This window comes from Pecten maximus, chromosome 7 (genome assembly GCF_902652985.1).
Source record: "Pecten maximus chromosome 7, xPecMax1.1, whole genome shotgun sequence".
Classification (NCBI taxonomy): Eukaryota; Metazoa; Mollusca; class Bivalvia; order Pectinida; family Pectinidae; genus Pecten; species Pecten maximus.
In genome coordinates this window covers 27,835,092-28,108,290 of record NC_047021.1, presented here as the reverse complement: position 1 = coordinate 28,108,290, position 273,199 = coordinate 27,835,092, and the positions used below count along the sequence as shown (strand labels likewise).

At 35.1% G+C, this 273,199-nt stretch overlaps 8 protein-coding genes across 23 annotated transcripts; 2 read left to right on the top strand and 6 right to left on the bottom strand.

The window, feature by feature from the left end:
* Positions 1–15,146: 15,146 nt before the first annotated feature.
* On the bottom strand, positions 15,147–16,548 carry LOC117331158 (protein PF14_0175-like). Its single transcript, XM_033889755.1, has 3 exons — positions 16,431–16,548; positions 15,834–16,016; positions 15,147–15,742 (listed from the first exon to the last, which is right to left on the bottom strand). The coding sequence occupies exons 1-3, from the start codon at positions 16,546–16,548 to the stop codon at positions 15,147–15,149; spliced, it is 897 nt and encodes a 298-aa protein (XP_033745646.1).
* Positions 16,549–59,561: 43,013 nt separating this feature from the next.
* LOC117330447 (transcription factor GATA-3-like) lies at positions 59,562–102,608 on the bottom strand. 5 transcript variants are annotated; one of them, XM_033888731.1, is made up of 6 exons: positions 102,592–102,608; positions 81,467–81,866; positions 77,397–77,873; positions 74,307–74,464; positions 68,077–68,202; positions 59,562–61,838 (listed from the first exon to the last, which is right to left on the bottom strand). In XM_033888731.1, exons 2-6 carry the CDS (start codon positions 81,675–81,677, stop codon positions 61,425–61,427), a joined length of 1,386 nt encoding a protein of 461 aa, XP_033744622.1. In that variant the 5' UTR covers positions 81,678–81,866; positions 102,592–102,608; the 3' UTR covers positions 59,562–61,424. The 5 variants fall into 5 exon arrangements, with proteins under 5 accessions (XP_033744622.1, XP_033744623.1, XP_033744620.1 ...); XM_033888732.1 differs by lacking the exon at positions 102,592–102,608 and adding an exon at positions 82,269–82,460 and having other exon boundaries at positions 77,397–77,867; XM_033888729.1 differs by lacking the exon at positions 102,592–102,608 and adding an exon at positions 82,269–82,459.
* Positions 102,609–126,496: 23,888 nt separating this feature from the next.
* LOC117330451 (synaptotagmin-7-like) lies at positions 126,497–158,029 on the bottom strand. Of its 2 annotated transcripts, none has more exons than XM_033888744.1 (9): positions 157,926–158,029; positions 154,304–154,488; positions 153,399–153,596; positions 152,040–152,300; positions 151,525–151,698; positions 150,950–151,026; positions 150,312–150,441; positions 149,527–149,655; positions 126,497–130,142 (listed from the first exon to the last, which is right to left on the bottom strand). In XM_033888744.1, the coding sequence occupies exons 2-9, from the start codon at positions 154,463–154,465 to the stop codon at positions 130,068–130,070; spliced, it is 1,206 nt and encodes a 401-aa protein (XP_033744635.1). In that variant the 5' UTR covers positions 154,466–154,488; positions 157,926–158,029; the 3' UTR covers positions 126,497–130,067. The 2 variants fall into 2 exon arrangements, with proteins under 2 accessions (XP_033744635.1, XP_033744634.1); XM_033888743.1 differs by having other exon boundaries at positions 157,922–157,993.
* A 131-nt stretch (positions 158,030–158,160) lies between these two features.
* On the top strand, positions 158,161–165,160 carry LOC117330446 (protein transport protein Sec61 subunit alpha). Of its 2 annotated transcripts, XR_004533348.1 has the most exons (14): positions 158,161–158,301; positions 158,502–158,569; positions 158,926–158,991; positions 159,136–159,214; positions 159,592–159,723; positions 159,881–159,990; positions 160,263–160,416; positions 160,669–160,829; positions 161,047–161,187; positions 162,941–162,997; positions 163,426–163,617; positions 163,912–164,059; positions 164,335–164,730; positions 164,764–165,160. XR_004533348.1 is itself a non-coding variant. In XM_033888728.1 (13 exons), exons 1-13 carry the CDS (start codon positions 158,295–158,297, stop codon positions 164,448–164,450), a joined length of 1,431 nt encoding a protein of 476 aa, XP_033744619.1. In that variant the 5' UTR covers positions 158,161–158,294; the 3' UTR covers positions 164,451–165,160. The 2 variants fall into 2 exon arrangements, 1 of the variants encoding a protein (XP_033744619.1); XM_033888728.1 differs by having other exon boundaries at positions 164,335–165,160.
* Positions 165,161–176,002: 10,842 nt separating this feature from the next.
* LOC117330452 (monoacylglycerol lipase ABHD6-like) lies at positions 176,003–188,303 on the bottom strand. Of its 4 annotated transcripts, none has more exons than XM_033888749.1 (10): positions 188,240–188,303; positions 184,847–185,012; positions 184,433–184,592; positions 183,571–183,684; positions 182,755–182,887; positions 182,023–182,195; positions 181,186–181,240; positions 180,431–180,531; positions 177,957–178,689; positions 176,003–177,521 (listed from the first exon to the last, which is right to left on the bottom strand). In XM_033888749.1, the coding sequence occupies exons 2-9, from the start codon at positions 184,978–184,980 to the stop codon at positions 178,525–178,527; spliced, it is 1,035 nt and encodes a 344-aa protein (XP_033744640.1). In that variant the 5' UTR covers positions 184,981–185,012; positions 188,240–188,303; the 3' UTR covers positions 176,003–177,521; positions 177,957–178,524. The 4 variants fall into 4 exon arrangements, with proteins under 4 accessions (XP_033744640.1, XP_033744638.1, XP_033744636.1 ...); XM_033888747.1 differs by having other exon boundaries at positions 188,213–188,292; XM_033888745.1 differs by having other exon boundaries at positions 188,139–188,273.
* Positions 188,304–188,515: 212 nt separating this feature from the next.
* On the top strand, positions 188,516–201,453 carry LOC117330450 (splicing factor 45-like). 2 transcript variants are annotated; one of them, XM_033888741.1, is made up of 13 exons: positions 188,516–188,559; positions 189,356–189,479; positions 189,885–189,958; positions 190,443–190,535; positions 190,780–191,045; positions 191,735–191,859; positions 192,199–192,261; positions 194,139–194,202; positions 195,742–195,893; positions 199,492–199,559; positions 199,928–200,026; positions 200,288–200,360; positions 200,970–201,453. In XM_033888741.1, exons 2-13 carry the CDS (start codon positions 189,413–189,415, stop codon positions 201,074–201,076), a joined length of 1,251 nt encoding a protein of 416 aa, XP_033744632.1. In that variant the 5' UTR covers positions 188,516–188,559; positions 189,356–189,412; the 3' UTR covers positions 201,077–201,453. The 2 variants fall into 2 exon arrangements, with proteins under 2 accessions (XP_033744632.1, XP_033744633.1); XM_033888742.1 differs by lacking the exon at positions 188,516–188,559 and adding an exon at positions 188,718–188,738.
* A 3,040-nt stretch (positions 201,454–204,493) lies between these two features.
* On the bottom strand, positions 204,494–211,676 carry LOC117330454 (selenoprotein K-like). Its single transcript, XM_033888750.1, has 6 exons — positions 211,589–211,676; positions 208,149–208,233; positions 207,873–207,891; positions 207,283–207,338; positions 206,617–206,666; positions 204,494–206,352 (listed from the first exon to the last, which is right to left on the bottom strand). Exons 1-6 carry the CDS (start codon positions 211,605–211,607, stop codon positions 206,315–206,317), a joined length of 267 nt encoding a protein of 88 aa, XP_033744641.1. The 5' UTR covers positions 211,608–211,676; the 3' UTR covers positions 204,494–206,314.
* A 5,627-nt stretch (positions 211,677–217,303) lies between these two features.
* On the bottom strand, positions 217,304–234,847 carry LOC117330449 (CAP-Gly domain-containing linker protein 1-like). 6 transcript variants are annotated; one of them, XM_033888740.1, is made up of 11 exons: positions 234,723–234,847; positions 227,795–227,950; positions 227,284–227,360; positions 226,792–227,024; positions 226,291–226,532; positions 225,563–225,676; positions 225,216–225,284; positions 224,854–224,952; positions 224,370–224,379; positions 223,102–223,126; positions 219,974–220,087 (listed from the first exon to the last, which is right to left on the bottom strand). In XM_033888740.1, exons 1-11 carry the CDS (start codon positions 234,747–234,749, stop codon positions 220,084–220,086), a joined length of 1,056 nt encoding a protein of 351 aa, XP_033744631.1. In that variant the 5' UTR covers positions 234,750–234,847; the 3' UTR covers positions 219,974–220,083. The 6 variants fall into 6 exon arrangements, with proteins under 6 accessions (XP_033744630.1, XP_033744628.1, XP_033744626.1 ...); XM_033888739.1 differs by lacking the exon at positions 223,102–223,126 and having other exon boundaries at positions 217,304–220,087; XM_033888737.1 differs by lacking the exon at positions 224,370–224,379 and having other exon boundaries at positions 217,304–220,087.
* Between the last annotated feature and the right edge of the window lie 38,352 nt (positions 234,848–273,199).

Sequence of the window (273,199 nt, the reverse complement as noted above, 5' to 3'; positions counted from 1 at the left end):
ATAACAGTAATAATGTAGGATGTCACAGCCAAATTTATACAATGTCCTATTCAGCAAAATAATGTGATCCGTAATCCCATATTAACATCTTATTCGGGACCGATCGCTTCTGTCGAATTCTTCGCCAAGCATATGTAGGGCACGCCGTATCCCCACCCCTATCCAGGTTTGCAATGAAATTCTTTCATAAATGTATCTTTGATAGTGAGAAATGCTTGTTGGAAATATATCACTTGTATCTAAAGTATCCCTATTGCAAAACAAATGACTGTCATCGAAGCAAGAATTGTCATTATACTGGAGTGGTCAATACACCTCATGATCAAGGGAGGAATTCTGATCCTCCTTAGGAAATGAAAACCACTCATGACGAAACCACACAGATTTACCTATATTTGATTTGGACCTGTTTTTTTATATAATCTTGTATTGATACATATTTTCACGGAAAGAACCAATGGCATGCTTCTGCATTAATACATATGACTTTTGTGTGATCTTCTTCGTTTCCAGCTTTGAAACCATCGGTGACGCCTATTTACTTTCCTCTGTAGCTATTAAATAGAGCTCTTTGTACTTTTTTGTTTGTTTGTTTGTTTGTTTTACTTCTCCTACTATAACTTCATTGATACCCTGAATTAATATTTCGCGAACGTTAATTTATCAAACAACATGAATATTCAATTTTTCATAATTTACCTAGCCAATGAAGTTTACTCATGAGAAGAAAACCAAACGTTTTCCTGTCCTTGACACCATCCGACAGCCATGAACAAAGTTATGATGCTGTTTACAGCTCCTGAACTATTTTGACTGTTTGGAGATCTGGTTCATCGCATTAATATTTTGCCTTGTTCTTCCCTGCATATGCTTATACCAATAGTATGCATGAAATTAGACATATTTTTCATTTCTTCATGCTCATATCCTAAAAATGGCTCGCATCACATGAACTGAGGGAGTCAGTATTTGTAACGTGTTCCTCGACTACCAACATATGGCATGTGCTACAGAGCCAAAGCAGTATGTCTGACCAATTTTACCCGGACTAATGCTGGCAAATTATGATGTTGATATTTAGTAACTGATTTACGTTCAAGCGTCGCCAATAAATGTAATCGTTAACAGTGCGTTAATCCATAAAATATTTTATGGGACTTTACAATTAGCTCGATGAAAAATTAATGACATACGTACTTATAAATGTTACGTTTTATCAGTTCTGGGAATTGGTTTCTCCTCCGACGAACAAGTCAGCAGTCGAAATTAAAAATTCATTGTCTGGATGATATCGTAAGCGGTTTGAAATATTAATTTAGGTTTACCAGGTTATTCCGATATACAACAAACAATTTTTTTTAAACACTTGAACCCAGACCAGTAGCTTGCATTGAAGAAATTTGGCTATTTTGCCAATAAAGAAATGAGAACGACAAGAAATCATCCCATTATAATTGCATAGCAGTACCGCAATGCTCACAAGGGTAGTTATACGCGGTCCACTAGATAGTTTAAATGTTGACAGAAAGGTATTGATTATTGTCAACTGGGCAAATTTATAACGACATTTCTGTGTTTAGCTCATCGGGAACTATTTTACTGATTGTTATTACTATCTAAGGTATTAAGAAATAATTCAAATCAGAAATGATATCGAAAACAGTTGAAATGAGTAGAATAACAAATGTATTGCTTTAAGGAACTATATATAAACTTGCCCACCAGATAAAGCATTGTTGCAGGTAATTTCAATAATCACTTTGTGGCCACAGATTTTTGTACAAGTGCAAATTCAAATATAAAGCGGAGATTGTAGAATGAACATTGTCGTTTCAATAGAGATGCTGTACAAATGTTTGATAATATATTTTTCCTAAACCTACGACTGGCATGATATATACACTCCATATGTTTGTTAATGTTGTTCATGTACAGGTACATACCTAACAGCTTACAATACTTGGACATGAAGTTTCGGTCAAATTCATAGAATCGCGAAGTTTTTCTATATGCCTTCTGTCAAGGAAGAGAATACTTTGTATATTCTTTCCATCCTATTGGAACACTTGGTATATGTTTGTATCCTTTCCATCCTGTCGGTCCGTATTGGATGGATCATTTTGTATACATATTTTGTATATCCTAGCTAACCCCACGTGCTATATTTTTATCCTAGCCTTCCTGTCTGCCCCTATTGGAACAATTGGTATATTCATCTTACACTCACCTTCCTGTCTGCCCCCATTGGAGCACTGGGTATACCATCTTATCCTAGCCTTCCTGTCTGACCCCATTCGATAACTTGATATATTCATCTTGTCTTCGCATTTCTGTCTGCCCCCGTTGGAACACTTGGTATATTCATCTTACTCTCACCTTCCTGTCTGCCCCCATTGGAATAATTGGTATATTTATTTTACTCTCATCTTCCTGTCTGCTCCCGTTCGATCACTTGGTATATTCTTCTTACCCTCGCTGACCTGTCTACCTCCTTGGACCACTTGGTATATTTATCTTACCCTAGCCTTCCTGTCTGCCCCCATGGACCATTTGGTATGTTTATTTTACCCTAGCCTTCCTGTCTGCCCCCATGGACCACTTGGTATATTTATCTTACCCTAGCCTTCCTGTCTGCCCCCATTGGATCACTTGGTATATTTATCTTACCCTAGCCTTCCTGTCTACCCCTATTGACCACTTGGTATGTTTATCTTACCCTAGCCTTCCTGTCTGCTCCCATTGGATCACTTGGTATATTTATCTTACCCTAGCCTTCCTGTCTACCCCTATTGACCACTTGGTATATTTATCTTACCCTAGCCTTCCTGTCTACCCCTATTGACCTCTTGGTATGTTTATCTTACCCTAGCCTTCCTGTCTGCCCTCCATTGGACCACTTGGTATATTGATCTTACCCTAAGCCTTCCTGTCTACCCCTATTGACCTCTTGGTATATCTATCTTATCATTATCTCACTGTCAGCTCTTTTCTTCCTGTGTTTTCTTTTTCTCTTTTAGTATCTCCTCGATTAATACTTTTCGTGACACTGACTTTAATGATGACTTTTAATCCTACACATAACAAACAAGCAAACAAAAAATATTTAATCGTCTTATATAATTTAATCTACAATTTCCCCAAAATTTAAGTAATTCTTACCACAAGCAGCTTACAAATATCTTAACGTAATGATGCTGTTCCGTCAAGCAAAGATGCAAATCGTTGATTGTGTTATTTTAATTATGTTTCCTGCACGATAGCCGTAAATCTGTATCAAATGCGATACACAATTGAAATATCTACTTACACACGTCCAAGCGTATCATCCATATAAAATTTAAGGCGCCCTCTTCATCGCCATCGATCTGAGAGTTAATATATGTGCATTCAACAAACAAAAAACACCATTTGGGCACCATTGAGACAAGAAAGAATAACGAGTAGGAATTAGGATTTGGAACGCGTTGTTAAAATATACAGAGTGGAGTTCATGAACTGTTTTCCCAGAATAACAACCGTACGCGTTCATGCGAATATCCTTCACTTAAGAAGTGTGTATTGCAGAAGTAAATGCATGAATAAAGATGTCGAAAATATGTTGATGAATAATTTTTCTGACCCTTAACGTTCAAAATGATTTTAAAAATACTGCGATCAGGTGTAATAAGAATAAGAATTGAAAATTTAAAAATAATGAGAATTACTTGTGAGTTGTACGCTTGGAATCAATCAACATGAGTAATTATTTGTTTGTCATAAGTGCATACTGCATGTATACGCATTTTACACGTGTATATGCGTGTGTCCATCGGTAAAAGGCTACATGTATAACGTATTACAAGCGTGCGACCTCGTACGGTATGTCTCCTTTATTATCTCCCCTGTTGACTTATTTCTGTTCCCGAACAAAACATGTGCCTATCGCTTTACATGTTTCGGGGTAATAGTTTGATATTTTATACGAAAGTTTGGAGTCATCCAGCCTTAACTTAGATTTAACATAAAAACATGTATCAGCCACGTCGATCTATGTCCAAAGTGGGCACGCGATACCCCAAATGTATTATGCATGCATATATTATCATATTCCAAAAATAGCTAGTTGCATTCTTTATTTAATTTTCTATGATAAAATGTTATAGCGTTTTCTACTAGTTTTTTTCTGATTGTAGTTACAATAATAAAAGCCTTGACAACGTGAATAAGAATGTCTCCATTTCTCCAGTTGAATGTATATGAACTACACGCATTACATCCGTAGCATTAACATTTCAACCCAAATTATTTGTCAAAAAGGCATTTTTATGAGCCTGTGTTTCTGAAGGAGGCGTTGCGTGTACAAGGGGGCAAACCATTACTATACATCATCAGCTTGACACCTATTGTTACGTAAATAGCCCTCCCAAGCCAGGCAAGTTGAGTACAGTTTCATCATATGTCCCTTGTCTCATCAATACATGCTTAACAATGAAAATGTGTAATGTATATACAGTAAAACACACATTGTTCTGGTAATGCACACCTCTAAGTATATACATCCGAGATTTAAACGCTCTCTACAGACTCTAAACAGACAACACAAATTCAACCCAACACCACAAATTCAACATTACATCACAAATTCAGCATAACATCATAAATTCAGCATAACAGCACAAATTCACCATAACATCACAAATTCAACGAAACAGCGAAAATTCAACACAACAGCAAAATATATCACCAAGAATTCAGCAACGCAGCATCAATTCAAAACAACAGCACACACTCAACATAACAACACAAATTCAGCATAACGTCAAACATTCAACACAAAAACACAAATTCAACAATGGCACAAATTCAATAACGATATACCGTCAACAACCGTGTACCTTCCTATTATACACAGGCCTGACATTTGTCACTTAATGTCGTAAGAGACAAGTTATCTGATGCTCCATGAAGGATTACTGATTGAACTGTATTATATAGTATATACTATCTGTATGTGTAAAGCATATCAGAATATCACAAGCCGAGCAATATGCATAATCATATTACACAGCTGCATAGGAATACACGAATGAATGCTAACTCATACAATGCTAATTCTAATTAGACAACTCAACTCATTTCGAATTCATACATTCAGTTTAAGATACAAACATCTTAAGATCCCACTACCGTACATAGGTAATTACGATTCAGAAAGTCAATACCCAATAACAGTGTTGTATTGTCATCAATGACTATGTTTTATATTCTGCAAAGCACTACAGTAATGCGATAAGACTCACTCAGTATTAAGGATGTTATCAGTCACGTTGTTATAGGTATTGTATGGTGAGTTATAACATAAGGTATATATTCGAAACAGCTGGGTTAAACAACTTTTTTTATTCATTTCAAATATTTTTTCTATCATATTATCACTAGGTGCCGTCTGTTTCCTGGTGTTGCGAACATTACTTAATTTATTGAATGACTGATCTTTTTTTACAGGAATAGACAATAATTTGGGTTTTCTATCAAATTGCTGACCCGATATGAGGCTCTGTCGGGGAGATTCAATAGATTTCCGGGTTTTTTTTTAATTCGATGACCTGTAGTAGATAAAATGCATGTTATTATAACAATATTCTGAATATGTTAATTGTATGCAAGTATAACGGAAATATTTCATATACGGTATTTTTTACCTCACACGATTTGTCAAGGAATAGACAATATGTAACAATAATGAGCTTTGGTATATACATGTAGTTGGTTTTAATAAAGAAGAATAAACAATGGTAGTTATCATAGCTGTCTTTAAACAAAATGCATTAACGTATAGCTCAAAATCAACTGGAGTAAAGCTTGCGTAATTCTGACAGGAAAAAATGTAATACCATCAACATAGATAAAATGCGTAGACTATCTTGGCACATGGTGTAAGATAATACGAAACCGAAATTGAAACCCAAATCAATGAAATGTTAGAATAACAACAAAACATAGAGAAGGAGACTAAGACCAGGTGTTCGGGTAGAGTAAACGTCTTCTGTTTTATCGGTAACTTCTATAAAGAAATTATGAACCAGGGTGGTAGCAGTGAAACCAATAGACATTCAAAGAGAATCGAACATATCAAACATCATATCGCTTCAGGAAATTCGTTAGTTCTTACTTCACAGGTTTCAATCCTAGTCTGACTTTACTATGAAACAATTTGGTTGGTAAGTATGAATGTGAATGGACTTTGTGTATCACAACCAGTATAATTATGACCAGGTCCATTCACACTAGTCTGCCACCGTTGAATTTCTATAACAGCACTTCCTGTGGCCAACATTTTTTCCTAATACCCCGCCTTCGTTGCACAAATAACGTTGCATTAGAGGGAAAGATTGAGATTTAATCCACATGTATAACCGAACCAGTAATGCCGTTTTAAATGTTGTGTAAATCATCCGACAGAACATATGCCGTCCAAGATACAACATATCTGTCAAGTATTTCATTTGATAGCAATACAAATAGATGTGTGCATAAATATATCTTATGTTAAAAAATGTATATATGAGAGATTCAACAACTCTCCTGTTTGACGTACACTGTTCTACTGATAACTACTCATATCATTTCTGCGTGTATCATTTCGTTCCATCTTACCAGAATAATAATATATATGCATGTTTTTGTTCTGCTAAAATGAAACTTCCAAAGCTCCAGCAAAATAAACTCTATGCAAAGAAAACTGAGATTTTGTTCACTTCACTCTAACATTAAAATCGCTAAAGATACACAATGAATAACACATATAACAATATACTAAATAACAAAATACCCGACACTATCTACACAGCATTACCTTGTTTAAAAATACTGATGTGTTTAGTATTGGAAGCAATATAAATCAGTTTACTAGGAGGGATACAGAAGTACTATTGGGTATTTACCTAACAAACAGACTTATTTAGATGAACTGACCATCATATATCGTCTCCATGATTGCATAATCAACGATAATCCAGCATTACGAAAAGTATTTCACAGTAATTTGCATAACATTTTGTTTTGTGGGAAAGGTTCAGTGAGAGACTACGTAAGCAAAAATCGATTGCCTGTCTCGAATTGTACTGCTGACCACAAAAGCGAGGACAGAAGTCTGATCACTGACCACAGATATGTAACAGGTCATTGCGAATAGACGTGAGTAACAACATTTAATGTAGGCAATAGGTAAAAAGGGGTCGCTACTCTAAATTAAATCATAAGGGCGGAGTATTTGTGTTATCCATTACATTTCATGGTAGTAAAACATTTTAATGTAAAGTTGTATTAATTAATTGATTGTACGAGACATTCCAGGTTGAGGTAAATAAGATAGATGATGCTGTAGTAATTGTCGAGATCATTTTCCACCTTCTGAATGGAGTTTGGACCAGCCCGAGCGACGACACGTCGATAAAACACCTGTCAGCCTCAGGTATAAATCATTACTCTTTGTTACCCTATGTTTCCTTTGACTATTTTCACTCTTTTTTTCAATCGGGTTAACTATGACTCTAAATGCCTTTCTCACTCGCCATTTAATACAAAGGGTTTATGATAGATGGTCCTGTATATTAGAATTTATAGTGTATCATAACAATTCCCTCGTCATTTGATCGCCTGTTGGGGTAGGCCATCAGACGTATATAAAATGTTTATATATTAGCTTTTGTGGTCCTGGCTATAGAGCGTTGCAGACTCGATGTCCGGACGGTGTAACTCTACCCACCCTCCGCAATAACTGGGCGGTAGGGGCTGTTATTACATACAGAGAATGAGCAATGAATGTCCTCCTCTGCTCCAGCTCGCGGTGGTGACGATTCATTAGAGTCCAGTGATGTTTAGTCCGAAGTCACACCACAGTCACGGGGTCTTTGATCAGGCCCGGTAGCCCCAACCATACGACAGCCATTAGACCCGGCTGACCGGCCCAGGCTCGTGATAACATCGGTCTGTCGGGGACTGGCCGGGTGTACAGTGTTCCAACATCCCATCTCTATTGATAGAAAACCTTTAACAAGCGTGTGATATGGGGCTAATAATGACCCCTGAAATGTTTATTTCGTATTAATTATTTCTTTAACACTCCTCTGAAAGTTCGGCTGCTGAAAATAACACGTACCATAGCGGCTTTATGACGGCTGGACGATGCGGAGACATAAAGTATGTGTGACTTATGCCTCACTGAAAGACATACAGCTTGTCAGAACGAGGCAAAGTTAGTGATGGCGTACCTCTGCACGTGCGTGATGTGCCGTTTACAAACAATGACTGTTCGGCTATATGAAACCAAGTTCAAACAATAAAGCCCGTCCTATACCCGTCAAAATACGAGACTTCTGATATCGGAACCTCACAAATAGCATTGCGCGTGCTTCGCGCCACTCAGTGTGAGCGGTATGCACGTTTTTTGTGCGTTTTCTCCAACTACAAGCATATACAATTACAATTATAAATGCATGTCAAACTATCTCATTTTAATGTGCAAACGTTACTATCGAACTTTATAACTGTACGCATCATGTGTCATCCCAACGGAATCGTGTAAAACGCCATCACTCTAGGTTTGAGGGCGATCGACAAGCAAGCGAATTCCATCATACATATTTATTTTACTTAAGCATTATCTTATTTTGCTTTATTTGATTCAATTAACTGTAAGTATATTTTTCATATAGATGGATTATAAAAAGAAATTAATTTTATAATTCTTTACCAAGTTTTTTCCCTTATACATTGTACATGTAGTTAGCTATAAAATAATATAGTTTTAATATACGGAACATAATTACCTGTGTAGCGAATGTTTTCTCCCAATATCGGTATCGCTATTCCAATGGTTTTCCTGGAATTCCAGACAGTATTCCTCATCTTCAATAGATACATATACATGTATATATTAATTGGCAAGTGTTTAAATCACGATAGAGCGTACTTCTATCATCCGTCGAGTATATAAAGGTAGGTGATGTGACCTGCAATACCTCAGGATCCCTACTTTGTTGATAAAGTTGGAACTATTGGATTGCTGTATCAACGTGATCACCGACACAATGACCTTGACAACGCTCGTGTGCTATTTATACCTTACTGTATTGATAGCTGAATATACAAATTAGGTAAAGGGTATGTAAGGTTATTATTTCCATATATGGATATACACATATTACAAATTAAGTAGTATAGAACTGATGTGACGAAGACGAATTCTAATGTAATGTTTTATATGTATTCGTGATACTTTGTTTGACGTCAACATGTTCACAGACAATACTATTCCTTTACGTGAAATTCATATGATTTATTTTTTTTCAAATGAAATTCATGCGAAATTCATGTAAAAATTTCCATGTGAAATTCATGTGAAATTCGCGTGAATTTATGTGAGTGAATTTTACGAGAATGATTTTTGCCTGTGTATAAGAAATGTCAGTTCATTACAAAACACATATCAAGACAAAAATAACTTTTTTATAAAATTGAAGAGTATAATCTAAAAAGGAATAAAAAAAAACACTGAAAATTCAGACTTTGAAAATATGCTCGATTTTTTTATTTTTTTATTTTTTTATGTATATGCGGAACATATTAATAATATTGAAAAACTTAAATAAAATGCATCTTATTGATGTTTTTGATCTCAACCATCTTATATCGCTAGGTAGGAGCTAGTGTACATTTCTCGCTCCAGCAGACAAGTCGTGTTCAATAAAGTCCAAATCAAATAAATGAAGAGTGTTTGTATTGCAATAGAAATGTTTTCAGTGTTGGGTCATCAATCAAGACACCTGTTTTATAACGAGAGTCGAAATGATTGTATTCACACATTTTTATATGTCAGACCCCGTCAAGAATTCTCTTTATTTTCTGTAAGTGTATGGTGTGAGAACAATTTCTATTTAACTAGAAATTCCTCGCTACAAAACATGAGGAGGTGATTCTAAGTTAATAGAATGAAGGACATTTTGATGGATAAGAACAGAAACAAACGTGAATGTCATAAAAATAATTCCTTATTATTTTCAAAAAATCCTTGTGAAAATATTCGCTGAGCCTATAGCTATAGAGTTCTTTGTGCGGCTGGGCTAACACCAGTTTTCACATGATTATTACTATGTATATAATTGCTCTCACCATCTTTCCTGACGGGTGCCTAATTGAATAATCTATAGCCCCTATAAAACCCATGACTCTACAAAACCCCTTCCCCACCTTCCTCTCCACATTCTACTTAGGACTTGGTGAGTATGCTTATTATTGGCAGTGCCTTGGCTGGCAGGTAACGAAGGCAAGTGTAGGAATTCATTTACATCCAAACAGCTGATTGTCAGCAGGTCTGTGGATTCACTGTGAGAAACTCCCCACCCCAACCCGGCCTGGAGCCGGGACGCACAACACTTTCTCATGAGTCCAACGCCATCATAACCTTTATGCGCTATGAATTCACTGGTTATGTCTGTAATAGAATTTCTCAGCAATTTCAACCCAAAGAGTCTTTATACGAATTCATCAAAAAGCCAAGAGGTCTCAGAAGTATATCACTTTACAAGTTGGTGGGACAGATACTCGGATCATTAGGAGTCGCCTGTGATTCGAACACTATGCCAGGTCTCTCGATTATAACCAACATTTAATGACGATAAAACACGTGCTTTAGTACATGCGTTTCAAGTACACGTGATGAAATGTAAATAACAGGTGCCCACTCGGTGGTGGATTTTTAAGTATGGGGTTATCAGTAGATTTAGCGTAAATAAACATAGTTAAACAAACATAAACAATATCTAGTTTATACAGAGCTACAGCTTATACAAAAATCAGATTCCAATGACATTAACAGAATAACTACAATTTTTGTTATGTAAAAACAATCTCCAGTATTTTCCTTAACAGCATAAAGGAATGGCTGTATAAAACACAGAACAGTTTATGATATTTATACTTGATTTCTAGTTTACAAATGTATAAGAACGAGTTGAAATCTGTAGTTTCTCTTATAAATTGTGAATAAAAAATCGCCTATGTTGTCCAAGGCACACAACTTAATTAACAAGTACCATATTAATATCATATGAAGGCTAAGTTTTATTTTATATTATAATTCAATATTCGTAAAATATGCAGATATACAAATAAATAGCTGAATGGGAAAACCGACTATATGTCTTATTTTACACATTCATATTAGTTGATTTCGTCGGCAAAACAATAAGATAGCTTGGTTAAATGATAAAAGATGATAGACACTAAATCAAACAATTAGAATACTCCATATGCCTTTATGTCAATGATAACTTCTACCTTACCTTCACGGAAAGTTAATATGCCAAGGGATTAATCGAAAAATATGATAGCACAATTACTGTCAAAAGACAATAGGATAGAGGCGATATGAGCATTGTCACACTCATACAAAGGGAAGAGTTACATGGCTTCTAAGTGAGAATGTTGTTGATATGAATAGCATATATCCTGTATTACAAGTCAACAGTATTATCTTACTTATCAAAGTATGTTAAAGGTCTAAACTATTGTTACAGAATATCTGATAAAACGCTTTGGCCGATAGCCTTTTAATTTCCGACTTATGTAAATATTATACACGGGTAGGCGATTTAATCAAACGTTACACATTTAATAACTCACTACAATGTCCTTGGTACCTGTTGTCTGATAGTGTTACCAGACATTGCGTGGCTATCCCAGAATACAACATCGGATGCCTTATCTATTCAAGGTCGGAGGTTCATCAAGCACATGTATGGCATGCTGCAATCAACAGTAGCCTCAATGTCCCTACGATTATCTGTAAAAGAAAAAAATATAACATTGCATCTGAGTATAAAAAACCATCAAATAAATCATTCGTAATTATTCACAATTTCTTCAGATTAAACATAGATTTATAAATTAGTAAGGACCACCTATGATATGAAGCCTAATTTTTATCTTAGATTTTTAATTGATAACGTTTTAGTTATTCCTTGTCAAATCCCATGGGTCGAATTAACAATGATATCAAAGAAAAAATATATTTCTGAATAGTTTTTCCCACATGCTGAAAGGAAATTCAAAGACGAATAAACACAAGTCAAAAGATGAATATAAAAAAACTATTTTCAGGGTTCATTACGCTTGAGGAATAAATGCATTCAAATGAAAACTAAGCTGGTCATTTCGTTAACAGTTGATGTGTACATCTGTCCATTTCTCTCATTTCTGTCCTTTGTTCTTTTAGCATCGAAGTTTTATATTTTTCTGGGATCGCTAAATAGGCCAGTGTTAGTGGAAATATTTAGTAGGCGGTAACGCCCCACCTGTTTAACATCTCCGTCAGTCAATAAACCTCGACATGAAGCCAGTATAAGTTGGTCGAGCACGCTTTGAAATGTAGACTTCAGTATTGTCAATATTTGTACGAATCTATTCCCAATTGCCAAAAAAATCATTTTACTTCCTCTCCTATATTGCCATGCGCAGTAGCACCACATACTTATGGACATTGCTTTATAACTTGATTTATTGGTATTGAGACTACAATCCAGCGCTTCACCACCTTTTGTTATGGAAATTCAACTTACTTTATTAAAACCAAATATTTCCCAAGTTATCAACTATTCTGATCTCAAATTCCATTATCCTAATTCCCCATATACTTGAAATTCATCAATGAAATATATGAAATAAGTTCCCCATCACTTTTTAAAAATTCCCGAGGGAAGATGTGTAAACAGTGACAGATTCTACGAGTCTCTAACGGCACAGGACTGTGTTTTTATTACCTGTCACTCTCGTGATGCATTTCACATCCAATATTAATTGCCAGCTTGTAAAAATTGTTTCACGTGCTGAGTATACTTCAACTGCGTCAGTCCGTACATGTGTAACACAAACATCGTGTAACCCATGCCTACACCGTGCCATATCGAATCGCTCCCGACTCCTTTCCACACTCTAAAGCATCTCCCGTGTGACACTGTCTTTAGATAGTCACACACGATGTAAAGTTTCAACATTTCTCACTCACATTTAAATATAAGCTAAATATTTGGCTATTCCATTTAGAGACGTTTGACATTGACGAAATTACAGTTGAATGTCTTTCGTCTCCACAACCAAGACATCTGTGGGAGCCGGTTCAAATGTTATCAGGCGCTAAGAAAGGGGGCGTGTCGGTAATCACCGTAGGTATGCTAATTAAGATATTTGGTGTGAGATTTTTTTTCTCTCTATGGCATTTAGTGTTTTAAGTTATTTAATGTTATGTTATCTTAATAAATCAAATGTATGTAAATGCAAAAAATTAAAACTGATGAAGATAAGATTGCGTAGATACGCTCAAATGCATGAGAAAGGCCTTGCCATTCCGGGCCTGAGTGAACAAATGTAGACATGATCGATTGTCATTGCGTGTATGACCCGTAGACTCAGAGAACATTCGATCCCCATTCGTTATATGTTTTATTAAGTATCCTATTTGTATAAATAAACACTATCCAAATAAAAAAAAAACCTATTATTGTTAATCACTGTAACATGTAACAATCAATTACAAATAAGCTACATTATAAAGAATAACACAAAATCTGTCGATTTTATCCAGAAAACAATGCCGATTTAAATCTCGGACTGATGACTAACACATTTCCTCTTACATGCTGTTAGTCCTGACAATAAAAGAATGGGATAAGTTAAACACTAATTAAAACATTCGAACATCATCAATGTGTTCGTTAAAGCTTCCTAGGACATATTGTACTGACGTGCAATGACCGGCCATGTTTGTAAGTATGGCCGTAAACGGTATTAACGACACGCAGTACGTACAGATAGGACATATCCCGATAACCATCGTCTGTATCAACATCGCCATTGCATCACATTGCTTAAGTAAGCTCTCGTCTGTACACGAGTATTGATCGTTCAAGGGAGATCACTCCAGATCTATTTTGTCAGAAACTTTCCGTGAACAATACTTCAAAAATAGTCTCGTTCTAAAAAGACTCTTTTTGACTGCGCATGCTAAGCCTAAAAGATATATTAGGACTAAGACCACAATTAGCTTCGCTATATGTTTCATTGTAACATTAAAATTCATAATAAATTCCCAAAATCTCATATGCAACTTTCCATCTCACCTGGCCAAGACCAATATCTAAGAAGCAAAATATAAAAGTTTCAACACAGCATGTTGGGCATTTTCTGGAGATAGCTATCAAAATGTGTCACCAACGTGGATTATATACATCCGGGTCAGGGGTAGAGGTCAAATCTTCTTCACACAGGATCCTGGAGCACAAAATACATTATCAATATTATAATTTTACATCACAAAACCTAGATTGACATCTCTACTATAAATCCACATTAAACTCATCAACAAAATTCAAGTTCAAAGAGGCATTTGATTTGTTTTCCTGAAATACATACATTTTTAGAGGACTTCATTCGTGGGGCCTGAACCCGGAAGTACTTAATTGTGGTTTCAGTCCTATTATGAACGAGACTACTTAAAAATGTTAGCTGGTTTTATAATTCAATGACAATGCCAGGTTTTATTTGATATTGCTCGTTTAATAATGATCACTTTGGCCTTAGTTGACTTTCATCCTTGCCTTCTGGTCTGACGTCAAACGTAATTTCGCCTTTAAACTATTGCGTTGTTTTGTAGTCTAAACACAAGGACAAAGATTTACCCCGATATTTGTTTATAATTTGTTAATAATATTAAAACTGGATTATAAAAAAAAACTTGTGTCATAAACATTCCTAAACTTTATCATACGTTTAATGTTCCTTGATTTTTCAAAAGCAAACAACATCCCAATAGTATTATCATTTCTCGGTGACATTGATCCCCCAATTAGGTCATTACTGTATATTTCGTTGAGATTTATCTTATACGGGATGTGCTATCCTAATAATCAATCCTCTCAATAGTATCTAAGAGATATCTTTTTGTCTCCTAAAACGTTTTTATTTTTGGCGTTTACTCGTATTCCAAAACTACAAAAAATACCAATATAACAACGAAACCGTAGTTCTAACTCCAAGGCGATAAAACGACGGCAAACTACGAACAAAAATCTAGATTAATTTTGTCATGATTCGCTTTGTCTAGATTCACTTTAATTTGATTCGCTTTGTCTATATTCACTTTGTCTTGATTCACTTTGCCTTGATTCGCTTTTGTCTAGATTCACTTCGTCTTGATTCACTTTGTCTTGATTCGCTTTGTCTAGATTCACATCGTCTTGATTCACTTTGTCTATATTCACTTTTTTATTCGCTTTGTCTTTATTCACTTTGTCTTGATTCACTTCGTCTTGATTCATTTCGTCTTGATTCACTTTGTCTAGATTCACTCTATCTTGAGTCACTTCGTCTTGATTCACTTTGTCTTGATTCACTTTGTCTTGATTCACTTTGTCTTGATTCGCTTTGTCTATATTCACTTTGTTTTGATTCGCTTTTTCTAGATTCACTTTGTCTTTATTCACTTTGTCTTGAGTCACTTCGTCTTGATTCACTTTGTCTTGATTCGCTTTGTCTATATTCACTTTGTTTTGATTCACTTTGTCTAGATTCACTTTGTCTTGATTCACTTTGTCTTGAGTCACTTCGTCTTGATTCACTTTGTCTTGATTCACTTTGTCTTGATTCGCTTTGTCTATATTCACTTTGTTTTGATTCGCTTTGTCTAGATTCACTTTGTCTTGATTCACTTTGTTTTGATTCGCTTTGTCTAGATTCACTTTGTCTTGATTTACTTTGCCTTGATTCGCTTTGTCTAGATTCACTTTGTCTTGATTTACTTTGTCTTGATTCGCTTTGTCTTGATTCGCTTTTGTCTAGATTCACTTCGTCTTGATTCACTTTGTCTTGATTCGCTTTGTCTAGATTCACTTCGTCTTGATTCACTTTGTCTATATTCAGTTTTTTATTCGCTTTGTCTAGATTCACTTTGTCTTGAGTCGCTTCGTCTTGATTCACTTTGTCTAGATTCACTTTGTCTTAATTCACTTTGTCTCTATTAACTTTGTTTTTATTCGCTTTGTCTACATTCACTTTGTCTTGAATTGCTTTGTCTAGATTCACTTTGTCTTGATTCACTTTGTCTTGATTCACTTCGTCTTTATTAACTTTGTCTAGATTCACTTTGTCTAGATTCGTTTTGTCTAGATTCACTTTGTCTTGATTCAATTCGTTTTGATTCACTTTGTCTAGATTCACTTTGTCTTGATTCACTTCGTCTTGATTTACTTTGTCTAGATTCACTTTGTCTTGTTTCGCTTTGTCTAGATTCACTTTGTCTTGATTCGCTTTGTCTGGATTCACATCGTCTTGATTCACTTTGTCTAGATTCACTTGTCTATATTCACTTTGTTTTTATTCGCTTTGTCTAGATTCACTGTCTTGATTTCCTTTGTCTTGATTCACCTCGTCTTGATTCACTTTGTGTTCATTCGCTTTGTTTAGATTCACTTCGTCTAGATTCACTTTGTCTTGATTCGCTTTGTCTATATTCATTTTGTCTAGATTCACTTCGTCTTTATTTACTTTGTCTTGATTCGCTTTGTCTTAATTCACTTTGTCTTCATTGTCCATACAAGGAGAATAAGACCATGTGTTCGGGGAGGGTAAGCGTCTACTGCTATTTCGACAACATCCGCCTTACAAATCTAGGTCAAATATGGATTAAGTCACAACATCGGAGCCACTAGGCATGTCAACAAGCATCGAAAACGTCTGACTTCATATCGCACACACAAAAATAAGACATTTCTAAATGGGATCATTCCGATCGTATTCATCAACCTCTCCAAACCTTGTGGTCAATGTCGATATCAATATACTGTTATTTAAAGATCACACAGCGTCGATATATAGGTAACAATAAAGGACTTTGGAAAGTCCCTGTTATTAACTTTGAAAATCTCTTCATAATAATCAAAGTCGTATGCAAACAAAAAATAGGCCAACCAACAGAGGGTCACACTTTGATTGGTGTGTCAATTGCCTGATGGGAGACCTGGTCACCAAACTGAAAACATATATATCAATAATATATAAAATATTGATAATAACATATAATGTCAAAATAAAAATCAATTTAAACGAATGCATATTACACTTCGTTGTGTTCTAGACTGTGTTCACATGGTGTTGTAAGTGTGGCTCTTGTCACGTTGATTCCAAATGATAATAGTTGGGGATGAATCTGGTAGTACTGTTAAGAGTGCATGATACAATACCAACGCCTTGTTTTGTTGTAGGCTAGTCATTATACACTATTCATGATTCGGTTTAGACTATTCACTATTCATTATACACTATTCATGATTGGGTTTAGACTATTCATGATTCATTTTGGATTATTCATGATTCGGTATACACAATTCACGATTCGGCATATACTAAACATGATTCATTTTATGCTATTCATGATCAGTATGAACAATTCATGATTCGGTATAGACTATTCATAATTTTGTATGGACTATTCACGATTCGGTATGGACTATTCACGATTCGGTATGGACTATTCACGATTCGGTATGGACTATTCACGATTCGGTGTGGACTATTCACGATTTGGTATGGACTATTCACGATTCGGTGTGGACTATTCATGATTTGGTATGGACTATTCACGATTCGGTATAGACTATTTACGATTCGGTGTGGACTATTCACGATTTGGTATGGACTATTCACGATTCGGTATAGACTATTCACGATTCGGTATGGACTATTCACGATTCGGTGTGGACTATTCACGATTTGGTATGGACTATTCACGATTCGGTATAGACTATTTACGATTCGCTATGGACCATTTAGTATTCGGTATAGACAATACACGATTCGGTATAGACTATTCACGATTCGTTATACACTTTTCATCATTCGGTATACATTATTATGAATTCGACATAGACGATTCATGATTCGTTATAGATAATTCATGATTCGTTATAGACAATTCATGATTCGTTATAGACAATTCATGATTCGTTATAGACAATTCATGATTCGTTATAGACAATTCATGATTCGTTATAGACAATTCATGATTCGTTATAGATAATTCATGATTCGTTATAGACAATTCATGATTCGTTATAGACAATTCATGATTCGTTATAGATAATTCATGATTCGTTATAGATAATTCATGATTCGTTATAGATAATTCATGATTCGTTATAGACAATTCATGACTCGTTATAGATAATTCATGATTCAATATACACTATTGATGATTCGGTATAGACAATTCTTGATTCCATTCTAAAAGGCGGCAAGAACGTCCTTTTTGAGGAGGAGCGTTTTGATAAAGTCTTGTGCTATCAATATTCTTCCTATGAAACTGCATTTTTGTGACACACGTTTCTCATGTAAAGCATCGTTTGGTATGTATTACTTTTTAATCTCTTCTTGCAGATTTTTGTTATCATTCTTTTATGAGAAAATTGTGATGCACATTTAAAATAAAACGCGGGGCTGCAGTGGCTGTTTGGTTAAGGTGTCTCGACACTTAATCACTAGCCCTCCACCTCTGGGTAACGAGTTCGAAACCCACGTTGGCCAGTTGCCTGGTACTTACTGTAGGCCGATGGGTTTTCTCCAGGTACTCCGGCTTTCCTCCAACTCCAAAACCTGACACGTCCTTAAATGACACTAGCTGTTAATAGGACGTTTAACAAACTAATTGTAGAAATCAATCATAGAGAAATTATATGAAATATGTCTTTGGTGGTAAGGTTTTCGCTAAAGGTACCTGATTTTGCCATGCAATAAGCGTGATTATGATTACGGAACTTCCGTATATGTTAATTTCCGTGAAAATATATTGTTATAATTCAGCGAAGTTTGCAAACCATGTTTACATTTTCATTAAAATGCTGACATACATTATAGAACCTTTCTACATATTTTTGCATATATATATATATTTAAACGTTTTATATGAATGATTCATTTATTCATGTTGATATTTTGTCGACTTTTGAAATATGAAGATATATTGAATATGATTTGTCTGTATTCGTTCTGGTGATAATTTCGTTTACACATGGTGTTATAGCTTAAATAGGATTTATTCCAAAATTCTTGTATTAGTGAATCGTGTGAAAAAGGGCATAAACTATTATTTTGGAGTTTATTGCAATAAAATGAAACACGTGAGAAACTCGAGCTAAGTACCACAATAAATACACTAGTTATTCAAGAAATGTCTCAAAACACCAGCCATGATCCTTTTTATTCCAACTCACCAATATGTTATAGTATGTTTTTTCGGTGACCTGGCGCGCCACTAATGGCCATTTCACACGGAACCCTCATGTACAGTCTCGTTAAACCTAAAAGTACACACACCACTTGTGGTAGAATCGGACTGGTCATGTCGGAAATGCATTAACAATGAAAAGTACAACGTCTTCATCACTTTTCGAAGTCGTCGTGGGTGTAAGGGGCAAAACACCGTATATTCCTTTTAAGTCCATCTTCAATGAGTGAAACATCATCAAAAGTTAATTACGAATACTCTCAGGAACACCCTTCAAAAATGAAAACTTCGTTCTCCGTGTCATTAGCGTTGGGCAAAATACATGCCCCCATAGTGTTCCATGACAGAGCACCTTCCCCCTACAGTAACATCATCATAAATCCTATGATTAATGTTCTCATGGTCTTTTTATCGTCTAATCATATTTTTAATGAGGTTAAGATTTGCTACAAAGGCAATGATTATATAGAGGACAAACACACCGTGCATACTTCATTACTTATGTAACAGCTCTGCTAATGCTCGTCCCTAGTTACAGGTGTCCACGGGCGGCACGCTGCACGTGCGCGAATTTGGTAAAGCTATGATGTAGGCATCAAACGATCAAATTGAATACCTCCCGTGTGTCTGTATCTAAACTTTAACATGACTTGTAACGACAGCAGAAGTTTACGATCTACCACCAACAACGACTTGTAATCCCTACCCTGACTAAAATGTGTTGGTTACTTGTCAGGGTTCCGATCTTCATATCCAAAATTTAGTCTCCGGATAATTTCATCAGATCATTGGTCCTTATTTCAGCTGACAGTGCAACAAAAATACAGGGAACATCGACTAATTATAAACCAATTAGAATTATTGACATTAATTTAATTTGGAAAACCACTGTAATTCTAGAACACAAAATCTTGAATAGTAGTGCAATGGTATTTCAATGATGTCGACAAAGACGACAGCAACACGCTATGAAACCTGTCGTGTGTACAATCTGCTGGTCGGAAAGGAGGAACAGCGATCTGACAAATACATCTTCTTGTGTCTTTTGGACTTGTATTTGTTGACCGTTTGCCTAGACACGTGGTACATGAAACAATGGCATTAAATACAATACAACACGTTTAGTAAATATATGTAAACCATTCAAATATTGGGTGTCCGAAATCTCTGTTTTTCATCGGGAAATAAACACATAATCGGAAGATTCTGCTATTGACTGGAGTATCTGTTCATTCTGGGGACACACATGACCAACTCTTGCTAGTGTCACCATGAAATGGAGTCAGTTAAGGTATTCTAAAACATTGGTAATAAAGTTAACGTTATTGTGTACGTTTAGTATTGCGATTTATTTAAAGTGGTGTGATCATTTTCAGGGGTGTGGATGTTAAACAAACATGGTAGAAGTAACATTTGGTGACAGCAACGCACGACGTCGATGTATACTGATATAGACTGCGTATTATGTTTCATTTACAGTTTTTAATTTTGATTTTCTGTCTGTTACATATCTTTAAAGTAAAAAATATATCAACCATTAAGACTTTGAATTGATACCATAATAGAACATATTGTAAATATATATGATATATAACAGGTAGCAGCATAATTGCCATTTTTTCTTCTGCCGCTTCATTTGGAACTGGACAGAAAAAGCAGCAAATTTTAATGCAGTAAATGGAAAGGGTGTTCGGATTTATCAATGCTTAAAAGTCTATCATTACTCGTTCATTGAAATCTGGACATGTGAAATACAGGTATAAATGTTGTCGAAAGTCCGTATATATCACAAAAACACGTCTGTTATAAAATCATATATACATATATGGATATTGACATCTTGATGTTCTCAAATAACAAAATTATAACTCAACTTACAGAATGCATAAAATGATTAAGAGACTCAGTTCAAAGTATAAGTTTAGATTTGATTGAAGATTGTTACTAAATACTTAATAGCTGGCAAGTTACATTTATGTAATATGATGTTGATACTCAACTTATTGATAATATTACGCATTTCGACCAATGTAATTATCAATTACTGCAAAATAGTTAAATAAATGTATATATATATGACTAGTGTATCTTTTATCACATATCTCACAAAGGTTCGTATATACTGACTTCGTTATAAGTTCACGTGTAAATATGATATGCTCATGAATTTGAATTGCATTATTCGAAGCGCTGTTATGTAAATACACAATATATTCATTACTTGCGCGAACCTTATTAACACAAAGTGCATTTGCTGTTTCACTTTATGCAAATAAGAAATTGTGTTATGTTGGAATATATGCATATTCATCATGCTATCCATCGGAGACGATAATACAAAGGGGACGAACATCAATTATCAATCGTCAGGTATGCTGCACCTTCACACACCTGTTCGCAGTGCAGCGACTCCACATAATCATTTTACGTAGCTTTGGCTTTTTTATCAGTTGGTGGTATTTCATATCCAGAACAAGTATTTTCTAACATTTTAATTTGTGGTCGACGTTTACAAGCAGTCACGCAAATAGCAGTGTGAAAGTGCCACGTGATGTGTTACGATCAAGTTTTAAAGAGTCAAGCTGTGTAGTTCATGTAATTGATGAATACTTATCATGTTCTTGTTTAAAGGAAAAGGGTATATTTATATACAACAAATCATGAAATAGAGTAAACCTTTTGAAGGATTTTGCCCTTAAGTACGTTGTTGTTCATTATAGAAGTTACTGTCTGGCAGTAATATTAAGCTTATGTCGCTGTATTGTCTCGTAATCCATTGAACTTCACTCTTGTTCGGGGGCAATGTAGTCATTCAATTTTGCTGCGAACGTTAATATCTCAAAGACTGAGAACGTGGTCGTAATAAGGTGTTGAAATTGTTAGGATCTAAAAGTATACATGTACTGTAGGTGTTATTGGTATTTATTGTAGGGTTAACCCGTATTCCTCTAGTTGGTGAAGAGTAAAAACGGTGTTGATGAACTGAGGACAAATTCAGTCGATGATATAATAGGATTTATACATTGATACATTGCACTAAAAAATTATGTAAGATATAAAACGGTCATGGTTTGTGAAAATATCCGTTTCATTTTTCCCTTTTTTCAGCTTCTAATTTTCTCAGATCGACATTACAACACTATTCTAAGCAAACCTTTCAATGATAGGGAAATGACAACTAAGTCTAAATTGTGAAATCGTGAAATTTTATTAAGTCTTCATCATATCACAAATGATAAATAGACTTCAACGACAAGATAGATTAAGATACCAAATTCAATGAATCAGCATTCAGCAACAGTCAGGGACGGAATGTGTGTTAGTTTCATCATAGTAGCATATTCCCTGGAACACGCTGGACAACAGTAAAGAAATTCTGTAGGGAATGAAACAGATTTCAAGTTCACATAAACAAACAAAAAATACATACATAAATAAATAAATTATAAATGAAGTAGAGATTGTTTTTGTAAACAAAAAATAAATAAATGAATACATAATAATAATAAATAGAGATTGTTTTTGTTCATGAAAATATACGTCTCCCCTTCTCCCTTATTAGTACTATGCATTGACGACTTTTGCTCTCCACTAATGGAATACAGCAGCCGATAAGAACTCGATGTGTAACTTTTTCAGTACGCAAATAGCATTAAGTGAGTAAATGCAATGCATGTATATAATACGTTAATTCACGTTTATTCAGGAAAGTGCTTAATAGTAAAGGGCATATTTTGTTTGCAATACTCTATATTCTAAAACAAATCTAAAACAAATCAAATCACAGACCTTGGAATTATAAAATTAATCCCCAACATAAATCGACAAAAAGTGTACTGTGACAAATCAAAGATAAGAATGAATTTCTGTACTTGCTATTCAACAATATAAGATAATAAATTCCATATTATAGTGTTCGCTGTATAGGGATCACCACATATGTCGTGAAAGCATACCAACTAACTTCTTTCTTTTCTTTGTCTTTTTCTTGAGATACCGTAACTTTAACTGAATCTTAGTATGACATGTATTCAACTTATTAAGATAACAAAAATCAGCATTCAAGCATCAAATCGTTTACTTTAATCATAAACATACATTTTGAAATGTCATATCCATACCGTACACCCTACAAAACTACACCCAGTAAGATGATATTTTCGATGTCTTTACAATCACTGAACATCATTAGAAGCCAATAGATCAGAGCCCCGACATCCATTTAACCTTACCGGAAATATTAAGGAAAACATCATCAAATTTGACGCACATCGTGACGTCGATACATTTTTAGGGAACCTCGTGCCTATTAAATCAAAACCGTGACTTTTGACCTGAGGGCAAAAGACATATACTTAAGTAGATGTTTTTTGTTAAAACCAGACTTCCTCTAATATATTTACATATAGTATACCTATAATGTATATTGTAAGTGTAATGCGTTTTATCCTATAAGATGGAGACAGGCAATAACCACAAGAACAGTATCAGTGTCAGTAATATCAAACCTGTCTGATCTTACTTTATTTCACGTACATGCACGTAACGACAGCGAAAATCAAACATAAAGGGCTTGGCCTAATTTCTGGTAACTTCTCATTAAATATGAAATCAAATTTTGATATATTTCAGAAACAGTGACGTTGACATCACAAACCGGGATAACACAAACATACTGGATAGACATTGACATCACACACCGGGATTACACAAACACATTGGGTAGACATTGACATCACACACCGGGATTACACAAACACAATGGATAGACATTGACATCACACATCAGTATCACACAAACACAATTGATAGACATTGACATCACACAACCGGATTACACAAACACATTGGATAGATATTGACATCACACCGGGATTACACAAACACAGTTGATAGACATTGACATCACACACCGGGATTACACAAACACATTGGATAGACATTGACATCACACACCGCGATTACACAAACACAGTGGATAGACATTGACATCACACATCGGGATTACACAAACACAGTTGATAGACATTGACATCACACACCGGGATTACACAAACACATTGGATAGACATTGACATCACACATCGGAAGTACAAAAACACATTGGATAGCCATTGACATCACACACCGGGATTACACAAACACATTGGATAGACATTGACATCACACACCGGGATTACACAAACACAGTTGATAGACATTGACATCACACATCGGGATAACACAAACACATTGGATAGACATTGACATCACACACCGGGATTACACAAACACATTGGATAGCCATTGACATCACACACCGGGATTACACAAACACAGTTGATAGACATTGACATCACACATCGGGATAACACAAACACATTGGATAGACATTGACATCACACACCGGGATTACACAAACACATTGGATAGACATTGACATCACACACCGGGATTACACAAACACAGTGGATAGACATTGACATCACACACCGGGATTAAACAAACACACTGGGTAGACACTGACATCACACACCGGGATTACACAAACACATTGGATAGACATTGACATCACACACCGGGATTACACAAACACCGTGTGTAGACATTGACATCACACACCGGGATTACACAAATACAGTTGATAGACATTGACATCACACACCGGGATTACACAAACACATTGGATAGACATTGACATTACACATCGGGATTACACAAACACATTGGATAGACATTGACATCACACACCGGGATTACACAAACACACTGGGTAGACACTGACATCACACACCGGGATTACACAAACACATTGGATAGACATTGGCATCACACACCGGGATTACACAAACACAGTGGATAGACATTGACATCGCACACCGGGATTACACAAACACACTGGATAGACATTGACATCACACACCGGGATTACACAAACACACTGGATATAAATTAACATCACACACCGGGATCACACAAACACAGTTGATAGACATTGACATCACACACTGGGATCACACAAACATACTGGATAGACATTGACATCACACACCGGGATTACACAAACACAGTTGATAGACATTGACATCACACACCGGGATTACAACAAACACAGTTGATAGACATTGACATCACACACCGGGATTACACAAACACATTGGATAGACATTGACATCACACACCGGGATTACACAAACACACTGGATAGACATTGACATCACACACCGGGATTGCACAAACACAGTTGATATACATTGACATCACACACCGGGATTACACAATCACACTGGATAGACATTGACATCACACACCGGGATTACACAAACACACTGGGTAGACACTGACATCACACACCGGGATTACACAAACACATTGGATAGACATTGGCATCACACACCGGGATTACAAAAACACATTGGATAGACATTGACATCACACACCGGGTTACACAAACACACTGGATAGACATTGACATCACACACCGGGATTGCACAAACACAGTTGATATACATTGACATCACACACCGGGATTACACAATCACACTGGATAGACATTGACATCACACACCGGGATTACACAAACACAGTTGATATACATTGACATCACACACCGGGATTACACAAACACACTGGATAGACATTGACATCACACACCGGGATTACACAAACACAGTTGATAGACATTGACATCGCACACCGGGATAACACAAACACATTGGATAGACATTGACATTACACACCGGGATTACACAATCACACTGGATAGACATTGACATCACACACCGGGATTACACAAACACAGTTGATATACATTGACATCACACACCGGGATTACACAAATACACTGGATAGACATTGACATCACACACCGGGATTACACAAACACAGTTGATATACATTGACATCACATACCGCGATTACACAAATACACTGGATAGACATTGACATCACACACCGGGATTACACAAACACAGTTGATAGACATTGACATCGCACACCGGGATAACACAAACACATTGGATAGACATTGACATTACACACCGGGATTACACAATCACACTGGATAGACATTGACATCACACACCGGGATTACACAAACACAGTTGATATACATTGACATCACACACCGGGATTACACAAATACACTGGATAGACATTGACATCACACACCGGGATTACACAAACACAGTTGATAGACATTGACATCGCACACCGGGATAACACAAACACATTGGATAGACATTGACATTACACACCGGGATTAAACAAACACAGTTGATAGACATTAACATCACAAACCGGGATTAAACAAACACAGTTGATAGACATTGACATCACACACCGGGATAACACAAACACATTGGATAGACATTGACATTACACACTGGGATTACACAAACACAGTTGATAGACATTAACATCACACACCGGGATTACACCAAACACATTGGATAGACATTGACATCGCACACCGGGATTACAACAAACACAGTTGATAAACATTAACATAACACACCGGGATTACACAAACACATTGGGTAGACATTGACATCACACACCGGGATTACACAAACACCGTGGGTAGACATTGACATCACACATCAGTATCACACAAACACAGTTGATAGACATTGACATCACACACCGGGATCACACAAACACACTGGATAAACATTGACATTCACACCGGGATTACACAAACACAGTGGATAAACATTGACATCACACACCGGGATTACACAAACACAGTTGATAGACATTGACATCACACACCGGGATTACACAAACACCGTGGGTAGACATTGACATCACACACCGGGATTACACAAACACATTGGATAGACATTGACATCACACACCGGGATTACACAAACACAATGAATAGACATTGACATCACACACCGGGATTACACAAACACAATGAATAGACATTGACATCACACACCGGGATTACACAAACACACTGGATATATATTAACATCACGCATCGGGATTACACAAACACAGTTGATAGACATTGACATTACACATCGGGAGTACACAAACACATTGGATAGACATTGACACTACACATCGGGATTACACAAACACAGTTGATAGGCATTGACATCACACACCGGGATTACACAAACACACTGGGTAGACACTGACATCACACACCGGGATTACACAAACACAGTTGATAGACATTGACATCACACACCGGGATTACACAAACACCGTGGATAGACATTGACATCACACATCGGGATTACACAAACACATTGGATAGACATTGACATCACACACCGGGATTACACAAACACAGTTGATAGACATTGACATCACACACCGGGATTACACAAACACATTGGATAAACATTGACATCGCACATCGGGACTATACCAACACATTGGATAGACATCGACATCACACACCGGGATTACACAAAACACTGGATAGACATTGACATCACACACCGGGATTACACAAACACAGTTGATAGACATTGACATCACATATCGGGATTACACAAACACAATGGATAGACATTGACATCACACATCGGGATTACACAAACACAATGGATAGACATTGACATCACACACCGGGATTACACAAACACACTGGATAGACATTGACATCACACACCGGGATTACACAAACACATTGGATAGACATTGACATCACACACCTGGATTACACAAACACAGTTGATAGACATTGACATCACACACCAAGATTACACAAACACAGTTGATAGACATCGACATCACACACCGCGATTACACAAACACAGTGGATAGACATTGACATCACACACTGGGATTACACAGTTGATAGACATTGACATCACACACCGGGATTACACAAACACAGTGGATAGACATTGACATCACACACCGGGATTACACAAACCCAGTTGATAGACATCGACATCACACACCGGGATTACACAAACACAGTTGATAGACATTGACATTACATACCGGGATTACACAAACACAGTTGATAGACATTGACATCACACACCAAGATTACACAAACACAGTTGATAGACATTGACATCACACACCAAGATTACACAAACACAGTTGATAGACATTGACATCACACACCGGGATTACACAAATACAGTTGATAGACACTGACATCACACACCGGGATTACACAGTTGATAGACATTGACATCACACACCGGGATTACACAAACACAGTGGATAGACATTGACATCACACACCGGGATTACACAAACACAGTTGATAGACATTGACATCACACATCGGGATTACACAAACACAATGGATAGACATTGACATCACACACCGGGATTACACAAACACACTGGATAGACATTGACATCACACACCGGGATTACACAAACACATTGGATAGACATTGACATCACACACCTGGATTACACAAACACAGTTGATAGACATTGACATCACACACCAAGATTACACAAACACAGTTGATAGACATCGACATCACACACCGCGATTACACAAACACAGTGGATAGACATTGACATCACACACCGGGATTACACAGTTGATAGACATTGACATCACACACCGGGATTACACAAACACAGTGGATAGACATTGACATCACACACCGCGATTACACAAACCCAGTTGATAGACATCGACATCACACACCGGGATTACACAAACACAGTTGATAGACATTGACATCACACACCGGGATTACACAAACACAGTTGATAGACATTGACATCACACACCAAGATTACACAAACACAGTTGATAGACATTGACATCACACACCGGGATTACACAAATACAGTTGATAGACACTGACATCACACACCGGGATTACACAGTTGATAGACATTGACATCACACACCGGGATTACACAAACACAGTGGATAGACATTGACATCACACACCGGGATTACAAAAACACCGTGGGTAGACATTGACATCACACACCGGGACTACACAAACACAGTGGATAGACATTGACATCACACACCGGGATTACACAAACACACTGGATAGACATTGACATCACACACCGGGATTACACAAACACAGTTGATAGACATTGACATCACACCGGGATTACACAAACACATTGGATAGACATTGACATCACACACCGTTATTACACAGACTAATATAATCTTTCATCCCTTTGGGGAGGGGGAAATCAAATGGGTAAAATTACATTTTTTTTCTCCTACCTTTTAAGCCCTCTTATATATCTAATATTTGCGTTACGTCAATGCAAAACAATGTTGACGTGACGTGATTGAATTGTCGACATAACGTTATTGCATTGTTGACATGACGTCATACATTCGATGAAACGTGCAAAGAGCACGCGTACCTTCTCCGGGTTAAGAGGAATTGAAACAACACATCGAAATTACAAAGTGGATAGACATTGACTTCATATACCAGACATCACACAAAGTGGACAGACATTGACTTCATATACCGACATCACACAAAGTGGACAGACATTGACTTCATATACTGACATCACACAAAGTGGACAGACATTGACTTCATATACTGACATCACACAACGTGGACAGATATTGACTTCATATACCGACATCAGACAAAGTGGACAGACATTGACTTGATATACCGGCATCACACAAAGTGGACAGACATTGACTTCATATACTGACATCACACAAAGTGGACAGACATTGATTCATATACCGACATCACACAAAGTGGACAGACATTGACTTCATATACTGACATCACACAAAGTGGACAGACATTGACTTCATATACCGGCATCACACAAAGTGGACAGACATTGACTTCATATACCGACATCACACAAAGTGGACAGACATTGACTTCATATACCGACATCACACAAAGTGGACAGACATTGACTTCATATACTGACATCACACAAAGTGGACAGACATTGACTTCATATACTGACATCACACAAAGTGGACAGATATTGACTTCATATACCGACATCACACAAAGTGGATAGACATTGACTTCATATACTGACATCATATAAAGTTGACAGACATTGACTTCATATACTGACATCACACAAAGTGGACAGACATTGACTTCATATACTGACATCACACAAAGTGGACAGACATTGACTTCATATACTGACATCATATAAAGTTGACAGACATTACTTCATATACCGACATCACACAAAGAGGACAGACATTGACTTCATATACCGACATCACACAAAGTGGACAGACATTGACTTCATATACCGACATCACACAAAAAGGATAGACATTGACTTCATATACCGACATCACACAAAGAGGACAGACATTGACTTCATATACCGACATCACACAAAGAGGACAGACATTGACTTCATATACCGACATCACACAAAATGGATAGACATTGACTTCATATACTGACATCACACAAACAAAGTGGACAGACATTGACTTCATATACCGACATCACACAAAGTGGACAGACATTGACTTCATATACCGACATCACACAAAGAGGACAGACATTGACTTCATATACCGACATCACACAAAGAGGACAGACATTGACTTCATATACCGACATCACACAAACAAAGTGGACAGACATTGACTTCATATACTGACATCACACAACTTTTTTTGTATAACCTTCTTTCTCAATTAAATCATATGTATATATATGTCTTCTATATATCTATTGATATAACCAATTAGTCAACGACCTATTAATGCAGTTCAGCCCAGACAAGTGGTGTTCGTCAGTGGGCGGTGTCTGTTGGCATTAACTTGATGTATTTATACTTGACCATTCTTGACCATTCTTGACCATTTTCCCTGTTGACATAGCTTATCATATGGTGCTTTGTTAGTGTTCTAAGTAAGAAAACTGTCATAATCTCAATATTCGATACTTAAAAGGACAAATTAAATTCTTTATATTCTAATATCGCAAATAGAGTTGTTCTTATATGAAATTCAAATTCAGGATTGTTTAAGTACATTTTAATAAGATCTTGGCATTGTGTGAACTGCTTGGTAATATGACTATGGACTGTTTATATGCTGTTTCAACAGAGATTAAATGGCTTTTGGATCGTAAGAATTAATTCGATTATACACATTGGACTGCTACAGATAATGTTCTGGTGTTTTAGTGACAGTCTCTACTATATCATTGCACAATAGTTTATTGTCATCATATAGAATATAATAGACATCGAGAAACTGATAAAACGTATGAAAGGTCTATCGTTAGAACAGAATATGTCAAGATGATTATGAGAATACCTCAGCTTAAAGTACAATACAGCATTGTTAACGCATGGTTACAGAAGAGATGACTACCAAATTAATGATTATCATACCAAAAACCAGCATCAAGGTGTGCACGTTTTCTCTCCACTATATATGTGGTACCAGGTATACTATATCCGTTATTTTCTACACATCTCAGTAAATTTCTAAATCAAACTATGCGTCTGAGGCGAAAGGGATTCATAGTATCACTAATTGATGCATAAATGATCCAAACTTTAAAGACATAAATCATCAGGCGATCGTCTGTTTGCTTATGGTTGATGAAAATGTATTAGTTCAGGAAAGAAACATAAGTTTTAGTTTGCCAGGAATAGGCATATGAACATCAATATTCACCAAGGAAATTGCCAAGTTGCCAATTATCTACTTCATTTTCGTTGTGTCTAGTTTTTCATTTTTTCTTCTTCCTAGCGGTATATCACAAATAATATCAGATCTATGTTACCAAGTAACGGGTTGTTGTCGTCCTGTGACCTCAATATACCTGTTCTTGGGTATCATTATAAACAGATAGAGTTACTCCATTAGCATTAATGTATTATTATGTTTGAATATATCAGACGTCACACTAGCTACTTCTAAATGGAATTATCCCTTCCCATTTAAAACTAAATGGATCAACTATAAAAAGTCCAAATGTGTCTGTTGATATGAGTCATTTTTCACATCCACGATGAAGACTTTCACCATGAGATATGTCACTGCATTTGCCACCTATGAAAAACTGTGTATAGTTTTACTGTGATTGTTCTGTGATCGCTATCTAAGTGCTTGTCTTTGGTCCCTATCAATACACAAAATGATGGGATACTTCTGAAAATTATACAAAAAGTAATAACGGATATTTTCAGGTTTTTTTTTCTTCAAATTAATCAACTTGGTATTCCTGACACTCTATCATATGCATTAGTGTTAAAGTTTTACAGCTTTCTGTATCCGGCATTATTACCACATTTCCTGCCCCTCATAAACTGGTTAGTGAAGCATGATGTTATGTTTTCCCCAATTTTATTTAAAAACTGAATTAATTCAGAACGGAAATCCAACACTTTTGATTTTGAATTTTATAGTCGCAACATTAAAATAACATTTGCATACAAAGTATAGCATTCACTGTTCATAGTGTCTAAAGAGTACTGATTAAGTTATAGATGTGTGGGTTGTGTGATTGATTGCTTGTTATTAGTATCTATATATTGCTGTAGGGACTTGAAAATGAAAAGATATATTTGAAGTTTATACAATACCTTCATATTTCTGGGAATGACGGTTGTCTTTAAAAGTTGAAATATGAAAGTAAAACTTAAAGTTACCGCCAAATTGACGCCGCAGGTGTAAAATACGTATAAATTATGTTCTAGACGGCGTGGATCAAGTTGGATTTATTTATAAAGTCATAAAATGTTGGTCGCTTCTTCAAACGACGCCGATGGTTCCCCAGGTGATTTTGAATTGGCACCGTTGGCGAATGACAATGTCCGCCAGACAAATGGTCACGTCTTCGCACCTTATTTGCACATCGTTGGCCGTTACCTGTTGTACGCGGGGTGTTAAATATGTCCAGACTACAGGTGAGCCATTGTATCCGGCGGTCAGGTCACACCCCAGTATAGCACCAACGTAATGTAGATAGCCACCTACCCGAGTACCTAACATGTCTATCCCTTGTATCACCGAAAGCGTTTCACTTGGCCGTTAATGGCTGTCTGCTTACGGTTGCCCAAATTTGGCTAAATCGCTACCTTTTTGTGTTTTATGTATTAAACTTTGTCGTAAAATACATCAGATAATTTGGTTATACAGTATATATGGTGTTTAAACTACAAAACCTTTTATATATTTTTAAACATTTAGTTTAACTGTAGCAAACCTAAGCATTCGCAATGTTTAAAGCAACTTCTATTTACATAAAGGGAATTCTATTGAATTTATTATTTTTTTATTGAAAAATAATGTGTTCTACGAAAATATTCAAATGATACCTACAACAAAATGCAGATATGTGATTACTTACATTGACAAAACTCGTATAAACCTGATGGATCTTTTTCATCCCAAACACTATCAACATAACATACACATTCTTTTAAGAAAGTACTATCATAACATTATCTACTGAAATCATTAAAGCTTGCAAAACATTTTGACATATTTGATGAAACATACTGAATATACCACAATTAAAATCGCTTAAAAATCTGATATAATACCACTCCATTATTTTTTCAGTATATTAACTGTGTAAGATTTGAATCCTCGATTTTGACTATGGTCAATAAATGTCTTGCGTTGTATTTAAGTTGGCCTAGGTTTGAAGAACAGCAGCAAAACAGAAGGTGGGAAATGAGATAATAACCCTTTTGAACAATAATCAAGTAAGCAACGAACGGGAATTACATTAAAACTGCCTTGAAAACCAAATGATAATGTATTTTTGTGTTTGCATTTTGTGTTTCAAGGTTTTACTGTAAGTTGATGATTTTTTAAAACATCGTAATAATTGACTCTTAATTAAAAACATATACACGACTCTTTTTAAACGCATTACTCTCAATGATGTCTGCGTGTAACCTTAATTATAAAGCACACACTGGTTTCCCTAGCATAATATCCGCGAGATATCTGGAAAAATACATCCAAAATTTTATTTATTTACTCTGTAAGACGCTTTCCTATTTCAATTGTAATTGAGAAAGGAAAAGTTGACATGAATAAAGAAAAAAAGTTTTTATTCTCAAATACGAAAATGTCCATTAGGTATGTCATGAATGGTAATGGAAGCCTAATATTATGTATTATTCTTCTTCAAAACAATAAAATATAGCAGAATATATCATATCTAGTGTTGAGCATTGTGCAGTTTTAGAGAGGTGTTTTAATTTATTGGAATACCGTAACGACTGATCAGGTGCAGTTGTATGCGTTAAAGGCGCCTCACAATTTAAGTTGTGATGTCACCGTCTTACTGTTGTTTCGTGTTCCCTTAAACTGAATTTGTGAAGCTGTACATCATTTTGTGGTAGTATTTGATATATTTTGTGTCTTCTTAATATTGTTATTTGTGGTTAAATGATGAAGACAGATGTTAATGATATTGAGAAGCTATGCTATTTAATTGTCTCCGTCTATGTCCTCTTGTAATTGTGCCTAGCTTTGAGAGTTAGATGTATATTGATTAGCATTGATGACATGATAGGCTAGGTTTTGGTCCGATGGTGTCTGAGAGGTCCTCCAGACCCCGCGGCAGCTGTTTTTTTCTAAATTAATTGAATATTTATAGATTCAATATATCATAAACAATATTTGATTCCAAGGTCTCGGCTTGCATGACGTTACTCATTTAGAGAATGCTGTGGTGTTGTTCTAACCATTGTATATCTGTATATCAACACTCAATATACTACTAGTTATTAATTCAGCTCTCCATTCTCAGCTGCTGCTACGGGGCATTCTTAATAATACGTGATATATATACATATTGAATTATTTGGACCCATTGCTAGTAATAATACATTCTCTTTTTTGTATATACTATTGTCTAAATAAAACAGAGACAGTTCAGTTACATAATTATGATAATTATGTGAAAGTGTGACTGCACCAACTGCGCATGTACCATTTTAACATATCTCTTTAATACTGTTCAATATATAGAAAATAAGGGAGAGAACTTTTTTCTCATTTTTATGGTTATAGCATTTGGTCGCAATTACAAGACTTCGTTCTTAACAATGACAATTACTTCATACATCCATTGTGATTTCTATGATCATGACTTCAAGGAAAGAGTTATCGGTACTATTTTTATGTTTTAGAATCACTTTACAACATCGATTGTCCTAAACACCGGACCGTTACTAATGATTCCTCCTGCAAAATGTATTATTTTGCTTATATATTTGTTTAATTCATATAATTTTATGAAATACTTCTTTTCTCTGGATAAATTAAGAATTAATTGGTTAAAGATGTTTTGATTATTGACCTTAGATAGGAAGGTTCTAGGAGTGACAGGGCTACATTTGTACAACTGTGGCGCCCTGCATGTTGTTGATCGGTTTAGGCCCTCGCTCTGTAAACAAACATCACGGGATTAGTGTCACTGGCCGAGCGCCAGTAGGAAAAGCTACTGTGCGCTAAATGTATTAACGTTAGATAACATATATGTCATTGTAAATGGATAATTATTTCATAATTGACGCCATCCTTTGTGCGGTAATCCTGACTAGTTTTCGTGTAACAAGACTGCTACAGATGGAATATATCATTTATTTGATATTTGACTTTTTCTTTTGAATAAATTGTGTTGATACTGAAAAGTATAAACATATATCCTTTCAAATATTGTTGTTTTCTTTGTGTTACACTGTTCATAAGGCCAAGTTGGTCCTCACTGGGTTTTTCAAATAGTTGTAACAAGACATGAACAGGATTCAATTTATTGTCCAATGATTGCCTTTGTGTGCTCTACATGATATACTCATTTTGATATTAAAATCGACTAGAATCCATATATAGACATACAAAGGGCGCTATATTAACAATCATATCAATTTGATTGGGGCTAGATTAAGCTTCATATACTTTATTTTTGTTGTTTAATTAGTATTTTGATATAAACAAGGTATAATACCAACAGGTACCCGTTGAATTGTGTCCCCGTATTAATTCAGTAGGTGTATAGGGATGACAATCGATCATCCCTAGCTATGATCGGCGGTAGGCGGCCCGGTAAACTGACTCGGCATTGTTTACCTGAAGCCAGTCTACGAGTGACATCGGAGTAGGGACAGAGGAATTGCACCCCAAGTGCACAAGTGAAGAAAGATGCTATCATCATAGCGTCAGGAAAAGCTAGTGACACTTAGCGGCTAAAGTTGTTTTATTATGTTAAATTCAGATCAGATATCTATTTATAAAGGAGGTCCACAAAAACCAGGATCCATTTCTTCTTTAGAGTTACCCGTGATTACCCGTTTGCCTTTGATCTTTACCGAAAGCACGTAAAATATATCGGATTTTTTATACCGATATACATCTCGCCAAAATGTACAACCTTTTTGTTATAAGTTTTTAATTACATCGTTTACGTGTATATTTCCTAATTAAATTTCCTCGTGTCTCCTGTTGCATTAGCGCCTGAGTATTAAACCCATTTCCATCACTTAAAAACCGCCGCGGTCTTTGGTATTTTACCATAAATCTTACCTGTCAAATTCTGATTTCGTTTTATTTAAGGATTAACTTACACCGATACATAATTTATAGATCACTCGTTAAAGCCCCGCATAACGATGTTCTAGTTATCCCCAGGATATACTTGGAATTTCAGACCTGCAGGTTTAATTGGGTTCAGTTTCTACCATTGGTGATACAATGATATCTCCAAGGATACAAGTAAACATTATTAACTTACCATATACTGTATGTTTGCATTTGCTAATGAAATAAAGAATAGGTTTTATAACGCAAGTTACTAATTAAAACGAACGGTTTTTAGCAAGGCACAAATGAAGTCACACCAAGAATGCATGTATTATCTATGTACATGTGTTAATTACTCATTCACGGGAAATGGAACCGTGTTATGTCCGTGCGGTTCAAGATGCATTTTCATTAATATCAATCACAAGAGTATTTTATGTTTGTAGCCTATATTTCTAACACTGTCACAGCATCCGTAAAATTATTAATTAATCATTATTACCAGTACTTGCTGAATATGAAAATTTATATAATTAAAGCTACACAAAATTGCAGATAAATTTCATGAACTAATAAATAATTTAACTTAATTTCCATGCTAAAACTCGAGACATGCGATCAAACATTCTTGTAAATCGTTGACGCTGTTGCATTAAACGTAATGCAAATGACAGGAAGCTTCATATTTAGGATAGGTACCTGTGATACAAATGTATAATGAAAATATGAGGTATTACATTTAGGATAGGTACCTGTAATTTATAATGAAAACATGAGGTGGTACATTTAGGATAGGTACCTGTAATTTATAATGAAAACATGAGGTGGTACATTTAGGATAGGCACCTGTAATTTATAATGAAAACATGAGGTGGTACATTTAGGATAGGTACCTGTAATTTATAATGAAAACATGAGGCGGTACATTTAGGATAGGTACCTGTAATTTATAATGAAAACATGAGGTGGTACATTTAGGATAGGCACCTGTAATTTATAATGAAAACATGAGGCGGTACATTTAGGATAGGTACATTTAGTCTATAAAATAAAAACATGATGTTGTATATCTTGATCTGTATAGTTTGGTTTGTTTGGTTTGTTTGGTTTGTTTTTGTTTAACGTCCTATTAACAGCCAGGGTCATTTAAGGACGTGCCAGGTTTTGGAGGTGGAGGAAAGCCGGAGTACCCGGAGAAAAACCACCGGCCTACAATCAGTACCTGGCTCTATTTGGAAATGCAAACATTTCGTTAATATATACCTTCTATAAAACTGTGTTAGCTTAATTATTTTACAACAATTGCCAAACAAGTTAAGACAACTTATATTAATCACGCTTGTTGGCCGGATTGAAGCGCGCGAGGGGCTTTGCTGCAGCAGGAAGCCGGAGTTCCCAGAAAAAAGCATGGTTCGGCAGTTGACCCCATGACTCTTCACGTCCGATCGAGGAATCGAACCACTGTGGTCCCAGACCAACATTCTATGCCTAACAATCGGTAGCCTCTGTTACAGAACAAAGCTGGAAATGTTATGTCCGGTTCAGTTATTATAACACAATTTTATTCATTTCCAGGAAGGCTTTGAAGCGTTTTAAAAATACACAAAATATATCATAAGTGTTTCCTCCTCAATCGATCAATATTTTCCTGGGAGGGTTTCAGAACGTAAGTTCTGCTACATCTAAGCCACTTAGGCTTAACTTTACTAGGAAGAGAGGAAAACAAACAAAACGAATGGGGATTTATATGTACGTCCGTGCACTGTACATAAAGTGGACACTTGAATCACACAAACATCACAACCAGGCCTTCCCTATGGACAATGTGTTCGGAAATGGTTGAGTGGATCATACGGGAGGGGAAATGCTCTGTTGACTATCGCTAACACTTTGTCCAGATTGTGTTATCAGTAACATGATCAGACAAAATACGCTACCTCTTAATCTGTAAATTAAAACATATTATATGAGTGTTTTATTGTGTAAAATATATCTGTGATCCATACTGTTGACATATTAGACCTTACTGTTAAACATTCGATATATGGCCATTGCTCATAAGTAAGATTAAAACAACATGGGGTATTTATCGACAAAATACATCTATACCATAAATCTTTCAAACACATATTTGCCTTTAAAGGGAGCCTTATTTGATATCATTTGTTTACATCTGGATACACACAGATGACAACATGACACGAGTGATTTTCTGTAATCTAAGCCTTGAACGGTTATATTTTAATTTAACCTCTACAACAGGTCGAAGGTCACAGCTGTTATCTTGATTGTTCCATCTACATCTATAAAGAACCATTTCAAGGCCAGAAACAAGCATAACAAATAAGTATCGGGTATATCTGTATGAGGAACAGGGTATGCATATTATGTACGCGTGCACCGTCATCTGTTCTAGGATCGATGGGACAGCGGCTGCGCGAGGGCCAATTATCTGCGATTGATTTGCTAATAAGTATTTCTTTAGAAAACATAGACAGCAGATTGGCATAAATTTTGTTGTTCTATTGATCAACACAACTCTATGTCATTCAAAATCAATTAAATATTTCCCGTTGTGTCTGTGTCAGCAACGCGCATGCTCGTAAAGGCTACCGGAAGTAGTACCGTTTCCGCACGTGAGGAGTTTCGTGTTGATTGTTCTTACAAAATTAGGCTTATCTATCAGAAGAAACGCCTCAACCATTGTTCAGGTGAAGATACGGAACCGCCGATACTGTGCTGAAGTACCCACGACCTTGACAATGTCCGCCATGACTTTCTTTACATCTAACAAACCTAGGAATTTCAATGTAATCGTGTAGTAACTATCTTCCGTTCGTTAAATTTCTGTCCTGTTACACTTAGGAAATCCTTTTGCGATAACCCATTCTTATAGAGCTTTGAAATAACCGAAGGAAGCATTGCGCATACTTATAATTATTTCTATTTGTGTTCATGGATAAATAAGATGTGTTAAACAATAGAAAAGTAAATAAAAGTTGGTCGATTTTATTTCTAATTTATTTTACGTCAATCAGAAGTAAAATGATTAACAAGCTTGCTAACCCAATAGGTTAAACTCACTTAAAGAACAAGTAATAGTGACTTGCATATTACACCAGCCATTTAAATACGGAAATCTCGGTTGTAAACAATTCATTCAATTGTTCATACCAATAAACTACATGTACAATGTAGTTTTGATACATGAGAATGAACTGAAACTCTACGCGACACAAGTTCCTTGCTACACTTTAGGCCATCATATCCGGTATCCGATATCATGTCTTAACTATTACAAGGTTAGATTATACCGGGTTATTTATCATAAACACTCAAATATGTTAGTTGTGTACTTAATAATGTTACCAGGGACAACAAATAATGATCATTCGGGCAGCCAATAACTCTATGTTCATCAATGCTAACCAGGATAAAAAAAACTGAGGGACTATATGATACAGCTGAGGGACTCTATAATACAAACTTAGGTACTCTATAATACAAACTGTGGGACTCTATAATACAAACTGAGGGACTCTATAATACAAACTGAGGGGTTATATAACACAAACTGATGGACACTATAATACAAACTTGGGGACTCTATAATACAAACTGTGGACTCTATAACACAAACTGAGGAACTCTAAAATACAAACTGATGGACTCTATAATACAAACTGAGGGACTCTATAACACAAACTGTGGACTCTATAATACAAACTGGGGGACTCTATAATACAAACTGAGGGACTCTATAATACAAACAGAGGGACTCTATAATACAAACTGAGGGACTCTATAATACAAACTGAGGAACTCTAAAATACAAACTAAGGGACTCTATAACACAAACTGAGGGACTCTATAATACAAAATGAGGGAATCTATAATACAAACTAAGGGACTCTATAACACAAACTGGGGGACTCTATAATACAAACTGAGGACTCTATAATACAAACTGAGGGACTCTATAATACAAACTGAGGTACTCTATAATACAAACTGGGTGACTCTATAATACAAACTGGGGGACTCTATAATACAAACTGAGGGACTCTATAATACAAACTGAGGGACTCTATAATACAAACTGAGGGACTCTATAATACAAACTGGGGGACTCTATAATACAAACTGGGTGACTCTATAATACAAACTGAGGGACTCTATAATACAAACTGAGGGACTCTATAATACAAACTGAGGGACTCTATAATACAAACTGAGGGACTCTATAATACAAACTGGGTGACTCTATAATACAAACTGAGGGACTCTATAATACAAACTGAGGGACTCTATAATACAAACTGAGGGACTCTATAATACAAACTGAGGGACTCTATAATACAAACTGAGGGACTCTATAATACAAACTGAGGGACTCTATAATACAAACTGAGGGACTCTATAATACAAACAGAGGGACTCTATAATACAAACTGAGGGACCCTATAATACAAACTGAGGGACTCTATAATACAAACTGAGGGACTCTATAATACAAACTGAGGGACTCTATAATACAAACTGAGGGACTCTATAATACAAACTGTGGGACTCTATAATACAAACTGAGGGACTCTATAATACAAACTGAGGGACTCTATAATACAAACTGAGGGACTCTATAATACAAACTGAGGGACTCTATAATACAAACTGAGGAACTCTATAGTACAAACTGAGGGACTATATGATACAAACTGAGGGACTCTGTAATACAAACTGAGGACTCTATGATACAAACTGGGGACTCTATAATACAAACTGAGGGACTCTATAATACAAACTGAGGGACTCTATAATACAAACTGAGGGACTCTATAATACAAACTGAGGGACTCTATAATACAAACTGAGGACTCTATAATACAAACTGAGGGACTCTATAGTACAAACTGAGGGACTCTATAATACAAACTGAGGGACTATATGATACAAACTGGGGGACTCTATAATACAAACTGAGGGACTCTATAATACAAACTGAGTGACTCTATAATACAAACTTGGGGACTCTATGATACAAACTGAGGGACTCTATAATACAACCTGAGGACTCTATAGTACAAACTGAGGAATTCTCTATAATACAAACTGAGGGACTCTATATTACAAACTGTGGGACTCTATAATACAAACTTGGGGACTCTATAATACAAACTGGGGACTCTATAATACAAACTGAGGGACTCTATAATACAAACTGAGGGACTCTATAATACAAACTGGGGGACTCTATAATACAAACTGAGGGACTCTATAATACAAACTGGGGGACTCTATAATACAAACTGAGGGACTCTATAATACAAAGTGAGGGACTCTATAATACAAAATGAGGGACTCTATAATACAAACTGAGGGACCCTATAATACAAACTGAGGGACTCTATAATACAAACTGAGGGACTCTATAATACAAAATGAGGGAATCTATAATACAAACTGAGGGACTATATAATACAAACTGAGGGACTCTATAATACAAACTGAGGGACTCTATAATACAAACTGAGGGACTATATGATACAAACTGAGGGACTTTATAATACAAACTGAGGGACTCTATAATACAAACAGAGGGATTCTATAATACAAAGTGAGGGACTCTATAATACCAACTGAGGGAATCTATAATACAAACTGAGGGGTTATATAATACAAACTGAGGGACTCTATAATACAAACAGAGGGACTCTATAATACAAACTGAGGACTCTATAATACAAACTGAGGGAATCTATAATACAAATAGAGGGACTCTATAATACAAACTGAGGGAATCTATAATACAAACAGAGGGACTCTATAATACAAACTGAGGGACTCTATAATACAAACTGAGGGACTCTATAATACAAACTGGGGACTATATAATACAAACTGAGGGGTTATATAATACAAACTGAGGGACTCTATAATACAAACTGGGGGACTTTAAAATACAAACTGAGGGACTCTATAATACAAACTGGGGGACTTTAAAATACAAACTGAGGGACTCTATAATACAAACTGAGGACTCTATAATACAAACTGAGGGACTCTATAATACAAACTGGGGGACTCTATAATACAAACTGAGGGACTCTATAATACAAACTGAGGACTCTATAATACAAACTGGGGGACCCTATAATACAAACTGGGGGACTTTAAAATACAAACTGAGGGACTCTATAATACAAACTGAGGACTCTATAATACAAACTGAGGGACTCTATAATACAAACTGGGGGACTCTAAAATACAAACAGAGGGACTCTATAATACAAACTGGGGGACTCTAAAATACAAACTGAGGGACTCTATAATACAAACTGAGGGACTCTATAATACAAACTGAGGGACCCTATAATACAAACTGAGGGACTCTATAATACAAACTGAGGGACTCTATAATACAAACTGAGGGACTCTATAATACAAACTGAGGACTCTATAATACAAACTGAGGACTCTATAATACAAACTGAGGGACTCTATAACACAAACAGAGGGACTCTATAATACAAACTGGGGGACTCTATAATACAAACTGAGGGACTCTATAATACAAACTGGGGGACTCTAAAATACAAACTGAGGACTCTATAATACAAACTGAGGGACTCTATAACACAAACTGAGGGACTCTATAATACAAACTGAGGGACTCTATAATACAAACTGGGGGACTCTATAATACAAACTGAGGGAATCTATAATACAAACTGGGGACTCTATATTACAAACTGAGGACTCTATAATACAAACTGAGGGACTCTATAATACAAACTGGGGGACTCTAAAATACAAACTGAGGGACTCTAAAATACAAACTGAGGGAATCTATAATACAAACTAGGGGACTCTATAATACAAACTGGGGGACTCTATAACACAAACTGAGGGACTCTAAAATACAAACTGAGGGAATCTATAATACAAACTAGGGGACTCTATAATACAAACTAGGGGACTCTATAATACAAACTGAGGGACTCTATAATACAAACTGAGGGAATCTATAATACAAACAGAGGGACTCTATAATACAAACTGAGGGACTCTATAATACAAACTGAGGGACTCTATGATACAAACTGAGGGACTCTATAATACAAACTGAGGGACTCTATAATACAAACTGAGGGACTCTATAATACAAACTGGGGGACTCTATAATACAAACTGAGGGACTCTATAATACAAACTGCGGACCCTATAATACAAACTGAGGGACTCTATAATACAAACAGAGGGATTCTATAATACAAACTGAGGACTCTATAATACAAACTGAGGGAATCTATAATACAAATAGAGGGACTCTATAATACAAACTGAGGGAATCTATAATACAAACAGAGGGACTCTATAATACAAACTGAGGGACTCTATAATACAAACTGAGGGACTCTATAATACAAACTGGGGACTATATAATACAAACTGAGGGGTTATATAATACAAACTGAGGGACTCTATAATACAAACTGGGGGACTCTATAATACAAACTGAGGGACTCTATAATACAAACTGAGGGACTCTATAATACAAACTGAGGGACTCTATAATACAAACTGAGGACTCTATAATACAAACTGAGGGACTCTATAACACAAACAGAGGGACTCTATAATACAAACTAGGGGACTCTAAAATACAAACAGAGGGACTCTATAATACAAACTGGGGGACTCTAAAATACAAACTGAGGGACTCTATAATACAAACTGAGGGACTCTATAATACAAACTGAGGGACCCTATAATACAAACTGAGGGACTCTATAATACAAACTGAGGGACTCTATAACACAAACTGTGGACTCTATAATACAAACTGGGGGACTCTATAATACAAACTGAGGGACTCTATAATACAAACAGAGGGACTCTATAATACAAACTGAGGGACTCTATAATACAAACTGAGGGACTCTATAACACAAACTGTGGACTCTATAATACAAACTGGGGGACTCTATAATACAAACTGAGGGACTCTATAATACAAACAGAGGGACTCTATAATACAAACTGAGGGACTCTATAATACAAACTGAGGAACTCTAAAATACAAACTAAGGGACTCTATAACACAAACTGAGGGACTCTATAATACAAAATGAGGGAATCTATAATACAAACTAAGGGACTCTATAACACAAACTGGGGGACTCTATAATACAAACTGAGGACTCTATAATACAAACTTGGGGACTCTATAATACAAACTGAGGTACTCTATAATACAAACTGGGTGACTCTATAATACAAACTGGGGGACTCTATAATACAAACTGAGGGACTCTATAATACAAACTGAGGGACTCTATAATACAAACTGAGGGACTCTATAATACAAACTGGGGGACTCTATAATACAAACTGGGGGACTCTATAATACAAACTGAGGGACTCTATAATACAAACTGAGGGACTCTATAATACAAACTGAGGGACTCTATAATACAAACTGAGGGACTCTATAATACAAACTGGGTGACTCTATAATACAAACTGAGGGACTCTATAATACAAACTGAGGGACTCTATAATACAAACTGAGGGACTCTATAATACAAACTGAGGGACTCTATAATACAAACTGAGGGACTCTATAATACAAACTGAGGGACTCTATAATACAAACTGAGGGACTCTATAATACAAACAGAGGGACTCTATAATACAAACTGAGGGACTCTATAATACAAACTGAGGGACTCTATAATACAAACTGAGGGACTCTATAATACAAACTGAGGGACTCTATAATACAAACTGAGGGACTCTATAATACAAACTGTGGGACTCTATAATACAAACTGAGGGACTCTATAATACAAACTGAGGGACTCTATAATACAAACTGAGGGACTCTATAATACAAACTGAGGGACTCTATAATAAAAACTGAGGAACTCTATAGTACAAACTGAGGGACTATATGATACAAACTGAGGGACTCTGTAATACAAACTGAGGACTCTATGATACAAACTGGGGACTCTATAATACAAACTGAGGGACTCTATAATACAAACTTAGGGACTCTATAATACAAACTGAGGGACTCTATAATACAAACTGAGGGACTCTATAATACAAACTGAGGACTCTATAATACAAACTGAGGGACTCTATAGTACAAACTGAGGGACTCTATAATACAACCTGAGGGACTATATGATACAAACTGGGGGACTCTATAATACAAACTGAGGGACTCTATAATACAAACTGAGTGACTCTATAATACAAACTTGGGGACTCTATGATACAAACTGAGGGACTCTATAATACAACCTGAGGACTCTATAGTACAAACTGAGGAATTCTCTATAATACAAACTGAGGGACTCTATATTACAAACTGTGGGACTCTATAATATAAACTTGGGGACTCTATAATACAAACTGGGGACTCCATAATACAAACTGAGGGACTCTATAATACAAACTGAGGGACTCTATAATACAAACTGGGGGACTCTATAATACAAACTGAGGGACTCTATAATACAAACTGGGGGACTCTATAATACAAACTGAGGGACTCTATAATACAAAGTGAGGGACTCTATAATACAAAATGAGGGACTCTATAATACAAACTGAGGGACCCTATAATACAAACTGAGGGACTCTATAATACAAACTGAGGGACTCTATAATACAAAATGAGGGAATCTATAATACAAACTGAGGGACTATATAATACAAACTGAGGGACTCTATAATACAAACTGAGGGACTCTATAATACAAACTGAGGGACTATATGATACAAACTGAGGGACTTTATAATACAAACTGAGGGACTCTATAATACAAACAGAGGGATTCTATAATACAAAGTGAGGGACTCTATAATACCAACTGAGGGAATCTATAATACAAACTGAGGGGTTATATAATACAAACTGAGGGACTCTATAATACAAACAGAGGGACTCTATAATACAAACTGAGGACTCTATAATACAAACTGAGGGAATCTATAATACAAATAGAGGGACTCTATAATACAAACTGAGGGAATCTATAATACAAACAGAGGGACTCTATAATACAAACTGAGGGACTCTATAATACAAACTGAGGGACTCTATAATACAAACTGGGGGACTCTAAAATACAAACTGAGGACTCTATAATACAAACTGAGGGACTCTATAACACAAACTGAGGGACTCTATAATACAAACTGAGGGACTCTATAATACAAACTGGGGGACTCTATAATACAAACTGAGGGAATCTATAATACAAACTGGGGACTCTATATTACAAACTGAGGACTCTATAATACAAACTGAGGGACTCTATAATACAAACTGGGGGACTCTAAAATACAAACTGAGGGACTCTAAAATACAAACTGAGGGAATCTATAATACAAACTAGGGGACTCTATAATACAAACTGGGGGACTCTATAACACAAACTGAGGGACTCTAAAATACAAACTGAGGGAATCTATAATACAAACTAGGGGACTCTATAATACAAACTAGGGGACTCTATAATACAAACTGAGGGACTCTATAATACAAACTGAGGGAATCTATAATACAAACAGAGGGACTCTATAATACAAACTGAGGGACTCTATAATACAAACTGAGGGACTCTATGATACAAACTGAGGGACTCTATAATACAAACTGAGGGACTCTATAATACAAACTGAGGGACTCTATAATACAAACTGGGGGACTCTATAATACAAACTGAGGGACTCTATAATACAAACTGCGGACCCTATAATACAAACTGAGGGACTCTATAATACAAACAGAGGGATTCTATAATACAAACTGAGGACTCTATAATACAAACTGAGGGAATCTATAATACAAATAGAGGGACTCTATAATACAAACTGAGGGAATCTATAATACAAACAGAGGGACTCTATAATACAAACTGAGGGACTCTATAATACAAACTGAGGGACTCTATAATACAAACTGGGGACTCTATAATACAAACTGAGGGGTTATATAATACAAACTGAGGGACTCTATAATACAAACTGGGGGACTCTATAATACAAACTGAGGGACTCTATAATACAAACTGAGGGACTCTATAATACAAACTGAGGGACTCTATAATACAAACTGAGGACTCTATAATACAAACTGAGGGACTCTATAACACAAACAGAGGGACTCTATAATACAAACTGGGGGACTCTAAAATACAAACAGAGGGACTCTATAATACAAACTGGGGGACTCTAAAATACAAACTGAGGGACTCTATAATACAAACTGAGGGACTCTATAATACAAACTGAGGGACCCTATAATACAAACTGAGGGACTCTATAATACAAACTGAGGGACTCTATAATACAAACTGAGGGACTCTATAATACAAACTGAGGGACTCTATAATACAAACTGGGGGACTCTAAAATACAAACTGAGGACTCTATAATACAAACTGAGGGACTCTATAACACAAACTGAGGGACTCTATAATACAAACTGAGGGACTCTATAATACAAACTGGGGACTCTATATTACAAACTGAGGACTCTATAATACAAACTGAGGGACTCTATAATACAAAATGGGGGACTCTATAACACAAACTGAGGGACTCTAAAATACAAACTGAGGGAATCTATAATACAAACTAGGGGACTCTATAATACAAACAGAGGGACTCTATAATACAAACTGAGGGACTCTATAATACAAACTGAGGGAATCTATAATACAAACAGAGGGACTCTATAATACAAACTGAGGGACTCTATAACACAAACTGAGGGACTCTATGATACAAACTGAGGGACTCTATAACACAAACTGAGGGACTCTATAATACAAACTGAGGGACTCTATAATACAAACTGGGGGACTCTATAATACAAACTGAGGGACTCTATAATACAAACTGAGGGACTCTATAATACAAACAGAGGGATTCTATAATACAAAGTGAGGGACTCTATAACACAAACTGGGGACTATATAATACAAACAGAGGGACTCTATAATACAAACTGAGGGACTCTATAATACAAACTGGGGACTCTATAATACAAACTGAGGGACTCTATAATACAAACTGAGGACTCTATAATACAAACTGAGGACTCTATAATACAAACTGAGGGACTCTATAACACAAACAGAGGGACTCTATAATACAAACTGGGGGACTCTATAATACAAACTGAGGGACTCTATAATACAAACAGAGGGATTCTATAATACAAAGTGAGGGACTCTATAACACAAACTGGGGACTATATAATACAAACAGAGGGACTCTATAATACAAACTGAGGGACTCTATAATACAAACTGGGGACTCTATAACACAAACTGAGGGACTCTATAATACAAACTGAGGGACTCTATCATACAAACTGAGGGACTATATAATACAAACTGAGGGACTATATAATACAAACTGAGGGACTCTATAATACAAACTGAGGGACTCTATAACACAAACTGAGGGACTCTATAATACAAACTGAGGGACTATATAATACAAACTGAGGGACTCTATAATACAAACTGAGGGACTCTAAAATACAAACTGAGGGACTCTATAATACAAACTGAGGGACTCTATAATACAAACAGAGGGATTCTATAATACAAAGTGAGGGACTCTATAATACCAACTGAGGGAATCTATAATACAAACTGAGGGGTTATATAATACAAACTGAGGGACTCTATAATACAAACAGAGGGACTCGATAATACAAACTGAGGACTCTATAATACAAACTGAGGGAATCTATAATACAAATAGAGGGACTCTATAATACAAACTGAGGGAATCTATAATACAAACAGAGGGACTCTATAATACAAACTGAGGGACTCTATAATACAAACTGAGGGACTCTATAATACAAACTGGGGACTATATAATACAAACTGAGGGGTTATATAATACAAACTGAGGGACTCTATAATACAAACTGGGGGACTCTATAATACAAACTGAGGGACTCTATAATACAAACTGAGGGACTCTATAATACAAACTGAGGGACTCTATAATACAAACTGAGGACTCTATAATACAAACTGAGGGACTCTATAACACAAACAGAGGGACTCTATAATACAAACTGGGGGACTCTAAAATACAAACAGAGGGACTCTATAATACAAACTGGGGGACTCTAAAATACAAACTGAGGGACTCTATAATACAAACTGAGGGACTCTATAATACAAACTGAGGGACCCTATAATACAAACTGAGGGACTCTATAATACAAACTGAGGGACTCTATAATACAAACTGAGGGACTCTATAATACAAACTGAGGACTCTATAATACAAACTGAGGACTCTATAATACAAACTGAGGGACTCTATAACACAAACAGAGGGACTCTATAATACAAACTGGGGGACTCTATAATACAAACTGAGGGACTCTATAATACAAACTGGGGGACTCTATAACACAAACTGAGGGACTCTAAAATACAAACTGAGGGAATCTATAATACAAACTGAGGACTCTATAATACAAACTGAGGGACTCTATAATACAAACTGAGGGAATCTATAATACAAACAGAGGGACTCTATAATACAAACTGAGGGACTCTATAACACAAACTGAGGGACTCTATAATACAAACTGGGGGACTTTATAATACAAACTGAGGGACTCTATAATACAAACTGGGGTACTCTATAATACAAACTGAGGAACTCTAAAATACAAACTGAGGGAATCTATAATACAAACTGAGGGACTCTATAATACAAACTGAGGGACTCTATAACACAAACTTAGGGACTCTATAATACAAACTGAGGACTCTATAATACAAACTGAGGGAATCTATAATACAAACTGAGGGACTCTATAATACAAACTGAGGGACTCTATAATACAAACTGAGGGACTATATAATACAAACTGAGGGACTATATAATACAAACTGGGGGACTCTAAAATACAAACTGAGGACTCTATAATACAAACTGAGGGAATCTATAATACAAACTGGGGACTATATAATACAAACTGAGGGACTCTATAATACAAAGTGAGGGACTTTATAATACAAACTGTGGGACTCTATAATACAAACTGAGGGACTCTATAATACAAACTGTGGGACTCTATAATACAAACTGAGGGACTCTATAATACAAACTGAGGGACCCTATAATACAAACTGAGGGACTCTATAATACAAACTGAGGGACTCTATAACACAAACTGAGGGACTCTAAAATACAAACTGGGGACTCTCTGATACAAACTGAGGGACTCTATAATACAAACTGGGGGACTCTATAATACAAAGTGAGGGACTCTATAATACAAACTGAGGGACCCTATAATACAAACTGAGGGACTCTATAATACAAACTGGGGGACTCTATAATACAAACTGTGGGACTCTATAATACAAACTGAGGGACTCTATAATACAAACTGAGGGACTTTATAATACAAACTGTGGGACTCTATAATACAAACTGAGGGACTCTATAATACAAACTGAGGACTCTATAATACAAACGGAGGGACTCTATAATACAAACTGAGGGACTCTATAATACAAACTGAGGGACTCTATGATACAAACTGGGGGACTCTATAATACAAACTGAGGGACTCTATAATACAAACTGAGGGACTCTATGATACAAACTGGTAACAAGGATCATAAAAACGGAACCAAGGATCATAATAACGGTAACAAGGATCATAATTACGATAAGAAGGATCATAATTACTGTATCAAGGATCATAATAACGGTAACAAGGATCATTATTACGGTAACAAGGATCATAATAACGGTATCAAGGATCATAATTACGGTATCAAGGATCATAATTACAATATCAAGGATCATAATTACGATAAGAAGGATAATAATTACGGTAACAAGGATCATAATAACGGTAACAAGCATCATTATTACGGTATCAAGGATCATAATCACGGTAACAAGGATCATAACGTTAACAAGGATCATAATAACTGTAACAAGGATCATAATTACAGTAACAAGGATCATAATAACGGTAATAAGGATCATAATTACGGTAACAAGGATCATAATAACGTTAACAAGGATCATAATTACGGTAACAAGGATCATTATTACGGTAACAAGGATCATAATAACGGTAACAATGATCATAATTACGGTAACAAGGATCATAATAACGGTATCAAGGATCATAATAACCATAACAAGGATCATAATAACGGTAACAAGGATCATAACGGTAACAAGGATCATAATTACGGTAACAATGATCATAATAACGGTAATAAGGATAAGAATTACGGTAACAAGGATCATAATAACGGTAACAAGGATCATAATTACGGTAACAAGGATCATTATTACGGTAACAAGGATCATAATTACGGTAACAAGGATCATAATTACGGTAACAAGGATCATAATAACCATAACAAGGATCATAATAACGGTAACAAGGATCATAACGGTAACAAGGATCATTAAAACGGTAACAAGGATCATAATTACGGTAACAAGGATCATAATAACTGTAACAAGGATCATAACGTTAACAAGGATCATAATAACTGTAACAAGGATCATAATTACGGTAACAAGGGTCATAATAACGGTAACAAGGATAATAATTACGGTAACAAAGATCATTATTACGGTATCAAGGATCATAATTACGGTAACAAGGATCATAATTACGGTAACAAGGATCATAATAACGGAAATAAGGATCATAACAACGGGAACAAGGATGATAATTACGGTAACAAGGATCATAATTACGGTAACAATGATCATAATAATGGTAACAATTATCATTATTACGGTAACAAGGGTCATAATCACGTTAACAAAGGTCATAATAACGTTAACAAGGATCATAATTACGGTAACAAGGATCATAATAACGGTAACAAGGATCATAACGTTAACAAGGATCATAATAACTGTAACAAGGATCATAATTACGGTAACAAGGGTCATAATAACCCTAACAAGGATCATAATAAAGGAAATAAGGATAATAATAAGAATAACAAGGATCATAATCACGGTAACAAGGATAATAATAACGGTAACAAAGATCATTATTACGGTATCAAGGATCATAATTACGGTAACAAGGATCATAATTACGGTAACAAGGATCATAATAACGGAAATAAGGATCATAACAACGGGAACAAGGATGATAATTACGGTAACAAGGATCATAATTACGGTAACAAGGATCATAATAATGGTAACAATTATCATTATTACGGTAACAAGGGTCATAATCACGTTAACAAGGGTCATAATAACGTTAACAAGGATCATAATTACGGTAACAATGATCATAATTACGGTAACAAGGATCATAATTACGGTAACAAGGATCATTAATACGGTATCAAGGATACTAATTACGGTAACAAGGATCATAATAACCATAACGAGGACCATAATAACGGAAATAAGGATCATAATTACGGTAACAAGGATAATAATTACGGTAACAAGGATCATAATTACTGTAACAAGGATTATAATTACGGTATCAAGTATCATAATTACGGTAACAAGGATCATTATTACGGTAACAAGGATAATAATTACGGTAACAAGGATCATAATTACGGTAACAAGGATCATAATTACGGTATCAAGTATCATAATTACGGTAACAAGGATCATTATTACGGTAACAAGGATTATAATAACGGTAGCAAGGATCATAATAAGTGTAACAAGGATCATCACGGGACTGAGAAACTCTAAAATACAAAGTTGGGCTTAAAGTATTGTCTTAAGGGACCTATATACAATGGAATGTTGTTACAATGTTACAAGGGTCATTATTATAACGGTAAGGAGGGTCATCACGAGAAACAAGGAGTATAATTTGAACACCTTGCAAGTGTTAACATGACTGATAATAGTGTTATAATGTTGACGTCAGGAGTAATAACTTTAATCCCTTGTTAATTCATTTTAAATCAAAAACACAACGTTAACACTGACTCCACATTGTTGAAAAGTACATTCACTCTTATCTAGGAAATTCAAAAGTACTCCATCATGTTGACATTAACATACTGAAAATTTAGTAAGGACAATGCAATCCTTACAAAGACAATAGGTTGTAAACTTTGTCTTACAGGTTAGACACATATTTCGGTGATTATAACGATTCCAAAAATCTCATAGAATTGTTTTTCATATTGTTTTTTTTTTTACACTTTGTTAAGTATATGTGTTTTAGTGAAATTATCATTACGGTATCTAGTATTACAAACCACCCTAACGATATCATCTTTTTAGGACAAGTTCAGGCAAGTTGTCAAGTGAATTTGATTGTTTAGTGCCAAAAATGAATATGCTACATTCAAAACGTCGATTCAGAGATAAAAAGCATGACATCTCCAAATATGACGCAAACAATCTGTCGGACTAAGAAAACTTAAACATAAAAACATGACCATGCCAATTTCCAGCATTCAATCGTCAAAAAACAAGTGTCACAAATAAACATGTTTTTTTTATGTCAATATAGTGTATCAGGGCATTTTAGTCTGGGCAGGTCAGCTCCCCCGGGGTAAATCACGTCAAATCCCGAGGGTCAATCATGTCCGTCGCGAGTCAGACATGTTTCGTGTTGGGACTCAAAATATTACCTTTACTACAATGTCCTGTCCACCACCAGTGCTAAGTAACTGTACATCTTAGAGTCCCTGCCCGGGGGGAGGGTTTCTCAGGCGGCCACCACGCCCCTGACATCCATTATGGCACGTGACATCGGCACGAGACCTGTTGGCGTTATCACCTGACATATCGACTGAAGAAACCTAAATAACATACCCGGACTACAATGCTCTATTGAATTATTCAGACAGAAAAATCAAACTTCTCCCTTGTGCCTCGGCATGTCATCCCTATAAAAACATATCGACATCAACAAATACTTAATAGATAAAAAAAAAATAGCTAAAAATAAATATTAAAAACAGCCAACTGTGACAAGCGACATGCGTGATATGTACATGTATGTTTGACAGTCAGACCCTGCACGAAGGGTGGGAAGAGTGAGTGTACGAAAGAACTGGGTTGGGACTTAACAGGAAGGATGCGTTGTGTGAAATGATTAAATTTCTTATACATTTTCAGTGTTCAATGCACTTACGATACATTTTTTTTCAATTTAATCTTTAACTTTTTCCCCTACGATCAAAGATTCGCCTGTAAATTGTAAAAACCCCTTTTTTTGTAACTTAAGACTGATGTCTTTAATGTTTTACTTAAATCCGGTTTATGTACGCCGATTTGTATATATATCATACAGTTATTTCGATATGTAAGTTTATATATATCATACAGTTCCCATGGCTACATTGTACACCAGGTTGTGACCCCTGCACAACCGAACACCCCAAAAACAAGTGTTCTTTTATTTTTCTCAAATTACGGCAACCATCGACGGCACACCCATCGGTTGGTGAAACAGAGAGTGTTTTATATGGCTAGAATACATGAAGAAGGCAAAACAACCAAGTGGGTCGGCTCCCGTCAAGCGCCCGCCTTCTCCAATATCGTACAACACCTCCAGTCGGTGTAATAGAATTTAAACTAAATCGTGCTGTATGTATTTCCTTACGATTTCGTCATTTGTGTGAACATGACTTTTTCTCAGAGGAAAATATCAGAGGTTAAAGACTTTTTTTTACTGTTGTATAACGTCTGTGACTCGGAGGTATTTTTATGGTAATCTTACAAAATGATATCGCTTTCATTTTCTTCAGTTTATAATAGAAATATGGAGTTATATATTCCTTGAGCGCCAAACTTCCGCGGCCTTTGATTCGGGGTCACGTTTGAACTGATAGCAATCTGTACCAAACTTATCGACATATAATATCAGTTGGAAGAGTTTGGTATTAAGATGATGATATCCAAGGGTTCATGTCTATTGTTTAAACATTATTGGCAACTTATCACCGAACCGACGTTCTTATATAAAATATCTCATCACAGTAAAATTGATTTCAGACTCTTTTTCATAATACTCTGTTACTAAGGAAATTTAATGTTTGTACTGAAAACCGTTCCAACTTCTCAAATGATGACGTGTCATGTATAACGTATATTACATTCCTAAAATTGTTTACGGATATATTTTGACAACATATTTCTGACGAACCATCATTTAATTAGAGTTGTATCCTCTACCCTAAATGTGTTTATTTGTAGACTGGATGGAAAAGCTTTGAATGATATATTTACTAAATACATCTGTCACTTTATTTGTAAAATAAAATATTTTAGAAATTCTTATTGCTATTTATAAATTTATCGTGACCATAATTTCCCCTTTATGATCCCGCGTGTAAAGCACATGTTATAACACTTTAAAATCGAGTTTATTTTTAAATAAAATATCATTGCACATTTGTTTAGTTGACTGGTAAGCCCTGAGGAATACAAGTATGAACTTCTAGCGAAGTTTTTGCACGTGTTACTATATTTAGAGATAATTATTACTGTTGCTTTAATAAGTAATATCTAACACTGGTGACGTCGTGCGGCTCTGTGCTTACCTCCGATACTGGAGATTCAGCACAGACACGCAAACATGAACCGATTTAAAGGGCCTTAATACTGTCAGGGGTAACTGTTCTGTAAAACACTACATTTTATAACTTTAAACGAGAGAACACAACACAACGGACCGATGTTATTGTAGAAATAGTGTAAAATAAAGCTGTTGTCATTTGGTGTAAATATGCCACTTTCTATGTATCGATTTTCCACGAATTTGCATGCCACCATCAGCTTTGAATTTAGGAACATAAGATGTATTCTGGACTAAGATATTGGTGATGTTCTTTGGTTTGAAAAAATGGTGATGCAGTGTTGCAATAACATTTCACTGAATGACGTTAAGGAAAAAATATCATTAAACATAAGATGGTATTACTACACTGCGTACTCAGTATAGTATCACATGCATCGTTCTGTCAGTGGAGCATCAAACTGATGTACTGCCCATTTTTTAATTTATGTTATCATCTGTTTGATGCAGCCTTTGTTTTGGTGGGATATATCCCTATTTATGTTTTTCGTCCGTTTGGACATTAATTTGACCGATTGAGGTGGAATACATTGATTATAGAAAAGGTAGGTAGCATCTTAAAATACATAGTTAATGATCGATACAGTATGTCAAAAATGAATAAACCCACTTATTAATCTATTCTGTTTTTCTTGGATTCGTCAGTGATTATACTGAACAGTTGAAAATGTGCAACAACCCCAATCATCAACGGTCATCTGACCTTACTGGGAGGTCACAACAACCTTAACAAAACTACAGTGCGTATATCTCCGTAGACCCTTCTGACAATTAGATATAATATATTGGTCATAAACAAGGAATGTGTATTGGTATTTGACTTTCTTCTCACGCGAGTAATAATCTTAGTCTGCATTTTCAATGTTAGGCTTTCTATACAGACATTACCCGAAGGCTATGTTGTAATGTATTCTCATTCCTTCAGAATAGAAACTGATACGTGGTGTTTTTAAAGGACATTATGATAAAAACAATGTTCAATATAAAGAAGAAATGTTGAGAATATGGATTTTACTGGAAGATTGGGTCGCAATTTACACGAGCGGCACTGTGCATGTCCCTGATTTACGTGGTGTGCCGTCGATATATGATACACAACCCCAGTAATCTGCAATAAATATGGAAGAAAATGGTCGAGGATAATTGAATGTCGTTGATTAATCAATGTTAAATGACGTGTTTCTGACGGAACGCTACAGATTAAGCAGTAGGAACACACTTACGATGAAATATAGAATACTGTTAGTAAATGTCCACCAGACATGCATGACTCGCTGTACACGATACCCGCCATCAGGACCGGACCAGAGGACGGAGACTTGGGAGTTCCCAAGCACGGAAATCCGCTCTTTGACGTGCAATACTAAATATGGACAAATTAATAAAGGTCTGTATTGAGCACGTGGGAAATAAAGCTGAATCCTTAATGTCACTGGTCGTTATAACCAGACACATCTATCTTTGAACGATGATTTCTAATTATAGAAAACTAAAGTACTTTCTTCCTTAATAGGTTGTCTTGGTGCGATCACGTTGTATTAGAGTCTATTGTGTGTGCGGTTGTATGTATGTTGTGTATACAGATAGATAAGAAAAGTGTTTCATACATATAGATAACTGTGTATATATACATATATATAAATATACAACAGTATAGTATGTTGAAGTAAGAAGAGAACCTTAAAGTTAAATGTTAGGGTAGAGATGTGAATAGTTTATGTGTCTTTCAACTACAAGTATCAATACATGGGAATGTCCTAGTAGACACTGCTGTAAAGATTAGAAACTTAAACAAATGCTGATTTTGATGTGTTCTTTATGTTCAAACCCATGTTATAAATTATTCAAGTATATATATATTAACATCCCGATCGATTTTGACCGACATGTCAGCTTAGAGGTTATTATGCTGCCTTTAACAGTAGGATTATACATTTGATTTTATAATTCTCCAGTATTCAAATTGAAAATCAATGTGCGAAATAAACATTATCTTATTGTTAGTTTTCCATTATTTATATATCAATTTGAAATTATTTATATAGTAAGTTTACATTATTTGCATATTTATTATATATTATCTGCATATTTATTTCACATTATTTGCATATTAATTTTACATAAATTTCTTGTCAATGTAAAAACCTCTTATTATCCACCTAACCAATTTTGAAATATGCATTTACTTACTTACAATACCTACCATTAATTTAACATTATTTCATGATTATTGTCTCAGTATTCATTTCAATTGTACATTATTGGATAACTTAACAGTATTATTGTTTATTTTTAATTACAATAATTACGAGTTTTATTATATTCAATTATCTAGGTCACAGTATCCAATTTTTACAGTATCCTCTCATCAGTTTTACAATATCTGATATATATTTTTTTACAGCAACAATGTTCTAACTCTACAGGTATATTTCTGCAAAACAGATATTTGTATTACCCTCGATTTGACAGATGCGACGTCGTACAAATACTGTGGTAATACAATTCAGAGACTACTATAGTTTAGACATTTAAGCTTATAGTTATTTATCATATGCAGCAAGTGATTCAAAACTTAAATAATTAATTTATGTTTAAAACATGAAAATAACCATGCGTATCACCTTTTAAAAGTACAAATTTTTGTTATGTGAAAGCTTAAAGCTTTTCACTGCGATATAGGTATCTTAATCTACATGCATATTGCAAGGATTAATTAACATACAAAATTTCATTGAAGATAGAAACTACACACTTGTACAAATCAATTTCAATACTGAATAAAATATATCAATATAGCCTAGTAGAAGAATAACACTATGTACTAATACTGATGTCACATATGTTTTTGTTCTTTTAGATAAATTATCAAATGTATATTTATATATAGAACACAATCAATACAACTGACTAATGTCCCATATGTTTTGATATTATAACAAAATGTATATTTATAGACTACAAACAATGCAACTTACTAATGTCACATATGGTTTATTTTCAGTAGACGATACCAAATATATATTTAGACCACAACCAATGCAACTTACTGATGTACTTATCATTAAACATATGACTTGCTTTGTAACCTAGGTTACATGTATATATTTTTGTATATTTTTGTAATACACTAAATAAAAAATACAAAGATTGTAATTTTTGTTTATTTGTTTTTATTTGTCATAATGGAAAATTCTGATTTTTATCAATTATACATTATCATTCATTTAATTATACACGGCATTGAACAGCAATATATCTAACAATAATTTCTGTATGTTCACAATAGTGATGTACAACATGGTCAAAACATACGCTTCCTTAAAACTAAAATGGCTGAACAAAAAAAAAATATTGTCGATTCTCAATTATCAAACCAAAGTTTTGAGGAATAAATAATAAAATAGCAATATAATTTAATGGATGAGATTTGCATTTGATTTTTGTCATGGATAAAACATATTGCACATAATTCTTTTTTCGATTTGAACATATTTTATAAAATTGGTGTAGTTAAAGTACGATTTTGACCATGCTAGACATACAACATTCCTCACGAGAAGACTGCGTAGTATCTCGCCTGTGCTGTCCGCCTTGGACGTGGAATGTACCCTGACCGACAACTAATCTACCACTGTACATTGGATTTCATGTAGATCCGTTCATTGATAAATATGTCTAAAGAAGTATACTTGAAGGACGAATTGGCCCTTCTGTTTTTACTCTCTTTAATGTACAATGTTATTAAAAGGCACACATACAAACAATTCTGTGACACTTCCACCAATAACAAACGGGAGTGAGTCATCGTTACGATGACGTCACTTCAATCTGGGAAGCGCATCATCGTGATGACGTCACTCCATATCTAGTCTAGCACTCGGGATATGCCTGATCCTTACAACATATTAAATTCTATATAACCGTAACCAGCTCAGAATTGTGGGACTAGAAAACGAGCTCAAGTATAATTATAACTGTCTTACCTAATCACACCACTCTCTCAACCAACGATAATAAATAGGATATTTACAAGTGACATGAAATCTGAAAATGCAATGAAAACAATGGTCAGTTTACTTATAGATATTGTTAATTGAAAAATTCTCCTCATTTTGAGCAAAAACACAATTCTGCACTTTAGCTGAACGCAGCCTATTAGTGTTAATTGTTAGCAGACCAAACGTCGCGTGATCTAGTCTTACTACAGTAATCCCATATTAGGCAACAATTATTCAACCAATCCACACACATTGTTCATAGGACAAGCACCATTTAGTTGACAATGTTCCCAGGTCGACAACAGTCTTTTCCGTCCCTCTTCAACAACACAAGAATTCAAAACGTGTTTTGAAAACCTGATCAGGACCTACAGCAGTCCGCAATAGTCTCTGTAATGTGAAATGCTGAGGTCGGGACGCGAGCTGACCCCTCTGTGCGGTTATGGGGCACCACTGGGTCGATTTACCCGAGAGAGTTCCTCCATGTCACCTTCACGACGACAACACATATCACTACCTAGATTTACTGTTCAAAGAAATCACGTTAAAGTGAGCGCTGGTGAAATCGGAGACACGGATAAAGTCCAGCATTGTCATAATCCGTGGCAATAACAATATTTCTATGCAGTGGTGGTTCGTGACTGAGATCTTTCCGCGGTAGATGAGACGTTCGCACGCATTCGAAACACCTATGTTGTCATTTCTCAGGATTAGATGAAACAGCTCTCGTATATTTTTTCTCGTTACCTCTCCTGAGTGAGGGTATCGTATAACAGGCTGTGGTCTGTCCAAGGGAATTAGCTAGAGTGTTTCAGGCAAAAGAAAAAACGCACCGGTTCACGACTTAGTAACGAACACACTCTCCCACTAGACCCTAACGCTCCTATGTAGGCCTCTAGGGACCAGAGCGCCATCTATCCTGAGTACGCTATAATTGACCCCGGCCTGTGATGGCCGGAGTTTGCGCGTTATTGTTCACGTGCACTTATCGGCAGGTTACTTTTTTGTCGATCACCTTCACGCCATCGCTCCCACCATATTTGTCGTCGTGGATAAGTTCAGTCCGGATGAAAACCCTGACGATGAAATGCTTGGAATACTTGAAAATGATGATGCAAAACTTGATGGTATGGATGATGAAAAGTTATTGAATCCTCCTCCGAGGCCTCCGTGGCCAATACTGCCAGCTCCCTGCATGTGAGACGAACCCGGTGAGATGTAAGATCCACCCAGGGATGAGCTACCGCCCATGTAAGTTGGCATTGGGGCGTGCATGGCGTTCATGTTGGGATGGAAGCCACCGAAGGTTTTGTCGAGTGGTTTCAGGAAGTCGGACATCTGCATTCCCTTTCCCTTCTTCTTGCTCTTAGTTGACATTTTCCTGTTCCTTGTCTGAATGCCATCTTTTTTCATAGTAAGCGGTCTGTTAACCTGTAATGTATAAAGTACACAAAGCATTAGCTACTACGTCTGTGACAAGAATCGTCGCTATTCACAACAGATATTTACTCATCTCATCTTTGGCTACATTTATGACGGTTTCCGTTACACAACACTGAAGAACAATGACAAGTTTCATATAACACAGACAGAGTGTAACGCCAACCCTAACTATACTACACCAAATCAATTTGTTTGTTTTATTTCCTGACAGCTCTGATTGTTCGAACCATTTCTCAAAGAGTCAAACTGCCAACTCGGTCAGATTCTTCACATACAGCCCCACGATAATTAAAACATAGTTCCCGGCGCTCCTGGCCGGCCCAGATGTCGGACCCACGGTCCAATGTTGGTACAGTTAGGTTTTTACACATATCGATTCAGACTTATATTTTACTTTTATTTGAAACTCGGAATCGTTACCAATTATGTCAGGAAAACGCTAATTTGTAGTTACTTTTGAAGACATTGACGTATCGCGTACATATGAGAGCAGAGAGAGGGATACGCTGAGACGGGGCCCGATGCCAGAACTGCGCTGAAAAATTACCCCGACATGCCTTTTTGAAATGTCTACAATGGAACAATAACAAGGTAACAATGTCGGGAGTCTCGCGGGGAGCATTAGGGGTGAGGGAGCCACACAGTAAAGTATACCATGTCAGGGAGTTGTCACTTTGACTTGAAGATCTTTGGAATCTGTCGACTTGATGTAATGCGATTTGTCACATAGATTGTTAGTGGGGCAGTGACAACCTTCATCACAGCCACACACAGAAAAAAGTCTGTGCACTGAACCAGAAGGCCGATACAATGTCTCTAAACCAACATTTGCAGTAACTAAGCACAAAGCTGTCATGGGTAACTAGAGGCAAAATCCTGTCTTTGTACGAGGTCCGCAGCCTAATTATCTTAAGTGATCATCATGTTAGCTGATTGGTCTCTGCTAACGTGTGGTCGGTGCGCGGTTGTCGTTGAGCAGCCATTTAGCTTTGTCAGGTAGCGCTACCTCATGGTGCGGTAATCAGGACGATTCGAGCCGTGTTTATATCGGGTGGACAAAGGAAGGCAACACCAGATACTTAGATCGTTACTGCCTGAATAGAAAATAAACGATCGTCATTTTCTGCCAGGAGACATCATTTCCCTTCCTCCTGTGGGAGCACAGATTGTCATTTTAATCCAAGTTTAATTTTTATTACTGGAAAATTCACCAAGCTTTTAAGTTACTGTGCTATCATTTCCTCTTGGCCAATTGCCTGAAGTTGCAAATATTCCATATGGAGAGGAATCTGATTGATTTTACAAGGGCGAAATGTTGGCAGGGCAGTTGTTTTTAATCCCCAGAACATAAAACCCTCGTCAGGGCATAGCCTGATATGTAAGTAATGATTACATATCGCTGATCATCTCGGCTGTGAATCGAAAACCAATCACCGACCGACTTAAAACCCAAGCTCTGTCTGCATGTTAATGCGCTCTACCTTGCCAGTCACATTTGATAAATTATTTTTTTCAGGAAAAGCCAACAGTTTCCCCTATAACAATCAATACGAGTTGTATTGTTCATACGACTGCTGGCTGTACGCGGACCACGAGTAGTCAATTCAAACTACAGACTAGATGTTACCTGGTGGTCGAATCGGCATTTTCACAATCATTATTCAAACGCATGTGTAAGGCACGAGGGCTGCAATTAATTTGCTTCCGAAGCCCAAAGAGGATTGCCAAGATAAAATGTCTGAGGTGATTTCAGCTACTGTAGCAATCATTTGTGCTAACAGCTTACTGGTTTCTATCTATGAAGAAAACAGCTATTATTTATTTGGGGAAATGAAAATGTTTATGAATTGTTTTCCAGTCAAAATCGTTATTTAAAAAAAGAGAAGAGTATTAGCACTACAGTGGTGAACACGCCGGTGGTACCTAGACAGTGTCTGTCCCGATACTGTCACTACAGTTTCTCAGTCGGTGGCCTCGTTATCAAGTAAATCTCTAAATAAATCCGACGAGTTCGGAACCTTCTGACCGTGAAACCATGATGAGCTATAATTAGCAGAAACTTACTGATAACGTAATTAATAGCGAGCTCTTTCCGTGAATAACTTTCTCTTCTACAATGCATCGATATCAGGAGAGCCTAATTATGTAAGAAACCAAAATTAGCTGTTCAACGTCCCGAATTAAATGATCGACAAATTTGTTTTCAAAGTATAAAAGTGTTTTTGTTCCATGTATTACATTTAATTTGAGATCAATGGTAGATCGTGAATGCCGTGTTGCGGGTATGCATCGGCGGCCTGGTAATGACAGGCTGACACGAGATTTAAATCAGATCGGGTGTGTGACCTCTAGATCGTGGAGTAAAACTGCAGATATATTGCATGGGAACGTTATTTGTAAATCTAACTTATTTTTTTCTATTTTTATAAAAGTTAAAAATTTTCTCATCCGATACACAAGTTGTTTCTGTATGAAATTCCCACTCATAATAGAACGATGTAAATGGAGAGAAGCTTGCTTGTATATTTTCTCAGAAGCTATGCAAGTTATGTACTTCATGTCGCCACAGAGCTGAAACCGGAACTGCCGCAGTTGTTGGCCTTCGTGAACTCTTCAATGTAGAGAAATCAATACCGTTGTTTGAATTTAAAAGTAGACAAAACTGAAAAGGCAAGCTCTCGACAAAACTGGTTGGACTGTTTAGTACTGTGTGACAGGTTGTATGAAGGGAAACTAATACCCCTTGGCTGTTGCTTTTCAAAAAAGGCCTCATCGTGTAATTATGTCATATTCCCTATAGAAACTATCACTAAGGCATGTTTGTAGTAAATATAATATTGCAATGATTGGGGTGGAAATAACTGGAACTCTTTCGAGAATAAAGGTACAAAGGTGATGTACACCAAGGGCAAATGAGAGCTCTCTTCTTAAATGTAGAAGAGACCGAAAATTGAAATCCAATCGACCATGTAAAATGTTTATACCGACTCCACAGAGTCTGTTACTTTCTATCGTACATACTTATGTTGGAATTTTGTCCTTTTGATCCAGCCCACATTTTTAAAGGGTGGCGACTTTAACCTTCAGTACGGCATATTTCTCTGTACTTATTTAATGAAATGAGATTTAACTCTATGTATTACAAATCAAATACACTTAATTGTTGTGTCTATTTCGCTTTCTATCCGATCCCGGGTCAGACAGACCCGCTACGCTATTGTCCTGTTCCATTCTAATATCCTAGAGGTCACTTCCTAACCATCCGACCGGTCGGACATAATGGTATGTAGGAATATTGATAATGTTAATTCTTGTATATATATATATACCGCTATAATGTTAATGCATTAATGGACGTTCTACTGTTAGAAACAATGGGATGCTCGTGCTTATATCTCAGTGGAATGGCAGCCAGTCGTACACCAATGTGTACCTTGCTTATAAATGTTTACAACAACTGTTACGGGACGTTCGAATCTATCAGAGCATGAGATTGCCATTTGTAGACTCCTCTATATCTATCGTGTCTAATACCTATATCTGTATCAGTGCTGTGGTCGAGTTACTTATCAGTTCTGTAAACAACCTTGGGATTTCAATATTGTTACTCGCCCTGTTCACTGATATAGATATAAATCATATTTGCTCATTTAGCTTGCTCTGCTTGCCACTACTGTAGGCAGGTGAGGTGAGTCTCGGTAACATCGGCTGTCCCTGGAGCCCACCAACCAACTCATCTGACCGATCATCGATCTCTATCTATTATCGATCTCATTCATTTTTAATTTTTACCTGGACCGTTTGTCTTACAAACGAGTGGTGAGCCAGCTATGGACGTTAATAATAAGGGAATATATACTGATTGGTGGTCTGTCTCGTCTACAATAAAATGTATTGTCAACAGGTTTGATTTGATTGTTGAATGAGCATTGCGAGACCAGGAAAGCGCAGTACATGTTAACATAAAAAATGGATGTGTCTTATGTTTTCCTGTCAATTTATTCGTCGATGTTTTATATTTTATGATTATGATCCGGCAGTCACTGATGTTAGAGGCGATAAGACTAGACCTAGCGATAACATTCTTTATAAGGGATCCCATGAAATTATCAATTATTACAAGTAAACTTCTTGTGCTGTAACATACCGAGTCTGGATTGCATGAAACCTGTCTCTCCAGAGCTATAAACTGTCCCCAACTCCTAGGTGAATTCAGGGATAGTTTCTACGCCGGGCGCAGAAGTCATTAGTGGAATGATAGTTACAGTCTATGATGATGAATTACCGCAATTTTAGGTCATGAATTTATGCTAGTTATTCATGCAAGGTCTTTTCAATGGTACAAGGCAGAGGCGAGGATCGGCGTACGCGTTCTATGATTACACACGGAAATAAACAAATTAATAATTTCAATACGTATACAGACACCAATACAAAAAGCTCGAAGCAACTAAAATGGATATTAATGAAATGCCTATGTTGGCTCGACCGAAAGCATGTAAAGGTATAAAGAGCTCATATGAAAGCCCGTCTGTCACTAGTATCAACTTTGACAAGAAAATTGGTGCCCAGTGCCTGATCGACGGAGAAATGGCGCTTGGTTCGTGAAATACATGGTAGAGACACGCTATGTCTCTTTAGGAACATAATGCTATAGAGAACTTAGCTCGCAGCGAAACTTTGGAAAGTTTACTGGCTGTCGACACAGCTAACGACAAAAGTTAATGGTAATGGGGATATGCTTTGAAACTGGAAGGACCTGAAGGTGCCAGGTACGGCAGAGCGACTTCATGGCCGCAGTGTCACGCACGATTACTCTCAGAAAATGGCGACACCACTTTCATCTATAACATTTAAGTAGCCTCCTAGTTTTCGAGTCCCTTGCCCACGTGAAAGTGTGAGTTGTTAATGCGATAGGGGTCTGAGTTGAGTACAAATCCTTTGTTCGTTACACTAGTGTAAAATTGAAAGTCAAACCCAGATAAACACACTTTTTTGCTCCAATGAACTTTAGAAAATTGTGAACCGATTTTATCAAAATTGAAATCTAGAATTAAATTTTTTCGATGGTTGATCGGACATTAATACGAATGTTAAAATTATATTTTTTCTTACGAAATACGATTAATTTAAAAGCTATATACTAAAGATGCTCGGATAAAATTTCATTTTTTTTTTTCGGGTTTTAGGTAGTAGTTTTTAGGTTTTAATGGCAAGTGACAGTAATTGTTGTTCATGAATCAGCGCACACGATATTTATATATCCTAACGTATAATATTGTGTATTCATATCGCGATATATTTATTGTATCAAATTTTAACATGATACACCTTAGAATTTGAAATGCTGATATATACCTTAATTACAATATTGTAAATACCTAAAGTGTCATAAACTAAATATTTCAAATCTTGTGGATTCCGGAAAAAAATGAATTTGAATATATATATACACTGTATATATAATGTTTGGTAAGATATAATTATTGAATTTTCTATTTTTAAGATTGCTGAACATGGCATATTTAGTTTCATTTTCTCGTAAATCTATGAAAAATAATAATTCTATTGATAATTAATCATAATATAATTAACACAAGAAATAAAATCTATATGTTCAAGTTTCCAATGATAAGAAATTTGACAAGTCTCGAGGTCGGGTATGTCAGTATCTGCTAAAGTCCACACCATGAAACAAAGTACAGGCTGGAACCAGTCAGGCGGACAATAGAGTTTGACATGTATGACATATCTGGATCTTTTCAAACAAACAAGATTACATATTTCTGGAGGCCAGTTTGATGGCGAATCTGATAAGTGACCGGTGGTCAGTATCAACCCTGCAGGAACTAACCACAGAGCACCAGACGTTTGACTCACCGACGAAATTCGGTGATAAAACAAAACCCTGAGCCATACACAGCTGTAGATTATACAATAGAAACCCTGTTTTTGTCAACTTTGATTATGTCTTAGTTTTGATGAAGCCCCTGAAGCAGTGGGCATGGCCTAGCAGATCCGTGTAGGATTGCCAGATACACACCCTGAACATCTACTACCGCCATCCGGCCCTTCTAGATTAACATTGTACCCACCCTATCCCACCTCAGGAATGTTTCACGCCTTCCGAGTTATGACAATTTGACTCTTTTCGAACTCGATTCCAAGCAGACGGATTAAAGAATATTATTTCCTTGATAATTACAATATATAATTGAATACTTACGTTGTGGAGTTTGTAGTATAAACCACAGGCGTTACACACGGGGTCACCGTTAGCGTTACGTCGCCATAACGTCGTTGTCGACGTTCCACAGTTGGCGCAACTTGTTCCCGCCCTTCTGGCTGCTGACTGTAACAAAAAAACATCAAATTTCCATTATGATAATAATATACTCGTGCTCTTTTGATCTAGTACAGAGATTTATTTGAAAACCTGGATGAGTGTGATGATAATGCGATGTGTGGAATAGTGATAGATTTTTCCGATAAACACTTCACACGTTTGGAGACACCAGCCGCTGTATGATTCTATGATTCATTAGAGATAATATCATAGATTTATATTTCAAATACATGCATGATGACAAATATTACAGAAATAAAACGGATCAGTTCTGTAGTGGTATATTTTATGAATCGGTCTACACAGTAAATAAAGTACTAGTACAATCTGTTCCTAATAGGTTTGCTCCCAACAGCCAATATTTCACATCTGTTACAACCAAACATCAACATTTTATAACGATCGGGTCGATTTGCTTAATGAACGACGATGATAGTGGGGTTTAGACTGCCTGATAGAGAGAGATGCGACTCGGGTTTATTATTGTATAGCAATAGACATAGCGGGTCTAAGCCCATGTTTACACACAAAGTCCCTGCCTCGCGGATAGCGATGTCGTGTTAGTTTATACAGTACAAAATAACAAGAAAATAAGGAAACTGAGTGTGGCCGAGTTATCCCAGGGCTATCACTACACGTTCTGTATATGTGTACAATACACGGTGGTATATTGGAGATATCCGTTTCAATGTACATTCTAAATGAATTTTAGGGCGAAGCAATGATCTGTAACGCCGAGCTCTACCCCTTCAGCTACAACATATCACTAAAATGACTACTCCGCCTTACTGACACTCATGGCGCCCCTAATACGGTCCTGAGAGAATACATGAGCACCCTCCGGGCCCACTGTGTGACAGAGTATAAAAAATTTAATATTTGAATTTCGTATGTAAAACGATAGTAAGATGTGTATAACCTTCAAACCACTCGGCGCCTTTTACCTGAACATGGCTTTTAACAAAAGAAGACGGAAACCGCACGCCTTCTTACCCTCGCTTGACATATAACCAAACAAAACCCATCTTACGCACACGCTCGGATCTTTGTTTTGTGGCGGAAGATGACAATTCGTGACAGTGACCTGTCTGCCCTGTGCTCACATCAGTAATGCGGCGTAATCTGAGCGGAGTGCTACCGGGTAGGGTGCACGCTGAACGGAGGCACAACACAAAGAACGAATTGTTTCAAACCAAAATATTTTTGTAAAAGCAACAAGAAGACAAACACTATTCATTTCGTTAAATTGGCAAATTCCCACCGCTATAGGAGAGGTAAACTGTTTTAGGCTATAACCGGCTACACACGGCCATTATAACTAGTTTCCAAAGAGTCAATAGATGTTGTTAAATGCCTGTTTATCAAGTTCAACTTCTTCGGGGCTTTATGAACACTGAATTCTATTAACGGTGTGCTTAATTTAACAAACTAATATTGTAAGAAGGGTATTATGCCGTTTCGGTGCCTACACAAACTAACCAGAGCTTCCCATAATTACCACTAGCCTATGGCCGAAGATAGTGAAAGGGTAATTACTAGTTTTCTTTTTCCTCAAGTTTTAGAATTTCTCGAATCAAAACATTTATTTCAATTTTAAAGTACAAAAAGAAATAATAGACTAGTAATTTGCAGTGTTAAATGTCAGGAAAAAATATTTATTATAATTTATAAAGAAAATATACAGTGAAATTCAGGCAAGTAAAGTAAAATAAATCTCGTTCTGCCGATTATCTCGTTGATTATGTTGTAAGTGTCGTATTTATGAGCGAGTGTTGACGTTCCTTATTAAAGATATCATAGTAAAGCCTTCACCTAACATACCACCCACCGGCTCACAGCAATAGCCAACAACGATGATAGAAATTCAAACGATTAGATTTCAATCGAGGTGGAATCAAAGCGATCATTTAATACCAAATTGTTCAAATCGTCAATTTACAATCTAACATCGAAGAATATCAACGACAAATTGTACGATTGTCCCTTCCTGACAGCTTCGAGACGATACCGTTGTATAAGCTTAAATAACAGTTTGCCTCATAGACATATCTCAATTATTCGATTTGACCAAATCAGATGGCACGGCTCATAGGTTGGTTGGAAACTCATCTACATTTATGTTTAAATTGAACGAACAAACAAACATTTGTATTCGTTCTTTAGGCATTGATCAGTGGGGCTGAAAATCGTGGTTTGTTTCGAAGTTAGATGTTGGCGATATTATTTAGCCCATATCTAAATTGGAGCGAGATAAAGCGTCTACGATGACATAATTCACTTCAAACAAGCTCGAGCGAGTGTATTGTCTGACGTCACGACAAAACGTCACGGCTCGCGGAGTGTCGTTGTATGTTTCAGTATTCTCTGATGAATATTCTGAGACACATACGACCCTAGTATCTTCTTTCTTTTGAATGTATCGAAATGTCCCACTAGATAAAACGATACGACATGAGCCCTGTACTGCTACCTTATCTAATTCATCTTATTGTTTAAAGTCGTCCGTACATAGAAAGACTGGTTCTCCGCTGTTAATCGCTAAATCTTGCACCTCCAATCTCGTATCTAGATCGGTAAATATGCCATCTTTGGTCTCAACTAAAGAGATCATTACAAAGCCAGGTTCTAACTGATCTACCCAGAACAATGGATTCCAATACGGTATTTGCTCAATGTTGAATTTAAAGAAATTTGCCAATAGATGATCAAATGTATTTCAATCGTGTTGTTTTAAACATAATATCTCTAAGGAATAAAATACACGACATTTAACCCGTCCAACGGAACAAAATATTTATTCCTTTTGTTTCAGAATATTTCTTTGTTTCTTTTCGCGCTGATCTTTAGCGATAAATTATAAGGTTTTGTACACGATGTTGTTTGTTCCTCGCTGTGATATATATCTAGCTACAGACAAACAGAATATGCTATGGCACGGCACTGGACGCCCAAACTACAATACGTAGAGTTTTATAAATCATAACCCGAGGCTTTATAATTTGAACTCTGTCAGCTGAGAAATTAAAAAGAGACTCTGCATTCCCTGCCCAGGGCTTGATCAGATAATGTACAGATGTACATATACACAACGAAACACTGCTTTGCCTGCAGGACAATAGTCACCAACATTTAAATTCAGTTCTTTGATTTTTCCGACTTTAATATAGAAATATAAAGAATCAAAGACTTGTCCCAATATAGTTAGAATATGTTTAGTAACATATATCACAGAGTTTTTACGTAATGTCACAAGAACTTCGTGAACATCTACACCTACCTTAGTACTGATAATATCGGCTAGGTCAACCCGACAATCTACCGAGACCGTAAATATATTATGAGATTTCAAGATAAAAGACAGCATTTTAATTCTTTATGTCATACATTATTTTACCGTTTGTCATTAAATGCAGAGTAGAATACCATTCCATTTTTATAGTTTTTAAAATAAATAAAATTAAGAATGATATGATGACAAAAATAGAGAGACAATAACTTTATTCCGAGTTAATTATTCACACTTGTATTTAGTTGTTGTGGTGCGCAACGTATATAATGGGTAAATATCAACAATAGACAAGATATTTCGCCTGTGAAAGTTTTAAAATATTTATACTATATCCGTCAGTTCGAACGCTCAATAACGCGACATTTTTAAACTACTGGTCATGGCTACAAATTCACAGAATAATATACTTCATAACAGACTTGGGATACATATTAATAAATTATTCATTTCATAAAAATCATTACCGAAACACAAACTGATAATTATCATAAATATGATGTTCATTATATCAGGGATTGATTTTAAATAAGTTATACTTGTATATGTGGGAATATTTATGGAAACAACAACCTGCGGATCTGAGTGATGCCCTCCTGTGTAGCTGTGGCATGTTATGAATCTAGGGAGTGCTGAAGCCGGTGCCAGCAAGCTCAGTTTCCAGTTCAGATAAATAAAAACACAGACAGGATTGATAGTTTCTAGTTGTGGAGGAAATAGAGGCATAGACTATTAAACATTTCCAAGGCAGGGAATGATTTAAGTGGGAATGTGTAAACAGCTGGTCAAGAAATCAAACAGCCACACATCTGTAAACTTGACCAGTTCATCCGGAGGTGTCATAGCGTTTAGTAAACCGGTAGAAATCTTTATACGGTGACTATAACGTGATAACGATAGGGGAGCTGTTCATTTAAACTCCATTACCTACAGATTAGTGTACACCGTACATGTGAATTATCCCTCGTATCACCGATTCAGTGGAATTCAATCGCTTTATAAAAACCGTATGAATTTATATCAGTTTCCATTGAATTCGCCGGTGTGTATAACCACGCCTCTGCTACCGACTAGAGCTGAGAGTGTAAATAAACTGAGGACCACCTCTATTGACGACTGCCGAGAGAACTCTTCTTAAGGACGGGATTTATTTGTGTTATCACATCAAACCAAACAAATGAGCATACAGACGTATTAAGAGTTCGGTTTACAGTTGTGTCCCCCCTCTAATCCTAGTATCGATACAATCTAGACCTTTTCCGTAACACTGTTCGTGGCACGCGCCGTTCACCTTCCGTTATCTCATTCAAAAGAAATTTAAATAAGTGTTAAAATATATATTGTTAAAAATAAAGTTGTGATCGATAAGAACAGCTGATATGGGATTATTATATCTACACACACAAAGTTAAATCGATCTGTTTGTAGTATAGTTAGGACTGTACCGTCCACTAAATTATCAAGTCTGTGTAAATCCGACCACAGGTCATTATATTTTTTTAACTCAGCCAGTTTTCTCGGTGGAATTGTAACCCTGAAGCCAAACTGAGTGTGTTGAAGTAAATCCGACTTTTGGTCGGCGCCAGGGCTAGAAGCCTAGACAGGAGCGCCCACCCACCGCTGTTTTCGTGTAAAGGCCCCGCTGTCACGAAAAGGGAATTCCTCAGTCAACCAAGCAAAAAACACAGACGCCTGTGTACCTATTACACAGTGTTATACTCCTTAGTACGTCCAAATCTTCTTTCTCTTTCATAGATGGCCTTCATTTCCCCTCCTTACGCAAACATTTATAAATATTTTTTTCTTGATTTTTTTTCATCAAGTAAAAACGTACCAAGATACACGAAGATTTCCTGCCATTTTATCAGATTTAAAGAAAACAAAGCTTATCTTTGAGGAAATATTTATGAAGAAATGGTTAATGTTATACTGATGACTGATCGATCCCCATGTGTAAAGCTCCTGCCTGACGCAGTGATTTGTTCAGCGAATGGGCGTTTTTCGACATGCATATCTCGGCGAGGAATAAACCGGAGTGAAAATAAACATATTGCTTCTGAGCTGACGGGGTGTTAAAAGCTGTGTGGAATATAGGATGTCTTACTGTTATAAAGTTACACCCCAGTGTCTCTATTGGTAAAATCATGACCACAAACGGCGGCACACATTGCATCAGGAACGCACATACAATTTATTATAAATTATACAAAACCGAACACGGTAACGTCAATCGGCGTAATTGACGTCATAATATCCATAAGTCGCTCGCGGAATAATTCTAAGTGTGAAAAAAAGAAGTTTTTAATGTTTGTTAGGGTGGTCTCGCTTGCTTGCGTGTTATTACCCATGGGAAATCCTGCGTTATTACATTGTCATTAAAATTCTAGTTCCCGTGGCCGGCCGGGTTCCACTTGCATGGTTTACCGTATCCGGTAGCGTTACAGTGTACCTCCGTACACGTATTCTCAAACAGAATACGTAACATTATATTCTTTATTCAATTGCCTCGGTATATGAATTCGAGTCGGTGATATATCAACTATTAAAATATAAATCAATGTTTCATACTCGAATCATTAAATTTACATGACGTTTACAAACTAAAAAAGTACATTATTAGGGCTTGCTGCTAAAAATCCTAACATATATAAAATATCAAACTCTCGGCTGGTGTCTCCGTAATTATTGTCATTACGCAATACGTTTAGACTTTTATAGATCAAGTAAAAGACGATAATCTATCCGGAGATTTGTTAACTAGAAGTGTATGGATGTGCGTGTGTTTGGGGTGGGGACGGGGGTGGGGATGGGGTGAAGTACTCACCAGGCGTCGCTTCGGTTTGATGAGGGGTCGATTCTGTCCGTTCATTTTATGGTAGAGTCCACATGCGTTACACAGGTAGTGACCCGTCCCGTCCCTCCGCCACAGCGGAGTGGATGTAGCCCCACAGTTGACGCACTCTCTTCCTTCTGAAACAAATACTGAAAAAGGTAAAACCTCTGTAATTGGGTATGTAAACATCAATTAAACATAATACAACAACAATCGGAGACACAACAGACAGACAAAGTTATAGCCTATAATACTGTGATTTTATCAAACAAATTACTGCTCGTTTTTCATATGACAAAGTGTTCAGTACTTGACTGACGGTAGAGGCACATGTAAAACAGAGAAACAGTTTGAGTATAATTATGAGTGTATTCATTTAATTGCAGTGCCCATAAGGAGGCAAGCTATCATATAGCTCACGTAACCAGTCATAAGTACTTTACTGAGCGGAGCCGGATGGCGGGTCCGGATTGTGTTAGGGTGGCCAGGTTTGGCCGTCGTCACAGCCACCTGTCGCCAGTGGTACTTGACCCAGCGAGCGCTAACACAAACTCGTACATTTCTTTTACTACTCCCCCTAATTAGCAGGCTCATAGTTATAAGCCCCACGGCTCGATCACTATGTTCAATTTTCAACTTTTTTTAAAGTATGGGTGTCACACCCAACAGCGCACTTGGGTACGGGTCAGACGGAGAGGCACACACTCTATGGGAAGTGAAATCGGGACAAATGGACAGTCACGGACACCTACGGTGACTAGAGTCAGCGGACAAATCTCTGGCCATTATAAGATTAGTCAAAATATCTATAAATACTTTCCATATTCATTAGAGCAAGTTATATCCTATTCAATACAGAGGCGATGATAAACAGGTGTTTCTAATACAACCTTAAAACCTGGCGCGACTTTTCTTCAGTAGACTTTAAGTGTTATTTGTTTAATCTTGACATGGTTGAATTACTCTTTAGTAAGCCAAGTAAATTTATGATTTATGAAAGAATTACGGACATACATCACATCATAAGATATGTTGACATAATTCATTTCCCTATTCAAGAAAAAATTGAATTGCATAAACGACTATTTATCTAGGGTAACTAGCATGTCGGGCAATTACAGAATGATGTACGAGAGAGAAGCACTTTGACACTTTAAGTTTATCCTCATTCATTGCATAAAATTTCGTTCTTTTTCGCTTTTCATTTAAGTAGATAAATCCGTCCTGATACCATAGAATTACTAGCATTGTGTTGTGTTTACAAATGGCCAGTAGAAAGCCCCTTGTATCTTGTACATATTTATACACCAGTATCGATCGTAACATTTTCACACATGGTTTCCAAATACATGATTGGTTATTTTTACCCAAAATGTTATTTGTGGACTTATCTATAACAAAAGCTAAAATGGCACTGACAATTGTGAGGTTGAGATAGATAATTTAAACGATTTGTTTGAGTATAGTTGTGTAGTTTTAACCGCTGGGATTAATAATTATTGATCCTAAACTTCAATTTCAAAGAATTGTTGGATTCAGCAGATGCGTCAATGCCTTGTGAGAATTGAAAGCGTAATGAAGGGTCCCCATTAATTATTTAAAACGTTGCCCTAAGAACGGGATTTGTTCGCAAATTCAAGACACAGGCACCTGTCGGTGCACCTCCAAACTGCTGACAACCTGTGATATAATTTTTCCTGGTCTCCACTTGATTTGACAATAACAAAATAATTTTAATATTGACGTATTTAAACTATTCTTTATGAATTTAATAAATATGATTATTCCAATGCGTGTATAATTTTTGACAATATACAATCAAATAAATAATCTCAATTATATAAAACGTTACTATATGAGATTAATAATTTTATTAGAAAATAAATATTATTGAGTGTGTCTTTGACTCGTCCTTACCCACTTACTGCTGTCAGTAGTGCTAACAGGGAATCTCCTCACCATTTTTACACATGTTGATCAATTAACAAACCACTTACGCGTTATGAGGCGAAATCTGACTAAGTATATCTCACTCTCACAAGCACGTTCATTTGTAAACATGGTTTTCCCCTTTATTCATAATTAGAAACAGACTTCACGCTAACGGGCAACATATGCTTTTTATAAAACAACCACTATGATATTTCATAAGGGATCCCGATGGTGTGAATGGTGGTTATGGTAAAACAATCATTTGAAATACACTTGGATACTAAAACAGAGTCACGCCCTGAAAACCCATGTGATCAACTGCTTGAAATATGACGACTAGCTGTGGGAATTTAATTATAAGTTTTAATTATAATCATACGTTTACATTTTTAATTGAATATGTTTTTATTGATGTGATAAATTTTATTTCCTTTTCATATTTATCTTTCAAATGAAATATATATTTGAAAAAAAAAATCCGTTAATGAGATGTAGTTTTCTAATCTGATTATTGTGAAGAGGAACTACATAGGCTCACGTTTTGTACTATTTGTCAAACTGACTACCGGTCCCCCGTGTGTCATCCGGAAAACCGGAACACCTCGAGTGTTGCCAACAGTTTTTAGATCAAGGACTTGAATACTGACTAAATGTAACAGGAAACTTTCTGAGGTTTATCTGATGCACGTCTAAATAAGACGTCCCTTTAGATTGAATCGATGTTTGTGTTAAAATATTTCCAAAATAAAACCTATATATTATATAAATATTTAAAGCTCAACCAAGCCTTTTCCACTGTCCCCATTTATACCAATAGACATTAACATGTTCATATCATGAATTATTGCTGGGTTTATATTGCTGATGACATTTTGTAGTACCTATTGTTAGAAAAAAAACAGACATTTATTGCTAGTCGATCTGAACATACATTGTTGATTCTTACACATTTAATTCTATGTGTTTATATAACTATTCCGCACCACAATAAAGCGACCTAACCTTGAGATCAGAATTATACATCCTGCATTGATACGAAACTGAAATAGTATCATGCAAATGATTATTTCCTCCATAGAAATTATAGAATGATATGTGATAATGCAATAGAAATTATAGAATGATATGTGATAATGTAATTATATTTACCTGCACTTGATCTTGTCTTTGTGCGGGGTCGGGATAGTGCGGACGTAGCTTTAAAAACACTAGCGGCGTGGAACCCGAGGGGGCCGCTGGGGTAGTCCGAGCTCCCAAAGGATGGGTATGTTGGGACGGGGTGTGCAGTGTGGCTTCCCCCATGACTCCCGAAAAAAGAGGAGCCATTTTCCTGGGAGTCGTGCTTGTGTGATGGTTTGTTTTCCGGGGTATATTCTGTCGAGGTGGCGACATTTTCAGGGGTACCGTCTTTGGGTGGAGTTGGTGGGAAGTTGAAGGAGCTGGATGCGTTTGAGGTAGTCGGATGTACAGAGAGGGGCGCGGCTGGATTCGGGTGTGACAGGGACTTTCCAGTGAAGGGGCTCATCCACTGATGGGCGGCATGGGGAACCATGGACTTACTGTCGGTTAGCCAGCTGTGTAGGGGGTTGTGGAAATGTGGACGACATACCTGGCTTCCACCTGTAACTAACCAAAAGAAAAAATATATTATATATCAAAACATAATTCATTCTATTAAATTTGAAATTATTATATCGCGAATCTTGTTTTTGTTAAAGTATGTTTCTCGCTAAATGAAATATAGTCGATGATTGTACAATTGTATTATAATGTAACATTTGTATTATATATGGAATTTTATTTTATTTATTAACTGTAAAATCACAAATGATGCTGAACTAGTGTATGAGGTTTCTGCTCCAACCCATTTCTCAAACATGAATTACGCTCTTAAATACAACAATACAACATTTTTCATCTAATGACTGCAATATTAATGTAATATAAATTCAATCCAAATGGCTATAAATTAAATTCCGAATTGTAATGTCGCGTTTTCTGAAGGGATAATGACATTTTTTCGTTTTAATATTATATTATATGATTCATCTTTGATTCATTACAATCTTTTTTTATTATAAAATTAAATAGTATTTGGATTTTCCTGGAATTATACAGAAGTCATAATATAGCTACAAATTGCCTGTAGAATTTAAAACAAACATATGTCATACATTTAAAATGTTTGGCTATTATTAGGTTTGTATAAAATGATGTCATTTTAACTAACTTAAACTATTGCATGGCGTGTGGATATGTGTATACATATTGAAATAAAACATGCTGATTTTTTTTTAAATTGACCCAAGTAGGAGAAGGAAATGTGAATTCCAATCATTTGTATTCTGGTCTAGAATTAATTTTGTACTAAACGTTGTTTTATTTCCAACATTATTTTGTTTGTACAATTGTAAAAATTCAAATTATTCCGTCTGTTGCTTTGAAGTATGGCGTGTCAAAAGAAAATCATACCTCCCTATCAATGCTGATTGTTTGTACATGGTAACAAATTTGTTTCTGCGAATATTATGAAAATATTTATTGCATTCGAGATATCTAATTTTACCATTAACCGTGCGATAAGGTACATGTACACATGCCTGTATCCAGTTCTCCCTGACACATACGGTATATTTTTTTAATATGATTTATATTTATGATTTTATATCACAAAAATATTTATTCTCAGAGTGTTTAGACATGTTCTCCAACTAAATTAATTGGTAAGAGTCATATTTCGCACTTACATGAAAAATGTGGCATTTTTAAGATTTTTCATTTTTGACCTACATGGGGTGTGTAAAGAGGGAACTTGACGGATAAATCCCACGCTCTGGGACTCGGTTTTGGGTTTCATGTATTTCTACTGAAGCACATATCATGATGCTGTTCTATGTTTTTCCCTTTCAATTGGTACAAGACAGCCGTGGGGCAGCTTGAGAAATGTAGTGGAAAAGTAGGAACACATTTCTACAGTAGGATTTCTACCTTTAAATTGAGGCAAATTGTCTTTCAATTAAATTAATTGGCGGGTAATTAGAATCAGAAGAGGGTCTGGATTTGGGGAGGGAGCACCAGACGGGTTTGCTCCGTGGTCAGACCCCGATACAGGGAGCAAGGACGAGACAGGCCGGGGACGGGGTTAATTGGCCCGCCCATGGGGAGATCGCTGGGTCCCAGGGAGCCAGGAGAAACTGGTATACAGCGGGGGTCCAATTGGGCACTATAAACCTATCGCTTCGCAGCTGAGGCAGCCGAAACTTTCACAACCTACAGTAATTTGTGACAGCGTCTAAAAACGTTTGGCAGCAAAAACATCTGGAATTCCGGAGAGAGTAATTAATAAACTAATTCTAATACATCGAAAGGGGCTAAGGAAATGACAGCCAAAGTTGGTAGTTGAATTTAGAGTAGGTTTTGATTTAGAACAGTCGTAAAATCAACAGACACCAAATATATTTCTCCGTGGAAAATGTTTTATATGAACCAGAGGAAAACGTCGCCGTGAATATTGAGGAATTCATAAATGTCCTCTTTATATGTCAATTGTTTTAAAGTCAGCCGTATTTATATAGCGTAGTTAATTTGCCGTGTAAAACAATCTGAGAGTAATTGCCGGAGAAATTGAAAATGAAACGGTATCCCAAGCTCCTGGCGGGGCAGTGAGGGACTGTATACTTAGAAGTCAGAAGCTGAAACAGTTGCGCTGACAATGTAGAGACCTCGGTGACGCCGGACTGCGAATTATCACATACTTCCTCGACATAAAATAGGCAGCAAATTAAAACAATTATCTAAAGTAGCGATTTTCTCTTTTTTGGTGCTAAACCAACACATATTGTGAAAATGTCATTCGTTATAGAGTGTAAAAATATTGACAATGGTTTCTAATAATTTACAGTGAACAATACATATTTACTTAATTTTATCCAAATCATATCCTATATTTAATTACGACAATTCTATTTTTATTTTTAATTTAATATAAATATTGATATTAACTGCAACTGTTACCTTGCTTTTTTATTTTATTTTTAATAAAACAATATCAAATGAATCGATGTTTTGTTTACCAAGCTTACATAATTTTTAATGTCTTTAAATTGACAAGTTTGTTCCGTGAAGTCAAGTGAAGTTAATTGGTAGGTGGCTTCTGGGAGAATTTTTAACAACTACGCGTTTGATTCCACACAGAGAAGTTTACGCTCGAAACAAAAATTACAATTGATCATGCTATATTGAAATTAGAGACCTACGGTGTATATAAGAAAAAGAGAATTATACGGCAGTAGACTGGTCGTTTATGCTTGTAGGACTTCAGGAGACTACTGTAAGAGTTCAGACTAATACATGGACCAGATCGGGTTCAATCGCTTCCGTTTTTCAACAGTCTCTTCACCCGAAATTGGACACACGTGAAGTAGGCCTGTCAGTAGACCCACAAGTCTTTAACACCGTATAATGTCAAATCGCTTCAGAAATACATTATAATCATGTCTAAATATCAAAAGTCATATGTCTGGGGGTACTGACAAAATGTCGGTTTGGTTTTACGCCGAAGACAGGCGTAAGCCGCTGTGACTATTTCACAATCCGATTTATAGTATTTGTTTTTATTTCCGCGATTTGTCAAAATGAGATTATACTTTTAATTCCTGTGCCGCTGGTTTAACTCGCTTCAATTACAATATATCATACAAATATTCCTACCGTGAACGAGACACAAAAATGTAAATGTTTACGTTTGTGAAACTATCTGGCAGACCCGGGATAAACTTGTTCTCTCGAGGGAGACGGCGAGCTGTGTAACGTTTATATGTGTATAAATAAATATTGAATTTCTAAAATAGAGGAATTACAATTCTAAATGTGTATGATACTTCCATTAAAACTCCTTATGATTTACTTATTGCCTAATGTAAGCAGAATGTGGTGGTTTAATTTATGAAATAGTATTAATTTGTTGATATGTATTCCTTGAAGCAATTCCTATTTTTCTTAAGTAATGTTTAGTACGGAAGTAAATATATCTTACAAAAAACTGTTGACAAGAGTTTTATTTGATGCATATAAATTATCTATTATTATAAATATCATTTATTATCAATTCTTATAAAATAACATGAATTCACTTGATAATTATTAGATAACATAGACTTATCAGAATTATTATGATTTAATCTGATATTTTATCTATATGGATTTATGTACAAGCTTACCATGTGAAGGTCGGTACCCCATAGCTCGGGGATTGGGGTAATATCCTGCAGGGTTCATGTGTCCGCCGTTAGAGTCCAAAAAATGGGGGGTAAACATGTCCCCAATATCCTCTGATGGCAGCAACCCGGAGGTGTTTTCGGGGTAGTTCCGTGGGGCTTCGGGCCCTCGCAACCAGGAGGCAGCGTGCTGTTCACTGGGTACCTCCATCATAAATAGGCAAATACACTGATAAGTCACAACAACTGGTGAAAACTCTCAAGTCCTGATCGCTTATCTTCAGATGGTTGGTTGAAGATTTGAGTAGCCGTGTAAAAATCCAGTGAGGATGTTGGGTATCTGTTGTATAAAGGAGTTCGCTCGTGGTCTGTCTGATTTCTCGATATCACCCACTTGGTTTATCTACAATAAAATACAATAATTACAATGAGGATTGTTATCATCGGTCAGCACTCGCCATAAAATCCAACACAAAAATATACCGAATTATTTTTAAAATATATCAAAATAAATAGTAATACAAAAATTCATTATACATGCAAAAAAATCAAATAAAATTATCAAAAATCACGTTTTAATCTCGAATCATCACTATAGCGGTGTTGTAGGCCCGGTATAACAGTAGCCGATAAGGCAGTGATGATAAGACTCAATGACGGTTCACGGATAATGTTGTATGTATCCGTGATCATATGATAAACATACAGCCCGCACCACGTGCTGTATGTATACATACATAGGTACACCTTGGGATTAATAAAACACTATGATAAAAGCAAATATATATATAACCTATATACGCACATTTTGAAAAACTCTATATGAACAATGTTAGTTTTCCAACACGCTGCACCATGCTGTATACAGAGATGTGTATCATCCAGGGCTCGACAAGTCCTATACGTATAAATAGTAGTTTTGTCCGCTCAACAGCGATGTTAAATGTGATCCGCATACAAGTACACGTTGTTTCATGAGTAGATTCGCAACATATTCAATTGTACGACGCCGGTCGTTACACCAAGAGAGTCTGTCGTGGCGCGACAACTGGGCCGATAGCCAATCACAGCTCACGTTTCATTGTTGCGGTTGACGTATAGCGTAACACCGCCCTAAGCCCCGCCCTTAAACTGCTACACACAGTACACATGAGTGAATGTATAGAATTCTATTTGCCAATCAAATAAATGGTACGGTTCTATTGCAAGACGCCTTCCTCCTTAACAAGTTATGGGTGGGGCTTTACCAACCATAAACATATTGTATATTTTCTTTTGTCCAATCATTATGCACAGACCAGAAACAGTTAACCACGCCTATATTCATGTAGAAGTATTATCAATAGCTCAACTTTTTATTCCAAGTGAATGATTTGAAATGCTAATGTTAACTCGTTTTTGTACGTAAAATGACTTGAGAGAGAAAATAAACGTGTATGAGAGAAACAGAGCGCTAAGCTCGCGTCCACCCTCGACTGAATAATTACAAAAGAGGGGCAAGTTTAGCTGTTACCGGCGCGGTCCTCGCCTGTTATCACAGATGATAAGCCTCCCAAAACAGATTATTATTCCCCATCTTTCAAGGCGCCCCTCCCGGATATCGAGAATTTATATACCCAGGTACTATCCATATCAACAATAACACTCCATCAAATATTATATCCTGGCTAAGTAAGCAAAATAACAAAAATAAAATAAAATATGTTGTTTTTCGGGACAAAGCCCACTTACTGTACATCCCGTTTTATATACCGGCATATCAGGATAAATTTGTGCATTACTACTATTATTAATTGTTCTCTCTAGTCTAACACTACCAGCGTTCTGTCCATATGTGACCTATGTATGATGTGGACCCCTACATAGAATACATTTCACATTTCCATAGCCTTTCATCTTCTAGTCATATGAGGAAAACAGACTGACACACGAAACAAAGATCTTCATTAATAACGAAACAGTTCCCTGTTCTCTCAGTGGAATTAAAACTTGTAATCAGTCTGGCGAGCTTTAATGGCATCTGGTTAAAAAAACCAGGAGAAAATAGAATAACAAAATTCAACAAAACTTTGCATATTTAAAGATTAATGTAAACTGTATGTGATAAAAATAACAATAATGCATGCAGACTTAAATAGACATTTAGAAATTTTATTAAGCTCTTATGTTAAAATGACTCATAATTATGCAAACAATTTTGTAATTTACGCATATAAAGTGACACAAATAAATACACACTTATGAATTACCAGTGGCAAATAATGCATTAGAATTTAATGTAACACATGGAAATACAACTAATGCATTTTAATAAAGAAATGTTGTTTTGAATTGAAGTGTTGCCTGTCACTTAGTGTAATATATGCTCGCTATATTTAGTGGGTGTATACTACTAGCTTCTAATATATCTGTAATGGTCGATATACCACGATAGGAATGAGACAACTTACCAGGTCGGATGTGAAGAATGTTTGTGATGATGATCTGAATTATCCGTCCTATTAATACTAACTCTGATTAGTTTTACGTCCAATTTGTCGCTCACCTAATCAGTCCAATTACACGACGATTAGAGTAGGTAACAAGGCGATCTCTCACTAGGGGTGTGAAAAATCATGTTCATCACTGATAGGCTATCCGACTTCCTCACCTAACCATAGGAAATCGACGTTTTGGAGCAATTAAATATGATAAGTTTGTCATAAGCCCCTGGCCCCCGGGATAGACAGGGCGCAGAGGGTGAGCTATCACGGACCGGCGGGCAATATCATGGTGTCATGATTAGATCCAAATGAGAAGGAATTGACGGTATTTGATGTCTTAATTCTCATGTCACAACATAACAAATTTAAATTATTTTCCACATTTTATGTGTATAGTTTATACCGCGGGGTGGTTTTAGTAGACTCTGTGATAGCTAGGAACCCCCTCCCAGGACGGAACAGGTCCCGATACGGAAAAGATAGCCAGAGCAAGTCCTGGGCTGTATCAGGGGCGCGATCTACGAAACCGTAGGGTAGCAATCTTATAGCACAGCCAGTGACACGAATTTCACGTGCCGCGTAAAAGCAGCAATATTTCACGGTAAGGTTTATTATTTAAATTCGTGGATGGAAGGAATAATATTAAACCATAACTTATCAGATATCTAAACCGTATCTGATCGTTGTGAGATATGAAGATTTCGTTTATTTGAGTCAGTGGCATAGCCTTCGATTATACAATATCAGATAATACATAAAAACAGCATGAAAAGGGGGAAATGAAAATACTCACATTGTGATATTTTTGGCGGGGAATATAATAACACATTTTAGATATGCATATCGCGATTAGCTATGGATAAACTATGCACTGTTTGTGAAACATGCTGACTTTGGAGAGTGAATATCAATATTTTATCGTTCTGTAAATTGTTACAGAAAATATCGTCGATAACCAAATTTCGCTATCAAGGGGAAGCAACTCGTTCATGATGTACGGTAATCGATCGGACATACATATGCATTGTAAACAAAATGATCACGTGATGGAAATATTAACACACATACATTATGGATAATTTTAAGAAAGTAATGTCCAATTAAATGGACCAGGATAATTATTATTTGATATTTTATGCCAGATCGCGATTTGAATTTTATTCGATTTTAATAGGACTATTACATTTATATTATTTTTCTGAAATGATTACACAATTTGAGCCTCTATTAAGTACCTATTCATTTTATGATATATATATATTAACTATATATTAATGCATGCTCATTGCAATCATGAAAGTATATTCTCATGAATATTCAACATTGCAGAGGTGTATACATTATTGATCTGTTTCAACTTCTCTTGGTAATATCACAGACTTACATGTAGACTTTTGTTACATTATCTACGGGCTTAGATTCTAATCTAAAAAGATCACGAAATTATATATTTCCATTTAACACACTTGTTTACGTTACTTTAAACTTTACAGAAATATAATTAAATTGTTTACACATGGAAAATTCTTGCACGCCATTTGATAAGTGTTTGTCAAAAAGTACACATTAATTCTAAAACTGGCGACAATCATTTAAAGAATCTTTCAAGTGTTTTATATGACGCTTGGAGTGACGTAGTTTTTTCCGGAGTGAAATATTAACACTTTTCCAAGAAATAGCAATATGTTTGCTTGAGTCCTTAACTGTTCTCGGACGACAAACCATCTTCAGCTGAAATATACCGCGTGTACAATATTGACTGAAGAAATATAGCAAGTTCATATGTAATGATAATAAAAATAAACTAAAGCATATGTGGAAAAATAATGTTTTAAATTAGTAAAACAAAAGTATCGAACTCAGAAGTCTACTATTAAAATCTAACTTACGATAAAAAGCGAAAATTTACGAGAAAATGTCGTATTTTCATTGTGTTGCCAAGGGAATTTCTTCCCTAATTGTCATTAACTTAACCTTCACTCATTAGGAATTGTGTCTATCGTATATAGAATTCCTGAAAATAAATCTAAATTAAATTAAAATCCTAAGCGATATGTATCTGTTTATGACATTGTAGTACAAACAACATGCTGAGAATAACAAAGATAAACAAAAAATATTTTTAGCTTGATGGAGGAATCGAAGGCATGATAATACTGGCTGGATAAACAAAATGAATATAACTCTTTTTGTATGTGCATCAGTATTTTAAAGCTGTACAGGAATTTTGATTTTCATAAAACGCAGTATAATAAAATACATGAAACCATAATATTTGTGTGAATTTATTTGTTTTATTATTAACCTCGAGGATTATTATACTATATTGATGACTGCGTTGACGATGTTGTGTATTTGTTTGTCGGGTGTCTGTATGTGTCTGTGTGTGATTAAAAATTAATGATGCATTAATATAATGAACAAACCAGTGTATAAAGACGACACAACTCTACCTATATGGGGTGAGCAACTCGACAACGATCACTCTGTTCCGGATCGCCGTCCGAATCTGGGTCAGAAACTTATGTACGCCCTAAGTACGCGTCTTGTCACCGGAAGTGACCGTGCCAGATGGACCGCGATACCGGCGATAAGGCCCAATACAGCTACTCAAAACGGAAACATCCCATAATACTACAAACTTAAGTAACAATCGTATTTAATACATCTCCTTGGAGGTACACTTGACTTGTTTGACAAACAAGACATTGCAGTGACACAAAATGTAATGCAATCCTAGACATTTTCTGCAGATGCAATTTTTGAAATTTTAATATTATTTCTTTGTTTAATTTCAAAACAAGTGTTTATATGGGAAGTTAACAGGGACATACTTTAATCTCTTGCCAGTAATATTATGATTTATGATTCATCAGATTAATCATGTATAAGAAAATACAGAAAAATATATATACATACTGTCAAAAGATGACAGTGTAGGTTTTTGATTCAACGTATTTTATTTGTCAAAACACAAATGGGATTAGACACAAGTATGGAACGTATAATCCGTCTTTTCCCGTATAACATAAATGATGAAATAAATATACATGACCGAAAATGATAAGGACATTTGATTTCACAAGTGCTAGGGTTACTACATAACCGTGGGTATAAGATACAGCATGTCCCGGTTTTATCAACGTTTCTTCACTAAAGTAATTTCCTTAACTTAAAAGTTTCCATAGGAAAGCATTATTGTATAAAAGGTAAAATATTAGTAAGGATCCTTCCTAAAATTCTGTCATGCTTTCCGGTGGAAATTTTTAAGTTAAGGAATTTCCTTAAGGATCATTGATAAAACTGGGGCCAATAATACATCCGAGAAGAGACTTAAATATTGTACGAAAGACACAGAGTTAAACTAATCAAACTATACCTTACAGCTGTTTAATCCCTCTAGGAATTCTTAGCAATTTTTTTTTACATCATTGGTAATTAACCTGATTCAGATTCAAACCATATGAAAAACGTACAATTCTGTTTTAATGTAACTTAGACACTGTAAGTTATCAACAAAGACATCGGCAGGATTGGTACATCTCATCGAACTTGTGGATCGTACTAGTCACAAGGATGGTCACGGGAGTGAAATTATATAGGAGCTTGCTATTAGGTGTAGCCTCAGTATTCGCTCCACTTTAATTGCACATACGAACTCCATCGGAACAGGTGCTCGCCTGGTCCCCCGCCGCGCCCCCGACGGTACCCCCTTTGTGACGAAATATATGTGCAAGTATAAAGCAATATAAAAGACTATCTGATCAACTCTGATGCAAAACTTTATAAACTTAAAAATTTCATAATGTGAACACTTGACTAGGTACTTGTTCTTATCTCTGGGCCTCTATCGACAAAACTTCAAATACATGTTTCTCTAACAAATGTACACATACAGGAGATACGTATCGGATTTTTATTTTTTCCATCCACCATTCAAAACAAAATCTCAGTTATCTCTCGTTTCATCACATCACAAGTGTTCCACGATATTCGCGCTCAATCCACGCAAACATTCTTAACAATCTCAAAATATTTTTGGAAATGAAAAAAAAAATCTAAACACTGCAACATAAATCTGAGTAATACATGACTAGCAGGATATATGAATACATTAGATGTTTTTACATCATCATCATCATCATCATCATCCTCATCCTCATCCTCCTCCTCCTCATCATCATCATCATCATCATCATCATCATCATCATCGTCATCATCGTCGTCGTCGTCGTCATCATCGTCGTCATCATCGTCATCATCATCGTCGTCGTCGGTCGTCGTGAATGTATTGATTTAAATTGTTGACATCACTACATTTAAATATGTGACGTAAATAACAGACTGTTCTGGATCAGTATTCCATTACGTGTATTTTCAATCAGATTTGACGCTTAATTAAATTTTATTATCAAAATTAATATAATCTCGAATTGCATTTTAATTCATAAAATAAAAGGCCTCGAATGCGGCGCGAAGACGGGATTTTCTCATGACCTAAGTACTTTTATATACACTATAAGCAAAAAACGTCTAAATACAGTGCCACGATCAGGATGTCCTGTTCACAGACAATAAGTTACACGTTGATTCTCTGTATAATGCCTGTTCCTGTAAATAAGGTGCCCGTTAACACCCACATGATTGATAATAAATCGACATGGTCTAATTATCAGGACATAGACAATTTATCAAAATATTTTGAACTAACATTTTGGCTGGAGAATCTTCTGACGTACATGTACAAGACCCATACTGGTGGACAAATTCGCCTTGGAAGCAAGTCTGACAGACAGAATTAATCAGAGAAACTTTTGGAAAACCTGGACATTTTTGGCCGTACCGTGTGTTGTAATCCAGACATATATATTTCCTCATATTTGATTTGACTTGTATGCCTTCCCAATCCTTTGATCAATAACAGGATGAATTGGTATTTACGACGGCGATGTATGGGGCGAGCGCGTCGGGATGTCTTCAGACAGTCATGTGATAATACATCTGCCTTAGTCCGCCCGCAAATAAAAAATAGATCATTTTACAATATACTTCAATACTATAACTTTACCCCATCCTTTTCATGCGGAAACGTTTTTGGACGTAATGTTTATAATACAATCAAGAATAATGTTCAGTGTTTTACGATCAGAGGGCGCGGGGTGGCTATCTCGGCTGGCACGGCGAGTTGGTCAGATAAGGATGGCGGGAACTTTCCGCGAGACTAGTATCCGTTTGGGACTCGGAGGAGACACGAAGGCTGTCCGCACCGACAGACGTACACCTCCGGGATCCGAAAAAGTGGACCGGTACCGTACCCAACATTATTTCAGTAAATTGTTTCTAGGAATATCAAAGATATATAGATTACGTACATTTCTGTCGAGCAAATCAGGTTTGTTTATATATATCGTCACTTTGGTACGCGACCGATCTATGGTTAATATGTCGTAATTCAACAAAACGGCGGCACAAAAAGCACTGATATACACGGAAATAGAATCTATTCATTAAGAAGAAAACAGTGCATTAAAAGGTACAAAATCCGATTTACTTACATGTTATCAAACATATAAAAGCATTTCATTAAATACATGATTTGCAAGAAGATAGATGCGCAAAAAATAGTTTTCACAGCAGTGGAGGACAGCGCCATATAAAGTACACAGAACATTCTCAAAATAGATTTGTGTTACGACGACATGGATTTGTATTCTTACATTTCCAGAAATAAGTATAACCAAGAAAGATTCGGAGAAGATTCTTCTTGTATTTCAACCTCGGAAATCACTTAAGTTGACTTACTCCTGTTAAGTATATTCAATTATATAACTTTACCTAAAAACTGCCATCACTCTTAACATATTAACTTATGTACCCACGTCTTGAAAAAACTGCCTGCTCCCGTCCAACACTACCACATGCAATATACGACTCTCTGATGTATTGATCTCTACTACTATACCACATAAACCCGTCATATACTACCATCTAACCCCGCCCTATAATACCACCTACTCTCGTCATATACTACCACCTACTCTCGTCATATACTACCACCATCTAACCCCGCCCTATACTATCACCTACTCTCGTCATATACTACCACCTACTCTCGTCATATACTATCACCTACTATCGTCATATACTACCGCCTACTCTCGTCATATACTACCACATACTCCCGTCATATACTACCACCTACTCTCGTTATATACTACCACCTACTCTCGTCGTATACTACCACCTACTCTCGTCATATACTACCACCATCTCTCGTCATATACTACCGCCTACTCCCGTCACAATTATGCTACCACCTACTCCCGTCATATACTACCACCATCTCTCGTCATATACTACCACCATCTCTCGTCATATACTACCGACTACTTTCGTCCTATAATACCACCTACTCTCGTCATATACTACCACCTACTCTCGTCATATACTACCACCTACTCCCGTCATATACTTCCACCTACTCTCGTCCTATATTAACACCTACTCCCGTCATATACTACCACCTACTCCCGTCATATACTACCATCTACTCCCGACATATTCTACCACCTACTTCCGTCATAATTATACTAGTATCTACTCCCATTAAATACTCTCCCATACTCCCGTCATATACTACCACCTACTCCCGTCATATACTACCACCTACTCTCGTCATATACTACCATCTACTCCCGACATATTCTACCACCTACACTTTACTTCCGTCATAATTATACCTAGTATCTACTCCCATTAAATACTATCCCATACTCCCGTCATATACTACCACCTACTATCGTCATATACTACCACCTACTCCCGTCATATACTACCACCTACTCTCGTCATATACTACCACCTACTCTCGTCATATACTACCACCTACTCTCGTCATATACTACCATCTACTCCCGACATATTCTACCACCTACTACCGTCCTATACTACCACCAACTTCCGTCATAATTATACTAGTTTCTACTCCCATTAAATACTATCACATACTCCCGTCATATACAACCACATGATTTTACCTAGTGTTAGATTCTCTATCGTACTAAATGTAAGGTCATTTTCTATTCTTAAGATAATGCAACGTTATCATTGGATGTCCACTACATGGAAATACAAATGAACGTGCTGGACATGAAAACAGTAACAACACCTTTTTTTAACGCCATTTTCATCAAGTCGTTTATAAAATGTGTAACTGCCCTGCAGGTATGGTGTTAGAATTGTATCTGCTGTCCCCACTGCATGATTCGTTTTCATAGATTCGCGCTATCCCAAAACTGCATAGACGAACACATAGAAGACCGTCCTTTAATGAGTGTAGCGGAACTGGCCGGGTCGATCATCGGCGACCAGGTAGCTCAATCGGTAGAGCATCCGGCTAGTGTTCGGAGGTCCCGGGTTCGAACTCCGGTCTGGCCGTGCATTTACTTAATCAAAACAAACAGTTGTACAATCGTTGTGACGCTTGGCAGTCCAGTTTGAATCAATCCCTCAACTGATTTAGATTGTCGGAGTGCCATTTACGATGTACACGCAATACAGTCCAGGTACGCTTTCATAACTAGATGAATGTTGACTAGACTATACTGACCAGTGCTCGAACGGGACCACTGCTCGAACACTTTGTTTATTTTTGCTTCTCCTTTCCTAAATCGTACTTTCCGTCCGTTCTTTCCACATGAGTATTATGGGTTGTAACAGCACTTTCTTACCTCCGGTAGCGATAGCTCTCTATCAAGGACGATAATCCAAATTTGAGCAGACGACAATGGTCATCATATAGTGTACAATCAAATATCATCAAACAAACATCGTTTCCGGAAAGGTGAGTATTCATGAAAAAATCTGGGTTTTTTTTAAAGAATTATAGCAAAATACATAATTCAAAAGAAAAGTAATGATTCAAATGTAGATCTGACACAGTTTTGAAAAAAAAAAATCAAAATGACGGACTAAGACAGATTCTGGGTTGGGTGTGACAGCAGGTACCACTACGATTGTCTACCGTCACCTGTCCAAACAAAGGTTGACCTTAGCTTGGTTGTCGACGAGTACCAATGGCTGTGTACCAGATGTAGACAAGAGTAATAAGTTTTGACATTTCTAGCAAAATATAATAGGTATGGGACATCTTTACTCGTCGATGCTACTATGATCTGAATCGGAAGATATGCGCACTGGTCCAAAATGTCAGCTTCCGCTGTGTTCCGATATATTTTTATCCCACGGGATGTTTGATAATCTGAACAATATTTTTTTTAAGAAAGGATGTATGTACATTACAATATAACCGACTTTACCACAAAAAACTGAAAACAAAAGTTTTATAGGGGTGTTCGAGCACTGGTCTGTACTTACGTAAATACCCGCCATTGCACAGGTGTCATGTGACCTGCTGCCAAAAATAAACCAACGTGCAAAAGTCACGGTGATAGGCTTGAAATTACTAACGGTAAGTCAGCCCTGTATAATCACAACTAAACTTTAACTTTTCAATAGGTATTGGAAATAAAACAACAAAAAACTATGTTTTGTGTTCGACCACTGGTCGGATGAGTCTACATATATGTATTTTATTAATTAGAATGTGAATTTACTTATCAGACCCCGATTTAAATCATTTCTGTATGCTTGGTAAAAATGACACGACGTTCGGTACCTTATTCCGATTAAATATTCAAACCGTGCTTACATATTTGTAAAATGGAAATTTCGTTTATATGTACATCCAGTTTTACGGTATTACCATTTTTCAACTGACGCGACCACTAAATACAACATCGTATATATATATTGCTTTCCCTTTACTTATATAACATTTGTTTTCGACAGACCGATTTCATGACAACACTTCCACGCCACTTATAAGCTCGGTAACAAATACTACCATATGTGTGTTAACCCCACGTATCTCGCGCCTCGGACGTGTCAACATGTGCTCACCAGCCACTGTGGGGAATGTGTATTCTGGTGACACCTGTCCCGGACTGTTTACACGGGACTGTAAATTTTGTTCCGGGTTTATATTAATTGTTTTCCGATAGCATAGGGCGGGGACGTAGCGTTCCATATGGACAGTAGCTACCCCCTGTCGGATCTGTCCCCCTCCTCTACTATAACATTAATTAATGCATATCATCAAGTGTAAACGATACGCCGACTTACTACGTAAAGTGGCGTTTAATAGCACGGTGCGCCAGCGCTGTCACAATGAGCGACCGCCGGGGTATTTGATTACACTTCATATAGTTTAATTTGACAACTAGGGACTCATATGTTTGGTCGATACGTAATGACAGAGGAGGAGGAGGAGAGGAGGAGGAGGAGGACGCGGAACACTGGCACGCGACTCTAATTAAGCAACACCTTTCCGTCAATTTACTACTCCTCCCCGAATCCAGTGTCGGGTATAGGTTTATTGTGATGCGAAGTAATGGTGGGATTAGTTCGCTGTTGTATTCGGTGATTTACCGCACAGCAACCAGAAAGGCTCCACAACTACTGTAATCGACATTTGGGAGTTTGGTTTAGTTATTGTTCAATAACTACACCTCTAAAACAACAACAACACCCCCCCCCCCCCCCCCCCCCCCCCCACACACACACTCCATCCCCACCCCCTATATATACACTGTGTATTTTTTGTTGTCCCTTTCTATGCGATCAGCAAGTACACTATTATAACAAGAAATATCTTTAAAAAAGATAAACGGCATAGTTTTAATGCTGGTGGTTATAATGTGAAACTGCTGGTGAAATAAACGAACTAATGCGTTTCAGCACGGATAACAGAATAATATCAGTTTGAATCATTTTTGGTGATAATAAGATTGCATCTGAATCAGAAGTATAATTTCATTAATGTGTCATTTGAAAAGATACATCCTCTTATTCAGCTTGCCTTCAATCTTAACTTTGTTTCGTTTTTGCATTTACCGCTACATTGACCACTCAAATACTTCATCTTGGCCAGTAACGCCACCTGTCGCGTCATATCCGGGGCCAAAATATTCAAAGTCAGGAGACGCGATCTGATAGCGCAGGCATTTACATTTAAACACCACTAAAATGTTATACAAATGTACAACTGTATTCCACTTGTCAATAATTCATTGCTAAGACTTGGCCGCCACTAATAATAATAAAAAAACCTATGCATTGTCTTATTGTAGTTCCATGAAATATCTGTATTTGAACTTGTTATTAAATGAAGTGTACCATGTCCTATACTGACCATCCATGGACAGTACAACAATACACAATCACACGCTATACGTAACCGGTCTACTTTACAAACTCGCGATTCTGATTGGATTTCATGCTGCCGTATCCACCATGTGACATTTCATTACCGTACTTTAAATACACTTTTGAGGAATTACACCGATCATCCGTGGAAAAAATGTCGTTATAAACCCCGATATATTGGGAACATGTGACGATCATATTGCCAATACATTTTTGCCAATACATTTCAGTTGCATCAGATTGAATTCTACCGTCCTTTGTACCATGGCAATCTACGTACATCACACTTACAAAGTCAGAAAATACAACGTGTTCTCCTCCAACCTTGATCGAATCAACTACAACGATACCGAAGACTGAAGAAGCAGGTAAGCTTACATTAAGAAACCGAACGTTCACAATATAACATCTAGTTCGCGATCGCCTAGACCAGAGGATTGCTAAGTGGTCTTGTTAACGTTTTCACTAAATTTCGATGAAAGTTAGCGACTGGTGCAGAATAAGTTGATATAAGTCCCGAGGTAATAGATGTGTATACTCTATGTTATATTATTATCGGATAAAAGACATCAACGGCATCCGATAATGAGATTGAAAACACGACGGCAAAGAGAGGAGCACGGCTGCCAATTGTCCACTGGAAACCTTATTACCGAGCCCACTGCCTTGTTAACATGAAGTAAACACGACTATGCCTTTGTTTGTATTTTCGAGCTTTACCTGTTTGTGATGACCGCGGATATAGCGAAATTATATCCCTGCGATTATCATAAACTGCACAGTAGTGTAAATAATGGGGATAAAAACAAAAACACAGAGTGTTTTTATAGAAAAGGAGCTAATTTGCTTAAAAAATACCCATTTCTTTAATACTACTTTTGGTGTATACAGAGTCAAAATGTGATTATCACCCTGATTTAGAAGTACTTAGAATTGTATAAACAGGCTTGGATAAATGGTGATTAGTCGAGCTAGCGATCAAACGTTTTATAGTGATTTTATAGTGGATCCATTACGAGTCAGGTCTGTATCGTTGTCATTGAATGATATTCTGAAAGACTGTAACACAGAAAATAGGATATTAGGAAAATGTGTAAGTAATATGTGTAAGTAAAATGTATAAGTAAGTCGATAATGAAAATGTTTTTTCTAATTAAGTCTTATATCTACAGATCAAGAACTATACCCGGTACTCTATCTGTTATGGCTTTAGTAAATGTGATAAAAGAAAATGATGTGGTTCAAAAATGTATTACATATGGTCAAGGAGACCCATGTCTACATTTTGTTTTGTAAATGAATGGAAGAAATAGATCAAACTTATAGATATTGCCTAAAATCTGACGTGACTAATTACAATATCTTCTTCATCAACCATTGAAATTTTAATTATTCAGTAACTATCTCGTGATTTCACCTAAATTAACTCATGTTTTGATTCCCTTCCATGAGATACTTGTTCTGTCAGCTGCCCTATCTTTCCTTCTCTTCTTTCTAACAGTACTTCTGTCCTATCATCAGCTTCTCGTTCTTTCTTTTCTCCTCATGTTTCCCTGCTTAAAACAATACAGTATTATATGAAATGAAATATTAACTCTCTTTATGTAGTCATTAGGATTATTTGTTTGTATAATTATTATGGTATGAGAGGCGTGGCTATATAAAAGACAAATCTGGTGTAAATGGGTTAGTATTTAGTATGAATGAACTATTATTGTCACTGTATTGAAAAATAAAAAGACTTTTGAAAATAAAATAAATATTTTTAAAAATTGTGTAAGTAATATCAGGGCTCCTTGGTTAGGATACAAAAATGTGCTTGATTTTCATTTTGGATTTCAATCAGTTGACCGAATAGATTCTCCAGTCTCTGAAAGTGAATCCAATTTGTAGTCTACGGAATTCCTACAGAACAGTGAAAACTGCTACAGCTTTATTATCTTAATAAATATTTAGCTCGTCAGTTACAGGGTGTTGAGATGGACTTGTATGAGAATGTAGAACATGAGTATGCTGAAGGACGAGATGTTCGAACGATTGCTTGGTTTAGAGATTGGTTACTATTAAAAAGTCTAAAAGAAATGAATTCCGCATAATTGTTAGAAATGCCATGTTAATTTTATCGATAGTTGATTGATAGTATGGGTGATGGATTTACCAGAGGTGTGGAAGTTTATTGGGGTTACGTCTATTTCCATGTTGGTAAATTCGACTGTCGTCAAATATCGAGTTGTTTAAGTATTTCGACTCTCAATATGAACTAGGAGTGTCACATGATTGTATGAAGTTTCTAAAGACTGACATGAACAGTTTTAAGTTTCTAAAGGCCACCACGAGCAGAATAAGTTTCTAAAGACCAACACGAGCAGTTTTAAGTTTCTAAAGGCCAACACGAGCAGTTTTAAGTTTATAAAGACCAACACGAACAGTTTTAAGTTTCTAAAGGCCAAAACCAACAGTTTAAAGTTTCTAAAGGCCACCACGAGCAGAATAAGTTTCTAAAGGCCAACACGAACAGTTTTAAGTTTCTAAAGGACAACATGAATAGTTTTAAATTTATAAAGACCAACACGAACAGTTTTTAGTTTCTAAAGGCCAACACCCACAGTTTAAAGTTTCTAAAGGCCAACACGAGCAGAATAAGTTTCTAAAGACCAACACGATCAGTTTTAAGTTTCTAAAGGCCAACACGAGCAGAATAAGTTTCTAAAGGCCACCACGAGCAGAATAAGTTTCTAAAGGCTAACACGAGCAGTTTTAAGTTTCTATAGGTCAACACGAACAGTTTTCAGTTTCTATAGGCCAACACGAGCAGTTTTAAGTTTCTATAGGCCAACACGAACAGTTTTCAGTTTCTATAGGCCAACACGAACAGTTTTACGTTTCTAAAGGCCAACACGAACAGTTATAAGTTTATAAATGCCAACAAGAACAGTTTTAAGTTTCTAAACATCAACACGAACAGTTTTAGGTTTCTATAAGCCAAATTTCGTCTGTATTGATTTTGAAGAGGCGACCAAGTTCAAACATGGTGATCAACTTGGAACTTCTGTAAATGGATATATCTAGTTCCACATTAATGAAACATCTCAATATGGAAGTATACATGACATCCAATGTAGAGTTATATGCAGATAATATATCACACATATTTCCCACACACACGGTTAAATGTTTCAATACAATATCTCCCAATCATGTTTTATAACGTACAATACAATATTCCATAAACATGTTTTATAACGTACAATGCAATATCTCACAAACATGTTTGATGACGTACAATACAATATCTCACAAACATGTTTTATAACGTACAATACAATATCTCACAAACATGTTTCATAACGTACAATGTTATATCTCAAACACATGTTTGATAACGTACAATACAATATCTCACAAACATGTTTTATAACGTACAATACAATATCTCACAAACATGTTTCATAACGTACAATACAATATCTCACAAACATGTTTCATAACGTACAATACAATATCTCACAAACATGTTTGATGACGTACAATACAATATCTCAAAAACGTGTTTCATAACGTACAATACAATATCTCACAAACATGTTTCATAACGTACAATACAATATCTCACAAACATGTTTCATAACGTACAATACAATATCTCACAAACATGTTTCATAACGTACAATACAATATCTCACAAACATGTTTCATAACGTACAATACAATATCTCACAAACATGTTTCATAACGTACAATATAATATCTCACAAACATGTTTCATAACGTACAATACAATATCTCACAAACATGTTTCATAACGTACAATATAATATCTCACAAACATGTTTCATAACGTACAATATAATATCTCACGAACATGTTTCATAATGTACAATACAATATCTCACAAACATGTTTGATAACGTACAATACAATATCTCACAAACATGTTTCATAACGTACAATATAATATCTCACAAACATGTTTCATAATGTACAATATAATATCTCACAAACATGTTTCATAACGTACAATATAATATCTCACAAACATGTTTGATAACGTACAATATAATATCTCACAAACATGTTTCATAACGTACAATATAATATCTCCGAACATGTTTCATAATGTACGATACAATATCTCACAAACATGTTTGATAACGTACAATATAATATCTCACAAACATGTTTCATAACGTACAATATAATATCTCACAAACATGTTTCATAACGTACAATATAATATCTCACAAACATGTTTTCTAACGTACAATATAATATCTCACAAACATGTTTGATAACGTACAATATAATATCTCACAAACATGTTTCATAACGTACAATACAATATCTCACAAACATGTTTCATAATGTACAATACAATGTCTCACAAGCATGTTTGATAACGTACAATATAATGTCTCACAAACATGTTTTATAACGTACAATACAATGTCTCACAAACATGTTTCATAACGTACAATATAATATCTCACAAACATGTTTTCTAACGTACAATACAATATCTCACAAACATGTTTTATAACGTACAATACAATATCTCACAAAAATGTTTCATAACGTACAATACAATATCTCACAAACATGTTTGATAACGTACAATACAATATCTCACAAACATGTTTGATAACGTACAATATAATATCTCACAAACATGTTTCATAACGTACAATGCAATATCTCACAAACATGTTTGATAACGTATAATGCAATATCTCACAAACATGTTTCATAACGTACAATACAATATCTCACAAACATGTTTCATAACGTACAATACAATATCTCACAAACATGTTTCATAACGTACAATACAATATCTCACAAACATGTTTCATAACGTACAATATAATATCTCACAAACATGTTTCATAACGTACAATATAATATCTCACAAACATGTTTCATAACGTACAATATAATATCTCACAAACATGTTTCATAATGTACGATACAATATCTCACAAACATGTGTTCATACGTACAATATAATATCTCACAAACATGTTTCTATAACGTACAATACAATATCTCACAAACATGTTTCATAACGTACAATATAATATCTCACAAACATGTTTCATAACGTACAATATAATATCTCACAAACATGTTTGATAACGTACAATACAATATCTCACAAACATGTTTTATAAAGTACAACATAATACCTCGTATGTCAAATTAGGTTAATTAATGTTTACCATCAACAAGGTACAATATGTCAGAACATGCTGAATAAAGTACAATAAAATATCTCACATACAGGTTATATAACACTATAAAATATCTCACATATAGGTTATATAACACAATAAAGTATATCACATACAGGTTATATAGCACAATAGAATATATCACATACAGGTTATATAACACAATAAAATATATCACATACAGGTTATATAACACAATAAAATATATCACATACAGGTTATATAACACAATAAAATATATCACATACAGGTTATATAAGACTATAAAATATATCACATACAGGTTATATAACACAATAAAATATCTCACATACAGGTTATATAACACTATAGAATATCTCACAAACAGGTTATATAACACAATAAAGTATATCACATACAGGTTATATAAGACTATAAAATATCTCATCACATACAGGTTATATAACACAATAGAATATCTCACATACAGGTTATATAACACAATAAAGTATATCACATACAGGTTATATAAGACTATTAAATATCTCACATACAGGTTATATAAGACTATAAAATATCTCACATACAGGTTATATAACACAATAAAGTATATCACATACAGGTTATATAAGACTATAAAATATCTCACATACAGGTTATATAAGACTATAAAATATCTCACATACAGGTTATATAACACAATAGAATATCTCACATACAGGTTATATAAGACTATTAAATATCTCACATACAGGTTATATAACACTATAAAATATCTCACATACAGGTTATATAACACAATAGAATATCTCACATACAGGTTATATAACACACAAAGAAATTCTCACGTGCAGGTGATCAACACACGGTTGGTATCTCACTTACAGGATTAGGTTGCTACGTACAATGAAATTTCACCCTTTGAACTCGAATAATACACAGACAAGTATCATACATTTAGGGTATACAACACATAATCTTTTATCAAGGGTCTATAACACTTAAATCAATAATAAAACACAGCGAAGTTATGAATACATATAGATTTGAGAGCAATGGGTATTCTAGACACCAAGTCCGTTTATTTTTACTACTAATTAAGATTTCAGTTAATTGTATTCATCTGGTGATTATAACATAATCATTAATATTTATTGATTACATATCATATACAACTGTACTTATTAATCTTTATGTTATTGGTATGTTTTATGGACAATGATTTTATTTATATACGCCTACTTTAAGGAATAAAGACCACATCCTAAATGAAGCAAATCACGTTTTCATGAGTCAACTTTAGAAAGATCCCGGACACACCGTCTTCCACGATCCCCTAGTGTAATAGCCAATAAGCTGCTCCAGTCTCTATGGGATAGTCCGGTCTCTGAGACTTCGAATGAAAAGTGCGCTTCTAAAAATGTTTTCAAGACTTTTAAGTACTCAGAAGTGAAAATAAGGAAAGAAAGTAATATGTGTCATTAAGCAGTTTTCTAATAGAATAAACATTCGTAAATCCGATATTTGCATTTATTATTGAGTAACCCTCGATTTTCATGATCTTATTTCAATTGAAATGCTACGGCATTTCAAAGATATCAGTTAAATAGGTGACACGTATATTTACAGAAAATAAATCACATCATTTTTGTTCACGCTATTGCACAAGAGTGAAACGAAACCATTGCGTTATAAATAGCGGACTAAGAAACAAGATCATTTAGAAGAACTGGTAAATAAGCTTATATTTTTCAGGCTAACATCACAGATTTGTGTAATCCGAAAAATTCCAATTATTTAGAAGGTCAAGTCGTTAGTTACCATGACGATTTGAAATAAATGTAGGAAATCCGTTACGTAAGCCGCTGGTAAACGGATTAAAATTCATAGAGCTTCATTTAATGGAGAGCGTCGTTTCGAAAGACAAGTAGGCAAGGCCTCGAGTCGCCAAAGTGACACACGAGAAGGCCATGTTGAATGTATTTTAGAAAGTTGCGGAATATTGAGTTAAATACGATGCCATCATAGTATTAGGACACAAAAATAGGTCATATGGTAATGGTAGTCAATATTACAGCCAAAGGTCAAATGTTACAGCCACAGGTCAAATGTTTCAGCCACAGATCAAATGTTTCAGCCACAGGTCAAATGTTTCAGCCATAGGTCAAATGTTTCAGCCACAGATCAAATGTTTCAGCCATAGGTCAAATGTTTCAGCCACAGGTCTTATGTTACAGTCACAGGTCAAATGTTTCAGCCATAGGTCAAATGTTTCAGCCATAGGTCAAATGTTACAGCCACGGGTCAAATGGTACAGCCGGTGTTAAACTATTTATCCTCTACGAACCGTTACTATGCTGGTGGACGAGTACGTAAAGTAACATATATTTTGATAAATGATATAGTTATTATACACGTCAAGCTTGTAAGTTAATAACAATGATGTATATCTATGTGGATATATCAGGTAAAATGTAACGGGGAGAAAACGTCTGAACATTTGGTGCTAATAACTTGTTGACACTAGTCGGTAATGACGTGATACATTTTGTAGATAAAGCTACGTTTCGTCCTATTATATTTCATTCTCTATACCGCTTTTCAATACCCTTCTATCCTCCGCCTATCCAAAATGCCCCTTTAAACTATCTCAACAGTGGGTACAGAGCTGTGTACTGATGTAATACTTTGATTGGTTTAAACAGAAAACCACAGTCCTATACTATACTATAAATTAATGTCAAACAGATGTAACCTTCGGGTTTCTGTTTGACTGTTACGACTGGGAGCCAGTACTCCATCCTCAACCAGCTACTATAATACAATTGTATATTAATATCAATAGCCAAATACATAAGTTGAGATTAATACAATTTGGTTCAATGGACATGTGGTTTGGATTTCAATTTGATATAATTTGTATATGCTATTTTTATTTCTGATTTTACTTTCTCAAGCTTTCAGAATAGGAACTACATTGTAATTATTTAGTGTTGCATCCATTTAAAGTAAATATTTTAAATAAGATATGTCCTCAGTGAATTGCAATCCATTAAGACCGCCAAACATTAAAATTAATTCGATATACAATAAAATAATATGAAAGTTGTGTTTTTATTACTAGTTGTTGTTAGTCTTGTCATTAACGGTTCTGTCGAGGGATAATTATAAAATCATAACATTGACTTACCATTAATGACCAAGGTGATCGTACGGTATATATTCTGCTCCGTATATCCCAACACTGTTTTCTCTATTATATTCCAGACCATCAATGTGATGGTGATTTACGATTAGTACGTTCTAGTATTGCTGCATGCATTTCTCTGCGCATGATCAATTTGCAGGCACGTGTAGCACCGTAACTTTCAACAGACTTTGATTAAATCGTAAACAAGATATTAAAATCACTTGGGTGTCATCCAAATGAACTCTCACCTCCGATTTGCCTCGCTAACTTTAAATTCAACGTTAACCGAATCACTACTTAGTGGCGTGAATCTATTAGAAACTATAATTCATAGATAATTCATCAACAGATGATACATAGGAACACGAGGACTCAGATCAGCATGGTGCAACGTGCATTGACAATTCAGAGACAGAGGTTTGGAAGTGATAACAAGTAACGCCGTGCTGATTTTAATTGCCTAATCATTACCGATCGCTGTGATTGTTTAGAAGGCCAATTTTATTGACTTGTTGAAATAAGCGCCTTTACGTGGCGTTTTGTAGTGCCTCTCCTGACCGTTCATTGTGTTTAACCAAGGGGGAGAATATGAGACATTTCAACAACGGCGGATTTTACGAAAATGTGGCGATCTTGTAAGAGTTGGATGTTATCACGTGTCATGACGGCCTTCCTGCCATGAAATGATTGCGCATGCACGGGATTATCTGCGGGACCACGCGTGACCTTATCAATATTGCGAAGCATTTCAAGAGACCATTAATATGCTTTTATTGTTGTGCAAAATGTGTGCGTGAATTTGAAAGTCATGATGAAATAGTTATTACTGTATGATATGTTATACACAAGTACATGATAATTAATTCTCACGGAGTTTGCGCACATTAAACCTTCAGTTATTCATTTAAACTATGATTCTTAATGTTTCAAAATGTACGCAACGAAAAGTGGGATAATGTTTCCCATACCAACTACCATGTAAACTGTATACTTAATTCAAATCAAACCAACCTCTTCAATTGTTAGACAAAACAGAGGATCCTAAGTACGGCACTTCCTATATGTACATGTACACTGTACAGTATGTTTTGAAGTTATATGAAAAAAAAAATCTGCATATAAGTTAAGTTTCTGGTCAATATATGCTACCTTAAACTATATTTGTTTGCTAAAAAGAAAACAATTGTATACGGTTTTTTCTTTCTTTTCCCGTTTACTTGCTGTTTCCCTAGACACGCAGCGATATACATATTTCACATCATTTAACATTTCAGTTTACAACGACATTTCATTTAACAATTTCTTGAATAACAATTGTATTCTTGAATAACAATTGTATTCTTGAATAACAATTATATTCTTGAATAACAATTGTATTGTTATTCATTCAGAAGATATATATTCGTTCATAATGTTTATTTCGAATTCAGTAATTCAAGATATAAGCAAATTGGGAAATAGCATGCACATTAAATTTCATTGGGAAAATGAAATAGATTGTGTTTATTTATTGTAATTATTCTTTTATATACATGTATAACAACAAGAGAAGAATCTAGTTAATAGTATAATCAAATCAATATGTTAAAACAACTATCATTGTCTTAATAAACAAACCACTGATTGTCTAAAAATATTACCATCATATTACCAGTGAAACACTAATTGTTTGAGTAAACGCACCTCTGTTCAAATGATATATCATTGTCTCAATAAGTACATTTTCAATTCGCATTTGTTTTGCGAACATATTCAAATACACCTAGAAGTGTTTGTATATCACATACGTAATATTTTCTTTGGGATTGACCAAATTTTAAACTCTGGTTCCGTCAAATTATTTTGAGGCATTGCCAGTTAAGCATTTTTCACATTAAAATGATTTTATCAGTAAACATGATTTTTATTTAAGATGCTATTAGATGCTGGTGATATGTGTTTTACGACTGGGCTGGTGCACGTGTTGACATTGCTATACAGTACACCCTCCCAGGTTCCATTTATATACAGATGTAGATATTTCGTTTCATCTTTGATAATACTGAGTTTATTTATCATACGCAAGTTTCATAGAGATTTGTTTACGTTTTTAATAGTGAAAATAATATACACGCGCATTTGTATGTATATAGAGGACAATCACAGCACTGTAATTTGAATGAGAGATAAATGTTGTTATCTTTATCTGCATTATTTTTATTATGATATTCATATATGGTTTTTTCAAGTACACATTTGCCTGTTTGTTTACCGATTAGAAAGACTATTTTGTGTATAAACATAAAATACACACAACACAATATGATCGATCAATACTGAAAAATGGACAGGATTTATATTTTGTACACTGAATATCAACATATTGCCTTAATCAGGGTTCCTTATCGAGAGAGTCTAAGATTATCTTTTGAGAAATAACATATGCTGATAACACACATTACACATTTTTTGGTACCATTTACAGATCTTCGATAACGACATTTCTTACCGTGTGTAAGCAGTTAAGTTTTACTTAACATGAAACTAGGGCTGCTACTAGACGTACGGGTATTATTTTACATCAGATATGGAAAAGAAGTGAATCAATTTGTGTTATACATTTGGTTTTGCTTATAATGAAAGCTTAATTTAGTCTGATCCCAGTCTCTGAAATACACACAATTAAATATATTTATTTATTATTGTTAAATTTGCATTCTTCATACCGATTTTGATTTTTTAAATTGTTAATATTTTATTCCTATTAATTTTTTTTTTAATTGTAAACAAGTAAATGTTTCATTTAAATATGTTAACGTTATGCAAATCGGAGAACCAAACAACTAATTACATCAACCTTATGATGATGTTTTTGTGAGAAAAAACTCCATTCTCAACAAATTTGACGTATGGTTACAAAGAACTGGAACTAAATCCTTGAAATAACACCCCAAGATTTGTAACAGTTTAAGTCTAGGCTCCTTCTGGCTGGGAAATCCGTGGGGGTTAAACAGCTATCTGGGGACACACACACATAAATCGTCAGGCTAGGTTAATAAATTTTCCTTTTTAAACGGTAAAAGAAGCTGTTGAGTATCAACATTATCTTGTCAAGAATTTTCATATCTTTCTGTGGTTGTTTTTTCATGGCGAAAGAAATGCCGAGTGAAGATATCTGCCGTCGTATCAGATATGTGTGGGGGTCGGTTTTTTCGGAGTCGGAACTGGTGCTAAGGCAGAACAGTGTAAACGGATAGAAAGAAGAAAACGTTATAATCTTACCTTATCACCGATTTCCACTTGTTTCCAATCGCCCTAATAAAATCAGTTTGATATGTTTACAATTTACACAAGCAGGGGAACCTGATAGGTTTATCTGGGTTGTAATTGAACGATCGATCTTAGATTCAAGAACTATTAATCTTTTTGATATTCATCACCATGCTAGAACAGAGGCTCAGTCGACCGTGTGTCGCTGAAGGCAAAGTTCCTCAGATGCATCAGTCATAGATCGGAAAACGGGACAGAAAATACGGACTTGTTCAAATCAAACAATATCATCTTGTCCATTGGCCATCACTGCCGCTGATTGGATACCATTCGAGCTAGCACCATGTTCCTTTCTTATCTTGGTCTGACAGAGTCCACATATTTCCCCCTCCCTGACCATAACCATTACTTGTCGATTTCAACACAATACATATGATATTGTTAATTACTGACAAAGGAAGTATTCCTTTCCAGAATGATTCAATAGATCGACGGGGATCAGAACCGGGGTTATAAAGATAACATATACACACCGGCTTCCGTTTGAATTACTTGAATGAATACTATAAGAGGGATCATCTGGCTGTCGCTAAATCTGAAAACATGGAGTTATTATGAACAAAATGTTGGTAGATTTTGTCTGGGTGAATTAGACCACCAGCAGTCCGGTATATCATATAATTATATAGTAGTAATACGTAATGAATCATGCCAGAAAGATAAGGATAATTACCGTTAATACAACAATAAGTTCATCAAGTCATGAACAATTCCGCCTATGAAGCAGACAAACTACCACGTATACTCCTTGTCTTAAAGTGCAGATACATGTATATAGAAAAAACGGAGACAGTGTTGATAATGTTTTGATATGGGGTAGATGGACCAACAAAGGGAGCAGCCGAAAAATAATCTAAAGGAACGAGAAAAAGTAAAATAGCCCAAACTATAGGTAATAGGGAAAGAACCCCATCAAACAAAGCAAACTAGTGTACAGCATTCGGAACACCTATTACTAGATGCACAGTGAAGGAAAGCGCTCACTGCATTACACTTGATAAAAGGTTAATCTGTAGGCATTGTTTCTGATAAGGTTTGGCGATATTGAGAGTATATGAGCTATGGATGAAGATTCTAATGCATATAATATTTAGATAGGTGAATGGTTGTTGGTAACTTTGCCTATCAATTGTATGTATTTGATGCAACAAAACATATTATCTGACAAATAGAGTTGTTTATAATGCTTCATAATAATATAAAACGTAATGCATTTACAATGTATTAAGATGCGCAGCATAATTATAATGGACATACTAATTACATCAATCAAAGTGCCGATTCAGATCTTTTACGTTTCATTTCAATGGTACTGAACAATTCATAAATATGTTGAAATATTTGAATATTTTTGATATGATACCCGATAAGGGTTCGTAAAATGGATATGATTGCGAGATAAAACGAAAAGTAATCTGGAAAATTACAATAAAATATTATATCCTTGTTACTTTCTACACAGATGATGAGCATGTCTGTTTTCGCCGCCGTCAGCGAAGTGGAAGTTTTGTAAATTTAAGGTCGTAGTTGATGTTATTTTTAGGATGTCATCTTAAAAGTTTACGCCAAAGAATCACTCATGGCTGCGAATTAATAAATGACATGTTGACTCAACACCTGATGGTCCTCGTTCAATCAAATATACGAATGTAACAATGATAACCAATCCTATGGTATCTGTGTTACGTGTCTTAAATATGTAGGCATTCTCTATGAGTGTTATTGAGGCAATGCCAATTTCATGACTCAGGGAATCATCTTTAAGGTGTCATCTGGTTTTTCTAAAATAACAATGAAGTTAATTGGAATAGGTGTAGTGGTTTCTTATACAATGTTGTATGTGTTATCTAAGATACAGAAGTACATACCACAGCTCCATTTCACACAGACATGATATCGGTTTGGATACAATTGAGTTCCAATCGTTTTTGAGACAACACATTTTATAGTACTTTCTGACCCAACTCTTTCGGACATAAATTCAATATATTCTCCCGTAAGATTGAATGAGACTTCCTTTGACCCGTGTTATTGAATTGTTTCACTCCGTTATCAAATACAGACTTCTCACTCGTCGTTTATGTGCAAATGACTTTTTATCTGAGATGGAAAATCAGCCTGGATCATCAATCTGATAGGGCCATCTATACGTGCGAGTGGTATAAAACCGTCGTGCAGAAACACTGGCGAAGCCATTTTGTGAGTATTAACCCTAGCATACTCCTCTGAATTAATCTGACTAAATTCCAGGTTGTCGTGGTTACAATCAGAGATCTCTAGGCGATTTCCGTGTTGATGAAATATCATAACTTTCTCTGAACGATAGGGTTATTTCCTCTCATTGACACACACATACATTGCTAAAGATTGCTTTTCCGAGCCGGTCAATTCCAGACAAAGTAAAAACCCAATATCCAATGCCAGGAAAATACGATTTCCGGATTTAGGGTTTGATGTGAATGAAACAAAAGGTTAGCATTTTAAGGCGTGGTGCTAGCATGTGACTTACTCATGTACCACGGTATCCCAATAACACGAGAATTCGAGAGGGAATTTCAAATGAATTATTAAACTTTGAAGACCGTTAAGTATTTCGCAACCCTTTTCTGTCATGCGTCCCCACATTTTAATGGGTTCTTGGTCTATAACCAGTAGGCGTTTCTCGTGACGTGTTTGGAGCTTTTGGTGATTAATTTCTGGAATGCCATGATCATCCAAAAGTGATTACTAATCCACTTACTAATGGTTATGTTTCAAGCATTAAATTAATTGATCTTTGAAATAAAATTAGTTACAATCACCGTGTTAACCAAAGAATGAAGTGTTTCGGACTCTATATTAATAGATTTTATTGTAGACAACGCATTTTCATTTGTTGTTGGTGCGTAAAGTCTTGGGTTCGGTGGCGGTGACGTACTGAGTCGGTGGACCCAAACCCTTATCAAGTGAAATCACTGATCTGTATCGCATACCGTGGGCAGACATCAAACCGACACCATGGGATGCAGCGGAAAAGGATGAGCGGGACAAAAAAAAAATGTCAAAAAATGTTTGGAAATACTTACAGGAAATATTAGAATTCCGTTATTAAGGATTTGTTTATCATACATACTCTTGGTGTGTATTCTATCCGCTCTTGTGTATAGGCCGTGATATTTCATTCATGATATCATTTTCATCTTATGAGTTATTTCTACTGTAAGAGTATGATGTTTATCGTCTTACCGTTAATAAAACTGCAGGAAAAACAAATAAAAGGAAACGCATATGAATATAAAAACTGATTTTATCAAAATATATTAAAAATAATATGTGTTATTTTTACATCTCGTTTCGATAGCTATCGCAACATTATCTAAGTAGGTCGCAGCAAACGTTATGCCATATTCATAATAAATTCGAAATAAATGCAATATTGCATGTTATATGTAAAATGATATCAGTCTTGAAGGGAAAGTGGATTTTTAATTAGCCGTGTAATAATTACATACACTTAAGTACCACTTTATTTGTGAACAAATTCATATCTCTACTTTTTTATCAGTAATAACGGATTTTTATTGATAAATATCTCTCCACTCTTCAGAATGCTCTCCATGTTTAAAACATTTTTTCCCAAAAATTGCAATATAATATACGCGTGATTTAGAACCACATTTTACATACATCAACAGGATGTAAAAACCATTATTAAATGACATTCGTCGGTCCTGTTATCTAATGTTTAACCTTTTCATAAAATGTTTACCCCAATACTGTATTGTACCATGCACCTGCTCAATTTCAAACAAATTCTAAGTGATTGGGCAATGATACATGTTTTTGAATTAGAAAATGGAATGATAAAATACAAAAGCACGTGTATGATATATAGAACAGCCCATAGATAAGGATGCTATAGAAATACCAAATTACAACACTTGGGGCTATTCCAGAAAGCATTAAGTAACGATAGATATATCATTGTCGTTGGTTTGCTATATGATTCAATTCCTTACTACTGTATGTCAAATTAATGACAATTCTTAATTAATGAATTGATAGACTGCAATTAAACTTAACAAAAACTTCACTATTATGCAATTCCTATTTCGTATGAATAATATAATGACAATTACGCACCGCTTCCTACTGTCATATTTCGGAAATACAATCAATTTTCCGAAAAAAAAAACATGTGTAAAATAAGTTGAATAAATTATTCTGAAAATGCATCGCAATGCATCAGCTGAGATTCCCACTCGCTGAGAATCATCTAGATAACACGTCTTATTGGAGATAAGACTTAGTTCAATGCTGGTCGACTAGCCTGGCTCCATATCTAAACCTCTTGGTTTCCTTCCATCAGATAGGCGTCCAAGGCCATAAAGTTTACAGGTCTTCTTTATGCATATGATACAGTGAATTAGAATGACACTGTTACCGGTTACACTTACGAATTAATGCATGTCATCATTTTAAATCTTGTGGCATTCGCACATATCAAGGTTGAAGGTCGAGGATCTTCACTATATGCTAATAGTTTAAGTTGAGATTATTATCATGGACAACAGTTTTCCTTAAACTCTTATTCAAAGCGAGTTCTTTATCTTATATCGTAATTTAAAATGCTTTCAGAATTGGTGTTATCAATTGCAAAAGGAAATCGAAATCGACATTTCAACGATGGTAAAAGACATGATAACAAGATTAGAAATATTATACTTGTCAATGAATCTAAAGACATATTGGAAAGCTTAAACAGGAATCGAAAATCTCCATTCGTTTCAAACGTTTGTCTTTTTTGACAGGTGAGCTCCAACCATGATATCGATACCGGCAATGGTATGGCACTTCGTAATCTTATTATAAGATAAGACATACCCCACTCAATTTTAGAGCTACCAGCATCTAAATTCGTTTGCATAATAAACCTCGTATTATCGTGGCGTCAGATGTAAATATGCCGTTCTTATACCACCAAATCATATTCTATTCATTTTATTATTATCTATGATGCTTTGGGAATGCATGTGGTACCATCAGATAAAAATTATTTTGGCTAAACTGTACAATGATAACTGAAAAATCAAATGCATTTAAAATGCATGCAATATAAATATCGTATAATGTAATAATATTTCCAATGTTATTAAAATGACTTGCCATCAAAACGGACAAATGATAATATCACTACACGAAGAAAAATTAAACACATTTCCCTGGGAAAATGTTAGGGACGTTATGTAAATTGGCATCTTACCAAAGGGTTGATTAAACATATATGATGAAAGCTGAAGATTAAGACGTAATATTCGTGGATAAAGCAGATCTTAGTTAATAATCACAATGAGTGTTACTTTTGCGACTGATGTGTTCTTGGCCAAGAAGGCATTTGGTAGTACAGGAAGGCTGTACTTGGTGACGGCGTGTTGCTCTAAGTCGGGTGTGTGGGGATCCCCAGTACGGCAGGTTGATAGTCTTTCAGTACCCCCTCCTTTTGAACAGGTACAGGGTGGAAACGGCTCGGGATGTACCTGATTTGGGACTTGATAGCACTTTAAGTGGGCATTTAGCCGTACAGCATGTGTGTTCAGATCAACAGTGCTTTCATCTCAAGTGCTCCTTTTGGGCACTCTTCACGTAAATATCCTCCCAGAATTGTTTATGGAGTACGAAGCAAAGTTTTGAAGAGTTTTACAAGCATAACATTATAAATTGATGTGATAAAAATTGTAGAAGCATTTTCAATTTAACAGAAAGCTATTTTGTTCGATCCGAAACAGTGATGAAGCCCCTTGGGTAAGTGTTAGGTTTCCCATGTTATGTAATGGTGAACGTCGGTATCCGTGAATTTGCGATGTTACAAGAGATTGCAAAAACACATCTCCTCAGAGAGCTAAACCCTAAGATTTCATACCTTGCGCATCTGCGGACTGGAGTGCTCTCCCCTATCAAATCATCTGTGTTTTTCGAGATTTTATTACAACTTAATTTTATCGCATGGAAAGATAAATGCATATATGAAATGACGATGATGATTCTGCAATACGATTTGTTGAAGACTCGAGTGTAATCGAGCACGATCCATTTGATTTTTGCTCAGGATGTGAATGTTGGCCCCCAGAGGGCGTCACAACCGAATTAACCGCATCAGATTACACATATGGACGTCTTTAGGGAGAAACCCTTAACGTTATTTATATTTCACGAAAATGTTTATTAAAGCGTCACAAGGAATTTGTTTTATTGTTTTACTTTTGCTGAACATTTCCGGAATTACTCGGTGCCTAAAAACCTTGATTTTTTTTATTGTTGTCGACCTGATGCTGATCTTTCATTTCTACATGGCCAGTGACCTGTCATAAGTTTGTGTATTCGCTAGAACAGTTACAGATATGGGGGCGTCTGTTACAATATATAAAATGATACAAGTGGGATACATTTCTTGTACGAAATCATTGTTTCCGTAATGGCTGCCTTTGTTATCTTATGAGATGTGTACATGTTAAAATCCTCACTTAATAAATGTGCAATAAAATAAAACATAATCAGTTTATTTGATTTGAAGCGTTCCAAATGATATTTGTAATACTATTTAACATGGTAACTTCGTAGGTACCAATACATGGTATTGATTAAGTCCTAATAAAATATTAATTAAGTTATATTCCCAGCTAACAAAATAGCTCAGTTATCAAAACGACTGTCATCACTTTCAGTTTATTGTAAAATATTTTACTTCACTCAATTCACCCAAAATGGCTTTGTTGTATTCTCAGGAAAAGATTTGTGAATATACACTTATTTTCGTATTAAATTTAAATCTTAAGATTTGAACTGATAGTGAAATGCACTGATGTTTACACGTTTTTACTGTTTGTAATATTTTTGTCATCAAGTTTGTGTTGTTTATATTTTTATTGTCGTTATTTTGTGTATTATTTGTCGTCATTGTTTACCCTATTATTTTGCTCTTGTTGTTTGTACTGTTATTGTTGCTAATGTTTTTATTGTTTGAGTATTGTTCGAAATAAATTATTCCATGAAATCAAACATTTATAATATTTCCGAACTACATGTCATATAAATGAAAGGTTAACATCTGAAGCTTCGTCTCTTAACATATTTACTGATATTTTGTTTTTATATTTATTAGTGTTCATATTTTGACAATGTATTCAATATTGTGCACATATGATATTCATGATGTTGCTATTTTTATATAATCAATATTTGTCACTTTCCTCTATGCATTCTGTTTTATGTACTGGCATTCAATTTCATTGACATAAATTTAATTTCATTGATATGTGTTTAATTATATTGATTTAGAGTTCATTTCATTGATTTTTATTTACTTCCATTGATTATAGTTAATTTCATTGATTTATATTTCATTTAATTAGCTTATAGTTTGTTTATTGATTTACAGCTCATTTCATTGATTTATATATTTCATTTCATTGATTTATAGCTCACTTCATGACTTTAAAGTTTTGATTTCATTTATTTGTATTTAATTTCATTGATGGTAGTTAATTTAATTGATTACAGTTCATTTCATCGATTTATAGTGAATTTTAATGGTTTATATTTAATTTCACTTTCTAAGGCATCAGTTGCAAATACATGCAAAGTGTGGTCATTTATTCTCTCATACATTTCTGAATATATATTTTTAACAGTATACCAAAGAACACATAAGTTATCTCTCAAAGAATAAGAATAAGGTCATTTCTCCCAGTTATACCGTTCTACAGCATATCTTAAATTGTTGCTTGTATGGAACACATACATATATATTTACGAGTTCAAAGTGTTATTATTTATTGTATATTGCCTTACTTTTGTCAATGAATGACCTCGTATATTCCATCTCTACGCTAGATTATCAGTGTACGCATGCAAATATCGTCTGTGGCTGAAGTCCACCACTGTGTGTCGAATATGTCTACACGCATACGATAAAACAACACATTAACTCAAGTAAAAAAAGGATAACAGGAAAATGACAAAGGATTGCTATAGGAATGTATTTGGCTGTGATGGAGATTTGTCTCCACTCGCCAACTGTCTAGGCCAGTTTGCGATCCGGACCCATATAATAGAATGCCTAGTTGAAAAATCAACATTGTTCTTATCTCTCCAAAACACGATCTTTACTCTCCGAAACATTAATTCTGGTTATTGGCGCGGCATATTAAAACTCTATCGATCACATTTATCTTGGAGAAGGCAGAGGCAGCAAGTGAAATAGACTGGCCTCTATGCACACCGTCCAGGCTATAGGAAATTAATAAGATAATACAATTCTTGTAGCGTAATTAAAGACGTGTTTCGCTCTTGGGCTGTGTTTCTGATATATTCATAGCCATTTAAAAGTCCCGACTTCTATCGCAGACTTTAACGCCATGTTTATTCATTTTCAATATAAAAACGTAAACGTTATCAGCGGTAATTATTCCTATTGTTAAAAACATGTTCAGTCGAGCACGAGACAAAGATTATCTTGGTTACTACAGTCGCGTCCAGAAAGTCCAATCTAAATCTATTTGGGGAAAAGGAGGATAACTATGTCCATATATTATGTGGTTGTTGGTAAGGATATGTGACGACTTGATCCGGTAATATTCTGCTTGTCCGTATCTATATAGTGTTGTCTGTCCTTGGCAGCAAAAATACTTACATGTCCTGTTTATAATGTACACAGGCAAAGCCATTATGTCAACATGCAAAAAAACACACAGGCAGGTCAGAATATCTACAGGATTAGAAAAATAGATAGTTGTTATACATTAACGATTAAGATAAGGAATACATCATTGGCATGAATAACACTAGCTTATGTAAATGGGCGTTTCCACCGTACTGAAATGTTTTGCAATTAGAGTATTAATTTCCTGGCGTACATTTGACTTGAATTGTCAATTCAAATAATTTCCATGTTTTTGTTTTAATACAAAGGGGAAAATATTTATAATCCGTACAGAATACAACCTATGTACGTCATTTACACTTAGCTTGTGCATATACCGTTCGGATCAACACGAGGTTTGTTTATTTAATATAGATAATATTTTTTCTCATTAGGAAAATGATTCGATTAATTCATGCTTTGTTTAAATATCTACATCCGTCATATTAACTTCTTTTGAAATTAAAATAAATAGATACTTTTTTAGTAAATGAATAAATAAACCTGGGGTATGAAATTGACAACAAATGTAACAATATCCTTATTGTTCAGCTGGGACACTAGACTAAAAAATGTCTTAAAAGATAAAAAAAAAAAAAATAGAAACACAATGCATTATTTTGCGTCAGTTTTAATAAGTATCTAATATCATAAACAAATACAGTATGCACCTCACATGCGTGATGTTTATTTTGTTCAGGTATATTTTAATGTTCCCTTTTCAGATTTCCAAACTTTCGCCCCATCGCTGAAAAGTCCGATATAAGGACGAAACATCTATATGGAACATTTTTGTATTCCTGATTCGAAATATACTGCATTAAATGCGCTTTTAAATTTTGTCATATTTAAAACGCTTAAATAAATACAACCGTCGAAATGAGAAAATCAAATGAAGATATTTTTGTTAATATTGATATACAATGTAATGGTACCATCATAGATGTACATTTTTTCTTTTAATTTTGTTAAATATTGATATATACATATGTTTATTGAACATCTTTAATCTTTTATGACAAGCAGCAATATGAAATTATAAACTATTGGTAAAGGATAAAGGTCTGCTATATTTCTCATGCAATCTACGTTATAAAAAAGCATGAATTTGCACATGTGAGTACTACAATATATAAGGTTTTCGCGTATATCTTTACGGACTATATTTCATGATATTTACCATCATACTTGTCGGAAAATATCCTCTTGGGATACAGGACAGTGCCCAGCATGTGCCAGGGTCATAATTTAATACATTGTATACAGCGACAGTTTAATTAATACCCTTTACTATCACAGTCCAGGCACTGCTGGTTTTTATATGCGTTACATCTGGAGAACGCTTCAAGAGGCAGAATGACTTGGAGCGAGTTTATTGGAATCTTTAATATAAAGGAAATGTGTGAAGAAAGAATTAAATCTCTATAAAGGTGATATCAACCATATTTTCCTGCGTGATGTTTGTTTCAGAACTGTGTTCGGAAGTTTCAGTGGTATAAGCACTGTCTCGAATTTCTGCGCACGCGACATGCACGTGACCTGACGCTTGCTATCAACAACACAGACGTGTAATGGTAGCCATTCGCCGCCTTGATTAAACAATATGTCAATCTGATCAGATTTCTTAAACAATTTAAGATAGCTAGACAAACCACATTTCATGGGCCACAAAGGCGAGGAAAACGCCACTTTAGATCCAGTTTAATTATGGTTCGATGAATGACCGATCTATGTATCGGACGCCATAGAAGGCGGAGTAGCACATGCTTGCGGGCCGGCCTCTCCCACACCATACCGCTCCTCTCTCCACTCACACAACACACTCCTGTAAAATGTTATTTCCGAAAAAATGACAAATGAAGAAAAAAATAGTCGATCAGATACTATCGAGAAATTTAAATATTATTATCTGTGTCAGAAAAAATCCCGGAACATTTATTTTCCATTACAGAATTTTGATAATGGGAGTAAAGGTCTTGCTCTATGTTCTGAGCGACAAGACTGGTTTTAACAGGGACGTTAGCGAGGTTTACATTGTGTTTTGTATTACTTTGGCTAATACACTAAACGTTTACCACATGGTATCGGAGACATCTCTGTAGATAAGGTAAGGAAAAGGGAGCTTTAATAAAGACGAGCGCGATAAGGCAATGAAACCCTCCTCAATCGGTATAGGACCATGCCATACACACGTCGTGGGGAAGCACAGAATTTACTCGGTGCTAGGATCTGCCTGTTTCTAAAAGTCATCTACAATAAAATTGCTGTGATCCTCTTGGGAAATCCCTTCTCCGTCAGAATTTACCAACATGCATCAAAAAGAAATTTGGCGTGTGTTCAGTTTATCTGACAAAATTGAACGATTTCTTATCTAGATACGATCTCCCCGGGCCCTGCACAGAACTGTCCGTCAATTCGCTGTAACTGCTTTCTAAGTGCCATCCGGGCTGGCTGGTCTGTCAGTGAAACTCACGCCGGATAATTGATGGTTGCTATCATAGTCTTCGATCTCAAGAAAAAATGATATCGGGATCAAAGTGGCCGATTTAGAGATGAGGAGGATTGTGCTCTGTCGCATTTGCCAGTTTTCAATGTAACAATTAGCCTTATTTCTACCATGTACAAAGGCGAAAAATGTTTAAGGAAAACATTTATCTTGATATGGTAGTTTACAACCTAAGTTGTATGTTGATGGGGTATTAGGAGACAGAACAAGGGCGAATTGAGACTTATGTGACAAAAGAACTCCAACATCCAAATCTCATATCAACCCAGCAATACACTCTGTATAGCTTGGATTGACTGTATGTATCTCCACACGAGCGTGTGACCTCATGGACGATGTTTGGCTCCTCCAAGCCATATGGACTGGTGTGAGAATCAAGATGTTCCGCTAGACGGGGTCAGTGCCTGAAACAATACCCCATTGAGAACTGTGACAGACAGGCCAACCATAATCATGCAACAGGGAGCCATTTCCAGAGTCATGTCTTGGGATTCACCCGAACCGGGAGTTGTCAGATTTATACTGAATTTTCAATTAAGGCTAAAACCTTTTCAGATCTTTTTTAATGGATTCCAAATACCCTTTACACAATATTGTCGGACATATGACTTTGATACCAGAAGTTAAATTGTCAAGTGGTCTGCATAACAAGTACCATCGACAATTGCTGCTGTCGTGTTGTAGAAACCGTATCAGGATGAAGTCTCCAAAATCTATGTACGGATATTCCTGGACTAATCCGCCCGGATGTTCCTCGGGCCAGAATCGATAGTGTGTCGGTACAGACGAAGTGCCCACGACTTCCAGGTCTGATGTACGACAACAGCAGTAACTTCTCAATTAAATACATCTACGGACACAGCCAACACTTATGAAGACTCTATGCAGGCGCCTTCGTGTTAACAATCATAATAACGTCATTAGATAGTCTGTTGTTATGATAGAGTCGATAAAGTGTTTATTGAATATGTTAACACTCAATTTTTATTTACATCTTTATTTTTTTGACAGGATTAAATGGGACAAAATGAAACGCTTTTTAAGAAAACATTTGGTCAAAAATCAGAACGATGTATTTATAGAATTTATAGTAATATTCGTCCAGACCAATTCCTCTTATAGTGACTGATATAAGGTATAGCCATATATCTTGAGGACGATACGTCAAGCATTCACACAAATACGAATATATAATTCATGTGCTGTTTTATCGATAAAAAGGTCACTTCTTGTGCTGCATATAACTCAACGAGTTGTTCTTCATTAGATATGCCTTGGAGATTATTTTTTATTACAAATACAGTTTAGTCGTGTTCCAGTGTTTAATAATTTTCTGTTCAAACTATCCTCAATTAACAGAACATACGGAGAGTATTATCACAACGCATACTTGTCACAGGCGCTTGCTTGGAAAATATGACTTTAATTTTTTTTTTTTGATATGACAGTGGTATGTGTAATCTGCTTACCAGATTACACATACCACTGTCATATAAAAAAAAATTAAAGTCATATTTTCTATGCAAGCGCCTGTGATACTTGTGGGATTAAAATGTTGCTACTATCCAACCTTGATTTGTACATCAGATGCTTTTATATAGGCTAAATTGAATTAGGGTTTAAGGGATATAATATTTACCTACGTTATTATAATGCATAATACATACTTGCTTCAAAGACACGAGTATTTTATATTTGAAAACCCGGTTGCAATTTTGCATCCTTGAACTTAATAAAGCCAGTAATTATGCCTTCAAACTTGAATGACAAAAATACCTGACCGTAGGTTACAAATTGCTGAGCATTAAACGGCCTAAACTATGAGTGGAAAACAACAGGGTTGCGTTCGATCTATATTCGCTTGTAACTAAGCACATGTCATATGCATATTCTTATTTATCATTTAGATAATCTTTCTTTTCAGTCTCCAGCCGCTGTAGCAAGCTTGAGCGCCACCCAGACGGGAAAGCCCCAGCCATGTCACTCCTTTGGCTCGCGCCATTCCCTCTCGGCACATCACACGCTGCCCCCTATCGGTAAGTGTCCTCGGTGTGCTGTATAAAGTCCCTCTAGCTCCAGTAAAATTCAGGAGGGCCTTCCTTATCTTTTTATTTGGGAGAGTTGAGTGGGCGGCAGATACTGTAGATGGCTAGTTATCGTAGACTAAGATAGAAATGACGTTGAGAAAATAAATATTATGTCATGGCATATCTCACACTGGCAGGTAAATATACATTTTCGTCTTTGCAACTGGGAATACATATAATAAAGTGAACCCTTACTAGCACTGTGATGGCAAACCCATAAACATGGCAAATTTTAAATATTTTCCTGTTTTAGATAATCTCCTATCATCATAATTCAATTTAGGTCTTCTTGATTTTTTGTTTATCCTTATCTATACGATGTCTAGATTACGGATGTTTTCTGACATATTATCCCTTAGGTTGGGAGATCAAATTTTGAAAAATTCTGTTTGACATGGTGGCTTGTAGACGAGGCGGCGGCAACTGGAAAACATAAAACGGAACGTTCTGATAAAGAAATAAAAACGTTTCTTATACCTACAAATCTTAACAAGTCATATGCATACCCGGTGCCATTTCTGACTGTACGACAGAATGTCAGCTCCACTTCCCAGTCACAAATCTATTTATACATAATATCTTCTTAATCAAATATTTACTTTAGATTCCATGTCAGATACATAGATATGTTTAAAGCGTTAATTCGTCGATGTAACATAATCCTATTAAAGTATCTTCTCCGGATATGCTTATCTTTACATAATGGCCTATAGACAAAGTCATATCAAACCGAATATTCTCTCAGTGAACTGATTTGTCAGGTATAACATCGGTATACAGTTATATACGGTAGCGGCGAAAGAGGAAAAACAAAAGCATATTTACATGCTTTATCGTAGTGATTCATCAAAAGATTTCAGCTTAATTTAACACCTAACGAAAAAATATAGTAAAAACTCTCCGATAGTATCTTTGTAATACAGACGAGTTTAGGTTGTGAATGGAATCTATTATCAGGAGAGTGAGAAAATCGCCACTGAAATCTCTTAGTGTCACTCAGTCACAAGAAAGGGCGGGTCGGGTATGGTTGATTGCCACGTATATAGGGGAAAGTCTACAGCTATTACCGTGTTTAGCTGTGACGTGCCGGGCTGTCAGTATTGTTAGTAATTATCCCGTTCTGTCACAGGTAGAAAGCAATGGAATCGATATCTAGCGTGCCACGTAAACCACGGGAGGTTAGGACCTCAATATTCTCTACGTTATTTTGAAGACATTAAGATATATACACCAGTGTGCATTTGAAAGCCATGGCGTTTATTGTAAAAAACGACACACGGCATTATGGTATCTATTGCATAATAATAATAATATGTTGGACAGTATTGTCAGTTTTTGTATAGCCTATTTAAATTTTACAACTGCACCGACCGAACTTAAAGCATCATAACTATTTCTTTGGTGTGAATTGTTTATGCATAAACATGTTTAGATTTTTGTTAGGGAACAATACACTGAACTGCATGCATTGTTAAGCAACAGTACCAGATAATTCTGCTACACGGCGTAACAAATGATGCGAGAGTTGTTGTCGGCGGCGGCTTTGATGTTATGTAGTCATTCAGACAAACAATTGCAAATACGATCTCAATACTGAACTCAATAGATTGTGACGTTTTCATGAAAACTGACATGATATGTTGCTATCACTGGCACCACCAAAGGGTCCCTGCAGGTGTCTAACAGACTGTGTACAGGATACTCGTGACGTAACTGCAGTATATATACCTTATGTATAGACCAATTTCCTAAATATGTGACAAACATATGGAGTATTGGCACACATACTGGACATATTGCAGAACTGCCGATTGAAGATTATCTTTATCGTGCAGGTCTTTGTCAAAACAGGTTGCACTTCAGGATATTCTCTTGTGTACAATTATTTATACAAACGTAATTAAATAATCATATTCATTTTACATAATAATGTAAACCTTGAATAAATTTATCAACCAGTAATATGTTTTTCTAAGGGTAGTTAACTACTTGTCTTCTCACTTCGTACCACTGTATACTTAATATTCATGTTTCTCTATTTTACATGCATCACACATGCTTAAAATGTTTTTTCTATTTTACATGCATTACAGATATATCATAAATAGTGACTGAAAATTTCCCATATTCCTTGTTAAACATCGTGTCACAGGAGCTCGTGGACGGCGTCAAAAAGTTTGTTATGTTGATACCGCTTGATTTTCAGACATATTTAAAATTATTCATTGAATTGCATGATAAATGATCGACAAACTACTCATCAATAGTTTAAAAATAACTATTTAGTGTAAATAATTTAGAAAAACACACATATATTTGCGGATTTAAGCTAACTATACCGTGAACTGCTAAACTGTCATTTATCATCGTACAAAACGTCAGCTAGACACGCCTTTTCATACACAAATAATATAATGAGAACTTTAATGCCATCGTATAATAAACATCTGCAGCGATGCACCAGAATTCCAAAATCAGTGATGGGGTAGTAAATATGTATAAGCATGGAAATAGATAATATCAGTATTTTTTTGGATCTGTGTGATTTTCTACTTTCAAAATGAATTCACAATTACCATAAATTTGGAAGGCACCAGTCAGCAACACCTATACGTGTTGTTAAAATTGCTACAATGATTTAACAATAGATATCCTTTCTTGAACATAGTGTGCAATAAAATAACGAGGTGTAATTAAGAGAATTGTCTAAAACATAATTATTTACACCAATTATTTATATTTTGTTTTACATTAGGTTTTAATTCATTTCCACAGTTCATTAGAATACTTTTTAAAATCTCCGTTAACCTTTTCTGTTTGTTGATAAATGGTGTTTTCCTGAAAATTGCCTCTTAACACTTGTCCATAGTACATTATAGTTTATGACTGGTAGCATATGGAAATAAAATGTACAGAGTGTCGTTTAAAATTATGTGGATTTTGCGATATCCTTTACCCTTTAATTATACTACAAAGGAGACAGATTCGGAAGCAGTGAAGAACGCCAGAATCCATTTACTGTATCTGATACTATTGATAAAACCGACAAATTCCTACTGTAAACATTCATTTAAACTTCAAGTATCAATTTTTGTTTTATAGTTTGCAAATAGATATGTTCCCCGATTAGCAAAACGAATTGAAAGTTTCTTCTTAGAACTTGAACAAATGATAAGAGTTGTTAGAGGTTTGTACGGACATCAAACAACCGATGGTGCTACATCAACACTTCCCGAACTTTTATGAAGTTAAAGTGGGACACGACTGATGAAGTTTTATATTCGTGTGGGCTACAGAGGAGAAAATGAACAATAGCGACCGAGTGTACATGCCATGAAGTCCGTTTATTGGTCCAGTGTCCGCCGTAATTGTGTGCGATTCGTCTTAATGTGATCCTACTTCTGACCATCACAAAGCCATGGCAAATACACGCTTCATTAATTCTTTGATTGGGCTGGACTAAATAGCACGAGGGAAGAGGAAATTGTACCGTGGATGGAGAGTGAATCCTCGTTATGTCGCCAGATGTATTAAAATATGACAAAATTATCACCACGTTAACGACCATTGTAACAACCATGCACTACGCCACGCTGACCGAGATAAATATTCTAATTCAATTTAAATAATACAATTTAGATATAAATTATCGTGCATATCCATTAAAAATGTATACATATAAAATAAGAAAAAAACAACAACACTACACACAGTCAAAACTATACTTTGAGAGTAAACCACATACACATGGTGTCGCAATTATTCCTAAAGTAGGCATTTTGGCCAGATAACAAGGTCATAAACGTTCGCTGACCCATATCCACTTAGCAGCTGGTGTCTACAACTCAACGTATCCCATTGGGACACTCTAATAGCGACATCTATTGGACACTTGTCGCCAAAATTGTTATCAATGAGTTTACATATTCATTTGATAAATGTGTCTTCCATTCATGAATATTTAGATATTGTTAAGATATACATCAATTATAATGATATTTACAAAGTACTGAAATATCTATTACTATCAAATGATATTCATTTGATTGATGCTCATATTTTCATTTTCATGAGATTTAGATCGAGATAAATCCTATTTGTTTCCCATGTACTCTTGTACCAATCTTATATTAGAAAATATATCTAGCAGATTGACAGAATTTGTCGATATAATACAATATGATCAAACATATATTAATTTTTTGATAAGATGTACCCTTCGTATATTTGTTTATTGTAAACCTATACACAGTAGACTGAATGATCTAGTTGTTATATGTCAAAACAAAGATTACTATCTTCACCATATATATTATATTTGGCACGGTGTTCATCTGATATAATGCTAATGTTAATATGAATACAAATTGACAGTTGCAATACTAAGTCGAAGTGTTACATGTACAAAACGTAGTTAGTAAGTTTGTTGTTTCATTGATGTAAAAAAAAGTATTGACACACAAGCATACCATAGAAAATGTCTTTTAGCATATATAAATAAACAATGGGGTAAAGATGTTAACAGACTTTCGGTTTTGGTAAGTCACATTGTATATACATGGGGTATTAGACCTGTCGGCCTCGCCGACTCTGTAGGCAACAGTACACGTACGTACGATTCCAAAGTAAGTAAGTTTTGATCGAAAGTCTATCAAACTGTGAACTATCACCACCATCAGATGGACCGACTGCCAATCATCAAGCACTGCCTGTTGGTAAACTGTGCGGAATGATTGACAAGATGGCCGACGATAGGGTACCCGTGCCACCATACCGACTTATCAGATAGTGTGGGACAATATACCGATATCACCAAATCAGAACCTTTATTTCCCTTTGTCCAGGGATGATAGTCGCTGAGTGATTACAGGGAGCGCAATAAGAACGTGACGAATCCCCTCTGTAGCTTGTATCTTCTCGCTTTCGACGTGCCCAACCAATCGCGGAGTGATATCACACGGGCAGAGTGATATCTCGCCGATATCAATCCAGGGGTAGAAGGGTGGTTAATTTGGAGCAAAACATGATTGATTATCCCAATGGCATTTAAGATAAGTCATTCGATACAGATGGTTATACCATCGCTACTCTTCCACAGAGGTTTTGTTTTTCTATTTGATGAAAATAAATGAGCAAGGGGGACACTTTTTTCGACTTCTCTTGTTTTTGTTCCAGTGAATAAAAATGTGATAAAACTGCTATTTTTTTTTAAGTAAGAATTTATATCATTCAATTTCACCACAACAAAATCTTGATACCATTACAAAAGTTAATTGTTTCAGTGGGATTTTAAAAAATGGCATAGACACATTAGTATTACAAAATGAAAAAAAAAACTTAAGTTATATCCAAGGGACAAAAAAATGTTTGGAAACTACACGGACGTTGGAACTTCGTATACACCAAGACTTGGGCGACGACAAATTGTCTACAGAAATATTGCATCTGATAAACAGAAAAGATAAGTTTTATCTCGATCTTTCTATCCCTAGTGGGTTGTCGCTCGCAACGGAGGCAACAGTGACTTGGTGAACAAGCAACGATAGAAATTCAATCCTGATAAAGAAAATAAAATATGTTTTATGATTCCAGCGCACTTTCCGCGGGGCCTGGCCACAGTGCGGGACAGAGCGGGTAGTAGGACACATTCAGTCCGCCATATGTAGGGAGAGTAGAGGTTATCTAAATTTGTGTCGGCCAAAATCATCAGCGAGATAAGGCGAGATAAGGTTGATATAAAACATGCTACCCGATATCACAACGTCAAAATATATAACAAAAATTTCACTGCATTTAAATGAATTACTTTAGACAAGCAGATTAGATTACATCTGTAAGTTGTAACGTTTTGACTCCCAAAGTCACAATGTCCCGCAATGAACGTTTATAAGCAATATAGGATCTAAATTGTTAGTTTGGAATGCGTATAGACCTCAAGATACTAAGTCTTGAGGGAAAATAAATCTTATCTTAGAATCCAAACAGAGTTATGTTTTAAGTGAAACAGTTTCATTATTTTTATTTAGGACATTGTAATTTATCTTCGGGCAAAATTGAATAAGTTGTATATTAGTGTGGTTTTTTTTTCACTTAGAAAAAGTGGCTGACGTTTCAATGTGTCGAGGTCATGAGAACATTGTTAAATTTTTCTTGGATTTTTATTCATTAATCACATCAGGTTAGGTACGTAACGATGATAAGTGTTGTTTTTAATTGACAATTAAAGTAGGAACATCAGAATGGACGAATATTTTTACGGTAATAAATTGAGTCTAACTTCGAATCAAACGACAAATCTAGAATTGCTTTTTATCACTAATTACCGATATGACCTTAGCTATTGCAGTATTTGGTCGAACTTCATCATCCAATGTCTCGGTTACCCTGCCCTGCCGCTTATTACCGCTCGATGTAAACACAATAGATTTCCTAAATAGGCTGCATCCTGTATTGGTTTCGTTTAATTTCCTGATATTTCTTTTTTCTGACATTTCGTCTGAAATGACAAATCTTTTATATTTTCGTTTCATCAAAATATGAAAGAGTGACAATTCTGATAACCAAATCAACTCCAAAATAACAAAAGCGGTAGAAAACAGAGAGCAAAATCATACATTGAATGTGAGCAATATATGAACACTGGCACGCGATACCACTTATTACAGCCCAACAAAATGTTCAACTTAAGATGGACGCGTGCATATGGCAGAATTAATCTCCATATCAATCATGGTAATAGTAAAAACGGCATGAGATCAGCCAAGTAGCAAGAAAAAGCGACGAGGCCCAGCGTAGCGGACAAACATTTTCTACATCTCACTGACTTCTTAATCTATATTTTTTCTTTTCTATTTCCTTGGCGGTGCTTACGGGACATGATCTGACAGGATAGGCGCCCTGAGGACGACAATACCGGCGAAAACGAACAGTTAACACGCATCGTATCTACTGAGTAAGAAGTACGCAGGTGTGAACATAAATATATAGCAAGACCAATATTTAATCACAAAAATATGCCGAAATTAATAACTTTGACATTAATTATCAAATTCAAATGGATATCAGAGAGTGCTCACATATTTATACTGATCATGTGTTTGTAATACAGCGTTAAACAAATAATTGATTAGTTGTGTATGCTAGTAACAACTTAAGTCTACTTATATAATAAAACATAAGGAAAAGTTTTGAAATTCCCTTTAAATTTAGTCTATATGAAACAAGGCCCGTAATGGGATGCTTTGGCTGTTGATAGTAAATAATACCACCCAGTCCGTCCCGAAATAGGAGATGGGGTACTGTGTATAAATCACAAACACTATCGACTGATGTGGAATGGTTTTTATTACAAATATATGAACAGAGACTCATAACGTTGTGTAAATAAAGATTAGTATATATATATGGAATGCTCAACAGTAAATATTGCTATACCGGGCCAGCCAGCTGTCCACAGTCGTCTGAACTACATCACACGCCTTAACCGTCGCAGATCAACTGCATAAAATACATCTCAATGTCGTAAATCAATGTCGTGTCTATAAAAAATATTTAAAAAAAAGAAAAAAAAAGAAAAAAAAAACGCCGATGCACTTTACATAAAAATATACTCAACGTTTTTTTTATAGTCGACTACTTTTTATGATCTTTCTTTCTGAAACTGCAAAATGTCAACGGAGTGTTCACACTTGTCATCGTAAAAATAAGCACCCTAACCCTGTTTCATAGCGTTTCTAATAACCATATCAGACATTTACTGAATAAGGTTAGGATGTAAATTGATGAAACACGATTAACAATGAAAGATGTCGTACCGAACGTCCGTTTATATATAAGAAAGAGAATACAATCACCGTCGTGCAACTACTTTCATAATTACATTAAGAAAAAATGAACAGAAAAGCAAAAACTCTATAAATAAATAAATAGTATTGTTACCGGACGACTTTTAATTTAAATGTAAATAAAGTGTGTTCGACTGTTTCCGAGAAAAAGCTAGAAAACATGTCGATTAACAGTCAAAAATGTTGACCGTTTAATAGTCAACAATGTTAACCGACGTTGAACATACGAACGCGCCCAAAACATTCAAACAGTTATGATGAAGCGTCTTTCTGATCGCGATTGCCGACGTCTGCTTATGGATGGTTCGAGTACATATCAGACGAGAGTCTTCTTTATCTGATTTTTAAATTGGGTATATCTAATTATTTTACTTATTAAGGAACAAAACAGTTGTCTCGCCCCTTCCATATCAGTCAACCGTCATAACTATTTCCTCCTCGGCCAGGTTGGTTCTAACACCGAAATGAAAGAGTTCTGATTGTTGACTAATAAGGGATACAAACAATTGTATATTGATACATTAAAACAGAAAAAAATACTTATACTATGTAACATCATGTATGTAGATTATAATAATTATTCACAAAGGATTGTACTTCTGGTTTTGTTTTCACTCTGCTTTTTAATTTTTGCAATTATTATTGGAGTCGATACAGAGACAATGTTATTTCAATATAAACATTATTTAGATGTTATGCAAGGAAATGATATTCGCTAAAAAAGAAATACGCGAAATAGTCTTAAAGTGAATAGATACGAAAACTGTAATTCCAGATATCAATTGTATAATGAACAGTTTCTTACGGCAACAACATTCTGTAATAAATCACAGTTCAAAGTCGGTGGGTATAACTCAATAAAAACATTAAGATATGTATAAGAATTATACACGTTCATACAAGGAATATGCATTCTATGTAAACATAGGTTTGATTAGATCACAGTGATATGGGACTATTAAAGCGTTACATTATAATATCATTAGATAAGAAACTTGAGATTAAGTGTAAAATGAAATGATACCTTAAGTCGTCACGTTTGTACAAATGACGCAAATGCATTTCCTCTTATACGACTATATTGCGTATGTCAAAAATAAAGTGCTTAAAATGGGATAGCTTCAAGATGTCCTACTCTGTTTTAAAACACGTGTATATATATGTACACAGGATGATAGCATTAGGTCTTACGATACACATTAAAATATATCAAGAAACGTGCAGTTATCAAAACGAAAATAACACAAGAGACATTATAACACGATCAACATAATAAGAGACAATTTCTTATCTAGATAAATTTGAACTACATACAAATTACTTTCCATTAAATGTATATTCTTTACCAATATTACAAAAAGTAATTACTATTTTCAGTATCAAACAATCGAGATGTATTCAGTCCGACGAAAGATGCATGAAATCAAAGTGAAAACGATGCGGATATTATTAGAGAGAAGCCATGACTGCTATGAACACTAAGTTAATATACATAACCATATCATGTTATATAACATATAACTTTGAAAATATATCCCGGAAATGTAGCTGCAGATAAATATTTCTTAATTATTTCTTAAGCATAGAAAATTAAAAGTTAAATAATAAAATAACAATTTCATGTATTTAACGTACTTTGGCCATTGACATATTGATTGGTACTCATCATGCTGACCATGACGTAAAATGAATAAATCTAGGTCAGTTGGTCATATCTCTCGTGCTTTCAGACCAATCAGTGTTTTAGTCAGCAAATCGTAGATTTCATTGTTTCAAATCCCCACAAAAAAAAACCCATATCACGCCGATCTGTACTAGATCTTGGTAAACCTGTTGTTGTCTTAAAACTCACAGTGATAAGACTCCAGTGGAACGCCCTATTTACCATTTCTACGACCCCCAGACCAGGGGAATGTCAGAATTAAAGGCACCCATTGTGGGGGTATTGGTATTAGCCATGGTGCATCATGTTAACTGCACTTCACCCTGCATCTGTTCACAGTAGGGTAGTTGTTGATAGCAAACTGGAGATCCACTGATATCAAACCATAAATTTAGATGGCTATTACATCTGATAAAATATTTTCTTGGGAAATGCCAAAACCAAAGAGGTTCTTTTGGATCAAAAACTATAGATAGCTATCAACTCTACTGATAAGGAATATTATTAACTTTTGGAAAATGCATTAAATCTCTGCAAGAGCTGGTGAAGATAACGGTGTACACCGTCGGCCTCAAACACCAGCCCCATATTTTGCTTGTCAACAGCTCTACCGAAATGGCCTACCAAGATCTTAATCTTATGGACCAACATCAAATCTTTCCCTCTGGAAGAATGGCTAATACCACTAAAACTCTATCAGTAACTTGTTAGCATAGTGTTAGTGAGATTTTCTTTGAAAACTACGATGATCTAAATTTCATTAAAGATAAAATCATGTAGTTCTTAAAACCCTCTCGACATAGTCTTTTGTTATAAAATGTAAGCAAGCGTTGATGGGTCATCACAACTGTTGCTTTCCCTGAAGATTTTTTTTATATATTTTTTTCAAAAGTTAATCAAAAGCGATTTAAGTTTTCCCGTTGCATTAATACCATGACAAAGACTTCAACTGTCAAAATCGTGCAGATAAATAGGCGTGTTAGATCAACTATAGATCTTTCCGTCAACAACGTCAAAACACAAGTAATTCCCACCACGTGTCGAGTATGATTTGTCCGATTTTAGGCCGAGCCCTTGGCTTTACATGAACCCGTAGTAGATAACAGTACTCCTCAAATGCACCTATTGTATATGTAAATTACTGCCAGCGGGATATCCGAATGTTACAACTGTTGTGTTATTATACGTGGTATGCCGTCATTTGAGTCGCCCATGTTTAGTGTCTACCTATCAAAACACTAATTATTCAATATATTCATAAACACGAGAAAAAAAGAAACGAAGAAGATGAGGATATTATCAAAATAGACAGCTTCCTATATGATGAATCAGAGCAGTCGTCCTTGTTATCCAGTGGTCCTTCCGTTCGGTCTGCCGATTGACGTCACGGTTACTTGATGGGAATACCCTCTACCATGCGAATCTTACCACAGGCGCCTGCCTTGCGACAGCTCACGCTTACTACCTAAAACGACAAAATACATATTCAATCAATGCTGCTAGTAATTAGCCAACATGCACACGCTAAAAACAAAATATATAATGAAATAACAATATGTTCTAATGCATGTTTCAAATATAAATAATGTGGATCATGTAATTACAGTGCATTACTTTCTTCAAATGCCAATGTACATATCAAACTTATATCAAATAGATAGCAAAATAACAACCGTACCTGAAAATACCTACATACTAGCCAAGATATATATTATACTGTGTGAAAGAACAATTTACAGACAAGTAAGTTCTACCCATTTAAGCATAGCAGACATGCATATACCGAATACTGGCATTAAACTCGCAACGGCAAGATAAACTGGGAATCGAAATGCTGATATTTTAAATGTGTGACACATATTAATAAGATAGAGATTGGTGTTTACATTAGCATCATGAACGCTGTCAAAAATATATAAAAAAAAAAACTAATCTAATTATAGACACGTTGTTACTATAATTAATTCGACGCTTGGCTTATACATCTTTATAAATTGTTAATCAACAGTAAAGATAATACTCCTTATATTTACTGCCTCTCTAATGTATTGGTAAAAACATTATGTATGTATTTGACATATTTCGTAACACATTATTACTATTATAAAAACACTAACATGATTTATAATGTTACTGGTATAAGTATTGAAACCAGATGGGATGATTTTCCATCCATCTCCATGTACTTATAGTTATGGTACCACCACTTGTATTTGTTTATATGGTACGGAACACGAATGTATGATTACTTTGTAAACGTTGTACGTAAGGCACTTCGCTGCCAATTTGTCGTCTTGTCTGGTGCACAACACCTGACGAAATGTCTCGGATTGGAAACAGGTTTATGATGAGATTACTATCAAAAATAACCTAAGAAATAATACCATTTTTTGTAAGAACATCTGTGCTTAGATGCTTCCAAATTGTTTTACTTGATGGAAGGGTCTCAAAGCAAGTGTGGACGCTCCTGGGCGCTGAGGGGCACTTGAACCTACTTGAGACCACAAGTATGTTTGTCATATCACTGTTAAAGCTAACAACAAAGTGGTCCCTCTCCACGCTCAACATCCACGTCACAATATTTACTTGCCGTTTCGGTTTGTTCTTTATATTGGTGGGAGAAACGTCTTTGTAGACTAAACAATGCTCAAAGACGCTGATAGACTGATGTCGCAAAATATTATGAACTGTTATTTGGAAACAGTTTTGTAAGTTTCTCACCAAGAAGTGTATGTCTTTACTCCCATGAAAAAACAACAAACCCCATTCTCAACGCGAAGGTTTGACATAAAGCAGACGTATATATAGAAAATCAGGCTAATTCAAATAAAAGTTTTTACACTAACATTTGGGGTATGCAATCACTCCGGCTGCCTAAATGTAACACTAGTGCCTTTGTACCGTCTTACCATCCCACTTCTCAGACGTCTATACCGACTTTAATACAACTCCCATAGGACTGTGTGTTAATATTACTAATGACACAATAACGAACAAGGTTCATCTGAGACATAAAGAGAAGGGTGATGCGAACCAGGTATATATAGTGATATCCGCCAAAACAATTACGCACAACATAACCTTCATTCAAGTAGCATACATCACAGCATAACAAACTTATTATTCTAACATATTTCCACACTCATCCATATATATTTTTCATGCGAGTCCTCCCTCAAAAACTTATTGTTCAAAAGGATACTAGTGACTAACTCAAAAACGTTCAATTCAAAATTATGAATATCTTGTTGATTTATTATGTTCAAAGCACTATAATTACTTCTACCAGCAAACAAAACGACCACAAAAATAAGTACTGACTTCTTTAACCACACCATGACCTACCACGAAAATACACAAAAAAACATCACTTTGATAATAAAATCCCAATTATAGTTAAGTGCAGAAAAACGTACCTGTATGAAAAAAATGGTAAATGTTCATCATGATGGTTCATTCAAATTGATAAATTGCTCAATGTTTTGGGAATAATTACATTAAAAATAATGGTAAATAGAAGTTGTTTGATGTAAATGGTATATACTTCATGGCAACTGTAGCAATGTGAAAGTTAGTCGGTTTCCACTGAAAGGAATGTATTGGCACTTCAGGTAATACTTAATATCGAATCGTTCATAACAAATTCTACATTTTCAAAATAAGTCTATGAGATAACTTGTTAAGACTTTTTAACAGGCAAGATTTGCCTCCTATTTATATTTGAAATAGTTGAAGACTTGACACAAGTTGCCATTGGGTTCAGCAAAAGTATACGGTGCGTGCTGCGTACAAGTAGATCTGCTAACAGGTGGAGCAACTAAGTCATCACGTACGAAATGTGAGGGTGTTGGTGAGAACTGATGGACAAACGAGTGAAACAGAGATGTTAATACCCTTCCCACGACACCAGGCTGTATCAGAAATTTTCCTTTCTGACAGCTACAAGTGTTCATTGGTAAAAAGAAATTGCATATTCCTAGATTCCAAACTTTTGTTTGAATACACATGGATACATTCAAAAGAATGGTTATTATTATAATCAATAGTTACTAATAGACTACACGAATACACAATTCAATAGTAACGAGACTACCGTGTGCAAGAATATTTTACTACGACAACCTGCATGTTTCAACACAAAAGAGCATTAAGAATACGAAATATGTCGAGCATGTTGTAGTAACTTCATTAAATTTTACAGCAATACAACAATAAGGCCTGGTTACTAGCCACCGAAACACGACATAATATGATCTTTCCAGTCTCTAGTATATGCATCTGAATTTTTGTTAGTATGAAATCACTAGAACATCGTCCATTTCCTTGTGAAACACTAAGTTTGATGTGTGCAATGGCATGAAGCATGGTACATAGGTGTTACTACCAAGAAATGGAATGTTAACTACCTAGTTTAAAAAATTGACATCTTCGCACTTCTTATAGAGTCGGAAAGGTTGAAATTGAATACCGAGAGAGGCGTTTGATGCACCAGGATATATAGGCACGTCCGGTCGGTCTAAATTGTTTTGAAGAGACTCTCACATTTCGCATTATATTCATTACCTTTTTCAAAACTCTTCGTTAAATTCATCCAATATTAAATGAGGACAATTCAGCAAAGGAACGAATTATCATAGTGTTTTCTAATAATCTATTCGAAATCTTACCACTGACCTCGGCAAACCAGGCAATCAATTAGTTCCACAAATTGTTTTTAAGAGAAGTACACCAATAAAGAATTAAAAAGTAAACCGAACATCTGAACATTGTATTGAGATACATAAGCTAAATGCCTATAGTAACGTGTTGATATGTATATAGAAAAAGATATATATATTTTATGAGGAATGCTAAATAAACATATGATAGCTATGTGTAAGAAATTAAACCGATAGCCTTGTTGGTAAGCGTTAGAAGGTTCATAAAATGATATCGCTGGATAAATATCAGTTTCACTGAAAATGTCTTAATGGGGTGAGTTATATTGAATATGTGTCTTCCTTGTTAACATAAAAACATCCTTCAACACAGATGTTGCATATGGAATCGTTAAGTTATATCAATTCAGTTTCCACTTAAAACCGGTTATTGTATCAATGATGTACAAAACATGTTCGCTTGGGTGATTATCCAGGACAACGGAGATCAGATTCATGTAGTACACATCTACAAACACATCTTCTTTTACTTTATTTGCTTCACTGCATTTAAAACATAATCAATGTAACCAATACATATGAATCTGATTTAGACTTTTTTTCTGCCATCCCCCGTTTACTTCAATACCACATTTGTATAGTCAGGTGGAGGACAGCTGTGTTACAGCAGCGTTCTTGTTTACAAGGTGATAAATAGATGCGAGGTGTTCTTAGCATCTTGCGTTACTTTGTTCAAAAGCTGTTAGCAATCATAATTTATGGCATCGTATTTTTCAATATTAAAACGAATTACATGAACCGATATGTCAATTAGATGGTGAAATACATTTCACCTGTACAGGGCGCTCTCACACGAACCACAATCTTTCACTATTGTCACCGGCAAAATTATATAAATGCCTCATTATTTAACAAGTTTCTGCTGTTCCGGCTGACCCCTCAAAATAGTGTGAAATTGGGATTCAAAGTAACTTGTGGGATAAAAAAAGTTTTCATTGAAATTTTGAAATGAACCAACAATTTAAGATCTTATCAAAGGATCCAGAATTTATATAACTTGACATAAACTGTTGATACATTAAAACATAAATATTCATGTATTTTCACTGGTGATCGTAATTTCTTCCACAAGACACTAAACGTTGTTAATTAGAAAGTGATAAAATCACAGGAGAGTTCCATCTGAATGGTGTTATGTAGAATTTTCAATTTTTTCACTCTTTCAAACGTGCTTGATTCCCATTAAAATAGTTGGATGTCAGGTAAGCATGAAAACATAGCTCATAAAATGGGTGGGCATGGCAGGAATATTAAGTGAAAGTTGAATATATAACACTAACCAATCGGTCCTGTTTATGTGATCACTGAGGTGAGGCTGCGAGTATATACACCGCGTTTATGAACTAACCGAGCAATGTGTGTGAGTAACGTTTGATAGCTGGCTTAACAAGTACCACAACTGCATGGACAAAGGCAGCAAGTGACAAACATTATAACAGTATTTTTCTTTGTAAATAGTAATTACATGGGTGCATTCTGCTTATAAAGGATGTTATTAGGTTATGGCAATGTTAATTTAATTATAACGGTAATAGCCTATGAAGTAGTAATTGCACATTATCATCGATGAACCATTTACACATTTTACCTGGTTACAGGTTTGTCCATAGACAGCATGACTGCAAGAAATGACTATTATTAATCGAGCTCCAGTACGTTCACCATCAATATTAGCGACTAAAAGACAGAGAAGAAGGAAGTAGAAGTTTCATGTAATAAACTTGTCCAAAGGCATTAGTCTTAGTAGAACTTAAAGATTAGGCAAAAAGTGAAAAGTTACAATTCCAAGTATTGTCATTAATTCTGAAATATTACTGTTTAATGATTTCATTAAATTGCCAAAAAGTCTTTTATCAGTAGAAAGTGATGACAACGACGATGATGACAATTTAGTGTGTCTACGACAATAAAGTACATTGATTTGCTACCATCACACCAGTACAGGCAGTGTCTGGGAGAGTATGTATTTCTGGTCTGACACACTATCAGCCCAGTATCTATGGTGATAACACCGCCCAATCGGATAAGATTAACGATCACATCATCGTTCTGTGAAATTGCGATCCGCGACCAAACTCATCATCTTATATCATTCTATGGAATAAGCAAGTTTTTTTCTACACAAAATGAAAATATATATAAAATAAAAAATGACCTATTCAAAAAACGTAATTTTAGCTACAGCAGCAAACTAGCACTTTTAGTATTTTGATATCCTTCAATTTTAAAAGAACATCTTGAGGCGGACCTAAACCATATTTTAGATGGCAACACTGATGGTGAAAAGTTAAGTCCTCAAAAAAGATATGTGATGTCATTAATAGATAAGCATCTTGATGTTTCATTTCGTATACACGTTCTTCAAATTTTCGATTTAAAAGTGTACGTAGCATACTCCTTTCTAAAATTAACAACCCCAAACGTAGTAATTTAAACTTTATTTACTGAAATGAAATTTGATTCTTAATAGTTTTTAAAACTTCCACAGCAAATGATTTCCTAATTTAATGTCACATAAAGTAAAAGCAAGCCAAAGTGATTACTACTAAATCGAGAAGATTTCGGCATGAGTTCCCACCTTTTAAAATAAAATCTCTTTAAATACATAGATCTGACAGGTGCACTAAGGGGGAAATAATTGCTCATTTTTTTTATTTCAAATCACATGAAACTTCGCTGAGAGAGAGAAATACAGTTGTAAGCTGTGTGTGAGTCAGTTGGACAGGATATATGGAAGAAAGCAATTTAAGTGACTCGAACAACACCATCACTGTAGAGGTTTGACGACAATGAAATTCATATTGAGCGCAAAATTTGTCAGCCACGCTTGACATGATTTGCTTTAAAAGGATCATAGTACGGTGGTATAGTTGTACATGCACAAGAATACGGTTTTTGTGCAATCACAAATTAACACAGACATTTTCTGCTAGCCCATTCCAGACCACCCACCCCAGTCACACGCTATCCATAGCACTAGGCTTTTCAGACACTGCTGACCCGGAACAACCTTAAACATAACACCTTCAAATGCTTCCACGGGAGTGAGTCAAACAAATCACTATATTTGTGTACTAATTTGGAAACGTGAATAGTGCAAATAATGACGACAGTATTTCATGAGGAGGAGAAAATTGGAGTAAAATAGCCATTTTAATGACATATAACACATAGTTTACGAGACAGTAAAATCTAAAATGGAAATGAAATTTCAGGGCTGTTATTAACCAATCATAACAACTAATCGGAATATCGTGTAAAACCCACGCTTGGCAAATTCTGGAAAATCTTGATTAAATACACTAAATCGAGATAAAGTGTTGATACAGCAGCAATAACCTTAAGATGATATATGAGCAATTACTATTGTAACAATGTCAACTAATTAAATCTTTTAACATTTCAAATATGAATTCAACTACATGTGGTGATTAAAATTCATCTACATGAAAATAATATTAGTTCAATATCACAACACAAATGATAGATGTTACAAAATGAAATACTAAAACCTTCAATAACCCCATACTTGATGTGAATAAACGATATATTATGTTCTATATTATGTAAAGGATTGGAACATATTTGGGTTAAAATCATGTCATAGCACATGGTTAGTAACATATTACAAATATTACATATAATATCAAAAAAACGAAAAGAAAAAAAAAGAAAAAGAAAACAATACGATTTGTCATCACATCCAATATTATAGACACCACACAAACCATGACAAGCAGTCACCATGCATACGAAGTGCTAAAAACACACATATAAAAACAATAACACGGACGTGGAGGAAACCTATAGCCCCCCGGTTTCACCGGTAGGGGACTACCTTGTGATAACAGCACCCAATCATCATCATACCAAATGAAACAGACACACACAAAATAATAACAATACCAACCGTTATCACACCAAATGCTTGACCCTCCCCCAAGAACAACACCAATAGTCTTCATACCAAATGGTACAGACACACGAAAAACAATTAAAAACAACCGTCATCATACCAAATATTACAAACACCCACAAAATAACAACACCAACCGTCATCATACCAAATATTACAAACACCCACAAAATAACAACACCAACCGTCATCATACCAAATATTACAAACACCCACAAAAAACAACACCAATCATCATCATACCAAATATTACAAACACCCACAAACAACAACACCAATCATCATCATACCAAATATTACAAACACCCACAAAATAACAACACCAATCATCATCATACCAAATGCTACAAACACCTACAAAAACAACACAACCATCATCATACCAAATATTACAAACATCCACAAAAACAACACAACCGTCATAATACCAAATATTACAAACACCCACAAAAACAACACCAACCGTCATCATATCAATGCTACAAACACCAACAAAATAACAGCACCAACCGTCATCATACCAAATATTACAAACACCCACAAACAACAACACCAATCATCATCATACCAAATATTACAAACACCCACAAAATAACAACACCAATCATCATCATACCAAATGCTACAAACACCCACAAAAAACAACACAACCATCATCATACCAAATGCTATTGACATCCAAAATGGTAAACATACCAGTTGTCATTATATGAAAAATATAGACATCAACACAAAATAGAAACAACACAATAATAATAGAACCTTTCAACATTATTGAGTTTCCAGCAACTTAATCAATGACAGCTTGTCTATAACATTTTGAAATCTGAAGAGAATATCTAAAATGCTACTCCTGATAGTCTATACATGTACATCATATATCGGCAATCTTGGATAGCATACATATTGCGTCTCAGTATCTAATCAATAGCCAAACTTAGGTCAATTTACCAGCTCTCACAATAACAATACATTAACTCACACAGTCTAGATTTACTTCAACAGGATATATTAGTCATATAAAAATACATTGCAATCTAGGAAGATAGATGAGAAATACTTCTTGTTTTCTTGTTAATGTTTTACAATATTCTTAAAATTAATGTGTGGGAGGATTTGACATGGAATTAAATGTATATAAAATATGGGGTTTGTCATCACAGATGTCCATAACAGAATACCAGGCCTTTGCCTATGATTAACAAGTGGCTGGGTGTATGATATTAAATATGAATATGAAACTTGAAGTTGTAACAATGCCACGGATCACCCAACACCCATCAACATCACGATAATGTGAATTATAAATATATCTTAAAATGGACTAATAATAACTCGGATGATTGTAGGGTATACAATGATTTATGAATAACAAAACCATTAACACCATAAAATATATATAAATTAAATTCATTGTGGAGAAAAACATCAGTTAGTACATATATGTATACATAAGATCTTCTCAACATAAATCTGATTCTGTCATTTGGTTCAAATTGGCGATGACCCCAGAAAGAGCATTCTATTGTACAGAGCCACCAAGCATGTCAGTATTGCCAGTGTTACAATGGACGGGGTAGAAATAACATTAGAAGTGGTATTCTGACACCTCCATAAACACTCTCTTCCATTTATCCTTCAACCATTAATGAAATTGATTTACATTACACATTGATTCTTTCTCCGGAATACGAGGTTTAATAGCTTATCCATCAAGTAACATAACACACTGTATTATTGTGTGCCTCTGACAAACAGTAATGTATTACATTCTAACTGCAATGGCACTTAGATTTCCCAGTTTTATGCCTTCTTTTTTTAAAGATGAATTATTATCCAATATGATTGTATTTATTTAAATTACAAGTATAATGATAATTGTTTTGGAATTCCTATTATGTTTATAATTGAACTTCTGTTGCAATAAAATATTTAAACGATATCTGAATTTAAACATGGAATTTAAATGGAATAACTCCACAATTGTGTAAGATTGGGGTTTTATTGTTGACATAATGTGCACATTTTTTTTGTTAATTTCCATCTCAATTTAGCCATAAGTGGAAACAGGAACATGGGCGTGAAGATGACAGTATCTGTGCTCTGCACAGTCTCCAATGAAAATGTAGATTTATAAATGAAAACGCTAACTGTATGCCCTGAGACTGTCAAGTTGGTGGGTCTGTAATTCGAGGATAAAACATTAATTTGTAAGTTTGACACATATCATAGAGCAGTTGAAGACAATTCCACAACCGGATAGTTTTGAAAGCTGCAAAATGTTCTTCTCAGGATAATAAAGAACTGTGTTATAGATGGGTCATAAGTCAAGACAACAAGACCATCAGGGAGTTTGACACATATTACAGAGCTGTTCAAAATAGTCCCTCAACTCAGTGATTCTGAAAGCAGGCCACTGCCCGCAAAACAATGGCCTGAAATATAACACTAGACATGATACAGGATAAATCAAGCTTGAAGCCACAACGCTTCTTGCAACATTAGCGCAGGTACCGAAAAGACTCGTAAACAAAACTTGCTGTCATACATTTATCCAACTTAAACAAAGACTCTTTCAAATGATTCTGACAAAGTCGTTACAGCTATTTGTCAACAAAAACCAAGCCAAAAAAACCTTGAGTTGACAGCGTCACAGTAAAGGAGACCACCTTAACAATCATTATACCCCAATATAAAGATTAAAACTCTTTATAGTTGCCCGTGTCCAAATCTAGTATTACTTACACATATCTGTTACACCTTATGGTATATGTTAATTACTTTGGAACTGAAAAATAGTGATTAATACTAAGTAATTAGAGAGAAAAAAATAAATAATATTACAATTATGTTGTTGCTGCAATCTAGCTGATGATTATCAGGTAATTTGCAGTAATGTGATAACTCTCATGTACGTAGACCTACATCACAGAACTGTAAAACAGTCCTCCTGATTAATTACTTTTCTGCTATAATTCCCTAAAGAAAACCCGATCATTTTTTTTCTATTTTCTTCTATCAGAGGGCTATACTCTGCAATTAATGTAAGCAAGACCATTTTATTTTGATATAATACATTGCATACTTGAGACCTGATACTAAACAGGTAGCATTTAACATGCATTTCATTTTTTTCCAGTTCTGTCTCAAGGACAAGGAAAAACCTATAAAATGTCTCAAATTTTAGTTGCTGCCACAAAAGAAATTGTACTGAAACATAGCTAGAGTTCAAAAAGGCCATGAGAAGATGATGTGTCAATATATAAAATATCTATATATCCCCCCTCTATTGCCTTGTGACTGTAAAGAAGTCTGGTACTCTACAAGGTCTGCAGCCAATTGAAAACACAAAATGCTGACAATTATGAGGCAAAAGATGGATTGTCCAAAGAATAATTGTGTAAGGTTTGGTCAGAGTTTCTCTACAGGGTGTCAAACCAGTAATGTTCAATTAATGGTTTAGAAACAGTGGCATTAGCAAGTGGTACTGTCAGGTTACATAAAAATGTAGGCAATGCTGACTATGTGGAACACCATGTGTGTCAGATAGAAAGCCATTAAGCAATGCTTTCACACAAGCGTGATTCTCAACACTACTTCATCTCTAGGTGTCCCCATACCACCAGTCACGAAAAATAATAAAAAAAACTGTTTTCTTATATGTGAATTATGGCAAAAAACTAGTAGAAAGATTCACATGAGAAAATGTGCTCAGCTTAGTTCTTCTGATGGACAAATAAGGCGTAACTTAAGTTTAAGTGGAATTAATTTGAATCACCTAGTTCATATTTACTCCAAATTTGTCATTTCAGATTTTGAATTAAACTTTAAATGAGGGGTGGTAAAAAATTCAGTGTAGGAGAATGCATTTAATGAACACATAGGGAGATTAGTTACTCTTAATATGTAGAGGCATTAGTAAGTTCATTTCTCATATAAGCTGACATCTGCATCCAATAATTTCTTTATGTCGAAAAGACTAGTAATGATATAAAACTTATAATGACAATATTATTCTCCCTTTTTCAACACTAAAAAGTATGATAATTTAACATGTATTAGAAGCAAAAAAACAAACTTTATTGAAATTATTGTTTTAAACTGGTTTTATACCGTAATTACATTGTATGTCTGAATGACACTGTATATAAAAATACACTTAACAAACCTATAACAGTTAAAAATGTATTTTATTTGCATGACCCACTTCATACAAAGTTAGAAAATCAGAGAGCCAGTCTTGATGCTTTACGTCAATTTCAACTTATAACCCAGTATAATATGAACTTTTAGATGTTGAGTATGATATCTATATAACTTGTATCACATTAACAAATGACAAACTTTTGTCGGAGCTTAGGAGTTCACACAAACATTTTTCAGAACACATAAATTTCCAAATCAAAACCAAATCTACAAACCAGAGTAGCTGGCCAATCATGTGTCAGACAGTAATACTGTACACAACACCAAAGATTGAGACATTAATTTTAAGTATTCCAAAAATACTGATACTATGTATTGATTTCTGGTGTAGATTCAAGCATTTAAAGTAGCCCAAACTCCAAACGAACATATTAAATGGGCAATGAGGGGACCAGATAACCCAGACACTGTGCTAATGAGAAAATCCTTATCAAGGCACAGAGTAATTTACTGGTGACAAAAAGACTTTGTACAAGTTCTGGTATTACTGGTTCGACTAGAACGTATTACCAACAACTACCTGGTGTGTCATTGGGTGCAAACTTGGAAATCTACACTCAAAACTGCCTTGAAATCGTATTGAAAACATTTCAAAAGAATTTAACTGGTAATTCTAAACTACAGTACTTTCATGTATTTTGTAACAAACTCTAACCAGCATGGAGTCATTCATATAGCACAGGTAGATTTCAGTGTTATATTCAAGAGAAAGAGACAGCAAAAAATCTTTTTCTATATATTTGGAGTGTATATGTTTTTTAAATTTCAGGACAAGAAAATTGAACCTGGCATATAAAGTTCATAACAGAACAAAATTCTTTAGGTCAAACCAAGTTTTTGTTGTGCTTCTTCTTTCAAAAATACTTAACCAAATATTTTACAACAAATTTTCAAAAACATTTGGCCTGATAAGTGGTAAAAGCAGTAATGGTGTGTATATATATATATACGGACATGCTACTCCATTACTTATCAATAATGGGACTGAGTGACAGATCCACGTACCTGTCTCAATCAAACGGCTCACACATTCTTACATTAAAACCATAGCCAAACACCTACTTTATATGACCATAAAAGCTATTAAATTGTGTGTGATTTATGAGTGTGTTTGATCTCTGTATTGACAAACATCAAATCTATACATCATCGCAGTCAAAGTTCGACCCTGACACCAGCCAGGGTTTCATTATTTTTGTTTGTTATTACTGTGATAAATTTGAATTTTTAATAACAAAATTTAAATCCCACACATTTTTCTAACAGAAAAAACTAAAATATTGTACACCTAACAAAGAAAAGAAGAAAATAAATCCCTTCATCTCGGATTGCAACACGGTGCCATAATTTCTAACTTAGCTTTGTTAGAGTCCATTATGCTAGGTGAGCTAGTACATTTGAGTAAATGAGTGGCATTGTTTGATTACTGTTCAATTGGAAATGAATATTATGCAATAGGCAATATTCTTTACAGTGACATGACTAGAGACTATAGAAAATCTTTATATTTAGATGGAACAGAGCTGAAATACTGACGACACCAACTGTGTGACACGTCATTCGAAACAACACAGCCCTTACAGCTTCTCATATACAGGTGATATATACATAATATAATAATATTAGAGAATGCCGATGTGGCGCAGCTGAATAAGCTGCGGGTATTTCTGGCTAGGCGATTGGATGCCGTAGATCGTGAGTTCGAGGCCCGGTCAGGGCACGAGTCAAAAAGTTGTCTTCCTTCTTCATTTGTGTTTCTAAGCTATATATCTATTTATTAGCACAATGTATCATATACACTATGTGTTGTGGATCCGAAGATATAGATTTGAATTTCCTGTGGTAGTTGTACCCAGAGAAATAATATAATAATATAATATATATACATAATGTAATAATATATATACATAATATAATAACATATATACATAATATAATAATATTATATACATACATAATATAATAATATAATATACATAATATAGATAATCAATTTCCAATCCATGATTTTTTTAAACATTCTAAATATCAAATCAGCATAAATTTGATCATATGTGATTAGATATAAGTATCTCACATATTGAAACTGGATTGATAAATAAACAAAAACAAAAAAAGAACAAACACTAATCAGAAATTAATCTAAACTAAAAATATCATAAATTGAAAATTTTGGATGCATCAAATAATTTATACAGTAATACAATGTATCATGATTTTGAAATAATGTTATTTGTGCCAATGAGTAAAGAATGATTTTATTTCTCATTTAATTTGCTGACCTCTTTTATATGTGATATCCAAAATCTAACTTATGATATTACCTATTAATGAGTGATCACACATTTATCAGTGAGTTTACCATTGAAGACTAAAATCCAATGGAGGCGAATAGTATTAATTAACTGAATGTTTGTTCTGATAAAAATGTTCAGTTTACAAATTCAACACTGGGTATATCTACTTGTTCAAGGAAATGTGAAAACTGAAACCTGTCCAGACAATATCTTCTATTGACAACTGAAATATTTCATGCATAAACTTTGTACCATATCAAAGCCAAGGTCGCAGCAATCAATATTTATATTCTAGAATATCTTGCTGTTTTCAGATTTGTAAACAAATTACAATAAAGTTTGCAAATACTACATAAGCATTAAAAACATATTGTTAAACGACAGGGGGAGTATGAAGTATGGCTCGAAGGTGTATAAAAACATCTTTCCCATTCATTGATTTTTATCATGATGAAGTCTCAAGCAATATTACAGTACAAAGGGAGGTAACTTTTATAATAAACTGACTTCATGTTATACAAGAGGCCCATGAGCCTTACAGGGACATTCCATCGTTTGAATAAAGTTTAGGTCGTCAAAACTAAACTTACTGGAAAATATGTATTTTTTCCAAGTAAAAAAAGTTATAATCTTTACATTAATATGGCACAGCAGTTTAACTCTCAAGATAAACCAAAGTTCTTGGAGTATTAAGTCCTGAAAATTCTTAATTCGACCTAAAGTATCACTAATTATCGCAAAGACATACAGTATTTGTCTAAGATATGCCTTCCTGTACATTTAATTTATTACATGTAGGCACAAACACTCAAATAATCATTGTTCGAACATAGATTTCATCAATAGAAATTGTGCATGTTTCTGATGTCTGAACGAAGGAATGCCCCTTTTAATGGTCGCACATGAGTTCTGAAAAACACAGATAGTTGATGTTTTGTTTTATAATTAAGAATTTAACACACTTGATTCAGTGTGACCTTGAAGGTTAGTCAAGGTTATTCAATAGAACAATTTTTTTCAGTCTGTAATTGAAGTATGTCACTGGCCAAATATCACGACTTAGTCTAGTAGAGCCACTTGGTTAATGAGAAGTTGTTTAAAAACTTTAACATATTTGACCCCTGTGACCCTGAAAGTGGGTCAAGGTCATTCATTTGAACGTCTTTTATTAGCAAATGGTGTAATTTTTGTTAGCCATTTATTTCAGCATGCTACTGGTTCAACATGATGACTTTGGGCCTCCTGGTTATTGAGAAGACGTCATTTATAGGTTCTAATGTATTTGATCTGTGACATTGAAAGTAGGTTAAAGTCATTCATTTGAATAACTTAAGTAGCCCTTCATCCCAGCATGATACTGGCCCAATATCATTACTCTGGGCCCCTTATCTACTGAGGAACTCAAAAATTTTAATTGTTTACAACATAAAGTGCACACCACATGATGCCTGACAAAAGGATATCATAAAAAGCCATCCGAGACTGACCTGCAACACATGATGCCTGGCAAAAGGATATCATAAAAAGCCATCCGAGACTGACCTAAATATCTAATACAGTAAAATGCTTGATAAAACAAACTCTTGTTCCTGGCAGTAAATGCCTTTGATTTATGTTAACCAAATACGTCACAGATGCTTTTTTTCAATTAACTAATCAAACATCTATTTTGAAAGAGCAGAAAATAATTTATTAAAGTAATTAAAATCTTTACAACCCTATCCCCCGGTATTGCATTTCACGGAATACAAGGGATGACACAAAATTTCATGAAATATACTAAATATACTAAATATGTAGTAGTATGAACTAAGGTGGAGGCCTAAGGAACATACTACAGGTACCCCCACCCCTATGATGGCTATTTAATCCAATAAAACGTACATGGTTATGCATAAAAATTGAAAATAATTTACACTTTTTTTAATGTTTTCTAAAGTCCAAGAAAGAAAACATTAACATGCTTGAGCTTAATTCTGATCATGAGTATTAACATGACATTATTTTGTAGTCGATTAAAAAAAATGCTCCTTCACTGATGTGAAATGACAGAAGCATGAGGATGGAATTTTAACATACTAATTTTTAACATTGATTGATAAGCCTCTACTGAAATATCAATACAAACAGCATCAAGTGAGAGATATAATAGAACGAAGAAAGACAACTCCTATATTTTGCCTTAACTAATTCTAATAAGGTGTCACTCCACTATCTTACTTGGTCAATATCTATTGTTTGTATACAGAGGAGCTACCTGGTTACACTGTATCTATCACCAGTGCTAGTCATTTAAAATTCTACAATATCAAAAAAAGCTAAAATGTTCCTTTTAAATCACACATTGCTGGCTTAGTTTAAAGCCCCTAATGCAATGTACGTAACTGGTTAACTGGTGACTGTAAAAAATGTTTCCATTATATAGTAAAAATAAAAAAAATGATAATTATCATGTCCTCATGTCAGGCATTATAGGGCTGAGATGACTATTTGGTGTTTACATATTGGGTGTTATTTTTATATTATACAGACAACATATGTTCAGGTCCCTGTGGGCCATGTCTTGCTTGCAAATGGTGTAATTTAATAAAAGACATTTGATAATAGCAGTTTGTTAATACATTAAGTGAAACTTTATTTTCTATTTCCTCTACACCAACAATTAATTATATGTATCCATGTCCTTACAGGCACCTTTCCTTAATTTCTTTCAGAGATAATGACATATACAGTCAAACCTGCCTTGGCGACCACCTGAATTAAACGGCTCCCTCTCACATGATACCGTATTTTTTCCTCCCAACGTTATTTACTATACTAGTGACCTGAATTAAGCCACTACCTGTCAGACGTGACTAACGACCATCATTTCCGTGTCCCAAATGCTGAAAAGCGACATTTTTCAGCGACTTTCTGAGTTTTAAAACGGAAGCAGAAGTCATAATCAAGAAGAAACCGGACGAACTTGTCTGCTTTTAAAGATTAAAAAATACTTCAGAAATGCATGAAATGTCTTATTCTGTCTCAAAAAATGTATTGAATTTATTATCTTTGCCCTGATAACAACCAAAAACGAACGAAACTGTACTTTACTTCTAAACAAGAAATATCTTTAAAAAAGATAAACTACATAGTTTTAATGCTGGTGGTTATAACAGAGACATATATACAGAGAGATTAGTAACATCGCTATTTCCCCGTACACATAGTGGCTCCCTTTATTCGTGACCACTCAAGAATATCCCTTATCGAGAGCGTCCTGTCTCCTATCAAACACACGCGAGCGCAGGTAAATCGGGCTATGCGCATGTGTGTATCGTAGTATTAGAACTTATTCGACATGTTCTGGTTAATCCGCAATTACGTCAGACCAAAACATCGTCATTTTAAATACACACAGAAAGCACATCGTTTTATTTTGGCCACTACAAAAGTTACCACATTAACCAAAAACTATCAAACTTATGGGATATAGTCTTATTGATCATGCATATTGTTGTCATTTATCCGTATTTTCGAAAATCCATTGGGTCCTATTCGACATGTCCAAGTTTGTAAATAGCCGCCATTACGTCAGACCAAAACATCGTCAATTTTAAACGCACACAAAAAGCACATCGTTTTATTTAGGCCACTACAAAAGTTACCACATTAACCAAAAACTATCATACTTATGGGATATAGTCTTATTGATCATGCACATTGTTGCCATTTATCCGTATTTTCTAAAATCCATTGGGTCCTATTCGACATGTCCAAGTTTTGTAATTAAGCAGCCATTACGTCCGACCAAAACATCGTCAATTTTAAACGCACACAAAAAGCACATTGTTTTATCTAGGCCACTACAAAAGTTACCACATTAACCAAAAACTATCATACTTATGGAATGTGGTCTTGATTATCATGCACATTGTTGTCATTTATCCGTATTCTCGAAAACCCCATAGGGACTTTTCGAAAATTGGAGATTCCCGCCGATCTTTCCTGCGTTGTGCTTGACTTTCATACTCAAAATACAAACACTTGGACAGCAAATTGTGATATATTTCATATTGATGACACTTCTGCACTTTGATATTAATAAAATTAAAGCACATAATTGGATCTTGGTGATGATTTCAAATAGAAATTATCGATAATTATGTGTCTGGTTTTCAAGTTTTCTCCAATATGGCGTCTAGTGAAGACTGAACCGAGCGACCGCAAAGGATTGTGGGAAGGTCAGGGGCCACTATGTAAACACAAGGGCAAATAGAGAGCTGCCAATCTCTCTGTATATATGTCTCTGGTTATAATGTAAAAGTGCTGGTGAAATAAATTAACGACTAATTAATAAATGCGCAGTTTCATCACGGGTAACAAAATTATATCAGTTTGAATCATTTTTGGTGATAATAAGACTGCATTTGAATCAGGAATATGATTTTATTAATGGGTCATTTGAATAGATACATCCACTTATTCAGCTTGCATTCAATCTTAATTTTGTTTCATCTTTAACTGCATGTCTGCATTTTGCATTTACCGCTATATTGACCAATCACATACTTCATCTTGACCAGTAACGCCACCTGTCGCGTCATATCCGGGAACAAAAGAATATTATACGGCTATGCCGAAAAAGGAGATGGGATATGGCGAAAAAACGTCCTCGCCATTCAGACGATTTTCACGAAATTTTGATAGATAAAAATACAAACATTTGCTTGGGAAGTATGAAAAAGAGTGAATAAACAGTCAACTTACTGTTTAACTGAAATTTATGTTCTTTTTGAGACATTAGGACAGATATTTGCCAGTTAAAAACGTCTCCATCGTTATGAAGGAAATGCAGTTACGTGACTAATAATCCGGACGAAGTCCGGGCCAGGATTTCAGGAATGCAAAAAAAAAAAAGAGAAAGTTTTTTCTTTCTTTTTTTTTGTAAATGTATCCGGCACTGGAAATAATCAAATTAGCCATTCAAACTCTTTGATTATTTTTTTGTATTTTAAAATTAAAAAAAAATTATTGTAACATGCTAAAAGAATATATTAATGAAAATAAAAGAAACTGAATTAAATTAAAAAAAATAAATATTGTACTACATATGTAGAAATGGGGATATGTTTTTATATTGTCCATTATTATAAGCATTTAATTTCATTTAGTGAATAGTGATTTTTCTTTTTCTTTTTTTTCTTTTTTTCTTTCGTTTTCCTCAAGAGGTCTCTTACAGATTTGATCATATTCACAATCTTAATTGATGACTGAGGAAATTCCTTTTCATATTTGTACTGATACTTGTAGCTGATAAATTTTACATATGTGGCAGAATAATTATGAACTTTCCTTTTCGGGTCATTTTCTTTGAACCTGGATTAAGAGACCACCTGTCATATGTGACCTTTCTTATAGACTCCCTTGGAAGGTCACATATGACTGCAGTTTGACTGCTGCGGTTTGACTGCATGTATAGTGTTTTTAACTATGAATACATGTACATTTATATATATATGTATTTCAAAGAGGCAAAATAATACCATTTGTATTTCACTTCTATTACAGTATAACACAAGCAACAATCATTATATATTCAGTAATGATTAATACACAAACTGAAATTTTATAAAATGATTAGTATTCATTTGGCTGATTAGTATTCTAAATTTGTATGTATTTAAAAAAAAGCCTGGATTCTTGAAGAAAAATAGTACATTTTGTACATACCGTTTGTCCTCTGTGAGGGCCATACAAGATTTTCGGGGTCTTGCTCTGAGCATGAGCCAAAAGGGACTGTCGGAACTCCTGCATTACACTGTGCTGAGCCCATTTACTCCTCAAACATTTGGTAGACCTCTGAAATCCAACAATACTCTGATTTTAGTAGTTAGTATAAACGTTTGAACAGTTATAAAGACTACCAGCCGAGACTTTCTGTGTGTCAACCCTGATAGTGCTAAACAATACAATTGTATATTTCTGTATAGTTGCACCCACGCTAGCTTCATTTATACAACAATTTAATTGTTTCTAGGAATGATTACACTAAATCAGATCAAAATACATTTTGCAGCTCTTCACAATTTAAATCACCTTTTGATTTAAACTAGAAAGATACACTACAGACGGGTGGACAACCTAGTCATCAGTATTAAAAAAATAAATCATTTGTGAAATTTATATAGAGAGCAGTATACCAAAATGGTCTTAGATGTGTACAAGATTCACATATCAAGCATCAGGTGATTTGGTGTTCTAAATTTTATTTTATTTATTATTTGGGGAAGTATTGTTACAAAAATGATTTAAAACTTATTAAAAACACCCACTAGATTACCAAAGAAATGATTCAAAATCAAGGAAGACCTACTATCAGATTATAGTTATAGAATATTTTATTAGAAGGTTCTTGGCTGATTTAATGTTATGCAAAAATTAACATAATTCAGTATCTTTATCAAAAACTGTTGATTCATTAAGAAACTTGGTCATGACAGATTTATCCCCCTTACCAGGTCAGCAAGCTTTTCTGATCTGTACAGTCCCCTGTCGGGGTCAAAGTCAGCCAGATTGATGACCACCTGGCCAAGCGACTCATTCCCACTTTCCTTGTCCTCATCAATTGCATGAAAAATCACCTGTCTGTGTAATGTTAAAAGGAATGGATAAGTTCAGTAATTTGACAATGCAAATTCTGAACACGATAAATTTATAAATATAATATTCAATACCAAAAAAACATCACTTGTGACCCTTCATCCTACATTGTGAAACATAAAAACTTATTAAAAGATTTCTACACATTGAGTGTGATGTAGAAAGTATATCAGGCATGCTAGCTACTAGCCCAATATCATTTTTGCTTTTTACACTATTTCCTCCAGGGAAACAAATTTTCACTCACTGCAATTATTCAATTATTCATAATCATAAACAATAAATACTGAATCTCCTTCCTCTTCCAGGATAAGGGACAGAGGCTATAAGATTTGTGTGCAATTGTCCCAGATAAATAAGTTCAAAAATATGTCAATGAAGTAAATGAGTAATCATCTAATGAGAAACAGGACAGAGGTATTTTCTGAACACGATTTCTATGTGAAGATTGAAATATTAGGATGTATTTGTAGAATTAAAATAAATGACATACCTCATCCCAAATTCCTCTTTGGCTACTTCAAACTCAAAGCTTTCCTCCCATTCAGGATCCAAAGTCTGTTTTTTTACCTATGGAAGATTTAAAAGATTTATGATTCAAGTCCAAATTAAGACATAATCATGTCTTCATGTCATGTCAAATCATGCCAAATGATGGTATAACACCATTCAATTTCTGATTTATTTATTTATAAAAAGACATGTGGTTCTAAAACCACATTATATGTATAGATGTACACGTTTTGTCTTTTAAAAAAAAATACAACTCTGGACTGCATTATGGTTAAAAATAAATGGGGAAAGAAATACCTATTTATAGTATCAGATAAATGAGAACAATAACAACTTCTGCACCAACTTAAGAGACTTTCACCAATTTTAACTTTCACCATTATAACACTGTAGTGAAAGCTCCGCTACTCCATACTCTTGAAATCTCGCATGTCATGGTCAAGGTACAATTTTAAGCAATTTGAAAACATATTTTGTCTAAGAGTGAAATTTTCCTATGAAGAAAGATTCCCGGGATATAGTAAATAAAACATTAAGACATTCAGCTGTATTTACATGAGTTTGGAAGAACTTCTTAGTTCCAGGAATGTTTATCTTGACGAAAACATCAGCTGGTTTTCCATCAGACCTGGGAGGAAGATTGGATGCTCTGTGGACAGTCACCCACAGACTGTTGGGTAGCTGAAAGGCCAGAGTGATTTCTAGGTCCCCAGCTACTGTGAAGTCAGTCTGGACAGCAATGAGTGGAAAAGCTAGTCACATTGTCATTGTATGTTAAAACTGCATGTATTTTCTCATATAAACCAATAGTACTATAGCGTTTTTTTTTTTTATAAAAATTGATTATATCTACATCTACGTATATAATATTATTATTACACAGATCAAACTTTCATGATTTCATATGATAATTATGCCACACAAATTAGCAAAAACCTTGTTCAACCCACAAGATATAAAATTTAACCATTGTGATTGGGATATACATGTAATTGATGCCAAAATCATGATCAGCTTTATGATGGAGGGAGGGCTACAAATATGATCACGACTAGCTAGACAAGACTCACCTCTCTAGCCAGCATGTACCAGGCTGTATGGGTGGAACTCTCTTTAAAGTTGAAGGAATTGAGATCTATGATGACCTGACCTAGGTTGTCATCTTGTCCAGTGATGTCATCATCTAGGACATCAACGATCATTTTTAAACTCATTAACTCCAGTTCATCAAGACGAAAAGCAAAAATCTCGTCAAACCTTGGTTCATTGTCACCGCGAACTACACCAGTCTTCTTGGCCTCCATATCTTCCTCATCAGGCATCAGGATCATCTGCACATAAACAAACATAATGACACTAAATATAAGTCAATTAAGATATCATTAAACTGAATCATGTTAATGACAAATTTTCACTCTTTGGATTTCAAAAAAATATCACTCAACAACTTGAGATCGTCATTTAAATTGTCTTACTATTAAAATCAGCTGACCTATTGATGCCTGCAGCTGAAATGGCTAAAGATTTGATATTTTCTAACAAAACTTGCTTTTTTAATGGATGATCTAAAATTTTCACGACCAGGTATTAAACAAACTACCACCTTAGATAAATTTCAAAATACACAAACTGCAATAGCATTCATTTTTTGTTGGAGCTAAATTTTTTGCTTAATCATTCATTGCATGACTGCCTGCCTCTATTAATTGTAAATATCTAATTTACAAAAAAAAAATCCTATATGTGTTATGTTGATCTGTTGAATTGATTTATTCTGACAAAAACTTAATGCACATATGTACATGCATACAACAGACTTCCATGTTAATTTTATATAAAATCCATAATTTGCTTTGAAAATATTTGTGTGGGGTTTATTTTGTGTAGTTAAAAAATATTTGTAAAATCACAAACTAAATGAAATGACATATTTAACCAATGTTTTTACAGTATGTATCACACATTTCTACAATTTACTGTCATCCTGTAGTTTTTATACTGTAAAAATACGTTTATAATTTCAGAGGAAATATTATACAATTTTTGGAAGAATTTTGCTCAATTTTGATTGCGGTAATTTTCTACAGTGTTTACATGGCAAGTATTGACTATGCGCTAATTTATCATTCCACTAAATCCATTTTGATAAGCTTTTGCGCTAAAATTTGAGCACGCCAAAATAAGTACTTTATGGTACTTTGTGTTACTGCCATGAAAAACTGCAAAGAGGAACTAGGTTATAGTACCTACCCAGAATGTGGGTTATAATTTATATTTATAGCATCATGCAGCAAGTGTATGTATGTCAAAAATGGCCGACTTGGATGAACTTACTCTTTATCATTCTGTCATGAATGATATGATATGTGGGGAAGACACTTCCATGTTATTATACTTACAGGTCTGGAGTGATTGAATACTGTACTTACTCTGACATAAGGATCAGGCATCTTTGTCCGCAGGTCTCTCATCCTCAGGTCACGACATTTAATGACCTTCACTAGAAGCAGACTGCGTTTGAAGTCATACTTGAATGAAAGCTGTATTTCTCCTTTGACATCTTGTGTTACCTTCATCATTGTCGGATCTAAAGTCTTGTACAACCCCTTCAGTAACTGTGTGTTTTTCTGGAGAATAAGAGTCATACAATTCTACAACTAACTGATCGGGAAAAATTGTCCACTACCAAGAATAAACATTGTGAAAGTAACTGGTGTTGTTTGTTTATTTGTTTGTTAGTTTGTTTGTTTGTTTGTTTGCTGGGTTTATCGCCCTGTGAAAAGCCAGGTTATTTTAAGGCAGAGTCTCCTTGTAGTAGTTGGTGACTACCTCACTGAACAACATACAGGAGGCTATCCAGAGCAATTGAGTAAAGTGTCTTGCCCAAGGACATAACTATGACAGCACTGGCTGGCCCATTTCTTACTTCCCAAGAAACACAAACCGACTAGGGTAGGGAGCATCAAACCATGCACCTCAGATCTTCACCTGAGATTATGTGTCCGGCGTTCTAACTGACTGAGCTATAACCGCCCCAAAAACTTATGTAGATTTATCTCAGAGAATTTAACTGCAATGTTTATCGCGGAAAAATTGTATTAGGTTCTGATGACGACTAGCCTATAATAGGCCAGCCGAAACATATAAACCTGCGATAAAATAACTAACCTGAATGTTAATGTTCCATCTCATACATTCATTGGAATATTGTAAATTTTGTTCTAATTATCTAATTGATAATCCCCTCAATTATTTGTCCCTGACATTAATGTGTTGGTACAACTGTCTAAGTTATAAACGACAAAGCCCTGTAGATAGTAATGACATTACGTACCATGTTTTCATCATGTTTGTCCCAGCCTTTGACAGCAACTGTTTGGTTGTGTTCAGCCTTTGCTGTCATCAAGCGTGATAAACCATAGATTTTTTGTGGATTTTGTCGAACTCTACCTTCCTCCACATCTTTTGATGAGGAGTTGGAATGGCTTCCACCCATTTTAAATATGTGAAGTGATAAACCTGTAATAAAATAAAGACATAAAATAAATCACGCATGTTTTGTATTATAAAAGGACTGTTTTTTTAACTGCAGTAATAAATGTTTCACTTCTTTGGAAGATCGAATTGCATGGATTTGATTATATTGATATAGACAATAACTCTGTTATCTAAAACTCTGATAACTTGAAGACCTTGCTTAACTCTAATTAAAAATTAAGTCTCCACAGTAAATTTCAATAAGATTCCAATTTCAGGGCATCAGGCAAAGCCTATATAAGCCTATACTCCATATAATTTCAGTATAATGTTTGGTTACGTCAAATACTATGGATCCCTTGAGTGTTTTGCATGATCCCATCAAAGTTGAGATGACAAGGTTCAACTGTATACATTTCCCAACTTAACATAGTACTACATTGTAATTTTTCATATGTTTAACAACATTTTACACACCATGTGTTTATATACTATGTAAAACATTTCTATGTACCCTGTATTTATAAGTTTATTTGTGTATAAGTACTAAACTGCCATTTTTTACTTACTTTTACTTAATATCATAGGATTTTGCAAACTTTAATCATTTTACAACTATTGTGAAACAAACTAAATCAACTTATATTAATTACACTTGTTAGGCTAGATGGAAGTGCTCAATGGATATCAGTGTATGGAGAATCTGTTGTACTAGGGGAAAACCCAAGTGGTTCAGAAAGTGACCCCATATACCTTTCACGTTCGATCGGGAAAATACAGGCTCAGTTTTCAGGGAAACATCCCTCAAGTTGAACATTGGTTTGTTTTCACTGTCTAATTCACGATATTGATGTTTGTTTTCCATCAACTCATCATTGTACCAATAATAATCACCTATTGGTTTTTGACATACAAATCACATGGTATTCAAGGCAAAAACGAAAGTTTCATTCATTTTTGTGTCACCTGCAAAAACATGGCAGACACTTTAATCTTTGTCACATGTTGGCTGTGTCATTCACGTGTCGTCTGACATGTGTCACACTTTATTTTCCGGGCCTTTTTTTCATTTCCATTTGCTACATCAATTTATAACTTTGTACTTGAATATCAAGTTTGAAAGCAGTGTCAATATTATTTCATTAAATTCTCTTATTTACCTATTTTATTAACTTTTTTTCCACTACTGTCTGCCATATCTATTTGTAAACTTTGTATATGTGACTTTACCATAAAAAATAAAAAGGTCAAGTTGACATCCTGTGTCAATACTTGTCTTTTTTTTCATTCTGGAAATAGAGCCATTTGCAGATTTGAATCATTATTGCTTTTGCTACCACTTCAACTTAATTTGTCACAAAAAAATGTTACTTGATACATGAATTTTTCATGAAAGAGGGATTACAGTTCAAGTTCAACCCTCATATCTATTTATTGCTGCAGTTATATATGTATACATGTATCAATTTAAACAGATGATGTTTTCATGAGGAAATATCATATATTCTGATTGCTACGTGTTTAATACAATGTTTTATGTACTGTATACCATGCTTGTGTAATATGAAGGAGTCTTTATAGGTGTATGATATGTAGGTTTAAAAACAATGTCCTTTCACTTTTAAGTCAAGCGTCCTACCGCTAGACTAAATGGAAATGCGTGCTATTTGATCTAGTAAGGTGACCTATACTCCATACATGTCTACCTCTGAAACCTCCAATGAGGGAGATCTCCCTCATTCCACATCCAAAATGAGGGAGAAATTTAGTGTGTGAAAAAAAATCGCGACATTTTTTGTTGCATTTAGGGGATGTTCCACATGAGCTTGCGCAGGTGTAAATTACCTCAGGCTATTGATAAGTACATTTTGATGTTAAAATTTGACAACAATGGTTAATTTTAATAAATAATTATAAAAAAATAAAAGCAAATGATTGATTCCTTAAAAAAATGTTTTAAGAAAATTTCATAAAGAGGAACTATATTTAGTGAAATATTAATGATATAGTCACTTGAAATCTCCAACCAATATACAAAAGTAACTACTTATCTGCTTTTTTTATATATAAATATCTATATTTTGTTCTGAAATATTTCTAAATGTACTTAAATGTACTTACTGGCAGAAATGACCAGTGTTTGTTCTTGAAGTGATGTATCCTAATTGTAATCACAAAATTAACTGACCGTGTCAAATGAAGCCACCTACATGTAGCTAGGAACAGTTGTAATGTATACACCCGACGGCACGCACAGTGACCGACTCCCCCCTCACCAAGCCCCAGGCCAAGGCAGCTACAGTAATTATAACAGGTTGAAGGGGTGTTTTGTTTATATAATCAGTCCAGGGTCGAAGTGTCTGAGATTTCCGGGGTTTTATGTGGGATGATTGCTCAAATCAGGGATAAATTTAACCCCGATTGGGGAAATGTACCAAATCAGGATTTAGGTGAAATTTTAATGATTTTCCGGGCACTTCCCGCGTAATCCGGGATGGTTGACACCTATGATACTCTCACCTGCATAGTATTACAATTAGTGGTATAACGATTCACCGATGCATCAATGTATTGGATCGCAGAGTGGTGCATTGATGCATCGTCTATCCTTGATTTGTATCGCGGTACCTGAAAAATCCCCCTTGACCAACGTTAAATTACTTTTTGTAGTAAACAATATGGCTGACAAGGCCATTCAAGCGGCTTATAAAATTGCCTCTTGGAGTTCTTTCAAATCCAAATTGTCTAAATTCAAGAACGCTTTGTGGGAAACGGACAAAACATATTTTTTGTAACAAAGGCTCTAATATTCCGGAAATACCACAAACAAAACATGACCACTGTACGGTGGAATACCAGATATCTGATAGGTCATCAGCTTCTCATATATCGTGATACGTATCGTATCATGACCCCTGTATCGCATTGCTACCCACCTAGCAATATACAGCTCTAATTACAATGTTCATATTTATCCATTCATAGGTGCATGATATGCAAGTTTAAAAACGATGACAAGCTCTTCAGAGTTTATGGTAAGAAAACAATAATTGGTTTCAGCACCATACAGTGTGTTGCATTGGCTTTAAGCTTCTTTATGAAATGAACAATAAAAATATATATATAATAAATATATCACAATATTTGAAGGTACAATAATATGTCTAATCTGGTTCACTGCTTACGATTTTATATTGAGTAAAAGGCAGACATAAAAGCAACCTGGGTTGGTCTACATGGCGAATCGGGTCGGTTTGACACATGTACACAAACTGGGTCTGATATGCTACTGTTATTTTACTTCTTGATCTGTTACAGTAGTGTTACAAGAATATCAGAGATTCAGACTGTTTCAAGTCTGACACAATGACATCCTAGCATATCAAAGGACAATTGACTGTGATAAGCGTTCCAGGTCAATTGTTTAACCAAAATTAATCATTTTCAAATAAGCGAGATATTCTCCACATTTTACCTACGATAGTCAACCACCTGTCAGTCTTCTGTGGCAGCCATTACAGTTTACCTTAGTGACGTCAGAGCGCCATCTTGAGGAATTGTAAAATTATGTTTTATAATATTATCACAAAATAAGAAAGCAAGTACAGTTCGCTCATTATTTTAAAAATAGATTGAAATTCATGTAAACATTTAAGTCTATTCGACATTACAAATATTGCATTAGCATTGACGGCAAATCTCGCAGCGTGTCACGTGACCCAGCCCTTTACACATCGGCGACACGACCATCCGGTTGTAGTTTGCATCTGGACAGTACACGAACTCGCAGTTTTCCGTCGAACTGCGCTTAGCCTGTTTGGGAGATACATTCAAACGTATCTGCCATCATGGGGAGTAAGTATTTTCCGTTTGATGGTGTTTATAATTCTTCGAAAGTATCTAAGTTCAAAATATTGTGAAAAATAAGAAACCGGTCATACCGGTGTCGCTGATGCATACGTGGCTACTTTTATAGAATTACTGTTTGACTGTCAAGACTTAAGATGCAACTCACGGGCGGCATTGTTACTAATTTAATCATTTTTATCTTCCAGTCAAATTTTTGGAATTCGTAAAGCCTTTTTGTGCGGTGCTCCCTGAAATCGCCAAACCAGATAGAAAGGTAGACAATGATTAAAAATACAAAATAAGAACACATTGTCATTATCGAGTAACGTTTCATCAGGAAGTAATCGAGTGTGATATCTTAATTTGACTATTGCTTGTTTAAGTTCTTATTCTTAAGTTTAATTTTGAACATTTGTTTCAACAATGTAAATTTTCTTTCTGAAACACATGTAATGAATTCAAATATGTCGTCATACTCATGTTGGAAATCTTGGAACAGTAACATATTGGAACATATTTTTTGTAGAAAAGGTGGAAATAGATTCATAGAACTGTACATGGTTGTTTATATATTTAAAATTAATAAAATATAAGCAATATTATCACTTCTTGATTTATTTATATTTACAGATTCAGTTCAGGGAAAAAGTGTTATGGACTGCCATCACTTTATTCATCTTTCTTGTGTGCTGTCAGGTAAGAAACTTTAAAATCCACTGATAAAATAATGAAGATCTACTCTTTCGTCAAGTAACACGTTTTAGACATGTATTGATACAATTAAGCCTTTTTAGCCTATATAAACTGGTGAAAGTTTAAAAATGTGCTGTTTTATTGTAGATCCCCCTGTTTGGAATCATGTCCTCAGATTCAGCCGATCCATTTTACTGGATGAGAGTAATTCTTGCTTCAAACAGAGGTAGAGTATTAAAAAGTGTTAGGGTTGGATAAGAAACTCTAAAATTAAATGCCTCTTATTAGATGTTGAAGTTTTATTTCCTTATTAGCTATTAGAAATATTGCTGAAAATGAAAGGCAATTGTTAAATACTACAATGGAGTCTCTGCTAAATATGTTTCAAGAGTTAAATTTGCATTTTAGGAGTTTTTAGAAAGTATACATTTTGGTCATGTTCCTCTTCAATTAAAAATGACATATCTTATTATGTATGCTTCAGGTCATAAGTATGGCTTGGTCATGCCTAAGTTTTAAAGAAAGGTAGTGTTCAATATTTTATAATGTAATGTTGTACATTAATGTATGTTTGATTTTTAAAAAAAATGATTGTTTTTTAAGGTACCTTGATGGAACTTGGTATTTCACCCATTGTGACTTCTGGATTGATCATGCAGCTGTTAGCCGGAGCAAAAATTATTGAAGTTGGTGATACTCCAAAAGACAGAGCTCTCTTTAATGGCGCTCAGAAATGTAGGTTTTTAGCAACTTTCACTGATCAATCATGAACTGTAAGTTATACTACAACAAGTTTAATTATCAGAGGCATTATTAGATTGTGATTGTATATTTGCGAAAATATGAGTTGCCTCTCTGTTCACATTATAATATTGAGTCTGTTTTTTTTCAGTGTTTGGAATGGTGATCACTGTGGGGCAAGCCATTGTTTATGTGATGACAGGAATGTACGGTGACCCTGCCGACATTGGCATGGGTGTCTGCATGCTCATCATTATTCAGGTGAATACAAGTTCAAAATTAATTAAAAAAAATGTTTTTTTGAACATTAATAATAATTATAGTAATTATAGTTTTATTTTATTTTCTATATATATATGATATAAACTGAAACTTAGCAAGATTTTCTGAGTTTTAAAACTTGTCTTTTCAAGAGTTGAAATTTTTTGCCAAAATGCATATAGGCACGAATCACACATTTGTATGAATTTTCTCATGATTGTTTTAACATTTAGTGGCTATTTACACTAATGGGTGATGTTTTTACTTCAAAGCTGTTCGTAGCTGGATTGATAGTACTGCTGCTTGATGAACTGCTCCAAAAAGGATATGGTTTAGGCTCTGGTATCTCACTGTTTATTGCCACAAACATCTGTGAAACAATTGTATGGAAAGCTTTCAGTCCTGCCACTGTAAATACTGGTAGAGGTAAGTTTACAAAAAAGTCTTAAATACTCATTGATTTCATGTGAATGGAATTTAGGAGTTCAAACATGTTTTGCATCAATTTACCAAGTACAAGAATGTTCTGGTACGATCATGGTACGATCACCATAGAGGAAGAGGAAGAATCAATTTATCATTCAGATTATCATTTTGGGTATATGGATATCTTGTAAATAAATGATATAAATGTCAAACTTACCATTAATCTTTGATCTTTATCTGTATTGCCTACAGGTACAGAATTTGAAGGAGCTGTGATTGCTTTGTGTCACCTACTGGCCACCAGATCTGACAAAGTGCGTGCCCTCAGGGAAGCTGTCAACAGACAGAACCTGCCTAACTTGATGAACCTCCTGGCTACAGTGTTTGTGTTTGGAGTTGTCATTTACTTCCAGGTATGCAATGATTGTCATCATAAAGGTGTCATATTTTCATTTAATCAATTTGATATAAAATTTCCTTCACTTTAAAATCAAATTGATATTAAAAACATACTGGTATTATGTGAAATTTATGCACAAGATATATATTGTTTTGAAAGCTTCCAACTTAAACTGTGAATGATTATATTGATTCTGAAACTAAACTTATTTTGATATATATATTTTTCAGGGATTCCGTGTGGACCTGCCAATCAAATCAGCTCGTTACCGTGGACAACAGAGTTCTTACCCAATCAAATTGTTCTACACATCCAATATTCCTATTATTTTGCAGTCAGCCCTTGTATCCAATCTTTATGTCATCTCTCAGGTAATTTTTCAGCTAAATATTGGTTAATCTTTAATATTACATTCTTTAGTTTTTAGCTCACCTGCCCGAAGGGCAAGTGAGCTTATGCCATGGTGCGGCGTCCGTCGTCCGTCCGTCCGTCCGGCCGTCCGGCGTCAACTTTTTCATTTAAACAACTTCTTCTCAATAACCAAGAGGCCCAGGGACTTAATATTGGGCCTGTAGCATGCTGGGGTGAAGGGCTACAAAGTTTGTTCAAATAAATGACCTTGACCTTCATTCAAGGTCACATGGATCAAATAGGCTATAATCTTCAAACAACTTCTTCTCAATAACCAAGAGGCCCAGGGACTTGATATTTGGCCTGTAGCATGCTGGGGTGAAGGGCTACAAAGTTTGTTCAAATAAATGACCTTGACCTTCATTCAAGGTCACATGGGTCAAATAGGCTATAATCTTCAAACGACTTCTTCTCAATAACCACGAGGCTCAGGGACTTGATATTGAGCATGTAGCATGCTGGAGTGAAGGGCTGCAAAGTTTGTTCAAATAAATGACCTTGACCTTCATTCAAGGTCACATGGATCAAATAGGCTATAATCTTCAAACAACTTCTTCTCAATAACCAAGAGGCCCAGGGACTTGATATTGGGCCTGTAGCATGCTGGGGTGAAGGGCTACAAAGTTTGTTCTAATAAATGACCTTGACCTTCATTCAAGGTCACATGGGTCAAATAGGCTATAATCTTCAAACGACTTCTTCTCAATAACCATGAGGCCCAGGGACTTGATATTGGGCCTGTTGTTTGCTGTTGTGAAGGGCTACAAAGTTTGTTCAAATAAATGACCTTCACCTTCATTGAAGGTCACATGGGTCAAATAGGCTATAATCTTCAAACGACTTCTTCTCAATAACCAAGAGGCCCAGGGACTTGATATTGGGCCTGTAGCTTGCTGGGTTGAAGGGCTACAAAGTTTTCAAATAAATGACCTTGACCTTCATTCAAGGTCACATGGGTCAAATAGGCTATAATCTTCAAACGACTTCTTCTCAATAACCACGAGGCCCAGGGACTTGATATTGGGCCTGTAGCATGCTGGGGTGAAGGGCTACAAAGTTTGTTCAAATAAATGACCTTGACCTGCATTCAAGGTCACATGGGTCAAATAGGCTATAATCTTCAAACGACTTCTTCTCAATAACCAAGAGGCCCAGGGACTTGATATTGGGCCTGTAGCATGCTGGGGTGAAGGGCTACCAATTTTGTTCAAATAAATGACCTTGACCTACATTCAAGGTCACGGGTGAAATTTGCGATAGCCAAGAGCCTCCAAGACCTGATATTAGGCCAATAGAATGCTGGAATGAAGGACTAGAAAATGTTTAATATTAATAAAACTAGCTTACAATGCTATTTGAATAAAGAGGTAATCAACATAGCATCTTTAGAAATGACCTCATCAACTTCAAAGTTGCTGTAGAGCCAGGTGAGCGATACAGGCCCATTGGGCCTCTTGTTTCTTTATTTCATTGCTTTGTTAAGTCATAAATGATGAGGATAGGATGCATCATATGAATAGCATAAATTAAAATTCCAGAAAGAGAACAAATATTCTTTAGGCTATTCCAATTTTTCCACTTTGCATAGAATTATTATAATTTGGGAGTCCTCCCTTTGGATATAATTTTACTGTAATAGCCCTTAATTCATGTTAAATTTGATGACTAGATTTGATATCAATAAAAAGGCTAAAATTTGTTTTTATATTTCAGATGTTGGCCACAAAATTTAGCGGAAATTTCTTTGTGAATTTATTGGGAGTATGGGCTGTAAGTATGAGAATAGATTAACTTTGTCTATGTATACATCCATATAAAAGTTTGATTCTATTTAATATAAACTTCATTTCACATGAAATCAAATTGATGCAAACAAAAAAGTATGAGTCATATATTCCAACTTTACTACATGTTTTAATATAGTGAATATGGTTGCAGGGCATCCAGTTGACCCTTGACATTCAGCATTTTCACAAGTCAAATAACTATTTCTCAGAAACCTGAAGGGTCAAAACATATATCAAATAGACATGTTCCTACATACCCAAGGGTGAAACCTGTTTTTGGGGAGTCAAAAACATGCTGTCAGGGGTCGATTAGATGCCCTTGATTGGATTTGTTTTATCATCATTGGATAAAGAAAAAGAAGTATCTGAGAATATGGTGCAGTGTTTCAAGGTAAATGTCATTTGTTATAGGATGTTGGAGGTGGCGGCCCAGCCAGGTCCTACCCTGTTGGAGGTCTGTGTTATTACTTGTCCCCACCGGAGACATTTTCACACATAGCAGAGGATCCTATACATGCAGTATTATACATCATCTTTATGTTGGGATCCTGCGCATTCTTCTCCAAGACGTGGATTGATGTATCAGGATCAAGTGCAAAAGATGTAAGTATGATACAGAGAAAGATTCAGAAAGGTCTCCTATTAATATAAAATATTTTGATAATAAAATGATTCTAGATGTTGGATGGTCTCATTTAGCAGATTTAACTATTTTTCAAAGTGTTTGAAATGTCTCGGAATACTATTTATGGTTTTTACTCTATTTTCAAATTTTGAAATGTAAGGGTCTTTGTTATTCTGTGGGTAATATTATTACCTTTATTTTAACACGTGTGTATTATTTGAAAATTTATTGTCACGAAGACAAAATCAGTGTAATATTGCTGTGGTTTTCAGGTTGCAAAACAGCTTAAAGATCAACAGATGGTCATGAGAGGTCACAGAGACAAGTCCATGATTCATGAGCTCAACCGATACATCCCGACAGCTGCTGCCTTTGGTGGTCTTTGTATAGGAGCTCTGTCTGTTCTAGCCGATTTCCTCGGTAAGTTTCTGAACCATAATAGATCTATAGGCTATTTCATTCTGCTCTTCATTTGCCTTGAACCTGTTTGATGATTCATTTTACCTAAAGCTTAAGCTTTGTAGAATTTATTTTCATCCTTGAAATGAAAAAAAAATCTTGTGTTATCTTTTCTGTCATTTATTTTCATAAACAATTCATTTCAATAAACTGTTCAATAGGGAAATTCATAAATCACTGTCATCTGAACTTGTTAAATAGCTGTAATTATAAACTTTCTCACTTTTGTTTTACAGGAGCCATTGGAAGTGGTACTGGAATCCTGCTGGCTGTCACCATTATTTATCAGTACTTTGAAATTTTCGTAAAGGAGCAAAGTGAAATGGGAGGAATGAGCACATTGTTGTTCTAAAAAAATTAATTGACATTTAATAATAGACTCATAATGTATAGAGTATCTACATGGTGAGCATGTAGTGTGAAGCTGCCATCACAAATCTGTGGTGTCAAACTTAATTATCTGTGTCAAAAAGTAGAATCATGACGCCATATTTGAACATTTCATCCAGGATGGCAGGATGGTAAATATCTGGTACTTAAATGATCTGCGTTTATTTATACTGAAAATGGTTTTGAAAAGTTAACCTGTTTGTAGCTTTAAAAACGTATTGTTTCAGAAAAGTCAAAACACAGTTTATAAAGGTTTATAATTATGAAATTATAAGAAAAAATATAAAAGAAACTTATTATGGTTTGGCAGCTTAATGATGTAAAAACCAGTTTTGTGATGATCATTTTCATGTATTTTTAAAAAGAAAAAAGGAAGTGTAAATATAAAAGACGTTAACAATCACATTTATCTACATTACTAAGAACCTCAAGAAAATATAGTATTTCTGTTGATTTTGAAAACAGATTTATAAACTAGTAGATTTTTAACGCAACGTGAATAAGTAGTCATTTCATATTTATATATTATTCATCAAGGACAACATTGAACTTTCTCCTATCTGCTCTGGGTTTTGGTCACTTGTGTTGAGAATGTGAGGATTGTAAGAGACTGTGAAAATGCAGGTTGTTTTACCTTTAGACATTCAACATTAAATGTCCTCTTGATGTTGAGATATTCGTTGTCTTTTTATTTTAAATGAAATTTGCAACTTTTACACATCCTAGTTTTGGTGGATCACATCATAACATAGGGTGTGTAAAGGCCTTCAAAAGGGTACAAAACAAACGTTGGCCATAACAAGTCCTGTATCTTAACATGCATGTTAAAAATACATGTATAAGATAGCCTCAAAAATGACACCATTACAGCATTACTATTACTTTGAAATTGATTTTAGAAAATATTCTCTTGGAAGAATAATAAAAAAGGAGGAACAGCATTTGCTCCAACAATCGAGTTGTTCGGAAGCGTGTATATTTTCCTTTAAATACTTTGGGCCATCATTGTTGGTACTCTGTATATGATTTAACAATAACTTATCAAACCGTAACTATGTGTCACCTATGATGGATGTAAGAAACTGAAAGGCGGCACATAGGCGTTGCTTTTTCGGTGACGATGGCATCTGACAACAATGTTAAAGAGCTCTGTTTCTGACAAAGCATGACCAACAAAACATCAATCATAGCTGTAGCATGGGTAGTAAAGCCAAATTCACTTTAAATATTTCATGGATATTTGGGGTAATAATACCAAATTTCTGGACTTTGGAGAAATAATTCGGGTTTTGCGTTAAGCTCTTGCATATAAGGCTGTCCCTGACAAACTATAAAAGCTAGAGCAACTAAACTTTGGTTATAGGTGTATCGTTGGATGTATAGCATAAATGCATTCCACTCGTTACTAGCATTTCTACGATTTTTGTATATTTTTTAGTACACACCTCAAATTTATGGAATTAGAAGAAAATGTTAAGTTTAAGTCTGTTTCTGACATAGTGTAAGAGCTAGACCAACCAAACCTCTGTCATAGATGTATCGATAAGTCAAGTCTGTTGCATACTGCACTAAAAGCATTTCGTGTATTTTTCAGGATAAAAAACCTCAAATTTCTGGAATTTGAACTAATCAATGTTAAGGTTATGCATTTAAGTCTGTTTCTGACATAGGATAAGAGCTAGACCAACCAATTTTTAGCTCACCTGGCCCGAAGGGCCGGTGAGCTTATGCCATGGTGCAGCGTCCGTCGTCCGGCGTTCGTCGTCCGTCAACTTTTTCTTTAAATTGCTACTAGTCCTAAAGTATTGAATGGATTTTCACCAAATTTGGTCAGGAACATCCTTGGGGGAAGGGGAACAGAGTTTGTATACAGTTTTACTCTGAACCCCCAGGGGCCTGAGGGGCGGGGCCAAATAGGGGAAATAGGGTTAATCCTTTAAATCGCTACTAGTCATAAAGTTATGAATGAATTTGAACCAAATTTGGTCAGGAACATCCTTGGCAGAAGGTGAACAGAGTTTGTATAAATTTTTACTCTGAACCCCCAGGGGCCTGAGGGGCGGGGCCAAATAGGGAAATAGGGTTACTCCTTTAAATCGCTACTAGTCATAAAGTTATGAATGAATTTGAACCAAATTTGGTCAGGAACATCCTTGGGAGAAGGGGAACAGAGTTTGTATAAATTTTTACTCTGAACCCCCAGGGGCCTGAGGGGCGGGGCCAAATAGGGGAAATAGGGTTAATCCTTTAAATCGCTACTAGTCATAAAGTTATGAATGAATTTGAACCAAATTTGGTCAGGAACATTCTTGGCAGAAGGGGAACAGAGTTTGTATAAATTTTTACTCTGAACCCCAGGGGCCTGAGGGGCGGGGCCAAATAGGGGAAATAGGGTAACTCCTTTAAATCGCTACTAGTCATAAAGTTATGAATGAATTTGAACCAAATTTGGTCAGGAACATTCTTGGCAGAAGGTGAACAGAGTTTGTATAAATTTTTACTCTGAACCCCCAGGGGCCTGAGGGGCGGGGCCAAATAGGGGAAATAGGGTTAATCCTTTAAATCGCTACTAGTCATAAAGTTATGAATGAATTTGAACCCAAATTTGGTCAGGAACATTCTTGGCAGAAGGTGAACAGAGTTTGTATAAATTTTTACTCTGAACCCCCAGGGGCCTGAGGGGCGGGGCCAAATAGGGGAAATAGGGTTAATCCTTTAAATCGCTACTAGTCATAAAGTTATGAATGAATTTGAACCAAATTTGGTCAGGAACATTCTTGGCAGAAGGGGAACAGAGTTTGTATAAATGTTTACTCTGAACCCCCAGGGGCCTGAGGGGCGGGGCCAAATAGGGAAAATAGGGTTAATCCTTTAAATCGCTACTAGTCATAAAGTTAGTAATGAATTTGAACCAAATTTGGTCAGGAACATTCTTGGCAGAAGGTGAACAGAGTTTGTATAAATTTTTACTCTGAACCCCCAGGGGCCTGAGGGGCGGGGCCAAATAGGGGAAATAGGGTTACTCCTTTAAATCGCTACTAGTCATAAAGTTATGAATGAATTTGAACCAAATTTGGTCAGGAACATTCTTGGCAGAAGGGGAACAGAGTTTGTATAAATTTTTACTCTGAACCCCTAGGGACCTGAGGGGCGGGGCCAAATAGGGGAAATAGGGTTAATCCTTTAAATCGCTACTAGTCATAAAGTTATGAATGAATTTGAACCAAATTTGGTCAGGAACATTCTTGGCAGAAGGTGAACAGAGTTTGTATAAATTTTTACTCTGAACCCCCAGGGGCCTGAGGGGCGGGGCCAAATAGGGGAAATAGGGTAACTCCTTTAAATCGCTACTAGTCATAAAGTTAGTAATGAATTTGAACGAAATTTGGTCAGGAACATTCTTGGCAGAAGGTGAACAGAGTTTGTATAAATTTTTACTCTGAACCCCCAGGGGCCTGAGGGGCGGGGCCAAATAGGGGAAATAGGGTTAATCCTTTAAATCGCTACTAGTCATAAAGTTATGAATCAATTTGAACGAAATTTGGTCAGGAACATTCTTGGCAGAAGGGGAACATAGTTTGTATAAATTTTTACTCTGAACCCCAGGGGCCTGAGGGGCTGGGCCAAATAGGGGAAATAGGGTTAATCCTTTAAATCGCCACTAGTCATAAAGTTATGAATGAATTTGAACCAAATTTGGTCAGGAACATCCTTTGGGGAAGAGGAACAGAGTGTTTAAATCTTTATTCTCAACCCCCAGGGGCCTGAGGGGCGGGGCCAAATAGGGGAAATAGGGTTACACCTTTAAGTCGCTACTAGTCCTAAAGTATTGAATAGCTTTTCACCAAATTTGGTCAGGAACATCCTTGAGGGGAGGGGGAATAGAGTTTATATGAATTTTTACTCTGTACCCCTAGGGGCCTAAGGGGCGGGGCCAAGTAGGGGAAATAGAGATTAGTTTTTTAATTGCTACTATTCATAAAGTTTTAAATGGATTTTAACCAAATATGGTCAGGAATATTCATTGGAGAAGGGGAACCGAGTTGGTATAAATTTTTACTCTGAATCCCCAGGGGACTGAGGAGTGGGGTCCGATAGGGAAAATAGGGGTTAATCCTTTAAATCGCTATTAATTATTAAGTTACGAATGGATTTTAACTAAATTTTATCAGGAACATCGAGAGAGGAAGGGGGGAAAGAGTTTGTGTAAATATTGAGGGGCCTGAAGGGCGGGGCCAAATAGGGGAAATAGAGATTAGTCTTTAAATTGCTACTTGCCATAACGTTTTAAATGGATTTTAACCAAATTTGGTCAAGAGCATCCTTAGGAGAAGGTGAACAGAGTTTGTATAAATTTTTACTCTGAACCCCCAGGGGCCTGAGGGGCGGGGCCAAATAGGGGAAATAGGGTTAATCCTTTAAATCGCTACTAGTCATAAAGTTATGAATGAATTTGAACCAAATTTGGTCAGGAACATTCTTGGCAGAAGGGGAACAGAGTTTGTATAAATTTTTACTCTGAACCCCCAGGGGCCTGAGGGGCGGGGCCAAATAGGGGAAATAGGGTTAATCCTTTAAATCGCTACTAGTCATAAAGTTATGAATGAATTTGAACGAAATTTGGTCAGGAACATTCTTGGCAGAAGGGGAACATAGTTTGTATAAATTTTTACTCTGAACCCCAGGGGCCTGAGGGGCGGGGCCAAATAGGGGAAATAGGGTTAATCCTTTAAATCGCCACTAGTCATAAAGTTATGAATGAATTTGAACCAAATTTGGTCAGGAACATTCTTGGCAGAAGGTGAACAGAGTTTGTATAAATTTTTACTCTGAACCCCCAGGGGCCTGAGGGGCGGGGCCAAATAGGGGAAATAGGGTTAACTCCTTTAAATCGCTACTAGTCATAAAGTTATGAATGAATTTGAACCAAATTTGGTCAGGAACATTCTTGGCAGAAGGTGAACAGAGTTTGTATAAATTTTTACTCTGAACCCCCAGGGGCCTGAGGGGCGGGGCCAAATAGGGGAAATAGGGTTAATCCTTTAAATCGCTACTAGTCATAAAGTTATGAATGAATTTGAACGAAATTTGGTCAGGAACATTCTTGGCAGAAGGGGAACATAGTTTGTATAAATTTTTACTCTGAACCCCAGGGGCCTGAGGGGCTGGGCCAAATAGGGGAAATAGGGTTAATCCTTTAAATCGCCACTAGTCATAAAGTTATTAATGAATTTGAACCAAATTTGGTCAGGAACATCCTTTGGGGAAGAGGAACAGAGTGTTTAAATCTTTATTCTCAACCCCCAGGGGCCTGAGGGGCGGGGCCAAATAGGGGAAATAGGGTTACACCTTTAAGTCGCTACTAGTCCTAAAGTATTGAATAGCTTTTCACCAAATTTGGTCAGGAACATCCTTGAGGGGAGGGGGAACAGAGTTTATATGAATTTTTACTCTGTACCCCTAGGGGCCTAAGGGGCGGGGCCAAGTAGGGGAAATAGAGATTAGTTTTTTAATTGCTACTAGTCATAAAGTTTTAAATGGATTTTAACCAAATATGGTCAGGAATATTCATTGGAGAAGGGGAACCGAGTTGGTATAAATTTTTACTCTGAATCCCCAGGGGACTGAGGAGTGGGGTCCGATAGGGAAAATAGGGGTTAATCCTTTAAATCGCTATTAATTATTAAGTTACGAATGGATTTTAACTAAATTTTATCAGGAACATCGAGAGAGGAAGGGGGGAAAGAGTTTGTGTAAATATTGAGGGGCCTGAGGGGCGGGGCCAAATAGGGGAAATAGAGATTAGTCTTTAAATTGCTATTTGCCATAAAGTTTTAAATGGATTTTAACCAAATTTGGTCAAGAGCATCCTTAGGAGAAGGGGAACCGAGTTTGGATACATTTTTACTCTGTACCCTCAGGGGCCTGAGGGGCGGGGCCAAATAGGGAAATAGGGGTTTATCCTTTAAATCGCTATTATTCATAAAGTTATGAATGGATTTGAACCAAATTTGGTCTGGAATATTCTTAGGGGAAGGGGGAAAGAGAGTTTATATAAATATTGACTCTGACCCCCAAGGGGCCTGAAGGGAGGGGCCAAATAGGGGAAATAGAGATTTGAGTTTTAAATGGATTTGAACCCAATTTGGTCAGAAACATCCGTGGTGATGGGGGAACAGATTTTGCATAAATGGTTACTGTGACCCTCAATCCCATAACTATGTATAGTAACGCTGGGCATTAAGGGATAAACACAATTCTTATGTAAACATAGGCCAAAGGGTTTTCCCCACCCTAAGGGACTAATTAGTTTCTTTAAACACCATTATGTTGTAAAAATAATCCATATGGTCTTTCAGAGAGTACATTTTTGTATAATGTATTAACAAATTGAACATGAACATTATTTTGACATTTGGTCAAATCCAACCAGGTGAGCGATACAGGCCCCATGGGCCTCTTGTTGTTTTTGGTGTAAAAACCTCAAATTTCTACACTTTGGGGTTTGACCTTCAGGTTCATTTGTGTCTAGATATATCCTTAATTAACACTTTTAGCATTTCAATTACAGATGTGTTGGTAATGAATGCTGCATAAAGAATTCAACAACTTTTGCCTTTCTCACCCTATTACCTAATAGGTATCTGGTTACTTAGCACTTTAAGACATGGCCTTCAATTTCAATAGTCATCCTTGATTACCTATGTAAATTGCTTATGATATTGACAAAGCGGAACAGCCAACACACATAATTGCACGTAATTCTTGTTACTGATAAATGTCTGGGATTTATTTGAATTCTGTATGAACCCCGATCCATGTTGACATCCAGTTTGTCAACATTTTTAGTCATCAACAGATGGTGGGATTGTCTGTCGTCAGTCTAGATCTGTTCACATCATCCTGTGATACAGTTTATTGTGTCCAAAGTTGACCATCAGATTTCTCTGTGATACGGTTGATTTTGAACAAAGATGACATTCAGGTTTTGTCCTGTGATACGTACAGTTTATTGTGGTGAAAGATGTCCTTGTTCGTCCTGTGATACAATTTATTGTGGTGAAAGATGTCCGTGTTCGTCCTGTGATACGGTTTATTGTAGTTATTTGGGCAAAGGAAATCGTCAAGTTTCATCTTCTTACATTGTTTATTGTAACCAATGATGACCATCAAGTTTTGTCCTGTGATACGGTTTATACTGACCAATTATGACAATGCAAAAATTCGTCCTGTAATACGGTATATTGTGACCAATTATGACAATGCAAAAATTCGTCCTGTAATACGGTATATTGTGGGCAATGATGCGTGTCAAGTTTCATCCCGTTCTATCGTTGGGCCAAAGATGACCAAGTTTCATCCTGCCATACAGTTTATTGTGACCATAGATGACCAAGTTCCATCCTGTCATACAGTTTATTGTGACCATAGATGACCAAGTTTCATCCTGTCATACAGTTTATTGTGACCATAGATGACCAAGGTTCGTCCTGTCATACGGTTTATTGTGGGCAAAGATGCCTGTCGAGTTTCATCCCGTTAAATTGTTGATTGTTGCCAAAGATGACCATCAGGTTTCATCTTGTGATACAGTTTATTATGGCCAGTTCTCCTAAGTGATCTTTAAATAATCGAAATTATATCACCAAGTTCTTTGCACAGGAGTGGAATATTCATGACGTGTCACGTTTTTAGCTCACCTGGACCGAAGGTCCGGTGAGCTTATGCCATGGTGCGGCATCCGTCATCCGTCAACATTTGCTTCAAATCGCTACTAGTCAAAAAGTTCTTATTGGATTTTGACCAAATTTGGTCAGAAACATCCTTGGCAGAAGGGGATCAGATTTTGCATAAATGGTGACTCTGACCTCCAAGAGGCCTGAGGGGCGGGGCCCAATAGGGGAAATTGAGGCAATTCCTTAAAATCGCTACTTGTCATAAAGTTATGAATGGATTTGAACCCAATTTGGTCAGAAACATTCTTGGTGGAAGGGGAACAGATTTTGCATAAATGGTGACTCTGACCCCTAAGGGGCCTGAGGGGCGGGGCGCAATAGGGGAAATTGAGGCAATTCCTTAAAATCGCTACTTGTCATAAAGTTATGAATGGATTTTAACACAATTTAGTAAGAAACATCCTTCAGGGAAGGGGAACAAATTTTGCATAAATGGTGACTCTGACCCCCAAGGGGCCAAAGGGGCGGGGCCTAATGGGGAAATAGAGGTAATTCCTTCAAATCGCTACTGGTCATAAAGTTATGAATGGATTTGAATCCAATTTGGTCAGAAACATTCTTGGGGGAAGGGGGAACAGATTTTGCATAAATGGTGACTCTGACCCCAAAGGGGCCTGAGGGGCAGGGCCCAATAGTCGAAATTGAGGTAATTTCTTCAAATCGCTACTCGTCATAAAGTTATGAATGGATTTTAACACAATTTAGTAAGAAACATCCTTTGGGGAAGAGGAACAGATTTTGCATAAATGGTGACTCTGACCCCTAAAGGGCCAAAGGGGCGGGGCCTAATGGGGAAATAGAGGTAATTCTTCAAATCGCTACTAGTCATAAAGTTATGAATGGATTTGAACCCAATTTGGTCAGAAACATTCTTATGTGAAGGGGAACAGATTTTGCATAAATGATGACTCTGACTCCCAAAGGACCAAAGGGGCGGGGCCTAATGGAGAAACAGAGGTAATATCTTTAAATCGCTACTTGTCATAAAGTTATGAAAGGATTTGAACCCAATTTGGTTAAAAACATCATTTGGGGAAGGGGAACAGATTTTGCATAAATGGTGACTCTGACCCCCAAGGGGCCAAAGGGGGGCATGGCCCCATATGGGAAATAGAGGTAATTCCTTTAAATCGCTACTAGTCATAAAGTTATGAATGGATTTGAACCCAATTTGGTCAGAAACATTCTTGGGGGAAGGGGAACAGATTTTGCATAAATGGTGACTCTGACCCCCGAGGGGCAAAAGGGGTGGGGCCCCATATGGGAAATAGAGGTAATTCCTTTAAATCACTACTAGTCATAAAGTTATAAATGCATGTTGTAAACTCAGAGAGTCTGGACTTCATTATTTCTTTAAAGCAGTTGGGATCCCACCGCTATAACCATATATAGCATTGTTTGAGGTTAACAAACAAAAGGAATTGAACATGAACATTATTTTGACATTTGGTCAAATACAACCAGGTGAGCGATACAGGCCCCATGGGCCTCTTGTTCTAGTTTATAATATAGGCTCAACTAAATAAAATGTACCTTCACCCAGGAATACTCCAAACCAGTGTTCTTGACTTCAATAGTATTTCAAAGATACAGTTGAGAGATGACTGATTTGGATCAGGTGAGCTAAAAATGAAAACAGTGACATGTATATTCTGCAACCTAGATAAAGAAAAACAATAATAACATTTTTCATTGAGCAAATATCTTTAATATTTTTCTTTCCATTTCATACCATATTCATGTTACATATCATATTACAAAAATATTTGTATGATAAAAAATACAATTTACAACATATAGAAAGACAAAGGGATGACATATATTTCAGCCAAAGATCACACAATGTTTTAACACCACAAACCTGTAAATGATCCATACAGATCATGTATTTAGATAACTTGAATCAAACTGTTTTCCAGTATGCAGCAGCCAGCTACTGTTGGATGAGTATGTTAAGTTATGGATGTACAATGTCTACCTGAATTCAGTTAAGCATTGAACTGCTTTCATTTGGAAGTTATGGGCTGATGAATGCCAACTGGACATAGGCAAATTTAACTAGAACTGTCGCCAGGATGGCCGACTTATACCCCCGCAATCTGCACGAGTCAATGGTGAATTGGAACTCTTAATTAGAGGCTAACTAAGATAGCCCAGTAATATAGTGACCAGTTGCCATAGCAACCATAATTTTGAGGAAAAGAAAGTGAGATGCACATCTGCATATGGTCCTCTATATTTGTGTGAAGTTTCATTGAAATTGGCCCTTCGGTTTAGGAGGAGTTGTCCGGACAAACTTAAAGTTATGGTTCTCATCGGAAAACCTGTTTATATTGACCAGTTGCCATAGCAACCATTATTTTGAGAAAAAGAAAGTGGTATGCACATCTACACATGGTCCTCTATATTTGTGTGAAGTTTCATTGAAATCGGTCCTTTGGTTTAGGAGAGTTGTCCGGACAAACTTAAAGTTATGGTTCTCATCGGAAAACCAGTTTATAGTGACCAGTTGCCATAGCAACCATAATTTTGAGAAAAAGAAAGTGGCATGCACATCTACACATGATCATTAATATGTGTGTGAAGTTTCATTGGAATCGGTTTAGGAGGAGTTGTCCAGACAAAATGTGTCTACAGACAGACGGACGGACAGACAACCTGATTCCAGTATACCCCCCCTAACTTCGTTGCGGGGGTATAATGAAGTGCGCTAGCACTTCATGTTGAATTTGCCTTTGTCCAGTTGGCATTCATCAGCCCATAACTTCCAAATGAAAGCAGTTCAATGCTTATATTTACATTTGACAATGAATTTGAAAGACTACCCAGGAATTTTACTCTGATAATGAATGAACAAATTATTATCGTCAAAGACGGAACAGCCTTTTCAACGGCCATCTTTCGTTATCGGCGACGTGACAATTATGACTTCACTATAATAATGATGTCATAATAAAGATTTGGAAGTTATAGACACATAACTTCCAAGTGAGCTTGGTAAAGTTATATAGTGGGGCTGCAGTGTAAATGTAAATATTATTGATACATGTGTATTCATATAATGTTGTTTGCACTTAGATTACATTAATTGCAATTAAAGGAAGGTCTCAATTTTATTTATTTGAAAAAAAAAACATTATGAAGCCTGGTTATGGTTTCAAAAAATGAGTTTTACATTTTTAGTCACTTTAAAATACTGATAAAAAATCGACATATACATACATGTACAGGTATAAATATATTTTTTCATAGATATAGATTAGGAAATTACAGAGGCGGCCATGAAAACATTTATCAGCATAATATTTTCTGTTTAAATTATCTGCCATACATATTTGCTTGAAAAATAGTGCAGTTTTAAATGACTTCCCTGAGTGAAGAATCTGATAAAGTGACTGTAATACCTATATGTTAATACAATGTACTTATTTCAAAACTGCTAATCTAACACTTTACAGAACTTTACCATAAATAAATCAACACTATAAAAATCAGAAAGGGGAACATTATACCAGTATGCATGTGACATGTACAGTACCAAATAAAACTATAATTTCTTCGTTTATCATTTTAATCAAAAGTGACAATTACATTATTATATAAGCTGAAATACATGGAAATGTAAAATTTTAAATGTTACCTATATTCTATTTCATAACAATTGCTGAACAAGTTACATTTTTTGTATATCGACTTATAATCACTTTTGTTGGTCCAGCGTTGATATAACTTGCTTTTTTGCGCCATTGTTGTAAATACATATCAACGTACAGTTGTAAGAATCTTATTTTATCAAAACAGGTTTAGCAATGCCCAGATTTTAACCTTTCTGTGACGGCCTTCATTATATCAGGTACCGTGTACATTTATAGGGTTAAACAATGCATTAAAAAGCTGATCAGATATATCTATCAAGATACTAACAAATTTAACTCGTTCACACATATTTGTTTGACAACAGTTCTCATACAATCTTTCATTCCCAAACTTAATATAATACTGTTGAGGTTGACTTGACTGGGTAACAGTTGATTGAGCCTTGACAATACAGACACATTTCAATTTCAATAAAATGCCGACATGGGTATAGTGACAACAGGATTAGCGGTACATCAATTATCAACGCAGGTCACATACAATATGTACAATCATAAGGTTAATCTGCATGCTGAAATACTGGTGTGGATTGTGATATGAAATAATGAAATAGTGGTGGTGCATTAATTTAACAACCTCGGACATAATTTAAAATTCAAAACATAACATGCAAGTTATTGTAAGAAACATACTTGTAAAACTCAATGCCATAGATACTCTTTGTTCCTGTGGCTTGGTAAACTCATAAAAACAATGCTGATTAGATACAATGTCTGTAAATCCATTACTGGTTATTACAGTTAACTAAATCAGTGAAAAGCCGTAAATGCAGTAAACAAAGTAAAAGTTTCTAATTCTGACGTTAAGATATTTTTTAAAATGTTTACCTCAAGTGAAAGGTTTACTGGTTACTTCCCTTTGCCAGTTCACAAAGGATGTTTTGTGTAGTAAGATCCAAACAGTAGGATCAATATTTATGAAATTATGATGTACCACATGATTTCATATTGAAGAGCCAGGACAATTTAGACTTCAGAAGTATGTATTAACATAAATTATACACATGTAAACAAATTTGTGTCAAAAAATGAACTGCCCATGGAGTTTTGCTTAATTTTATATAATTTCCACATGACAGAATGAGTAAAGCTGTAAGTAATAAATGGTTTTCAGGTTTGATCCATATATTCTTATTTGGTCCACCCTACCACCATATTTTCTTGATTTTTCCTTGTCCTATGAAATCCTCAAAAAATGAACCGGCCCATGGAGTTTTACATAATTTTTACATAACAGAATGAGTACAGCTGTAAGTGCATTTAAGAACTATATCTCACTGTAAACTTTATCACAAAAATATGTTTTATATAAAACTGTACCACTGATGAAAATGTTTTAAACTGGTGGTTTCTTCAAGCAGTTATCTACTGTTAAGTCTACCTACCAACACATGCATGAGACAAACTATAGTTACCTAGCTACTGTACATGTTAAGCCTTCCTACTTACATTTATATAAAACTAACTCTAGTTACTTACTGTTAAGCCTAGCTATACTTACATATGTATAACTAACTCTAGTTACTGACTGTTAAGCCTAGCTATACTTACATATGTATAACTAACTCTAGTTACTTACTGTTAAGTCTAGCTATACTTACATATGTATAACTAACTCTAGTTACTTACTGTTAAGTCTACCTACTGTACTTACATATGTTTAAAACTAACTCTAAAGTGATAGTATTTTAAACAAATGTGAGTGTTACATACAGCATACGAATTAATATATTAACTTGATGTAACTCTATCCACTCTAAGACATTTTAAAAACATTTTAAAATTTCCAGTTAGTGACGATATATACATGTACTAACTGGTATGTGTATCTCAAGAAACTCAATATTCATCTTAGATTATTGACAAACAGCAGACTTCTGTAGAGCAATCAATATGGGGATAACACACACACAAATACACAACACTCATTGGTCGACACTTTCACTGAACTTATCCCATATCTTAGTTATTTGTGTTAAACGGTTTTTAAAAACAAGAAATACAGTAACAATATTAAGCAGATGATATAATGACTAGTTTCCTATATGGAAAAATAAATACATACATGTAGTCTACCTACTGTACTTACATATGTTTAAAACTAACTCTAAAGTGATAGTATTTTAAACAAATGTGAGTGTTACATACAGCATACGAATTAATATATTAACTTGATGTAACTCTATCCACTCTAAGACATTTTAAAAACATTTTAAAATTTCCAGTTAGTGACGATATATACATGTACTAACTGGTATGTGTATCTCAAGAAACTCAATATTCATCTTAGATTATTGACAAACAGCAGACTTCTGTAGAGCAATCAATATGGGGATAACACACACACAAATACACAACACTCATTGGTCGACACTTTCACTGAACTTATCCCATATCTTAGTTATTTGTGTTAAACGGTTTTTAAAAACAAGAAATACAGTAACAATATTAAGCAGATGATATAATGACTAGTTTCCTATATGGAAAAATAAATACATACATGTACATGACTTGTAGATTTTGTCAGGACACATTCACATCATGTAACGTTAAAATAATTTCATGAATGATATCTTTGGTTTAACATTAAAATGAAATTGAGCAGATGAATATTTGATGTTGAGGAGTGTAACACAGTTTGCCATCAGCTTTGTTTGGTTTTAAGTTCACCTCGGAATTTCAGTATGGCCTTGGTCTTTGATCCTGGTCTGTCAAGGTTGATAGCGTGGCCACAGCGGGAAATGATGTCTACCGACTGGCAGTTTGGAAGCTTTTCCTGCAGCAGAGTGGCTCCTGATACATCAATCACCTACAAGTAAAAGGATTAATAGGTTTCAACTGACCAGAATATTTTTATCATCTTAATTACTATACATTCACTAGGGTAGTAAATACTAAAGCTTGATATTCATAGCAACTTCTGTAACCACATTGATTTAATACTAGTGACATAACTTGTGACAATAACCTGCAGGTTCAGTTCTGGGACACAAGCCTGTATTCAAAGTCTAGTAAAAAAAGATACAATATACATACTAGGTATATAAAAAAAGATACAATATACATACTAGGTATACAAAAAAAGATACAATATACATACTAGGTATATTTCTTGTTTCTAATGAAAACTAGTTAAATATCTTTCTGTTATTTTTGGATGAGTAAAGTATTCAAAAATTTAACCCATTCCTATCTAAACTTGATATTTTACAACATTTCAAAACAGACACATGAACAACTATGTTTAGTTTATCTTTTTTTACCCCCCCCCCCCCCCCCCCCCCCCCCCCCCCCCCCATCCAATACTATGAAACAGTCCCATCCAATACTATGAAACAGTCCCATCCAATACTATGAAACAGTCCCATCCAACACTATGAAACAGTCCCATCCAACACTATGAAACAGTTCAATCCAACATTATGAAACAGTCCCATCCAACACTATAAAACAGTCCCATCCAACACTATAAAACAGTCCCATCCAACACAATGAAACAGTCCCATCCAACACAATGAAACAGTCCCATCCAACACTATGAAATAGTCCCATCCAACACTATGAAACAGTTCAATCCAACACTATGAAACAGTCCCATCCAACACTATGAAACAGTCCCATCCAACACTATGAAACAGTCCCATCCAACACAATGAAACAGTCCCATCCAACACAATGAAACAGTCCCATCCAACACTATGAAACAGTCCCATCCAACACAATGAAACAGTCCCATCCAACACAATGAAACAGTCCCATCCAATACTATGAAAAAGTCCCATCCAACACAATGAAACAGTCTCATCCAACACTATGAAACAGCCCCATTCAAAACTTTGAAACAGTCCCATCCAGCACTATGAAATAGTCTCATCCAACACTATGAAACAGTCCCATCCAACACTATGAAATAGTCTCATCCAACACTATGAAACAGTTCCATCCAACGCTATGAAACAGTCCCATCCAACACTATGAAACAGTCCCATCTAACACTATGAAATAGTCTCATCCAACACTATGAAATAGTCTCATCCAACACAATGAAACAGTCTCATCCAACACTATGAAATAGTCTCATCCAACACTATGAAACAGTCCCATCCAACACTATGAAATAGTCTCATCCAACACTATGAAATAGTCCCATCCAACACAATGAAACAGCCCCATTCAAAACTATGAAACAGTCCCATCCAACACTATGAAACAGCCCTATTCAAAACTATGAAACAGCCCCATTCAACACTATGAAACAGTACCATCCAACACTATGAAACAGTCCCATCCAACACAATGAAATAGTCACATCCAACACAATGAAACAGTCCCATCCAACACAATGAAATAGTCACATCCAACACAATGAAACAGTCCCATCCAACACAATATAACAGCCCCATCCAACACTATGAAACAGCCCCATATAATCAGAAGGCATAATCTAAAAGACCTGAATTTGTTGATAGGATATTAAACCATATAACCAATCGACTTCCCCGACATTCATAGAAAATCTTCAATCTAGTAGAATGGTATCTAGGTGTTACCTGGTCCTCCTCTCCCCATATCAGCTGACTAGGTACAGTGATCTTGTGGGCTGTGTTCTCCAGTATAAATGCATACTCCCAACTGGCAAGGGACTTGAATACTATAACAAAGAATCATTAATCAGTTGGTTATTTTACCATACCACTGCATGACATCTAAAACATGTAACTATATAGAACTTTTCATTGGAATGAACATATTGATTCAATAAATTTTCTATACCTTACACAATTTTCCAGACAAGTTTGATAGTGTTTTACCTACAGTGATTCAGGGTTACATTGAATAACCAGATAGTCATAACTCTAACATACATTGTAATCATATCTAAACACATTAATACATTCAAGTGCTATGTCCATTTTGTACTTCTGCAGACTCTGGCATATATTTCAATATTATAAAATTTCAAGATACTTGTATACACATGTATCATATATTGTATCTTAAATGAATTTCACCGTATGAGACTTGATAAAATAAGTCTTAGAAGTTTTTATTTTTGTGAGACTACATAATTTATGAAATCCTTCATCCTTAATATGATGTCACAATAGATTTCTGCCTCACACATACACAGTCAGTGAAAAATGTTTTGCGTATACCACTAGTGACATACGCAAAAATATTATAGGTAAATTCACTGGATAAAAGTTTAATTTATATTTATATCATGAATATATATCTCAAGTAAATACTGAGTACACAATGTCATATTATTTTTATCAAAAGTATTTACATATTTAAAACTTACAGCGAAAGAAAAACTTGTGGTAAGGTTTTCTCATCTCAACAGCACCATGTAGGATCTGTCAAATTTAATCAAATTGGCATTATCAGTCAAATCTATTGTAATTGACTTTAATACATTGATGTAACTATTAGTCAAAAGTATAACAAGATACAAGAAGCTTTATTTAACATCAAATATATCAAAGAGAGAAACATTATCACTGTAGCATTACTTTTCACGACAAACATGGCAAACAGAAAGAACATGACATAAAACAGTATGATTAGAATGTTGACCTGTAACTTTTTCAGGTCATCAAACTACTCCAACTCCGTACTAGAAAGCATGTGATTCCTGTATGTTATACATATTATCAAATACTGACTGATGACCTTTGGACTCTAATTATATATTACAAATGTAAGTGACCTCTATTACAATGACCAAACAGTTTAGATTGACCAGGACATTATCAGTTTAAGTCTATTCCAGAATTATTTGAGTGGGAGAGTTTGGAGGCACGTTTATACAAATTAAATTTGGTAAGTGGTGAAGTGAAGCCCTATTTTGCTAGTATTCCTTATTCTAAATGTGTTTAGATATTTGATGGGTGGTGAGGTCCCTTTAAAATGTCTCTCATCCCTACCTCACTGATAATTTTGAAACAGTCTAAAGAAATTCTTGTAAATATGCACTTTTAAATCATTCACAATGATTAAATAATAAAGTGTACGCATATTTAAAAAAAATCAATGATATCAAATACAATGTAGAAGAAATTCTGAAAATAAATCTCATTGTCATAAACATGACAAAAATGTATTCTGTCATACATCTATTTAGAAAATTTAGACCTACCTGATTTGTAAAAAAGAAATTTGGTTTGTAAAACTGAGCAAAGCTCAACATATGCTTCATTTCCTCTGGGTTTTTAGGTATAAATGGGCAGTTCTTGAGGATGGTTTCGTCATCCCCTGACTCCATGATTTCTCGGATCTTTATGGAAACTTCACTGTCCTTAGGTGTCTTCACTATGTGAGAAAAAGAATATTTGATTTTTTACTTCTGAATGATTATGAACAAATGCCAATGCTTCTCATAATCAAATAAAAAGCTTTATTACTATTTTTATGGTTTAATTACAAATGATTGAATGAAAACTCTATAGTACCAAGTTTGGCCATTTCTAAATCATTAATCAACAAGCATACATAATATTAACTTGATATTGCTAAAGAAATAAATGTACATCCCAACTCTAGCTATTACATGATAATGATTTATAAGGATGGTGCACTTTTGGTGATAATTTGGGAAAAATAAAAGTATTCAATTAGCTATAATGTAACAAGAATACAATACAATGAAACTATAGTTGTAGATGGTGACCTTGACCTTTCAACCCTGAACCTGAAATATGTGCAAGACCCTATGATCATTTATTCGTGTCTAAAGTTTGATCAAAATCCCTCAAGGAATGAAGCCGCTAGAGCAACTAACATTGACTTTCTGAAAATAGGAATGATGACCTTGACCCTACAACCCTGTAACTTGACGATATCATTGTCCTGACTTGAATGATAGACCTACTTGCTGGACATATCATTGTTATCTTCTCTATTTCCTCCTGGTATTTGGCAGTGTAGATACCAGCTATAGATCCACCCATAGACATCCCCACTATATGGAATGGCTCCTTGTTAAGTCCAATAGCCTCCACAAACTGCAGAAAAGATTGTGAATGTTATGTAAATAAAAACAATAATCATGGTAGACTGTGTTTACTTGTTAACGTTGTTATGTACAATTTCAATCGTGAGGACAACAGGATGGCCATAATTTATAATTGGGCACTTCTCTTCTACTACTAAACTTACACAATAGAAGCTAGTTTTGTATCTTGTATCCTTCTAGACATTTTGTGTGTCTAATTAACATCCAATATATTACTATAGTATTGAGCATAAGTTGACAAAGTGTTAACTGGAATATTATTTACCAACAATAAATCTGAATCAGTGACAAGTTTATTTCAACTCACAACCAAGCAAATGTATGTATTGAATTGGAATTCATGCTATAGCTTTCAAATGTTTCCTAAATGTTATGCTTTTAATTTAAGGCACTCAATCTTTTATGGCACCTGATTTCTTCATATTATGTAAATTCTAGACGTATGAATTCAAAAACTAAAAATAATAAAATCTTTTCTTTTGAGAACTTGTACAATCAAATTAATGTCTAATCATGGATAAAATTAGTGTTTGCTACTAAAGTACTGTATACTGTATACATACCGGTGTAAAAAGTAATGCAAACAGTTTTGATACTTATTTTAAATGGAGAAGAAAATAATAACAAGCAATAGCTACTTAAGATATAGATAATTATTCTCTATATGCACACCTGGTGAACTCTTGCCACTTGTCCAGTAAATGAGATATCTTCGTCTTCCATGGGGGTGCTACTGTCCCCGTGTCCAGGTAGGTCCAATGCAATTATATGATAGTCTGGCAGATTCTACAAGTTCAATGACATATATATATTATTTTACTATATATACAATACTTTTTAGTCTCTATACTTTCTTTCATTGCATTTTTCACTTACTTCCTTCATATATATATCCAAGATTATCTTTTCTCTTTGGACTAACATATATAGACTTAATATAACTTCTATAAAATACATATTGATAGAAAAATCAGAGGCAAGGAATAAATATGTTTTAATATACTTATGATTTATTATAATTCACTGAAAACCAGTTTGTCTGTTACTTAGGTATTTTTATATAATTGACATTGATAAATAAAATGGCATACAACATGCTTTGTTTTGTCATTTGTTGTATTAAATAGCTCAAGTTTGCAACATTTATTTTCATTTCCAAGAAAACTTCACTGCATTGCTTCATTTGTATTCGTGTCGAAATGGGATATTAACACTGATAGGCCAAACCCCATAAACACACATACCATACATATATAGAAACAATTTTCAATTTATGATAGTTTGAGTTTCAGAAAGCACTCATTAAGCAACATATTGCAAAATTACACAGTTTACTCATCGATCAAAAGAAATTAGCAACATGCAAAGTACTGCAGTGTACAAAAACTTGGAATATGATGTCTAGTAATCAATACCAAGGAATTAATCACAGAACGAATAATATAATTGCTTCGCTGATATAAGATATGACATATTTTACAGAATCCACAGGCCACACATAACATTCATATGTGAGAGACAGACAGGTACCTACCTTCACTAAAGGAACCCACATAAACTTGTCAGCAGAGAATCCATGGAGGAGAAGAATGGAGGACTTGTCTGAACGCCTTCTACCTTTTTCTCCGTAACATAGAGTAAGGTCTCCCAACTTTACATACTGAATTTTCATCCCACTAAGCAACACTGCTAGCCTTAAAGAGACAACAAATGCATTAAAAAAGAGTTAGACAATTTTCAGGTATTTTTAATGGACATATAAATGATAGCATAGATTTGTATTATTAGCGTTATACTAGTATCAGTTTGCTTGTACAGGTGTCTATACCAACTTTAGAGGAAAGAATTTAGCTTTAAAATTGATCAGTTGATTTTTGTTATCTTGAGCAGCTTGAAATAGTTATTAATGTGCTTATACTTTAGTGTACATATAAACTAAAAGTGATACCTCATATACATTTGTACAACAAGAACAGGTCGGCCAAGGTAGAGGAGGAGAGTTGCTGCTGTCACAGTAGCTGTGGTGACAAGTACAGGGTACATCATCACAGTTGCCATGACATCTAGGACAGGAGCAGACATGACTCAATGACTTGTTGTCAGGTTACTTCAATCTGAAACAAAATTATTTTTAAAGACATTTTAAATGCATGAATACATATAAGAACCACTCACACAAACACACATCACTTGCAATATGTATGGTTTACAATTATCATAATATCATCTTCGCCATCATCATGACCAAGATTTTTTATCATCATCATACTCATCCTTACATCATCATGTATAAATATTCCGATAAACATACATACACCCTCACACACACATACATATTCAGTTTCCTGGTAGCCTGATCAATCCTGTCAAGAGCTCAGTTTCTGTGTTGGTCATATCAACTCTTGCCACGTCAACTGAGCCATTGGCACGATTAATCAGGCTCCACACTGATTACACCAACTACATTGAATGAAACAAAGTTATTAATAAATGACAAATTCAAATATTAAATAGTCTGATGAAATAATTTAGATTGTAAAAAATAGTGTCATTTTTATGAAAAGAATCTCATAATTACAAATTAAAACTATGTTTATATAGTATTTATGGTTTTCACAAATTTCACATGTGAAACAAATTCATAAAATTCATTAGGTATAAAAAATAGCATTCTTAAAATTTTACAGAAATGTATATCACATATATGATGTTTTATTAGTATTACGAACTTTGAATTTCTTTCAAATTTGTTGTCAGACTGATATTCATATATTTTACTATGTTAATAGACCATCACATATTTAATCTAATGTGTAGTGTGTTAGGTAGCAGTGTACAGTAAAAATGCCCAATTTTGAAAAATATGACACGTCTTAGATATGTAAACATTGCCAATTAACCCTACATATAAACTCCAATAAAGTATATATATTTGTAATCTGTACAACATTTGCAATCTTAATACAGCTCTGAAGGATAAGTTAACTGATATTTTCTGTGATTTTTAGAGCTGTGAATACCATGGTAACAGCTTAAAAAATGCTCAAAAATTGCAAAATATTATGATATTTGACCCAAAATACCACAATTCTCTACACAAATTTTTTTCTGAAACCTATTTAAAATTAAATATCTCTATCCCAAAGACAGAATTAATCTTATTTTGACATATGTTGTAAATTAAGTTTTTCCGCTTTCTCACTTTTACTGTGGGCATCCATTTTTCGCTGTAGGCAAAACTAAATCTCCTGTGTAAACACACTCGCGGAAAATCCGGAAATTTAAAATCCGGAACCAATTTATTAATTTTTGTTTTAACAAATGTGAAGCCTGTATGTACTTCTTCATACTGAATATACCAATTATAGTGTACATTTATTTTTTCATTTTTTATGCATATCATAATACAGGAGTTATTTGCTTAACAAAAAAATTGCCCATGGCCAGGCTGTCCTACTGTAGTGTGCTACCTTAGTGTGTTATCTACCTAACAGTACAACAAGATAATATCTAGCCTTTATATATAACTGTAGGATATTTGCGATACAGATAAGATAAACATTTCTATTTATTGTTATGCTTTGATAATAATTTCTGATGGTTGTTTACACTTATTTCTATATTTATGTTTTGATAAATTCAATTTCAATTTCTTTATTGACTGTGGGTCATATGGCCCATAAGTACGTGTTATTAATAACATAATACACAGTATTGGTATATAACAGCAATACAAATACAAAGTGGAGTACGGGTTAAAGATTATCACACAGATAAGATCTTACTGGCTTCAAACATAAATTTGCCTATGTGACTTATATCAATTCTTTGATATTTTTTACAATTAATAACTGTATTAAAAATTGATAAAGATCTATGGTGATTTTTTTCTAAGTAATTACAACCAACTGTAACTACTAATGTAAGAAAGTATAATATTATTTTCATAAAATTGGAAAAATTGTTATCTTCACTTTGAAAATAAATTAAATATTTTTCTAAACACACAGACTGTCCCAGCTTATTTTTAGTCATAAATCAGGACAAAATATCACTTTAATATGGCAGCTGATTGACATTCAAAGCTATTTGCCTAAAGATCAATATGTCTGCCCAAGGGTATGTTTTCTTTTACGCCTGTTTGGCTTAATTCTGTTCTATAAATGATATAAATGTATAGTACATGTACCTACATACTTTGGTATAAGTTCAATATTATGATATTTCTAACATACACCTTTATTTTCATTGTCAGCATATCCGGCAGTACTAGTTCACTATATCACTTAAAGTATAAAAACATTCTGTATTCTTAAGATTGTTTGAATACAAGATTACTCTTCAGGGATTTTACTTTTACCTGGTATTTAGTTTTGTAACTGAAAATTGTCAGTCTTACCCTATGTTCAAGATAGTTGAGATATGCACTACAGTGTATATTGTTGCATTTTGATAACTGATGATAAATATGTTATCATCTCTAAACATGTTAATGACAACAAGATTTCAACAAACAGAGTGCCATAAACTGTGCATTATCCTCCAGGCCTAGTACAATTTGTTATGGTGCACATGGGAATTGCAATTATATACTGGTATATAAAAAATAAGGTGTTTTACAGCCAAGCAACACAGGAACTTCATATTTTCTTTTTTTAACCAATCTCTGTGAGAGTATCATATAAAATATATAAATATTTGCTGTAATATAATGAGACTGCTAATTTATCTGATTTAATTAATTAGATTTTATGCCAATTATGGTCAGCTTTTTCTTGTTTATCATTTTAAAAATTATTTCTTAGGAACGAACAATTACATATTAAGTAGTTTTAATGTTATGGTTTCAGAGAACCTTTAAAAATGTAGATCAGACTCAAACTGTAAGACTTAACGAAATTACGAAACGAGATTTTGGGGCGTGGCAAATGCTGGATAAGGCATTTTATATTCCTCACAAAATTACAGTGTATGCAACGAAACAGTAAAACTAACAAGCAGGTTTTAGCATTGTGTTAGAAAACGTAAGAATCATTAAATGAAGTAATCGACTAGGAGGATATAGGTCCCATGTAACCCTATAACTCCTTGAACAACTCTTGTGGATTGCGATAGGCAGGGTGTTTACTGTATGACCATTATGATTATAGTACAGCAGGATTCATTCTGTTCTTCCGCTGTTGTTACCGTAATATTATTGTTTCTTCAATGGAAATACTATGGAACTATATTACACTTACAAAAATACCTCATCTACAGCAGATGTAGCTGTTCTGCGGACTGAAAACAATGGATTAAAGCAGCAAAAACTCACTGAGTTTTAAACTGCGTTTCTTCTAACCTGTTACGTGAAATTACAGCATTGTCAACTTCCTTTCAACCGGATATGAGTACAGGAAACTAAATTCTAAGTTATGCCGTCGTAATGTTCCGGGTCATTTTTAAATGCTTATCATATATCAGTATCTGATACGTCTTTGTTTAGCAAAAGCCTATCTGCAAATTATAAAAAATAAAAGACTGTTAACGCTTCAAAATAAATATACACAAATTAAATCGATTTTTTTATAAATCAAATTCAAGATTTTTTTTCCGGAGATTACGCTTACTGTTACTCATGAATTATACGCGTATTTCATATTTCCGCTTCAGAAGAGAAAGGTTTGTTTGCGATATTTATTTTTTAAGCATGGGTTCTTGGACTATACAACCCATTTTACATAGAGCTTTGCTTTACGTTTGAATAACAATGAGGGGTGTTTTAAACAGAGTGATTATTGAAACAATCATGACTGTAATGTTAATACTTAGTCAGTCTACGTGTATCACAGGTACTTGGGGTAAGAAATTTATAATCATGTCCACATACATGTACCTGTGATTTTACACAGTCTACGCACATGTCTACTCTTATATTAAACAATAGCCAGAATTACCTAAATATAAAGTCTTTATATATTCAATTCAATTAATTTATATACATAGGTATTTCTGGCTATTTTTTAATATAAGACTAGACAAGCCCCTGTGGTCTACATACCTTGACAGTACTCTGTACAGCTGTATGGAAAATAAATGAATTCAATAAAATACCGTTTTCATAGGTGATATATATGCTTAGATTATGAAAATATAGATACTAATGTAGATGTACTAGTCTCGTCTGTCGGGGCAGCAAAGGCAAGGCCCATATGTATTACATATACATTGTACATGTATTAAACAGATTGTGTGATTAACACCAAAATGATTTATTCACATATTGCATACACCGAAAAACCTGCAATTGGATTGAAACTATCACATACATTATAAGTGTTAACGTTTATGTCAATTAATTTTCAGTTTTCATTTTAAAGAAACATGCATCTGCACATTTCCTGTATACATCAACACTTATCAATAGTTGGAAAATGTTTCACCTTTTAATTTTCAATACCGTTAAATTGTATTACAGGAATTGATGATAAGATATATTTGAAGAGGACAGCACACAGTTTCTTCGCTACTCACGATGTCTCTCTACGATGGATTAGACATTGACAGTGACAAGGGTGGAAGTGAAACAAAATCAGATGTTTGTAAGTAAAGTATATCTATACGGTAATCTAATTATTTTATATATAAATACTGGTTTTATAAAGTGATGCGGTCAATATATATTCCTTGTTATGTTCATATGAGCTTAGATAAAAAAAACTTCCTGTTTAATCCATATGTAAATCAGGCTTTGTTTTTTAGTTTTTGGCTGTTTTTTAAGTTTACTGTGTTGAACAGTCATGATTTTGTCACATGATATATAACTAATGTGTGATGACGACGTGTCTCATTATTGAAATTAGTCAACATTTGGATTAGAGCGGAGAAACTCTGATAGACGTTGTTATGGTCAATCTTTTACTTTGAATGTGTGCAGTGTTACTAATCTCTTGAGTTGTTCATATGACATTCACTGTGGTGACCAATTTGTTGCTTTCATATTTCAGCTGCATGGTCTTCAAGTTATAAACTGTTAATGTCACAGCTGCAGGCAAAGAAAGTTTCACTTGTACAGACTAAGGTACATCTTTATGATATAACTTTTTACTTCATAATGTATTCTGTTATATTTCACAGAAGATCGTCTGTATAAAGTTCTAAATCATTTTAAGGAATACCATATTTCAAACTTAAAACAACCCGATGTTATGTTCTTCCGATATGGAAGATACAGTCAGGTTGTTAAATTAACATACATAGTTGAGCACCCAACAAAATCTGGAAAAAAACTTATTTTAAGGGTTTCAGTCGGCACTGCTCCACCATTCTAAAACCTCTTTTTGGCAAAAATCTTGATATATAATCCATCCTTTATAGAGGTAAATCTGGATCCAATGTACTAAAGCAAATATTCCATTGCTTGATCAGTCAGAAGTCAACTTTTTAGTTTACCATTTATAAAAGGATGATATTACCAACAAGAGCAGTATCATTAGCTGCGCTTAGCGTACCAGGTAGATTGATCCAGTTTGTTTAAACCAACTGTGATTTATTCTATATTTCAGCGCCAACGCCAGAACACAACTTTGGCACCAGTTGTGGACTTGAAGAGAAATGCTGATTCTTCAGAACTACACTTCAACCTACAGACAGGCAGGGTATAGCCACTTTATATGATATTGTAACATTTTGTAATTATATGAAAAATTGTATCATTGTAAAAGTATACAGTGATCATGAACATACATTTATTGAAGTCTGTCTTGCTAATCACTCAGAAAGCAATAATTTACAATCATGATTAAATACTAAGATAATTTTTGAACAATTGGTATACATACAATGGAATTCCTTAAACTTGACATTAAGTAATTGTGATTTTTAACTTGTTTATTTTGAAAGCTTGAGAGCAGAGCCGGAGGGGAAAGTGGAGGCAGTAGTGGTGGGGGTGGTCCTCCCATTGCGATGGGAGGATCGCCATTCCTACCTACAGACCCGGTACCCTCCCTTACAGGGGTCAGTGATGAATACAACCCTCTCAGACCAAATGATTACGAAGAATTTATGAAGAAAAGGAAAGAACAAAGACAAAAGGAAAGAGAGGAAGAAAGAAAAAAAGATGGGGGAGATGAACAGGAAAGAATTCCTCAAGAACGTGGATCAAGCAGGTAGCTAGGGACAAGGAGCTTGTTGGCTATGTTAATATATTGGTCTTAATGATAGAATACTATTAATACCCTGCAATTTAGAAAACATCTGTCTATGTAACAAGGACCTCCCTCAGTGAGGAAGAGGCAATGCTGAACCAAAACACAGCCTAATTGAGCAGCATTTCGATTTGACAATTTCTAAAAAAATCACTAAATTCATTAAAAATACACTTTTACATATTTTCTCTTGTCTGTTTTTCTGTTTGGCATAAACGTCTGCTTGTCAATCCAAAGATTTCCTCTTAGTTTTCAGTCAATCTTTTTGAAAATGACAATGTTTTATAGTCATGATAATATGTAGTTGTGTTTTAATATTTTAGCAGCGTTATAATTCAACAATTTTTGAAATAATTAATGCCCTCATCTCCTCCTGTTAAATTCCCATTAGCCCAAGTTTCCTCTGGCCCTGACACCAGACGAGACACAGTGTCAGGGCCAGTGGAAACGCAGGCTACATTACCATATTTTATGCATTTCGATTTCAGAATGTCATTTTGGCATGGGGATTAGTACATATTGTTCTACTAAGCAATATACCTATTATATAATTTGAAAGAATAGATAATTACATGTATTAAGTAAGTTTTATGTAAGTGCTCTTTCTGAAATTATTGCTGTTCATGTGAGGTTTGTATGTGTATTTTCAGGAAGAGGCGTGACCGTGATCGGGATAGTACCCCTGACCACTTTGGTCTTAACGAGATGGAGAGAGCCAGAAGACGGAAGGAAGAAGAAGAGGAAGAGGAATATGAACAAAAACCCCGCAACAAAAGTATTCATCCTTCATCTGCTTGATAACTCACAGATTATGTCATAGTATAATTACATATTTATCTGGGAATACAATAATTGGATGTCTGGTTATAAGTCCATCCATGTCTATTGCAGTTCAGTAAGAATGATAGCTTGATGTTTCATTGCCTTGCAATATAGAGTCTACTTCCTACTTTGAGTCAAACATTGTCTTGGCTTATTTGTAACAGCTGGTGATTTATAGACTTCTTACACTGAAATAGCCCCAATATACGCTGAGTTGGTGACATTGTTCTATTATTATCATTGTTATTTTTAGTGGTGACATTGTCCTGTTATTAGTCTTTGTTATTTTCAGGTCAGGGGGCTGCCATTGCTCCACCATCTTCACTTATCAATGAGGACATGATCTTCAAAGAGGGTAAGTATACACAACCAATGGCTAACTCATTATTCACCATGATATATTTTGGTAGCCTTTTGTTTAGTATCGTTTTACATCCAAATTACACAATAAGGCCATTAAAGAACAGCGTCGACAAACGACAGGGCTACTAATTGAGGATTTTTAAGTGCAGGAACAATGAAATGCTAAATGGATAATGTATGACATCCAATCCAGTGACAGTATTATGGCAATTAATGGGCTAGTCCTTACCACCAACCTTAGTGCTGGACAGACTAGTCCTTACCCCCAACCTTAGTGCTGGACAGACTGAGACAGGTCCTTACCACCAACCTTAGTGCTGGACAGACTGAGACAGGTCCTTACCACCAACCTTAGTGCTGTACAGACAAGTCCTTACCACCAACCTTAGTACTGGACAGACAAATCCTTACCCCTAACCTTAGTACTGGACAGACTAGTCCTTACCACCAACCTTAGTGCTGGACAGATTAGTCCTTACCCCTAACCTTAGTACTGGACAGACATGTCCTTACCCCCAACCTTAGTACTGGACTGACTAGTCCTTACCCCCAACCTTAGTACTGGACAGACTAGTCCTTACCCCCAACCTTAGTGCTGGACAGACTAGTCCTTACCCCCAACCTTAGTACTGGACAGACTAGTCCTTACCCCCAACCTTAGTACTGGACAGACTAGTCCTTACCACCAACCTTAGTACTGAACCGACTAGTCCTTACCACCAACCTTAGTGCTGGACAGATTAGTCCTTACCCCCAACCTTAGTACTGGACAGATTAGTCCTTACCCCTAACCTTAGTATTATAATAGTACTGGACAGACTAGTCCTTACCCCAACCTTAGTACCGGACAGACAAGTCCTTACCCCAACCTTAGTGCTGGACAGACATGTCCTTACCCCCAACCTTGGTACTGAACCGACTAGTTCTTACCACCAACCTTAGTACTGGACAAACTAGTCCTTACCCCCAACCTTAGTGCTGGACAGACTAGTCCTTACCCCCAACCTTAGTGCTGGACAGACTAGTCCTTACCCCCAACCTTAGTACTGGACAGACTAGTCCTTACCCCCAACCTTAGTGCTGGACAGACTAGTCCTTACCCCCAACCTTAGTACTGAACCGACTAGTCCTTACCACCAACCTTAGTGCTGGGCAAATTAGTCCATACAGAGCTATAGTCCTTACCACCAATCATATTGCTGGTCAAACTAGTCTTTTCACCAACTTTGAGCTGAACATCGGAGCAGAACGCTTCTGGGCAAACAGCTACACATACTCGTTACTCAGTTGTATGCAACTTACACTAGCAAACTCAGTTGTATGCAACTTACACTAGCAACTAGTTTGCATCAGATTTCCCTGTTTTCCATCACTGATTAATCATCTTTGTACCCTTGGTATAACCTGCCTGTGTAAATTCCTACCAGTCGTGAATTTGCTAAGAATGCCTGAATTAGACATAAACTTTCATAGATTCTATTAGGGTCTTCACTTTTGATACTTTATACTCGTGGTTAAATTTTGACGGTGTCTTTCGGGCCCAGGTAAAATTGTTTATACTTGTACTCCTTGTTGGATTTTGATTGGATCCAACGATTAACACTGTTCAGTATAAAAAAAAAATAATTATAAAATGTAATGTATTTGAATTGTATTTGTTGGTGGTTTTCATCATTATCACTCAGTGTTCTAAGTGTTATATCACAATTGCACAGTACCATAAAAGTAGCTGCATTTTCTCTAAAACTGACAATGCATTATTTTTTCCCCACCATGGGATAAAAAATTACTGTAATATCCCAATTAGAGCATGTTTTTAGAAATGGAAATATATACATTCTCAGTGTTATTGATGTAATATTTTTACAGAACCGATGCCTATTATGCCAGACAGATCCAGGTCACCTCCCATGGGCTACACAATAGGACTCGGGTAGGTTATCCAAAATCACACAGAGATATTGTTTGAAACAAAATGTAATTTGGGTATTTAAAGGAATGTTTTTCTTTGTAGAAGATTATGATGTTACTCTGTACCATATGGAACCCCTTGGGGTCTTTATTGTCTTTTAAGTTGTGTTCTACCATATGAAAGTGAAGCTAAATATAAACAGTAGGATGTTCATTGGCGGGTTACAATATTAATCTCAACATAACTTTAATGATGATACATACATTCAAGTCAGGGTTTAATCTAGGATTTGGGGAAATATATACTACCCAGTACCATTATGAAATTTAGGGTTAATGAGGGGCCTCAATGTCTTGAATCATATTCTTTAAACATTTTACAGCTATAATTCTTACATATTTCATCAAAATTTAGGAGATTCCCTCTGTTTTGGAGAATTTCCCCCTGTTTTATGGGATTTTTTCTTGATGGGGAATTTGTTTTTTATTAAAAGGGGAAAACACCATCATCGAGAAATATTACCTAATTTTGGTAGTAAAATTGGTCTAGATTAACCTCTGCAAGTATATATGAACTTAGCAGCTAAGCTTAAGTCCAAGCCTAAACTGCATTCCTTATCCAAATTAAGTTATATCTTGGTGTTGATTTTTCCGCCAGCTGTATCAGCAGATGCATCCTCTATAACCCAGGGGTTACGATCACATATACACTCTCTATACAGAGTGTGTAGATGTACCCTAGATTATCATTTTAATGATTTGCCCATAGCATGCTGGGATCAATGTTCAAATGAATGACCATGACATATTTTCAAGGACAGAGGGGCCAAATGTGTTAGAATTAAAAAAATAGATAAAATTCATTAACCAAGAGGCCCATGACGACAAGGGTAAAGATATTTGGTGAAGGGCCACCAAGTTTGTTAAAATGTCTTGTCTTTACCTACTTTCAAGGACACATGGATAAGATGTAATATAGCTAAATTCTTTAAACAACTTCTTCCCATTAACCATTGACTGACATTTGCCAGAAGCATGGTGAGAAGAAGAACTACAATTTTATTTAAATTAATCATATTGATTTACTTTCACTGTCACAGAGGTCAGATGTGTCAAAAATCTCAATACCAATGCCCAGGGTCATGATTTTTTGGCAGGTGCAAATGTAGCCTATCGGAATAAATTGTGTTGACCTACTTCAAACATAACAGAGGTTAAATGTGTTTTGTATTATTTTTTTCTAGATATCAGTAAGTGAGCTACATGTACAGTTATGATATTGAGCCAGTAGTATCCTGGGATGAAGGGCTACATTTTATTTTTTAATGAATAAACTTAGCCTACTCTTGTATTAAACGAAAAAGTGTAATCAATTTAGCATCATAATACCTGTTTAAAAAAAGGCATATTTTTTAGAATTGGTGATTTTGCAAAATTTATGAGATATACATGTATACATATACTGTAACTACATATGTACATTGTAGATGTCATTCTTGTGAAAAAGATTGCGCTGAAATTCCTTAACATTTCAAATACATTTGTACCTCGTTTTCTGTAGCGGTTCTGTTGCTTCAAAGATCATGGCCAAGTATGGGTACAAAGAGGGACAGGGTCTAGGCAAGTCTGAGCAGGGTATGAGTACTGCACTCCAGGTGGAGAAAACCAGCAAGCGTGGCGGCAAGATCATACACGAAAAAGATATCCCGAAAGGTGACTGATGGCTTCCATTGAGATTTTGTTCTCACTTTCGTGGGAAAATGGTATAGACAGATGAATGTGCATTTTTAGCCCACCATCATCAGATGGTGGGCTATTCAAATCGCCCTGCGTCCGTGGTCCGTCGTCCGTCCGTCCGTCCGTCCCTCCGTCCGTCCCTCCGTCCGTCCGTAAACAATTCTTGTTATCGCTAATCCTCAGAAAGTACTGAAGGGATCTTTCTCAAATTTCATATGTGAGTTCCCCTTGGTGCCTAGTTATGCATATTGCATTTTGAGACCTATCGGAAAACAACATGGCCGACAGGCAGCCATCTTAGATTTTGACAATTGAAGTTTGTTATCGCTATTTCTGAGAAAGTACTGAAGGGATCTTTCTCAAATTTCATATGTTGGCTCCCCTTGGTGCCTAGTTATGCATATTGCATTTTGAGACCAATCGGAAAACAACATGGCCGACAGGCAGCCATCTTGAATTTTGATAATTGAAGTTTGTTATCGCTATTTCTGAGAAAGTACTGAAGGGATCTTTCTCAAATTTCATATGTAGGCTCCCCTTGGTGCCTAGTTATGCATATTGCATTTTGAGACCAATCGGAAAACAACATGGCCGACAGGCAGCCATCTTGGATTTTGATAATTGAAGTTTGTTATCGCTATTTCTGAGAAAGTACTGAAGAGATCTTTCTCAAATTTTATATGTAGGTTCCCCTTGGTGCCTAGTTATGCATATTGTATTTTGAGACCAATCGGAAAACAACATGGCCGACAGGCAGCCATCTTGGATTTTGACAATTGAAGTTTGTTATCGCTATTTCTGAGAAAGTATTGAAGGGATCTTTCTCAAATTTTATATGTAGGCTCCCCTTGGTGCCTAGTTATGCATATTGCATTTTGAGACCTATCGGAAAACAACATGGCCGACAGGCAGCCATCTTGGATTTTGACAATTGAAGTTTGTTATCGCTATTTCTCAGAAAGTACTGAAGGGATCTTTCTCAAATTTCATATATAGGTTCCCCTTGGTGCCTAGTTATGCATATTACATTTTGAGACCTATCGGAAAACAACATGGCCGACAGGCAGCCATCTTAGATTTTGACAATTGAAGTTTGTTATCGCTATTTCTCAGAAAGTAATGAAGGGATCTTTCTCAAATTTTCATATGTAGGTTCCCCTCGGTGCCTAGTTATGCATATTGCATTTTGAGACTAATCGTAAAACAACATGGCCGACAGGCAGCCATCTAAGATTTTGACAGTTGAAACTTGTTATTGCTATTTCTAAGAAAGTGCTGAAGGGATCTTTCTCAAATTTCATATGCAGGTTCCCCTCGGTGCCTAGTTATGCATATTGCATTTTGAGACCAATCGGAAAATAACATGGCCGACAGGCAGCCATCTTCGATTTTGACAATTGAAGTTTGTTATCGCTATTTTTCAGAAAGTACTGAAAGGATCATTCTCGAACATTTTTGTAAGTTCCCCTTGGTCTGTAGTTCTGCATATTGCATTTTGAGACCAATCGGAAAACAACATGGCCGACAGGCAGCCATCTTGAATTTTGATAATTGAAGTTTGTTATCGCTATTTCTGAGAAAGTACTGAAGGGATCTTTCTCAAATTTCATATGTAGGCTCCCCTTGGTGCCTAGTTATGCATATTGCATTTTGAGACCAATCGGAAAACAACATGGCCGACAGGCAGCCATCTTGGATTTTGATAATTGAAGTTTGTTATCGCTATTTCTGAGAAAGTACTGAAGAGATCTTTCTCAAATTTTATATGTAGGTTCCCCTTGGTGCCTAGTTATGCATATTGTATTTTGAGACCAATCGGAAAACAACATGGCCGACAGGCAGCCATCTTGGATTTTGACAATTGAAGTTTGTTATCGCTATTTCTGAGAAAGTATTGAAGGGATCTTTCTCAAATTTTATATGTAGGCTCCCCTTGGTGCCTAGTTATGCATATTGTATTTTGAGACCTATCGGAAAACAACATGGCCGACAGGCAGCCATCTTGGATTTTGACAATTGAAGTTTGTTATCGCTATTTCTCAGAAAGTACTGAAGGGATCTTTCTCAAATTTCATATATAGGTTCCCCTTGGTGCCTAGTTATGCATATTACATTTTGAGACCTATCGGAAAACAACATGGACGACAGGCAGCCATCTTAGATTTTGACAATTGAAGTTTGTTATCGCTATTTCTCAGAAAGTAATGAAGGGATCTTTCTCAAATTTTCATATGTAGGTTCCCCTCGGTGCCTAGTTATGCATATTGCATTTTGAGACTAATCTTAAAACAACATGGCCGACAGGCAGCCATCTAAGATTTTGACAGTTTAAACTTGTTATTGCTATTTCTAAGAAAGTGCTGAAGGGATCTTTCTCAAATTTCATATGTAGGTTCCCCTCGGTGCCTAGTTATGCATATTGCATTTTGAGACCAATCGGAAAATAACATGGCCGACAGGCAGCCATCTTCGATTTTGACAATTGAAGTTTGTTATCGCTATTTTTCAGAAAGTACTGAAGGGATCTTTCTCGAACATTTTTGTAAGTTCCCCTTGGTCTGTAGTTCTGCATATTGCATCTTGGGACCAATAGGAAAACAATATGGCCGACAGGCAGCCATCTTGGATTTTGACAATTGAAGTTATCGCTATTTATCAGAAATTGCTGAAGGGATCTTTCTGAAATTTCATTTGTAGGTTGCCCTCTGTGCCTAGTTATGCATATTGGATTTTGAGACCAGTCAGAAAACAACCTGCCCGACAGGCAGCCATCTTTTTTTTTGACAATTGAAGTTTGTTATCGCTATTTTACAGAAGGTACTGAAGGGATCTTTCTGAAATTTCATTTGTAGGTTGCCCTCTGTGCCTAGTTATGCATATTGGATTTTGAGACCAGTCAGAAAACAACCTGCCCGACAGGCAGCCATCTTTTATTTTGACAATTGAAGTTTGTTATTGCTATTTTACAGAAGGTACTGAAGGGATCTTTCTCAAATTTCATATGTAGGTTCCCCTTGGTCCCCGGTGTTGCATTTTGGGACCAATCCGTAAACAACAGACAGCCATTATCGCTAAATCTTAAATTTTATATATAGGTTCCCCTTGTTTGAAAAGTACTAGAGGGCTGTTTCTGAATTTACACAGATTAGTAAGACTTAGAGGAAGGGAAAAGTAGAGAAAAGATCAATCTGACATAGAACCTATAAAGATCATTCAATGGTGGGCGCCAAGATCCCTCTGGGATCTCTTGTTTACTGTAAATTGTGTACAATACAATAATCATGATAGAACATACAGTGGAATGAAAAAGAAATGTAAATTACGTCTGTGTTAATTATAATGTACCACGATGGTATAGTTAATTAGAGGTTATCATATTTCAGTACATTTTACTTATAGCTACTAAATATATTAATAGCTAAAAATAGTTCCAACATGTTATAAATGGCTGTATCATTTATTTAGGATGAGTGTAAAAATCTCCTCTGCATAGTTCAGATTATTGGTATGGAGGCAGATGGTTCAGATTACAAATCATTACAACATAAATTTTAATCCTCAATTTTCCTTCCAGAATCACCCAGAGAGCCAACACCTAATACTAACTTAATGAAAAATCCATCCAAAGTAATTCTGTTGAGGGTAAGTGTCACAAAGTGTTCCAGCATATATTGGTAGGGGACATTGATGATACAAAATTTTGGAATTATACTCAATTATTGCATATGTCACATTTCTATTTCGTTATATAATTATTACTTCTTCTTTTGTGTGGTGTTTAAACGGTTGAGTAATGTAATCATCATAGTTACACATGTTGTACATGATATTCTCTAGGAATATTTATGAGTTTTGCAATGTGGACAATACATTATCACATAGAATGTATTAGTGTGCTGATCTTCGACTATACACCCGATAGCTCACTGCATGCTATTTACTGTAATCAGACAGATGCTTTGTTTAGTTATATATTTAGTTCCATTCTCATAGATATTTTTTTCTTACAGAACATGGTTGCTCCAGGTGATGTTGATGAAGAATTGGAACAAGAGACATCTGAAGAATGTTCCAAATATGGCCGTGTCATTAAATGTGTCATATTTGAGGTAAATATTACAGGTTTAGTAGCTTGGAACAAAAGTGTTTGCTCATATCAAATTTTGCTATCTTTATTAATCCCTACACAATTGGATTACAATGGATTTGTGGATCAGAGTACCGATATAGTATAAACCTCTCCTGAAAACAAATGATACTATTAAATTGTTATTATTGTATCTATAATAAATTATCAAATGAAGTCGGGATGAAGTAGAAAATATTAAAATGATGAATCAATCTACTTACCAGTATTGTTTTACCTTTAGATTCCAGGGGGTGTAGAAGAAGAGGCTGTGCGCATATTCCTGGAGTTTGAGAGAGTTGACGCTGCAATCAAAGGTTTGTTCTGACAACTTTTTACTTTGTCGCTTCAGGCGTTTATCATTAATCACTGGTTATCATCGATCTGATTTCCATCACCTTTTTTTCTTTAGATGATGGGCTATTCAAATCGCCCTGTGTCCGTGGTCCGTCTGTCGTCCATCTGTTCCTTAACAATCCTTGTTATCGCTATTTCCTGGAAAATACTGGAGGAAAATTCCGCATACTTTATGTATAGGTTCCCCTTGGTCTCTAGTTGTGTCAATTCACTATAGAGTTTTGATCACAAAAACAAAATGGCTGACAGGTGGCCATCTTTGATTTTGAGAATTGAAGATTATCGCTATTTCTTGAAAAGTACTAGAGGGATGTTTCTCAACTTCCACTTGTTCATGTTATCAGATTATTAAGAGGGAAAAAAAAGAAGGGAAAAGTAGAGAGAAGATCAGTCTGACACAGAACTAATAATGATCATTCAATAGTGGCGCCAAGAACCCCTCCATCGAGATCTGTTGTATTTTTTTCCAAATCTAGATACTTTCAGTACATATGTTTCAGACAGCATTTTGCTATATAAATGTTTTTTGAAAAGCTGTTGTATTAAATACAGTCTGTTTTCATTTCCAGCTATTATTGATTTAAATGGAAGATTTTTTGGAGGCCGCATTGTGAAAGCCTGCTTCTACAATTTGGATAAGTTTCGAAGACTAGACTTAGCAGATGAAGTTGAATGACAAGGATTTCTGTCAGATTGTGTGGTTGAATGAGTGTGAGTGTGAGAGTTAGTGTTATAAAGACCAAATGATTGAATAAACAAAGTAAATTTTGGAATGATTTTTAACATCTGTGTAAAAGTGACAATACATGTACATGTATATATTTTTACATGTATACTGGTATAAACATTTTGGATGGAATTGCTTTTACCTGTACATATTCTTTAGATGAAAAATCTGATGTATGATGTGCTTTGATGATCATGTGCAAATTTAAGTTAAATGTTTAAATACCATTTTAAATGACTAATAGTCATTATTTACATCTGTATGTTAATCATCTTTACTTACATCAGTATGTTAATCATCTTATTAAAGTCTGGAAATATCAAAAATATATGTTTTATGTTTTCTTTTGTCAAATCTACCTTCGGTTTTATTGAAAATGGAAAATTAGAGCAAAAATCCTAATGAATTAATGAATACATTTTGCATCACCTGAAAGGAATTTCATTGGCAGAATATAAATATCTATAATAATAGCAAAAACAAGAGGCCCAAGGGCCTTAACGGTCATCTGACTCTAAATTAAAGACCCTTATACTATAATTGTAGTATGCATTCTCTGTAGCAGGTATAGTGGCACTGTTGGCCATGGTGGCCATCTTGGAATTTGGATCAACCCGAAAAATAACAACACTTGATCAAGACTACCGGTATCTATGGATCATATCTGGTAAGATAGAGCTGAATCCCACAGGTGGAATTTGAGAAGAAGTTTGAAATAGGTGTTGTTCAGGAAAACTATGATTGCGCAATCATGTTACAAAATGGCCGCCATGACTGCCATGTCAAAGTTTTCACAAGGCCGAAAAATAATAACACTTTGTTGGCACTCCTTCCTTAACATCTTCACCAATTTCCAGCTCAATTGCACCAGTGGAACTGGAGAAGAAGTTTAAAATGTGTTTTTCAAGATGGCTACCATGGCGGCCATCTTGGATTTCTGACCGACCTGAAAAATAACAACACTTGGTCAGGACCATATCAGGATCATTTCAGTGAGTTAGAGCTGAATCCCACTGGTGGAATTCGAGAAGAAGTTTGAAATATAGGTATTGTTCAGGAAAACCATGATTGCGCAATCATGTTACAAAATAGACGCCATGGCTGCCATGTCAAAGTTTTTACGATGCGGAAAAAGAACAACTCTTTGTTGACTCTCCTTCCTTAACATCCTCACCAAGTTCCAGCCCAATGGCACCAGTGGAACTGAAGAAGTAGTTTAAAATGTGTTTTTCAAGATGGCTGCATGGTGGCCATCTTGAATTTCTGACCGACCTGAAAAATAACAACACTTGGCCAGGACCATCTCAGGATCATTTCTGGTAAGTTAGACCTGAATCCCACTGATGGAATTTGAGAAGAAGTTGGAAATAGGTGTTGTTCAGAAAAAACAGGATTGCGCAATCATGTTACAAAATGGCCGCCGTGGCTGGCATGTCAAAGTTTTTACGAAGCCGAAAAATAACAACACTTTGTTGGCTCTCCTTTCTTAACATCCTCACCAAGTTCCAGCCCAATGGCACCAGTGGAACTGAAGAAGAAGTTTAAAATGTGTTTTTCAAGATGGCTGCATGGTGGCCATCTTGGATTTCTGACCGACCTAAAAAATAACAACACTTGGTCAGGACCATCCCAGCATCATTTCAGGCAAGTTTCAGCTCAATCCCACTGGTGGAATTTGAGAAGTTTGAAATGTGAAAAGTTTACGCACGACGCGGACGAAGCATGATGACTATAGGTCATCCTGACCCTTCGGGTCAGATAACCTAACAATATTGGTCACTTTCAATACCATGAAGCAGGTAAATTTAGAATCTTGCACTTCTTTTGGGGTGAGATAGGGGGATCTCAACCCGAGGGGGAGATTGTTTGGGAACTTAACAATCCCTCCCCGAGGGTTGAGATCCCCCTATCTCATCCCAAAAAGGGGTGAATGATTATTTTTCTCTTACCCTGTTTTCCAATCGTAGTGTGAACCAAATCCAAACGTATGTAAACAACAACACGTGGACGGCGGATGACTGTTGTGATAAGGCTGCAGCAGGCGCTTTAAACCTTGCAATGTTGATTTCATACAAAATATAATTCCAATAAGCTTGTCAAAAAGGACACCAAACACTCGGTTAACTCTGATAATTAATACTTATTTTAATTTCTTTTGTGAATAATACTGATATTAACACTCAAACGTTCTGGGTCAGATCATAGCGAAGTCACCCTTTCGAGAACAAGAGCACGTTCAAAGAGCATGTGTAGCTTGTCTTTTCCCTAAGGTGAGATAAGAAAATCTCACCCCGGTAAAACTGTGGATATCTCTGTCCAGGGTAAGAGAATATAGTTTCCTGCATCTGTCTTGTACATACGTAATACCAAAGTTTTTCAGCGCTCTATCATCTTCATTCCTTGAGGGATTTTGATCAAACTTCATAAAATGAAAGTGAATGACTATATTTTCAGCCATTAATAATTATCACTGTTAGCATTTCCTATTAGACCACTAAACTGGCTAAAATTTGCACCCCAGTAAAATGACCAACAGTGTTCAAACTTAAACTTTTCTGTAGTAACCACAAATTGGACCAATTGAAACTGCAGGTTGCTATAGACAGATGAATATGTACATTGTATGCAGTATTATATAACTTTACAGCCATCATATGTAAAGAAAAATATTCCAGCAACATTCCACATTTACTGAAGCATGTACATTTTACATGTATATTGATATATTATATTCATAGCTCATTGAGATGCAACTCTGAATACTACAGCTGTTCCTACCTCAAAACCAAATGTAAATTAAGGTCCAATTCTTGTCCACATAACTGGTAATTTCTTAAGGCCTGAATTGCAGAAGCATGCCATTTTGACTAACCACTAATATGCAGTCAAGATCATGTCAATAGGTCAAATTCATAATTATGTGGGGAAAAAAATATATATATAAGAATAAACATACATATTAAATAAATTTTTTTTTTTTTAATATAATCATATTTTTGACAAAACATGGTGGACAAATGAATTGTAATCAAACAGCATATTTCCTGCCCTTGTCATGTCAATACTGGAGACACCAGTTAATTGAAAGTACCTGGTAATTGCAATCTTTAAAAGTAATTTACTTTTATACTAATTTTCTTCAAAGCTATAATATTGCTTAATCTGTCATCTACATGGTCGAAAGTTTTCAGTATCATGCTGAATTTAGTATTTGAGAAATATTTTGTCTATTTTGGAAATATTAGATGGCATCTACATGTATGTTAAATTTTGGCGAAACCAGTTATTTCTGCATTTCAAAATTCGGACACCATCACCCACACATGTATACATTACAAAAAGTTTAACATAAATAACAACACTCTGTATTTTAAAAAGGTTCAACCTCTTTAATTGGTGAAATGGAATCTTATATACCTTTAGATTACAAATCAAACATATATTGCAAGTCAATGGGGACTTATTTTCGGTAACAAGAAACATCGATATCTGTTATATACTTTGTTGTTCCAGCACATTCACTCCTCAGGACATTATCATGATAATCTGTACCAGTCTGTCAATACTGAGATGTTCGAAAGGACAATAATGGTACAATTTAATTTACCAGGAATTTAACATTGTTTTCATTTCAGCCTTATTTATTAATCCTAAAATTATAATCCGAGAGGTATCAGAATATTGTAATAATCATGTAAAAAGATTCTTGTTTAAAGTAATGGTTTTTACAATGTATATAATACAGAAATAAATATTTTTCACATTAAAGACACAAAACTACCAACAACACAGAATAAAATGACGATGAAGGAATTGCAGATGAGTTTATATCAATGATAATGTTAAAACATGATAAACCTGATCTTGACTAGGTAATCTGTATCCATGAACCTAGACAATATATCAAATTAAATACAATCAGATTAAAATCATCCCCTCATATGTGCTCCGTTCGTGAACAACACCTTACTGTAAAATCTTGTCTTGATCTGTGCTCCTGTTCTGTTAACTACACTCTGCTATGCCAAGCGGAGTGTAGTTAATGGAATAATAGCATAGATCAAGGTATGGTTTTAATCAGATTGCATGAAACGTTTAAGACTCTACATATTATAAATACATGTACTTCAATACATGTTTAGACACATACATGAAACTTTAAAACACACTTTCATTAACATTCATTCCTTAACTTCACTCACAACTTCCTCATAAACACATTAATTACTGTTCTTTTTTTTTCTTTTTTTTTTAACTTTTTCCTCACCACCACCTCTAAATAAGATGGTACATTTCATTTTACATGTGTTCTGTAAAATTTTCCCAACATTTATATTCAACAATTCGAACTAGGAAAAGGGTAACAGAAATATCCATTATTTACAAATTAAAACATAAATCAGATATCTGTTTATTTGAAAAACAGTCAAAAAGTAACTAATTCCCATCCTATCAAATAAGAACTAAAAAAAACTCTGACTCTTAGACTAGATCCTCTATCAAGTCCTCTGTTGCCAGAATCCAATTCATATAATTTATATATGCTGTTTACTGAGGCAGTTCAAGTTAAAATAATAAATCATATTTTATTCCAGCTCTCGAGATACACCAATCAGACATTGAATAGTGTCTCTCCATGGCACCTGAGTGAAATAAATCTCAATAATCAAAACCACTGTTTGGCAAAAAATAAAATAATTTATAAGTGCATAAGCTACAAACCATCAGAAAATCTCTACTTCAACAGAAGTTTAAAAGATTTTCGTCAAACTGTTGTCTCACTAACAACTTTGTAGACTCAGCACTCACCACATCAAATTACATAAAGTAAAGTAGAGTAAGATTTGAACATGTCCGTCTACAGTTCTTTACGATTGTATTTCCTGTCCGAGTATACATTTACCCATTTTGTGCAGTAGGTCTTCCTGAAGCTGTGTTTGTGTGTATATGTGTAGTACTGTTAGAGCATCAACATTGCTTGCTGTAATGGCATTTGTTAAACCATCACTGCTTCAGAGTGTCATCATGAGAGATAGTGGGAAGCTGTTAAATGCATCAGTCCTCTTGTCTGTGAAATGTCCTCTTGGTCATCAGTATCTGTGTTTACTCTATGTAACTGTGTGTGGGGGTTAACACTCGGCCTGGATTCTCATTGCGAGATTCAACAGAGCCGAGTGTTTACCTGCCTCATCCTCCTCCGCCCATAGGTGGAGCACTAGGACCTCCTGTAACAAGAGAAGTAAGAGATTTAATTGTGCTATGATAACATCTTAAACAAGCAGGTTATACAAAATTAGCATACAAAATTTATACACAGTACTTATATTAATAGGGTTTCATTTTTGCAAGCATTTCAAAATATTTTGACTGACTTTCTATCGTAAATAAACTAATAAAGCCATACACATGTACTCCAGATATGTTTATATACAGATGCAGCAGACATTTTCTTTTCCATCTTTGTACTTATACCATGTAAGAAAACTTACCTCCGCCACCTCTAAATCCTCCCATTCTTCTCCTTGGTGGCGGTGGGGGACTAAACAAAAACAATGTCAAATAATTTATTACCCAATGTACATGCATCAATGAATGTTTTGTAGGACATTATGGCACTTACGTTACGTTACTTATGTTATGAAGTTTTAACTCTATGGGTATTAGAGATAGGTACTGTCAGTAAGTGATCTGTGAAAATAGTTAAATGATAAAAGTATATTGCTCAAGTTTATAGACAATGTAAGAAGTACATTTTCTTATGAATTTGAACAACAGAATTACTGTTCTATTAATTGTAAGACAATGAACTTGTATTTTCTCAATATGGTCTTGAAGTTTAGGATCTTACAATCAAGAAGTAGGAGAACAGGTCATTTAATTAAAATCACATACAGCCTAAGGCACATTTACCTGCCTTTGATTTTTCAATGATATCTCTGATAAATACATATATATTAACTTTCCAATAATTAATTCATTTAATGCTTCAAAGTCTAGTAAATTGTTGATATTTGTGTGTTGCTCGTAAATCTCCCTTACTTGTTATATAGGTCATGCAAAATCCTGTAAAATAATTACCAATCTCCAATATTGGTGTCTATAAAAAGCATGAATTTACACTGCTATGGATACTGGCATGACCAAAGATTACTCACCCCTGTCCTGAACGGTAGTCTGTTGAGTAAGAGTTGCCCTTCTTTGTAATACTAGGCTGTAAAGGAAGGATGGGGTATTTAACAGGAATAATCTTTATACTAGAAAATTGACCATGGTCATAATCATACAAACACACATGTATGTTACATTATACTGATTATAAATAACAAGAATCAAAGTGTAGTCTGGAAAGAAAACAGCATCCAATGTCATGCCAGATTGTTGTTTTTTTTTTCTATTTGAAGATTAAATTAAATTAAATAGTTAAATTTTGTCTTCAGGAATGAATGTTGTATATACATTTGTAGGCAGCAACTCAACTACTGTACATGCATGAACTCAACATTTACATGGCTTGACAAATAAATAAATGTATAGGAAATATCAAATGGATCTTTTCTAAATTATGTGTATTAATAATTGAACACATGCATATGTGAATTGGTAATCTTTTTTTCGCAAATGAAAATGTTCTAATATACCTCGCTCACTTATGCATGGGTACTCCAATTTGTAAAAGTGTAATATCTGTAATCACTACATCCTATACTATTTAACAGAGTTTATTTTCTTTACTAAAGATACTTACCGACACCAAAGTGTGGAAGCTGGAAGAAAAAAAAGTTAAGCTGTAATATTTCAGTGCATAGATATATATATACAAATTATGTATACCATAGAATGTTAATATAAACTTTATTTATTTTACAATACATGTAACTATGATTTTTTTTCTTTATGACACATGCAGGAAGTGTGTTATGGTAAAATTGCAAGAGACTATATATATATATAGCTCTAGATAGTGAAAACAAGGGGAGGTAACTATAGACAACCTCTATTGCTGAAAAAAATTAGTACTTACAACAGAACAATGAAGTTGATTAGTCCCCAAAACATTTCTGGAATATATGACAGTCTCCATGGTGACTGTGATTCCATCACATTACCTGTAACAAAAATGCATGCAAACTTGTATTCATATGTCATAATTACAAGGTATGTTCCGAATACCTTAAGCTTATGTACCTGGCAGGACTCAAAGTGGCACCTATTTTAGTGGCCATGATGTATTAAATTCACCATTGGTGACTGGTTATTGACCTATAAGGCACCTGCATGGCCACTAAAAAAAACCTGTAAATTTGCGATTTGTTTTTAATCTTTCAAAGGTTGCAGTCAATGTCAAAATAAGTTACAGAGAGATGTTTTACTTATCTAAAGAATTAAAAGATTTTTTTTATTTAAGACAACTAGGCAAGGTGACTAACTTTTCCAATTGTCGCCTAGATTTTATGACTTGGCTGCTAAAAATATCCACTTTGAGCCATGTACCTTCCCAGTGTCAGAGCCTTAATATAATTAGTTTGGGTAAACAATAATTCACAATAAACAAGTGAGTAATAAGCTAATCATTTATATAATAAACAACAAAAGATTGTTCACTGTCATCTTGACTCTTTTTGGATACTAGACCTTATCAAGTTCTTTGGAGTGCCATTTAATATTATCAGGTTGGCGAAAACTGCCAACTGGCTTATAATACGCGAATATGCGTATTATATGCCAGTTTGAGTATGAATTTGTAACTAAAAATAGCGAAAAACGATTAAACAGTAAATTTAGAAATATATTTCTTAATGGCAATTTAATTTACGATGAGGTATATAATCAATTTACTAAAATATTTTAACTGAAAGTGTTAACCCTTGTCTACCTAGAAATTTGATGTTACACTTAGTACCGGAAGTATTGCATCAGATTTTGCTACTTTCCAACACGCAAATAATCTTTATTTTTGCATTTGTATGATGTTTCATGACGAAATAAATGGGACTTTTTTTAAACTTTACTATCAGAGTGATTTCGGCTATTTTTAGTAACAAAACTATACAGTCAAACCTGTCTATAGCGACCGCCCAAGGGGAGGCAGAAAAACGGTCACTATAGACAGGTTGCCTTAATAGACAGGTCAAAATTATTGCACCAACCAATTTACTTAAACCTGCCATAAATAAATTGTCATTGAACAGGGCATTCAGAAGACCAGTCAGAAGTTAAATAAATGCATAAACTTTATAAATCTGAAGGGTTTGATATTTAATGATTTGTGGACCCAAACACAAAATATAACTCAAAATGGTCTTATGGATAATTTTTTTTTTTAAATATTTTGTTCTGAATTAATGCTATATGTATCTATCAAATTATCTCCCTTTCTTTCATAAATAAAGAAAAAGAATACACAATAATTAATAAATTAATGATATTTGTGTTACTACTAATTATTTTGTGTTATAGTCTTACCTCTTAAAACCAAAATATTTTTTTTCTGACCCAAATTGAAATCCGGATATTTGTGTCAGTTTACGACTTTTTATTAGTATTGACTAATTAAAGATGGCGGCAGTACAAACGCTAGTACCGACAGCTACGATTAAGAAAGGCTTTATTGGCTTTCATGTGAGTAAATCTTGTTGACAGATATAACCAGTGTTTGTTATTGAAGTGATTTATCCTAGTTGTAATCACAAAATTAACTGACCGTGTCAAATGAAGCCACCTGTGCACAGTTGCAATGTAATACCGACACGCATGGTGACCCGACTCCTCTCTTACCGAGCCCCAGGCCAGGGCAGCTACAGTAATTATAGGCTAACAGGTGGTAGGGGTCTTTTGTTTGTATACTCAGGCCAGGGTTGTGGTGGTCCTTTGTTTGTATAATCAAGCCAGGGTCGATGTGTCTGAATTTTCCGGGGATTTTATGAGGGATGACTGCCGAGAGCAGAAGATGGCCGACAGAAATCGGTCGCTATAGAAAACAAATTAGCGACCGCCGTTCCGAAATCATCGGTCGTTAGCCACATTAGACAGGTAGTCGCTATACAGAGGGTCGTTATATAGTAAAATATCACGGGGAATCTTAAAACCGGTCGTTATAGACAGGCAGTCGTTATATACAGGGGGTCGTTAGAGCAGGTTTGACTGTACCTCCATCGACATTGGCGTAATATAATTACAAATTATACCAAAGTTGGTGGTTTTCCCCAACCTGATTATATAATTTTTACATTATGTTCCATAATGGTTAATTATACCCTGTACAGTGGGTCGAGACCAGTAGTTGTCACTGACCAGGTAAATGTGTGCACCTGTCAAACCTAATCCCTGATGGAGTCATCTGATTTACATGTCAATTTCTCCTGTGATCTCACCTTACTGTAGGTGTAATTCACCATACACCTGGATCAGTTTAGTTTTTTATTTGTCCCTGAGCAGATAGGATTCTTTCAGATGTTTCAAAACCCACCCTAAAAATTGTGTTTTGGGCTAACATGCAGGCTTAAATTTACGTCATTTATTTTAATATAATCGTTATTTATTTTAGTCATGTTAATTATGTTACAACATTTTCATGTTAATGGGACAAACATTATTGACAATAATTGTTTGTTTATAATTATGTACATGACAATGTGTGTTTTCATGGAATTCAATTATTGTCTCCCATATTTTTTTGCTTGATTATAAATTATGTACAGTGTACTTTTGTTTGTAGCCCTTTCACCCCTCCTAAGTGCTTTAACTATCAAATCATAATGGATTTTCAGAGATATCAAATTGATCAGGGGTGAAAGGGCATTTTATGTTTTTATCTAATCCATATTGTACATTATATTTGATAATAAAACTGCCAAAACTCGAATTTTTGTGTTTGTAATATATATTGAAGGGGAGATAATTATAGGTCCATCTAATCTACATGTGGCTAGCACTAACACGTAAACACTGACAACACATATTAGTCACACATTTATATTATTGCTTTTAGAATTTCTAATAAAACTGACTGGTTATGATATATCGCAGCTTCATTTTCCTAGATCTACTGTAGCTGTACTGTAGGTTCAGAAATCATATTCTCGAAAGTTCCCGACTGTCAATTCATTTTGATACCCTAAGAATTAAATCAACTATGTAAGTCATGATTAAAACAGAAGTGTAACTTTACACCTGATCATGACACACTTTTTTTATCTACATTTGCTAATTATAAACTTACAGTCTTACGGCAAGTGCTTGTCTGTATATATATGTTACATTTGTATGTATCACTGTGTTTTTTCAACTTTGTATGAATAACTGCATGGACGTGAAACACTTCCTATGGTTTTATTTACATTCAGTGTAAATCGAAGACGTTTTGGTGGATCCAACAACAAAGGTATCTCGTTTACTCTCAAAAAGTTACCAATACTTTTCTTTGAATCAGTAAATATCATTGATATTTTGCATTTTTCTTACCTTGTGACACGTAAACCATCTTGTTTATTTTTCGTCTTGTCACATGTCCTGGTTAATAAAATGCTTAAGTCAATACATAAAATAAAAGTGTCTTGGCGACCCCGATCAAATAACATTAGTTAGGCAAATAGATAATGCTTGATTTTAGTTCGGCAAATAAGTAATAGTGACGTTGCTCTTATTTCTGATAATACATTTATTGTGGTCTAAATTCATTGCACTGCCATTTATATAACTGTTTTAAAGTATGAATCTATGGCTTCTCATTCATAATACATATTATTAATGATCCAATAGTCATCATGTATCTCTAGATATAGATGTATGTATGTATGCACCTTCCAATTTTCAAATATATTATCTGCACTTAATTCATTTTCCTTTTTCATTGAACTCTGCATTATTTTGGAGGAAATAAAGATTTTAATGAATGGCCAATATATGGACGATTTGTTGTAGGCCTAGCTATTATTAGAAAATTTTATATTCACTTGTAGTTTACATAAATCACATACATAAATGGCAAGACGAAAATGACTTTATATATTTTCACTGGATGTAGTTATTGACAAGAAACATTATAATTAATATATCATTACCACCTTTGTACACATATAGGGACAGATCGAGAGCATACATTTTTGTTGTAGTTTACCCGGATAGTAACGACCAAGGTCATTCGAGGACTGGATACTATTATAATTAGTTTTTTGTCTACGGAGGTTATTGTCACCACAATCACATGGGTCATACGATGACTGATGTCAAAAGACAACACCAGAAGAAAGGCTAGACCACAGAAAGAAAGAATAGCAAGTTTAGTAGTAGTATATTATATACAGCCTTCAAAAGAGATCCCGTAATTTATAGCTCTACCATACTGAAATGTCACACTTGGGCACGGTAACGTGGATGCACACGCTGTCGCACTATACTGACAACGAGCGAAGGAGTTCTTACGACAAGTTGTAGACATGAACGCCAATTTAAACAGTGTACAGTAAATACAGATTTTATAGACTTAATAATAACCTTCCTCACAGGGGCAAAACACCAAACAGAAATACATTAGGAAAATATTGTTTTGAAAGAAAAGAAGATTTATGCACTTACATTCTATAAGGTCGCAGATTTAGTCGTCTCAATGCGAATCATGCAATAGGACAACATATTCAATTCGTACGCCCTATCTCAAGGATAGAAGAGTAGACTCGTGATTAAGTAATGGACTTGGCAGAAAGGAAAATAAGGATCACAAGTGTTGAGAAGGGAGCTTCAAGTTTATATTGATCTTTTCTTTGTTTTTTAACCAAGAGACAGAGAAAAACCCCGAATTCATAAGTATGTAATACACTTTTGAAGTCGCCTCCGACATGGACACACTTTTGAAGTCGCCTCCGACATGGACACACTATTGATGTCACCTCCGACATGGACACACTTTTGAAGTCACCTCCAACATGGACACACTTTTGAAGTCGCCTCCGACATCGACACACTTTTGAAGTCGCCTCCGACATGGACACACTATTGATGTCACCTCCGACATGGACACACTTTTGAAGTCACCTCCAACATGGACACACTTTTGAAGTCACCTCCAACATGGACACACTTTTGAAGTCACCTCCAACATGTGCACGCTTTTGAAGTCGCCTCTGACATGGACACACTTTTGAAGTCACCTCCAACATGTGCACGCTTTTGAAGTCGCCTCTGACATGGTCACACTTTTGAAGTCACCTCCAACATGTGCACGCTTTTGAAGTCGCCTCTGACATGGACACACTTTTGAAGTCACCTCCAACATGTGCACGCTTTTGAAGTCGCCTCCGACATCGACACACTACTGAAGTCGCCTCCGACATGGACAGTTGGCATGTAATGGTAACAACATGCCTTATTTTCCGGCTTTCCACTAAATGTCCACGAGTTTTGTTGGATTTGGCGGAAAGCTGTCGACGACGTTAACAGGCGTTTGCTTTTATATCACTTTCACCCAATGTCTTCGTTTAAGGGTGTTAAGAAATTCTGTTCCGAAACATTTAAGCTCCAATTTAAAATAAAAACAAAAAACAAAAACAAAATATCATTTGAATAATCATTTAAATCATCATTTTTGTTTAAATTTTATTAAGCAGAATGCCATCATTGTTTCTAATGATATCCTGTAGTCTGACTGGTATAGAATAAATTAAAGAGCTCAAGTGTTCTTATGAAATCACTTTTCAAGCTTTGTGCAGGTGATGCAGTAACTGGACAAGAGACAGCGTAGCTTTTTTAGACCTCGATATCAATAATACTTGTACTCCAAAAGATTGCCATTGTCTTTTTCTTTTACGAATAAAGAAAGGTTTTCCACTCAAATCCCGCGTTGCACAATCCGCGTGAGGTGTAGCCATGTCTTGTTGGTCCTCCAGAGATATAACAACAGTTTTCTTTGGTCTATATGTCCTGTGGTCCTTCCGTCTATATGTCCAATTGTCCTTTGTTCTATATGCCCTGTGGTCCTTTGGTCTATATGTCCAGTTGTCCTTTGTTCTATATGCCCTGTGGTCCTTTGGTCTATATGTCCAGTTGTCCTTTGGTCTATATGCCCAGAGGTCTTTGGTTCTATATGCCCAGAGGTCTTTTGTTCTATATGCCCAGAGGTCTTTTGTTCTATATGCCCAGAGGTCTTTTGTTCTATATGCCCAGTGGTCCTTTGTTCAATGTGCCCAGTGGTCATTTGTTCAATGTGCCCAGTGGTCCTTTGGTCTATATGTCCAGTGGTCCTTTGTTCAATGTGCCCAGTTTTCCTTTGTTCTATATGTCCAGTTGTCCTTTGGTCTATATGCTCAGTCACCCTTTGTTCAATGTGCCCAGTTGTCCTTTGTTTAATGTGCCCAGTTGTATATATGCCCAGAGGTCCTTTGTTCTATATGCCCAGTGGTCATTTGTTATATATGTCCAGTGATCCTTTGTTTTATATGCCCTGTGGTCCATTAGTCTATATGCCCAGTGGTCCTTTGTTCTATATGCCCAGAGGTCCTTTGTTCTATATGTCCAGTGGTCCTTTGTTCTATATGCCCAGAGGTCCTTTGTTCTATATGCCCAGTGGTCCTTTGTTCTATATGCCCAGAGGTCCTTTGTTCTATATGCCCAGTGGTCCTTTGTTCTATATGCCCAGTGGTCATTTGTTATATATGTCCAGTGATCCTTTGTTCTATATGCCCAGTGGTCCTTTGTTCTATATGCCCAGAGGTCCTTTGTTCTATATGCCCAGTGGCCCTTTGTTCTATATGTCCAGTGGTCCTTTGTTCTATATGTCCAGTGGTCCATTGTTCTATATGTCCAATGGTCCTTTGGTCTATATGCCCTGTGATCCATTAGTATATTTACCATTGTATGGCACTGCCACTATATAACCCTACCAATTCAGTTGCGAGTTCAACAGCTTATGAACTGCCAACTGAAATTTGAGTTTGAAAATTTCAAAAAAAAATCGCACGACAAATAAAAAAATCGCAGATGGTAAATATAAGCATCGCGCTTCATGGAATTTGCCTATGTCCAGTTGGCATTCATATTGACTATGAATGCCAACTGAAAGCCGTTCAATGCTGAAATATTTACATTCTGTGTTGCATTTGTCTATATGTCGTTAGTAAACCAAATTGTATTCGTGAGACTGTATACTACAATTTACAGTGATTCGGTCAGTGTAGGAATACAGCTCCAAGTGTTGTAGGTTAAACAATGGCCGCCAGTTACTTTCGGCCTAGAGAGCATTGGAATGCTAGCATTTATTTACAGAAGCCACAACGAAAAATAAAGCAACATCACAAGTTATGAGAGTATCATTTTATAATTAGAAAAATGTAGTCAATACGAAATTACTATAAGTGCCATTCTTGATCTATACGAAATATGATCAAATTGTCAATGTCGTCACACTCACAGGGGCTCGTTCCGAGTTTTCAGAAATGCAAGATACGACAACAATAAAAGTAATGTATTTATAAAATCAATCTCTTATGAAAATCGGGAGTATCGACGTGGTTTCCGGTTGTGTATGTGTAGGCCTACTGGATTTTAGTTTTGTGGTTATTAACTGATGTCAAAGGCCTACCTTACAAAATCGAGCCCCTGTGAAGTTGAAAATCGTCTGCTAAGTTAGCCTAGCGACACTGAGTTGACCGGTTAGACTGGAATCTGTTTCGAACGAAATATCCTTGGAATCGTTTCCCCCTACTGTCAAGACGACTTTCATTTAGAATCTAAACGCTGGTATTCTTCTTAAAATAACGTAAATCCAGTCGATAGAAACATAAGTGTTTCCGAGGAATCGAGTATTTGAACTTGATGACGTCAGTGATAGGGTAAGCGGCAAATTTAAACGCGTCATAACCTACAGTAAATACAAAATCTTTATGAATGTAAATATAAGCATTGAACTGTTACCAAATGGTAGTATATATGTATATCTATATGTCCAATGGTCCTTTGGTCTATATGCCCTGTGGTCCATTATTCTATATGTCCAATGGTCCTTTGGTCTATATGTCCAGTGGTCCGTTGTTCAATGTGCCCAGTGGTCTTTTGGTCTATATGTCCAATTGTCCTTTGGTCTATCTGTCCAGTAGTCCTTTGTTCTATATGTCCAGTTGTCCTTTGTTCTATATGCCCCGTGGTCCTTCGGTCTATATGCCCACTGGTCCTTTGTTCTATATGTCCAGTTGTCCTTTGTTCTATATGTCCAGTGGTCCTTTGTTCTATATACCCAGTGGTCCTTTGTTCTATATGTCCAGTTGTCCTTTGTTCTATATGTCCAGTGGTCCTTTGGTCTATATGTCCAGTTGTCCTTTGTTCTATATGTCCAGTGGTCCTTTGTTCTATATGTCCAGTTGTCCTTTGTTATATATTCCCAGTGGTCCTTTGGTCTATATGTCCAGTGGTCCTTTGATCTATATGCCCAGTGGTCCTTTGTTCTATATGTCCAGTTGTCCTTTGTTATATATGCCAAGCGATTCTTTGCCTAGCTTTAACACCCTTTGATGTATTTTCTCGATAATAATGCAAATCAATATTTTTACCAGTAGAAACAATATATAATTTGTAACTTGACTCATCATACACTACCTCAGTTTACAAAGTGTGTATGTCTCATTGCATAAATCAAGATAATATTTTAAGATTAGGATGTTTTAGAACTGATTTATGTTTTTATGACGTCAGTGTCTCCCTAGTACTTGGCGGAGTCATCCTTCTATTAACTTTTTCACATCCAGTTAAGTATGTATCTTATCAAAAAGCATTCATCATTGTACTCTTCTGCATTGGCATACGATTTTATGTTATATGTTAAAGATAATTACAGTCGAACCCACTTAATTTGAAATCGGATATGTTGAAATATCGTTTAATTTGAAGTGAAATAAAATCCCCGTCCAAATGCCTTCTTTGTCTTTGTATTGTTTCACCTGTTATTTTGAAGTCGGTTAATTTGAAATATCACTTTATCTGAAAGGAAACTATTACCCCTCAGCAACGCTGACCATTGTCATAGAAAAAAATGCAAAGAGGGTTTAAAATCAACATACGCTTGCATTAAGTCCCATTTATATATATACACACAAATATATATATATAATAGCGATGAAAATAGTCTATATAACATAATTATTTGGTATCTTTTGGATGTATTCTTCAAAACAAAATCCTAGAAAACAAACAATTTCTGGTGAACATGTTTTTATTCCGAATTTCTCTCAAATGATCACATAAGTTTACAAAATGTAACAATAAATGTATGTACATGATTTACTCAGATAGAACGAGCGTCTAACATCATAGTGAGCTGTTACATAAACAGTCTTTGTCTCTCCAATATCATTGTATGATAGAGCACGTATGGGAAAGACTATTACAGGCATGTCTTTGGAATGTACACTATATTTGAAACAGATTTGAAACATGGGAATGTTTCTTCGGCAAAATTACTGTGGCACAATGGTCGCGTATCGGACGTAAACGGGTCATAATACGCATTTTATATATTTTCAACTTTAAAATCCTGAAATATTTCTATTTTCTAAATGAAGATCAGAGAAGCAAACCCTCTACAGCATAGTCCAGTAGTAATACAAGACCCTTTCAGCAGTTTAAGGTAAAATTTGACAAACTATTCCAGCAGTATACGTACAAAGGCAACATTTGACAATAATCCCAGCAGTGTATTGTCCTATAAGTTTTTTTTATTAAGGAATCCCTTTGAGGTAGGTTACAGGGACTTACATATAGTATATAGGTAATACAGATATAAGTCAGAAAAACTCAGTATAAACAATATATAAGTATCATATAGGACGATCTCGGCACTACATTGTATATCAGAAAAAAGACCCGTTTCCTATAAAACAACATTACGTTTTTAATTTATATATATCATCCTGTTATTGAAATGCAATTAACGTGCAGCTAAACTACCAGAAATAGTGACATTTGATTGGATGAGAGCGAGTCCAATGCCATCAACGAAGTATGAATATGTGACTTAAATGGAAGGTTGAGAAATAAATATTAGTTGCCGACTTAACGTTACCTCGACGGTTTTATAGAAACATCAAATATTCTGCACCAAATATAAAATATCACCAGTTATGCTGAGAGCTACACTAGCTAAAATGTGCAAGATGAAGCTAGTCATATATCTAACAAGCGAAACATATAGGGCGAGGATGTCGAGTCGTTATAACTAAGGAATTTAGACAGAAAATACAATCGTGATTAAATCCAATACTAATGATGTACAAGTATTATCGTAACAATGGACAGTTTTGGACTATACTAATGAACCTGTCAATTTTTAAATGCCATCCGCATTAACCAGGAAATCATATTGCGGAAACCATTGGTACTATGTGACATTGTTCACGCCGTGTACAATTCTCTCTCGAACAACACTTTCTTCTCCCATTGTTTACACATCTACGTTATTAGGGATTAAATATACCTCATGGAAGCACTTACAATAAAAATATACACTACACAAATGGCCTACCATTCAATTTCCATAATGCTTTCAATGCCACAAGAAATATCAATTTATATACAGATGACAACCCTTGCTATCACAAGGCCTTCAAACAGAATAAAGGCATTTTGATGAATATTCATAGCATGCAAAAAGGTCGTATTAAGAAGAAAAATGCACCCAATGAAATTGTTTAGGTATATATTTAATGTTTGCTTCCTATGAGGACTGGTCGTTTATTTTCGACGTAATAATATTCGGCCTCGATTATAAAGAGTTACTTAACCCGACAAGAAATACCCATGAAAATCTATAATGTATACGCACGTATTGTAATCAGTATGATAGGACTTACAATACCCATTTCATACCGCAACAAAGTACAGTATCCTGATTAACGTAATCCTCCCCAATGGATTATCGTGATTAGAGAACACCTAAGCAGGTGTTGCCATTGAATGTCCGTACGTAATTATAGTCGTACCATCTGACAAACAATACACCGATATTGCGACCTTTGTTGGTTTGGTCTCATGTCATTCGCTTTATGTTGATTCGGTTACATAACATTCGCACTGTTAAGCATTATACTTGTACAGCGAAATTAAAATGAAACCTTTCCAAAATAAACGTTGAGCAAATTAAGATGATTTTCTAGTAATGATATTGGATTTAACAAGAACATTTAAATAATTGTACGTAAATTAAACAGCATTAGTTTCAATCAGTTATTTTTGTACAAGGTCGCAGTGTGAATATCAACATTCAATGATACGGGTTACATAAGTTAGAGTTATGTTTTGACACATCTGTGTTATATCCGGTATAAGCAATATAAGTGAAAAGTTGATAGTGATATCTATAATTGTTACAAAATGAACTTTGTAATATCGCCGGATCCATTTGTGATAAACCAAACTTATTATTCTTGTAAACATCCATGTTGTACATAATAAATGCATATTGAATAACCAAAATAACGAGAAGAGTACATCCTATAGTCCGAAGGGTTCTCACCACCCGACGAGTTATTCTTTGCCTTTATCAGGCATAGGAATGAGAACCTTCGGATTACCTGATATGTGATGCCTTATGATACCAGATGTGTTACATGTATAGGTCTGGCACATGCCATCAACAACTTCACCAAAATATTAATGTCATGTAGTACACAATCACGTTTGCACTAAAATAATGTTGGTGAGCGCACTGCAGCACGTCTCTGATCAAAGTGCGACCAATAGGAAAGACCAACACAAACTAGTGTATATGAGGATAACGACATCCAATGAAATCCTTTCACACTTCTCTTAAAGAAACCACATTTGTTCTCCACGTGTCAGTTAGCGAGAAGGCGTAGCAACTGTCTGGTTAGCCTGCCCCCACGATTCCACTGGTAACATCTTCTTAGGCAAATATACGTTTTTAGTCCCTTGGTGCATGTGCATGCGTTGTTCTGCTCCGTGCGGATTTACAGGGCCTACCTGTAATACACGTGCATAAATATGGCATGAGATATTGTCATTTGTTTCATTATAATCACACATTACGATTTCTACGACGGGAGAAATCGACGTCACTAAATAGTTACATATCACTTTAAAAAAGGATGTTCATTACTATAAATCGTTTCGCCTGTCATAGAATACAATGCATTCTGAACTAAAACACGCTGAGCTTAATAAAAAGTAAAACCTAGCACATCAAAATGTAAAATAATATTGATATACATTGGAAAATACTATAACATAGACAAAAATGGTGCATTAATAAAATAATAGACACAATACAGGTTTTTTTATAATCAACTGTGTCAAGAGTATCTTTATAATACGTGATGAGATGAATTTGAACTAGCATTAACCGATTTCCCTTACATATATAGTAACATATGGACTCTCCTGATCATGCGTACAGATGTTCATGCTATTATGCGATAAATATTACATGCAGATACCGTGCAAATGACAGAGACGTCTCGTGCAACAAAACATGCAAAACGTGCAATGAAACATGCAACAATAGATATAGTATCCTTATTTTACAGCTTGGATCTTCTGGTACCATGATTTTCCTGTGGCGCATGCATATTACTACAGAAAACAACGGATATCGTTACATATTCTATATTCCATTACATTTCAGTAGATAAGCCGGACATATTGCAATATTAGCAGAACGTTCACTACATCATGCATGAACGTTGTCTAATTAATCACTATATATTTAATTAAAATAATTTACATGTTAACACTTAACGTATTTATTACAGATAAATCATGATTGTATATTAATTCCGGTCTAGCTTGACAAGAATATTGGATTATAGCCAGTAATATTTCAGCAGCTAACGAAATTGAATTAACTTGTTCACTACGTCATTAGCGGCTTATACACTAATACACTTTTTATGGATATGCCAATAGATATTTTAGCGGGCGCCACATGTGGTGGTTGGCATTTATCACGGATGCCATATACGGCAAATTATATCATTTTTATTGCTATCATGTTTTCCCTTGTGTCAGTACATCTGTTTGAGGCGTTTTCGTATCGGATGTTCATGATTTTGTCTGTTTACTCTCAATTTTCCTTTTACAAAATCGGCACAAGCATGTATTATAATTCTCCCAAATAATACAGACATTGTTATAGTCAGTTTAACCTCTATTCAGAAAAATTATAATTAATTTCTCAAGATTAAAACAGCTTTCATGACATTTTAACTTAACTCTACATCGTCATATTCATATTCATTAATAGTGGAGTGCGGCGTATGTATTGGCCAGGGTCGATAGTCTAAAATTCACATCAAAATTTTAATTGACTATTTCAGTAGGAAATCAATATAATATATATAATTAATCAATATATTTCTCCTTGTTCTAAATTTACATATTCGTTACTTATTCTTGGTGACAATACTACACACCATACACATGAGTTAGAGAGGAAGGTGAAGGTCAGTGAGGGGGAGTGATAATGGCATTAGGACTATTTCAGGGATCACTCTGACAGAGGGTAACGTAATTGAGAGTAGACCAAGGTGGTTCTAGTCGTAGACAACTTCACATGGATCACGAGAAGGGTAAACAAAACGGAGACAGTATCGCACTCTACAGTGATGGAAGTATTGTATACACTTTATACTGTCCATTTGTCATAAACTCATTACATTTCATTATATAATACCAGAGATATATTATAGGTAAATGTTTCGATATATTATGGTCAGTAAGAGTTTTGTGTATCAGGTTAGCTTCAGCATCTGCATGAGAGTAGATTAAGTTGGTGAGTCTTTAGGACACTGATGTGGGGTTTAGTTCACTGCCTTGTTACTGTCTTGTTACTGTCTTGTTACTTCACGTGCTTGTAACTCGTGTACGTTACGACAGTGCGACATTCTTCACCTTGACACCTTGACCTTAGGCAACACAATATTTAGAGTCGATTTTTCCCTCTTTGGTCTTTCCGGTATCCGCACCCAATCGGCGGCAGACGATTTTTCCCTATGCAGTGTCGAAACACTGGAGGACAATCTACTGACTGGCGGGAAGTATCCTTTTTGTGATTTTCCGCCTCTACTAGGAATGATCGAATTTTCCCTTTGTCCCTGGTGGTAGGTTTGGTAGGTCTTTCTCAGATCAACATAACTACTCTTTATCTTGGTATTGCCAGCCTTGCAACGAAAATCAGCCAATACACAAATTGAATGACAACATATTCATCCCAAAGCTACTATCATTAACGGCCTTCACATCAAGGAAGTTTATTTAGTTTAATGTTTTCTTGCTTTTTTACATAATGTTTTTGTATGAAATAGCCAGCCTTATGATCATCGAAGGCCATATGAACTCGACTTTTAATATTAATACTGGTATATAACACTTAATATAGGAATTGGTTCAAATACATAAGTTACTGACAATATTTTTCTATAAATGGTACACTGAAGTATACCACATATATACATGTATTCAAATAGATGTTTACTCTCCCAACAAATAGCTATGCGTGAGCAAATAGCTATCCGGTAGAAGTGATTCACTCATAAGTGACAGTGTGTGGTCGGTGTTGGTTAAACTGTTAGAGAATACATAAAAAATGGTTTGTGTATCTTGATATTGAATGGTTAGAATATAAGTGATCTACATATTTATCTGAACAACCTCTGAATAAATAGCCCGATAAATGATAAATAATAATTTCACCCAAATAAAACCTCTACCATACAAGACACCAAGGGAGTTAGCCCTGACCAAAAGGGATCTCCGGATATAGAGGTAATAACATAAAATAATGTGGTATAGATATCTCCTCCATTCCTGTTAAAATGAGCCAACATTACATCAGTGATACTGGATGTGTGAAAGAGGAATCACGCCAAGATATATCTTGTAAAGCGATAGATGGATAATGAAAAAGGTCTCTATGGAAGTATTATTAAAACACCATATGTCCTAGCCGACTAAACTCTAAAGGCTGTGGTATACTCTACCGTTTGTATGCTTGCTTTTCTGTAACTGGTAACATGGAGAACGCACATATATAAAGATGGTTAAACTGTTACGTAAGAAATATCTCTACTTTCTTGATTTTAAAGAAAATTACCTCATATTAAATTGCATCCGAATTTTATTAACTATACACTCCATCACTGAATATATATAAATGTATATATCACGACACTGGTTAAGATGTCAACTATTACGTAAATTTTTCTACTTGTAGTACTTCAAGATTTTCCCAAACTCGCACCTGAAATAAACGAAGTGTAACAAGGGGCGGCTGACTTTTAGAAAACACAATATATATTTTATTATTTCAATTCAATGTTCGTGCACTGTCTAAGGAACAACCGTCACAACGACATGCACTGGTGCATACGACATGCAGGTAAGTTCAAATAATAGTATAAAGCATGCAGTGCAGTTTTGTATCGTAGTAAGTTGTATATTAATGAAGTATACATCAACATTTGTAAATAGGTGCTTATAAAACCGAACTATACCATTAAGTAAACGATTGTTATTATGTCGTTTTTGAATTGATTACATGGAAACCTGTCTTCTGAGATATCATGCAAAGCTTGGTTTTGTTATTTGCGTAGAACCTCCATTGTGTACCAATTATCTATCTAAAACAATGGTGAAAGAAGGGTACACATATATACCGTCGTCTAGTGATCGTAATCATAGTCACTGACGGACGACACCTCAGTGATGGGGGTCATAACATGGATTGGCGGTATCGCCCCAAACCGCTGGAGGGCGTACTCCTTTTGACGCTCAATCTGTGTATTTGGAGTGAGAAGATGAGTAGGAATAATGACATGGAAAGAGTCAAAACCTGTCGTGGTTTTACAAAAAATGTTTGATTATGTGTGCATTATTTATTGTCCAGATAGGTTAGGAATTAATTTATAGATGACATGGAATTCTCAGTAGAAATGTAGTGAGGAAACTATAGATAATAATTTGAAATAAGTGAACGTGCATCGTGACATTACAAACAAATATATAAAACATTTATACGGATATCTCTTATATGTGGGACTATTAACCATTAATTTTGACAATATGATCACATACCGTAGACTAAATTAAATATGATATAAACCATTACACAGTTTCAAGATACGACGCCCCCATATATTGTACAAGACAATAGGAATTTATACAAGACCAGACAATTGAATGCAGAGAAGAATAATGTTCTTGCATTGAACATGCAAATAATAATATAATACATTAGTGCCTCCTTTACCGAGAATTCTCTGGAATGGAACATAACGGTTAAATGTTAACATGATCTTACATACGTTAGATACATCACAACAAGACACAGCGTTAATTAAAATTTGATTAAACCACTATCACACCGTCAGACTGATGTAGTGGAGATGTCGTGTGGTCAGATGGAATATGCCATGTACCGAATTTGATCAGTTGCTGTTCATTTAGACAAATTAAAATTTATTGCTGAACGTGTTTTATATTAGTTCTTTCATACTCAATGTTTGTCAAATCTTGTTTATGATATCGCGTTAGATACTATCAGTTGATATTGAAGAAGCATTTAGTGATGGTATTTCGATATGTCAATTCCAGTTTTTATGTTAAAATATTATGCAAATTGATAGAACTGACCACAGGTCACCCAGCAAGGTGTGTAAGGAATCCGTGATAGCATGACGTGATTTGTATGATAACCTGGTATGGCAATTGGTTTATTCTTATGTAACACCTACCTGACTCCATCTATACTCTTCGTCAAATTGAGCAAGTTGCTTTTTCAAAACTATCCAGTCCGATGCCTGTCGCGTCAAACTTCGAGACAACATAGTATGCTGAAATAACGAGTACATCCGTGATGAAATACATATAGACTTAATATTTAAATCATTGAAATGTGTAAGCTAACGTTTACAGGGTTAAAATAAACATATCCTCAAATTAATTGGAATATGCTTTCTAAATCGATCTTTAGTGATAGTTATAAGAACATTGTGTATCCTCTGGGACTGCACAACAGTATCATTTCGGCTTTTAGCCAGATCAAATAAACTAGGTCCTGTAATGTGGATTTATTAATACAACAAATTAGTTTTACCTGTGTTTTCTCTCTATCCAGCCTTTTATGTAACTGTTTTCTGTTCGATTCACTGGTCTCTAGCCGTGTCTGTGAAGGAAGTGAACACATTAAAAGTTACATTATATTACAACCCAAAACAAAAAGACATCGTAATTCTTCTTATATTTTTACGAATACGAGTGTATGTTGTATTTGTCTTAATGTCTTTAATTCAATCGCACGTTAAACTGTTCCATTTCCCTGAGTGTTCTTAGGAATCTACTACATAAATGAAAAGCGGCGAAATTGCACTTGTCGTTATCATCATAGCGAAGGCCAACATGAGCCACAAAGATATTTGTATGTTGTATACAGTCTGTACCTACCAATAGTCCATCTTTGTCAGTCATAGCGTGCTTAGCCTTCTTAATCAAGGTCATGTTGTCATGTTTAAGACGATGAATTTCCCGTTTTAATACATCATTTTCCTCCAGTAACACCTGTGTGAAGAACAAACGATACCGATATATATACAACACGAAAGTTAGAAATGAAATATTGGGTGGTAAATATCTTATTATAATATACATGTACATATTTATTCTAATCGTATGAAAGACGTACTGCAGACAAACAACAATGACATACAGTGTACATAACACGTAAAACCATGTTATTAAAACTGTGTTAAATAACTAATAATGTATTAGATATGGTCCAATTTTTTTCAATTCTCGTTGGCTAAAACATAGTCATATGAAGGATAATATTCCTCGCCCTCAGTTAACATTTGATTCTACCAGGTCGGTATTACACAATATTGACCCAACCAAAGGTATATAATTGATAGTTGTTTTATACCGAACACCTGTCTGTGGATGATAAAACAGAATAAGAGATCACATTTGTTAAGAGACCGCCGCTGTGTTAAAGACTAAAGACTTTCATTCAGTATGCGTGCATTTGGAGACCGCATGTGATGTGAAAATATTTCATGAGTATCCAAAGGTGGCAGCTTAACTCAAGTTTGATTCTGTAACTGAGAAGAAACAACTACATGATGTATATAGGTTTGCAAAGGTGTCTTCAGTTCAACAAAATTGTCTCGCCTTACCTCGTTTTTGCGGACAATGTCGTTAACCCGTTGGCCTGAACCTAAGAAGGAATACGAGGATTGGTTTGGTATCTTAGGCGTGGCTCTCCCTTCAGATTCCATAGAAATGGGCGTGACGCGTGGACCCTCCGCCCCTCCGCCTCCCATCTTCCTCTTTTCCATCTCGTATAACTGTTGGTACTTTTTCGCTAACTGTTGGGATTTGGAGAGCTCGGATTGCATGTCTTTTAACTTTGTTTCGGCTGTAAGATCAAACATCACAGATATCGACATTAACAAATTGTATATAACCAGCTTTCAATATCAACACATCTACATTTACAAGTGGCTGCTGTTCCAATGTTTCTTGAAGCAACAACAAATCTGAAAACGTGTACACAGTTCTAAAAATGGAAATGCTTAAATAAAGCTAAGCTGACTGGTGAATTGTCAGAAGTAAAAGATGTGTTGAATTGTTTAGGAAGAACAATCTTGACCTTGTAGCAACGATAGCATACTTACAATCTTTTGCCTTCTTCTCAAACATCTTCATGAGTCGGAGTGAATTTGTTTTCGAAAGCGAGGCATCCTCTGTCACCTTTTTGTTTTGTTGATTCTGATTCTTGGCCTCTGACATTTTTTCGTGTAAAGATATTTCTGATTTTAATCTCTGATTTTGCGTTTCAACGTTCCTCATCAATTGTGCTTTGAGTTCATACGTCAATTCTTGTTCCTCTGGCGAGAGTGGCGGTCGTCTAGAATGTCAATTCAAATAGGTATATCACAACAATCAGCATCAAACAGCCGGTTTATATTACAGACTGTTATGTTCCATCTGTGTTAGAGGTTTGAAGGAGTTAAGATCGAAGTCATGAGTCAATATTTGTAGATTGTCAGAACAGTGATATAAGTATAACACTTTACTAAATAAATATATATACCATCATGTATAAACAGGCGATGATAACTTCCATGTTAGGACAGTGACTGACAAGGGCAACAATCCATACTTACTTCCTGACACTTCCATCCTCCCGTCGACCTAGATTCTTTCGAACATCATGAAACATGTCTTCCATGTCCTTGGCTACCTAGAAAAAAAAACACTAATCGGATGTAAACTGTTCCATCAATAGCCTGTTAATTGATATATATCAAATGTAAACATACAGAACAAATGTTTACTTGGATTTCACAGTCGTCACCCGTGTAATGGCAAAATCAATCATCTATCAGGATATATTTATATACTGTGAAAAACTTCAAAGAATATTTGTAGCTATAGGTGAAATTGTATTTAATTCAAACGCGTTAAGTGAATGTAAGTGTAATAGAGAACATTGCAAAATTGAATTTATTTCAATATCTCTGCTAGGGATCGAACTCGAAACCTTTGAATTTCTAGTTTTAAACTCACCGATCGTGGGAAAGAGAAGTTCTCTCTAGCCGATAGGTATATTGCGACTAGTAATTAACAAGGTTATATAAGCTAAAACTGCGTCTGTAGTTCTGGACCCGTACTCACATCATCGTACATGCCGATTGCCTCCTTAAGCTGGTCAAATAGACTCTCCATGATAACTTTAGCATCTTTCTCCTTTTTGGCTGTCTCCAGTCGCTTAAAGTTCCCCCTAACATCTTGTTGTTTCGCCTCCAGGAGGTCAAATTCCTCCTGCAGTCTCTGTACAGGTAGAATTAATTATAAATATAAAGACATATTGATGATGTCGTATAAAACTTTAAATACTAGTAACAATACAATGGAGAAAATAAGACTCCGTGTATATTGTTTATATGACCTACTTGGTGATTCTACTTTCATAATTCTAAACTGTTTGCACGAACGACATTTGATACGTATTCACTATACTTGAAGATCTAACAAGATATCCATGTAGAACCATATAAATACAATTTTATTTTGAACACGCAATATAACCATTATCTATTTGAGTGCACAGAGAAGTAAAGTCTATTTTACCAAACTAAAGACTCTATAATGTAACTATAACTACAACGAGATTATCTCGAACCAATCCACGAGCAAGTTTCCTCAATATTCCTTAATTTAAGGAAACTCCTTAACTCGAAATTTTCCATTTCATTCATAAGATTTTCCCCGTAAATGTTTTTCTATGATTTTTTCAGTTGAAGAGTTTCCTTAACTTAAGGGAAATTGATGAAACTGAGCCCAAAGGTAGCGAGAAACTCGCATCCAAGGAAACAAGAATATGTAAATCAAAATAAATACAGATGAACAATAAATCAACATTAATGTCAAAAATATCTATCAAAAAAACAAAAAAAACATTTAAAACATTCTAGGGGATTTTCTTCGCTAAATATAGAATCCCTCGTGATATCTATTCAAGGACTTTGATGAGCGATACAAATCAAAGGTCAACACATAATTAACCTTAGATCTAAATTACAACAATGTCATATTTACAATATACACGTCAATTGTGACGATAACTTTTTGTAATTGTGTATTTGGAACTCATTCTTTAATTACATATTATCAGCTGAACTCAATGATAAATAATCATATTCAAATCATACTGAAATCACTGAGTAAATTGATCTCCGCTTCAACTTGGTCTAGGATAAGTGCTAAATTTCCCTGATGCTAAATACTAGATTTGCTTCATGCTAAATACTAAATTATATAAGAAATTGGGTCTATACTAAATACTAAATTTGGTTTTTGCTAAATAAGGAATTTTGTGTATACTAAAAAATGGATAAATACTAAATTAAATTAACAATTGTTAATACTGCATTCATAGAACATAACTATTGCTAGGACGTCATTCACAAATAACCATCATATAAATCATTTGACTATTTGTATACAAAGAGGTGGGTTAAAAATCGTGTTGGTAAGAAATGGCAGTGATCCCTAGGGGCACACATGTATAAAGCATTGCCTATTTATCGAGTAATGATATACCATATTTGTTGGCAATGAAACTTCAATTACTGAACAAGGTAATGATCATGTATTTAAGATATCATATCACATACATGGCCTTCTATAGTACGTTTACTAAGCCAGCAATATAATTACCAATAAACCAAGTACATAGATATATACTACACATGCAGCTACGATACTATGGAATTGGTCCATAGTGTTTCAGGCACTAGTATTTCCCTGTGGAGTAAAAACCACAGGCGCTTGCATAGAAAATGTTATTTTCATTTTTTTTTGACAGTGGTATGTGTAATCTGTGTACTTAACAGATTACACATACCACTGTCATATCAAAAAAAAATGAAAGTCATATTTTCTATGCAAGCGCCTGTGGTAAAAACCAGCTATTACTCATACTATAAAACCTCCTATCCTAGTTTGTTTGGACTAACCAGAAATATCTTTTCCCATGGGATATGAATTAATTCTAAATTAATTCATATAATTAAATCACAATGAATGCCTATTAACGAGTTAAGAATGATAAAATATCGTATTAAAGTTAAAGTAAAGCCTTCGCCGTATACAACACAAACAGCTCGATCGTCAATACTCTAAAGACTCCGTAGATCGAATCTTAATTACATGATGTAGTTTGTCGATGTGAACCCTTTCTGTGTTGAGTATTGGATAAATCTCATTTGATTAGCTATTTGATGAAAAGACGTTGCGGATCACTTGGTACATGTAATATGTACCATGATTGGTAGTTAATATATACTAGTATACAAAACTGTAGATCGATATTCGTGTAATATAAAAGGAAAGATCCTACAAATAGCGTTCACCATCACGCGAGTTTTTCCTGATATACGTTTTTTCAGTATTTGTTAAATGAAATGTTAAAACAACGCTTGTCGCAATTATAACAAGGAGAATTAATTCAAAACAATACGAATTATTGCTGACCACACAACCCATCTCCGTCTAGTTCTTTGATATATGAATCTATGTGTATTAGGCTATAGTACAATGACAGAGATGGCCATATAATGTCGTTAATGTAACCAAGATCAACAGGGTGAAGATGAGACCAAGCATGGACAAATGAATACCGTCTTTGACTCAAAACTACGAATTGTGTTGGTATGTACGATGACGTACCATTATCCTTTCAGGACCCAGTTTCATCGATATTACCTTTCTTTATATTGTTATTTTCCTATTAAAACCTTTATTGCATTTAAGTAAATATTCTTAGCCGTTGAATTTCCTTAAATTCTGAAATGTTTTTATATAGGGTAAAGTATATATTTTTTAAGATAATTAATTTCTTGAAGTTAAGGAATATTGATGAATCTAGGGCCTAGTTATACGATTCTAGTTACGTTTCATCTTGTTTCCAATGGACTGACGTCGTTTTTCGTCAATTTTTTTAACATCACTAAAAAAACATTACGATTTTTCTATAGGTGATATTAAGATAACTAAATAACTATTTATCTGAGATGTGTACCTCTGGTGAATTATTTACGACAGAAATACGCATTGCGCCCAATGGGGATGAAACTAGCAACTGTTTTAAGATGGAGAAAAAAATTATCAATAGATCCAGGGAGTAGAAGGGGGAAAGAAGTTTGTAACTGAAAATTGAATTTTATAAAGTTTTTTTTATCAATGCCAAGAATAAGTATTGGAAAAAGTAAATAAGCACATAATTCAATGGGAGAATGACGTAAAGTGTAAAAATTATGACACGTCACTGAACGATTAAGTTTCCCATGGTACATTTAGTTCAAACTTCCAAATGGTTTTTAGAAACGTCACATGACCAATACGTGTAGAAAATGAGATGTTAATGATATAAACAGCATGAAGATAGTTCAAGCCTGGTTCGTGTCGGATATCAGTGAAAACAAGAAGGTATGAATTATAACCTTTATCAAAAAGTTTTGAGTCAAGTTTCTAGTTATACATGCAACAAATCCTAGAGCGCAGCCGCCTGGTAAACTCGCAGTCTATTTTAGCGCTGTACACTAACTACTACATTTGGTTATACGAGTTGACATAGATTATATATATAAGTCATTCTAATGACACATACTGGATTAAAACTAAACTATAGTAACTACTACTATCAGATGGTACAGTCACTGACTACATTGCCGTACCCCCTTCAATACGTTAGGAGTTTCCTACAATGTCGTGTTGTTCTGAAATGAATCAATCTTATTTTCGTCTGGGGACATTCCACTCTCATGATATCTGTGAACTCATTGTTAATCTTTAGAAATAAACAACCATAAAGAATGATGGATTTAGTTTGGTAATCATGTATCAAAATAAAATAAAACAAATTGATTAATGGTAATTTTACAGGTAAATACAACACATTTCCCCAAGTTTTGTCAATGGCCAACATTTAAATTTTCTAACCAAACTAATTTCATTCTTCATTGCGTGAATGGAAATACATTTTCCAAATGAAACACCGTTTTGAACTGCTATAGAATTAATTAGACATTTTCTACTTTTTACGGACGTTACTCTACATAAATATATAGATGTCTAATACCATAACAGTGCGTCATTTAAACCACAGATTATTACAGGTAATACAGATGATTTAGTACTACTGATTCACTACGATGTCTGTATCTGTCAATCACATTCGTGTACTAGATACAATACACTATCGCTGGTCAGGCAACAATCGTTACCGATAGAATTCCTCCAAGGTCATCATCAACATCCTGGCCTTCCGAGTCGGACTGCATGTTAGTAAAACAGGGAAACAGGAGGCACGTACATATTAATATACATGGTTAAAATGTCAGTCTATCTTACATAAACAAAACTGACAAGAAAAGACGGAAGAGTAAACAATGTTTATCCAGAATTATACTTTAAGACTGATAACTTCCCCTCTAAGATAGTATGTCTATATGAAAGTTCACTAAAAATACTCAGCTACTAAATTAGAAAATAAATGAAAATATATTTGTTCCAATTTGAATGCTATCACTAACGGACTGATGTTTGAAATTAAGATCCACGGAAGTCATGCATGTATGTATTTTAGAAGGTACGGTTTTCGGAAGTTGCACTGTAATGACAAGAGTTGTTTTTTCTAGAACAATTTTTAGAGTATTTTAAAACAAAAACTTTTAAAATCATGACAGAAATAAAATCAGTAAAGTATTACAAATAAGCAAGCATTAGCTTTTTCAAATCAACTTTAGTTTTTGTATATGGTAAAATAAATTCGTATTTTAATTGAGTATGGCAAGAAGTGAAACACGGATGTTGTGTGTGCGCATCAATGGAAAATTAATAAAAATTTTTGCAACTTAAGCTCTCTGCATCTTCTTATATCGCAAGGAAGGATGAGAAAGGGTACCAATCAGGTAAATGATCAATTTCTTTTCAGACAGTTTGGCATTTATATCTATCCGAAATAACCATCTATATACGTTTAATCCTATGAAGGCACAGATATATTCTGGTCAGGTAGTTTCTTTGTTTTTTTGTTTTTTGTTTTTATTATTTCTGATAAGCTATTCATTCTGCATTATATGAAAATGACATGTATGTAAGCAAGCGACAAGGAACAAATACCAATATCTGAAAATACGAAAATATCGAAAAATGTTTAAACATTTTTACTGCACACCCAAGCCTTGGATCGAGTATGGAGGTGATAAGCCCCTGCCTAACAAGTCCCTCTCCTGGCGCACTCTCATTTAATTGGCTGGATTTAATATAATCCATATAGATTTTATAACCCTAAATAGAACCAATAAGTTTACAACACTGATTTAAATGTTTGAACTTATTCGTAAACTTTTCAATTTATTTTGACAACTACAAAAGAGATTTAAATATCAGTATTAACCGTCCATTGTTTTGAGTTTTAAGACCTTATAAGTACCTCCATAACCTTTATCGACAATACCGATCTGTACGTTTTTTGTGCCCAATACACAAAGCGGCCATTGCCGAGTTAAACGTCCGCATAAACAGGGTCCGCTTGTTAGCGGTAGAAAACAATGGTGCCATTGTTTCGTACTGGAAGAAACATCCTTTCTAAATATCACCCCCTAACATTCAAACCACACTGCTGGATGTGTCGGAGTGGCAACAATTTGTTTAAATGCTACACGTTAAGTTTTTGTGGTGTGGTAATTTGTTTCCTCTTGGTGGCGTTTTGCTATGTTTTGTACCGTGGAACAGTCATATTTAAGTTTTTTGAAATTAGGAATCAGGCATATCGGAAACGAAGCATGGGGTTTTACAGGGATATTTCGACTTTCTCGAATTCAACAGTAGGGACGGAAATTAATTATGTTTATAGAGGGAATTAAAAAGCAATACGGTATAGTTTTATATGGATGTATGATACAAAGACGGTGTATAGGGAGATGACAGAGAGAAATATGAACCCCTTATCTGGCCCCATATTTCACAAAACCTACACTTATTGAACAAACACACTGAAGCATTGTGATATACCTAACAACACATTACCGTTTCACTCCCTTATATATTAAAGTATGACTTGACTTTTAAACCTTGTCCATATACCTTTTCAATTTAATTTCTAAAATCTAATTACGATAAGATTGACTTATTGCGAAAGCGTACGATTTATGTAAAATAATTCGTGTAAAATAAACACATAAACACCATTAAGCCAATATTTATATATATTCAATTATATATATATATATTGTTTTCGAGAGTGAGAGAGATTATCAACCGTTCGATCGAGTACTGTGTGGTAGTTTTATAACACTCTGTGTGGTTAAACATATGATAAAAAGTCACATCGTTTAAACCAAACAATATGTTATGATATAGATGATTTGAATAGCACTGTAAGTGGTCTGGGTATTGTATACTGTACGGATACTCCCAACCCATGCATTGCTATCAGCACAGTTCATTGTCCCAAGCATAGTCAGAAAATGCCGTTAGTAGTTAATCAATGGGATTCATACCAGAAACACTTCAAGTTTCAGCAGTAAATAGATAATACACTGACGTGTCACATTGTCCTCAAACAAATATATCGTGGCAATTATTGATCCGTGATAATTACAATATATATACAATGTATATACCACCTACCAGGTAACTCATGTATTGGAGAGCCGAACATGTGCATAGAATGACTGAACATTAATTTCCCTGTGTATACAATTGTAACATGTACATATTAGGTTTTCATTTGGAATGTAGATCTAAATTATATGCATTTCCCCTGATCCAAAACAAAATACACATCTGTATTATATCTACATCTCTCTCTAGCAAATTCTTCAATGTTATAACGCACAGTTCTTTGGACATCATAATAGTCAATAATGTATCACAGTCGTGTGGATATATGTCTGTGTACACAGGACTTTAAATCCCCTCCTCTCCGATGGTTTAAACCTGCCCTGTACATATACCTTATTTTAGCATGTTAAATCAACGTGAGATACACTTCTCGTTACACCTGAGCATAATATTACTTAACTATCTCACTTACCTGCATGTTTTCCTTTGACGTCGACATGTTGGTGTTCAACGGCCTCTCACACCGACGTAAATAATTAATAGAATACTAAATACCATGCATCAGCGCACCTGCACTTTGTTGACACTGTCGGGAAGGGCAACAGTTAGGCAGTTTGAGACACTTCCGGGAAGGGACATAACCGCAACATACAAACGATGTTTCACTGGCTACCCCAATTACCAGTGTTTAGAAAAAAATATAGCATGTGTATGCAAATCTACAGTTAATGTCGGCATTAATGTTTTTGGATCTGTTTTTACCTGATGTTACATTACTGAAATACGAGTTAATTAAGTATATATCATAAACATGATAAGTAAATAATCAAAAACATATATAAATACGATGAATCATGTATATTGTTCTCAATCTTTCTAGTATTCGGTTATTTATATTATGTTAAAATTGCGGGAAAAAAAATCTCAACATCTTATATTTTCCCTTATGACATAAAATATTAAGATATTATACTTATCTCCTATATGAGATATCATTAAACATAACAGATTTTAACAGTTTACTAATTACGATTCATCCTCGAAACTGAAGGGTTGACTTGCAATATAAGGGGATGACTATTTGAGCTTATAGCCGTTGGATTTCTACAGCATGCTTGATTATTTTGATTTGATCATTTAAAAACAACATAAAAAAACAAAACAAAAACAAAGAAACAAAAACTAAAAACAAACAAAACAAGACTTGATCTTGAAATCAGAAATAGTGTGTCTTATCCATCCTTTAAAAAAATCCATCAAAAACAGTACTGTATTTCCTAAATATTATCCTTTCGGTGATAGAAAATTAAATATATTACAGGCTAGACTAAGAAACAAATCCAGCACACTTAACAATGACCTATATAGAGTAAATTTGATTAATTACAGTCAGTACCAATGTGGACATCCAATTGAAGATGCATACCACTTTTTCTTTGCTTGTAATAATTATGTGAACCAGAGAATAGCATTGTTTCGTGATCTGAATGACTATATTCCACTAGATCTGCAGTTACTTTTACACGGAAGAAATGATTTATTGCAAGATGAAAATTTAAGAATTTGTTAAGTCACTCAGATAAATAGTAGAAATAATGAATAATAGAAATGCCGTTTTGATTTCATTATTTCTACTGTGTATATATAATAATAAAATTATATATAGTATCAATTGAATATACTTAGTCTTTTCCGATGTCGACAACAAAAGAGAAACGGATATTCAAGAAAGTAGGCCTACGGAGTGAAAGGAGAACGAAACATTGGCATGGGAAGTGATGAACAATAGTACCAGCAGCAAGCTTTGTGCATACTTCTGTTGTCGGCATCGGTGAAGATTATCTCTTATCTAAATATGCTTGGGTGGATATATAGATATGTATCTCTCTCTCTCTCTCTCTCTCTCTCTCTCTCTCTCTCTCTCTCTCTCTCTCTCTCTCTCTCTCTCTCTCTCTCTCTCTCTCTCTCAATTTGAATATGTAAATATGTAAATATGCCATCTTGTTGTAATGATTATGTGTAATTATATCGGGAAAGGGCTTTATATAAGTTGTATAACTTGTGCCCAATCCCTTTGTAAAGTTCAGCTACAAATAAAAATATGTTTAAATCAAATAAATCAAACAAAACAAAACTTCAGTAGATGAAATATATATATATATTTAGTTGCAAATTGCAATGCACATCATAATCCTGCACAATGATAAGATGGTGTAGATTTGTTGTGGATAACTTATGGTTATTACGTTAATTTTAAATCAATAACTTACAACAATATATTTAACAATGATCTACAAGATAAATGATCAACGAGTTATATCTATATATTGGAATGATGTTAATCATAATATGATGCCTTGATGTTGACTGGTATTTAACCAGTTCAGCCGAATGTCCTAAAACATGGATAGGTGGATTTGATATAAGCTATTCCATTATTATTCTACTCGACCATTAGTATGATTAACTATTGTATACAAAAAATTATTAAAAAATTGATTTTTTTTTTTTTTTTTTTTTAAATTTCTAACGGTTTTCCGTTATACATATATATAACGGAAAACCGCCAAACGAATGTGTGAAGTTTGCCCTGTAACGTTTTCACAGTATTAGGTGTGACTAAAGTTGGCACAGGTCACTTGAGTTTAAACGTATTTTATTGAAACAAATTTACAACAGGATTGGGCACAAGTTATTACAACTTATAAACGCCCTCTCCTAACACAATGACATATAAATAATTACAAAATGCAATAAAATACATATTTAGTATTGAATAATAGATATATATTTTTATAGAGAGAGAGAGAGAGAGAGAGAGAGAGAGAGAGAGAGAGAGAGAGAGAGAGAGAGAGAGAGAGAATTAATGGATGGGCACAATGGAATACATTCAATAACGTATAACGCATATAACAAATAAGTTGTAAGGATAAACATTCTCATTTAAGACACAATGGATACACGTTTTACTTTAAAATATGAATCGATTGACTTCTTAAAACCTGTTACTGTCCTTTATGTAATGTTGAACACATAAGAATACTTCAGAATTAATATTAGAAGACATTTCTTGATTACCATATAACAGAAAGTCTAAATCTAAGGGTACATGTAAATTTAAATCATTTAACTTCTGAATAATGTAACGGCCACACTCAAAGAAGAAGTGATAAGCATTCTCACACAAATGTCCACACGAGCAGCTCGGAGTTTCCGCAAGGTTCACTCGAAATAAATCATAATTTAAAGAACTACACTGGTGCCTAAGCTTCGTGTGACTAATGTTAATTTTGCGGCCACCGATACCAAAGAAGGGAGGAGGAGGAGAAATCTGATTTTTCTAGGCTTCAAAGAATTTTTGAAAATGCTAAGAGAATCCGACGATCTGACAGAATTTTCAAGGGAGTTCCAACAACGAAGCGTAGACGGTAAGAATGAAGAGGAAGTTGACGATAATCTACAATATGGGATTCTATAATCATTTACATTTCTCAATGGATACCTAACATTATCTTGAACAGTAGAGGGAAGTAACGACGAAAGATACTCTGGAGTTTGATCGTTATGCATCTTATACAAAAGTTGAAGTTTTCTCCTCTTTCTTCTAGCAGACAAAGTTTCTAAACCAGTTTCAAATTGTAAGGCGTAAACACTTGCATATGATGGAAGACCCGTGATAATTCTTGCCGCTTCAAGTTGGGCTTTTTCTAACATTTCAGATTCTAAATTAGTACATCCATCCCACAGTTCACAAGCATACTCTAAGATTGGTAAAATAAAAGTTAGGTAAATTCTCAATAGAGCGTCTCGTCTTAGTATAAATTTCAATTTTCTCAGAGCATTTATTTTCTTCATAACAGAAGTGTATATAGCTTCTACATGATCCCCCCATTTTACACTAGAGTTTAAAGTAACACCCAAATGCTTATGGCTATCTGTAAAGTCTAAAATGTTTCCGTCAAATTCAAGCTCTAATATTTTCATTTCTATTCGAGATAAAAAGTACATCGGTTTTATCGGGATTAAAAGTGACCAGCCAGGTTTTGGCCCAAGTATTTAGAGATTCAAGATCTCTATTAAGAATAGTTTGAATTTGAATACAAGAAGAGGAGGAACATTGAAGAGAGGTGTCATCAGCGAAAAGACGAGAAGCTGAATAAAAAATATCTGCTATATCGTTAATGTATATCAAAAATAATAGAGGCCCTAGGATAGAACCTTGCGGAACCCCGGCATCAATTGAGCTCAATTTTGAAACAGACTCATTAATGCATACCATTTGCTGCCTTTGATGTAAGTAATCTTTTAACCAAACGATCAGTTCACCTCCTATTCCATATGATTTTAATTTTACTAATAGACCTTCATGCCAGACACGATCAAAAGCTTTGGAAATATCACAAAATACAATACAGGTATGTTTTTTCTCTTCAAGCGATAAGCAAATATTATGATACATTTCTACCAATTGATATACGGTGGAATGGCCAGGTAGAAAACCAGACTGGTATTTATAAAACAATGAGTTCTCTAGAAAATAGTTATAGATATGTTTAAAAGTAACACGCTCAAAAACTTTACCAACAGTGGATAATAGGTCACTATCTGATTCATTTCATTTCTTACTATTTTTGTCTAACAGATTAACTTGCAAAAACGGAAATCACACAGGGAAACAGGATTTTGAGAGATTGCGTGTTAGAATTTGTATCTCATGGTCAATATGGTAACGTGTGTAGTATTCTGCGCATGACGTGAGACCTGCGCCGTAGTGTAACTCGCGGTACATCCGACTTAGCAGGTTGTGGTTGTAATTTGGATGGTTGGCCTTAAACCCCTCGTTGTTGCCTGACTTGGTAGTTTGGTGGAGGGCAACAAGCGTATTAGTTGCATCTATGGTGACATGCTTTTGTTTCCGTGCGTTCGATACCAACCAGTTATCGTAAGCCCTCCGGCCAATGACAACTTCCGGTATTTCCATCCATGGATAATTAGCCGATGTCATGAAATAATCTTCACCCCATGCTGTAAATACTTTACCGCGAATATTCGCCGTCTTGTTTACGTGACTTTCTGAACTAGCTTCCTCTGACGTCACATTTTGTACATTTGTTCGTCTACCAATGATCATGATTGGTTTGTATCTTGGTATATATGAGGAATTCACAACGGCCCGTAATGTGTCGATCAGCGAACGAGTGTAGAGTATATCCCCATTAGAATACGCATAGAACGGGGAATCGTATCTCTTTCTGGCATCTTGATACATATATTTCAGAATTGGTACACCTTCCCCTGCCTTTCGAACCGGAAGTACGTCCCAACCTTTTTTCACTGCCTCCATTGTTAACAAGACTTCATTGGTGAAGAGAATCGGTTGTATTAACGGTTTAAATTGAATCCAGTTACGGATGGTATTGTTATGACAGTTGTATTTCTCTTCTTTGGTACTCCAGGATGTAAACAATGTCAGAACTAATTTCGGTTTATACTTGACACTGTTATGTTTAGAAATGTTTATCGGTTTGGGAATGTTCTGAGGCGACGGGGAATTCCATTTTGACCCATTTACCGTTTTTATTACAGAGCTAGCTTTCCTTGTCGAGACGTCCGTTTCACTGGATCCATGACCATTATCTGCAGTGGCGATTTGGGAGCGGCCACCCCAAGTTATCTTTAGCCAGCTTTCTTGTAGTTTCCACCATTTCTGGATGTCACGGAGTGTGCTCTTATTGATGTTTTCGATATAATACGCCTTCTTGTTGAAGGTGGTATACAGGTATACGTATACCATGGTACTCATTAAGAGCAGTACACTCAACTGGAAGTAAACCCCATGGCAACACAGCCTTCCTCTACTCGGTGAGATCATATCAACCACTGCAAAAACACATAACTATATTAAAATTGTAGATACATAAATCCAACTTCCTGAATTAGTATCAAAGCTAATGTCTGGAAACGGCGTGGGCTTATCTTTTTAATATATAGATTGTGAATTCGAGGCCCGGTTAGGCCACGAATCATAACATTGTATTCCTTTGTGTTGATATGTTATATATTTAATTATTTTAAGAAAAAGTATTAAAGAAACAAATATAAAAGCACTATGCATGTGCTGTTCATCTGAAAATTATAGATGTGGATTTCCAGTCGTAATTGCACTGTCTGATTATGATTATCTAATATGTGTACGACTAACCACTAGCATCCATATATTATAGCGACCCAGCTATTTTTAGCATCTTATCAACGATTTGTCATAAAGATCATGTCAGGGTTCAGGTCGACCATTACCGTACCATCAAAACGTTAAAAAAAACAGCTAACAAACAAACGAGGATGTGGTGTGATAGTATAATCTGCAGGTTGTTTTGACTAGACGATTAGGTGCCTTTTATCGTGAATTTGAGGCCCAATAAGGACACAAGTCGTGAAATAATATATATGAGTCAAATAAGTAGTATACACGTTAATGTTCTAGATACCACAGGATCCTCGCAAGCGTATGTCTTCAGGATACAAACTACTTGAAATGTTAATACGGGACAAAGAGGTAATTCCAACAGTGTGGACAATGAAAGATGTCAAATTTTCGAGGTAAACCGCCCCTTCATCAAGACACAAAGAACACAAACACAATCACATGATATATAAACAGTACTAGAAATACAATAGGATACAGTAAGTGTACTATATATAGAAGTTGAAAAAACAACCATGATCCATGGGGTGGTTGTCTCGAAAATTTTACACCTTCCATTGTCCACGCTGTTGGAATTGCTGCCCTGCAGGTAGGACGTAAGAATTGTACCTGCTGCCCCAATTGCATGATCGTAAGAGGCGACTAAATTTGGGATATTATCTTTTCTCTTTTTTCTTAACAACTTTCTTCTTCCTAATGTCTCCCTTGACAATGCCTCACTTTTGGCCTTTAGTTGAGCGTTCGCCGCTGTGAGGAAGGCTTTGGGTTCTGTTCCCTAGCCGAAACATACCATAGTCTTTAAAAATGGTAGTTGCTACTCCTGCTTAGCGCTCAGCATATTTGGAGTGGGACGACTGGTTCGCCCGTTGTCAGTATAATGTGACCGGGTGGGGTGTGATGCTGGTCGTCTTCGGCAGTATGCTTCAGTGGGGTAGCACTATAAATCGGCAAAAGTTTCGGCCTATCACAAGGAGACTTAACACGAACATACCACAGCCTCCCAAAACACACACACGCACTCACCACACGCATGCATGTCGCACGCACGGCAGACCATCCTTAAATTACCTTAGCTGTTAATAGGACGTTAAACAAAATAAACCAAACCAAACCAAACTGTTGGAATTGACTTCTTTGTCCCTTAACTCTTAACTACACTTCGTTTTTAATTTTTGAAAAATCGCTTGATAAACTTTAAAAAGTTTTAACGATAGGTTCATTGTTTTAAACGTCCTGCTACTCACTAAAACGTGACGTCGTAATTTAATCAATTGTATTGTTACTGTATATTTAGAAATGAGTAGGGCAATAATTCTCCTTTATTGACAGAGATTATTCACTGTATCTTTCTCTTCATCTAGACGGACCCCATTAAATATATTTCTTTTTAAATCTGAACGAAACCCACCCAGAACATAAAAATCTACGGACAGGGCTATGCCCAAGATTTGATGAAAATATCCATAAAATGATATCGTTTTATTTGAACACCATCACACATAAATAACCTCTTGGCGTTTATAAGTATCATTATGACATCGACTTTGTTGATAGAACGGCCTTTTATATGTCGTATTTATGGTATTGCTATAAAATAACTAAAATTAATACCGCAAACAGATGACAGAGGAAATAAATTTTCACGGGCGGCACTAACTGTCAAACAACACATATGATTTTTTTGTTTTCTTCTATTGCATACATTTTGGTCGGAACCTGATTATATATCAATTCTTAATGCATGAGTTCAGAAGGCGACTGATGAGGGAATCTCAACATAATTAGGCATTTAAAATAGATAAGTTTTACCAGCAAGGTGAATACACTCTAGTTAGAAAAAAATCCTCCTTTGTTTGTTAACGCCGCGGGAAGCCATACCTAGGTACACATGTCCAACATACTGGTCCTATCGCTGAACGTTTGGCTTCCAAGGTTTTATTGATATCACTGACACACTAAGGGGCGTAACAAGTGGTAGCAATGATATATGGTGTACAGTTATAGAATTTTACAATATTTTATGCAAAACATATTTGTAATAAGAACTAAAAACATTTAACAATGGAGGAGCACTGTTTGATACAAAAATATTTAAAATCAATTTAATTAGTTTCTCTAAATATCTACTAATATATTGAAAATTCCTTGCATTTTGTCTCGACTCGTGTAAGTAAAGTGGTATGTTTGAATATATTTCTTTGTCAAACGTAAATACCGATTCATGTTCACATTTAGATATGTACATTACTTGGCGAAATGGATAGACCATTGGGAGTATGATTCCTGTTGGAATGTTATGTCCAGCTGATAATATTTTAATGTGATAGTGCATTGACAAATCACATATCGGTGTTATTATCAAACTACAACCTTATGCTCAGTCGATATTGGTGTTTTCTCACTCAATCCCAGCGTTTAGGGATAAATGAATGATGGGACAACTAAGGCAGACTAATTATATTCAATGCTTATGTATCCCAAATATCTACCAAACGTTCCAATGTAATTTGTCGTCTTAACAGCTGCAATAAATTTTGTACATGACGTTATGTCCTTAGACTTTTTCGCCCTTGTGATACATAATACATGTATTGATATTTTTTATTATTAAGATTACTGCGTTCTTTGCTATAGTAAACAGCTATAAGTAATATTCAACATTTAAGAAGAGCGTTCCTCCATCAAATAAATGAAATATTAAATCCTTGTACTGTATCAGACAGATTAACACCTTACAAGTACGTTTCGCTATATATTCATAAAATGATTAAATTACATGTTCCTACAAAAATGCATTTGTGCATAGAAATAAAACAAATCTAAAATAACGTTCATATGGCATTGATCAAACCGCGTGTCTTATTTTGATACAATATCATAGCATAATGTTAACTCCGTATATATACAGTGTACTATTAACTCTTATTTATTATTCATTTATTAAGTGATTATTTATTTTATCTATTCATATGTTTGTATTTATTTATTTGTTTATATATTGTATTTATACTATAAAGTAATATTCAATAATCTATGTTTAGTCATTAGACATCGTAGTTAATTAATTATGGTGTGACTGTTGCAGGAATAGGCAGACACATTTTTGAACTAGAAAATAGGAAATGTAATGAAATGGATACTTTCTTTCCTACAGAACAAAACGCGAACTCTCATCATTATTAGAAACATTCTTGTTTGAAAGGCTTTTCAACATTAGTTCTCATTTTCTGTGCATTTTTTTCACAAAGTCTTATGACAATCTTGCATTCGGATGAAGTCATGGAATTATAGAAAGAAAAAATTACATGTGTGCTTTGTACACGTTTGTGTTATAAATCAATGTTTTCTCGTCATAAAAGTTATAACTGTATACCATATTACTAATTGTGGAAGAACAGATTAAGTAATGGTATATCCTCTAAGTGGTGGTACGGTTTTTATGGGAGGTTGTTCTGAAGAATTCATATTTCTCGCCGAAGTATACAAGATATAACCGAATGATGATATAATAGAGAAACTGATTATTTGGATTCCTCACTTTCAAAATAGACGGAAAACATAGTTTTCCAATTTAACATGCAAATTGAATATTTCATTATATTGTATTTCTAATCCTTTATTTTTTTTTCTTTCTTTTTTCTTTTTTACAATAACAATGCAATATTCAGCAACAAAAATGTGAAATTCACTGTCTAAGTGTTCATTTCGCACTGTTTTGTACTTAAACAAGTGAAGTTATATAAATGTGAACACTTGATTGCGGTGTGTGTCGCTAACAAGATCGCACATCCACTTCAAATTTATGTGATAGGAGTCATGCCCCGGTTTCGGAAAAACACACAGGATGGTTGTACAGGAAGTTGGATAGTGAGAATTGAACATGGTTTACTGTGATAATATATCAGGTTTCAAGGATAGCATTTGGCAATTTATTATTTTCATACGCTTTGAATATAAGACATTAGATTGAAAACGCGTGTTGAGTTGTATACTTCACAATTTTAATTGTTCTGTAACTTATACGGTGATGAAAAGTTGAGGAGTTTCCCAAAAACACTGAACACCTAAGATGGTTAGGTAGTCCTCTGTCATATCAATCCGGGTATGCTGCTCTTTGGGATGTTATCTTTGTTTTATTCATCGTATCACGATCACGTTGTGTTGTACCTTGGCTGTTTTAACAGCGTGCTGACTTTAATTTTTATTGTTTTAATACCCACACTATAGTCTGTCATTACATCCGTGGATTAATGATAACCCTTTGTTACATTACCAGGCATACATCTTCATGCGTTACATGTAGTTGGTAAAGTGTAAGAAAAATCCATATCTGGAGATTTATTTATTGCCTTGAATATTACTTTATAAAATTAACTGCTGTATAACCAGCTACTTCTTTATTTCAATGTCTTTGAACTTTGATATGGATTTACGTGAATTTTTTCCGAGCAGTATCATATTATTATTTTTTTAATTGCAGTGCAATATTAAACAGCAAAAAGGTGAAATTTGACTGTTTAACGAGAGCTTTTTGTTCATTTCTCACTTGTTTGTGCTTAAACAACTGAAGGTGTATACATGTGATCTTGAACACACTTGATTCCGGTCTGCCGCTACACAGATTGTCGCTGACAAGACCGCGCATCCACTTCAACATGTCAAGTTTATGTGATATGAGTTATTACCGGTTTTGGAAAAACGCAAAGATGGTTGTACAGAAAGTTGGATATTGATATAGTTTACTCTGATAATATGCTAGGTTAAAAAGGTAGCATTTTGACATTTTCTTGATATTTTCATGCTTTGAATATAAGACATTAGATTGAAAACGCGTGTTGAGTTGTATACTGCACAACTTTAATTGGTAATACGGTGATGAAAAGTGGAGGAGTTTCCCAAAATAACTGAACACCTAATATGGTAATGTAGTCCTCTGTCATGTCAATCCGGGTATGCTGCATTTTTGGGTGTTATCTTTGTGTTTGATTTATCGTATCACGATCAATTTATGTTGTACCTCGGCTGTTTTTGTTGTTTTTTTTCTTTGTTATTTTGTCATAGTTTAAACAGCGTGATGACTTTAATTTTTATTGTTTTAATACCCACACTATCATTACATACATTGATTAATAACCCTTTGTTACATCACCATGTATACAACTTCATGCTTACATGAAGTCACTATAGCGTAAGAAAAAATCCATATCATGAAATTTATTTATCGCCTTGAATATTTCTTTTTAAAATTAACTGCTGTATAACCATGCTACTTCCTTATTTCAATGTCTTTGTACTATTTTCGTCAAATTGCATTGATGCTGTATCGTTGATACACCCAGAAACGTCAAGGAAATCCTAAAGAAACTGTTTAAAATGATAAAATTGCTGGCTCCAAACTACTGCATTAGATTATCACATTATGAATGTCAATATTATAATTATATGTACGAAACGCTAAACGACGTGTAATGCATCCGTCATTGGAGGTCAATATGATGACGTGGTTAGAGGGAAATATTTTAAACCATGCCATGGTTTAAGAGTATAAAACCATGTTTATTTACTTTTTGTAAATACAGCATTTATGTACTGATAAGTTGAACATGATGACATTGGTAATGTTTTTATCCTCAATATAAATTTTGCTTTATGATAATTATCATTTCTATTTTGTCACTATCTGTAGCCAGCTTCATACATATTACCTAAAACATAAGTTATGAACAAAATATTCATAATTCCAGAAAGTCGCAAACTTACCTGCTCAACGAAACACTAGAGTGTTAATATATTGCAGAATTTCCCCCTGGCGTGTCCTTTCGTGTATGTTGGCAACACGCCGCAGTTCAAGGTGCATTTATATCGATTAAATTATATGATATTGCCCGGATGTAATAAACAAATAATCTCCCTACTTGGTGTTTTCGTCTCTCTTGGGAGGTCCTTATTGGAAGCTTCAACCAATCGAAAGGCTCCTTTCAAAGCTGTTTTTGACTTAATTTTTTGTTGGAGAAGTTATATCAGCAAATGACATTTTCGTTGTGTAATTCCAGACTGGACGTTTGGAAAATCTAAATTGGCATAAGCATATTAAACAAGAACATGATTTAATACTATTTCTTATATGCATTTTATCACCCATGCGTCTACGAAATTCACGAAATACTATCATACAAATATATCATAGGTTTCTTCGGCCTCGTACAATAGAACAGTGGTCGATTACCAGTACCTCGTGTGAAATATTCTGGACTGTTGCACAGACATCCCATGTTTATACTTGTTTTATTATATAATTACTAAAACAAACTTAGGATCACTGAAATACCGACTTCTCTGTAGGCCTTGAAGTCGCTTGGCAGTAGTGACATCTGGGTGACCTAGACGCTTTTAAAGGTAGGACTAATTTCGAAACTTCACAAGTGTTCAATATTTCGCACTTGAACAAATTCCGAAACGTAGCAGGTGATCAATAGTTTGCATGTGACCGTGCAATAGTCATTTTAGCTGTGCAATATATTAAAATATAGCTTATGCGTATAGTTAAGGAAAATCAAACGTATTATGCGATAAAAACAATACAAAATTGTTATCATACATATAGCCTGCACAACATACATTCACCAAGCTTTGCTCAAAGCCGTCTTCAACGTTTTATGATCGGGTGTATATCTTTTAACGTCAAGTGTCAGCGAAGAATCATTCAAACTTAGCTTCCATATATATATTAAACGTTTTCTCAACACCTGAAGGCTTATAAATTTCCGAACCTAGACTAATCTTTTGCTATTTTGTTCAAATTCACTATCCTTTTATTTATATCGGCTATGGAATAAACACTTCTTGGTAGCCGCAATGCTATTGCCACCAAGTTTGGTTACAATTGGTTAGCAGTATTGCATGTTGACCACGACAGCCAAAATTGCACCGTAGACCCAATGTTTGATTGGCCTCCTCACACGATATAACCTCGGCATAAATCATATATAACGCAGTTGCGTGTTTAACGAAATGCGTTCGAGTTAAGTTCACGATGATGCACCTGTATCGCCGTTCGATTTTTTCTTTTTTTTTCCTCTATTCTCTTCTTTCTCTCCTGTATGCTTTCTCTTTTTTCTTTTGCACTCAGAGCCAATAGACTATGATTATCAGCCTAATAAATCTTGCCAAAGTCAATAGTGATCTCGATTCTGAAAAGCCTGACAAGTATTACAATGCACACCATGTTTAATGCCTCATTGCATACTTGCATTTCAAATGCTGTTATTATATGTTTTCGTACTGGCGAACATTTTCATACATCTAAACATGCATGCATTGTTACGGCTCATTCCCCGAACACCAACTCTGGTAAAGACAAAGGAAGGTGTTTCTTTAGGAAGTTCTTTGAAGTTATGTTATAGTCTTTTCAATATGGAATGCCAACTCAGGTAAAAATAGTGTCAACTCAGGTATATATAGCTTTCTAAATTCAAAGCATTATCATTAAGATTATTTTACTAGTAATAATGAAATGATAATATTATATGAATGAATATATATAAAATAGATTAAAAAAATTTTTTTTTCAAAGCACTGTCTAACCATGCATTTGAATATTGATAATGACAATATTAGATTAAAATATATAGATAAAATATAATTGAAATTGGAAATTGTTTTCTAAATTCAAAGCACTAATTACAGAGATTACTATTAATTATGACAATATCTGTTGATAAATAAAATTATTACTACTAACTAAACCTGAAACAGATACACGCCCTTAAAAAGAATATTACAATTGTACTACAAGAACTCTATAAGTGATTATATGATAATCTAAACAAATCTGAAAAAAAGCAATATATGTATAGCTATTCGAAGAAAACCTGTACTAATTAAACCTGAAACGGATACAACTTTACAAGAATATTGCAATAGTTCTGCAGTAACTGATCTATATACTGTTATATAATATCAAATATGAAAAAAATACAATGTATATATAAACAAAAAAAACATTACTACTGATTAAAACTTTAAATGTTGATAATCATATATATATTTACACTATCAATAAAAAATGATACAAGACTGCATTTTCTGAAATGATTTAAAAGAATGTGAATTAAACAGTCGTATTAAAGTATTTGTTTAAGTATTTACACTAAATCTGAAAACAAGCACAAGTTAAATCAAAATGTTAAAGCTTTGATCAAACTTTTTTTTTTGGATCAAACTTTTTACAGAAAATATGATTCCAAAGTATTCAACGATACACTTGTTTTACAAGTCAAGATTCAGTAAGTACATATGTATGTTGATAATTTAAATATCAAAGCAAAATATGATGATTTCCCAAAGTGTGCTTCAGTTTTATACACTATTTCTGAAACAGTTTGGCAACCATAACAGCTAATTATTTTCTGAACACCTAACAGCTAATGATGATTTACCTGTGTTTCTGATTTACCTGTGTTCTGATTTACCTGTGTTCTTACACTGAGAATATTTCTGTAACAGACTATAACTCCCTATCAACACACCTTAACCCCTATGTAAACACCCCATCCTAACCAGAGTTGGTATTCGAGGAAGACCCCATTGATACGTACATGTACACAAATGCTAATCCCATCACACCAACCGTCCGACGCCTATACATACACAAAAAATAAGACATACCACAAACAGACATCGTGATCGACTCGAACCCTGTCACAAATAGTTATAGAGACACCAACACACAGTTCACTGATAGTCTAATAAAACACACACACAAACAGATAGATACATATAGAAAGATAGTTATACTTCAAATCACAGAACGTTATAGAGACACCAACACACAGTTCACTGATAGTCCAATAAAACACACACACAAACAGATAAATACATATAGAAAGTTATACTTCAAATCGGTCCCATTACAGACAAAATATACATTGCAAATCCAGTCAAACATACACAAAGGCTTGTATACATCTCAATTTTAAGTCAGTTACATCAACACATGCATACAGATACTCATAGAAAGAAGTTACACTTAAGATCCAAACACTTACAGACAAGATATACAGTGCAAACTCAATCAAACATATACATGGGCTTGTATACCGCTCGATTTAGAGTAATACAGTAAGATAAATACAGACACAACTTCTAAGACTCGTCCTCACATATTAACACATTTCTTGGAAAAGAAACGAAACGAAAGAGTTCCTTGCGTTTGAAATGGATTATGGTAGTGTAAGAGTGGAACAAAAAGGATTCGATGGAAGTCTTAAGGCGCAGAGTTCTTCAATTAACAACGTTAATAAATGATATATATATATATGATCATCAAATAACATGTTAATAACAATGTAATACAAACGAGATTTGCAGTAATAAGAGGTCTATGTTATACATATATGGTCATTTCAAATCATCACTGTACATTAGACTTGGAAATCCCAAGAGGAAGCTTAGGAAACTTGTGCTAACTCCTTACAATTCTGTTTTGATCATCTCATTGATAACTTACGAGTTCGGGAAATAAATGGAGGTTAGGTTTTCAACAAATAGAAATTAATTTGAGAGAAAAAAGAAATTTAGCGGACGTTTGATAACTTGTAGTTAGTAGTACAGCTGAGCTCCAACCTTTCATTGCCTATTTATTGCCAACGCAATTTCAAAGAAAACACACCGGCATTATTTTATCAGATGGATGTAGTATTGGTTTAGCGATAAGATAACCTTTAAACTGCATTACTAAATCATTTAAAATGTGTGTTACACGTATCAGCGATTTGTAAATGTTGTTATGTCGAATACCCACATATTGATAAGTGTAGCGTAGTATAGTGAAATCAACCGTAGGTATCTGACGTTATGGTAAAATAATCAAGAACAACAAACGTTACTGTTTCAATTCTTCAAATATTCTACGCCATAAAGTTATCCATAGGTAAAATCGCAAGCATTGCATATCTTTATTACAAATATGCATTATAATGAAACGAAGAACCCATCAAGAATTGGATTGAAAAGAAATGTCAGGTAATAAAAGAAAAATAAGAAAAAAAGGGTTTATGATATCGCACGCCCTTGTCACCATGGCAAGAGAAACCAGATCTCAACAGTAGATTTCTCGGTGTTAAAGTTTCCCTCTTTCTTACAGGCATGAATAGTGTATACACATCATTCTAATCCATCAGGCGATATGCTCATTAGAAGACAAACTGCGATACATTGCGAAATGTATACTCTGCACGTTCAACGAGATCATTACATGGCATGTCTGTATTATCATGAATCAACTACTCAATTTGTATTGTATTATGTGTTGTATATGTTTAAGCTGATTTGCCAAAAAGACTAAAGACCAATATTTACCACTCTATGACATTGTCACTATATAACCTTACCAACAGTAGTTGAGCATTACCATCTCATAAACTGCCAACCGGCGCATTACTAATGTACCAAGTGAAGCACACTGCAGTAGCGGCAAAATATTAAATACACATTTTCCTTTAAACAAACCTAGACGGACAGTTTATATTTTGTATTGTCATAATGATAATTTACATTAATTATTTGTTTTACGTTGATTATTCTTGTCTGGATTTTAATATTTTACGCACTATTTCTTAACGCGGAACAACATGGTAGAGCTGTCAAAAGGCTCCCAGCCGAGAATGACAGGGTAACTTGAATTCTGTTAATCAAAATGTTGTTGTTTTTTAAATCGCAAGTGGTGAATATAAGCATTGAACTGCTTTTAGTTGGCAGATATGGGCAAAAGCGCGCTTCATTAAATTTGCCTTTGTCCAGTTGGCAAACTGAAAGCAGTTCAATGCTGAAACAAACTAGTGAACTAAACAACTTAATCTTGTGCATAAAGCTCAACGCCATATGTACATACAACCGGTTGATATTCTGATACATTAATATTAATGGATAGGATATTTCTATTACCATCGTCACGACCTGTACGTGATAGGTGCGTACAAAGAACCGGACCTGGATACGTGTTATTGCCTAAATAGAATATAGACACGTTCGGATGTCAATAAATTGACATAGTTGACGGTGACGTCATTGATAAGGTGAATCACACGTCTATAGTGCCGTATCACTGTGTAATGTTATCTCCCAAAAACAATTATTTCCAATCGAACGTCAGACCTACGTTTTGAATACAGCTTGTCAGAGTTGTTTCCCTGTGTGATAATTACCATGGAAAGGCATGGCTATTTTTTTGTAAAAACTGAATGGTTCAGCAAAGTTCACTCATGTAAATTTTTATAACAATATGTTTATTATTTCCTGACCGTGTCATACCACTATGTCATATGTGCATTAACATACTTGCAACAGCGGATTTATCTGGGACGACGAGATATGTATATTTTCTTTGTACTGTGTATGTTTGGACCTGTGTTGATCTTATGGGGCAAATAAAGATATGTTCTGCGATGGCTTTATATTATATGTTTTTATTTATTTTATTCTGTTTTTATTGGGGGTTTTTTTTTGGGGGGGGGGGGGGGGGGAGTTGTTCGGTGACTGGTATAATGATAAAGGAGATAATTTTATAGATTGTCGGCTGAAGTGATTCCATTCTCCATTCTCTGTTTGTGTTTGCAAATGTATGCAATTTTATTTATGAGAGAAATGGTACTTAAAGCACAGTCCAGTATAAACAAGCGCTTTATGAAAGTGTATCGTAGCTCTCACGACGACCTGTCAGGTCCGTCAGTCGTCCATAGCTACGTTATCGCAGCTTTTCATTCACATGCCAACGTACAACGTACCTAGGCAACCTATTTAAAACGAGATCCACGTGAAAGTGCCTTGATATTTTTTTTACTTCAGATGTTTTAACAAATCATGCATACATATAGTTAATATTGTTAATTTTATATAAACGATTATACAATAAATGTTGCTTATCAAAATGTAGAATTTAAATATGTCTTTAAGGGTCAACTATATATGAGAATAATGTTGAATTTCAAACACGAATAAATATCTACAAATATACCAAGTGTTTGTTTGGACATGTAGTTTCTTCTATATAGTTACCTTGTGTTAATATATAGCATGGAATAATTATATCACACAAATAATTAAACCTGCAAATAACCATTCTTATTGCTCATAAGTGTCTATCTTAGCAGACGATCGGCGGATTTGTTTGACCGCATTTGACTTTATGCATGTATGAACACTTATTTTGTTTTGACCTTGAAATGCAAATGGCGGCTGTGAATATTAATATATATTTACATTTGTATTGCATTGTCACTATATCGTCTGTTTGAGAGCTCTGGCATTGCATCACGCGCTACACTCATCAGCGTATTAATACAACACAAACCGGAACTACAATATCCAGGATAATTAAGTTTAACGACTGTTTATTTTGTCTACATTATTTGTTAAAAAAAAAGCCATTTGCGCATTACGTTGATAATAAAATGAATAACAAAATTGAGGTTTGTTTTAATTTTCCATGTACTGTACTATTTTGTTTGCGAAAACGCACGCGACCATGTTCCGGCTGTTCCAACGACTGACAAAACAATCTGCCGACTGTCGGTAAGGTGGGAATTAGGAATTGAAAATAAATATGATTTATAGCATTTAAAGTTTTTTTTAAAAGTAAAAGGAATGTAAATATAAGCGTTGAACTATTTTTGTATGGTATTTATAATATATTTGAATGCCAGAGCTTTGCAAGCAAACAACATAATGTGCTAACACACAGAGCTTTGCAAGCAAACAACATAATGTGCTAACACACATTATGTTGTTTGCTTGCAAAGCTCTGGCATTCAAATAGATCATAAATACCATACAAACCAGTTCAATGCTTAATTATTTTGTTTTCACTCTGAAAGATGTCTTTCATGAATATCTATCCAAAGCAGTACCTAGAAAATTAGTGAAATGCCACTGCTGGATTTACTATTTTATTATGCACTGTCTTGATAAGAATGCACTTATTTAAGATGGCCGTCCACAAGTCCTTTAAAACCACATTCCACTGGACAGTCAGGTTTATTTATTTACATTTGTCTGGCATTGTCACTATATAGTCTGTTTAAGAGCTCTGGCATTGATGTACGTTTGAATGCCATCCATCACGCGCTACACTTATCAGCATATCAATACAACACAAACCGGAACTACAATATCCAGGATAATTAAGTTTAACGACTAATTATTTTGTCTACAATATGCCATTTACGCATAACGTTGATAATAAAATGATTAACAAAATTGTTCTAAATTTTCCATGTACTATTTTGTTTGCCAAAGAGCACGCGACCATGTTCCGTCTGTTCCAACGACTGACAAAAAATCTGCTGACTGTCGGTAAGGCGGGAATTATGATTTTTAAATATGAATTATAGCATTTGAAAATAAAAAAAAGTAAAAGGAATGTAAATAAAGCGTTGAACTGTTTCTGTATGGTATTTATGATCTATTTGAATGCCAGAGCTTTGCAAGCACACAAATTATAATGTGCATGATCTATTTGAATGCCAGAGCTTTACAAGAAAACAAATCATAATGTGCGTTGTTTGCTTGCAAAGCTCTGGCACTCAAATAGATCATAAATACCATACAAAAACAGTTCAATGTTTAAATGAAACTGACTTACCGTGGTATTTTTCTTCCATTTTTTCTTCTATTTTTGATTCAAATAATAAGTAAAACCCCAGCAAATAATGTCTGATCGTGGTTTAAAAATCGTTATGATATACATCAATAATGAATTATCCCATGCCCGAAACGATTCGCATACGGCTACTGCTACGGAAACGGCTTCCTCCATGATCTCTCATATGGATCTGTGTGCTCAGTATAATATAATTAGAAAATCATTGATTTGTATAAATATAACGATGTTTAAATATCCATAGACTAGTAAGCCTATACTTTATAGTATATGAACCAAGACATCCTTTATTGTTAGCACAAGAAAAAGGATTATTTAGCAAAGTATAATAAATCTTCAGCTGTAAAATACAGCAGGGTTACATTCATAAATATTGTACAGCTGCTATATGTTATATATGAAGGTTTGGTTTGATTTGGCTGTTGTTTGTGCTGGTAAGATATTTTTATTTCTTTACGACGAGTTGACAACCTTTCGCATCGACGAATGCTAAGATAAGTTGCAAAAGAATAGTATCTAGTTTGTATTTGATATTATTTGTTTACATTTTGTTTTGTAATTACCTTTCATCCTTGTGTCACACACATTGTTGTGTTTTTATGTGAATCAATCGCATGTAATCCATAAGCAAGTCGAAAACTGTCTCGTGACCAAAAATAAAAAGTACAAAAGTTTTCTTCATATTTAGTTTCTCTAAATGGTTTTTCAATGGAATCTTCAATAATAAAATCGCTTCATTACAAACAAAAATTATGGCATATATTATTAAAATTTGTTATTTTGAAAGATAAAAACAATGAGATAAGCTATGGACAGGGTAATGGAGCCGTACACAATATTGATATTTCAAACCCCACTAAAACTAGTACAGCCCGAGTTTATATGACGCACCATTATCAGTGCATAATATCTCTACAGATTGATTAGAAAACAATCCATGGTGTTATATTCCCAGAATATTTGAGAGAACAAGGAATTTAATTTCATATTAACCTTCTGAAAACATTAAGCACGATCAAATTGCAATAGGTAGCATCTTACTTTCGGAAAGCATTAAACAAAACCCTATAAAAAGGACATTTATTCTTACTGCTTCACACATATACTATTTATTTAAAAGATATGTTATACGAAGTTTCATTACATCTACATGTGAAAATAAAATGACACTATCGGTGAAACAATAAGTGTACTATTCTTAAATATAATATACGTAGTTAATTACACGTATAATTATTATACTCCATTATCTCCCGCTTCACAGTATTACAGCAATATTTGTAAATAATTTATTGGGTTTTTTTTTGGTTTTTTTTTTATGTTAAACACTCAGAATAAATACATATTTTTGATGGTTTCAAATTTTCGTCTCATGCTAACGTTTATATCTAAAACGTTTCATCTGCCATTTTCATATTCGACAGGGCTTTAACTTCTTCATATAATTTGTTTCAAGTTACAGTAAAATAATCCTTTACTATCAATAGGTCCTCCAAACACTATCTAGTTGAAACAACACATTTAATTGAAAAAAAGTATTCTAATTTAGTGACTTTCATGAATGACAATGCCATTTATCACAAAGCTAATGTAATGATAACACAATAGGGCGATATGCCCTATTGTGTTATCTATCTTCAGGACAACGCCCGAGAAATATACAATACCACTATCTAATGAAAAAAACTGACCCGTAAGATTTCATCTGTAAAAGATAGATTTTTTTTCCGAAAGGAAGTGAGTAATATGTGGAACGGGATAATCGGTAAGAAAACTTTCCAGCACCCAGTAGCATAGCCTTACACAGACACCTCTCCAGTAGAAGTCAAACTCTATTAAAGGGTATGGAGTCCTGTTTGGGACACAGGATGGATGAGAATAATTCAACTCCGCCTTTGTTTATAAAACTATTTAGGTGTGGCCACATTAATTCTTTATAAGGGATTTTTTTTTGGAACTATGTCATATTAAAAATATCTGTTGAAATGTGTTTCATTTTTGTTCAATGTTCTGTATACCTACTTCGTATTGAGCACATATCCATACATCTTGATATACACAGTTATCATTAATGATAATTTAGATACACAATTTATGATATCTATAAAAACAATATATGCGACATTATCATAATTCCTAATGTATTGAATGCAGAACGGTTTTATAGTGATTATGACCATGTGATCTTCATATGGAACATTTTTGGTGTTCTTCTGTTGACAACCAATTCAGCTTAAATTGAAAATTTATTTTTGATGTGACAGCTTTAAGCAATGGAATGATAGTTTGATATTAATTGGTATTTTTGAAATTTAGCGAAGCATAGAACTGACTTCAGGTATCACCATACACAACAGGAAACAGTTTATATTCAGTAAACCTCAGTTAATAACTATTATCTTTTATTTGCGGGAAATGACTTTTTGATGATGTAACTGAACGGGAGCAGCAGTCGGAAACAATTTTTATCGTGAACACAGAATGGCAATTAAACAGAAGATTATCGAACATTCAGGAATGATAACGTGTTTATTTTGGATAAAATGAGCTAGAATGCAGCACAAGGAATATCTATGTAATCAATAGCTCTCTCTCTCTATATATATATATCGTCATTTGTGTTACTATGTCATATATCTATCTATCATTTGTGTTACTATGTCATATATCTATCTATTAGCACAATGTATCATATACACTATGTGTTGGTGATCCCAAGATATAGATTTGAATTTCCTGTCGTAGTTGTACCCAGATAAATATATATAAATATAAATATACATGCGCTGATCCCATAGAGACAGTTTTAGTGCGAAAATGTTCATTTTCTCCTTCTTTCGTTTGATGCATCGAGAGAGTAGTACGGTCCATAAATGGTCACAGGCACTTGTATGTAAAATGTTGATATCAAAACTCTATGATATGGTAGGGGCCTGGGTATGGAAAGGACAAGATTAGCAACTCCGCCACGTGAGAGACGGCACCTCACCTTAGTTTAATCGACTAAAACTTATATCTATTCAAGCTGACTCGGTATATACTACAACCAACATCACAAAACATTCATCTTTAACATATCGTATTACTTACTACGAATCTTTACATCCAAAACACTATAATCCGTGAAAACATCGCCGGATTAGAATCAGAACACCATTTTGTAAATTGCTCCCTTAGCCTGTGCGATTCCTCATTTACATATGTGGTTGAAAGGTCATGCGGTTATGCGTTTCACGCATTGAGAGACAGCTATCCCATAAAGGGTCACATGCACTTACATGTAAAAGTTAATTTCAGAAATATAGGATATGGCAGGGAGCCTGGATAAATTAATGGAAAGGACACAATTGCCAACTCTGCCACGTGCGAGACGGCACCCGACCTCACTTCAATCAACTAAAAATCATATTTATTCAAACTAACTCGGTATATACTATGTGTATCCATGCAACCGTCATCAAGAAACATTCAGTTTTAACTTACCGTGTAACTAACTATGAATGTTTACATCTAAAACACTATGATCCGTGTAAAATATCGCTGAATTCCTCTTGTAGGACACCATTTTGTAAACTGCTCACTCACCGTGTTAGATTCTCATTTACATACAGGGTTGAAAGGTCATGCGGTTATGTAATCAGCTGTCGCCAGGTGCATTTTTTCGGGTCATCTCGGCATACTTTTTTTTACTTGTACAGTGCAGGACGCCGTTTGAGAAATCATGCCTTTATATATGTCTGTGATGGAATTGTCGTTTTCCTTTCTTTATCTTCATAATTTTGGCATTTGAAACTGTTCTCAAGACTCGGATGTAATCATTTAAATTTATTCGCCGTGTACTCTAGCAGTATTGGGTGCAATTATATATAATGTTATTTGATAATGAACAAATTGGAAAACATAAAATTAATCTAACACTAAATCAAGTTGGACGCAGCCTTCCTTAGTTTTAATGACTGTTTAATAAATAAACTGATCTGAAGTAAGCAATGTATATATTCTACTTCATCATTATAGTAAGACAGTCTTATCTGTGATATATGTTTCTTTTAGGCACACTGACGATCGTTAGTCATACAAGCAGTTTGTTCTAACTTTGTAACAAGTGTGCTACTCCATTTCCCATCTTTTTAGTTTCAAGTATGACAGGCCTAGGCGAGTGTTTGTCGAGTAGACACTGACTTCGTTAATTTGATTTTCGTGTGCTGTCGAATTCGGTGCAGGGACTATCATTCATTTCACAAAGATCTTATTGAACTAATTCAATATGCATCGGACAACATGCATGCCTATTAACACATATCCCTCTCACGTTTAAACTGATCATATCTTCGTCGTTAGATAGACGAAACTCCTAAATGGGCTAACCGTTTAAGGGCTAAAATGCATGCGGAGACGTCCCAAAAAAGTGCACCTGGGGCCGATTATGTAACCTCGTGACCTTTCAACCCCGTATGTAAATGAGGAATAGGACAGGCTGAGGGAACTGGTTGCAAATTGGTGTCCCGAAAGAGGAAGTCGGCGATGTTTTCTCGGATTGTAGTCTTCTGGATGTAGAAAAAATCGTATTTAGTGACACGGTAGGTTAAAGATGAATGTTTCTTGATGACGGTCATTTATAGCATGCACCGTGTCAGTTTGTATAAATGTGATTTTCAATCGATTGAATCGAGGTGGGGTGTCGTCCCGCACATTTCATATGCAAGTGCATGTGAAAGGGTGAAAGTATTATGCATTTGTTAATTGTAAATATACCATGCGTATGATCGCGTTCAATTCCCAATTGTAGCTCATGCTTGAGTGACAGTAGTGTCTATATAGTTGTTCCAATAAATCAATTCAATTGTTGATAATATTAAGCCATTTTACTTCTGACTATGAATAATTACTCAGTCATGATTTTCGATCAAAGTTTGAGTATAACATTAATTTTTTATGAGTTATTCAGATTTACAGCAAACTTGAAAAAATCATAAGAAACCTCTCTTGGAAACTACTATTACAGCATGTTTTTTCGAGTGCTTTCCAGTGTAAAGTTATTAGGCCTAGCGAATACACTAGTGGTTCTGAGATTGACTTGTATGCATTTGGGAGCAGTTTCTATGTTTAGTCTTACAGTGTATTTCAATTCGTTTTTCCTTTCAAATTTTGCCCACTGGCACTCTTACCTTACAAAAATAGTAGTACCTAATTAAGTAAAAGGAATGTCACTAAAGGCAATTTGTATTATCATGTGCTAGACGTTAAAGTTAAATTAATATCAGCATACATTTTCTAATCACTGGCGCAATGGTGTAGACGTAGTCAAGAAATTTCGCCAACACAGATTCATGATCGTTATGAAAATTGCTAGTTTTCTGCAGTATCGTGATATAATTGATCTTCAATCTAGCAATATCTTGCATAATCATGTATATATTATGTATGGGTATGTGAATTTTTATCTGGTCAATTAACACGTGTTTGTTTGTTTTTTTACTTGTGTGGGGAGAAATATCTCTGAGAAAAGAAGGGAGGGGGCGCCTATTAGAATAAATATTGTAGTTCAATCCAGTATAGTTTATAATTATATAATACAGTTTGCAATTCGAGATAAGATATGTCTATACAGCTACATCAGGGATATGAAATTCCCACATGGAAACAATGTATTGTAGCAAAGGCTACAGGACAGCTCAATTGAAATGATTCAGATGGTAATATCGCGCCATATAATGATTTTTTACATCATCTAATGGCAACATTGCATCATATAATCGCCAATGATATCATATAATGACAATATTGCATCATATAATGATGATATCGCATCATATAATAGTAAAATCAAATCATATAATGTTTGCAGCTTTGGCGTTCCATAAAAAAAGCTATGGTACAAAACCAGAAAAAGATCCAATTATTAATCCGATTCCTTTTTGTTATATAGCAATTAAAGTGAAAATTTAACAATTGTATTGATGGTCGACAGTAATGTGTGGTACATTCATTTAAAATATCTATAAATGTTTTATTTGATGATTATGCCTTTCTTAAAAAGGAAACAACTGTCTCGTTTTCTTTCTAGACTGCAACTTTTACATTTTGTTAAACAAGGGCTTCAAAATTCATAAATATAAATAGATATCGTCAAGATTTGAAATATTTTGATGTTAATTTTTTACTGGTAGAATATAGAGGGAAATTAATTGAGGCCATAAGACAGTCAATACGACGGCAATTAACACTTCCACCGTAACGCTCGCTAGTGTCGTGGTCTAAGTTATTAGAATATAAAGAAGTATCAACAGGAGTTGAAGGCAAGTTGCTTATAAAACTCCATCATTGTTTGTTTTCGACATTTCATTAGATTATTCTTTACTTATGTAGACAGAAACTTCGTTTACTACTTGTATCTGTGACAGATCCGTCAAAATGTCTGGTATTCGTTGTGAGACATGAAGAGGTATTCATTTATGCTGTTTAGACTGACAGTACTCTCCCGACTTAGGGACGGAAATATATCAGTGTAAGAAAGGAGAAATCAGCGCATTATATGACAATGTGTGCAGCCCATTCACAGACAGAAAAATCCGTAATAAAGTAAATCAGATAGTCTAATATTGCTTCATTTAGCCTCTCATATTGCTTCATTAAGCCTCTCATATTGCTTCATTAAGCCTCTCATATTGCTTCATTAAGCCTCTCATATTGCTTCATTTAGCCTCTCATGTTGCTTCATTAAGCCTCTCATATTGCTTCATTAAGCCTCTCATATTGCTTCATTAAGCCTCTCATGTTGCTTCATTAAGCCTCTCATATTGCTTCATTAAGCCTCTCATATTGCTTCATTAAGCCTCTCATATTGCTTTAAGCCTCTCATGTTGCTTCAGTAAGCCTCTCATGTTGCTTCATTAAGCCTATCATATTGCTTCATTTAGCCTCTCATATTGCTTCATTAAGCCTCTCATGTTGCTTCATTAAGCCTCTCATATTGCTTCATTAAGCCTCTCATATTGCTTCATTTAACCTCTCATATTGCTTCATTAAGCCTCTCATATTGCTTCATTAAGCCTCTCATATTGCTTCATTAAGCCGCTCATATTGCTTCATTAAGCCTCTCATGTTGCTTCATTAAGCCTCTCATATTGCTTCATTTAGCCTCTCGTGCCTCTCATATTGCTTCATTAAGCCTCTCATATTGCTTCATTAAGCCTCTAATATTGCTTCATTTAGCCTCTCATATTGCTTCATTAAGCCTCTCATATTGCTTCATTAAGCCTCTCATATTGCTTCATTAAGCCTCTCATATTGCTTCATTTAGCCTTTTTAAATTGCTTCATTAAGCCTCTCATATTGCTTCATTAAGCCTCTCATGTTGCTTCATTAAGCCTCTCATATTGCTTCATTAAGCCTCTCATATTGCTTCATTTAGCCTCTCATGTTGCTTCATTAAGCCTCTCATGTTGCTTCATTTAGCCTCTCATATTGCTTCATTAAGCCTCTCATATTGCTTCATTTAGCCTCTCATATTGCTTCATTAAGCCTCTCATGTTGCTTCATTAAGCCTCTCATATTGCTTCATTTAGCCTCTCATATTGCTGCATTAATCCTCTCATATTACTTCATTTAGCCTCTCATATTGCTTCATTAAGCCTCTCATATCGCTTCATTAAGCCTCTCATATTGCTTCATTAAGCCTCTCATATCGCGTCATTAAGCCTCTCATGTTGCTTCATTTAGCCTTTCATGTTGCTTCATATAGCCTCTCATATTGCTTCATTAAGCCTCTCATATTGCTTCATTAAGCCTCTCATATTGCTTCATTAAGCCTCTCATATTGCTTCATTAAGCCTCTCATGTTGCTTCATTAAGCCTCTCATGTTGCTTCATTAAGCCTCTCATATTGCTTCATTTAGCCTCTCGTGCCTCTCATATTGCTTCATTAAGCTTACAAATGCTTTAATAATTAATAGATTCATCACGACATGTTTAACTACGTGTGTTGCATCAAAATAAATGTCACAGGAGATAGATATGTTAAAAACTCAAGTTTAAGAAGACCCATATGCCTAATATTTTGACAGTAGTGAAAGCTATAATGATTTGGCATGCAAATGACATTGGCCTACAATTAAGGTCGCCATTAACAAATATGAAATATGTCACCATATACACAATGTATTCTACTCAGGATCAACTACATGCTTCAAACCACCACCACCCTTCACATTGCTACATGTAAAGGGTTTTTCAATGGTTATGTTTGATCTAACTAAAACACCAACAAAAGTAGTTTTGGGTTTTTCAATAATTATCTAACTTAGCACTAGCAGATCCAGGGTGTGTGTGTGTGTGTGGGTGTGTGTGTGTGTGTGTGTGTGTGTGACCTAGGGGTCAGGATGAGGTTATCACATTTGTATTGCCTTTAAAAAAACGTCTATTTTTCTAATATTTAAAAAAAAGGTAGAAAAAACGGCAATAGGTCTGTAGTTGTTTAGATTTAAAAAATCCCATTTACCTTGATAGATAGCGTTTACAATGGCTATCTTTAATATGTCCTTGAGATAATTTATTTTAAGATAATAACTTAGGAGTATACACTTGTATACATGTATGGGCAAGGCTGACAAATATTTTATAATCCAAGGTAAAACACCACCAGGACCAGCAGGTATTCAGGATGTTAATATGAACGATCTTTGCGAATATTTTCAAAATCTAGACTTTTGGGAAAAGGAAACAAAAATGCAATTTTAAGTAGCGATTATTTCAAAATAAAGATGAAAAAATACCAGAATACTCTGCAAATGTTTAGTATTTACAGGGAGAATCCAAGCTTAGTTGAGAAACTTCATAGTAAATATCGTATTAGTGTTTTATTATTCTTATGAACACATAAGAGGAGTTATCTCCCCTATATCAATTAACTGATCACAGGGCGGATAACTCTTACAGGCTGTACTCAAACATACGTCTGACGTTCGGTTGGGAATCTTTTTACGGGAGGTAGCAGGTGTTTCATGTCCCATTAATGAGTTGTTCAGTAATGCTTATTTCAAAATGTATAAAAAGGCATGAGGTAATCTAGGAAGATTATAGTCAGTAATGCAAAATAATATAGAAGTGAAATTAAACAAATATTAAAGGGATGAGTTTGTAATTAACTTTTAGAGGGCTTGAACATTTCTCAGGATTATGTTTTTAGCAATCAATTTGACAATACTCCACCACTTCCTTGAAAGGACAGCCTTATATGAATGTTTTGTAATTTCTTCCTGTAATTATCTTAAGATTGCTGAATAAGTTCAATGACATAAAGAACAGTACCCAACAAAGGAAACTACATAATTCCTGAAATTCCCATGATCTTTGAAAAATCCATTAATTCAAACTCGGTGAACTCGATGATGTCTTCGGTCCCTATTTCGCTGCTCGTAGAGAAGCTGGATATGGATGTCAGACAGCATTAACAAGAGTCATTGGGATTTGAAAATGGCACTTGGCAGAACAAGTATGTAGGCTGCATACTCATGAATCTATCAAAGCCCTTGCCTCACAATCTCATTCTTGTAAAAAATAACGGACTTTTGAATTAGGCAACAGATCTTTTGCCTAACTATCTAAACAAAGACAACAAAAATTAACCTTTTTTGGCCATCACCAGTTAACAAAATCAAAGAAAAATACTATAACTCAAAGCTACATTAATAAGGGGTTAAATTATTGATATAATACAATTATTCTTAGAAGAGAAGATTACTTCAAAATGATAAGAAAGGTTGGATAAATATTTTTGAAGCGGAACACGAAAACAATGCAATGGTAGTAACTCTGTTTTAACTGAAACTGGTTAGATATGGGTGTCATAAATGTATGTGATATACTTGATCATGAGAACAAATTCCTGTCTTTTATGAGTTCTAAACAGAGATTTGGTATTGAATTAATAATCTTTCTGATGTATCAACGTATGTGTAGTACAATCAAACAAAGTTGTAAGAACTTTAATTTAAACCTAAGGGCAGTAAACACTATAGAAAGACTTGTATAGTATACCCAGTCATGTTCATATTTTATCTAAAAGTGGATGTAAATTTATGTATTTATGTTTGATTGAAAGAAGTAAGTGTTTGGTAACTTTAGAGAAAAATGGAAACAAGATGCTTTTAGAAACATACAGTTGATAAACAACTAAATACACAATAGTTTCAATACCACTACAACACCGCATTCTTCCACTTAATAACCAATTAAAAACAATTTCTCTAACAATGATATTGTAATATCTGTAATATAGAAATTGAAACTATATAAGCTATTTTTTGGGAATGCCTACAAGTAACATTTGGAAAAAAGGCTATTAAGTGGTCAACCAAAGGGGAGTGATTCGGTAAAATTGTATGAATTCTAATGTACTCAAACAATTTTTAAAAAGGACAAGATTAATATTAGATTATTTGTATCGTGAGAAAAACAAAAACAAAAAACAACAACAACAAAAAAAAGACAACAAAAGGCAAAAACTAGGAACATTTTCCGGTAAATTTCAGGGAATCTATAAAAGCTTATATATTTTATGCCCAATTCTCATCAACGGCATCTTTTATTTCATACAACTTTACAACTTATACAAGTATGCCGATGACAACACAGTCAGTAAATCACACGCTTCATTAGATACAGTAACTCACTCATATACAAGTTCGCAGACAGTCACCGGTATGGTAATCCAGACTAATTCCAAGCAATGGCAGTAGGTAAACACAATAAGAAAACACCACTTCTATTACGCAACGACACAATTAAATGATAACCTCTATTAACATATTGTATTAACATCTAAAAGAAACATTAAAACAATTCAACACAATTAAACACATAGAGAAACACTTAGACAAACAGATCAGGCAAACTTACCAGCTACCATGAATGGATTCTCTCTAACTTTTACTTCTCTCCAGTTACATGTCACTTCTGTGGCGAAACAATCAAATGGGGAAAAATCAGGAAAGGACGCTAAACTTCACTTCAGACAAACACATGAACATGGCAATTTACTAGCCCGTTCAAAATTAGGAGACTCAAAAAAATTGCCGTCAAAGTATTCAAAATCGGCAATAAAGAAACACCAGCATATCTACATGGTCTGGTCAACATTACCGAAAAATCATACACGTTCAGATACCACACACAACACATCAATATGACATTTTGACCAGAAGCACCAAATATCTGGACTGCCTACCTAACCACTTCGACGTAATAACTACACTGGCTGGTACGAGCCAAGATGCAAATGTAACGCACGGAGACAACACAAAATGAAAGGATTGGTATCACTCAGTATTCATTATTATACCTTTACGTTTTTTTCTCTATATAAAAGTAATGAGATAATGTGACTATCAGCCTCGAGAGGATTGCGCATGTGTTTCCAGGACTATCACACCGTGTGACAGTTCGAAAAAACTGTCACACGGCAAACTGTCACACGGCGAACTAGGACTGAGACCACAATTAAGTACTTCCGGGTTCAGGCCCCACGAATGAAGTCCCCTCAAAAATGTATGTATTTCAGGAAAACAAATCAAACGCCTCTTTGAACTTGATTTTTGTTGATGAATTTAATGTTGATTTATAGTAGAGATGTCAATCTAGGTTTTGTGATGTAAAATAATAATATTGATCATGTATTATGTGCTCCAGGATCCTGTGTGATGAGTCCTGATTTGACCTCTACCCCTGACCCGGATGTATATAATCCACGTTGGTGACACATTTTGACAGCTATCTCCAGAAAGCCCTCGTGCAACAGTTGATGCTTCGGGGCTGACAAAATTACCATCTGCCTCATACCCATTTGATAACTGTATAATATCAAAATATTAAATTTGACCCTGTTCATACAACTACTAGAAAGACATTTAAAAAATAATATGTGAATTTACCCATCAAATTATAAACTTTTTATGCATATATAACTGATCACTTGTGTAAAATAATAACATTATTGTAGTGTATATCATGGTTTGATTGTTATATCCTGATTAAAGGTATAATTTGTATGTAGCAATATCGTATGATCGCACTGTAAGATGGGATTGTAATATTGTAATAGTATATGGTATGTCAAGTATGATAGTCGCTATGTGCAATGGAATGACTACATTGTATAGTGTGGTATACTAGACTACATTGTATAGTGTGGTATACTAGACTACATTGTATAGTGTGGTATACTAGACTACATTGTATAGTGTGGTATACTAGACTACATTGTATAGTGTGGTATACTAGACTACATTGTATAATGTGGTATACTAGACTACATTGTATAGTGTGGTATACTAGGCTCCATTGTATAGTGTGGTATACTAGACTACATTGTATAGTGTGGTATACTAGACTACATTGTATAGTGTGGTATACTAGACTACATTGTATAGTGTGGTATACTAGACTACATTGCATAGTGTGGTATACTAGACTACATTGCATAGTGTGGTATACTAGACTACATTGTATAGTGTGGTATACTAAACTACATTGCATAGTGTGGTATACTAGACTACATTGTATAGTGTGGTATACTATCTATAATACATACATCTGTAGTACGAGTGATATACTGTGTAATACTTTAATAATATCATTTGAGTATTGTACCGTAAGACGGGTGCAAACGTGCCGGCTGAGTGAATATATTGTCGTGTATCATACCAACGTAATAGCACTGTAAAATGTAATACAGTAACTGTATATCACTTCAGGATGATTGTTTTAATTTGAATAGTGTATGGATATTGGCTATGAATAGTGAAATGTCGTGTCTATCATTGTACGAGGAGTTGAGGAGTGTAGAAGATGAATATGTGTGCTTTACTGTCAATCATATCATTGTATTATTGTATTTCATATCGACCTCTTGTCGCGCACAATATAAAGTGCGCCTGAGTGAAATAAATTACCTCTGAATTCGATGGTCGGGTGGCACAGTGGTAACACACTTGCTTTCACCTACAGGTCCTGACCTAGGCAGCCGGTGTTTTAAATCATCAGATATGTTTGAGTATTACGTAAGTATTGTAATGGCTTTGATGTGTCGGTTTTAATATCTCAACAGAGCTAATGTTTTATTGTTTTACCATACACCGACTCAAATAAAACTTTACTTGAATAGCTACGTGGTAATAAAAAAAGAAATCAAACAGAAACTTACCTTTAACATTATACAGGGACGTATAATCCTTGTCAGCACAGTGAACAATTTCGGCCGGACATAAAATCTCATATTTATTATTGCTTCAACATCCATCTTACCGACTGTACAAAAAACGCAAAACGCGCTTTCAAAAATGTCCAGTGCTCTGCGTATGACGAATATTTACGTTCCCTGCAGCAAAATTTGAATGCTGCTGCGGATTGTGACAGTAAAACATTCTGGCGGGCTCTGAAGCAATTTAAAGGCCCCACTCGTTGTAATTATTCTCCGTTAAAAGTGGGTAATGAAACTTTAAGGTCTCCAGTTGAGATAACGGGGCTTTCGGTAAATATTTTCAAACAATTTACATGGCTAATTCAAAACGAGCGGTTCCGATTGAGGTCGAAATATCAGACGGTCCTACTGATGTTCTTGATACAGAAGAACTGAACAGAAAACCAGTGTTTTCTGAAATCGAACGGGCAATTAGAAGTCTAAAGCTAGGAAAAGCCCCGGGTGTAGACAGTATACAGAATGAACATTTAAGGTATGGAGGCCGAACTCTAATACTGTGTATACTGAAGCTTTTCACCAAGTCCATGGAGTTGGAACACGTCCCAACTATCTGGAAAAAAGGCATTATTCTTCCAATATTTAAAGGTGGTACTAAGTCCCGTGCTGATCCGGCAAGTTATAGGCCCATTTCCCTTCTTTGTTGCATCTATAAACTTTTTGAAAAAGTCATCAGTGTTCGCATACAAGATTCATTAGTCACTTCAGATACCGTATTTCCGAACGCACAACAAAACGGCTTCAGAAAATCCCTAGGATGTTCATATGCCCTGCAAGAAACTATCCATCATAATCTTGAACTGAATAGTAAAGTTTTTATAGCATTTTTGGATATCAAAAAGGCTTTTGACACTGTTTGGCACGCTGGACTTCTCCACAAAATTCACAATCTCGGAATCACTGGTAATCTCTTTAACACCATTCGAGACTCCTACACGGACATGATGAGAGTGCTGTGACGTGGCATGGCATGACGTCACAGTGGTTTTATGTTGGATCTGGTGTTAGGCAAGGCGGTGTATTATCTACGTTTTTATACCAGTCATTCATAGACAATCTTCTTGATCTTCTAGAAAATAGTCAAAACGGTGCGAATGTTGCGATTCTTAATACTGGTAATCCGACTCTTGCCGACGACATTACGTTGATAAGTACGTCACCTCTAGCTCTTCAAAGACTCCTGGATATATGTCAGACTTATAGTGAAAAGTGGAAATTCGAATTTAATAACTCGAAATGTAAAATTGTTGTAGTTGGTAACTTTATTCCGAGCCGCCCGAACTTTGCCTGGAGGCTTGGTTCTGACAGCATCGAGACCGCTGTATCCCAGGTTCACCTTGGGACAATAATCTCATCTACGATGTCCAACATAGAAAGAGTACAAACTGCGTGTGACAAAGGAAGAAGAACACTCCACTCGATAATTGGCATTTGCCCATCTACCGCCATTAATCCTCTTATCAAGGCCAGCTTATATAAGAAAGTCGTTTTGCCGTCTATTCTTAACGGATGTGAACATTGGTTAAACCTTACCGTAAGTGATATTACCAAGCTAACACGCTTCCAGCACTACGCTGCCAAACTTATCCTCTGTGTTCATCAGCGGGCCAGATCGGATATGGTAGAACCAACGCTTGGTTTATTTAGAATATCCGCGGAAATTGACAGGAGAAAGCTGTGTTTCTTACAGAAAGTTATCTCCCTTGACTGCTCTTTCCTGGTTAAAAGGATTTTCTTAGCGCGACTATATTCGTTTCTGAGCGCGCATGCCTTCAAACCTGGATGTCCTCGTGCCAACGGGTACTTCCCAGATATAACCAATGTGCTCCAGAGATATAAACTATTTCCTTACCTTGTTACATATACTCAAACCTACGTCTTTCCTCCGAAACGACAATGGAAACGTCTAGTAAAGGCGGCTATATCCAGTACCGAAAACAAAGCCTTACAGGATCGCATGGCATTTGATCGCGATTTTGAGTTGTTTCGCGCGTGTCACTGCTCATATGGACCTTACGTTATGTGTCAAGCCGCGGAATCTTTACCAGACACCCAGATAATTCAATCGTTATGTGCAACATTGACCTCAAGCCATGTTAGTGCAGTGTGTGTCTTGTGCAACCAGCCCTTCAGCGATGTCATCGTGCATAGCAGCTCCATCTGCCCCCACTTCAGGGAATCACGTGAACTTTTCCTACAAGATATTCTGAACGACTTTGGCCCACGTGTTTTCAACATCGTGACATCGTGACTAGGCGCTAGTAAGAACATTCCATTTGATGATGACATTTGCAGGAATCGCTTCCTTATGAAGGCGGCTCGATTCGTCGTTAGCGTCACACGCTTATTCTCGCCCTGATTCTGATGTAAGTACGCGATAGTGAGTAAGCTACATAGTAGCTACTCATGGAAAGCGCGCTAAATGAACTCTTCACTTATTTTGATATTCCTTTCTGACGATTTTGTTGTATTCCACTTATCTCCTTTGGGAGGAAATAAAGTTTGATGATGATAATGGCTTTGATGTGTCGGTTTTAATAGCTCAACAGAGCTAATGTTTTATTGTTTTACCATACACCGACTCAAATAAAACTTTACTTGAATAGCTACGTGGTAATAAAAAGATAACAAATCAAACAGAAACTTACCTTTAACATTATACAGGGACGTATAATCCTTGTCAACACAGTGAACAATTTCGGCCGGACATAAAATCTCATATTTATTATTGCTTTTCGGTAGTGCCCAGACCGAAATCTAACTGTAGTCCGTATGTCAATGTTAGGTGATTTAGAAGATTTGACGTCCCACCACTACCAATACAAAGTTTACACTTACACAATCCATCATTTTTGTCTTTTAAATATTTCCTAACTACCGGTGTAGTGGAAATGCATTTGGTACATTAGACTGTTTTTGATAGTCAAATGCTTTTTCGCTATGTACAACAGTAGCTAAATGTTTTCCAATCATTTGAATTTGTTGCAGGTGGCATACTTATTTGGTATAGTTTCGTCAATGACTGACCACAAAATGAAAACAAATACGGGGACCTGAGAATGTTAACTTATTTTACAACAATGGCGAAACAAATTGCTTATACTTATCATTCTTATTGGCACGAGTGGTCTTACAGAGGGAGAAAACCAGATTACCCGGGGAAAACCCACGTAGTTGGGAACATGTCTCTTTGTACCTTTCCACGTCCGATCGGGGAATCGGATCCCGGTCGTCTAGGTGAAATGCAAGTGTTTTACCACTATGTGCCAATTCGATCAACCAGCCTTGGAACAACTTTGTCCCATCAGACGCATGTTTAGCAGTGTAAGGGAGGTAACCCAAACGTTAATTCAAATCCTGTTATCCAAATTACGATAATACGATAACCACTCAGATAGATACAATTTCGACGTTTATTTCATTGTTAAACTTTCATTTTTTTCATTCGGTTGACACTTACTTTATCGACATGATAAAATATATCTATACAATTTTTCGATATTTTTCTCGTGTCGATACAACTAGATGTCGACTGCCACCTTCATATTGTTGTCTTAATAATACGTCATGACTATTTGTGAAACAGCAATATCTGTAAGCTGTTTAACCTGAGACGGTCAGTAATTTTTAATCTTAAGACAAAAAGAAAGCATCCGTGTCTACATACAAGTTAGACTGATATGATAGCGAGTCAACCATCATCTACAAAGTGAAATTTTATGGGATAATCTAAGGAAGGTTCCTTAACAAAGCCAGTTCTCTTTTAAACCAATAATACAGTTTTAAGGTAAAGAATTTACTCAAGTTAATGAATGTTGGTGAAACCAGGGAGTTGTATTTCTTTTATTTGATAACAGATGAATTGTATGATGATATATAATTCAAACAGTTGAAACTTTAAAGCCGTAACTAATGTACATGTATCAACAGGGGAAACATTCAGACAGAGAACCCAGAAACAAAAACGACAAATAGGAGCTGGAGATGTAGTTATAAACAACATAGATGTGCGCAAGGACATCAGATAGTCTCTGAAGCTTAACCCTATACACAGATATAATGGTACTGACTTTGGCCACTCAGGAGCGTTCATCCAAACACAGGTCTACCATTTGAATGTCTTTGGAATGCAAAAAGAGTCATTGATAGTAATTTAAACAGAATGAGACCTGTCTGATTTTGAAGAGATGAACAGAATGAGATAACGTCTGACTTTGCAGAGATTTTTTATTGAATTATTGATAGTTATTTAAACAGATATTACAAAATAATTAATTGGAATAAACTAAGCTATTCAAGAGTGTTTACTCCTTGTTGTCTGGAGTTCGCATTAATATCTCTAAGTATGCTACATATCCAGTGGCGCAGGAAGTTGAAAAACAGTGAGAGGGCAAGAAATTTACATTTTCTTCTTTCAATTTTAAATCTATCCCATGTTAGATACCCATCCCTCAATTCCTACGTCAGTGATATCACTATGTACGTATATTAACTACATGTACTTTGAACTGCATAAATGTAACCAGCTTGGTTTAGGTGCAGCCACGACAGATTGATCCATATATCATTCTTCCGCCGAGTACCCCATCCAGTCGATTTTGGTTTTTTTCTCTCGGTAAACTTTAGATCTTTGCCGAGACAAAAACAAACTGTCGCTTTTTTAATCAACCAGTTCTGGAATGTTATAGTAGACTTTGAAAATGTATGGCGATAGCCACCCCAACATGCTGTAACGTCTACAATGTTGTTACTGTGACTCCATAATGCTAACCAAGTCAGGGGGCTACCTCTCATATTCTAAAAGCATACAGGTTCACACCAAGGAGCACTGTGAGCACTTATTGACATACTATTCTAGAGATACACCAATATAGTCACTCTGGACGGTTCCGGTCAACTCTGTGTGACGTTTGATTATTTATCTTCGTTCGTGAATGAATACACTACTGATTGTCCGTCTAATGGATGTTGTTTATATAAGACATCTCATAACACACCTTTGTGGGTCTAAAAGGAATCAAAATTGAATTGTGAATTTATGGGAATAATTAAATATCATGTAACGTAGGAACGGTCAAGGTCTCTTTGTAAACCTGTGATATGTACTCGATAAGAAATGTACCCGATGTCCCATATAGGCGCGTCTGAACTTTTCGATGAAGGAATATGTTGTTTTTTTTTTACGAAACGCGTCATTTTCTTTCATTTACAACTTCCTGAATACATTATATATTTTATTGCACCCTATATGACTGTACAAAAAAAATCACACTCAATATATCTTACTAACTCTCATCGAAAGTTGTAAACCTCACGTTTTTTGTTTTTGTTGTTATCTTATGAAAAACAATACTTTAAAACATTCTAACATACAGTAAGTAACAGAAAAACATATAACCTTTGAAAGCAGGCTTTGTATACGTACGTGTCGGTTTGGCACGTGTGCGACTAGAAAGTAGACTGACCTTGTCATCTGAGATAAAGATAATTTGGTTAATCCATACTACAAAGAGATAATTATATCCCAGTGACTGGAAAAATTAATTAACGCAACTTTACTTGTGTAATCAAACCATGTTTCATTATTCCGGCCGTTCATTTAAAATTGATCGGTGGTAGCGGTATTTAGTTAGTGATTAATAATGACATGTAAGACGTGTAAATATAAACAAACAAACAAAAAGAAAGAAAAAGAGAAAAAGAAACGTACCGACCACTGTCTTTAACGACAAGGTAAAACACCACCAGGTCCAGCAGGAACTCAGGATGTCAATTTGAACGATCTTTGCGCCACCATTTGCCCATTTGCTTTGTTGCAAAAAACTACTATGT

What these genes read in the sequence shown, in the direction of transcription:
- LOC117331158 (XM_033889755.1), bottom strand. Translation starts at nt 16,548, where the DNA reads ATGAATATAGACAAAGCGAATCAAGACAAAGTGAATCTAGACGAAGTG. An exon ending in AGACAAAGGAAATCAAGACA is followed by an intron (nt 16,017 to 16,430) that starts GTGAATCTAGAC and finishes AAGTGAATCTAG; the next exon opens with ACAAAGTGAATCAAGACGAA. An exon ending in ACAAAGCGAATCAAGACAAA is followed by an intron (nt 15,743 to 15,833) that starts GTAAATCAAGAC and finishes ATCAAAACAAAG; the next exon opens with TGAATCAAGACAAAGTGAAT.
- LOC117330447 (XM_033888731.1), bottom strand. Translation starts at nt 81,677, where the DNA reads ATGATGGAGGTACCCAGTGAACAGCACGCTGCCTCCTGGTTGCGAGGG. An exon ending in GGGGTACCGACCTTCACATG is followed by an intron (nt 77,874 to 81,466) that starts GTAAGCTTGTAC and finishes TCTTTTGGTTAG; the next exon opens with TTACAGGTGGAAGCCAGGTA. An exon ending in TATACTACAAACTCCACAAC is followed by an intron (nt 61,839 to 68,076) that starts GTAAGTATTCAA and finishes TATACATTACAG; the next exon opens with GTTAACAGACCGCTTACTAT.
- LOC117330451 (XM_033888744.1), bottom strand. Translation starts at nt 154,465, where the DNA reads ATGGGTGGAAGCCATTCCAACTCCTCATCAAAAGATGTGGAGGAAGGT. An exon ending in TGCCTGATCCTTATGTCAGA is followed by an intron (nt 152,301 to 153,398) that starts GTAAGTACAGTA and finishes GTTTATGTGCAG; the next exon opens with ATGATCCTGATGCCTGATGA. An exon ending in AGAAGTTCTTCCAAACTCAT is followed by an intron (nt 151,027 to 151,524) that starts GTAAATACAGCT and finishes AATCTTCCATAG; the next exon opens with GTAAAAAAACAGACTTTGGA.
- LOC117330446 (XM_033888728.1), top strand. An exon ending in ATCTTTATGTCATCTCTCAG is followed by an intron (nt 161,188 to 162,940) that starts GTAATTTTTCAG and finishes TTTATATTTCAG; the next exon opens with ATGTTGGCCACAAAATTTAG. An exon ending in CAGGATCAAGTGCAAAAGAT is followed by an intron (nt 163,618 to 163,911) that starts GTAAGTATGATA and finishes TGTGGTTTTCAG; the next exon opens with GTTGCAAAACAGCTTAAAGA.
- LOC117330452 (XM_033888749.1), bottom strand. Translation starts at nt 184,980, where the DNA reads ATGTCTGCTCCTGTCCTAGATGTCATGGCAACTGTGATGATGTACCCT. An exon ending in TGTGGGTTCCTTTAGTGAAG is followed by an intron (nt 183,685 to 184,432) that starts GTAGGTACCTGT and finishes TTGAACTTGTAG; the next exon opens with AATCTGCCAGACTATCATAT. An exon ending in TATGGGGAGAGGAGGACCAG is followed by an intron (nt 178,690 to 180,430) that starts GTAACACCTAGA and finishes TTTTACTTGTAG; the next exon opens with GTGATTGATGTATCAGGAGC.
- LOC117330450 (XM_033888741.1), top strand. Translation starts at nt 189,413, where the DNA reads ATGTCTCTCTACGATGGATTAGACATTGACAGTGACAAGGGTGGAAGT. An exon ending in TCAACCTACAGACAGGCAGG is followed by an intron (nt 190,536 to 190,779) that starts GTATAGCCACTT and finishes TTATTTTGAAAG; the next exon opens with CTTGAGAGCAGAGCCGGAGG. An exon ending in GGCTACACAATAGGACTCGG is followed by an intron (nt 194,203 to 195,741) that starts GTAGGTTATCCA and finishes CGTTTTCTGTAG; the next exon opens with CGGTTCTGTTGCTTCAAAGA.
- LOC117330454 (XM_033888750.1), bottom strand. An exon ending in GACTACCGTTCAGGACAGGG is followed by an intron (nt 206,667 to 207,282) that starts GTGAGTAATCTT and finishes GTTTTTGTTTAG; the next exon opens with TCCCCCACCGCCACCAAGGA. An exon ending in AGGATTTAGAGGTGGCGGAG is followed by an intron (nt 206,353 to 206,616) that starts GTAAGTTTTCTT and finishes CTCTTGTTACAG; the next exon opens with GAGGTCCTAGTGCTCCACCT.
- LOC117330449 (XM_033888734.1), bottom strand. Translation starts at nt 234,749, where the DNA reads ATGTCGACGTCAAAGGAAAACATGCAG. An exon ending in CGTCAAAGGAAAACATGCAG is followed by an intron (nt 227,951 to 234,722) that starts GTAAGTGAGATA and finishes CTACCTGTACAG; the next exon opens with AGACTGCAGGAGGAATTTGA. An exon ending in ACATTGTCCGCAAAAACGAG is followed by an intron (nt 225,677 to 226,290) that starts GTAAGGCGAGAC and finishes TTCTTCACACAG; the next exon opens with GTGTTACTGGAGGAAAATGA.